The sequence below is a fragment of the Felis catus genome, chromosome F2, assembly GCF_018350175.1.
Source record: "Felis catus isolate Fca126 chromosome F2, F.catus_Fca126_mat1.0, whole genome shotgun sequence".
Taxonomy (NCBI): domain Eukaryota; kingdom Metazoa; phylum Chordata; class Mammalia; order Carnivora; family Felidae; genus Felis; species Felis catus.
The window spans coordinates 15705817-15994174 of NC_058385.1; the positions used below are offsets into that span (position 1 = coordinate 15705817).

At 38.6% G+C, this 288358-nt stretch overlaps 3 long non-coding RNA genes and 1 pseudogene across 10 annotated transcripts; 3 read left to right on the forward strand and 1 right to left on the reverse strand.

Annotated features, from left to right (window-relative positions):
* Window positions 1-61376: 61376 nt before the first annotated feature.
* LOC109496017 lies at window positions 61377-222081 on the reverse strand. Of its 8 annotated transcripts, XR_006592301.1 has the most exons (7): window positions 210034-210186; window positions 165124-165288; window positions 164359-164461; window positions 112086-112169; window positions 109576-109673; window positions 70450-70535; window positions 61377-64700 (listed from the first exon to the last, which is right to left on the reverse strand). It is a non-coding gene; the product is annotated as an uncharacterized LOC109496017 (long non-coding RNA). The 8 variants fall into 8 exon arrangements; XR_006592297.1 differs by having other exon boundaries at window positions 109576-112169; XR_006592298.1 differs by lacking the exon at window positions 61377-64700 and adding an exon at window positions 65621-67734 and having other exon boundaries at window positions 109576-112169.
* Window positions 104043-104826, forward strand: LOC101087128 (annotated as a pseudogene).
* On the forward strand, window positions 200888-203714 carry LOC111558554. Its single transcript, XR_002739558.2, has 3 exons — window positions 200888-202695; window positions 202812-202959; window positions 203433-203714. It is a non-coding gene; the product is annotated as an uncharacterized LOC111558554 (long non-coding RNA).
* LOC111558568 lies at window positions 213169-217368 on the forward strand. The gene is made up of 2 exons (XR_006592304.1): window positions 213169-214268; window positions 217167-217368. It is a non-coding gene; the product is annotated as an uncharacterized LOC111558568 (long non-coding RNA).
* Window positions 222082-288358: the final 66277 nt, after the last annotated feature.

The following is a 288358-nucleotide window of genomic DNA, read 5'->3' on the forward strand; positions in this document are numbered from 1 at the left end:
GTGGAAATAGCTAAAACCAAACCTGTCTGTACCTCTCATTCTTAGAATTATTTCATTGATTGGTTCATTTTATTCATCTCTTTATGTGTTTATTTAAGCACTGAAATCACATTGTATCAGAACACGTAGTCCTACCACCTCTAGTGAGACATCAACTGAAAGGGTGGCAATCATTTGACAAGTGCAGTGATCTCTAAGCCAGGGTGATCTAAGTCATGCGCAAATTTGGTGCTCCAATGTAGTCATGCCCCCAAATTCATTTATTGACTTACCATGGGGAAATCTCTAGCTTTACTGAGCTGGGGCATCATTTATTAGAAAGATAAATGAGAGTGATTAAGCTTCAAGGCCGTAAGTGTTGAAAGTTTTGGGAATTAGTGAGCTATTAAAATGACGAAGTACCTGGCTCTTCCTAGGTAAGCCATGGTTTCTCTCCTGCTCTACTTGGAGTGACCTCCGTAGGCTCTTCTAACAGCACATGTTGTTTCCATGAAGCCAGATATAATCTTGCAGGCAGCCGATTGGATAGGTGGCCAGTTTGTTTTTAAAGGTCATTTTGGCTACATTATTTAGTGCTAAACTAGACAGATGATAAGCATTACCCTTTAGTTAATGTTTGTTAATCCGTTCAATTAAATAGACCAACCTCTGATCAACCATCTATTCAATAAGAATAGATAGCAGTTACCTCTTTTCACAAAGTAGAGCCAGGTTTATGTGACTTTTTGGGGTTTTTTTTCTTGAAAATAAAACAAAATTTTAACTTTTCAAGCCTTTTAACTTTCTTAAGAGAGAAAAGATCTTGGCCAGAATCAATAAGTATGAACAGACGTGACAGAAATACACTTGACTTGTATTTTCCTTTCTAAATGTACTCCTAAATTCTTGTGTAGTTTAGAAGATTCTGGGTGTGAAGATACGATAGAGTTACTGGGAATTTGGGAATTATTCTCATTTGCTTTTTTAAATTTTTTGAAGTCCCACAATACATCAGAAGACTTTGCTAAGCATGGTGTTTTACACTATTTCCCTGGCCAGTGCCCTTCCAGTCTAAACTACATAGGTGTTTCACATTTCAGGTCTTTCTCATTATGAAACGTCTATTTTGGCGTGCACAAAACACTTTCCTTCCAATGAAGTAACAAACATTTTTATGATGCTATTTTTTTCAAAACGTGAGTGGTTTGCAAATGTGAAGAAAATGTCATTATAACATCCTTTAGGTGGGTTAAAAGAGGTAGAATTTCAACAAAGCAAACAACCATATTAAAGAAGCATCATTATTGCTTAAATAAGATGTTCTAATTATGACCTCAGTGCTTTTATTCTTTGATGAAAAGGTAATTTTAATATTATCTGTAGTCATAAATACTCCCTTAGAGTCTAATACTTCTTGGATTTAACCAAAGATCCAGCACAAATTTAAAAACATAAATCATAGGGGCACCTGGGTGGCTCAGTCGGTTAGGCATCTGACTTTAGCTCAGGTCATGATCTCAGCTCTTGAGAGTTCCAGCACCACATCAGTCTCTGCGCTGACAGCTGGAGCCTGCTTCTGATTCTGTGTCTCCCTCTCTCTTTGCCTCTCCCCCTCTATACTCTCTCTCTCTCTCTCTCTCACTCGTTTGCTCTCTCTCTCAAAAATAAATGAACATTTAAAAATGTAAATCATGAAAACATTGAATGGATGAACTTGAAAAAATATTAAAGATAGTGTTCAAGTAAACCATTTCCATGCTACTAAGTTTTCTGTTTCTCAAAGGCATGGCATGATTTCTCTATCTAACTCTTCATTATCTTTCCAAATAATTTCCTTTCCAACTGTCTTCTATCCATTGTCACACACAAGCATGTCAGCAAAAAATCTTCCCATCTGATTGACCACATATTTGAGAAAGGAAATGCATATTTTCTATTATTTATAATATTTAATATTTGATCACTTTTGGAAATATTGAAAAAGAAGTTATTTCAGAAAACCAGCATATTGTGCATTCTACATATCAAAACAAGTCCCCCCCCCACAATAATAGTATTCAAATGAGAATGTAAATTTCAGGGGCAGGGGCAGGAATTCTTGTCTGTTACCTATTGTAAATGCATCCAAAAAATTGTAAATTAATGAACAATAATTTACAGGTTAGTGGTTAATATCACTCATAGGTCCTGTCTCTGTGAATATTACCCCTAACCTGATGCTCACTCAACAGGTCATTTAGTTGGAACAGAAATTTTCTTTCAGTAAACATTACTCCTTACCTAGAGCACAGTCAATAAGATGCATTAGGGGGGCCAGTCAGAAGCCCAGTTTTGTAGAATTTGATGAATCTGCAAATGTAACTCTCAGAAATAGAAAATCATATGCTCAATACCAAATATAAGATGGCAATTCTCTTTTAGAAAAAGTACATTCTAAAAAATGATGAGATAAGGATTGCTTCTTATTCTATCAGTTATGTTCTTTCCCGTCTGTGTATTCAACATTTTTCTCCCTGCTAACATTTTTTTAATCAGCAAACAAATATGCTCAAACTTCACCACCCTATAAAGCCCATTGTGCAACCCCCAAACTAATAGTCTAAATTTCTTACTTTCACCACCAACCTTCTTGAAAAACTATCCTAAAAATTACTACCTTGACGTCTTTACTCCACCCACCTTTCTACTAATTACCATGTGACTTTTGGTCTCACCACTCAAAAAACAACTGAGGACTTCCTGGTTGTTGCATACAATAGACATTTCTCTGGGTTCTCTTCTTATTTAGCCACATTGTAGTATGTGACCTCAAAAAAAAACTTTTTGAAGAGTTTTTAAAGAAAACTCTTCCTTTAGTGAAAATTCTTTCTGATTCATCTTATGTGGCATTATTTCTTCCTGATTTTTCTTCTGTCTCTCTGGCCACCCTTTTCTCAGTTTCCTTTATGGGTTCCTCTTCGTCCATCTGCCTCTTAAATGTGTGCCATCAAGTTCTACACATTATCTTCTCCTCCTCCCATTATACACATAATTTCCTGGCAAATTCCAACCCCAGACATAAAAATGGGTATAGTAATGATTTCCAAATCTGCCTCTCTAGCCTAAATCTCTTCTAAGAAGATACTTTCTGGTTCCCTCCAGGTAGATCGCTCATACTTAGCCCTGACTTGACATGTCCAAAGCAAGAAATCTAAAAATCAGCCTCACCTCCCACATGTAATCCGTCTCTGTATACTATTGCCTACCTCTTAAATAACACTCAAATCTGCCCTTCGTTTTCTTCCCCAAGTGTAGACTCTTATTTCAAGCTATTTCTCATTGGTACTGCTGTATTTCCTTCTAACCCAACTGCTGTTAGGCAAAAGCTTCACGATTTCAGCATAGTCTAGGGCAGAAGTAGAGCACCCTTAGAATGAAAAAGAGTAATTTATCTAGAAAAAAATATACCCCAAGACAACCGACACATTTGTCCCTAACTCTAGGATTATGAAACAATGTTTAGATTTGTAATTTGATCTCCTAATTGTAGCTACCTACTTAGAAGATATGTTTGGGGTATTATTTATCACTTAAGTTGGTATCTGTTGCAAACTGTAAATTTTAGCGTGTAATTTCTTGTGATTTTGGTTAGCAAGAGTCTATTTCCTATAACCTGAGAAATTGATACCATTAAACTTTTGAATATGCAAAGCTTAGAACCAGATCTTAATGGGTGATGACTTATGTTAACTATAGCGACCTCTACTGGCAACTTTCAGTGTGCAAATGTCTACTAACTCTACCTTGTCAGCTGGTCTTGGGCATATTGTGACTGTGGCATTAATTACAATATGCCCTTTTAAGGAGCAATGAAAAACACCCTGTTCAAGAATATTAACTCCATAATTTTCCCAGTTCTGAAACTCATAAATATTTCATTTTGTTGAAATCAAGTGGATAAGTGTTGTAAGTGAGCTTGCTAGCATGATTCTTGGAATAATCTGGAAACAGACCCTGTTCTGATCCTATAGTACTAGGCTCAGGAATTTATTTGGCACAGCCTCCATTAGCTTGAAGCCTGAGCATGATGGACAACGTACTGTGCTTTCCTAAGGGCATGTACTTTACTCTGTAATCATATCATCACTGACAGCTATGTAAATCCAAAGGTTGACAAAGTGCATCAGAAACGGATAACATAGCCCCTTTTATATCCAGCCTACTCTATGTATGGAATCACTCCAGCCTGGAGTTGAGAAAGAACATGTTTTGCTACCAAAAGGTCTCTTGAACTTTGAGTTTCTCCTTTTCATTATTTGAGTAACCACAGAAGCCGTTACTCTTCCTGCAGATTCTATCCTCAAAATGTCACTTAAATTCATTAGCCTCTTCCCATTCCCAGACTGTTGCCTTGCATGGATTCCTTAAAAAGAGAGAGTAACAGGAAGACATCATTCACTTTGGAATCAAAGATAACTAGGCTCAAGTTCCAGCTCCATCTCTTCCTGACTCTTTCTGTGACTTGAGTGAACTGCATAACCGGTTTGAGATTCAGTTTCCTCATGTATAAAGTCAGAATAATAATTTTCACCTCAAGTCTTGCTACTTGGATAAAAGATAAAAACAAGTACCATATATCCAGTGCTTTAGATGTAATCTAATATTTAATCTTTACAATAGTCCCAATATATGTATATTATTATCACCACTTTAGAGACAAAGAAAACTGTGGCAAGTAACTTGCATATTCACCAGACTAGTAAAGAAGGAGTCAGGATTTGAATCTAGCCAGACTGGCTCTAGAGACACTCAACAACTGAACCCACAATCACTATGCTTTCCTGCATATGGCTAAACAGTTAGTAGAGTTTCTGGCATGCAGGAGATGCTAAATAAATGTTTCTTTAGGACAACTGCAATAGCTCCTAGTGGGTTTCTTTGACTTAGGTGTGGCTCGCTTCCAATTTATCCTGCAAGTTCTCCTAGAATCAACTCTTTAAAGTGCAAATCTGATTTTGTCTCTCATTAAAACAGAAACACAAAAATAATTATAATAGTTTCCCGCTGTCTAATGAAAAAAAGTCTGAACTTTTAAAGATACCATGAAAAAGCCCTCCACAATACGGTTGCTACCTCCCTTTTGAGAATCATCTTCTGACATTCTGCATGCCTGTCACACATCATCTTGTGTTCTTGCCATAGGAGATTACTGACTATTTCTCAATACCTTTCTATAATTTGTTACCTCTGCTTGCTGATTTTGCCCCTTCATTTGCTTATGGCAACCTCTTGCTTATGGCAACCTCTTATTCAGCCCTCCAGGTCAAACTCAGATTCTATTCTTTTGCAAGTTATCCTTAGTCCCCTGACACTGCTCCTCACCTGAAGGCAGTCCATTGCTCCTTCCTCTGGACTCCATAGAAATTTTAGTTATACATATTAACTCTTCAACCACAACCACATGAAGTCTGAACATAAACATGATCTGTCAGATTCTCAGGGACCTGACAATTAAATTATGGTTTGTTTTGCATTACTTCTGCTGAAAAGTAAGGAAATTCACATTTCTGATTTTGAGGGAAGCAGAGGTAGAAATGTGGATGTTTGGGAAGACATAAGATGTAAAGTAAACAGCCTTTTAATGTTTTTATATATTTTTAATGACTGGAGGCTTCCTGAAAGGAAATCAAGCTTTTCGTAGAAGGAAGTTACTGAATGAGCCTTTTGTGTTTTGTGGATTGATAAAGGAAGGCAGCCAACTCCCTGGGCGGCTGCCAGGATTTGGCAAAAGGGTTAGTGTTTGCTTGCTCCTCAAAGGACAGATGCCTAAATTCACTCGGGCCAAGCAGGTTTTAATTGGCAGAACTTTGGAGGAGAATGGGAGTACATATACCTGAAAGTTCCAGGCGTTGAGAGTGATGGGGTCCAAGTGACCAAGCTTAGTAGAGAGGAATGGACTCCCAAAGACTCCCTCAAGCAAGAACTAGCAGGGCTGGATTTGTCAGAGAGCACGTTGGGTGCAATGTGAAGCTAAGATGGCCATGGCAACATCAAATCCCCCATTCGAACGTGGCTGACTAATGTACCTCCTTTTGGGCCTGTGTGAGGCCTGGGGTTTTTCAGCGATCCAGGTAAATCCAAGAGTGCAATAATAAGCTTCTTGTCAACAGGCTTCTGGGGTTCTCATTTTTTACTGAATTTGATAAATAAAACATGTTACAGTTTATATCATAAAGTACGAAACCATTAAGATTTTTATTCTGAATGTATTTCGGTATTTAAGATGCCTTCATTCCTGTGGGCTTAATCTCCTGAATATCTCCGGAACACATCCATGTCGAAGATACTATCCTCTCTCACGTGGATTTTTGCAACAAACTTTGTCAGTGTTTTTCTCTTGTACTCCTCCAGTCCATTCTCAATACAGGAGCACTCATTTTAAAACAAAATTCCTATCAGACCACCTCTTCTTTTAAAATTCTTTGATGGCTTTCACTGGTCTTTGGATAAAGACAGACACCCATAGTTCTCAACCTGATCTAGTCTCTGCCCACCCCTAGAGCCTTACCTCCTACCACTGCACTTGCCCTCTAGGCTCCAGCCATGTCAGCCTTGCAGTTCCTCCCAGGGATCAGGCTCACCTCCCAGGGGTCCAGGTCACCCTAGGAACCATGCACACACTTTCTCTGTATGGGGTGTGCTTGCCTGGGAAAGAATTAAAACCCATTCATCCTTCAGATCACAGATCAAATGTCAGGGATGTTTTCCAAGAATCCTGACAACTTCACATACCCATACACACACATAATCAGACAGGGTTAGACTATGATATTACTTGCTCCCATAGCTGATTACATCATAGCATTTACTACAGCTTTCACACATAGATTAATTTTGTGATGGCTTGTTCAGAGACTATCTCTCCAATAAATGTTAAGCCTTATGAAAGCAGAGCTTTTTAAAATTTATTTTAAGCAGCAGTTTGTTCTCCACAACACTTAGTGCTTGATGGAAGGTATTTGTAAAATCAGGCTCCATTTTGGATAATTATAAACACTTAAAAGTGGTATTGGCATGGGAGAAGGACGTAAACTGGGGATAAAAGGAAGAAGATATTTTTGTGGTGATGTATTGGAAAAGATGAAACCACATGAGAAAAGATGAAGCTCATGGTGGAACAGTTCTTCAGTGGAGTCTGGGATGTATGAAGCTGCAACATGGGTGCTAGTGCTGAGATGGGATCCGGGAGATGGAACATAGGGGAAATGACCTGTGGTGTTAAGAAATGACGTTCCGGATACAGGAAGTAGCTCCCAAGGGCATAAAATGGATCCTTCCCCGAAGAAAGGGACAACTCCTAGGTCATAAACTCAGAAATGCTTTCAACATTTGGATGGGAGACCAGATGCAAGGGTAAATAACTGAGTATATAACTGATAATAAAGTAATACTAAGCTAAAAATAAACAGTTTACTGAGACCATAGATGAAGATTTGAATAGTTCCCACTCAATGGTACCTGTGAGTAGAAATTAATATTATTGAGTACAGAATTACCAATCATGCTAATAGTAGTTACATTGCCTTTATTTAATGCAACATTTTTATTTGGTTGCTAGAGATAATCACTTGTAGGAATTTTCATATATACTCTCTTATAAGAGAGTATACTCTCTTATACTCCTTATTCTTGTTTTAATCAGGTCTTAAGCTTTTCAAATGAGTATTCTCCTCCTATTTTCTGGAATACAATGCTAGCATTCATGGAGCACAGCAGCCTTGGTCCATCGCCTGTGTGTATCCCTTCCAGCCTTCTAGTTGTAGTTGAACTGGCCAACTGCCAGCTGTCAGCTTCCGTGCCTCTTTGCCTGAGGGCCTTCTCTGCATTCAAGCTGCCCCGCCTGGGAAGGCTGAAGTACTAGACAATTAACTCCTCCTTCAACCAACGACTGATAGAAGGTGGTGTGTACATATACCAGTTTCCTCCTTCTGTGGTTGGTGTCACTGTAAGGCTCATGTTCTGCCCTGGCTCCAAGAGTTGCCCAGTGGGAATAAGTCCCAATTATTCACAATGGAAATTTGTTAACTCACCCATTATTGGCTGCTTTTGCTTTCCCTGTCTCACTTCACTCCCCTTCTGCTGTTTCCTACTATGTCCTCCAAAATAAGCTACTTACATTCCCTTCTTTGTCTTCAAAATAAGCCACTTACAGTCACTTCTTTGTCTCCGGGTCTGCTCCGGAGAGAATTCAAATTAAGACAGTGCAGAAATAATATGGAAGCTTGTGCTTACCTGTGTCATTGTTCTAGATGCCTTTCTCCTTAATTTAAGTTACTTGTGGAGAGAGAGCATTTGCATCTCTAACACTCACACCCAGCACCTAGAGTAGCCTGTACAATATTGTTTATGAAATAATTAAATTACAATACTGATAATAGCTGACACTTGCATAGCACATTTGTGCTAGACACCATTCTTTTTTTTTAATATTTATTTATTTTGGAACGTGTGCAAGTGGGGGAGGGGCAGAGAGAGGGGGACAGAGGATCTGAAGCCAGCTGACAGCAGTGAACCTGATGTGGGGCCCGAACTCACAAACCACAAACAAGATCATGACCCGAGCCAAAGTTGGACACTCAACTGACCGAGGCACCCAAGTGCCCTGCTAGACACCATTCTAAGAGCTTTTCATATATTAATTCATTTACTCCTTGCAATAGTTCTATGAGGAAATGCACAGACCCAAACAAAATCACATCAAATACAAGCCTTCCCCAACACTGAGCTTTACTAACAACCACCAGTGAAAGAGATGAGAAAGGCCAACTATCTGATACAGCACCAGTATCTGGAGCCCCTGAACTATGGGATGGAACTTCCTATTTCTGGACTGAGACACACTTTGGTTATGAATTAACAGATAATTACTATGTGTGAAGTAGAAGTCAGCCCATGGAAGCTGCATGTTTTCAAAATATCCCCATTTTTATATCTCCTTACTCACTTAGCTTCATGTTAACTACATAGTCCATGTTAGTTTCCAATTTTTATTCTCCAGTAGAACTGTGATTCATAAATCTACAATCTACATACAGATCAATTCATGATAAGAAATCTACACAGATCAGGTATACCCTCCCCAAAGCCTTCTTAGATAAGAACTCAGAAGACAGTAGCTGCTAATGGCTCCTCCTGTTGTCTTTGAATTATAAAAAACCATTTGTATGTTTTATATGGTTAGGTATGGATTGCCTGAGGCATCTCTGAAGGAAGGAGAAATTGAGTTACATACCTACTGTTAATCCCTTTCTTCCCTGGCATTGTAGCTATTATCACCCTCATTTTAGAAATGGAGAAACTGAGGCTCAAAGAGGTTAATGGACTTGCCCAAAGTCACACAGGTGGTTGGGCCTGGAAATGAACCCAGATCTGTGGGTTCAGAATTCACACTCTCAACTACTCTGGAAGATAGGTAGCAGGTAATGGTGTCACCAAGCTATGGGTGATATAACCTGGGTTTTGTGTTTTCTTTTCACCATTTGAGCCAGGAAAGAAAAAATTCGATTCATTGTTAAAGTGTAGTAGCGATTACAGCTTTCAGATTAGAGGGGAGAAAGAAAGCTGCAGTGTGATGCAAACAAAGAGACCCTCAGGTGGGACAATCCAATGGAGAGGCCATTTTGCAGAGTACGTTAAAGGAAAGGAAATCACAATCATTGCACAAATCCGCTTGTTATTAGAGTTCATGAAGACTCAGAAATTTGAGCAAATGCAGGCTGAGTCTGAAAATTTTCTCAAGTTAATAATAAAGACCCTGTTATATGGAAGTGATTATCCCATCACAAATGGGACAGAGTACATATGGCATGGAGATCAGTGAACGTGGACAACAAAAGGGCTGGAAAGCCTCTTAGAGAAATTTCTCTAACAGAAAGGTATCTTAGCCACACCTGGGGAAGGGTTTTTATAATCACTTAGTGGGAAGACAGTTAATATCAGAATCATATTTAGAGAAGTTTGTTTGATATAACATGTGCATATACCATTTTAAAGCTGAGTTATTAAATTGTATATAGTCCTTATTTGAAAATGTTGATTCCATTCTCTTTATGAACTCATCTTTGTTTGAATTTGAATATAAACACATTCATTCAAGTACTGGTTCTGATAAATATCTGAACTCCAAACAGCAAGTATAATAAACATTCTGGTTCCCAAAATTATTCAGCCATGTAAACAGTGCCCTTACAGTATGCTTTTTAAGCAAATCTTATTCTTGGCTGGGCCCATTATGTTCCCTGAAATGCCATTTCTATAGGAGGCACTCAGTGGACTTTTCTCGGAGGAAAGTATTGTTTCACGGATATCTTTTAAAATTTACCCTACCAAAACATCCTGCTCCAGAAAAATATATGATTTGAGGAAGGATGGTCCTGTTGGGAAATTGAAATAGTCACAGATGTCTCAATTATATTTCTATATACAAACCCTGCTAAAAAACAGAATTTTTATCCCTTCGCTCTATAAGAAACCAAGGACTAAAAATTTACATTTGCCATCTCACCTCCGGGTCACCTTCCTGGGCTTTGATGTAATGCAACAGAATGACAGCTCCTATTTAATTAAACAGATATCTGGATTAGCTCCAGCTGTGAGCCATGCAATCAGTCCTTGTGTGAGCAAAAAGGGGTGTAATCCCTGGCCCATAGATCATTTCTGCATGGAAATCTGCTCTCACTCAAAGCCATCCACAGGCCGCTGAAAATGATTTTTTTTCCTGTATGAATTACTTAGAATGTGCAGCTGTCCACCCGCCCCCCACCTCCACCATCCTCACCTTATGAAAAGAACCAGAAAGACTGAGCTTGATTTGTCCTCTTTTTGTAAGCACTTTTTAATAAAAAAAGACCCTGCCTGTTGATACACCCAGCATTTCTTTGTTTGCTGCAAGAAGCGCTATAGATGTGGTTTGCTGTTTAATGCAGTTTTTTTTTTTCACATGCGTCTCTCCAGATGGGTGTAATTTGATTCTTTGATACATATTGAACAGATTTTTTAGAAATAGCTTCTTTAGAAGCAGATTTTTGTTGCAATATGACTTCATCTTTCTTCCAAAAGGAGGTATCTTGATCTTTTTGAATGGGTTTACTCACAAAACCCATCCTTTTAATACAGAAGGCTGTAAGAGCCTGTCTCTCACAGATTTAGACCAGCTAGAGTCAATGGAGAGTAAAGGCTTGTCTGTTTTGCTGGACTTCATGAGAGTGGACAAAGATTCATCAGTCCGGAGGCATAAAGAAAGACTTGAAGCTATTCAGGGGAAGGAGTGAGTGAATGTACACAAATGGGGAGGCTCAATTATTATGTATAACTTAGAAGAGGATAAACTGAACTCATAAGATGTCTTTATTGTTTCTACCCCAGGTAGGTATAAGAGCATCTTCTTGCCAGAGAGAAAGGGGGCGGGCGGAAAAGTTTCCAAAGACTTCTTGGATTTATACAGTTATTCTTGACAGCATCTTAAAAAAAAAAAAAATTAAAGTCTCAGTCTTTCTCCAGTGTGTTTCTGGTACATATAATTCTGCAAGCCAAGTCAAAATTTCTGTTACACACGGAAGGTTTTGCAACTCTGAGTGTTTTGCAGCTCTAAGCACTGAGAATACAGATGGGTTTGCTTTTCTAAAAATTAATTAATTAATTGAAAGTCCACTTGGCCTGGATTCTTTTCTGATTGCTGAAACTCACCTGCCAAAACAAATCGGAATCTCAAAGCCAGCACTATAGTAACACGGAGTCAGCTTTGAGGTGAAACTCCCTATGGTCACACTACTGCAGCTTCCAGTCCCTTGGAATGGCACTGAGAGGAAAGGCAGTGGAGTCCTTCTCCTAAAGCAGTAGTTCTGAGCCCTGACAGCACACATGGGGTGCTTTAACAAGACAACAGGTGCCTGCCTGGGCCTCAGCTCCAAAGATTGTGATTCAATAGGTCTTAGTAGGACCTGGTCCTCAGGAGTTTTTAATAGGTCCCCATCTGATTCTAATGTGCAACCAGGTTGAGTCTCACTGTTCCAGAGACACTTTTTAAATATTTGACCCTGTATTTCTCGATTAATATGTCATTGTCAAAACAGAACTTCACTGTTCCAGCTGCAGACTTTATGCCAACAGCAAACCTTAAAACAGATTAAAAAAATTTTAAGTCTTGTTCACAGTGAGAAGTGATTACCCTCTTCTCAGTTGCGGCAAATAGCAAAGTGAAGCTTAGTTCTTATGTTAGCAGATCCTGAGTCTTGTGCGATTCATTATGAGACAGTGGTACAGAGATAGTTCTATATCAGCTCATCACCATGAACTACAATGTCCATGGCACTGGCCCACAAGTAGCTGGGCCAAATGTACTTTCAGGGACATCATTTAGGGTAGTACTTTCTTTAGGAAAGGGACAACTAGTGACTCATTATTATGAGGTAAAGGTACAATTGGTTACTTGAGCCCCCAAATAGAACCCTGAAGTTTCACCCAGTAGTCCAAGGGTTTCTTAATGGATTAAATCAATCAGAGGACGCTTTAGGCCACAGTTGTGTCTCAGAAAAATGTGAATGTGTCAAGTCCTATGGTCTCATCAACTAAGACTGTATTTTCAAAGACATTTGTTTTGACCCAAAGTTGTACAATGAAAAGAACATTGGTTTGGAAATCATTAAGCTAGATTCTTGTCCTAGCCCAATCACTCACCAGTTGTGTGGTGCCAGAGAAATTAAATAACAGTAGTAAAAACAATAATGGTAGTGATCAATTAATGAGCACAGACTAAGGGTAGATAGGCGCTAAGGGCTTGTGTGCTGTATTTCATTAAACTTTTACCAAAAAAAACCCATGAAATAAGTATTATTATCCCATTTTTTTTTAATTTTTTTTTCAACGTTTTTTTATTTATTTTTGGGACAGAGAGAGACAGAGCATGAATGGGGGAGGGGCAGAGAGAGAGGGAGACACAGAATTGGAAGCAGGCTCCAGGCTCCGAGCCATCAGCCCAGAGCCTGACGCGGGGCTCGAACTCACGGACCGCGAGATCGTGACCTGGCTGAAGTCGGACGCTTAACCGACTGCGCCACCCAGGCGCCCCTATTATCCCATTTTTAAGATGAGATTTGGAGATTTGGGGTGTATTGTTCAAGATCATCCAGCTCTTACTTGGCAGAACCAGGGTTAAAACCTATGTCTGCCTGGGGCACCTGGGTGGCTCAGTAGGTTGAGCATCCGACTTCCGCTCGGGTCATGGTCTCGCGGTCCGTGAGTTTGAGCCCCGCATCGGGCTCTGTGCTGACAGCTCAGAGCCTGGAGCTTGTTTCGGATTCTGCGTCTCCCTCTCTCTGACCCTCCCCTGTTCATGCTCTATCTCTCCCTGTCTCAAAAATAAATAAAACGTTAAAAAATAAAAATAAAAAGTAAAAAAATAAAACCTATGTCTGCCTGGCTCCCAAGCCAATGCTCCTGACTATTATGTGATGCTTGACATGGCCTTATTGTACACTACCTCAAAAACTTAAGAGTTCTTTCTTTTTTTTTTTAATGTTTATTTATTTTTGAAAGAGAGAGACAGAGACAGTGCGCGAGCAGGCGAGGAGCAGAGAGAGGGAGACACAGAATCCAAAGCGGGCTCCAGGCTCTGAGCTATTAGCACAGAGCCTGACACGGGGCTCAAACCCACGAACTGTGAGATCATGACCTGAGCCGAAGTCAGACGCTCAACCGACTGAGCCACCCAGGCCCCCAGGAGTTATTTCTGAGTGATCTTCTGCTGACAGTACCATCTAATACTGTTTTAAATTTAACTGTGAGATCACTCCCTTAACCCTAAACAGAATTTGCTAAGTAATTAGTGCTGTATAAATAACAGAAGTGTTTAGGTATTTCACATGTTCGTTTCCACAAATGTTTGCCGAGTATCTGATCTAAGTGAGGGGTTAGATGATAGAAATAAAAAATAGACGAGATGATCCCCACACCTTACGTTGCAGGAGAAACAACTGCAGGAAATTGCATATTGAATATTTATGGTGTAAGGAGTGCCATTAAAGAGGCAATGTTTTGTAAAGCACAGAAATTTTTCGTAGTGAGTAGAAACATGCTTTAGCCAGGTTCATAAATTTGTGTTTTCCTGTATCAGGTGTGCTAGTCAATAACTTTAACAAGATTTTCTTGAATAAACATAACTCACACAATGATACTTGAACTATGCATTTCATTATGCTCTCCGGTTTCCCATTTGACTCACACATTTGGGGATTTGTTTCTTGCAGAAGGGTGTTGGCAGGGCAAGTTCCCCATGTCAGCAGCATTGATGTCAGCCTCTTTGACAGGAATTGGAGGGAGCCCAAATTCCTACCAGTGGACTCACTGCTTTGGGTTAAGGCTTTGATAAAATATCAGCATGATATATCAAGTGCCATAAATCAGATAGCCTATCAATACCATTTAAGCACATGCTTAAAGGACATTCTATCCAGAGAATTCAGGATCCCTAAGGGAATGACACAAAAACAAGATAGAGAAGTTTCTGTAAGGTGTGAAATTTTCGGCAAAGTCCAGAACGGGGGGGGGGGGAGGGGATGACTAAAGATAGCCCAAACTCACGGTGGTCAAGGGATGCTAATCACATTTGGTGATACATACTCCTAAAGAGAATATAAAAGGGAATGGGGCACCTAAGACACACTTCCTATCTTAGGCTAGGTTCTCCCAAAAGCAGAGCCTGAAATAAAGTCTTGGATACAAGTAGTTCATTTGAATTTGATCCCAGGAGGTGGTAATGAGGTAGTGGGGACAATAAGACAGGGAATGGCAAAAAGCCAATAAAGGGTATGCTAATGAACCAGTTACTGCTCAGAGTAACTGGAGCTCAATACTTCTGGGGCCTTGTGAGGAAGCATGGAGAATGCGCCTCAAGACTGTCACACTTAAGGACAGGAAGACTGGAGCATTTACCCACCCACTCCCATGTCCCCACTATTTGAGAGTTGCACCCAAGGCATTAACTGTGCTCCTAGGTTTCATTGGTGATTAGGCTTTGGAGAAAATTCAAAACATGCAAAGCAGAGAGACCAAGTGTTATGTTCGATATGAGACCCTGCGCGTGAAGCTATCTGCACTCTTGTGCTGAAATGAAGCAGCCCGAAGAGAGGGGGCGTGGGGATCCACAGGAGCATGCCAGACTGCCCACTTAACAGTTTTGTCAAGGACTTGGCCTGAGTTTTGTCATCCCCATTTTCATTTCATACTAATAACAGATATCACGATTTTAGTAGACCATGAAAAATAGATTAATGGCCTTGCAATTCTCTTTCCTATCTATGAAGACTGAATAGAATGTTCTACTCAAAATAGCCACTTAAAAAACAGACAAGACTATTCCAAAGGAAGGCAAATTCTTTTTAAACAGTGTAGTTGATACAATCTGTTACTTTTATACCCACTATGCTCTTAGGCTGCAAATGTCAATAATTAAAACCATCTTCTTTTTGCCCAAAGATACTAAGACTCAGTTCACCAAGAGTTCGCATTTGTGAAAAGTATAGATCACATCATGATAGGCCTCCTCTACCCTTAGAGAAAGGTGCTTGGTCGCGCTTTCTGTTTCTAGCTTCACCATAGTAATCCTGTTAAAGTGATTTGCTCTTGAAAATTCATCTCTGACTTGTAACAGAATATGGTGGTCAGCTTGCTGACACATGGGAGGAAAGCCAGTTTTACCACATAAAATATAGCTGCTGTTTTCCGCAGTTCATTTTCATTTTAAATTCCACTGAATTTTTTTTTAAAAAGTGCACACACACACACGCACACACACACCCACCTTATTTCTGCTTGGTGGTGGTTTCAAAGGGAGGATTGGGATGAGAGGCATTGGGAAAAGATAAAATGTCCTTGCACAAAAAGAGTACAGTTAAAATTGTATCAATATTCCTGTGATAAACGCTAAACCCCGAGCTCAGTGCGGTCAAGTTTTACATGCCTGAGCTGACATGCCAATCTGCCAGCAGTCATATGGTTCTCATATGGCGACACTCCACAGATGCCAGCAGAATGTGAGAAGTTTCTGGCTCATTTCCTTTGATTTTCTTAAGTGCCATGTTGCCTGTATACATGCACGCTCACATGCATGTGCACACGCATGCACACACACACTTAGACACAGACACACACCTACCTTTGTCATGTTATAAAAGCATTGCTATAATCCACTTAATCCCAGTAGATCCGTTAAAAAGACCTTATTCCTGCCTCTGCAGATTCATAGTAATTCATCAATTAACATTTAACATTTGAGGTTTTTCTTTTCAAAAGTTCAAACTGAATAAGAGTTTTCTTGTGAATCCACATAGATTCTTTTGAACAAAAAAAATTTTTTTTGGAATATTTTATATTATGACTCATTTTTCATTCTTGTCGTTATTTTAAAAAAAATACGGTGTCCCTGAAATGGATTTTGCAGCAAATCTTTTATACTGAAAAGTAACATCTCTACAAATGATTGAAAGCATACAAATGCTAAAAATTAAACAATTTTGTTTTTCCCATTTTGAAACCGATATGTGTCACTGTGTTTAAAGAATCTATTGCTTTAGCTATTGTGTAATAATTACATAATTTCACATAATAAAAAATTAATTCTTTAAATGTTTAAAAAATTGATTACATGTGTTTCCTCATTAGATCTATTGAGTCATTGAGTTTACACTATGCATATTTCAACAGTGCACTCTTTTAAATCAACTTGATTTATACAGTGATTCTTTTTTATTACTTTGCAAGTGGTACTGAGCAAAGTAAATGGAAAATGAAATCAAAGTGACACATTCAAATAGTTATGACACATGCAGTTGTATACACAAATGAACCACACTTCTAGCCAAACTATCCTCAACTCCCAGCTTTGATCAAGAAAGGCATGTCTGTTTCAACTCTGTATTTCCTTTATTCAAACCTTAATGGCACATAAATATTTGTAATTTAATGCATGCAGTATTTACAAATATAAATACAATATGGTCTACCTTTACCTTCTAGACCCTTATATGAAGTGAGTTCTTTAGGCATACTGTATATAAAATGGATGGCAGATGGCAATTGAATAAAACTAATATACTGTCTGGCTCACAAATGAAGAAAAGTATCTAATGAGTACTATCTTCCATCCCCTCCCTAAGGATGTTGCCATTACAGAAGATATGGTTTCAATAAATATAATGAATTATTTTCATTATAAACATACCATTGCCAATTTTTTTCACAAAGCAATGTTTACATAAATATATCCCAAAGCAGAGAGAAATACATTCAAATGTAAATTCAAGTCATTCTGAAGCCTAAATCACAACAATCTTTTAGGAAACTTTCCTTCAATATTCAAATAAATGAGCATACAAAATTAGGTCAAAATATATACAATCTTTTGAGAGACAAGAAAAGACTCTAACCCCCTTTTTTTGGTATTGATCATAATTTTGACAGAATCTCAAACTCTCTCCAGTTTCTGAGTAACCCAGATTAAAATACAACAATAATAAAACCATGGAGTATTAAATTATTATGAAAATTCTTATATCTTAGAAGAATTTAGATGTGTTGCCATTTCCTAACCAAGAGAAGGAAGGATATCATGGCTTATCTACACCTCATTCCTACACTCAGTTTTAAGTTTGTCCTCTACCACACAGTTTATAAACATCTTTTGGGGCGCCTGGGTGGCTCAGCCGGTTGAGGGCTCGACTTCAGCTCAGGTCATGATCTCTCAGTCTATGGGTTTGGGTCCCACTTTGGGGTCTGTGCTGATAGCTCAGAGCCTGGAGCCTGCTGCGATTCTGTGTGTCTCTTTCCTGCCCCTCCCTCGCACACGCGCGCTCTCTCTCTCTCAAAAATAAATAAACATTAAAAAATTATAAACAACATCTTTTGAGAAGTGTTCTCTTCAGGCTGATTAGTAAAGGGTAAGGTGGTGATGCGGACATTAAAGAAATTGCTATCAGCTAAATTTAATTTAGTGAAAAAATACTGAGTACTAGATACTAAGCAATTGTTAGATATTGAAATACAAAGATAAATAAGACACAAAGATCTTGTTCTCAAGGAACTCATACGTATCTACTTTTGAAATTGTTGATGAACGATGCTTGGATAAAGAATAGAGTGCAGGAGGGGCAGTAAACAAAGGAGAACTCTCTGGTGCATACATATTAAAACCAGTTCTTAATCTTTTTTAGAGAAGAACTATATTGCACACAGATGTTTAGAACATCCTTTGACTCACACATTCTCATTTGTCAATTATTATATCTCAGGTAACATTTCATAAAACCATTCTCAAGTAATTCAGACTATTTGGAATTTTATATAAAGTCTAGACTGAGATTAAATTTATCACACACTGTCTTTAAGATATAGTATTGTAAATTCTATAAACAAAATTACGATAAGTTTATTTTTTTAAGTGCATTTATTTATTTTGAGAGACAGAGACAGAGATAGAGAGGGAGGAGCAGAGAAAGGGAGAGACAGAATCCCAAGCAGGCTCTGCCCTGTCAGTGAGGAACCCAAAGTGGTGCTCAAACTCATGAACCAAACCGTGAGATCATGACTTGAGCCGAGATCAAAAGTCAGAACTTCACTGACTGAGCCACCCAGGTGCCCCTATAATGAGTTTAGTAACAAATTCTTAGAGGACAAGCTGATTTCAAGCACATAAGTAACATTTGACTTTCAGGCAATTGATAAATTCATTCCCAAGTGTTATTATTCAACAAAACAAATTTTCTTAAGGGTATACATTATATAAGAATTGTTAGTCTGGACCTTAATGAATAAATGAAAATGTCATTTTCTGAAAAATCCAGTAATTTCCCCCCTTATTTGTGGGGACATGGGGTGGAGGGGAGCTTTGGTTTATCTAAATGAATGAGGCTTTCTGTAATTGAAGATTAAGACTGTCCTCTAATCTACATTAAATGGCCAATTAAATAAGACTGTCTCAGTATTTCTAAAGGTAAATCCTTTGGGAGAAAGGGCCCTTGGTACCATGTAGGAAGAAGCTACTCATGGGATTTTGACCGCAATTCCATTATTTATGATTGGTGTCTTCTGGGCCAAATTATTTAATCTCTCTAATCCTTGACTTTCTTACCCATAAAATAGGGCAGTGACAATTCTTATCAAATACATTTGTTTTGAGGATTAAATGAGAGCATGCGTGTAAATTCCTAGAAGACTGTCTGATAATTAGTAGGCACATAACACTAGCAATTAAGATTAGTTTTTATTCTGTTTTAGGTTGGTTGGGTTTTATACTTAACATTTCTTCTGGGAACAAAAATAATGTGTTATCCTGGAAAAGTAAGAAGAGTACAATTAAAAAAGTAAACCACACTTTTAGCCAAATTTTATATATCATTACCTTAAAATACTTTTAAAATATATTGCTCCAATTTTCAGCACTATTAATAAAATAATATCAATTCCTTTGTATGAAATGGAAAATATCATCCTCTCTAATTCAAACAGCAATAGATAATCATATTTAACAATGCTGTCAATATATTTTTAGATTATTTCCTGGGAAAATAGTTTTATTATAAAATTATTTATTATATGGTGCTTATTCTTTTTAAACAAATATGTTTCATTAAGAGTTTCTTATATTAATCTTCCAATATGATTTTCAGTGGCTACATAGTATTTATAAAAATACCAACTGATTTTTTCAAATTGCTATTAAAAGAAATTTAAATTGTTTGCACATTTGTCCTGTAAATATCACTTATATTTAACCATAGAATTTATACATTTGCATTTTCTTGATTGTTAGAGTCAATATATTATACTTCTCACTTGAGTTTCATTTTTCTGTAAATATTTGTTAGTGTTCTCTGTTCATTTTTCTATTTAGACACTAATTTTTATTGTTAATAATTTGTAAAAGTTCTTGACATACTAACCTCTTAATTCTTCCATATATATACTGCGAACACTTTCCTCATTTTGGTCTATTGATTCTTGAACCATATCACACTATTAAAGCAGGTGCATTTTTACAAAACAAGTGTATTTTAAAATTATGGCACAAAAAAACCTTCCCTTTTTTTTTCTTTTTCAAAATTTCTCAATTATTCAAAAAATGGTGTTTATAATCATTTTGCACATATAATAATAGGAAAATGTGTGATGTATTGTAATTACATTAAATGTATCATTTATATGTGGATAATTAATATATTTACAATATTGAGTTTTTTCAGAGTATATTTTTGTTTTTTGGTATATAATTTTCTTTTATGTGTCTCAGTTACTATTTTAAAGTTTCCTTTAGAGAAGATTGGAATATTCATTGTTTAAATTTTTTGCAGGTATTTATTTTTTAAGTTTATTTATGTATTTTAAGAGAGAAAGAGCACAAGCAGGGGAGGGGCAGAGAGAGAGAGAATCCTAATCTGTGCTGCAGAGCCTGTCATGGGGCTCGATCTCACCAACTGTGAGATCATTACCTGAGCCAAAATCAAGATTCAGATGCTCAACCAAGTGAGCCACCCAGGTGCCTCATTTGCTAGATATGTGAATGGGGGTCTTACCCTCTATACTGCTGTCATCTGTATATGTTGAAATGTATGGAATTAGCTGATGTGTGTGTGTATGCATATACATATGCATATACATGTATTTTTTCTATCTGATCATTATATTGAATTTATTGAATGAATTATATTAAATTTCCTTTTAAATGCTATTAGTGTTTTCAATAACTTTTTGACTCTCCTAGTAGTTCAGATGTATCATCTATAATTAATGACAGTATATGCTTCTTGTTTATTCTGTTATCTTTTTGGATTTATCAGAGCATCTAGAATAATATTATATGATAGTGGTGATGGTGGATATTATTGATTTTTCCAGCTTTAATATTTCAAACTGATTATAATTTTGCTATTGAATTAAGATAGATTTTCAAAAAGTTAAATAAGTGCCTTTCTATTCCTTCTTCACTGAAGAATTTTCAACACAAATAACAACAGCTTTTATCCAATGAATTTTTATTATCTATCATAATGGTGATAAATTTTCACTATCTTTTTAAATTTGACCTGTAGGTCTAATTTTCTCCTTTGACCTATTGATGTTATTAAATATAACAGATATCATAATACCGAAATATTTTTACATGTTTAAAATAAATCTGACTTGATCGTGTGATCATGGTAAATTGTTTTCTTAATTTATTATTGAATTTGTTTGATGTTATCATTTTCCTGATTCATAATGTCTACTTGTATATTTATTAATTACTTCTTCTTGACCTCTATCTATCTCCATACCTACACTAATGTAGATAAATGGAATATATGTTTATCTATTTAGCTAATATTTCACTTAAATGATAAATTCATTTATTTTAATTCTTTTCTCTTTATCAATGTTATGGAATTACCTCTAAATGCATTTTTAATCATCTTCTATGAGATCTGTAAGTATGACTCTGATTTAAATTATTTCTAAGAAAACCATAACTGCAAAAGTTTTTACTTCTACTTTGATCTATGAATGAGAATGTTTTAAAATCACCATGCGTTTGTAAGTTTACTATTCAGTTCTGGTTTTACAGCTGAGTTATTAAAAATTGTACACTTTTTTACTTTTAGAAGTTTTTACATTTCATGTGGCTTAACATATAATCAACTTTTGCAAACTGTAAAGAAAATGTATATTCTCATTTTGTGTGGTTCAAAACTACATATATTCTATAAAACCAGCATTCTTAACTACTTTATTCCATTTCTCCACATTTCTATTTACTTATTTATTAATTACCTGGCAACTAGTGAAGGGTATCAAAATTCCTCATAATTTTTGTTTTTCAGGTACTTTGGATTACATTTACAACTATTTTTAGTATATGTTGATAATACTTTTCATCGTAAAAAGTTTCAAGACGTTTATTGATTACGCTTTCACCAATCTAAAAGAAAAATACTCTCATTACTTAATGTTTCCCTTGAATTATACTTGACATAATATTAGCATTTTGAGCACTGGGGAATTTTGAACACATTTTCCTGATGAATATTTGCCCATGATTTTAACAGTTGGAATCACTGAATCTTAGATGAATCTCTGGTATATTGCACATAGATGGTTTTGTTTTTCTCCCACAATATGAACTCAGCTGGCCTCTGCAAGAGTTTGCCCTGTTTACATTCACAGACAATTTTACTTCAACAATATTACTTTATGACTTCTAGATATTTTTAGCTCATCGATTTCACTTGTTTTCTATCATTTTCTACATGATACTTTAAGAATCTTTTTCTTTTCTAGTAATTAGGAAAAACACAGGCTGTTTTAAATTACATTAATACACACCATTACTTTAAAATATTGGAACATATATCACTGTAATTTTCAATATCAATAGTAAAATATTAGTCCTATATAACAAAAAATTAGCCTATTGTTCTTTTCCTTTCTTCCATGTCTCCTTTTCATGCTACTTGATATGTTTGGCATATTGAAATTTAAGGCTCAGGTATTATTGCCAAATTGTTCTCTACATTATGTATCTTCTCTTCAAGATCCATTTATGGTAACTATATTCTACTTTCTAAACATATTTATGACATTTTTGGAGTAATTAATATTTAAATGTTTTCAGTGCTATCAACCATGTCTTTCCTGCCATGATTTCTTCAAGTGTGATTTATATCTTGGTTGCAGGAATATATCTTAAAATAATATAAGTGGCATATTTTCTGAGCCCTTGAATATCTAAAGATGTCCATTAAGTACCACTGCACATAAATTACGACATGCTGAATATAGAATTCTTGGATAACAGATATTTACCTGAAATGTAAAGATATTACTCTTTACATTTACAAGCCTGTCATCTTCTGCTTTTTCATATTGCAGAAGAGAATTTCTGTTGGCCAGAGCCATTTCTTTTTGGTAAGCATCATGTATTTTTTGGTGTGTAATTATTTTTTAATAATTCAACTTCTTTGTCTTTAAGAGCCTGAACAGTATGCTTTAATATATTTAGGCACTAGCTTTTTGCACAGTATGGAATCAGCCCTGTCAGCCTTTAGGGTTAGGACATTTTTTTGTTCTCAAGGACACTTTTTCTATTATAGATGGCTGATAGTTTGCTGGCTTCTAATCATTTGTCCTCCATATTGAGTGTCTCCTTGTCTTCATTTTCATCTCTTTTCCTTCTTCTTCTCTATTCTGGAAGACTTAATCAAGCTGAACTTCATCATTGACAAAATATTAGGGAGGGTCAGTTCTGCTCCTCAGTACATCAACTATGGTATTATTTCTTCTATTTCCTCTTCAGTTTCAATGCAGTCCTTCCTTGCCATCGCCTTCTGATGTAGTCATCCCTTGCTATTTCCACTTACTCTAGTCAGTCTGCATTTTCATATCAGTTGTCTGTACTAACATCTCATCTTCCATTTCTTGTTTTAAAAGGATCGTATTGTCTTCACTATTAGTATGTGAACAAAGTAGATGTACTCTAAATGTTACATATTTCTCATTGTGCATCTATTTGAAAGTGTTCTCCTTTTGAATGCTGTTTTCTTTTGTGTGTGTTGCCGAATCTTTTTATAGACCCAGTTTCTCGGGGTATAATTGTATGTGTGTGCATACATTTAGCAGATTGTTGTTTGGTTTTGAATGATGAGCATATGATGAGCATTCTAATGTGGTCTGGAATTACCTAGGAAGAGGGTGGGTGAATTGCTTTTAGATCACCTTACTCCCTCTTGGAATGCTAGTGGAATCCTTGTCTCAAATCTCAAGCCAGAAGCCAACTCAAAGTAACTTTCCATTATCTGTTTAGTGATCTAACAATTTGAGATGAGTCATAAAAAGGGTCATGTATATAAACCTTGCAGGGAAGCTCTTACTTTCTATATATTCGTGCATTGTGTAACAGCTGATTAGATGCATGGATCATTTTTCCGTGTCTGAGATATATCTTACGTGGAGGAGCAGACCTTATCAAGGCATACAGTTTGAGCATATCTTTCCCTTTTTCAGAGTCCTGACTGCCATTCCTAAGAGAAGCCTCACAGAACTGTGCCCCACAGAACTGTGTTTTTTGACTACAGGCAAGTTACTTAACATCTTTGTGTTAAAATAATACTAATTATATCATCGGGTTATTGTAATAATTATGCAGTTCAATACAGACAAAGTTCTTAGAACCATGCCTGACACATAGCACACATTCAATAACGATTTAACTGAGTGGGGAGACCAGTCTTCCCATGCCAACGGTAACAAGGCATCCAAAGCCCTAGCTGAAGGCTGAATGGGAAGCCAGGACTGTCATCATCACAATGTGGTAACAAGTTCATCCCCACAATGTCAGAGAAGATCATGTGGGGAGCCTGAATTTTGGTTCCACCCAACATTAATGAGATCCTCTCCTTCTACCCACTGGGATGGTGTCAGAAGAGGCCTAAAGGAGAATCAGAACTTTCACCACCACCCTCTTCCCACGGTGTCTAATGGAACCTATGTAGGGAGCAATGATGAGGTACTCCAACCCCTCCTTGCCAGGAAGGTATCAGTGGAGACCTGATGAGACCTAGAACTCTCATCCCAACTCAGCAGTAAGAAGAAGACTACACCCTTGGGCATCAGTAAAGGCTAAGTGGAGAACCTGGACTTCTAGCCCTACATGGCAATCATGAGACAGCACCCCCCCACACTTTCCCTGCTGGAGAAGTGATGGAGGATGCAAGTTAAAACAGATTTAAATAAGACCCAGAACCTTAAAATATATTACCCCAAATGTCCACATTTCAATCAGAAAATCAGTGGTCATATCAAAAACCAGGAAGATCTCAAACTGAATGAAAAAAGACAATCAATAAATGTCATATAAGATGACAGAGATGTTAGAATTGAGATGTTAAAATTACCTGACAAAGATTTCAAAGCAGCCATGATAAATATGCTTCATCAAGTAATTAGGAGCATGATTGAAACAAATGAAAATACAGAGTCTCAGCTAAGAGCTAGAAAATTGCAGCAAAGAATAGTAGATATAAAAATGAACCAAATGGAAATTTTAGGACATCAAAATAAAAAACCTCAGAGGATGGATACAATTGCAGAATGGAGGGGACAGAGCAAAAAGAAAAAGAAAAATCAATGAACTGGAAGATAGAAAATAGAAATATTCCAGTCTGAACAGGAAGAGACTGAAAAAAAATGAACAGGAGGGGCACCTAGGTGGCTCAGTCAGTTAAGCCTTTGGCTCTTGATTTCAGGTCAGGTCATGATCTCATGGATCATGGGTTTGAGGCCTGCTTGGGGCTATGTGCTAGCAGTGTGGAGCCTGCTTGGAATTCCCTCTCTCTCTCTCTCTCTCTCTCTCCCTCTCTCTGCCCCTCCCCCACTCACACAAGCACACACACTCTCTCTCAAAATAAAGAAATAAAGAAATAAAAAGAAACAAATACTTTTTAAAAAATGAATCACTGAGACTATAACAAAAGATCTAACACTCTAGTCATTAAAGTCCTGGAAAGACAGGATAAAGCATATAGGATGAAAAAATATATAGCAAAGATACAATAGATGAAACCTTTCAAATTTAGAAAAAAATATATAAACCCAGAGATTCAGAAATCTGAGAAAATCCCCAAGCAGGATGAATCTAAGCAATCCACACCAACACACAGCATAGTCAAATATTTGAAAACTAAAGACAAAGAAAAAAATCTTGATGGCAGCAAGATAGAAATGAAAACTTATCTACAAGAGAAAAGTAATTAAATGAGAAAAAAAACTCTCATCAAAAACCATAGAGATCAGAAGGAAGTGGCACATTTTTCAAGTGCTGAAACAACAGAATTGTCAACACCCAATCCAAGAGAAGGTAAATTTCAGGAATGATAAAGGAAATCTGAGATAATTTGTTGTCAGGATACCTACCCTAAAAGAAGGGCTAGGAAAAGCTCTTTAAACAGAATGTTATTGAAAAGTAAGAAATATTGGAATGTGATCAGAAAAAAATAAAACATGGTAAACAAAAATATGAGTAAATAAAGTAGACTTGCCTTCTTCCCATAAGTATTCTGAATTATGTTTGGTGGTTGATGCAAAAATTATAATACTGTCTGATATGGTTATAATTGTGTTTACAGGAAATACTTTAAACATTTATATTCTGAACGGGAGAAAGTAAAGTTACACACATGGAAGTAAGATTTCTACACTCCACTCGAACTGGTAAAATTATGGCACTAATAGATTTCGATAAGTTATTCATAAATAATATAACATCTAGAGTAATCACTTAAAAGAGCTATATGAATAGATATACTCAAAAAACACTATTAATAAATAAATATAGAATTCCAAAAAATGTTTAAGTAACACAATGGAAAGGCAAGAAAAAGAAAAGAGAAATGAAAAACAGAGAGAAAAAAAAACAGAAACAAAGAAATTCACTGACTTAAGCCTAATATGTCATTATTTATATTCAATATAAGTGGTCTAAATACGCCAACTAAAAGACAGATATTAGTAGTGTGGATTAAAATCATGACTCAACTCTATACTACCTACAAGAAATTCACTTTGAACAAGTGAATAAATTTGAAATGTTTCCAGCAAGACTGACAAGGAAAGAAAGATGAGACACACATATACCAATGTATTGTTTTACCCACGTATTGTATGTACTAATATTGGGAACAAAATAGGAGCTATCACTAAGAATGTGCACATATCAAAAGGGCTACAAGGAAAAATTATGAACAACTTTACACACATAAATTTGACAACTTAGATGAAATGGACCATTCCTAAAAAACAGCAATAAAAACAACACTAACATAACTCACCCAATTTGAAATTGATAATTTGAAAAACTTTGTAACTATTCAGGAAATTGATTTATAATTTAAAATATCCCAGGAAAGAAATCTCCAGATACAGATGGTTTAGCCAGAGAATTCTAACAAACATTTAAAGAAGAATTAATGCCAATTTTACACAATTTCTTCTATAAAATAGAAATTTATAGATGAAATTATTGCCTTAGGGAAAAAAACAAGAAAAGACAGTACAAAAAAAGAAAACCACAAGCCAATATTATTCATGAATATAGACATAGATATCCTTTAAAACTATTAGCAAATAGAATTCAGTAATTTACAAAAAGAATTATATACCATGGGAAAGTAGGGTTTATTCCAAAGATGCCAGGCTGTTTTAGTATTTGAAAAGCAATCAATATAATCCAATATATTAACAGGCTAAAGAAAAACATCTTGGGCCCCTTGGTGGTTTGGTCACTTAAGCATCTGACTCTTGATTTCAACTCAAGTCACAATCTCACCAGTCATGAGTTCGAGTTTGTGTGGATCTACTTCTGGGTTTTCTGTTCTTTTCCATTAATGAGCATCTGGCTCATGCTCACAGTGCAGATCTTTCTTGGGATTCTCTCCCTCTCTCTCTGCCCCTCCACATACATGCATGTTCTATCTCTCTCTCTCTCAAAGTAAATAAATAAGCTTAAAAAAAAAAAAAAGAAAAAATCTCATGATCATATCAACTGATGCAAATAATTTGACAAAATCTAAATCTAATTATGATAAAAACTCTCAGAAAAATAGAAATAGTGGGGAACTTTCTCATCTTTATTAAGAGCATCTATAAGATGCATCCAGCTAACATTGTACTTAATGGTAAAAGATTGGCTGCTTTCTTCCTAAGATTAGGAACAAGCCTCTCTCTTTTTCAGCATAATGCTGGAATTTCTAGCCAGTGCATTAAAAGAAATAAAAGAAAAGGCACACAATCAAGAAAAAGAAAGAAAGAAAGAAAGAAAGAAAGAAAGAAAGAAAGAAAGAAAACTATTTGCAGATGACATTATTGTCCACATAGAGAATTCCAAGGTATCCACAAAAGACCTCTTAAAACTAGTAAGTGACTTCAAAGGTCATAGATAAAAGATCAACATATAACAATCAATTGTATCTGCATATACTAACAATGAACATGTGGACACTAAAATTAAAAGTATGATACCATTTTTAATTGCTAATAAAAATGAGACATTTAGATATAAATCTACCAAAACATATACAGGACTCAAATGCTGAAAATTATACAACACTGATGAAGGAAATCGAAGATCTAAAGAATAGACCATGTTCATGGAGTGGAAGACTCAACATAGTAAAGATGTCAATTATACTCAAATTGATATAAAGATTTAATGTAATTCCTACCAATATCTGAGCAAGATTTTTGTAGATATAGATAATATTACTCTTAAATTTATATGAAAAGGCAAAGGAACTAAAACACCTCAAAGAATTTGAAAAGAAGAAAAAAGTGGGAGGAGTCAATCGACTTAATTTTAAAACATTATTTAGGTACAGTAATTAAGACTATGTTGTGTTGGTGGAGGAATAGACACATAGATTAATGGAAAAGAACAGAAAACTCAGAAGTAGATCCTTACAAATATGCCAACTTATTTTTGACAAACATGTGAAAGTAATGCAATGGAAGAAGACCTTTCAATATCAGTAGTGGAGCAAATGAATACCAACAGGTTAAAAAAATAAAGAACTTCAACCTAAGTCTGACAGCTTAATAAAAATTAATTCACAATGAATCTTGAAATTTAATATGTAACATAAAGCCTTCAATCTTTAAGGAAATAATATTGGAGAACATCTTTGATCCATTTGGAACTAAAGAAAGAGTTTGTAGATTGACACCAAAGCACAATCCACAAAAGGAAAAAAATGATAAACTGGACTTCACTAAAACTAAAAATTTGTGTTCTATAAAACATCTTGTTAAGAGAATGAAAAGGTAAGCAAAATATGGCAGAAAATATTTGCAAACCATGTCCAAAAAATACTAGAATTTGGAATACATTAAAAACTGAAAACTCGGGGCGCCTGGGTGGCGCAGTCGGTTAAGCGTCTGACTTCAGCCAGGTCACGATCTCGCGGTCCGTGAGTTCGAGCCCCGCATCAGGCTCTGGGCTGATGGCTCGGAGCCTGGAGCCTGTTTCCGATTCTGTGTCTCCCTCTCTCTCTGCCCCTCGCCCGTTCATGCTCTGTCTCTCTCTGTCCCAAAAATAAATAAAAAACGTTGAAAAAAAAAAAACCTGAAAACTCAACAGTAAAATAAAAATAATCTAAGTACAAAACAAACAACTCACATGAAGAGACATTTCACCAAAGAGGATTACAAATAGAAAATTAGCACATGATAAGGTGTTCAAAATTAAAACCACATTGAAATATTACTACACACTCATCAAAATGGATGTCACAAATAATGACAATACTGAATGCTAGAAAGAATATGGAGAACTGAAGAAACATTGCTGGAGTGAATGTAAAATGGATTAGTCATTCCAGGAAACAGTTTGGCAGTTTTGTAAAAAAAAAAAAAAAACAAAAAAACAAAAAAAAACCAAAAAAAACAGAAAAAAAGAAAAGAAACGTGTAGCTACCATATGACCTAGCAACTACAATCCTGGATGTATTTCAAAAAAAAAAAAAAAAGAAGAAGACTTACACTCACGCAAAAACCTATACATGAATGTTTATAGCAATTTTATCCCTAATAGCCCCAAACTGCAAATAATCCAGATGTACTCAACAACTGAATGGCTGTAGTTTATCTACAGCCATGGAAGACTACTTAGCAAAAAGGAATGGACTATGGATACACACAACAACCTGAATGAATCTCCAGAGCATTATGCTCAATGAAAAAAGTCGATTTCAGTTAAAGACTGTGTGATTCCATTTATATAACATTCTTCAAATGACAGACCTACAGACATCAACAGATTAGGGGTGACCCAGTTAAAGAGAGAGTGAAAAGGAAATGGATGTGGCTAAAAAAAAAGGCAACATGTGGAATCCTGTGGCGATGAAATTGTTCTGTACCTTGACTGCATCAATGTCAATATCCTGGTTGTTTTGTATTATAGTTTTCCAAGTGTTACCATTGGGGGAAACTGCGTAAGGGATACACAGGATATCCCTACAGTATTTCTTACAACTGCAAGTGAATCTGCACTTAACCTCAAAAGTTTATTTAAGAAAACAAACTAGAGGCGTCTGGGTGGCTCAGTCTGTTAGGCATCTGAATCTTGATTTCAGCTCAAGTCCTGAACTAATGGTTAATGAGTTCAAGCCCCAAGTCAGGGACAGTGTGGAGCCTGCTTGGATTCTCTCTCTCTCTCTCTCTCTCTCTCTCTCTCTCTCTCATTCTCTCTCTGTATATACAATTTTATCCAAGCACTAATAAATATTCACCACCTCAATTCAAGGCCACTATCCTGAAATGTCTTTGAGTCCATGCAGTTATGAGGTGCTAGAAAATGTGTATTTGTTTTAATTGGGGGGCAATTATTTAGAGATCTCCATTCTAAATTTTTTTTGAGCCAGTATTCCATCCATTAGGTTAGATAATTGGCCAAGTCATGATATCAAATGAATATAAAGTAGTTCAGGTATAATCGTGTGTTAAATATACATATATGGATCTCCTTCAGCAAATGTCACTGTGTACACAAGTGTATGACCACATAATTTGCACTTTTATTTGATGTATAAAACTGTCATCATTACAATTCTCCATACCTTTTAAAATAAAAAGACATATTTTGCAGCTATAAAACCATATAAATTCTGGAACTAAATTTATCAATCAATTTTGGTACTGGTAGGAAAAGTAGAAAGAACTACAAGTGGTCCAGCAGTATCATTTCCCAAAAATTACCTTTTTAATTTTGTGAGGAGCAATGATAAGTGATACACTGAAGGGCACTTTGTTTCAAATTTTAATTTTACTCAGAAAGCAGAATGCATGGGGATTTAATTCTGGCAAATAACATGGAGAAACAAATGGATGTTTCAAATTGTGTGAAAAGCAATATAGAAGAGAAATCACAATTGGGAATTCTCAAAATAAAAAATCAGGATTTTAAGAGAAGTATGAAGCAAATAGTTAAAAACCTTGGTGCCATTGCCAGAAAAAGGAAAGAAAGACGAAAGATAAACTGTCTTTAAGAAACATGTCAGGGGGCACCTGGGTGGCTCAGTAGGTTGAGCAACTGACTCTTGATTTCGACTCAGGTCATGATCTCATGATTCATGAGTTCGAGCTCTGAGTTGGGCTTCACATGGACAGTGCAGCCTGCTTGGGATTCTCTCTCTTCCTCTCTCATGTCCTTTCTCTCTCTGTCCTTCCCCTGCTCACAAGCATGCTCACATGTATGCTCTCTCTCTCAAAAATAAACAAATAAACTTAAAAATTGTTTCAATTTCTCAAAAAAGAAACACTTCAGGAACTTTAACATTTATCAATTCTGAAAACAAGAAAAAAAATCACATTTAAAAGAAAAAAAAGAGGTAACAGTTAAATATATATCTTCCTTAAATCTTGTTTTATTTAACCTTTTGAAAATTAAAAAAATAAATAAGTAATAAATAAAATTAAAAGTTATAAGTAGTAATACATTGTAGATACAAATATTTCCATGAGAAGTTGTATATATAATCTTATGCAAGTATTTCCATTAAAAGTCTCTTGTTCAAGAAAACAGTTAACTGCATCATGTGTTCATAAAGCACACCACTTATTTTTAGAAAAAGTATTGTCCATTGACAAGCACTATCATAAGGCATTTCATAATCATCAGTTAATTAGAAGTATGTAATGACCACCTAAATTAGATACATAGTTTCGGTGGGAATTAATCAGTTTAGAGCCATCACACTTTTCCAATTGAAATATTAGATGAACTCTTAGCATGTGTCTCAAAGTTGCGTCTCATACAATCCTATCTGTATTCATATTTATGTTTTGCCTTTTCTCCTCTCTCATAAAAGGTAATGGAGAAAGCAACATATCCTATTTCTATCATATTCTCTCTTTCCTTTGCATTATCATTTTCCTCCTAAATACAAATGTATACAGCTTTTCCTTCTAAATTGTGCATTTCATTTATGACATTACTTTTCTATCCTCTGGCAGAATCCTGCAAATAAAGGGTAATGATGGTATTTATAGACATCCAGGTTAAAATGGAACCATGCCTGAAACATTTCTGCTCAACTTCCCATTAAAATACCCATGAAGATATCAAAAAAGACAAAAACTGGCAACTGCATCAGACACTAGCTATAAGAGAAAATGACGTGTCAAAGTCCAGGTGGAATGCACACTAATTGCATGTTGATTAAGATGACTTTATCAACACAGTCCTGGACTGTAGACCATCACGTACTCTAGCCTCTGAATCAAGCAGAACAATTCACTTTGAAGAGATTGGAGGAAACCATTTTGACATGTCTCCATAGCTGAATCAGAGTTCAGAGTTTGGATCCAAACTCAATCCAAGAGACTTGCATTAGAAGAATGCCAACTAGCCATTGTAAATTCCACCAACTTGGAACCTGAGGTTTAAATCTGGGAGGGAAAAATTCTAGCCCGAGTTTATAGAAAAGGAATTTAGATTATTCTACTCTGTTGGAAACTTCAGGAATAAATAAAGCTCTTCCCTTTCAATATGTATAAACACAAAAGAAAAATTATCCACTTTGTAGGGGCTTAAGTCAAAGGAATCATTTCTCTGAAGGTTAAGAGAATCATATTTCTGATTCTTATTTTCTTTTTAAAAAGAAGAAAATTTTAGAAGACATCTTATTAATGTCCTCCATAAACTATAGAAGAATATGAACCATGCAAAAAAAAAAAAAACCAACCAAGAAACCATAAATGAAAAAAAAAAAAACATGTCATGAAAAAGAGAGTTTAAGTGAGCTGAAGTATAAATGAAGATTTTAAGATATAATAGCAGTAAAAGACTTAGGATACATAAAAATATGATACATAGGTTTTAATTCATAAAGTTTTTTAAATAACTGGGAAAATTTGATGATGTATTAAGTATTGGATGATGTTAAGAAATAATGTAACGCGTGCATTATGAATGTGTAATACACTTGTCATATTTTTAAGAAATGTAACAAAGTACAAAGAGATAAAATGACAGAATGCCTGGGATTTGTTTTAAAATACTTGAGCAAAGAAATGAAAATCAGAGAGTGGGCACCTGACGTGAATGCAGTGAACTCTAAATTTTTGCTGACGAGTGGCGGGTCATGCAGAGGCAGATGCTGAGGTAGAGTTGGGAGATGTAATCCATGTGAAAGATAAAGGGAGCTGAAGCAAGATTAGTCAGGGAAGGCCTGTGGATGGGCCATGATACACATCTGACAGCGAGGAGAACATAGGCAGAAGGAGGCAGAATTGGGGAGGGGAGTCTCAGAATGTGATGCACATCTGACAGTGTTGGCCAACCCAGTGGGTGAGCTCATTCAGGAGGCCCACACTGGGTAGAAACGGCAGACCCTCATACCCCTGTTGTGGTCACTCACTGGCTGGACACTACCCTGGAGAAGAGGGATCTGGCCATGGATGCTGTTGCTGAAGCCCAAGGCCCCTCTTGATGAGAAATCCAGGCAGCTCACCTCCCCTGGCTACGTCACTGGTACACAAGCCGCTACACATTATTGTGCTATTCTTTTTTGTTAATATTTTGGAAATTTTATTTAAAATGTTCAAAAGCGGGAGTGGCTGGGTGGCTCAGAGGGTTGAGTGTCCAACTTCAGCTCAGGTCATGATCTCCCAGTTTGTGAGTTCAAGCCTCGCATAGGGCTTGGTGCTGACAGCTCAGAGACTGGAGCCTGCTTCAGATTCTGTGTCCCTCTCTCTCTGCCCCTCACCCGCTCACCCTCTGTGTGTGTGTGTGTGTGTGTCTCCAAAATAAACATTTTTTTAGTGTTCAAAAGAAATAGCAGGATTAAAATATACTTTGGAGGCAAGAAAGTGTACAATTGATGCTGCAGAAAAATGAAATCTATGATAGAAGACAAATAGGGGAGACTCACCCAGAATATAGAAGAAAACAAGGGAATAAAAAGGAACGTCTGAGAGAGAAGTCAATTGCATTAAAGGACAGAAAACCACCAGAGAAAGGATATCAACACTTGGCACAGAGATGATCATCAGAGATATTTATAGACTGCATATTTTATTGGGAGAACTCACAAGCCAAAGAGCAATCTGAGCCCCTCAAAAAATGAATGAAAAAAAGCACACTCAGAATGTAGGGAAACTTGCCTTTTGATGTTAGTTTTACAAAGATACAGCACATGCATTCCTTTAAAAGTATCTTCCATTTCTTACAATTTGCTGTGGAGTAAATTTAGTCCAATCTGGCAAAAAACCGAATCTGATTCACCAAGTTGAACAGTCTTTTAAGTTTAATTCAGTTACTTTGGAACAGATTCTTTTCAGATTCTTCCCCTGCCCACCCCTCCACCTGCTACCTCAACAGGGACTTCCTCTATTCCCAAGGCTGAGAAGGGCTTTTGGGATCCACTTGGTTTCCTTCCTGTCATTCCTTCAAGCTCTGGAGTGATAGACTTTGCTTGGTCGTTTTTTCCCTCTTGGTACCATGGCTGAAGTTTGGGGCCAAAGAATGCACAAGCCCCTTGGTTCTCTCTGGCTGCCTATGCCTCACCTAAGCAAGAGACTCTCCGAAATTCCCCAGCCTGCTGCTAGGGCCAGTCCTTTCTGCAGGTCCCCTCACCCATTGCCACAGCAGACCCCAAGGCCTCAGCTCAGTTACACTGCCCCCTTCAACCTGGCCCCAAGGACTTGTGGGAACCCTAGTTTCCATTCACACTGTGCAAAGCTCTAGCCTGCCTAAAATGTACTGCTGACTTCTCTGTGATGCTGAAGTGCCTACTTTGGACTGATGGCCTGTGAGGCAGCATCTTGCCAGGGTCCCCAGGAATGCCCCTGTCTTTTGCATGCTCCTCACTCAGTACATCACACCCCCTGGGATAGTCCCCTATGTGTCTTTCTCCTCGCTGCCTTACTTCCCTGTCCTTGAACAAGGAGAAATCCTGACAGCACCATGTTGGACAATTTACAAAAGAACCAAAATAAGGCTCTCTTCAGACATCTCCTTCTCAACACAAATAGAGGCAAACTTGATTAAAACAAAATTAGATATTAAGCCAAGCCATCACATGTGCAAATTACAACGTGGCCATGTTCAGTTAAGGAAGGACTGAGAAAATGAACCCCCCTCAGACAACCAGAAGAAGATACATATACCTGCACATCCAAAAGAGGTCTAGCAATCACAATGGCCAAGTCGATTATGTAAGAGGAGAATGAATAAAATGTACACCATAAATTATAAATAGCTATTGTAAATATATAACACAATGAAATACAAACTTTAGTCTTTCTTCAAAATAAGATCTGTATAATAAGGTGATGAAACTCTAATCCCAGAAAAGATTTTAAGTTTGTGAAGGGTTAATGGGGAGAGGAGCCAAATTGCCTCATAAACTATGAGGAAAGTTTTTATTTCTGTGAAAAGAAATTCAGGCAACTTTTACATTCCCAAGAAAGAAATCAAATTAAGAAGCAAGTGGTTAAGGGTAACTGGATCAGTGCACAGGAATATCTTAGATGTATTTATATATATTCACAGGGCAGCTTGCACAAGCCTATTCACTAGTGTAAATTGGTGTTGATTGGGTGGACAGCTTTCACACTGATTTTGGTGGCTGTGACCGCAAAACAGTCTTCTCCTAAGTTTGTGGGAACTGTTCTCTTTTGGTTCCCCTCTTGGTCTTCATTTGAGCAAAACTGCATGGCAGATTATCAGTGACTGGTCAGGTCTTCACTACAGGTGAAGAATTCTTAAAAATGAAGTTTTGTTGATAGATATCTGGTTTTTGGTTTGAGAGTTGGTCAGGGTGATTTTATTTTGCTTTTGCTTGAATCATTTGTAGAATCACCTGTCAGGACAACGCCTAGAAGCATTTAAGATTCTATGTAACAGGCGTTGAACCGAGTGAGACAAATAAATAGAAGTTTTATATTTAAAAAGGCGGGGAGATCAATCCCAATAACTACCTTTGCCTATATGAAATATCCAGATTGTCTTTTCTTCAGCCTAGCTACAGTTTTTTTTTTTCTTATGAGTAGTGTTAATTCAGGGAGCAACGGCATGATTCTTCCCTGGTTGACCAAAAGAAAATCTATGACTATTTTGTAACCCATGACTACTTTAGTTAAGGAATTTAAACTGCTCTGTTTTATCCTCAGGCTGTACTATTTACTGTCATCCAATATGAGGGAACCAGTTTTTGATGGTCACCTCAAATTGTTTGATTTCTAAGGATGGAGTCACTATTAACAAGAGTCTTTCAAAAAAAAAAGGAGGAGGTGGGGGAGGTTTTCCTTTCGCTTTTGGTTTCTGTAAAGAGATATAGTCCATCAATGGTGTTGTCTAGTCACACCTCTTGAATGACTTGCCCCAAAGGGTTGACAAAGTGTGGCCTGCATGTCAAATCCAGACCACAAGCCAAGAATGGTTTTTACATTTTTAAAAGACTATTAAAAAGAAGAATACATGACAGAAACTGTATGTAACTCAGAATGCTTAAAATACTTACTGTTCTATCCCTTTACAGAAAATAGTTGCCAACTCCTGCCCAACAAGAGCCATGTTAATGCAAAGACATTTTACCTAAAGCGTACACTTAGGCGAGTCATTGTTATCAGTAAGGGGAATATGGTGGACTAAGTCAGAAGTGCAGTAACTTTAAACTGGTAAAGTAGTATAACAGGTGCGCCTGTGTGGCTCAATGAGTTGGAGCCCATGTTGGACTCTGAGCTGACAGCTCAGAGCCTGGAGCCCGCTTCGGCTTCTGCATCTCCCTCTCTCTCTCTCTGCCCCTCCCCAACTCATGCACTGTCTCTCTCTCTCTCTCAAAAATACATAAACATTTAAAAAATTTTAAAAAAAGAAGTAGAATAAAAATAATAATAAACAAGAGTATACATGATTAAGTGTAACATGTAGAAGAGTCTTGTTCCAATGGTCTTGGGCAGAAGTTTCCTACTTCACGTGATCATCAGCTTGTTCTGAGGTTCTTGGGTCAGCCATCAACCACTGAAGATGATCTACCTCTGGAGAACTTCTGTTTAGGCTCTGTGATGGTTGTAACTTCCCATAGCTGCTAAATTCCTTGCATTTCCCGGAAGATTGAGAGTAGCAGAGACAGATTTCTGAGTAAGGAGCAAAGCCTTGCATCATTTAGATACATGAATAGCTATAACTATTTCATGTTTTATGTTAGATGTGTCCCATCGGAATGGATCAGTAAAACGGAACTTCTAAGTAGGAAATACAAAAGCCAATAGCATTTTAGCCATGGTTTTCAATAGAAAATTGCTGGGATTCATTCAGAAGAAACAAACAAACAAACAAACCAAAACCAAGTCTACTATTATTAGTACATATTCAGAACCCATAGAGGAGAGCAACTGTATGAAGTCTATTTGGAAGTATGTGAAGAGTGCTTTAGGCATGGAACCAGTCCATGCTCTACCTCCATAGCTTTTCCAGATTAATTTAGCAACTTATATAAAAAACTATGTCCCATGCTACCCTGAAAAGTGATCCCAGTGTTTAATATTGTAGCAAATTTGTCCTCACATGATGTTGTGTTTCATGAAAGACTTTTTGCAAGTGTATGTTTGAGATTTTATTTGAGGCTTCTGGTGGCTATTCAAGTTTTGCAAAATCTTATTCTTATAAATAATACAACCTGATCATTTCTAAAATGTCCTTTCAGAATTTAGCAGGCCATATTCTATGTGTGTCTGATGGAATAATCCTTGAATTTCTCCAGGAACTCATTATTTTTGTTGTTTGAAATGAAGCCCTTGTATAGAGACTTCATTCAAAACAGTTTGTTTGGCTTATGGTTATTAAAGTATTTATATACTATTTGTAAAGTATTTAAATAGTATTTACAAGTATTTTTATGAGATCTACTCTCTCTTTACTTTCTCTCTTTACTTTAAAAACAGCTTTATTTTTTATTCACAAAAATTCATTCATTTTAAGTATACAATTCAATGGCTTTAAGTACATGTATTGAGTTTGCAGCTATTACCATAATCTAGTTTGGGAACACTTCTGATAAGTCACTTTTGACAGCAAACATTTTAGGTAGCATCATGACATCTATTAATTATTCATTAATAGATATGTTGTTTTTGAAAAGTACCTAAAGAAATTTTTAAGAACTATTTTTTCTGTAGAATTTTAAAATAAGGGGATTATTTTAAAATACACCAGCTATTAGTTTTATATTTACTACTTTATTTTAGTAGTTTCATATGCCATAAAGAATGCCAGATAGGTCAGACATTTGAACAACTTGGCTTCTGGTAAGGACTTAGATTTTACAAGAGAAACTGGACTACTTCTTAAAACGAAGCCTAATATTTCTTTCTTTTATTGTAAATAAAAGAACCATCAAATCACCATTTGGTGTTGGAGTGCCCAAAAATTCTGTTCTAGACATGAATACTCCCCGAATTAAAGAAATACAATGGATTCTTCTCCATTGAGTAAGGGGTTTCGGGGTTTCTAGATTAAAAGTGCTAACACCAGCAGATGGTAACAATAATTCATAGTTACTCAACTACTATGAAGATGTTGGATAGTTTCTAATCGCAATAAGGATTTCCTATCTGTAGTTATAGTAGATTTAAAGGTCTAGTCTAAATTCTACAGGTGCTTTCATTAGTTTAGTTGATGCCTGTATTTGTCCTGAGGCAGGGGCTCTGAGCACTGGCTAAGGAATTAAGGATAGATTTCATAGTTGTGGATTCTTTGATGTGTACCATGTTATTAAGTCAATTACTCTGGAGCATGACTTAACCTTTTCGTGTTGTACAGAAAGAAAGGCTTATATAAGTCAGGAAGAATCCATTTGGATTCTTAAAAATTCCGATGCAATTAACCTGCCATTGTCCTATGGTGTCTTTTGCCCATAGGAATTCTGAGACCATAACTATTTTTTGGTAATTTCTTGAATCACATATAGTTAAAGTATATTAATGTTCATATTCTATAGTCATATCATGTATACAAACTTCAGAACATTTGGTCTGGAAGCAGATTCCACCATTTAAATGTGTAAGTGTTGTTTTGCAAAGAATAAGTAAAGTGTTCCTTTGATAATTTCAAATGTCTGTCTCAGGTTAGGTCATAGAATTGTTAGAGAGTTTAACTACTGGATTGATTCAAACCAACTAAGATAAATTAAAGTTTATTTTCCCATAAGTCTTCTGCAATTTACTACTCAAATTTGTCTTTTATTATCTTTTCCACCATCTGGCACAAGCAGTCATTTTCACTTCAAGAGAACATTTTTCTCTTAAAAAAAATATTTTTGCTTATTACACATCAATTTGCTTCTCTTTTTTCAGACAACTTTAAGACTTTACTTTGAAGGCTCTGATGTTCTATAGCAATGAAATTGATGGTAGATATTGTGAAACCTATCTAAAAAAGAAAGTGGTATTAATGCATAGGTAAATACAATACCTCTTAGGAGTTTAAGAGAAAGATGGAAATATTTGTAATGTACCACAAAGAGTGGCATCAATGATTAGATTCAGATAGTATCCTTTTATTTATTAGCCAATATCAAGCATTGGTTTCTGCAATGGCCCTTCTGCTTATAATATCTGCGTGTATTCTCTTCTATAGGTTCTAAAGTTTTAGGAAACAGGAAGCAACCATTTGGGTTGTTTTACCTAGAGAGCCGTTAGCTGTATTGATTTATAGCTTGCTTATTTTTAAGGCTATCTAGAAATGCCTACCCACCTTTTGGATATATTTTAAGTTGGCAATTTCAGACTTTAATTTACTTTTTTCTTATTAAATCCCCTGATTCAGATTTGAAAGCATTTACCAAAATAGAGGAAAAGGCTATTTTTATTCAGGGCTTGGGTCTACAGAATGAAAGTTTTCTTAAATCTATTATTAATCTTTATTTGATTCAATGTTTGAATCTTAGTTTGATCTTTTATTGAAAGAAAGAGTTAGGGAATTTCCTACTTTTATTTTTAAAATTTTACACACTGGTATTCTTTAAGTCTTCTCTTTTCTACTCTGTTTCTCTTAAATATTTTACCAACTGAGGAGTTAAAAATTAACTGATTAGTTAGTATAGATCTTCAGTTCAGAAAAACAAGTAGCTAGCAAAGTCCTGAATTCTATAGGAAACTTTGCCTATGCTTTTGAGGTTTAGGAAACACCTTAATTATAGCTATTAATTCTAGAAAAGGTTTTAATTCAGCTTCTATAGATCTACATTCATTTTGTCAATCAATTTCACAATGTGAGTATTCTTTCCTTAGGAAACCCTGAAGAAAATATATCTCAAATAGAACATTAGGTAGAGCTGATAGAAAAAGAGAGGGATGCAAGGATGCAAGAAGGTTTCAAAGTGTTTGAGAAAATACTGGAGTCAGGATTTTGTTTAGAAGGTTTACTGTATCTATTGAAAAGCTAACTATTGACTACTTAGTGTTCAGAAATCCTCTTAAACATTAATTTACTGATTTTTGACATTTGAATGTCAAATGTTATTTTGACATTGTTATTTGAAGTCACTTCTTTTACATTAAAAAATTAAGTGCAACAGTTGGGTTTATAATACCCCTGTATGTGGAAAGTAGAAGTTCTTCTAGGAGAAGTTTGAGACTTTAGCATAAATAGATCTAACTAGCATAAATAGGACAAACTAGAAAGAGGAGCCATGATAGCTGGTCAACAATATGTGCTTATTCATGATAATTCAGGTCCACAGACCAAGCAGAGGTGAGGAAGGGGCTATAGGATTAATAAAGGATTACAAATTAAAGAAAATTACCATCTTTCAAAAATTCACAAGACAAGGAGTACATGCATTACAGGTTTGTAGAAGAGCTGCATAGCTTGGACACTCTTTTCTGCAAATGTGTTGCCAGTTTAATGAACCTCTAAACACAGGATCTACTTGGATTGGATTGGAGATTTATCAGACAGATGTCTCAATCCACTCTCTTACACATATGAAAACAAGACATTGCACAAAAAAACAAACCCCTTGAGGGGCCCCTGGGTGGCTCAGTATGTTAAGCATCTGACTTCAGCTCAGGTCATGATCTCACGGCTGGTGAGTTCGAGCCCTGCTGTCCAGCTCTGTGCTGACAGCTCAGAGCCTGTAACCTGCTTTCGATTCTGTGTCTCCTTCTCTCTTTCTGCCCCTCCCCCAGCTCACACTCTGTCTTTCTCAAAAATAAATAAACATTAAAAAAATTAAAATAAAAAAAACAAACCCTTTGAAAGAAACTTTGCATATATATGCAAAAGCAAAGAAGCAACAGAAGAACAGCAGGGAAATGGAAAATAGATTTTTGAAACGGTATAACTCCACAATAAAAAGTCTAGTTACCTTGTTCTCAATGGTGCTCTTCAAATCAAAGAATTACTGAATAAAGAAAAAACTGAGACCCAATTACCTAACACAAAGAACTAAGTCTAATGGCCATATCCAAAGATCTACCTGGCTACAAGTCCCAGGATAACACAACTAATTCATCAGGAAGAGCTCAGTGAAACTAGTCAGAATTCAGATCATTGATGGATTCACATCCCTGGCAGCAGCTATGAAGGATGAGTGGAGTTTGGGCACAAGGGCCCCAGTAAGGTTTGCATAGAATGCTGCCATGCAGGGCTCTTCAAAATTATGTCAGTGGCACTTTCTGAATTGTTAAAGAATGAGACCATCATTTAACTCCTAAAATAAACAAAGCTGAATTTATTGCTTACTGTAGTAAGGAAGAACAATGTTGGTCTGCACATTCTCTCTGAGCAGAATGCTAATCTTACTTGGGTTTTGGAGAAGCACAGAATTTAGGGACTGGTGGACTTTCAGAGGCATAAGTGGGTTGGAATTATCAGTAGAAGTGTGGTTACTCATGCATGGCAGTGGTTGACTGATTAGCACTCAGTGGTTTGTTTTGTAGGCTAAGACTATCTCTAACTAAATCACAGAAGCAAGAGATTGATACTGAATTGACTTGCAAAAGCATGTTCACTGAATTGAGTTATCACTGATTAATTGAATAGACTTAAAATACATTCCTATGGCTACTTATTAGCATGGCCACAGAGCAATCAGCTTTTTTTTCTAAGTTTTGGGGAACTTTTAAATCCTTGTTTTGAGGGAAGATTATACTGAGCATGATTCCTGGCTCTGTCATGTAACTTGCTCTGTATTTTGGAAGGTGACTAGATCACTCTAAACCCCCAAGAAAAATGAAATAACAAATTCTACCTTGTGTGATTAGAAAGCAGCATATTAAAGCACCTTATATTTAGTTCATATTCAAGAAATAATGAATTTTATTTTGTAATCTAAAATAGACAAAAATAAAAACATGTAATACTAGACAGAGCTTATTATGTGCTAGTCACTTTTTCCAAGGTTTTTACATATTTTACTCATTTGAACTATAAGCCACTCTTTGGTATAGGTGCTATTATATCATTTTCCATATGAGAAAATAGAGGCACAGTGCCAGTAAGTAAAATGCTTTGTCACACAGTTAGTAGGTGGTGGCTGTGAGATTCAAACCTAGGCAATCTGGCTGCAGAAATTTTTGTGCACAACCACTAACCAAACTTTCAATGTAATGCACAATGAAGAAACATATGATAAATATATAAATTTTTATTAAAAAAATATACATACATATAGGGGTGCCTAGGTGGCTCAGTAGGTTAAGCGTCCGACTTCAGGTCATAATCTCACGGTTTGTGAGTTCAAGCCCCACATTAGGCTCTGTGCTGACAGCTCAGAGCCTGGAGCCTGCTTCAGATTCTGTGTCTCATTCTCTCTCTGCCCCTCCCCCACTTGTTCTCTGTCTCTCTGTCTCTCAAAAATAAATAAATGTAAATATATATAATATGATAATATAGGTAAATTTGGCTATTGTTGAAAGCGCTGCTATAAACATTGGGGTGCATGTGCCCCTATGAATCAGTACTCCTGTATCCTTTGGATAAATTCCTAGTAGAATTGCTGAGTCATGGGGTAGTTCTATTTTTAATTTTTTGAAGAATCTCCACACTGTGTTCCAGAGTGGCTACACCAGTTTGCATTCCCACCAGCAGTGCAAGAGGCTTTCCACTTCTCTACATCGTCACCAACATCTGTTGTTTCCTGAGTTGTTAATTGGAGCCATTCTGACTGGTGTGAGGTGAGATCTCAATGTGGTTCTGATTTCTATTTCCCTGATGATGAGTATCTTTTCATGTGTCTGTTGGCCATCTGGATGTCTTCTTTGGAAAAGTGTCCATTCATATCTTCTGCCCATTTTTTCACTGTATTATTTGTTTTTCAGGTGTTGAGTTTGGTAAGTTCTTTATAGATTTTGGATACTAACCCTTTATCTGATATGTCATTTGCAAATATCTTCTCCCATTCCATCAGCTGCCTTTTAGTTTTGTTGATTGTTTCCTTTGCAGTGCAGAAGCTTTTTATCTTGATGAGGTCCCAATAGTTCTCTTGCCTCTGGAGACATATCTAGCAAGAAGCTGCTGTGGCTGAGGATGAAGAGGTTGTTGACTGTTTTCTTCTCTAGGGTTTTGTTGGTTTCTTGTCTCACATTTAGGTCTTTCATCCACTTTGAGTTTATTTTTGTGTATAGTATAAGAAAGTGGCTTAGTTTCATTCTTCTGCATGTTGCTATCCAGGTCTCCCAGCACCATGTGTTAAAGAGACTGTCTTTTTTCCATTGGATACTATTTCCTGCTTTGTCAAAGATTATTTGGCCATGCATTTGTGGGTATAGTTCTGAGTTCTCTATTCTATTCCAATGGTCTAGGTGTCTGTTTTTGTGCCAATACCATATTGTCTTGATGGTAACAGCTTTGCAGTACATGCTAAAGTCCAGGATTGTGATGCCTCTGGATCACAATGCTATGAAACTTGAAATCAACCACAAGGAAAAATTTGGAAAGCCTCCAAATGCATGGAGGTTAAAGAATACCCTACTAAAGAATGAATGAGTCAACAAGGCAATTAAAAAAGAAATTAAAAAATATATGGAAGCAAATTAAAATGAAAACATGACTGTCCAAACCCTTTGGGATGCAGCAAAGGCAGTCCTAAGAGGAAAATACATTGCAATCCAGGCCTATTTCAAGAAACAAGAAAAACCCCAAATACAAAACCTAACCTTACACCTAGAAGAACTAGAAGCAGTGCAACAAAGAAACCCCAAAGCCAGTAGAAGAAGAGAAATAATTAAGGTTAGAGCAGAAATAAATAATATAAATTAAAAAAAAAAGTAGAACAGATCAATGAATCTAAGAGCTGATTTTTTTAAAGATAATACCCCTAGCCAGACTTCTCAAAAAGAAGAGAGAACCCAAATAGATAAAATCACGAATGAAAGAGGAGAGATCACAACCATGGAAAACTTTTAAAAGTAGTGAAAAGCCACTGGGTTAATATCTAGGGCAAGACCAATTTTAGGGAATAGTCTTAGCACTTAGGGTCATGTTTCGATGGGACCACTTGCTAGTAAGCAGAATAATATAATAAGTAATATATAATTATTTCAGCACTTATGAATTTCCATCTGCTAGTATTTCAGTATCATTTCAATAGCATAAAAAAGTGATGAAATGCCACTTATTGTATCATTTCGTTATTTAAATGGGAAAATACTATAATTTATCTCAGATGCAGTGTTGGTATAGCCTGAAAGCAAATACATTGGAAGCAGGTGGTCTTTATTTGTTAGCCACATAGGAAGATAAAACATTTTATTAAGTGTAATGCACATTCCAGTCTCATGAGCAAGAAAAGAGTTCTACAAATGTATATATTTAGAGCTTAGGATACAATTTCTGATTTTAAGAACAAATTTTGTGAGAAAGTTTAAAGAAATTACTTGAAATTAAATTGCAACTTTTTATTGTGTAGCTCTGAGTAAATATAGTTATGAATCCAAATAAATAAAATAAGCCCAATTTTACAGTGAAAAGCTATTAATGGGTAGCTTTTTGTCTGTATCAGTTTAAACTTTTTTCCCAGCATTCAATTTAAATCTAAAAAATCCCCTATATCCTTTGATGGACATGCCAAAAGGACATGATGAGCTCCTACCACTGAAGTATAAAACAAACCTAGCTACCTTTAAAAGTAAGAGATCAGATTATCTGAAGTCAGTGACAGTCATGAACCTAATCATAATTCTTAAATGAAGTAGTTCACTGTCCAGAAAATTGTTTCTATAGAAAAAAAATAAGTAGAAAACTAAAGCATGTGATTAAGGAAAAGGAAAAAATAAATAAAAATATCCTCCTTTTCCCCAACTACTTGGTTTTTTTTTTCTTCTTCTTCTCCTCAATTGTTAACAAGATGGAATGTTCAACTCTGTCACTTTAATAAAGTAGAAGGTCAAGTCATTCCACAATTTTATTTAACCTACCAGAGATCAAATAATCCCATTTCCAAAATTTTCCAGTGAAAATTACAATAACTTCTCTTGGCTCTTGTGCCTTTTGAAAAAAGTGAAGTAAATAATGATATAAGATTTTTAAAGAGCTAGCATGTGGAAGAGCTCTTAGAGCAGATTTATCCTGTAAGCCATGCACACCCACCATGGGAGCATCCAGATACATACTTTCATCATGACTGAGAAAGGGGGGGGAACCCAAGAATTCTTGAAGAGGTCCATGGTCACTCTCTTCTGTAGGACAGAAATTACAGTGGGGCCTTCTACTCTAAATGAGAACCCTAAATGCAGTGGAGATAATTGAGGTCCCAGGATGGCAGGGGCCATGTTGTGGCCCTTAATCATGACAGACAAGGTTGGCAGAATAGTCTGACTTGCAGAGACTTACAGTGTTGACTAGTTGATCAAGGTGTTCCCTAAAAAATATAGAGTTGACAGCCTACTAATTTCTAACTTGATCTATATAAACAGAAGAGTTCTGGGTTTAATGCACAAAAGTCTAACTTGAATCACCAAAACAGAGTCATGACCCCTCAGTCAATTCTCAGACTTAAAACAGTTTACAAACCCAGTTTCAGAGCCAACAAAGTAGAAAAATGTTGCAGTTCCAGAGCAAGGTTCTCCAGGAGGCTGCATATGCTCTAAATCTGTATCCAATACATAGTGCTCTATCTCCCATAGCCAGGATTCATCGGTCTAGGAATCAAGGGGTGGAAATGGGAGTTTCCTCCTATCCATCCCATTGATCCACTAGCAAAATTTGTGCTTCGTGTCACTACAACTTCAGACTCTGGTTATCTAGAGGCCTTATTTCCCCAGGGAAGAGTGCTTCCCCTGGGAGATGCAACAATGATTCTACTAAACTGGGAACTAAGACTGCCACCTGGCTACTTTGGGCTATTCATGCCTTTGAATGGGTCAAGAAGGAGGTTACTGTACTGGTTTGAATGACAGTCCTCCTTACCAAGGAGACATTGGGTGGCTACTACACAACAGAGGTAGGGAAGAGTATGTCTAAGAATATAGGAGATCCCTTAGGGTGTGGAAAACTACACCTTAGGATGGAAAATGACAACAATTCAGGCAGAACTAATAATGACTCAGAGGATTCAAGAATGAAGGTCTGAGTCACCTCACCAGGCAAAAAACCATGGCCAGCTGAGGTATTTCCTAAGGGCAAAGGGAATGGGTGATAGAAGGTAGTTGTAAATTCCAGCTACAACTGTATGTTGAGTTGCAGAAATAAGAACTATAATAGTTATAAATATCTCTTCCTTACTTATTATAAATATATTTGTGCATATATATGTATATATACTAAATATTTTTGTTTTCTTCCCTCTCTTATACCCTTATCATCTAACATAAGCTATATTAATAACAGTTAACTTTATATCACAGTGTTTAAGTTACGGAATATCAAAGAAGAGTAAAATACTTTACAGCCTCTTCGGAGTAAAGGGTAACCACATTTTTGGTTTGACAGGTGATAGTTATATTATGTTAGGCAGAAGTATGACTTTTTATTGTCTTTATTTGTAGATTAAGTATGGCTTAAAGAGATGTGAATGGACAGCATGTTGACAAGGGATAAAATGCTTTAAATATCAACTTGGCTCGGTTACACTCCTCAAGTTATCCAATCAAATACCAATCTGGGTGTTGCTATGAAAGTATTTTATAGATGCAACTAAAGTCCATAATCAGGGGCACCTGGGTGGCTCGGTCGTTTAAGGGTCTGACTTCGGCTCAGGTCATGATCTCACAGTTCATGAGTTTGAGCCCCGCATTGGGCTCTGTGCTGACAGCTCAGAGCCTGGAGCCTGCTTCAGATTCTGTGTCTCCCTCTCTCTCTGCCCCTCTCCTGCTCACACTCTGTGTGTCTGTCTGTCTCTCTCACACAAATAAACATTAAAAAAAATTTTTTTAAGTCCATAATCCGTTGACTTTAATAAGGAAAGCTACCCTAGAGAATCTGTATAGGCCTGACTCACTCAATTGAAAGGTCTTAAGAGCAGAGTTGAGGCTTCCCTGAAGAAGAAGAAATTCTGCCTATAACAGCAACTATAGCCCATGCCTAAGGATTCCATCCTGCCTTTCTGACAGCCTGCTCTCTGGATTTTAGACTTGTTTAGCCAGACCCCACATTATGTGAGCCAACATTTCACAATAAATCTCTTAATGTATATCTCCTACAGGTCTGTTTCTCTGGTTAAACTCTGACTGATACACCTATTGTATTCTCAGTATCAAAGCACTAAGCCTAAGGCCCAACATGTATTAAGGGCAACCTCAAAAGCTACTTTATTTAAATAGCTTTATTTTACATTTAAGTAAAATAGTTTAACAAAAGTCCCTTCAATTATTTTTTCTTTGTAACCCACTACCTAGGTACAGTGCTTGGTGAATTAATGACTAATAAATGTTTACCAAAAAACACAAATAAATGAGGGAATTAATTAATAAATTATGATTACAGCTGCAGGGATTTATAAACAGTACGTCATGGCAGAGAATTTTTACGAATCACCGCATTTTGTAGATTTGAAACAATTAAACAGATGCTAGCATTTAGTTAACTGCAATTTCACTTTGTTTCTCTGAAAACGATGCTCTTAAGAACTATAATGAAATGACTTGGGGATAAGGATAATTTACTCCTTAATAAACATCTCTGTGAAAGGGTAGGCTATTACTTTTTTGACTATTACACAACCTCCCTACGACTCTTGACTCACAGGGCAGGAAAGCTCCTGGGAGGTCTCCAGTCCAGCCATTTGCTTCCCAAATGCCTCCCGATTTCACTCTAATAAATGAGAGAAATCTTGGGGAGAACACACTGCTAAAAATTGGCACAGCCTTTCGGTGGCACATATTTTAATGGTGGTGAAGGATATATGATACAGAATCATTGTTTTACAATAAGAACGAGACAAGCAAAAATAGAAAGATGTAAGGAGAAGAGAAAGGAACATAAGAGGTGCTTTGAACTTTTAAAAGTAGGCTGGGGGATGTTGATGATGGTACTGTCGATGATTATGTGTCTAAGATAATGAAAAAAAGGAAATAAATAGGGAAAGGAGAAACCAAAGAAGGTAGAAGTTCTAGCAACTTCTTTCTCAGAAAAAAATGCTATCATTAGAATAGCCTTAATGCTATGACCAATATCAAGAGAGAAAATAGATTCATGCAGTACATTTGGGTGGGTAAACAATCAGGGTAGACGTTACTGAATTACATCTGCTCGAATCAGGTTTGAGAAATGATAGAAAAACACTTAAAAGATTATCTTGAACTCTGAGGATTGTGAAATCTCCTTCTAAGGGTTACAGACTTGGAGGTTTCTATTTTCAAAGCAACTATAAAATGGTCCCAGTGTTCCCATTTGGGTGGGAGAATGGTTGTTCTGGATATCTGCAGTCTAAGTTCTCATTTTTCCATCAAAAAGATCTGGCAGAATGGGGAATTTTTTTAATAGCTACAAATTCTTTTACATTCCTATCATTAAGAGATGGGTGTCTATCACTCTTTCCCTTGAACCTAGGCAGGGATGTGACTGCTTCGACCAATGGAATACCACAAACTGATGTTATGTGATGTTTGAGGTTAGATTGTAAATAACCACACAGTTCCCACCTGACTCCTTTGGGGTGCTTACTCCCCCTCAGGATGTTTCTGCCCAGAACTGGGCTGCTATGCCATGCTTTAAAGAAGCCCAAGCCACATGAAGGGGCCATGTGTAGGTACTCTGATCAACCATCGCAGCTGAACCCTGCCTGTGAGTGACCCCAGACCAGACTCAAACATGAGATTGAACATTCCTCCAGGTGATTCCTGCCTCCAGCCATTCCTGTCCTCAGAACTGAGGTCTCAGACCTTGTGATTCTATGGAACAGAAATAAGCCATCCCCTGACCAACAGAATCAGGGAGTGTAGTAAAATGGCTGTTTCATATCAGTAAGTTGAAGGGTAGTTTGCTACCCAACATAGGTAACTGAAATCCAGAAAAACCTCTACTCATTTTGCAGGTGCAAAATTTCTTCTGGGATGGTAACTCTCCCAGTTTGGGGATACTTTACCTTTTTTGAAAAGATAAAACTATTGCCTTAGTACATATTTCCAACCTTAAAAAGATTTAGAAGAAAATAGTTGATGAAATTAAACCAACATATATATGACAATTCTGTTTTAAATTCAGCATTAATACATTCAAAATTGTTAAACATTCTGCATACTGAAATTCTGACAGATTTACCTTTCACTTCTATTTTAAAGTAGGTAATTGAATAATTGGTTTAAAATATGTCATCTTGAAGTAAAAGGTACATAGTTTAAATGTTTCAGGAAATTTAAGTAACTAAGTTATAAATTAGACTCTGTTTATGGGAGTTTAATCTCAAACTTTAGTTCATTGTTCACTGAATTTTTTTTTTAGAGAGAGAAAGTGTGAGCCAGGGAGAGAGGCAGAGGGAAAGAGAGAGAGTCCCAAGCAGGCTCCATAGTCAGCGCAGACCCTGACATGGGGCTTGATTCCATGAACCTGGGATATGGCCTGAGCTGAAATCAAGAGTTGGACCCTCACCTGACTGAGCCACCCAGGTGCCCCTTTTCAATTTTTTGTCTTAATTTATGTAATACAAAAATAATGACTTTTAAGATGATAGGAAAACATACAACAGGAAGTTGCCTTACAATCCACTACCAGTAGGTCAATGTGATTGCCTCACTTTAAGAGTGGGACAGAAAGGCAATGCAGAAAGAAGCTCAAGTTAGAACCCAAAACGTCTCAGCTGGGCTCGGTTTGTGTGGTCAACATAAATAGAGTGACCATATAAATTTGTCATGTAAAGTAGGACAGAATGACAAGGGAATTACTAAAATTTGAACAAGAATAAAAATACAATCTGGGACTTCCTGGCAAACAAGGACTTATATCAGAATCATTCACCTGCAGCCGGCACCTCATCTGGGTGAACCACGAAGCTTATAAACTATAAACTTCAGGTCCCTCCATTGCTTGGGTCCTTGCTGTCCATTGAATTTTAATCAGATAAAAAGTATGGGTGACTGCTCTCTGTTTATTATGAAAATGCAAATGTTAAGTTAATAAACACTGAATAGTAATTCAGAGCCTGAGTTGAGCATCAGACTCTTGATTTCAGCTCAAGTCATGATCTCATGGTCTAGGAATCAAGCCTCCACGTCAGGCTCCGTGCTAAGCATGGAGCCTGCTTAAGATTCTCTCTTCCTCTGCCCTGCTGCCCTCACTTGCACACAATCTCTATCCAATAAAAAAATACTATAAGATATAATCATTCTAAATAAAATAAATAATTCTAAATAATCTTTATGTGCACAAAAATATATCCTTCCCATGGACATTAAAAATTGATATGAGGAAAGAGCATAAAAAAGTAGAAAAAGAAATAGACTAAAGGACAGAAGCCTAACAATTTTATCTGTAAGACAAACACTTGAGTCAGAGCAGCAGGGAAAGGCCAGTTTTCTGCCATATAGAAGAGGCCATTTGCAGCTTTGGAGAAACACCCTGAATGGCTCACACAGATTTCTTCCAGAAACATGATGACCCCATTCTAATACTGAACAAACATATCTATTAGTAATTCCACACTGTATAAAACCAAAATATTTTAGGCTGCAGTGTAGAGTAATTTCCTCTTATTTATTTATGAGTACAAACTAAAAACATCTGGTTATCAGCCTTTTCTCAATATAAAAACATTTGAGCCATTATTTATTCATTTGTTCATGTAAACTGCAAACTCCGTACCCAAGACAAATATAATATTGGACACATATGTTCTAGTGTTAACATAAATAAGGACAGAGTAATAACAGTTTCTAAAAGAGAGGTTCTGAGAATAGTTCTAACCAGGATTCTTAGGAAAAGTGTTCCAAATGCAGATACATTTCTTGAGAAATGGAGACCAAAATGTGAAGCACAATGGATTAAACAAATCTTTCGTGTGTATTTTACGAATATGATCTCACCCCCTAGACTCTTTCAGTAGAGTTCTTACTTCCTCACCCCATAATCATTTTTATATTTTTCTAGATGAAAAAAAAATTCATTTTAAGTTGGGGACCCCCAAACTGAATACTATGGAGCAATCACCAGAGTTTTGAACTTTCACATAAAAATTAAATTAGGAAAACCCTCTGGGAGTAAAGGACGAAACAGAACAAAGTGACATGCAGACAAACTGCGTTGTTCTTTTTTATTGCTTTTAATTTTATTTAAATCCACGTTAGTTAACATACAGCGTCATAATGGTTTCAGGAGTAGAATCTAGTGATTTCCCACGTCCACATAGCACCCAGTGCTCATCCCAACAATGCCCTCCTTACTGCCCATTGCCCATTTAGCCCATCCCCCCACCTCCCTCTCCTCCAGCAACCCTCAGTTTGTTCTCTGTATTTAAGAGTCTCTTATGGTTTGCCTCCCTCTCTGTTTTTATCTTAGTTTTCCTTCCCTTCCCCTATTCTGAAATTAGAACACGTTACAAAGCAAAATGTTCAATGAGGGGGTAAAAATAGAAACCATAGAAATCTTAAGGTGATACCAAAATTGTAACCGCAATTTTAAGATACTATTACTCTTTTTTAAAAAAATTAATGCTGGAAGGTAAAACAGGGAAAAACGTCCCCAAATGCCCAGAGATGAAGAGATAACATGTTAACAACTTTTTCTAAGCTCACTATAGGCACACGCAGCATGGAGGTGGATGTTACCTAGATGTGTACTTCCCTTCGCGGCTGCTTACTCACCCTCCCACTCTCAAGGCCGCTACAGTGCAGACCTTGGTCCTGTCTCTACAGTCCACAGAAATGTTATCTCAGGAAACATTTAATTTTTATTTCTCTGGGGGCACCTGGGTGGCACAGTCAGTTGAGCAAACGACTTTGGCTCAGGTCGTGATCTCACGGTTTAAGAGTTCGAGCCCCCAAGTCCGGCTCTTTGCTGACAGCTCAGAGCCTAGAGCCTGCTTCAGATTCTGTCTCCCTCCCTCTCTGGCCCTCCCCTCTCGCACTTTGTCACTCATCCTCAAAAATAAATAAACATTAAAAATTTTTTAATTGTTATTTCTCTGGACTAAAAGAAGATTTGGCAGTGTATAAGAAGAGATTACATCACACCCCATCCATCACATGACCTCAGTCAAAGCCCAAATTCCCATGACATTTTTCCATACAGATGTCTTCCAGTCCGGCTATTTTCCAGCCTTCCTTACACTGTGCCCAGTTTTACTGTCACTCGTTTTCTTGCATATCTATCCCTCACAACTCAGTTGTGAAGGCAATGCAGCCCTGTGTTTGGATCTACCTCCAATTACTATTAGAAAGTAAGCTCCATAATGGAGGACTTGAATATGTTTTGTTTTTGCTGCATCACCAGCACCTAGGGAAATATAAGGCATATAATAGACACTCAACAAGTGATTGTTGAATGAATGCATTATTGAGAAAGTGAATCAATGCCCATGTGGCCCCACACAACTAATTGTGCTTTTTAAATCAGCTACTTGGTCACCCCCCCTCAAACACACACACACACACACACACACACACACACACACACAGATCCAGAAAGCAGTAAGATTAAAAACACATTTCTCTCTGGTTCACCTGGCCTGAGAAAAGTATTCACAATCCCTTCTAATCTATTTTGCTGGTTCCTTCCCTCTTGAAGAGAAGACACACCAATTTTCTTCCAAGATTTATATTGACACTGGCAATACCCAAGTCCACTGTATTGCTGGGCTATAGGGATAGTTTCTTATTTTTTCTGTGGAAAACTTTTCTCAGACAGCCAAGGTAGCAGAATTCTCTAATAAAGTTGGTAGTAGGAGGGATGGGAGGTTCTCTCCAAGAAATTTGTAACTGGCAATGATTAGATGTGATAGCACATTATTAGGATTTAACGGTGACCCCCTCCCAAAAGGATGGACTTCCCAGACTGCCTTCTCCTATAGAGTTTCTTCTAGGCAGGAGCACCATCTATAGAGTGCTTGACAGCTTGCTCCAGCCCCTCTCCTCAAGAGGAGACAGAGGATTTGCATGCCTCTTTACTTTTCTCATAGTATGAAAATACCTCTCTGTTTTTTCAAACCTAATTTTTGGAGGGCCAGGATTAGACTCTCCTCATGGCTAATGTCTATCACAAATGTCCATTTCTTCACAACGGTAACAACAAAATCTACAGGCATTTCTGTTCCACAGAGTCCTAGGAAAGATAACGTTGCTTTGTTAGATTTTACCTGAATCTTGCCTAAATATAACAAGTTAGATTCCAGAAGATGCACTCTCGCAGTAACTTACTTCAAATCATATGTAAAGGTCTTTTCTCTTTTCTATGAGCAGAAGTGCTCCATCAAAGAACATAAGGTAAAAGCTTCAATATATATTGCAAATTAACTTCTAAATAATTGTATCTGTTTTAAATCCCACCTACATTATATGAGTAAACATTTTTCCACACCTTTACCTTTGAAAAAAAAATAAAAATGGAAAAGACAAAGGTAACAATAACCATCATGTTAGAATAACATGTCAATTTTTCTTTGTTTTCAAAAGTGTCTGTACTCTTATGTTATTTCAGTAAAATTTGAAATAAATATAGGTATGTGTTTCACTTCAAGGGAACATGCTCCTAAGACACTGAGGTTACCTTCAGAAGAACAGATGGATTAATTCAGAGGAGAGAATAATGATGGTGGTGATGGAGGAGTGAGTTATGAGAAATGATTAAAGATAAAGATTATGTCTGGTGTTGCTAAGTAATGGCTGAGGGGGGACCAATAATTGACTACAAAAATCTGACAGGAGAAATACTGAACCGGCAGTAAGAATTATTTAATCAGGTTTAGGACAGGATAGCTAGAAGTGTAAGGAAGGAAAGAAAATTTTACCCTGAATAGGAGAGAAAACTTTCTGACAGTAAAAATTATTATTTAAGAAAAATATTGCAAGAAAAGTGATGAAAACGCATCCCTAGGGATATTTAAAATAAGGTTGGATGGAAACCAAGAGAGTGTATATGACAGAGAACCACAGGGCTATGATTCGGGGCTAGTTTCCTTCTCTGATTTTATAGCAGCTTTGGGAAAAAAAATAGGTTAGTCAGTCATGGTGGAGGATTAAAACGTGGCTGAGGCACGTTTACACAGTTCTGTGTAACACTGTGATTACACAGTTCCGGGGTGTCCTGCTTCCATACTAGGCACTAAACTAAGCTGAGCCAATGTCTTTGTCTGGAACGTGACCTGCTGTGTGTGACTGGGAACTCTTACCAGTGCATGGCTACCACATATGTGGTGGAGGCAGGGTGTCAGCAGATTATCCGAGCCAAAATTTGGATGCCAGCAGCCAGCTCCTGGATCACAGAATACTACCACTCATAGGGAACTGATCTAACCACTTCCTTTGAAAATAATGAAGAGCTGTACTTACTGGGTATGTGCTATGTAACAAGCACTGTGTTAGATGTTTTACCAATATAATCTCATTGGATTCTCCCAACCACTTTGGAGCATAGCTATTGACATCCACATTTAAAAGGTGAGGATGTCTCAAGGTCATGTGGCTAGTAAGAGCTGAAATGAGGATTTCAACCTAGGTATATGTATTTCTCCAAGCCTGCGCTACTCAATAGACAAGGCTGCTATCTCAATAGACAAAGAAGACAATGGCTCACACAAGACTGGACAGTCCAATTTAGAATTTAGAGCCCAGTCTAGAACTTACAATTCTTGCTCTTGGTCACTGTCCTTTACCAAGATTAGTTCTCATCTCTATCTTCTTCAGTCCCCACTCCACCCTCGTATCCTCTTCTTGTGATAAGGAGCAGAGGAAGAAAGAAAACTATATTTCTGATGTTATAAAACTGGGGATTGTTGGAAAGAATGTTCATATGTAAATTTAGCCTTTTGATTCTTTAAGTTATTTTATATGATTCCAAAATTCATTGTGTTATTCAAGTGGTTAATTTGATATTCTATATTTTTAAATTGTCTGAATCAGAAAAGTAATATAGTCCTTTCATAATAAAGTAAGATTCATGGTATGTATAGGTCAGATATGAACTTTTTAGTCTAATCATCTAAAATAAGTTGAGGAGTGCCTGGGCGGCTCAGTCAGTTAAGCATCTGACTTTGGCTCAGGTCATGATCTCACAGTTCATGCGTTCAAGCCCCGTGTCGGTCTCTGTGCTGACAGTTCAAAGCCTGGAGCCTGCTTCAGATTCTGTGTCCCCTTCTTTCTCTGCCCCTTCCCTGCTCGCGCCCTGTCTCTCTCTCTTTCTCACAAAAATAAATAAAATGGTACTTGGCAACCAAAAAGAATGAAATCTTGCCATTTGCAACTACCAGTTCCAGTGGATGGAACTGGGGGGTATTATGCTAAATGAAATTAGTCAGAGAAAGACAAAAATCATATGACTTCATTCATATGAGGACTTTAAGAGACAAAACAGATGAACATTAGGGAAGGGAAACAAAAATAATATAAAAACAGGGAGGGGGACAAAACAGAAGAGACTTTTAAATATGGAGAAGAAACTGAGGGTTACTGGAGGGGTTGTCGGAGGGGGATGGGCTAAATAGGTAAGGGGCACTAAGGAATCTACTCCTGAAATCATTGTTGCACTATATGCTAACTAATTTGAATGTAAATTTAAAAAGTAAAAATGAAATGTTAAAAAAAATTTTAATAAAATAAGTTGAATAATTAAAATAGGAATAATATGTGTCAGTAAGATGCTTCATTCTTATATTTCCCTACTTATATTTATAATATTGCTTAATTATTGTTTGTAAGACAAAGGAACTCTATTAAGGACATAAAATGTGTGACATACTATATAAGCTATGAATTTATTAAGGCCATTATCTACTTTTGTTTTAATATTTATCTTAATGCATTGCATTCTTTCTGGTGCGTGTTCCTCATTCTAATAGTTAACCAGGAGCAACCAGGAGCTAACCACATAGCAGTAAGATGAAAGATTTGTACACCTAGAAACATTTGGGCTAGACTTAACTCACTAGAAATGACTCATCATGTATTATTCAAACTTTTCTTCTTTGTACCATCCTCCTGTATACGAAGTTAACTATGTCTGAAAAAGGAAAGCCAAATGCCTTACAGACTTCGGACATCCATTCCTCCAATCCTAAGAAACATTTTGAATAAAGTAAAATCTTATGAAACAAGTTAGTTGCTAATAGTGCTTAATGTGTTGAAAGAGGAAATGGAGTGACACTGGGGAGAATGGAGGTTGGAGAAAATAGTGTTTTTAATCCTCTTTATGCTGCTCTATTGCTTGGTTCACCCCTGGAGACAGACGGAAATGGCCATCTGGATGATGTGCTCACAAAAGGATGCTCTGCTGGAGAAAACGCCTTTTATTGCACAAAGGGGTATTTCTTCTCCGCCACACTGTGGCTGGGGTACAAATGACTCAACAGTCCCTACCTGCATTGGCCACTGGAAGAAACTGTAGAAACAGTGAAACCTTATTCAGAGGAGCTGAATATGCTATAGACCTAAATATTTTAAGTAGGGGCATGCTATTGTTGTTGTGGCTTTTCTGGCAGCCTTTACAAATTTTAGTTGTGCACCTTGAGTTGTCACATCTAGCCACAACCGACATAAGAAAAGTCTTTGGAGGCCAGGATACCTGCAGTCCCTTGCCTAAGGCTCTGCGTCTGTAGGCAGAGAAAGCCTGAGAAATCCTTTCTAAAAATTGAGTCTGACCTATTGAATCTAGACCCACTGGCTTCTTCTCCTGTGTTTGTGTGTCTTCACACTTTTCTCGTTATTTGCAAAACAGACAAGAAGGCTACCTTTCCTTTGACAAGATAAAAATAAAAAGTAAATAATTTCCTCAGGAAACCCACAAATTTCATTATTCTGCTACTCAACAGTCCGATGTAAAACCCAGTCATCAACTGAAAATATAAAACCAACTGTTCATATTCTTAAGCCCAACATTGGAGTTTTACTTTTATAAATTTTAATAATTGATTCTATATCTAAGGTTTCTATAAATACCTCCCTATATCTCCTGACCACATAGCATATCTTCAGATAATGAAGTCTCCAAAGAATTATAGAAATTATAGCCTTCTCGGGGCGCCTGGGTGGCGCAGTCGGTTAAGCGTCCGACTTCAGCCAGGTCACGATCTCGCGGCCCGTGAGTTCGAGCCCCGCGTCAGGCTCTGGGCTGATGGCTCAGAGCCTGGAGCCTGTTTCTGATTCTGTGTCTCCCTCTCTCTCTGCCCCTCCCCCGTTCATGCTCTGTCTCTCTCTGTCCCAAAAATAAATAAACGTTGAAAAAAAAAATAAAAAAAAATTAGTTTATTTAATACCTGTCACAGCCCTCTGAGATGGTTGCTATTAATTACCCTGTCTTACAGATGAGGAGGGTAAGGTGTGGAAAGGATGGGTAAGGGGCGCCTGGGTGGCGCAGTCGGTTGGGCGTCCGACTTCAGCCAGGTCACGATCTCGAGGTCTGTGAGTTCCAGCCCCGCATCGGGCTCTGGGCTGATGGCTTGGAGCCTGGAGCTTGTTTCCGATTCTGTGCCTCCCTCTCTCTCTGCCCCTCCCCCGTTCATGCTCGGTCTCTCTCTGTTCCAAACATAAATAAAAACGTTGAAAAAAAAATTAAAAAAAAATAAAAGAAAAGAAATTATAGCCTTCCAATAAAATACTTACTGACTATCATTTTGTTCCAACATAGCAATCAGAATAAATAAAATTTAAGTTGTATCTTGAAACTGTCTAGTCATCTGCAAAATAGAGTCTGGATCAGTAATTTTTTTTTTGCAATTATTGTCAAATTTAAGAAACATAAAACAAAAAACAAATGTGAGATAATGTAAAATAGCCAAAATACAGATCTCACTTTGTTCATCGAATTCAGCCCTTAATAACTGTTCCTGCATATTGTTCAGAGTTTCAAACCCTTTGTGTGCTTGACAGCTTCTTACTAGTAATGGATTATTTCAAAGTTGAATTGTCAGAATAATATGTAATGTAAAATCGTGCCCAACTACCACCCACACGCAAATCCATTATTCCAATAGTCTTGTGGGATAGTAATCCCTTACGTTAAATAATTTTCCAATCCTTTCATGGTAAAAATAATAGATAAGTAGGAAATGAATCCAAACCTGCATTCTGGATGTCTGATTCTTTATTAGCTTTGTTGCAGTATAGCTAACACTTCTTATATCATAGAACTGGCAATACTACTATTAACTGGGAAGGAAACCTAGAGCCCCAGAGAAGTTACTTGGCCAGAGAATTGGCTAGGAAAGGTTCTGAAGGTGTACTTTCTTCATTTTTTTGTGTGTGTGGTGATTTTTTTTTAAAAACAAATGCTGTTTAAACCAAATGCTGTTCTTAGGACTCAAAAAGATCATAGAACAACAACTTACTTCATTTTAAGTATGTTTTCTCCTTTTCCCCAAAACCTGTTAATTAATTTGAACTAGTTTGAGTTTTTCTATTGTTCCCTGTTGCTAGCCAGGAAACGGGAGAGAACAGAGCAGGAGCCCTAGAAAACGGATAGCAAAGGTCTCCAGATTCTAGATGTTCAGGGATGGATTGCATTCACCATGTATGTAGTAGAAAACAGAGTGATTATGCTTTAAATGTTTCAAAGTGTTGCTTCTAAGTTTTTGAAGGAAAGAAAGAAAGAAAAGGATAGAAAAAAAGAAAATATTGACATAACCACATCTTATTGATTCCAATTTTAATCTTGGTAAAAACAAGCTGATTTGGTCACATACAGAGGTGAGCCAGTTAGACCACTTCCACACTGGCCCAGATCTTGGCTGTGGGGGGAAGTGGAAGGAGGGGTCAAGGTGGATCCAGTGATGCAAATGAACCTTCCCTTGGGAATAGCTATTTGTGAATGCAAGTGATGTCTGCCTCATTTCGTGAAACAACGAATTCGCTCTAAATATTGTTTGTAGGAAAGTGCCAAACTGAAAATTTCTGATATTTCTGATATGGCTCAGTTTTCTTTAGCCAATGTTGATGCTCTGCAAAATGCATGAAAAACGACAACCAGATCAACAGAAATGACCACTGTGACATGCTGGCTCCACGGGAGTAATCTTTTCTACAGAAAGCTTTGTACCCATCTATGTGTTAGACGATGTTGTCCTAAAGCTTAGGTCAGTATGGTTACATTGACCACTCTTCAACAAATAACCCTGTTAACATATACTTGCCCCCTGTCTATTCACACATCACTAATTTGCCTGCTGTATCTTCTATTCAGGTCTTCTAAAGTAATTAATTATACATGTATAATGTGTTAAACATGTGATGTGAAAATATACACATAACAACTGCACAGTTTAATAGCTAAGCCTGCATTTAGACTTTACTAGGTGCAGGCAGGTACTGTGCTAAGCACTTTACACGTGTTATTTTATTTGAATGCTCACTAATCCCATGTGATTGACAGATTAAAATTATCCCAAATTTATATATAAAGAAGCTGAAGCTTAAGCAGGCTAAGTAAATTACAGAAGATCACATGGCCTGTAAGTAGCAAAGTCAGGAAAAGGTAGCGGGAGAAGCCAGGTACACAGGAATGCAAAGTTCATGGAAAGGGTACTCGGATGTTCATAAAGTGATGGAGGGGGGCAGGGGAGGGGCACCTGGGTGGCTTAGTTAAGCGTCTGACTTCGGCTCAGGTCATGATCTCGAGGTTCGTGAGTTCGAGCCCCACATCTGACTCTGGGCTGACAGCTCAGAGCCTGGAGCCTGCTTCAGACTCTGTGTCTCCCTTTCTGTTCCTCCCCTGCTCGCAGTCTGTCTCTCAAAAATAAATAAAGATTTAAAATTTTTTAAAAAATAGTTTATAAAGTGATGGGAAGACAGAGGAGGTTTCTAAGCAAAAGAATGGCATGATCTGATCCGTGTGTGTGTGTGTGTGTGTGTGTGTATGTATGGTAAAATATACATAATACAAAATACAGTTTTAATCTTTAAAAACAATTCAGTGGTATTAAGAACATTCATATTATTGTGCAACCATCACCCACCATCCATCTCCAGAATTTTTCTTCTTCCCAAACTGAAACCCTGTACCCATTAAACACTAACTTCCCATTTCTCCTCCACCCCCCCCCCCCATCCCCGTCTCTGGTTACTACATTTCTACTTTCTGTCTTGATTTTTGACAACTCTAGATACTTCATATGGGATCATACAATTTGTACTTTTGCATCTGGCCGATTTTATTCAGCATAATGTTTTCTAGGTCCATCCATGTTGTATCATGGATCAGAATTCCATTCCTTTTGTGACTAAAAAATATTCTACTGTATGGATACAATACATTTTGTTTATCTGATGGATTAAATAACATCTATTATCAAAATTAATTTAATTTGCTTTTTACTTTTTAAAAATATGGCTCTTAGAAAAGGAACGATTACTTACGTGACTCCCATTTGTAGATGACATCCTACGTCTCTTGGACATTGCTGCTTTAGAGTCTTCATACACTTATGGAGAAGCATGGAAAAAATGACCTTAATAATTTTTTAAGTGTCACGGGGAAGAATGGAAAGTGGGCTGTTTCTGATTATAAGAACCCCCAAGAACAGAACTATGCCCTACACCAGCACAAAATGCGCCAGAAATAGCATTTCTGTGTGGAGGATAAATGGTTTTATGGCCAAAGAAAGCATTTGTTATAGTGAATTGTTCACCAAAGAGAATTCATTGAAATCAAACCAACAGCTCATTCGTTATGGAGGGTGGAGGAATCTAATGGGAAACAGGAACCATTCGCTCACTGCTAGCCTGAGGAAGATTAAAATGAGTGTCAAGCAATCAGTAGAACGAAACATGAATGTGTTCTGTAAAACGTTTATTAACCTTTCTAAGCACAACATCATACTATAACAAATATTTTGATGAGAGTTTTTTTTAAGTCACAAACTGGTATAAAAAATCATGAAAGCTGAACCAAAACACACCAGCAGCTTGAGAAACATTTGAGGTACAGGGTGGCATCCTCATTCACCATCATTCTTGTTCAGAGAAGCATGGACAGAAAAATGCAGACATTGAGGGTTTGATTTGAAATCTGACCAAAAGATGTAGTAGCCTCCAAATACCCAATTTAGAGCTGGTGTGAGCTCATATGATGACATCCTACACACACAAAACCACATTCCATTTCTTTGTTCCCAAATCAGTAGAGCTATGTCTGAGCTGTTTTACTGGTAGCAAGCCATCTACTCCCTCTTTTGAAAGAAGACAGCATTGTCCTCTTGAGAAGTCCAAACGGCTTGGTGCACAGAGAACTTGGGAAATCACCATTCATTATTACTGTTACCCCAAGGCCATTTCAGGCCAATGGCATGCTTTCAAAATCTGAGTTTTTAATAGATTGCTTATCTTCTTGTGTGCACCTTTTAAAATTTCTGTGTAGCCTCTCCTTTCAGCATTGTGTCAATCTTTCAAAACATTAAAATAAAAAGCACTCTCCATGATTAAAAATTATTCAGTCCATGTTGCAGCTACTGTCCATATTCTGACCACAAGCCATCCTCCTTGTGAGTTTCAGAGCCTGTGGGATCTGAAGATCTGCATATCTTCTTACCTGCCGCACCCACGGGCCGAGAGAGCAAGGGTATATGTGCAGCATTATAAAGGAAAAGCTCTGCTTTCAGACTCACATTTGCAAATTACCACAAGAAACTTTCTCTAAGCAATTTATTATTTAGGAATGATAGGACATAAAAGAGAGTAATGATATATGGTTACACAATTTGCATACGATCAGGTGACACTGCATGCCAGAGAGAACTTGAACGTAATTATCTGAATTTAGGCCAAGCTCTGATTACTAAATTTCCTGCTGGTTGCCTTGCAACATTCGTGTTCCAGTGTAGGCTACTTCAACCTTCTGGCCCCTGCTGAATTTCCCCATATGATTATGGGGCCTTTCCTTAAGGAAAGGATTAGACCCATTTGCCTTTCTGAAGCATAACTCCATGTGAGCAGCTGGAGTCTGGGGGGAAGAAACTGCTACCGATAGACAGAAATGACCCATCCTGCCACCCCTCCTTGTGGCCGTGTTGATGAACATGTCTATTACAGAGCCTGTCATTCCAGAGAGCCAAAGGCCAGGATGGAGAATACACACAGCGTCTCCAGGGACAGGACAGCATGCTCCCACCAGCCCACACGTCTGGGTCCTGTGTTCCACAAGAGCTATTATTGATGAGAATGCAAACGGGCTCAGCAGAGAGCCAGCCCAAGGGGAGACTGCCCATAAAAGTGCTGTGTGATACCTACTTTTCTTTATGAAGTTTTATTTCTCAGCTCCTGACACAGCCTATACCTAATAGGTGTTCAGCACTCCATAGATATTTCCTCCTGAATAAATTTAGTCCCTGGCTCCCAGGAGACCACATGGAACTGTGACACATAACAAGTCAGCTACACTTACATGCTCTGTGAAAAGACAGTCCTTATATGAAGTTCTTGCTATTTCTGTTACTCAAAATATGAGCCCCTTTTCATAGTTTCTCTCGCTTTGTGTACACAGATTAGAGCTGAAGTCCTTCAGTTGTTTGTATATCTCTACAGCAGGACATTAGCATTCAGAAGCAACTATGAGGGAAAAGAAAGCCATTATGAGAATCCAGGACCTAATAGTAAGATATTTCTCAGCTGTCAAGCAAATAATTTACAACATGGAGTATGGGGACAGGGGCAGGAGCAGGATTTGGATTTTAAATAAAGCAAGTATGCAAACTAGAAGATTATGGTCTCGAGTAGGAAAATCAATGGGATGTTGGAATTGTGAGATCTCCTCACAGGCTTAATAATATAAAACACCAGGATCAAAGAACAGATACAGGGTTCTGGGGAAACCACAAGGTTGGGAAAGTCGACTTTTGCTTGAAATGTACATTTCCTGGAGCTTGGGAGGAAGAACAACAGTGGAACTCTGCCAAGGGAGGAGGAGGGAGAGGGAGGGGGAGAGTCCTTTCATTAAGATCCATCATCTTTGACCTGAAATCACTGCCCTTACCTCTCAAAAAGACAGTACAGTATTTTTCTCCCACTACAGGTAACTTTTACTCATCCCCCTCTAGTTTTATGAGCAGTTGGACCTTTCAAAAATGTTTCAGCTGTGGAAGGAAGGGGGTCAAAAACGGAAATTTGTCTGAACTCGTTGACCTCTACAAATTCTATACAATTTGTTTAGGACAAAATGTTACACCTGTATTTCACTGATCTTATGTCCCAGGCTTCAAGTTCACAGCAATCTATATTCGATAAACATGCACAGAAAAGGAAATGGATAGCGAATCTATCATCAAGGCAGCCTGCTGTCAAAATACATGGAAGCAACAACACGGAGACTTCGTCTCTTTCCTTCTTCCTCCCTTCCTCCTTTTCCTTTCAAGCATGTGTTTATTCTACACACATTTATTGGACATCTAATACCCTTCACGTATCCATTGCCAGCTGATCTTTTCAGGCCAGGCACATATTTGCATTTTATTTTCATATCCAAAAATCTGCCTAAAGTTGAGCAAACTTGGGCGGAAGACACGGGGATCTACTCTCAGCGCTTGGGTGTCCCAGCACCTGCCAGTCGCGCGTCCCCGGAATTGAGGACATCGTGTTTTCAATTTTCTTCAATAAAGCAATGAATCTGGCAATTTGCTGGCCTGCTTCAGCTAAACAGAAAGGACAATTTGAGAAAGATCATAGTTCAGGCCCAGTCAGACGGAAACGATTGAAAACAGAGAGCTGGCCGCTATGTTTCCCCAATGCAGCTTGCTGTCGCAGTTTGACTGACAAACTGACTTTTTTGAGGTGCTCATGCCCATTTCAGTCAGAGTTTATTGAAGGTGATTTTGATCTTCTCCATGAGGCCACAGCAGTGGCCATGCCATCTGTCACCTTGATTGCATCGTGGATTCTCTGGAGAGAGCGCCATGGCTCCTGATCATTTACAGATTGTGCTGCTTTCCCCTCCATAAGGACCACATGCACAGAGCCAGATGGTGAACATGCACGCTTATTATAAGTCTTTATCTCCGTGCAGGAAGGAGAGGAACCATTAGGTCTCCCTCAGGAGCTCTGCTCCTCTCTACCATCATGCTGCTCCTCAGCAAATACAGTCTTCTTCAGCTGTCATCAGCCTACCTCTGAAAATTAAAAAAATAAACAATAATTCCATCAGCCAAGGCCGGGAAACCAAGACTGTACAGCAAAGCAATCCCCTTGCCTGGCCTTCCCTTCTTTTCTCTAACCTCCCACTTGCCTGACTGTCAGCACAAGGTAAAAACAAGTTGTTTGCGAATGCATCATTAATGTGTTGCTTTTTTAAGAGGTCAGGAGGGCCAGCTGCTCAGAAATAAAGCGACATGATCCTATTTTCTGTTATTGGGATCATGGCTTCCATTGTATTGGCCTCATTCTTTTTCATTTAAGGATTTCTGGTTCGTTTTACATATTTTACAATTCGACATTGTTTTTCTACAATAATCGCAGGAAGGGGACCACCTGTGTGTCAAACATAAGGGACCGAGGCACTGTTTACCAAGAATGGAAAACCCCAAGTAAGATGGAACTCTAGACAAATTTCTTTTAGCAAACTCTCCATTGCGAAAGAGACATAATGTGGAAGGCTGGGGACACGTCTGAAGAGCTGAGCAAGCGCAGCTCAGAGATCCAACTGATGGCTGTTAAAAATGTGCATCTTCTCCCAAACCACCATTGTCACTTACTGTTAGGAATTCCGAGAGGGTCCAAAAGAAAACTAAGTGAAACTGCAACACGTGCAAAAATTAATACTGACAAAATAACACGTTATTTGTAAATGAAGTGAGTCTCAACTTTTTGATTACATAGGTGTAACTTACATATAGTAGAGCACTTACATCTTAAATGTATATTTTGGTTTTTACCTATAAATACTTACCCAGGGCCGGATATAGGACATTTCCAAAACTCCAGCAGCAGCAGGCTTATGATAAATAAATAGATAAATAAATAAATACTTATAAGCAGATTCACTAAGAAGCCCACGTCCCCTGTCTTCACTGCGCTTTCCACAAACAGTACACCTGAGATGAGAAGTCTCTTCTCACATGGACACACACATTCTCTCTCTCTCTCTCTCACACATACACACATGCACACACACACACACACACACACACACAGAAGAGAGAGGGAAAGAGAGAAGAGCTTAGCCTTTGCCACCAGGAGACCCCAGCAATGTAGGAAAGCCCGATCAGTGAGCAGCTGTATGCAGAATCTAGGAAAAGCTTTTCAGTGACCCATAACCTTGAAGGCTCACCTACATGAGTCATTCATTTCGAATAACTGCCATGTTAACCCAATGGTTGCAATTACTGAGATCCAATATCTTCGCTCACACACTAAATATAAGTGATCCCAGAGCCCACTAAGTCACATAATCTCTTTGGTTTATGTTGAAATGGCACAGGATTTCTCTCTCTATGAAATGCTAAGTCCACAATCTCATACACACCATTTCTCAAGGATCTGGCTCTTCCAGAAGTATTAGCCTTTATTGGGAGTGCAGAATAAGCTACAACAGAGTAGTTGTAAAAAAAAGTGACTATGAGAAATCACACACACACACACACACACACACACAAGCTGCTTACATCTCCTCAAAAAGTAATTGCATCCAAATAACTTCCTACACCAAGCCCAAAGTTATTCCACTGTTATTCCATTCCATGTTAGTTGACATATTAGGGACCTTTCCAGTGGATAGTTGAATAAAGACAATAATGTATCAAACAGACCAACTTCATTTTTGTAAGTTCATTTATAAAACCCATCAACTTCCATGATGGTACGGCTTTATTTACATTTTCTGTGAAATAAAACAACTGCTCTTAACAGAATAAAGTCACTACCAAATATTTTTAGAGGAAGAAATTTAGTGTGGTTTTAATCCAATGCAAATGTTTTTTCAGAGAAGAGGTTTATTCTTAAACCAGTTTTTTTTTTTTTTCACTTTGGGGCATGGAGGAAATGTGTGCCCATAACACTGTGTGAAGGTGTGGATATGTGCAGGAAATGTGTGTATTTGAGAGGCTCTTGTGCTCACTATACTTGAGATATTTTGCAAATGATAGTTAAACACAAGAAAAAATTAGTCATGCCTGTCTAAAATAATTCCTGGTCCCTGAACATAGCACATGGATTTTTAAAAATACCAGCATTCTCCCCAATGTTTATCCTTTTTCTACCCAGCACAGATAGGAATAAGTTTGGGATTAGCTCTACCCTAGTTAAACAGATGATCTTGATCTTTGTAACATCACATTGTTCTGTGCTTTTGGAGCAAAAACCATTTACAGGGATGCAAATTGAAAACCAAATGCGGTTCACCCTCTCCAAAAGGAAAGAAGAGAATCAGAAATAATATAGTGCATTTGATTAAAAATAAAAATGTAGTTTTATAAAGTGAAAAAGATTACTAGGGCCCAGGAAAAGGAAAGGGAAACTGGGCTTGATTACTTAGTGTTAATGAAACATGCTAAGAGAGAGGAGGCTTCCTGGCCCCCATGTGGGGAGAAGGTAATCCTGCAAATCTGGAATGTTTTTATTTTGTGTGCTGGTTCTGTCCCTTCTAGCAAGGCTAGGCTGAAAAGCTCAGTGCGCTGCCCCCACCCCCCCCCCCGCCCCCAACTGCGGCCTCATGTTCAGGTGCAGGGAGAGGCCAAGAGGGCATGGAATCAGGCTGGGGTTGAATTGCAGCCTTTTTACTTGGCCTTGTACTTCGGCAGGTTGCTTACTTTCTCCCAGTTTCACATTCTCTATCTGCCAATGAGCAAAACAATTCCAATCTCCCAAGTGAGGATTAACTGAGATGAATGAGAAAACATCTCACATGTATCTGGTGCGGACTAAGCCCTTAAAGCATGCTATGACTGAAATGAAACCAGAACAGGCGTCACCATTTCTGGTAAAAGGACTACAAATACATACACAGTGCAACAATGAAGATTACTAGGTGTCAGTGTAGAAATCATATTTTGTAAAGCAGCCAGAACTGTAAATGCATATTTGATGGCAGGGAAGTGGGCACGGTGATGAAGAACAGACATCCTGTGTCCAGCTGTAGGCTCCACCTGCCACTTGGTAACCCTGAGACCTTGTGCACGTTACTTAAATTCTGTGTTCCTGTTTCTCCACCTGAAAAAGGGATGACAACGAGGAACGTACCTCAGGATTAGATGAGATAATATAGGTTATGTGCATCGCAAATTGTAAACACTGTAAAAGTTAGCCAGCGTTCTGACTGCTCCGATGAGCAGTGAAATAGTGGCTTGTGATTTCATCCTTTGCTAACTTTTGGCTGTGGCGTAGCCATAAAATCTCATTGCAGCTCAAAAGCCCAGGAAACTGACCAAAATTCATTGTTCACTTTTATTGGCTGTTTTTGGTTTCCAGTGTTTGCTAAGTTGGAACTATTGTTTATTTTATTTCATTGCTGCAAACCATACCTATAAACTTACTAAGCTGTGTCCCATCACACACACACACACACACACACACACACACACACATATTCTTTGGGCAGGGTAGGTGTTGCTGGAGCCATCCAAACCCACAGCCATTACTGAGACAACACCTCCACAACAGGAGAAAGAGTGGCATTATTTTGGACTCAAAACTAAAAGACTTGGATATTGGCCCTAATTCTATTGCTTAACCTTGGATAAAGCACTTTTTCTCTCTGTAGCTATAAAATAGGTATTGCAATGCTTTGTTATTTCATGGGGTTGCTGTAATCTGTGAAAGGACTTCAAAACATCGGAGACACAATACAAGCTTAAATATCAGGTATTCATATTCTATATTGAGACAGCATCACCAGCAAACATTAATGAGCATTATACAGATTAATGAAGATTTCATAATAATTGCATAACCGTCAGAGATAAGATTCTAGTTGGGAAGCAAGAACATCAAAATCCACAGCCTTCTGAACCACTATGCCAATATGGAGCAATAACTAAATTCTGCTCCCAGGGTCTCAGGAGTTCCTAGATCAGGTGATTTTGATTAATAGAGTGGACGCATAGGGCTCACATTTTAATTTTGCTTCTTCCTATCTTTGAGAATACTTCCAATATTACATTTTCTATCCTCCAAATAGCATAAGACCCAAATGAAAGTAAATCCAACAAAATCTGCTTAACTCAGGCTGCTTTAAAATAAGAGTTCCTACAATGGGACAGTTGGTCCCATCCTGGTCTAATATGTCTGCAGTACAAAGGGTCTTTGCTGCCTCCTGTTCCTGCAGAAAAAGGAGCTTATTAAAATAAATGTAGAATAGAATTTAAGCTCCTAATAGGAATGGAAAAACAATAATTATTATTGTTTATTAATAACAAATAAATCTATTTTTCAGGTTATTTTTTATTCTCACACTGTAACTTAATTCAGTAATATTCAGATTTCAAGGGTTACTTCCTATGGATGTAAAAAATGGAAATAATTATTTTTCCTTAAAAAGTTCCAGAGATTCTTTTAAAGAATGATATGACAATAAATAGGCAGTTATAAAAATAAATTCAACCTATAATGAACAAAGTAATTCAAATCTAAATAGCATTAGAAAATATAGAGGCACATAACCTTTTTTTTTTCTTTCTCTCATTAGATAAAGTAAGCATTAGAAGCTAATTGATTATGATTAAAAAACAAGTATTTTGGGGGTACCTGGCTGGCTCAGTTGGTTAAGCCTCCAACTTTGGCTCAGGTCATGTTCTCACAGTTGGTGGGTTCGAGCCCTGCCTCCGGCTCTGTGCTGACAGCTCAGAGCCTGGAGCCTGCTTCAAATTCTGTGTCTCCCTCTCTCTGCCTCTCCCCCACTCATGCTCTGTCTCTCTCTCTCTCTCTCAAAAATAAACATTGAAAAAAAACTTTTTTAAAAACAAGTATTTTTAAATAATATTATCATAGTGTGTAAAATGTCAATGTATGTGTTTGTGTGTACATGAGTGTATGCGTGTGCGTGCGTGTGTGTGTGTGTGTGTGTGTGCCTGCTCAAGCCAAGTTCAACTAGCAGGCAGTGATCACGCGTCTCATCTTGTGAATGGCATTAGATATCTTGTTCAAAATCTCTGATTAATCTGATTAAGCTAGTGAGTGAATAATCCTTTAATCCTCTCAAGAATACAGTTTATGTCTGCTGAGTGTCAAATTTAAGACTGGTAAGCTGTAAATACTGAAATTTAAGTGAGAGAAAAGGAGAAAAAAAAAAGGCAGCCACCCAAAGTCAAACTGTGTCGCCTCTTTTCTGGATTCTGTCTTTTGTGGGTGACCTTCTCGGCTGAAACGAGAATGAGGAACATTAGGAAAAATAATAAATCATCCTCCAGCAGTGGCTCTGTGGCAGGGAGCGTATCAGTCACCGAGGACCAATCTGCTAGCATGTGCTTCCCTTTCCCAACCAGTTTAATTATAAATTAATGGATACTGCCTTTCGCTTCTCATTTCATTCTGAAGCAGAAATGCTTGACACCAGATATTTATTTTATAGTTGGAAAACTATCTCAGAAGCTGAAAATGGCTAAATATTTTCACAGAATCACACAAACAAACAAATAAAAAAAAAACAGGAAAAGGAACATCCTTTCATTAAAATCCCAGTCAGAGGACTACATGTTGGAAACTGCTACTGCATTTAGAATACCAGGGAGTTTTAAGTCAAATGAATTGAGGTGCCTTGATGATGCTTTATCATTATGTATCAAATTTAAATAATAACAAGACAGTGTGGCAAGGTGGTCAGGGGAGGACGGTGGTCATTCTTTTGCTGCCCAAGGAAAATGAAAAGTAAAAATAATAATAATATTTTGAACTAATGGGCTTATTTGCTTAGGGCATTTGATCACTTACCTTTTATTATTATTATTCTTAAATATGGTTTAATACTCTTCTCCATTTCTGTATGGAACAACACCAAGATTCTGCTTAGGATCTCTCTGTAGAGGGTATAGAGAAGGCAAAGGCTATGGTTTTCACTCCCTCTTATTTATGTATCTGTATGTGTAAGGGTAATACATATCGGCATATACTGATACATACATTAACATATAATGCAATATATTGACGACACACTTTTTTTTAAGAAAAGTTTATTTATTTTAAGAGAGACAGAGAGAGTGAGTGGGGGAGGGACAGAGAGAGAGGGGAAAGAGGATCTGAAGTGGGCTCTGTGCTAACAGCAGAGAGCCCTAGCAGGGCTCTTACTCAAGTACTGTGAGATCATAACCTGAGCCAAAGTCAGCCACTCAGGAGCCCCTTGACCACATACTTTTAACTGGAGAACAGACATTATCCCGATCATAAGTTTATAATGTCTGTAGCCCAAAATTTGCTGTGAATTTGTTTGCCAGAAACATTTTTTGGGTCAGTTGCTTATGAAAATCACCCCCAGCAGGCTAGAGCCTGCTTTGGATTCTGTGTCTCCCTCTCTCTCTGCCTCTCTCCCATTCATACTCTGTCTCTCTCTCAAAAATAAATAAATATTAAAAGAAAAAAAAAATTTTAAAGAAAATCATCTGTTGCCCCTAAAACCCTTAACTAATATCTGCTAGAAGGGCAAAACTGCTACAAGAGATTAATTTGCCCCTCAACTACTTTTTCATTTACTAATTTAACAAGAGTAAAAGGGATCTGATCTCATTAAAGTATTGGCCAACCCATAAAAGTGGAAAGTCCATATTATCCTTTAATTCCTCACGATGTGAGGAAATGAGGCAAAGGAAGAATATCCCTCCCGGCCTGAGTGCAGCTCCAGGATCAGTGCCACAGTCTGGGAAGGGATAAAAAGACCAGATCAGCTCATTCTGCTCTTTGCTGTTTGGGCTCTACTGTAGCCTCTACTTGTTGACTTTTCCAATGAAAATTGGGAAACCTGGAGAAACTGGGTGCTCAGCAATCAGATAATGGAAGGGAAGCATGCAAAACAACCTTCTGGCCTTCTCTATTTTTGCCTGAATGGAGGTGGGATGGTTCTAGGTTTGCCCAAAATATCTGGAGGTAAGACAAGTGGCCAAGAGCTTCTAGCCTCAGCACAACTAGCCACACCCTCAGCCATCTGGATCTCTCATCCCAGAATCTGCCAACCTTTGTGAGCAAAGCGTGTTGTGGTGCTAACTTCAGCATCTTTCTGATGTAATGTCAAACATCTGGCAGAATCTAGTATTGTTGGTCCTTTATTTTTACTAAGGTAGGCAAATGTCTCACATCTCTGGTCCATGTGCTTAGCTCTACCTCTTTCTTCCTGAATACTCAGTGGTAACGACTTCTGCAATTTTGACTTGCTACATTATCTATTGTCTTCATAGGTTTTTAGACTCTTATTAGCTTTAACCAATCTACCTTTGACTGTGGAATTTCTCTCAGCACCCTAAGCTGGAGATGAGCTAATGCCTGATTTTGAAGGGCAGGACCAAAGCTTAGGCCTTGAGAAGCACACACCCCATTACAGCTTCTGAACTGAGAGTGATCCAAAGTCGGAAGGGAAGGTTTAGAATTTTTTGCAAGGTCTCTTGTAAGGCGTTAAAGAATGGACTGGAAAACTGACAGTAGTTCTCAGTCAGTGAGTTGTGCAGTTGGGAAGTGAGTGCACGAAGATGAATCTCATACTGGTAACAAATTATGGAATGACCTTGTACTTTTGTTCAAATGGTAAGGACTTTCTTAAAACTCCAAAGAGTAGTGTTTACCAACTGTGTAAGATAATTTCTGAAATTATTTTACAATGAACCTAATTATGAATAAATATCTAAGAGAATATGTGTATAAATTGTGCTATTTGTAATTTTTTCATTTTGTACATATCCTCTAATTTACTGTCTTTAGATCCTGTTCTCACCTTCCCATAATCACTGTCACTCATATTACAGAGTAACAGACACACTCTTTTGCCTTTACATGGCATGCAAGTTAATAGCCCTCTATTTTGCCATTCATTTACTCATTTATTCACTCAACAAATGTTTACTGAAAGTTTGTTAAGTGCATGGACATAAGGAAGCTATTTAAAATGATGAATGAGAAGTGGGATTCAAGATGGCAACATGAGAAGATTCTGAACTCATTTCTTCCCATGGACATATCAAATCTACAGCTACATACTGATCATTTCCCTCTGAAAACTAATTCAACTGCTTCTCCACAAGAGGATAAAAGGACTACTACATTGAGATGAGTAGGAGAGGTAGAGACACAGTTCCACCAAAAACCCTACCCCTGTGCCTCGATGCAGAGTAAAGAGGGATCTCACATGTCTGGCACTTCTCCCAGCGGAGTGAGGGATTGGTCCCCCAAATCAGACACCAGAACCCTTGGGATCTACATCAGAGATAGAAGCCCCCAAAAATGTCTGGCTTAGAAAATCAATGGGGCTAATGTCCAAGGGATGCAAAATGCTATAAAAACAGATTCTCTTGTTAAATAGCTTGTGGGCAGTCTCTCTCACCCTAGGATCTGGTGAAAAAGCACTGATTTGAAAAGTGCCTCAACTGTATATAAAGAAGATTCATTTTCTGGCCTGGGGGAATCTGCTGGAGGGGCAGGGGGCAGTTGGGAGTGCTCTCCAGAGATGGAAGTACTGGTGGATTCCATTTGTGTGCTCTCCACCTATCCCACTAGTGCTGGTGGTATATTCGGGCACAGCATCCTCCCACTGCCTCGCTGAGTCAGGAAGGGGTAAGTGGTCATGACACTGTCTCGCTGCCTTGCCAAGGCCAGAGAGTGGAGGCAGCTGCAGTGATGCCCTGCTCCCTGGCTGGGGCAAGTGAGCACCAATGATTGTAATAGCATTCTTCCAGTCCCTTGCTAACATTGGTGAGCATGGGCAGTTGCAACACTCACCCTGCCTGGCTGGGGTTGGCAAATAGGAGCAGTCATGGCATTCTTCAACCTCTATCCTGGGGCAAGCATATACCCATAGTCAAGGCATTCTCCTCCAGCATTGCTGAAGCCAAACAGTCAAGACATTTTCCCACTGCCTTTTCTGAAGCCGGTGAATGTGCCCCAGCCCCTATATTTCCAGCTGCCCTACTGAAGATGGCTGGTCCACATAAACCACACAGGGGATGCCATGTTTGCCTGGCCCTTGTGGCCAAGGGGGCTGGAGTTCCTGAGCTCCAAGAGATTGTAACAATCAGAAGGATAGTCTTGGCAGCCCCTCCCCCCTGCCCAGGGCTCTGCACAGACAGCAAACTGAAACACAACCCCAGTCTTCCCTTGAAAAAGGCCTATTCTTTTATCCTGTACCTTCAGCCTAAGGAGCAAGGATTCTGTTTTCTCACACATCTAGAGGTTATGGAGGTACTCCTAGGAATGTGAGCAGAGTGACACCATCATGGCACACTCCCTTGGTGAATACCTCTCAGAAAGGAGCTTACACACACATCTGGAGTTCCAATTTTTGCAACCATCACCCAGGGGCAACCTCCAGATCTCCTGGTCTGGAGGCCAATAGGGTTTACAATTGTGGTCCCACAGGACTGTATATATTTGCATATTTTAAAAGCTGCTGCCTGAGGCTCTGGCTTCTCATCAGCCTGAAACTAGGTGCTAAATGAGATTCCTCCCCTAGGAACACAGACAGGTCTTGGCATACCCTCAACAACAGGGACACATCAAGAACAAACCAGGCTGTTGATTAAGAGGTAAAATGTGACATCAAAAATATAAAATATGAGGATGGGGTGAGTAAAAATGTAGAGTTTGGAATGTGTTCAAATTTAAGTTGCTATCAATTTAAATAGACTGTTATATACATAGGATGTTACATGTGAACCTCACAGTAGCCACAAATCAAAAACATATAGTAAATGCACAAAAGAAATTGAGAAAGGAATCTTAACAAAACACTGAACAAACTCATCATACCATAAGGGAAGAGAGAGAAGAAGAAAGGAACAGAGAGGAACTACAAAAACAGCCATAAAACAATTTTTAAAAATGTCAATAAGTACAGGGCACCTGGGTGGCTCAGTCAGTTAAGCATCCATCTTTGGCTCAGGTCATGATCTCATGGCTCATGAGTTTGAGCCCTGCATCAGAATCTGTGCTGACAGCTCAGAGCCTGGAGCCTGCTTCAGATTCTGTGTGTGTGTCTCTCTCTACCCCTCACCTGATCTCTCTCTCTCTCTCTCTCTCTCTCTCTCTCTCAAAAATAAATAAACATTAAAAAAAATTTTGTAATGTCAATAAGTTAATGTTAATAAGTTAAGTTAATAAGTTAAGTTAAATGACATACCTACCACTAACTACTAACTACTTTAAATGTAAATGGACTAAATTTTCCAGTCAAAGGCTGTGACTGAATGGATAAAAAAAGAGACTGCTGCCTACAAGAGACTCACTTCAGATTTAAAGACACACAGAGACTGAAAGTTAAGGGATGAAAAAAATATATTCCATGCAAAGAAAACTAAAAGAAAGCTGATGTAGCCATACTTATATCAGACAAAATAAACTTTAAAACAAAGACTGTAATAAAAGACAATGGATGGCATTAAATAATGATAAAGGGGCCAATCTAGCAAGAAGATTCACATTTATAAATATATATTCACCCAACATAGAACCATCAAAATTAGAAAGGAAATATTAACAGACCTAAATGGGGACAGAAGAAAACTGGAAAAAACACAAAAACCTGAATATTAAACAACATGCAACTGCACAGCCACTCGATCATCAAGTAAATAAAAGGAGAAATTTAAAAATATTTAGAAACAGAAATATGGCATACCAAAATCTGTGGGATACAGCAAAGGCCATTCTAAGAGGGACGTTCAGAGCAATAAATAAGAGAAATCTAACTAGCTCAATAAATAAGAGAAATCCAAAACAAATAATCTAAATTTACACCTAAAGGAACTAGAAAAGGAATAAATGAAGCCCAAAGTTAGTAGAAGGAAGGAAACAATACAGATCAGAATAGAAATAAGAGACTAAAAAGACAATAGAAAAGATCAATGAAACTAAAAGCTGGTTCTTTGAATAGATCAACTAAAATGACAAACTTTTAGGTAGACTCACCAAGGGGGAAAAAAAAAAGAGGGGGGAAAAAAAAGAGAGAGAGAAGGCTCAAATAAAATCAAAATGAAAGCGGAGAAGTTACAATTGATATCACAGACATGCAAAGGATCATAAGCAAACAATTTTATGCCAACAAACTGAACAGCCTAGAAAAAATGGATAAATTCCTAGAAATATACAATACTCCAGGACTGAGTCAGGAAGAAATAGAAAATTTAAATAGACTGATTACTAGTAAGAGATCGAATTAGTCATTAAAAACCTCCCAAGAAACAAAATCCAGGATCAGACTAGTGAATTCTACCAAACATTCAAAGATTTAACACCTACCCTTTTCAAAATCTGCCAAAAAATTAAAGAGGAGGGAACACTTCCAAATTCATTTTACAAGGCCAGCATTACCCTGATACCAAAACCAGACAAAACACCACAAAAATTACAGGCCAATATCCCTGATGAACACAGATGCAAAAATCCTCAACAAAATATTAGCAAACTGAATTCAATAATACATTAAATTAAAACGATCATACAGTATGATCAAGTGGAACTTAATTCAGAGATACAAGGATGGTTTAACATCTGCAAATCAATCCACACAATACACCAAATTAACAAAATGAAAGATAAAAAATCATGTGATCATCTCAGTAGATGCAGAAAAAGCATTAGACAATATTCAGTATCTATTTGTGATAAAAAATTCTCAACAAAGTAGGTATAAACAGAATGTATCACAGCATAATAAAGCCCATTTATGACATATCCACAGCTGATACCATAGTTAACGGTGAAAAGCTTCAAGCTTTTCCTCTAAGATCAGAAACAAAACAAGGATTCCCACTCTCGCTACTTTTATTAAGCATAGTGACTTGTCTCTAGGCCTGTATCAACCAGCACACGGTCAAATGTTTTTCAAAAAGAATAGAAAACTGGATTTTATCACCTCGGTTTGCTTCCCAATTTTATGTTTTATCATACACTTTGACATGATAGCATAAAAAAGTTTAAGAAACTCATTAGGTTGATTAAAATTGAAAAGCTGAATAATGCCATTATTGTTGAGCATATGGCTATATGAAAACCTTCATATGCCTCATGATTTAAGCAGAGACCAGTGCAGACATTCTGGAAGCAACTTGGTAGTACTTAGTTAAATTAAATATTCCCTATGACAAATAGTACTCTTCCTGGATACAATTCTCAAAAATATTCTCATACAGTGGTGGGGGGGTGGGGGGGGAAAAGGGCAGGGAAGGGGGGCATCCTCCATGATATTTATCACAGTGCTGTTTGTCATGGTGTGAGGCAATCATGGAGCCTATTGCTGGTGGACAGGTAAAACATGGTAGATGCCAACTATGAAGTATTCTGCAGTAATTAGAAACAAATAGCTGAATGTTTACATAGCTATATGGATAGGTCTTAGAATCAATAGGCTATAATGATAAAAAGAAAATAGAATGATCTGTCTAACATAATGACACTTGTATAAACTAGAATGCATGAACAAATGTCTTATAAAAACATGAAAACAAAAAGATATCATTAAACATATTAATATGACTGTTTGTGATAAGAGAAAGAACCAGAATGACAGAAGTTGAAAAATGGGAGTCAAATGAGATGGACTGATAAAAAGATGGATGGACAGTTGATAGAGAGATAGGTGACATATAAGTGAATCAGTCAGTTGGTTGACAGAAACCTGTGCAAACCAATGATATGGTGTCATGAATTATATGATATATAATTATCAACTTTCTGAACTTGAAATCCAGAAATGAATGAAAACAGTTCAAGAAAGCTGGTATGTTTCTAAGTCAATAATATATTATTGAGGGGCGCCTGGGTGGCTCAGTCGGTTAAGCGTCCGACTTCAGCCAGGTCACGATCTCGCGGTCCGTGAGTTCGAGCCCCGCGTCGGGCTCTGGGCTGATGGCTCAGAGCCTGGAGCCTGTTTCCGATTCTGTGTCTCCCTCTCTTTCTGCCCCTCCCCCGTTCATGCTCTGTCTCTCTCTGTCCCAAAAATAAATAAACGTTGAAAAAAAAATAAAAAAAAAATAATATATTATTGATGTGTAGCACTCCAGATTGAGATTAAGTCTAAACACTGAGTCACGGTATTGCTCAACCTTCACTCTGCCTATGAGACTCACATTTGCCATGAACACCACGTCTGGCTCCTTGAGATCTCTGTCCAGTTACTAGCCAATAGTGAAAGCCTAGAATGAGACCAGTCCACTGGCTCAGCATCTTTGGCAGAGGAGGCATAAGCAGTTGCTAGATAGCAAGCTGCAGTGAGACAGCCACTAGCAGAGAGTAAAGACATCTTAAAGTATCATCCAACAGTCCAACAGTCCAGCACAGCCATAGCACATTGCAATTTGCAGTGTCTGTCTGACAGCCCAACCTAGTAAATGCAGCAACTGAACAAGTAACAGTGCTGGAAAAGGTCAGCCTCTGCAGCCTGGGAAAACCCAAGGGTAACTTTCAAATACATCAACAGAAAGCACATTTCCCACTGTCACTCCTGGTCATTCACTGACACATACTCATCTTAAGATCACATGGAAATGACAACATTTTACAGCCTTTGAAATAATTCATCCTTCAAAAGAGTCCCTCTTAGAGAACTAATACATGGATGGAAGATTAACAGTCCAGGGCTAAATTGTCCAATATGGCAGCCACTACCCACATGTGGCCATTGAACACTTGAAACTTGGCTAATTCAAAGTGACATGTGAAGACCTAGTATGATGAAAGAATGTCAAATATCTCATTAACGATCTTTATAGTCATTAAATGTTAAAATGATATTCTGGAAATAACGGGTTAAATAAAATATTAAATTACTCTCACCTGTCTCTCTCTACTTTTTTTGAAGTAGGTAGCAGTACATTTTAAATTGTATCTGTGGCTCACCTTCTATTTCTATTACACATTGTTGATCTGGCGACTTACATGTTGATTTACAGCTTGTCTTTCAGTTTAGTAATGTGAAATTGAAACCTGACTGTTTTCCTACAAAGGTGTTAGAGTCTCTCTCCAAGATGTTATTGTTCAATAGAAGACTCAAAATCATGTTTGGTCCTCTAACATTTCTTATCGGTGGTGATTCCCAATAGAAGTTTCTGGCCTTTTCTGTGTTTTTGATTCTACCTTTTAGTCTAAATAGAGCATGATCAAATCACAATAGAACAAGAAGTCCACATAGTTTGGGGACCACCTGCAACACCCCGATGATAGTTGCTCAGGTCTTTTGTGCCAAGACATCTTAGAGCACCCAGAAAGTCTCTTCTGGGCTCTTACCTGCAACCCTGGCATGAAATCTCACTGAAAATCTAGGATGGAAAAGAAATGAAAATAATTCATACCCAAATATGTCTCTCTCCACCATAAGGGAAAATCAGGAAACGTAATTCATTCACCTCGTATTCCCAAGAGTCAATGCGATAGGAATTCAAGATTTTTAAAAACAAGATACTCCTTTGAAGTTAGGGGGTGGGGGAAGAAGCTTTACTTAGTGAAAATATAGCTTGTGTAACTGAAAAACCGAAATGTCGCTAAAGGCCTTTACTAACTTGGGAATAGGGCACATTTTCTACTTTGATTATTACCACATAAGTATATCACCGCTCTTTTATTATTATTATTATTATTATTTCCTTCATTTGAGCCTGATCCCTGGAGTCAACCCTTGGTTGTCAGGGGACTTGTTGTAAGTAATGGTCATTTGTGTTTCATAATTATCTTGAATCAACACAATTAGTTCCACATTCTGCTGTTTTCTTCCTAAGGCATCTGTAAACATTTTTATATAATTCCAGCAAACAGCTTTTGGCAATAATTAAATTTTTCTAATTAAAAAAATAGTAAAGTGATCCAGGATAGTTATTTTAAATGTGCTTTACAGACCCCTCTAAGAGTATTAGAAAATATTCTTCAAGATGCCAAGAGATTTTCTCTTTCAATTATCAACCACAGTTCCACAATTTAGAATGTCTTTGGTCACAGTTTTAACATGGTTAAATCAACATAAAGCCTGAAGGACATTTAATTCTTTTTTAAACAGTACTATATTTGAATAATTTTTTAAATTTCCTTGGAATATTTTTATTCCCTTCACACACACACACACACACACACACACACACAAATATATTGAACACCAGCTATGTACAGGGCAATGGATGTGATGCTCTCAAATTTTTCATATGCATCAGAATTACCCCAATACTACCTTAGTGGCTCTGATTCAGTGAGTTAGAAGTGAATCCCAGCAATGTGCACTTGTAACTTCTACCCAAGATGATTCTGAAGTCAGTAAAACTCCAACCCCCCACTTTTAAGAAATACTAAGAGATTCAGATTCTCTCTCTTACCCTTGAGAGAGGTGTGGAATATAAATGTTCACCTCTGAAAATCAAAGGCGAGTCTATGTCTCACATAATTTCAGTAAAACTAAAATGATCTAAATGCAGTGGTCCTTACTCACCTGCAGCTGGGAAAGCATGTTTAGAAGGTGGAGGGGCACCTGGTGGCTCAGTCGGTTAAGCATCCAACTTGGACTCAGGTCATGATCTCACAGTTAGTGAGTTTCAGCCCTGTGTTGGGCTCTCTACTCTCACGTGGAGCCTGCTTCAGATCCTCTGCTCCCCTTTCTCTCTGCCCCTCCCCTACTTACTCTCTCTCTCTCTCAAAAATAAATAAGCATTTAAAAAAAAGAAGAAGAAGGTGGAAAAGTATGTGTCATTTTGCTAAAAAGTCCACTTTGGATTTCTAAGAAGGCTTTCTTCAAGAATTGTTCCAGCAATGATATTTTCTAATAAATTCATCATAAACAGGCAAATACTCTGCTGAGTGATAAAATCTGAAGACAGGGAGTAAGCATGGAAAATGCATTCTCTTCAGGCAACTTCCTGAAGCACTTAGGGCCATCTGGAGGGTGTGGCCACCAAAACAGGGTTACTGAACACAAAGCTGTGGGTCCCTTCACCGATGCCACATTCAGATATGTGCTTTGTTTTGTCTTGTTTCGTTGTGCGGTTTCCCCCCAGGAAAAGGTTTGGTACATTGTAAATAGTGTAATTACAGGCTGACAAGGAGTTTTTCTGGTGTTCTGAGGCCTGAAGACATACGTGCTGCCTGACCATGTTCTATAGACATAGGGAGGAAGAGAACCTGGCCTCCTCTCACAGAGGTGAGGGCAAAGGGCTGTGGCATTGAAGGCTCATCCTTGTGACATTAAATTATGGATTGAAAGTCCTTCTATATTTGTCACTCCTAGTTCTAACAGGATCCTAACCAGCGAGAGATGAAAATCAGAGCATACCAATAAAATCCCAAAGTGTATCAGTCTCAGTAACGGTGTATCTTAGGGGTGCCTGAGTGTCTCAGTTGGTTGAGTGTCTGACTCTTGATTTTGGCTCAGGTTGTGATCCCAGGGTCGTGGGATCAAGCCCTTTATCAGGCTGTGCACTGAGCATGGAGCCTGTTTAAGATTTTCCCTCTCTCTCTCTCTCTCTCTCTCTCTCTCTCTGTGCCCCTCTCCTCCACTCGCCCTCTCTTTCTCCAAAACAAGGAGGGGAGTGGGTATTATTAAGTACTGTAGACCACTAAAGGATATCAACAAAACTTGAAAAATTAAAATTAGTGAGCCCCACCCTTGCCATAAAGAAGAACACCACCAATCCCACCTAAGGAATAGAAATCAGTGGCCCCAGCCATTCAGGATGCATTTCCCACAGTGTATTTAGCATCCTGTTTTAAATTATTGTATTATTTTCTTTAATTTCTCCCCAGATTAATATCCAGTAATAAAAGGTAATTTCCCTATCCACATTTGGCAATTGGGAGAACATTTAGCCACTTTAAAGTCAGGTGTCGGCGCTGTAAGGAAAAGACACGAGGTAGTTAAAAATTTGAAGAATATGTCAATTGGTAAAATTAGATAAAAAGTTACGCTGTGTTCTGCCCTACATTTGGACTATCGCAAGTGAGGCAAACTTTTCTAGGCAAACTGCTGAGGACTGCCAATTTAACAAGCTGTTCCATGCTGCAAGGGACATATTTATGGACATACTTTCAACAAGACGTACCTAGTGCTACCAAGCTGTGCTGTACTAAAGAGCAGAAAGAATCAGAACGATAGATGAAAAAAAAAATAAAGGATTTCACACATGGATCCTATTAAAATCAGATCAAGTATTCTGAAATTTACAGGCAAAAATATTTAAAATAATGACAGGGTTGTTGCAGAATCTCAGAAGAAAACACCCAGGAAATGTAAAAGAGAAGATTGACACAGCATGTTTAGCTCAGGCTGTTGGACAACAAGGCTCATGAAGCAAGAGAGGAAAAGCCAACTACATTGTGAATCTTCTCATTTTTAATTAGTTGGGTCAACATGACTCTAGTGCTTTTCTCGTGAATGTTTTTCAATATAAAGATTACCGTTCACAAAATCTTCCAAAAAAGTTTGATTTCATGTCTCTTTATCTTTTAGTAGTCCAAAAGGCACCTGACGTGACTACTACTACTCCGAGTACGAGCACTTATTTATTTTGAGAAGCCATTGGCTGTTCCCTATGATAGCATTTCCTATCCCTGGGCGTGTGTTTGGGATACTGATGAGTCAGGCTGTTCTCTATTTAAAACTTGGTACCTATTTCTATTTCTGGAAGTGGAGATCTCAAATCAACTTAGAGCTCATCTTCTTTGTTCTGGGGGAAAAAATCATTGCGGCTGGGGACAGAGTATAAAAGAATTGCCGATGGTGGTTTGACAAGAACCTGGAGTGTAGCTGCTTTGATGATTGGCGCTATCCCTCACACATGCACTCATTTACATCCTTCCATTTATTTGACTACAGAACCTTGTAGAAGAACATTTTACTGCCATAATCAATGTCACTATGACACTTTTGATGGTCACGGGTGTCTGAACACATTTTTTCCACAAAGGGCCAGGTAGTGGACATTTTAGGCTTTGTAGGCCACAGCGTGTCACCATAGGTCCTCCACTCCGCGGTATGAAAGCAGCCATAGAAGATATGTAAGCAAATGAGCATAGCTGTGTTCCAATAAAACTTTATTTACAAAAACAGCAGCAGGCTGATGTGGCCCACAGGCTGTAGTTTGAGGACCCTTGCACTAGGCTGCAGGAGAAACAAAAGGACCCTGAGGAGGAAAGTCATTAGAAGGAAAGGAGAGTCCCAAAGCGGTGACTAAACCCTGGTACCAGGATTGCTGGAGAGGAGGACTGGTCTTAGGCTCCCCGAAGTGGCCAAGGTTCAACTCCTTTCTGATGGTGGCTCTGGAACTATTGCAGCCCCAGGGCAGTGCTGTGGGCGTGAGGACTCAGACTGCTGCTCGCATGGGGCTCTCACCCTGGAGGCTCAGGAATCCTGGGGCAGGAAGGGGCTCTCCTCCCTTCCCGGATCCTCACGCTGACAAACCACCAGTGACCCCATTACAATCTTGACAGAGCAGCTTGTCAATAGGCAGGATATCGGCTCCTCAACTTGCAGGGTTTGCTGTGGATGGCAACAACAGCAGCAGAGAAAGGGGCTCTTCTGCCATTTGACCAGATGTTCTACTTTCTTCCTTTGTCAAGTGATGTATCTATGGAGACTAAGCTCTTTGGACTGAGTAAATTTCTAAGGGTCTTGGTTTTTTCATGGAACCCCATGGGGAAAGAGGAAACTGGATGAAACACAGCTACTATAATTTGAATAACAAAATGAATGTGACCTTATCCTATATCCTATACCCTGGTGAGGGGGCCACATTGACTAAAGTTATCAGTTAATGTTACAAACCAGGAAAGTGTCCCCTCTTGTTTTCTTTGGACAAAGGTGTTAAGTTGATGAGACCTGTGGGTTCAGATTCTCTCCTAAAATGAGGAATGTGATGCAATCATTAAAAGACGTGGAAGTGAAAATAATTCCATGGATTCAAAAATCAAGGTGCGTTAATAGAAGGGTGGTGTCCAGAGATCTAATCTGGGTTCAGTTACAGAAACAAATTATTTCCACTCGTCATTCTAGACAACTAGACAAATCAGGATTTTATTTGATATTAAAAATGGTTGGAGGCCTTTGGTGCTTCCTATTTATATACAATGTAGAGTCTTCACATTGCATATTCATACACTGCTTTATTTTATCCTGAGAACAATGTGTGAGGCAGGTGGGAAAATGCTCATATTACTCCCAGTTTTTTTCAAACATAGCAATTCAGACATAGCATAGACCCCCCTCAAAATGTCAATGATTTGCTTAGGGTTCCGGAAGAGCAAGTGCCCATGGCTGCACTGGTCTTCATCCCAGCTCTATTTACTTCAAATCCCATGATCTCCCCACCCCAGCTGCCCCAGCACCTTCACTTGTGCAGCCTCTCTGCTAAGCCATGTCTCTCCTGGTCACAGGGAGCCTGGAAAGTGTGCAACAGAGCAATTCAAATACTCGCGGCTGTTGTCTCCTTGTGAGGTGAGCTGCCCGGTGTCGCAGACACCTATTGACGACCTGTTCACCTCGGGCTGGTTCTTATTCGGTTTGGAACAAGGTGGAAGGAATCATAGAAGAGAAACTGGAGGTCACGGAGCATGCAACCAGGGGATGCATAATTTCATGGGAACAGTGCCAAACAGAGGTCCAGCACATGCTAAGAAACCTTGGGCAAGTCACTTGCCTTCCCTGTCCCCACCCGCTTACCTGTAGGTTAACAAAAGTACCAACTTCAAGGAAATGCAGTACAGGTTAGTTGACTTAAAATGTATAATGTACTTGAAGCAATGCCTAGTATACTGAAAATGTTAGGCAAAAGACACATAGGATAGTTTCAAGGAAAGAAGTCGTGAACAAGAATCAGAAAAAGGAAGGAATCTGGTCCGGCTACTAAAAGTGTGACCGGAAACAAGTTATTTTCTTCTTGGGCTTCTATTTTCTCCTCTATTAATAGGAGACAACAATATCTATTGAAACTGTTGTAGAGAAGAGGTAATAGTGCTTTGTAATGTACTGGTCAAATTGTAAACTATCTTGGTAATTACCTTCTTTGCAAGCGACTTGTACCACACAGTGCAATTTTAGGACTATGAAGCAGAAAATGTCAGAAAGTGATTTATATAAAATGTAAATACAACCTGCTTACCCCTTCTTAAAATTCTTTCCATCACACTTGGAAGAAAAAAAAAAGGAAAAGAAAAGAAAAGAAAGACAGAAATGTCATCATCTGCCCCATCTCTAGCTGTCAAAATCCCAAGCATGCAGAGTATTCCAACAATTGCCACCATTTTTTGAGTCCTCACTCTGTCTAGTCCCCATGAGTTACATGGATTATCTCATTTAATCCCCATGGAAATGCAGTAAGTATAACAAACTTAGTTTTACAGATGAGGAATCTAAAACTTAGGTTAAATAATTTGTCCAATAGCAACAGCCACCAAATAATGAAGCTGATTCAGCTCAAGTCCCTGTGATACCAAGGACCATGACTTTAACCAACCACTCTATATGTTCCTTCCATTAAAAGGAATCTCTCCCTACTCTGAAATGATACAGTACTTAGCTCATATTCTTTTCAGAGGACTACAATTCTACCTTGAATTATGATTCTGGGGGTACATACCACAGCTTAACTGCTGGCTTACAGGTTTCCCCCAAATAGATGATAAGCTTTGTACATCTGTGAACATGCCCTAGTTGCCAGGCAAGCAGCAGCATGACAACGGGGGGAAGAGAAAATTCATAACTTTCTTGAGCTTTAGCTGCCTCATCTGAGAAGGATGTTGAAAATCCCTACTTCACGGGATTGCTATGAAGGTTGTCAAATAACAAAAGTAATACAATTTAATAACAAGTCTGATACTCATTATCCAAGGGAAAATAATTAATGAATTGGAGTAGTACATTGCCTCACAAACAGTGGGCCACTCTTCTCGAGGGATTTTGGGCAAGAGCAAGTTTCAAAGAGCATCAGAAGCAGAACACGGATACAAAGCGGAATTGGCTAGGCGGCCGGGGATTTCCTTATAGAACCAGCAGGGCCTACTTTCTTTTTCTTTTTTATTTATTTTTTTAAAGGTTTATTTATTTTTTGAGAGAGAGACAGAATGTGAGTGGGGGAGGGGCAGAGAGAGAGGGAGATACAGAATCCAAAGCAGGCTCCAGGCTCTTAGCTATCAGCACAGAGCTCGACTCAGGGCTTGAACCCACTGAGTGATCATGACCTCAGTCATCAGTCATGGATACCCAACCAACTGAGACACCCAGGCACCCCATGAGGGCCTACTTTCTAGGGTAAGTTAAACTAGCTAGAGCTGAGTTGGAGAATTGTGATTGGTGGGTGCTAGGTTTCCCCAAGAGCAAAATATTCCCCATAAGTGCAGGCTGACTTAGGTTTAGATGTGTGACATGGGCCGGGCTACTGGGGTGGCCTCCGTTTTGTGGGTCCAGATAAACAAATTACTGCTGTCAGGGTCTATTAAGACAACAAAGTTAAAACCACTGTGTAAACATAAACAGAGTGCTACCAATGTGGTCACAATTCAAGTTCATTAAGTCCTACTGAAATCACAGGGGTTCGTGGGACCGACTGGCTCTTAACCAAGAAGAGATAGAATCAATAGGGATATGAACACACAGCAAGGAGAATGACCCAGAATACCTGCCTCATTTCCTGAAAAGTAGCATTTTAAGGAAAGTAATTAACAAATACGTAATGGTGAATAAAGAGAAAAATGTGTCAAAGGAAGATGGAAACATATAGAGAAGGGGTTACATGCTACCATTACTTGCAACCCTAAGGGGGCAGCAAGTTGGAGGTCTCCCTATCACTTCCTTGTGGCCCACCTGATCGGCATGTTCTACCTTCCCGCCGGGTTACAGGGGAGCAAAGTTGATAGTTCCTTTGAAAGGGCTCTTGAACCAGGAAACGCTACACAGGTGTGAGGGGCTAGTGCTCTTGTTCCTATTCCAGAGCAGCACAAGGGCATCCACCACGTGAAAGCCCCACCTGGTTCAGCCCCCTTCCACCAGGCCTTTCAGAAAACCAGGGTCATTCATCCAGCCGGGATTCACTTTCAGGGATTCATCAAGCTCTCCGTATAGTGGAGATCTAGAAACAGCTCCAGGTGACTTCTGTGAGAGACTGACTATATTCATCAATTCTTAATAAAGTTTCTAACCAGGTTTACCAAGGGAGCCTTAAATGGGGAGAACAGCTTGTTTCCTTGACAGCAAAAATCGACAGTTTTTTTTTTTAATCTTTTGTTGTCTGTCAAGAATTCCATAGAAATAATAGATGCCTAAAAACACAAGGAAACAGCATGCATTTTTTTTTTCCAACTTCAGGGTTTGCTTCCAAGGAGACTGACAAGAGAGGAGGAGGGCTTCTGAAATACAGCAGTGGGCAACAAAGACCCTCAGAGCCAATGGGGGACAAGTTACCACTCAAAATTTGCCTTTCCCCAAGTCAAGGAAGTCTTTGCAGTCTTAGGACCGGCAGGCTGCTGGGGAAGCAGGAAGGCAGCATTTCAAAACAAAAACAAACAACAAACACTGCGGAAAGGGACGACTCGGTTTGCATCGCTAAGCTCGGTCCAGGCAGGCAGCCCCGGACCTGGCCTGCTTTCGTGGATCTGCGGGTCTAGGCGCAGCCTCCAGATCAGCGGCCCCGCCGCGCCAGCCTCGGCCCGGGGGCTTCCTCCAGGCCGGGGTCTCCCACGTGGCGCGGCGTCTGCGGCTGCCTCGCCCCGGAGCTGTGAACCCCTAGCGTTCGCCAGGCCCATCGATTATTAATGAGCATCGTTAAAAGACTTGCTGAGGGAGGGTCCGATTTACTTGCCTACTCTATAGAGAAAACAAAGAGGATAGAGGTGGAGGGGGGAGAGGGGGGCACTGGGGAACTAAGCGAAAATGCAGCTTTCAAGTTCAAAAAGCTTATTTTGCATGAGAAAACACATGGGGACGTGAGGATTGGTGGTAGCCATCCCCCCTCCCCCATCTTTAATATCTGCTCAGCAAAAAGTCTGGATTAAAACCATCGGCCTCTGGGACACCTTAAAAAATCCCTTTCTTCTGTGTCCTTATGTACAAGGGTAAAGACCAGCTTTCTCTGTCCAAGTCGGGAGTGCTGAAGGGAGAGCTAGCAGTGGGAGGCCCAGCCGGAGCCTCTGTCCTCTGCCTGTTCCCGATTCCATGGCCCGAGGCGATGGTTTGCATTTTTAGGACAACAGCCGGCTATCGGCAAGCAGGAGACCTCTCGTCAGGCTTCATTACTGCGTACAAAATGACACGAGCGAGCCTGTGGCCACAACTGCGCTTATGAAGTGCTGCGAAGCCATTGCCTGTCCCTGCAAACCCAACCCTCTTCTTCTGCCCACTCACCCACCGATTGCCCCAAACCTGAGCTCAGTTTCTGTGTGCAGTGTCTTACCTCGGGACACATTGCTCCCACTGGAAATCCGGCTTTGCCACCTTGCTTGCTAGCTGGCTTACAAATTTCCAGAGAGACAGAGAAGAGCTGTGTTTGCCAACTGAACTTTGTAGTTCAAACCACCCTTTCCCTTCCTTCCCCTCTGATATGCTTTCCAAGGCTGGGGTGTTGCACCATCTCCAGATCTAGACAGGATGCTTAGCCGGCATTGGGAGCGCAGCTGGGAATAGAGACCCCTCTCCCTACAAGGTCATTTAAACCTTTTTAGTTACCTCCCTAATTGCAATAGTCTTATGTGTCTGGCCTAAATCATAACTGCGCTCTTAAAAAGAAATCCCACAGCCGACAGCTGCAGATACTACCATTAAATCCTATCTATTAAGAGCTAATGCCACTCAGTGTATTTTTTACAAGGGTGAATCTGTTTGCATCAGCCAGAAAACAGGTCATGACGGTTTGTTCAGCGCTGATACACCAACCATTCTAAACCAATATATCAGAATAAGGACATGTAAAGACAAGATTACTGATTATGAGATTACTGATTATTCCGAAGAAATTATCGTAATAGAAAACATTTGTATCATCAGCCAGGTAGACTGAATTTGACCTTGAACTTTTCTGAAGCCTCTGGGGCTCAAGTTATGTGGAAGATTGTTAGGTGAACCTAACATCTGAATCTTTAAACAGCCACTAGGAAAGACATAATGTGGGAGACTACAAACAAATTGCAGACCACTGGCTAACAGGTGTGGGAAGGGAGATCAGCGTATTACCTAGCAGCTTCTTACCTGTTAGGGTAAAAACAAATGGTGAAATAACCATTAGTTAGGGTACGGGCTCGGCTGCTGTAACAATGAGACCCCACATACATGTGGGTCACTTAGGACACAGCTAATTCTTCCTTTGCCTAGCAGTCCTGAGATAAACTGGCCATACTGACGAGCAAGTCTACTCCACAAAATTATTTGAATCTAAGTTCCTCCCATCTCATTGATTTAGCAGCTCCTCCGACAGTAGTTCTGACACTTCCATGTAGAGGTTGGTAACATTTTTCTGTAAAGGACCACAGAGTAAATATCGTAGTTTTTGCAGCCCACATGTAGTCTCAATTAAAGATTCCTTGTTTTTATTTGTCGCTCTTCTTGTGGCAACTCTTCAAAAATATGGAAACCATTCTTAGCTCACCAGCTGTACCAAATCAGGCTGCCCCAGTGATTTTGGCCCACAGGCCATAGTTTGTCAGTCCCTGCTTTAGGACATCAGAATCACCTGGAGGGCTTTCTGAGCCCACCTGAGTTTCTGATTCATTAGGTAAAGGGTTGACCCAAGAATCTGCACTTCTGGGGCTCCTGGGTGGCTCAGTCAGTTAAGTGTCCAACTTCGGCTCAGGTCATGATTTCTCGGTTCATGAGTTCGAGCCCCACATCGGACTCTGTGCTGAGCGCTCAGAGCCTGGAGCCTGCTTCAGATTCTGTGTTTTCCTGTCTTTCTGCCCCTCCCCCGCTCACACTCTGTCTCTCAAAAATAAACATTAAAAAAACCTGCATTTCTAACAAGTTCTCATGGGATGTTTATGCTGATGGTTTGGAGACAGCACAATGAGATCCAAAGCCCTACAGTGTTGCCTTTGCCTTTATGGGCAAAGCGAATCTCTTGCACATGCATGTTCCGGCACAAAAGAAAATGAAAAAAGCATCAAGAAAAAGTCTCTTTAAGTATGTAAGCAGGAAATTGTACACATAACTTTCACTCACATCCCTTGGCCTAATCTTAGTCATATGGCCATGAATGGCTGCAAGGGAAGTTGGGAAATGTAGACTATAAATGGTTGTTCATGAATTCTGCTACAACTCAAGAGGTTTTGTTGTTAAGAGGAAGGAGGGGAGAGGGGCGCCTGGGTGCTCAGTCGGTTAAACATTCAACTTTGGTTAAACATGGTTAAAAATCCCAAGGTCCTTTGGGATTTTTAGTCTTTTATAAGCTTCTAGAAATTTACCAACCATTTGTGATAAATAATAATAATAATGAATTTATTTCATATATCAGATAGATTAAATGTAAATGAAAAAATAATCATGAGATTACCTTACAATTTTGTTTTTAATATTTTAGAATATTTCTGTAATCCTGGGGCAGGAAAACACTCTATGTGGTGGTAATGAAATACCAAGAAGGTAAAGAATGTCTGATTTAACTACAATGCAATAAGTCATATTCCTAAATATTCCCTCCCCAAAAAACAAAGATCAACAGACATATGGGAGAAAAATACTTGCAACAAGTATAACAATAAACAATGTTAATATTCTACCCAGGGGACATGGAAGGAAACAGAAATGTACACATACCCAAAGAACATAGGACTATACATTTATTTTCAATTATAAACAAATATATTCAAATAAAAATGTATCACAATTTCTATCAAATTGGTGATTTCTTTTTTTTTAATGATGCTATAGAAATTAACCAATGTGACAGAAAAAAGGTCACACTAATTCTGTGCTAATACAGATATATTTCAGTTTGGTTATATTCAACAAAAGTTTTAAACATGTACTATAGTGGACAAATAGATAGGATGACCCCCATGACCCTGCTTCTGGGTGTTCATGCCCTTATGTCATGCCCTCCCCCGGAGAATCATGGGACCTGTAATTTATGTCCAGCCAATAGAATGAATACAGAAAAAAAAAAAGAGGGGGAGGATACATGTGATTACATGATTATGTTACATAAGATTTTAACATGTGTCTTGCTGGAGTATGTTTCTCTTGTTGGCTTGAAGGAGCGAACTGCCATGCTGGGGGCTGCCTCTGTTAGGAGGCCAAATGGCAGTGAACTTTCAGCTATCTCTAGGAGCTGAAGGCATCCTCTAGCCTATAGCCAACAGGGGCTTTTGGTCCTAAAACAGTAAGGAAATGGATTCTTTCAACAATCTGAGTGAGTTTGGAAGTGGATACTTCCAAGCACAGCCTCTGGTGAGACCACAACCTGCACTGATGACTGATACCTTCACTGGTGCCTTGAAGATACACTAGCTAAGTCACATCCAAACTGTTGACCCATAGCAACTGAGCTCATGAAAGTGTGTTGTTTTGAGCTAAGTCTGAGATAATTTGTTATGCAGCAATTGATACTAATATGTGTATATTAACCTAAAAATTCTACATTTAAAATTTTATCTAGGGGCACCTGGGTGGCTCAGTCGGTTGGGTGTCCGACTCCAGCTCAGGTCATGATCTCGCGGTTTGTGAGTTCGAGCCCTGCGTCAGGCTCTGTGCTGACAGCTCGGAGCCTGGAGCCTGCTTCGGATTCTGTGTCTCCCTCTCTCTCTGCCCTCCCCCGCTCATGCTCTGTCTCAAAAATAAATAAAGCATTAAAATTTTTTTTTAATTTTATCTAAAGAAACTTAGCCACAAGGATGTTACTCATTACAGTATCTTATAGTTATGAAAAATTAGAAACAAACAATATATGCAAAAATAGAACATCTGTTAAATTATGGAAAAGCCACACAAAGAAATATTCAGCTAACAAAAACTGCAATGGAAATAAAAACATATTTTTAAAGAAAAATGTTTTAAATACAGCTATAAATGAAAATATAGCTTTTAAACCAGCTTGCATAATCAATTCCCACTTTAATTTTTTAAATGTTTATGCATGTATAGAATATAGTGCTTAAAGTAACATACCCAGGTGTTAATAACAGTTATCCTCGAGAGGCAGGATTATAGATTTTTAATTATAAGACATAAATTTTTACAGTTTTCTACACTATACATTTCATGTCTTTGCAAAACAACCAGAACCTAAAACTGAATTTTAAATGCAAAATGAAGGGAAGAAAAGAGTCCCAGCTTCATGAAAAAGAAAAGGCTAACGTCCAATGCAAATGTTAGTTATTTTTATGGTTATTAAATGTAAGATGCAAATGTCCCCAGAGGCTAATAAACTGCTAACAATAATGGCTACCATTTCTTGAGCATTTACAATGAGCCAGGCACACGCTAAAAATTTGGAGTGCGTTCGTTTGTTTAATCATGGATAAAAAGTTAGATTTATGCCCTGTGTTCACAGAGAAGGGCAGCCCATATGCCTGGACATCCTGCTATTCGTACCTTCACTTTCCCCCTTGATGTAAGGCAGATAACTAGTGAGACACATCACTAGGGGGCAATGAGATCCTGGTCACCCAGGACCTGGATCAACTCCCTTAAATGTGGTCTGGGCACTGGTCCCAAACCAATCAACTAGTTTTGCCATTGCACAGCAGTTCTCAAAACCTTGCAGTTTTGGTTCCAAGGAGCCAGAGAGACGTTCTTTATTTGTTGTGGAGTCTACCACAAAAATAGAAGAGGCCCTTACCGCACACTTTCCCGTTGAATGACTGAAAACAACAGTTGCTCTTACAGATGCATGGAAAGAGCAAAGATATTTCAGTAGGCTTGAGGACAAGCTAAAAATTACCAGTTCCTCAGGAATTACTCATTCTGCTAGAGAACAATTGAAGGTTAGCTCTTCCCAAATATCTACCTCACTCTGCAAACTGAGGTTAATCTTGGTTTAATGGACTCAGGCAAGTCATGTAATGTCTAGGACCTCAGTTTTCCTCCCTGTAAAATGAATTTCTGTTACTTTCCCTAATCAGAGGCTAGTCAGGGTGATCCCTTGGTTCTTATCAAACTGATGGAATGTGATTCTGAGACAGATTCCCTCATCCAGGTGTTTTATTAGTCAAAACTTTTTAAAAAAGAAGTCTACAAGATATATCTATAACACTGACTCAATGAATGAGTAAAGCCTTCAGAAAGATCAATATATAGAAACTTTGGGCTTCCTGAAAACACCTTTAGGGGATTTTCTCTTAATGAACTCTACATGCTTCTAGTATAGTGCCTTCAAATGACATTCCAGTAGAGTTCCACAGTCCTGTGAAGGCAAGTTCCTCACTCTTCCACGGGGGGCAAGAAAACCAATAACACGTCCTCTTTGATAGACTGACCACAGAGAATCACTTCTTGGAAGGTCACTTTTATTGCTTTAAGTCGGTCTAAAGATTTTCTGTCTGAGAAAGTACAGCAATGACATCTGTTCATTCTTCAACACAGACCAGCCCTTTACCCATGATTTTTCAATATTTAAACAAACAGCCAAAACAAAGCTGTGCATCAGTGTTAACCTTGTAAACTTAAAAGTCTGCACCTGTACAATTACTAATTAACATGTTCAGTAACAAAGCTGGTAGGTAACGGGTGACATTCACACCTCTTAATTGGTGCGATTAGCGGTCCTTTTGTTGTCAACTGTTAGCAGCTCTCCTCAAGTGTAAAATGCCACAGGTAAAGGGACATTGGCCATGGGTGGAGTGAAGGGGGGAAGGTGGGAGTGAACAAAAGTTTGTAAAACAGATTAGGCTGAGTTACAGGGAAGCAAAAATATGGTCACTGCAAGAAACTGGCTAAAACTGCCAAATGATTAGGAGCATCAGAGACTGTATCTTTTTTTGTTCTTTACTGGTGGTGTAAATCTTGACTGTTTAAAAAATCTACTCCCCCATTACATTGCAAAATGGAAAGACCCCACTTTCAGTAAATTTAACCGTGAATGGGAAAATCCAAATCAATTTTGTTTTTAAATGAAGGAAGGTATGTCTGGGTAGCTTTTGCGCTCCTAGCAATACACTATAATATTTACTATGAGATTCTTGACAAGAAATATCCTAAGGTTTTTAAGATAGAGCCCAGGATATAGAGGATATACAGGATATACAGAGCCCTGTATTCCTTCAAAAATACAGGAATCAAGACACATTTCTGTATTTCTTATTTAATCCTCTCTTCTCTTTTTTTAAAAAAAGTAATACCAGGCTCCCCTTCAGCTCATTGAGTAACTTCCTTATGATAGTATCCAATGTTGAACTCTCATCATCAATTACCAATAAACTTTAACTTAGGTTTCCTAAAAGGCATGACCCTGTATTAGGATCATTCCAATTGTCAGGATTTAGCTTCCAGGCTTGGCTTTTCTACAGCTCCCTCATAGGTCAGTCTTCTTAAGGATATGGCTTCATATTAACCATGCAGAAATGTTACTATTCTCTACCAACTAGAGGTTCCAATATTTCTTCATAATGGGAGGGGTTACTGTGTTGTCATTTAGGACAAAAATTTGATGTAATATGTTTGTGAGCTCTATGAAGGCAAGAATTATGTCTCTTCCACCTATAAACCACCAACTTCTAGTGCATATGCACCTTCAATAGATAGACGTTACTTATCGAATGGGAACATTGGTGTCAATGAGATTTTTCTTTCTTTCTCCTAGCTTCCCTTTCATATTACACATTTTTGGTTTTTACACAATTCTTCTGGGGTGAGTATGACCAGATTTTTTGCAATGTGAGTCGAATTCTCCCTCTTCCTGAGACTCTTATTTTCCTTTTGGGAGTGTCTTTCTTTATGTTAACATACTTTTCTTAGACAGTTCTTCTACTTTGTCTTTATGGATCCGGCTCTCTATCACCTGGCCTTCTCGTTTATTGAAATTCAGCTTCATACCAAAGACTTCACAGCTTTCTACATTCTTTTGAATCCTTCAACCTTATTTTACCTCTTGCTTATCTTCCATCCCCCTTTCCCCGTATTATATTCTTTCTTTAACCTACTTTTTCAGTTATCTATTTATGCCACTTAGGGATTTAAGGGATTTAAGGATTAATTTAAGGGATTAAGACACTAATTTTATTTTACTCAACAATTTTGTGGGTCAGGAATGTGAGAAGGGTGTGGCTGGATGGTTTATCTTGATCCATGTGGTCTCAGCTGGGGTGGGTGGTCTGGAGGATCCATTTCTAAGAAGGCTTCCTCATGCACATAGTCAGTCCCTCATTCCCCACCCAGAATCTGCTCCTCCAGGACCTCTGCACAGAGCTTGGGCTTTTCACAGCATGGTGGTCACAGGACAGTCACACTTCTTACATCTGTTCTCCTCCTAATAAGCCTTTCAAAAGCAAGCATTCCCAAGGCCCAGGTAGAACCTGCCAGGTTTCATTCAGTGATCAAGCAGGTCCCTAAGTCCAACCCAGATCCAATGGGGAGGAAGGAACAGACTCCACCCCTCCATGAAGGGATGGTTTGATCCTACAGGGAGGGAAGGAATTGATGGCAGCAGCCATCTGGAAGACAAACTGCCACACCTACAATTCTCATTTTAATGTTTTACATTTCTTCCCCATTTGAAAATTCTAATAGCGCTTACCTAATCTGTAGGGTGTTACATATGTGCGAGCGCTATGTTCAAGCAGGAAAGTGACCCCCACCTTACCTCATGAAAAACTATTTAAGGGCACTATGAGGCCCTGACACTCCAAAGTCATGTCCCATAACCAGCCTCCCCAGTCTCTGATTTGAGTCACTAACACCTTTCTGGTGGGCACAAGCCTAGGCACAAGCTTACACATGACCTGAGAGAGAGAGATATGACCAATCAAACATGAGTACTTCTTTATCCAGAATTGCCAATTTATTTATAAGATGTTTGGTTTTTCCCCGGGGGGGAAACAGAGAGTATGAAGTGGAAGAAAATGGTGTTGGAACAGCAATTGTCCTTTGAAGTGAGCAGAGCTTGGTGACACCAGGCACCTGGGATAGCATCAGGGCATGATGTTCATCGGTCTAGAAGAAGGAGGGGTGCCACGGAGGGTGGTGGTTGGTGAGTGAGTGTTGGCAAGGGTGTTAGGTGATGTAATAATATAAAATATTTAACACCAAAAGAATATAAATCACCAATCATCTCTCTTTTCCCCAAAGAACACAAATAATTTAAGAGTTCTCCATCTGTATATATATATAGAAGGAAGGAATTTATGGCAGCCATCTTGGAGACAAACTGCCATACCAACCCACTGTCATTTTTTTAGAAAAATATATGCCATATATATAAGCAAGATGAGAAAGTTGGAACAGTTAAACCATTCAGTTCCCAATCTCCCAGCTGATGTATCTCCTAGGCAGTTTGTATCCAAACTACCAAGAATTTTTTTTTTTTTTGTAATTATGGAACTGGTCACCAAATGATCATTTGGATTACTAAAGCAATTAATTTTGGCCCTGCTTTGTTTTCACACTCGGTCCTATGTCCCTTTCCAGCAGAGACTGCTAGTTACCTTTTAATACATATTGTCTCATCTTCCTTATAGACTCTCCAATTTTTAGTCAAAACGATGCAATCTAGAATAATGATTATATTTTTCACCAACCTTGCTACACGCATGAGATCTGAGAAGTCCTTCAAGAGGTCCATTTGTCTACATTCTTTCCTCCTTCCTACTGGTAAAGGAGAAAATGATACTTGGAGCACTAGCAGCTATCTTGAATCATGTAGTGGTCGTCATGGACTAAGGATGACAGAGCAGTAAGATAGAAGGAGCCTCAGTTTCTGATGACCGCTCTATCTACTCCCAGCTTTGTGTTAACATATCATATTTATTTATCTAGGAGACGAAATTCTATCCACTTTAGCCATTGTTATTTGAATTTTCTGTCACTCGTAGTGAAACCTGATTCTAATACACCCCTTTGCCAGTAAGGTCGGTTGGACAATTTAGTCAGGTTAAAGCAACAGCTTAATTTAAAATATTTTTCCAACAGACACAGTATATAAACTTGCAAAGGCTGATTAAATTTCGCTAGGGCATATCTTTATAAAAAGAATAAGTAACATATGTAAATACCATATCCGAATTTAAATACAGTATTTAACTGCCCTAGATTTCACAATGTATTCATAGCCTTGAGAGGGAATAAGAAACCACTTTATAATCCATTGATCCTTGTAAATTCTGTTTACATGTGTTTTTAAAATACATGTGTTTTGTGTTACCGGTGTTGATGGTCAGGAGCTCTGTATTGTAAAATATTCTTCATGTACCGTTCTGGAGAATAAACTAAGACTTGGTCTGTGACCTGGAAGCCCTTGCTGGGGTAGGGGGCAGTGCTTTGGGAAAGAATACCCGTTTATAAAAGCCAATGGCTTCTTTTTCTGAAATGGCTGCTAGCATTGCTTTAATTCAATGTTCACTATCTCTTGAAGTTTCCTCTCCCCTTTCCTTCTACAAAGCCTCCCGCACTGAGTCTGCACCTGCCCAATACCTGCTAGAATTATCCCTTTATTTTTTTAAAATTGTTTAATGTTTACTATTTATTTTTGAGACAGATAGAGACAGAGTGTGAGCAGGGGAGGGGCAGAGAGAGAGGGAGACACAGAACCTGAAGCAGGCTCCAGGCTCTGAGCTGTCAGCACAGAGCCTGACGCAGGGCTCGAACTCATGAACGGTGAGATCATGATTTGAGCCAAAGTCAGACACTTAACCGACCGAGACACCAGGCGTCCCTAGAATTATCCCTTTATAAATAACACCTGATCATGTCATTTCACCAGGAAGACACTTGCTGATTTCTTGTCACCTCTAGCTTGGTAGAAAACAGCTTGCACTTTTTCTGTCTTATCTTCTATGCACTTTCCCAGTCCTTTATCACACTTGCTCTCTATTTAAACATGATGAAATTTTCACCTTTTTTTCCAATTATGCCATGCCTTTCACACCCCTGCATTTGGAACAGGCTATTTTCTATGACTGAAATACTCTCCCAACCCCCAAACTTGCTTTTTATTTTTTAGAACCTTCAGGATGCATCTTGTGGGTCAAAAAGCCTTTGTTCAAAAAGGTGCAAAAACCTTTTTTGTCACTACTACAGATGAGATTAACCACTTCTTCCCTTGCCCATATTCTGCATTTTGTACTACCTTCTGTGACAGCACTTACCAGGTAATACTAGAATGGATCTGTCTTGAAGTCTGATTCCTCCTATGTGACATGTTGGAGCTTTTCTAGTACTGAGCTCAATGTCCATAACCGAGTGGGAACTTGCTGTGTCTTGCAGCATGTATCCATGGCTAAGACAAGGTCATTCCAACAAAAAGGCATTTGTGTCTAAAAGTAGTTTTTAGGTTTGTATGATAAGGGGGGGAAATTAGGTAAATTACAGAATGTAAATACATGTTTTCAACTTCTTGGAAAAGATATTCATAGGAATATACAGGAACATGTATGCATATCCTACAAACCACAATATTTTTCTTCCCACCTTGATGACAAATTTAGCATTTCTTACAGCTGAATTTTTCTAGAATTAAATTATGGAGTCATAGAATTGTAAAGCTAAAAAAGACTTTAAAAATTATTGACTCCAACTTCATAATTTATAAATGAGAAAACTAAGGCCCAGAGAGATTAAAAGATTTGTCAAAGGACACCCAGCTAGTTAGTGTCAATCAGATCTGAAATCCTGGTCTCTTGACTCCACTGTTCTTCAAACATTTCAGTTGTAAGTCCCTGGTTAAGGGCAGCCAGCAGCTGTGAAGCACACGGACTTTAATTTCAAGTTAAATCAGAGCTAAAGCACAGATAAACCCAAGGGTTTCAGCTACAAATTAAACAGGTGAGAGAAGATAAGTGAGATTATTTGATGAAAGTTTTTAAATCATACACTGTTTGAGTGTAAAAGTCCAAGCCCCCAGTTTTCATAAATGAAAATAAGAAGAAAATTAAATGACTTCCTCCACCCCAATCAGAAAGCCAGAGACAAAGACAAAACTAGAACTTTGAAAGCAGTTGTGATATGGACTTCACAAAACTGTGGATAAAATGAGTTATCACATAGAATAATCGTCCTGTCACTCAAAAAAAAAAAAAAAAAAACTGGAGCCTGTGGTTGGTCAATTAACCAAAAAGTTGGGTAAATTGGAAATTGTTAAAAAGTGATACGTACACACTATAATGATTTAATTTTAATTTCAAACATGAATGTACACTTATTATACATATGTGGATAAACAATTATCAAAAAATTATGTGAATTAATTTCTTATTGCTGCTGTAACAAGTTACCACAAGCACAGTGGCTTAAAAGGATAAAAAATTGTTCTTCTAATTCCGGAGGTCAGAAGTCCAAAATGGATCTCACTGGGCTAAAAGCAAGGTGTCTGTAGGGCTGCAGGGCTACAGGGAAGCCTCCCATGGGGGCTGCAGGGAAGAATCTGTTCCTTGCCTTCTCCAGCTTCTAGAGGTCCCTCACATTCCTTGGCTCATGGTACCTTCCCAGCTTCAAAGCCAGCAATCACCCCTCCAGCCTCTGTTTCCCTCATTACATCTCCTTCTCGGACTGTGACTCTACTATCTCTCTTCCACTTACAAGGACCATTGGGATTACATTGGATTAAACTGGATAAACCAGGATAATCTCTCCATCCCAAGATCCTTAATTTAATCACATCTGGAAGACCCCCTTTGGCCATACGAGGTAACATACTCACAGGGTTGGAGGATTAGGATGTGGATAACTTTGATGATAGGGGTGGGAATATTATTCTGCCAACCGTAGCCTGGCTGTGTCATTGAAGATGAATCTTCTTTCCTTGGTGAAACATTCATAAAGTGTATTGTCTATGATTTCTATTGTGTGTCTTTAAAGTTAAAGTAACAATTTAAAGCATTCGAAAAGCGACCTGGGAAGAATTCTTCCAGATTTGTCTCTCAATTTTTTTTATGACGTCTGTTCCACAACCAATTTCAAGTTGATTTTTAAAAAAATTTTAATGTTTTTTATTTATTATTGAGAGAGAGAGTGTGTGTGTGAGCAGGGGAGGGGCAAAGAGAGCAGGAGTCACAGAATCTGAAAGCAAGCTCCAGGCTCTGAGCTGTCAGCACAGAGCCTGATGCAGGGCTCGAACTCATGACCTGTGAGACCATGACCTGAACTGAAGTCGGATGCTTAACCAACTGAGCCACCCAGGCACACCTCAGATTGATTTTTGATGTGATTTGTCTTTTGTGGTCCTTCTGAAGATTTAGATTTTATAGACACAATTCTCTTTTTTGCACTCCTATGTCACTGATTTATATAACATTTATCTAAATCATACAATTACAATAACAAGTACTCCTCACTTAAACAGTTTTGAGGGCACAGAGAACTTGGTACAAATTCCTCCACTGTGGGGCACAAAGGTGACCAGGTTGCTGACAAGGGGCCTACTAGTCCCTGGTCCTCAGTGTGCCCAGAAATAAATGAAAAGTTTTCTTCATCTAGTAGACTGTATATGTGAAAGTGGTTTAGGAAAGCTTCTGTTATATAAAGTGCCTTGTGTACCGGAAGGCATTCTATAGATATAAACAATCACCATTATTTTTGCTTTTAATTCAAGATCTGGTATTGATGCCTGCAAGGTGGAAAAAAGCAGTCTAGAAGTTAGCCTGATGACTAGGGAAAGTCAGAACAATTTGAGAAAACATTCTGCTCAAGCCACAATAAAATCTATAATTAAGTTAACAATATAAGTCAAGTTTCAATCAATAAAGTCTTTAATTATAATGAATGGTTTATTTGCTTTATTAATCTGCTTTTAAGCTTACTATTTCTCTGAAAATTTAGGTTAAACTGCCTAACTAAAGAGCTATTTTCAAAAATATTTAATTGGTTGGGGCGCCTGGGTGGCGCAGTCGGTTAAGCGTCCGACTTCAGCCAGGTCACGATCTCGCGGTCCGTGAGTTCGAGCCCCGCGTCGGGCTCTGGGCTGATGGCTCAGAGCCTGGAGCGGGTTTCTGATTCTGTGTCTCCCTCTCTCTCTGCCCCTCCCCCGTTCATGCTCTGTCTCTCTCTGTCCCAAAAATAAATAAACGTTGGGAAAAAAAATATTTAATTGGCTGGAAAGAGTGTATTGAACTCTTCTTTCAGTTGACCTACCTTTAGAAAACAAAGCTATTTGGCTCACTAAACTATAAATGTATCCAGGCATCTTTGTGAAAGCGTATTTTAGACTGAGTAGTGAAGGGGAAAGAGTCACTCACCAATGCCCTGAGTTTGTAAACACAGATATGTAAAATACGACAGTACATAGAACAGAAAATCAGTGCTAAATCTAGAGTTTAACAGAAAATCAGTGCTAAATCATAGAGTTGGGAACTCTATGCTGCCCTTGAACTCTATTGTTTTTGACCACTGAGTCAAGAACTGTCTCCATGTACCAGGTGGTTGAGGAGCACTAGAGAGATTCTAAATGACCCTGTGAGGACCAGCTCCTAAGCCTAAGGTATACTCATCAGCCAAAGGCATGGGTTTCTTTATCCCCACCCAGAGTGCAAGCAGTACACTTTCTTATCCTGAAGCTGCCACAATGAGGTCAAACTAGCTGCCACAAACTAGGTGACTTAAACAGTGGAAACTTGCTGTCTCATACTTTGTGAAGCCAGAGTTCTGAGATCAAGGTGTTGACAGAGTCATGCTCTCTGTGAAAGTTCGAGGGAAGACCTCTCTCCTAGCTTCTGGTACTTCCTTGATTGTTTTTTTTTTTTTTTTTTAATTTTTTTTCAACGTTTTTTTATTTATTTTTGGGACAGAGAGAGACAGAGCATGAACGGGGGAGGGGCAGAGAGAGAGGGAGACACAGAATCGGAAACAGGCTCCAGGCTCCGAGCCATCAGCCCAGAGCCCGACGCGGGGCCCGACGCGGGGCTCGAACTCACGGACCGCGAGATCGTGACCTGGCTGAAGTCGGACGCTTAACCGACTGCGCCACCCAGGCGCCCCAGGTACTTCCTTGATTGTGATAACATAACTCCACTCGTTTCATGACATTCCCCCTATGTGCATATCTATATCCAAATTTCTCTTTTAAGGGCATCAGTCACATTGTATTAGGGGTCCATCCTATTCCAGATGACCTCATCTTAACTAATGACATCTGCAATAACCCTATTTCCAAGTAAGTTAACATTCTGAAGTATGGAGGGTTAGAATTTCAGCATGTTAACTTTTGGTGGACATAGTTCTACCCATGACACTCTCAGTGGAGGAAACCATCATCACCATATGGTTCATACTAATTCTCCAAATAATTTTAACTTTAATAACCAGTATATGGTCAAATTTAACCACATACTTCAGTAATAATCATAATCATAAAAATTATGGTATGTGCCAGTAGAAATAATAAACACATAAACAGATGAACAAAACAAAAATTGATAAAAAATTGGTGAGGTTTGTTGTTAGCTATGAATAGGAACACTACCAGTAAGAAAGAAGAAACTGAGGACATGCGAATATGAGAAGCAGAGAAAAGATTTTAAAAACAAAAAGCAGGGGTGCCTGTATGGCTCAGTCAGTTAAGCGTCCAACTCTTGATTTGGGCTCAAGTCATGATCTTAGTTTCTTGAGTTTGAGCCCCACATCGCACTCTGCATGCTCATTATGCAGAGTCTGCTTGGGATTCTCTGTCTCCCTCTTTCTCTGCCCCTCTCCCCCCTCAAAATAAATAAATAATTAAAAAAAAAGAAAAATCAGGGGAAATAGATCAACTATAAGAGAGATCAGGAACCAGACAAGGATGTCTACTCTCACTACTGTTACTCAACATAGTACTAGAAGTTCTACCCACAGCAGACAAGAAAAAGAAATAAAAGACATCCTAACTGGCAAGAGAGAAGTAAAACTGTCACTCTCTGCAGATGACATGATGCTATATATAGAAAACCCTAAAGACCCCACCAAAAAACTGGTAGAACTGATAAATGAATTCAGTAAGGTTGCAGGATACAAAATCAATACACAAAAATTGTTGCATTTCTATATACTAATACTGAAGTAGCAAAAAGAGAAATTAAGAAAATAACCCTGGGGTGCCTGGGTGACTCAGGTGGTTAAGCGTCCAACTCTTGATTTTGGCTCAGGTCATGATCTCATTGTTTGTAAGATAAAGCCCTGTGTCGGGATATGCACTGACAGCATGGAGTCTGCTTGGGATTCCCTTTCCCTCCCCTTCTGCCTCTTCTCTCTCTCTCTCTCAAAATAAACAAATAAACTTAAAAAAAAAGAAAAGAATCCCATTTACAATTGCACTGAAAATACCCGGAAATAAACTTAACCAAGGAGATGAAAAACCCAAACTTTGAAAACCATAAACCATTAATGAAAGAAATTGAAGAGGACCCAAATAAATGGAAAGATACCCCATGCTCATGAATTGAGAGAACAAATATTGTTAAAATGTCCCTACTACCCAAAGAAATCTACAGATTTAATGCGATCCCTGTCAAAATACCAACAGCAGCTTTCATAGAGCTAGAACAAATAATCCTAAAATTTGTGTGGAACCACAAAGACCCCAAATAATCAAAGCAATCTTGAAAAAGAAGAACAAGGGGCACCTGGGTGGCTCAGCAGTTTAAGTGTCTGACTTCAGCTTGGGTCGTGATCTCACAGTTTGTTGAGTTCAAGCCCAGTGCCAGGCTCTGTGCTGACAGCTTGGAGCCTGAGCCTGCTTCGGATTCTGTGTCTCCCTCTCTCTCTACGCCTCCCCCACTTGTGAGCATGCACTCTTTCTCTCTCTCAAAAATAAATAAACAGTTTTTTAAAAAAAGAATGTGACAAGCTGAAGCACTTGATAAGTACACGTGTCTTAAAAAAAAAAAAAAAGGAAAAGAAAAAGAACAGAACTGGAGTTATCATAATCTCAGATCTCAAGATATACTTCAAAGTTGTAGTAATCAAAATAGAATGATACTGGCACAAAAATAGGTATCATAGATCAACGGGACAGAATTGGGAGCCCAGAAATAAACCCACGATTTTATGGTCAATCTTTGATAAAGGAGGCAAGAATATGTAATGGGAAAAAGGCAGTCTCTTCAACAAATGGTGTTGGGAAAACTGGACAGCTACATGCAAAAGAATTAAAGTGGACTACTTTCTTATACTATACACAAAAATAAACTCAAAATGGATCAAATACCTAAATGTGAGACCTAAAACCATAAAAATCCTAGAAGAGAGCACAGGCAGTAATTTCTCTGACATTGGCAGTGGCAACATTTTTCTAGACATGTCTCCTGAAGCAAGGGAAGCGAAAGCAAAAATAAACTATCAGGACTATACCAAAATAAAAAAGCTTCTGCACAGCAGAGGAAACCATCAACAAAACAAAAAGGAAACTTACTGAATGGGAGAAGGCATTTGCCTTCAAATGATATGTCCAATACAGGGTTAGTATTTAAAATATGTAAAATTTCTCCCGTGTCTCATCCCAACCATGCCTGGGTCCATGACCACCTACCCTTGTTGTCCTTCCGTCCCGCCCTGCCAGAGGTGTAGTGCTGACAGATCAGAGCTTTACCAGAGGGTTCCCAGAGGGTTGACAAAGATAGGAGCCAACTGATACTGGACAATGAACTTCAGCAAGCACTATCCAATGGCACATGGACTCCACTGAATTCAGTGACTGTCAGGTCAATGATATCTCTGTTTGACCAAGAGAACAAGGCTGGTGTGACCTTCAGCGAATTCACTGTTATCTGGAAATACATCACAGACTGGCAGAATGTCTTCCACACTTACGGACAGGGACCACTCTAGGATGGTTGACAAGAAAGAGCTCAAGCAAGCACTTTCAGTGTATGGGCCCTCTGACCAGTTTCACGACATCTTCATCCACAAGCGTGACATACAAGTATGGGGGCCCTTGATGACTTCATCAAGGGCTGCATCATCTTGCAGGGGTTGACAGATATATTCAGGTGTTATGCTATGGATCAGGATGGCTGGATTCAGGTGTCATATGAGCAGTATCCATCCATGGTCTTCAGCACTGTATAACATTGGCCTTTGCAAGTAGCAACATGACTCATGGAAGGAGGACTAAAAATGCCAAATCTCCCTTTAAAGAAATGGAACACAGATGCAGGTAGATACTATTCTTCCTTTAGATTTTATATAATTAACATTTGGGGACCGGACTGTACATATGTGGATAAGCTGATTAAGGTTTTGCAAATAACAACAATAGTTATAATCGTTATTCACATACAAACATTTGATTTGAGACTGTTCAATTGTGTCATGAGGTAAGATATAATAATATTTCAGGTATCCTGCATGCAAAGTTTATCATGTGCATTTCTAGATAGCTCCAGTTCTGTAGTGGGAATATCTTTATTAGCCAACAGAAATTTAAAGAATAAGATAGACCTTGGACAGAGACTTTTATGTGCCTTACGTTTTTAAAATGAGGTTTATTGGGGCGCCTGGGTGGCGCAGTCGGTTAAGCGTCCAACTTCAGCCAGGTCACGATCTCGCGGTCCGGGAGTTCGAGCCCCGCGTCGGGCTCTGGGCTGATGGCTCAGAGCCTGGAGCCTGTTTCCGATTCTGTGTCTCCCTCTCTCTCTGACCCTCCCCCATTCATGCTCTGTCTCTCTGTGTCCCAAAAATAAATAAACGTTGAAAAAAAAATTTTTTTTTAAATAAAATGAGGTTTATTGTATTTGTTTGAATATGCAACATAAGCAATGAATAAAATGCAAATGAAAAAAGAACTTATACAACTCAACCCCCCCCAAAAAAATTTAAAACAGGCAGAAGAGATAAACAGACATTTCTCCAAAAACATCCAAAGATGACCAACAGACACATGAAAAGATGCTCAACATCACTCATCATCAGGGAAATGCAAATCGAAACCACAGTGAAATATTACCTCACACCTGTCAGAAGGGCTAAAATAAAAAAAAAAAAAAACACAAGAAACAACAAGTGTTGGCAAAGATGTGGAGGAAAAGGAACGCCTGTGCTCTTTTGGTGGGAATGCAAACTGGTACAGTCACTGTGGGAAACAGTATGGAGGTTCTTCAAAAAATTAAAAATAGAACTACCCTATGGTCCAGTAATTCTACCACTGGGTATTTACTCAAAGAACACAGAAACACTAATTCGAAGGGATACATGTATGCCTATGCTTATTGCGGCATTATTTACAATAGCCAAATTATGGTAGCAACCCAAATATCCATCAACAGATGAGTGGATAAAGAAGATGTGGTATGTATATACAATAAAATGTTACTCAGCCATAAAAAAGAATGAAATCTTGCCATTTGCAATAACATGGATGGATCTAAAGGGTATAATGCTAAATAATATGTGGAACTTAAAAAACAAAACAAACAAACAAAGAAAAAAGGACAAACAAAAAAGTTCTTAGCTATGGAGAACAAAATGATGGTTACTATAAGGGAAGTGGGGAGCGAGGATGGTAAGAGAGGTGACGGGATTAAGAGGATACTTATCCTGATGAGCTCTGAGTAATATATAGAATCACTATATTGTACACCTGAGACTAATGTAACATTGTATGTTAAACTGGCATGTAAAAAGAAAAAGAAAAAAAATCAGAAAAAAGAAAATGCAGTCTCCTGTAGGAAAGCATGCTTATCAGGTAAGAAGAAATTGTCCAACGACTGAGTACTGGAATCTGTAAGTGGCTCCCTATCATATCTCAAATATCTGAGCACCTTTTATCTTATCTTTGGTGCCAGAGATTAACCTATGGTGGCGATGGTTTAGAAGTGAATGCTTAGAGGTAAAGTTTGGTATGGAAAACAAAGTCCATTTATCAGTAAGGTACAAAGTAGAAGTATGTCTCATTTATAGTAAGCATTTAAATAAAGTACAAGTACAAACTTTCATTCAATGACACAGGTGTCAGGAAACAATGGGCTAAAATGTTGACTGCGTTTGCCTCAGGTATGCGAGAGACAATAAACCAGAAGGAAACATGTCTTTAAACTCCAGGGATTCTACAATCTTTCCCACATATCAAATGTCTTTTTCTTGCTTAAAGATCATTAAAATTTGTCATCTTTCTGCAAGGCCTCAGTTATCTAGAATTATTCAATAATTTTATGGATAGTTTAGTGCTCCAATTTTTTTCAAAAAATGTTTATGTTTATTAATTTTTGAGAGTGAGAAAGAGTGTGAGCAGAGCAGGAGCAGAGAGAGAGAGAGGGAAACACAGAGTCCGAAGCAGGCTCCAGGCTCTGAGCTGTCACTACAGAGTCCAACACGGGGCTTGAACTCACGAACCGTGAGATCATGACCTGAGCCGCAGTTGGACCCTCAACTGACTGAGCCACCCAGGCGCCCCTAGTGCTCCAAATCTTTAAATTTCCTTTTTTTATAGCAACATTCCCCAGACGTATAATATACAGTTCTATGTGTTAGTTAACAGAACTTACTGAACTTATGGTCATCTGTGTTATAAAGGCAGAAGGTTTGGGACATCAGGTTGACTCTATTAAACACAATAAACCACCATAATACATTTTACAGGGAATTCTCCTCATTTGTCTTTTTCTTCTAAAGAGGGTTTGCAGAATGTGCTATGGCAGAGCCTCCTATACCATATGAGTACAAAAGTAGTTATTAAATTAAAGGCATAAAAACTTTATCTTAGTTTGTTATTTTGCCTTCAGTAAAACTGTTATCAGCCCTAACCCGCTTTCTAATTGAACCCACCTTCAATTCATAAGAAATATCATTTTATCAAAACTTATAATATTGCTACTAAAGATCATGACTAATAGACAACATTGTGTTACATTTTTATTCTCTCATAACCACAAATAGAACTTTGCACTGTTTTTTTTCAACACCTGATATATAATTTGGGACTTTTGGCTACAATTGCCAGAAATAAAACACAACGTAACATAAGTTTTAAAAAAAGAAATTTATTGGTGAATAAATATGGAAAGTCTAAAGTTGCATGTAGCATGGCTGGATCTAAGAATTCAAATGATGTTATCAGGTCTCCGTCTCTCCATTCTGTAATTATGTCTTCTTTTGCTCATTGCCTATCCTCTCTTGCCTGACAAACAGCACACCATCTGAATCCCCCAAAATACCCAGTATCATAAGTGGACAATCATTTTGTTTTCCTGTTTTTGTTTTTGACTTTTCCCCCAAGGATTTCCCTCAAGAATTCTATCTCGTTATGCTGATACTGTAGCCTCTAAGCCAGGTATAACGCAAACAAAAGATTATTATGTAGTGGCCAACAAGTATACTGATTACAGTCATCTTTATCTCCTCTATATAATAAGGAAGAGAAACGTGTCCATTTACTTAAGAATGGATTTTCTATGGCTATCTTTATGCTGTAAAACATCTGGAAGGAAACCAAAAAAATCAACCAAACAGCAACAGCAACAATAGCATCATCAACAAAAGTCCCAGCAGTCTGTATTTCCAAGTGCCTAGGCTATAAAATTAAAATACTGATTTGTTAATTGAATTTTTAATTTTCCTGAAGATATTTCAGCTTCATGTAGGCAAAATTCAAAACATACTTATGAAAAACAAGCAACTAATTGTGTGTACAGAAGAGTTGGTTTTATGGCCATTGGGCTCTTACTCCAAAGACACAAACTTAGTCTTAGTAACAAGTATTTTATAATGAATCTTGAGTTATATTTCCAAGATGCCAGGAAATCATGGCAATATTGACCAGTGCAATTCAGTCTCAAAGCAGCATTTTATAAATTTGATACTTTTAAAAAATCCTGTCTAAGCCAAACAATACATTATGTTTACACAATAAACTACTTTGGAGGAAAACAAGAAGCTGGTTTTCAATAAAAGTAACACAATCTTAAAATCCTGGGTATTAGTAAGACAAGAATTTTCCATATTGGACTATCAACCTGAAATTAATACACCGTAGATTTTCATCTGTGTGTTATAAAGAATCACCTGATATTTTTACTCCTTTGCCTTACATATAGCATTTTTACTAGACAACATTTAAATATCAACATAATAGAATTAATAGAATTGCAGTTTCTATACCAGATTCAGAGCTGAAAGTATATTCAGAAAGTCAAAACATTCATTACTACTCTGTGATTTGAATCAACAATCTTCAGAAATAAAAATGTGGTATTTAAACTGAAAACGTGGGGAACCCCTGGGTGGCTCAGCTGGTTAAGCTTCCACTCTGGATTTCAGCTCAGGTCATGATTTCATGGTTGTGATGTGGCACCCCAATCGGGCTCCACACTGGGAATGGCACCTGCTTAAGATTCTTCCCCTCCCTCTCCCTCTGCCCCTCTCCCCGCCCCCCCAAATGAAAATTTGTGATACATCCCAACAGTAATTCTCATTTACAAAAGAAGCATTGTAATACCACTGTTTCACATATTACTGAATGGCCACACTGAAACAGTAATAGAAAAGTGGATAGAAAGTCTTCTATTCTTGTGAATGCAAGTGACAGAACATCTTCTGATTCCATCTTTTCTGATAATTCAAATTGCATGTGAGAGAAACGACAAAGGCAAGTTTTATCTATTTGATTAAATTGACTAAATTGCAAAGCTCTTTACAAGCACACAGCACCAGCATCTAACTCTATATGCATGAGCTTGACTTCGCCATTGTTAAGTGCTGAAGGTAGTAAAATCAGCAATCCCTTGGTTCTAGGAATTCGGTTTTTGAGATCAGGAAACAGCTTCACCTCTCAGTTTAAGTAAACATTCGGGAGATGTATGAAGATAGAATAAACACCAGTGATGGGGGTGTTTCCTCAAGATCTCTTTCCATGATGTTCTTATACTTACATGATCTGGCCAGTTTGCTTCTCTGGTCATCAGTGGAGTGTGGTCTATCTTGGACTCGTTCTCAAGTTTGTCATCTCCTACTGGACATTCAGTTGTATCTCACATGCGTGAAAACACCAATGGGTAAGTAGTTAAGGCTCTCTTGATGACACTAGCTCTCCTAATCATTCCTCAAGCAGTCTATATTCCCCTTTGTAGTAATCATGTGTCTATGTAATTCTAATTTATTAATTGTGTTCCCTATAACACCATAAATTCCATGAATCCAGAGGCTTTATCTGACTATACTTCTCTGTATACTTACTGCCTAGAAGCATGGTATCTAGAACAGAATAAATGTAAAATAAATATTTGCTGAATGAATAAATGAGGCAATTGCAAGAGTATCCTCCCTGTTCTAATACAAATTTATGTGATTTTCACAGATGAGTGGGAGATGTAGAGTAAATTGATGTTTCCCAATTTCCTTGCTTTTGAAAATACAGATTATTAGGCCCTTCCCTGGAGCTACTGATTCAGAAAGTTTGGGGTGGAACTCGAACATCTGTGTTTTAAACAAGTTCCCCCAGATAATTCTTATAGTGGAGTAAGTTTAGGAGACAGCATATTCAGGATTTCACCTTAGCTTCATAATTCTAGGATGTTCTTCTTTGTTCCATGATCTGAAGGTCTCTGGAATCCTCATAATTCCCATGCTTTTTAAGAGAAATACTGATATTATTACATTTCTTTGTTCTGCCGACCTGGAGTTTCTTGATCTATTTGTAATTCTGACTAAATATGAGTAAACCTGCCCATCTCCTGGGTGCAACACTCTGTGTCAGGCATGAAATTTCACCTTATGAACTATGTGCCTCGTCTTCAGAAAAAAAACAAAACAAAACAAAAAACAAACAAACAAACAAACAAAAAACCTTTAAGCCAGTGTGTGAGTCTGGCTGACCACTCAACATGTACAGATAATATGATTTGACTGCTTTGCATTGCAAATTGCTCTTTTACTCTAGGAAATTGTGTTTTAACGGTATGTACAAACCCAGAGACTTATAGTAGACATTTGATATTTCATTCTTTCCAGCATCCTTCCCCTCCCTAATTTTGTTTTGGAGGAACCATTTTTACTCACATGGCATGGCATAGATATGATTGACCTCACCCCAAATTTTAAAGTGGGACCTAATTGGTTGATGACAAGACACAGAACCCAAGCAGAACCAATGAAGCAGAAGAAAGGTTTGCTAGGGTTTCTGGTACTGAAATTACTTCTTTCATGGATGCTACCGAAAGAAATCTTTCTTTTCCTTGCCAGTGAGGAGTAAAGATGAAAGGTCTAGAACTGCTAGGGCCATTTTGAGAGGCTGAAGGTAACTGAGGGCTATCCACGGCCCTGTGTGGAATCTGAGGATGAAGTCAACACAAAGGACAGGGAAACTTGAGACAAAACCAGTCCTGGACAACATTATATGAGTTTCCAAGTTAAGCCTCAATTACAGCCAGCCCTGACTTACCTTTTCAAGTATATGACCTAATAAATCTCCCGTATTTTTATGTCAGTTTAAGCTGGTGTCTCTATTACTTGAAACCCAAAATTTCTTAACAGATGTTAAGATCCATGGCTATATCAGAATACAGCCTTTAATGTTCCTTGCAGGGGAAACGGAAGAGCTGGGAAGTCTTCAGTGGAGCCAAAGGTTTACATAGGTGCTAGAACACCCTCCTGAAAGAGCATCGTTTTTGTTCAAGAAGTAAAAATAAGGATCACCATGACCTACCCAGTAACCACATTTTCCAAAGAAATCCATACATGTAATCTAGCAAAATATTTTTTCCTGATATGCCAATTCATTATATGAAGTCTCAGAATAATATAAAAAAATTGAAATCACATTTCATTATGTATTTCACTAATTGCCTTTATTGTAATGAAAATAAAATTACATGAAATCAAGATTAGCCCAGAAAATTCAGGGCATATGGTGTCCATATCTAGGGAACATCCACCTTGTTTTATTGGAATAAATTATTGTTAAAATGAACACACTGCTAGAAATGCTGTTACCAGTCTGCAGGTCATAAAGATAAAAAGGGCTAAACCAACCTCTCAGTGCTGAATTGGCAAGTGAAACGCTACGTTCTGCACACAATAGGTATGCAGTGAATATATCTGACTGACAAGAACCCTGCTAGGACTAGCAGTGAGCTATTTAAGCCCTGCTGTTTCTTGTGGACTTTGCCAGGCTTGGCTGCAGAGTGAGGATGCGGGAGTCATTAACAAGAGCCCCAAGCTACAGCTCCTCTTCCTCCACTTCAAACTTTCATAAGCCCTATCGTCAGGTGCTGGGCTCTCATCAGTGACTGATAGGCACACAGGGTCTGAAGAAAACACTTTTGTACTGGATTATTTGTTGAGGATAATAATTTCACTGTGCCAGTGTCAACAGGCTTGTTACTATGGAATTTGTAAATATATTCACTAAACTGTAAAATGATAGTCTTGAGTTGAAACTGACCTGCTTTTAACCTCTGTGTTTTAGACATCTGGCATCCAAAAATTCTGCTGCATAACACAAATCAAAGTAGATGAAACCAGTTAGCTGAAAATAAAAATGAGAGTGATCAAGTCTTTCTGTTTCTGGAAGAAACTAAGAGAAACAAAGCAGAGACTATCTTTGAAAATCCAAATTACAGGAGTCTTTTTAATATCAGGAACTATATATACCTATGTATTCAAATATGTAATACACACACACACACACACATTTCAAATTGACCTCAAGCATTAATCAAACAAAGGTAGCAAATCTCAGCCTTCATAAAATATTCCAGTTCAATAGAGAAGGAATTATATTTCCAGAAATGGAACCGTGTGCTGTGGTTTCATAGAATATTTGCCAAAGAATCGGTGGTGTGTGTAATCTTTATATTTAGGCTTCATCATCATATGATAACAAAAGATCACATTTTCTCAACTAAGCAAATTTAACATCTCATGCCCCTACCTGCCCATGAAAGAACTCAGTGCCCCATCCACCACAAACTGTCCATGGTCATTTTCCTGCGTTTTCCTTCCCACTCCCCATGAAGCTTTTATCATCTGTTCCCTCCAGACTTTTCAATAGCAATAGGTACAACTATCATTAATTGAGCATTTATTATGTACTAAACAATGTGCTGGTGATTTACATATATGTTCTCACTTTATCCTAACAACAGTGAGGTAGGTGCTCTTCTTGGCCATCTTACAAATAGAGAAACTGGGGCTCAAGTTCATAAGTTAAAAATGGCAGAGTCAAAAGTGGAGCTGAATTTTAACCCAGTCCATCTGATTCCAAAGCCCACGCTCTAAATCATTACTAATTGATCATTAACTATTCCCTTTGGAGGTCTCAAAAGGATTTTAAATTTCTCTCAACAATTGTCAGGCAATATACCCCAATTACATAATCTGGTTCTGACATATTCAACTGAAATTCTTCCGATAGACCATCTAAGTTTGAAGGAAAAGGTAAAACGCAACAAATAATATTTGCGTGTCTTGCGGCTTTTAGAATTAATCAATTATATTTAGACAGAATCTGGTGGTTCAGACGCTAAGAGAACACACTGAACTTGTATTTTGCCCATTTTAGTAATGATTCACCAGGCTTTATATCTGACTCCATCTGAAATTCATCAGTGCTATATCCAGGACATTTTTTTCTTTATCTGCCAATTTCATTTCATGTTCTCACTTTGTGCTTTTCCTGTAGTAATATTAATGATTTTGGAACACAGAGGATGTGATGGTGGTCTTCCGAATACTAGCGTGACAGCATTATTTCAGATTGCTTCTCTAGTCCTCTCTATACGTACCCAGTTTTTTCTTCCCTCCATTTTCATCCTCCTATTTCTTCTCTCCTTCTTCTTCTCCCATAAATTTCCCATACCATAATTTTTCTTACGGTCTCCAGGTCATTTTTCTTTTGTTCTTAGAGTCAGACATATGCTCACAGTATGGAAGACTGAGATACCATACTTTGATCAATTTGGGGAGAGATACAGATATGGATGTGGATTTAGAATTACATATACATATATAGATAGAGATATCGAACTTCTCATTGTTTTTAAGACATAATTTTTTTTTCAACTTTCAGCATTCATGAGATCGGGTCCAATACAATTGGTGGTTCCTTTGATCTGATGAAGTACAGTAAATACAATCACTTTCATGACCGTAGTGTGTTTTCTAATAACTCAAGCATTTCTCTTTTTTTAATCTCTCAAACACAAATACACATGTATAAAACTCTCAGACACCTTTTCCTATTTCTCCTTTCATGCTCCATGCAAAAAGACATGGGATCTGAGCTCTGTTGTTATGGAAGTTTTCTCCTATGCCCTCATTCAATAATTTTTAGGAAATATATATCAACCCTCCTCTTCAAGTCAAATTCTAAAATGCGCTGTTGATTTTTTTCAGGCATTTTCCAAATATGCTTGCTTCTTTCTTCCTTCCTCCCCTCCCCCCTCGTCCTCTGGTACGTGACAAGGTGCTACATACTGTAGGTCTAGGCTGGGGAGGAGTGCTAGTGGGCTCCAGCATCGAGATGTGCACTAGATGTATGTATTTTATTATTACCTTTCTTCCACAGCCAAGACTGTCAGAAGAAACATGGCATTCTTTACAGCTTTCTGCTAAGTGTCAGGCTTTGCATTGCAGAAATATTTGATAAGTGGAGCATAAGTTGCAGGAGCACATCCATGCAAAAGGCAGATACACAATGTAACTTTAACTCTCCTATTAACTTTTTCATTTCCCTGCAGAAGTTGTTTCTGTCCATATTTTTACTTCAGCTGGGCTGAGTGGGAGAAAGAACTCAAAGGGAGGTCGAAGCAGATGGTTGTCACAAACTGCATACGGCAATTGAGAATTAGTGTGCAAGCATATGCAACCTGGTACAGTATGAAACATTCCAGCATATGAGTGCCGAAATAAATCAAGCCTGGAGAAGATCGGGATGATAAAACGATGAGCTCTTCTTTCCCTGTTACATATATATATATAGGCCTTCTGAATTCATTAGGGTATGTTCTCTGTTTTCAGCAGGCAAGTTAACACCTAAATTGAGCAGATTCATGTAGATTCTGGTATCTTGCCTTTTTCTCCCATCCACAGTGTGCTTTCTGAAAAGAAATACTTCTGAAGAGGTGTGCATCCTCTGCACATGAGAAGGATTGGAGATGTGCCATCAATTTACCTGGACAAATCTAATCATCATAATAATCACCAGTCAGATACCAAAATTTACATTTGTTCCCCAATTTATTCACAACAGCTATGCACCACGCACTAGCAATTTATATAGAATCTCCGTGTACATTTTTGACTATTCATGACCCTACTGGTGACCAATTTGTTCACAGCAATTCATTCATCAAACATGCTGAAGTGTTCTTCCAGTAAGAACGGTAATAAAGAGACACACAGCAACGGTGGTTAACAGGAAGTGGAGCCAAACTCACAGCCCAGAAGTCCTTACGGTGGTAGTAGTGAGGAGACTAGCACTGCCACGTTGCCTTTTACAGTAATAACTAACTGGAAGTCTCCCTCGGTGCTCTCAGGAGTCTCAGGAAAGGGGATAGAGCCTTTCCCTCCATCACAGATGAAGGAACAGAAGAGGAGGGTTTAATTGTCAGTCACCTCTCCTCTCAGAAGAGCAAAGATCAGTTCTGCAGTCAGGGTTGGTTTGGGCCTCGTGGGCCTGTCTGCCGCTCCACCCACTAAGCCGCGGATTTTTGTGTCCCTACGTGAGGCCAGGGCTGGTGAAGACAGGTCCACGTGGGCCTCTGTTCCTGCAGTCAGGGCACCTCCACCCTTCCCTCAGCTTGCTCCCGATGAATTTTTAAGAAGCTACAGTTGTTTTCAACAAGGTCCTTCCTGCCTTCCCGCCATTGACTTTCTGCTTTGTTCCCTTCCCATCTGTCCTTCCTTGTGAGAGGTGAAAGAAATGTAAGACGCAAAAGAAATGGAAAAGGGGGAAAGTGATGGGTATTGGCTCAAGAATAGATATTGAATTACATATTGGTAGACCAAAACACAAATCAACTCTGAACTACAGGAGTCCACCAACATGCACATAAATCATTTATAACGATAATCCAAGACTAGGTCCAAATCTCATTAAAGTATATGAATCCTTAATCTATTTTGGCAAAAAAGCGCCAATACACATTTTTTCTTTTTATCATAAATTACAGTTCTGTGGCACTGTGCAAATATTACCAAGCTGTAAGACAGCTGTGCTCCATTAAAATGTGTAATGGTCGCTGATTTCTTACAGCACATGGTCATCAGGCTGAATCTACAGCCAGTAATTAGGAAGATGAAATGTTTAATTGTGCCTTAATTTTGATAAAATTTATCTGTCACACATCCCGCAGCCGAGCATTATGCTCACAAATCAATGTCATCGGGCCGAGCAGGAACTCAAGCACCAGACTCTTGTCCCTGACAGATTCATTTGAATATGTAACTGCTCATCATGAGCAACCAGGCTAAGGAAGAAAGTAAAAACTTTCCTTGTTGACATTGTCCCGGTGAGGTGCGTCCTGTTACTTCCTTTATGGAAAAGAAACGCTCAAAAATAGTTCCGCTGTTCCCTCCTAATGACCGTGTCCACCTCTAGCTCTGGTCATGTAAAGAAAGACAACCCCTCAGGGTCTGTTCTTTCATCTTGAAATCTATTAGTGCAGGGAGAAGAGAGAGATGGAAGAAGGAAGAGAAAAAAATAGAGAAGTGAATTCAGTAATGCACTTTTTAATCCCATATCCTAAGATCCTTATTTTGGGATAGGTTAGTGAGGTAGGCAAGCCATCACTTTTAAGCCGGGTAGCTAAACATTCATCCGCTCACAGAAATGTTAGACTGCTGGAGATGAAACTCATCTTGATTTATCCATAGGAAAATGGAAGACCAGAGAGGTTGCCCAACGACCTGAGCTCCGTCGGAGACAGTTTGAGTTACCACCACTATGCAGTCACACTTGAGATAGCCTACATTTCATAGAAAGTTTTATAATTCTTATAAGCAATATTTACAAATCAAAATATTGAATTCATTTTTCAAATGGCAAGAAATATTATTTTAAGCACAGGGAAGTGTAAGTACAAATACCTGCCAATACTGAAAATTAATTTGTATCATGTTTCCCCCACAAAATGAATCAGTGATCATCTTTCTCACCCACAATAACGATGGCTCATTATCCAAGAGAACTTAAAGAACATATGTAGGAAAGTACTTTACATTTTTATTTCATAGGCTTGGAAATAAAAACAACAGAGTGGGGTCACGGCAAAGATTGTGGGAAGTGAGCGGAAGGCCAGTGAGAAGAAGGGTAGCAACTTGAGATCAAGCTGGATTGGGTCACGGAGGACACAAAACAGTGCAACCACTGGAAAACGGGGAGTGAAGAGTGGGGGGTCAATTTTCCCAGGCCAGCAAGTTAGATTCTGAATGTGGTTTTCAGAATGTTTTTAATAGCCCCAAATTTTGCCAAACGACACCAGCCAAGTTTTCTCGGTCACTCATTCCAATTAATAAACCAGCACAAGACTCAGAGCATGTCCGCTTACTTTAAAGTAAAATAAGTCCCAAGATCAGGAATAATTTTAGAAGAGTCTTCAGGGAGAGCCAAATGGCATTAAGCTATAGCCTGCTAACAAGAAGACTCATTAAAACGCTTTTCTAAACTTAGCCATGGAAATAAGTCCAAGCTAAAGATATCATATTCCCCATTCCCTTTTGTACTATTTTCATGGGCAGATATATTCAGGGATTGAATAAGTGAGTGATATTCTAGTAAGATAGTTGTATTTCATCCCACTAGCATGCCACATAGGCTAAAAGAAGTAGGAATAACTAGGAGGGCACAACGGCCTGGGGAATGACACGAAATAACTGGCATTTTGCAAGTCTTTGTGACAAACTGCTTTCATATCCATCGTCTTATTTGGGGGTCACAGAGGTTAAATTCGTCCCATCATCATCCAAGAAAGATTAAAACCAGTGTGGGCCTCTCTTTCATACTAAAACACCATTTCCCAGACTCCTATGGAGCAAAGATTCTGCATATGATTTAGGTACTGCTGTTCGGATGCTCTGGTGTGAGCCAATCCCCAGCAGGATTTTGGAGCCAGCAGTCACGGTGGCAACTTCCTGATTTGTCAAGCAGTTTTCTAACTCAGCAGCTTCCTGTTCAGAGCAGAGGTGGCTTCCGAATTCTGCAGCTCCCAATCCACAGCAGAGGCGGCATCTGCCTTATAGGTGCCATTCTACAATGTTTTGGGGCTGCAACAAAAAACCTCCATCAACATATCCAAGTTAGGTGATCCTAATCTAGTTTTCTTTTCACTGCTTCTCATCATGAGAAAAATGCAAATGATAGATCTGGTTTAGAATTTTGGAAGACCTACTGACTTTTGAAAACTGTGTTTAAATTACTATATTATGGCATAGTAGAGATAGCAATAAACTCATTGGGCAGGAGGGCTGGATTCCAGTCCCAGGTTTGACTGTATGATTTGGGGCAAATCAATACCTCTACAGGCATACATACACCTGTCCTCATCTTAAAAGTAACACACACACTGGGGCCCCTGGGTGGTTCAGTCGGTTAACTTCCGACTTCGGCTCAGGTCATGATCTCACGGTTTGTTGAGTTCGAGCCCTGTGTGGGGCTCTGTGCTGACAGCTTGCTCAGAGCCTGGAGGCTGCTTCGGATTTTGTGTCTCTCTTTTTCTCTGCCTCTCCCCCACTCACACTCTCTCTGTCTCAAATAAATTTAAACATTCAAAAAATTTTTAAAAAGTAACACACAGTAAAATCAATGATTTCTGTAGTCCTCACAGTTTCAATATTCTGAGAGTCTACAGAGATCATATATATATTATATATTTATATATTATATAATACCTTATGTAAACATAAAATAAATTAAAATATATTTAATATATAAATATATATTTAAAATATGTGTGTATATAAACATAAATAAATACATATGTATAAATAAATACATCTATGCGTGTGTGTGTATGTGTGTATATACACACAGATGTATATATATACATATACATATATATATATATATATATATATATATATATATATATACACCTCCTTTGTCAGAGTTCCTAAGTAGAAACTATATGACCTACTGACACTGCTTTCAGAAGGATATTGATGCATATTTGTCCCATTTGGCCAGAACCACAAATTCAGGTGCCAATGTATGATCTGATCCACATGATTCTACCCCCAAAATACAGAAAATATTTTACATATTTCTGTTTTTATAATATCGACACTGATAAGTGAAAAACTCTCCCCATTTTCTCACTATGCCTCACACTTTATGGAATGTGCATGTGTCAAAATTTGTGATGTTAGAAAAGTTAGTGAAATTAGTAAACTCACTGGTAAAGGAAACTTCATCCATTTAGTCAGCACACAATTGTTGAGTGAGCCTTTACTGATTCGCACACATCTAGTGAACACCAACTCTGGGGTGGGTAGAATGTTACATGTTACAATCTAAAGGACACGCACGGTTCCTACCCTTATGGAGCACACAACCTAGGGGAGAAGAGGGACCAGAAAATAAGTAGTTGTAAATCAGATGATGAGTGATAGCTGAAGGGGCCGTGTATGTGGAGGTCACGTGGGAAGGGCTTACAGAAACTTCCCTGAGACAGGGATTCCCTGGGTAATTTGGAAGGCTAAGAAAGTGCTATCAGCGAGGGAAAGAGTTACTAGAGATTTCAGAGGATAGGAACCAGCACAGATGAGAGAGATGGACATTTAAACAATTTTTTTATTTATTCTTGAGAGAGAGAGAGAGAGAGAGAGTGGGGGAGAAGCAGAGAGAGAAAGGGAGACACAGAATCCGAAGTAGGCTCCGGGATCTAAGCTGTTCAGCATGGAGCCCTATGTGGGGCTCGAACTCATGAGCCACGAGATGATGACTTGAGCCGAAATTGGACACTTAACCGGCTAAGCAACCCAGGCGCCCTGACAGATGGACATTTTAGAGGGTGCAGCATATTAAGAACAATGTATCAGTCTAAGCAGGAATGTGAAATTGAGTAAACGTGTGTTTTCTGTTTTTAACATTTTCATCTTCCATAAACAAAAAAGCTTGCAGAAGGGGAGAAGTGTCAGAACAGAATGAAGTAAATTCTACCAGTTTCAGTTGCTTTATCCTGGGGTGTGAAGAGTATGCTGACCAAACCAACTGTCTCTCCACCCCTGACCTGCCACAGTCTTCCACAATACCACCACAAGGGATCAGAGTCAGGAGATTTTGGAGGTGACAACTTGATAAAACTTTGTAATTTCTGTGAAAATATAATTTGTTTTTATTAAAATTCTTTAATTCTTTAAAATAAAGCAAACAGCATCAATAAAAATAAATGTTTTGTACATATTTTAAGACATTTTTATGAAGAAAGCATCATAGATTTAGTACAGAAATTAAATAGAGAAGGCTGTGGTGGGCTGGACAACATCTCCCCAAAATATGTAGGTCCTAATTCCTAGAACCTATGAATGCATAGGGACCTTATATGGCAAAAACAGACTTTCGCAGGCATGATTAAATTAAGAATTCTGACATGAGATTATTATGGGTTATCTCAATGGGCCATAAATGCAATCACATGTTTTCTTGAAGTAGAAGGTAGAGGGAGATTTGCATAAAGAAGAAGAAGGCAATGCAATAACAGAAGCAAGATGCTGCATTGCTAGCTGGGTAGGTGAAGGAAGGACAGGAATCAGGAATGCAGGCAGCCTCTAGAAGCTGGAAGAGGCAAGGAATAGATTCTCTCCAGAAGGAACTAGCCCCAGGACACCTCGACCTTAGCCCAGTGAAAATGATTGTGAACTATAGACCTCCAGAACTACAAGAAAATAAATATGCATTGTTTTCAGCCACTAAGTTTGTGGTAATTTGTTACAGTGTCAGCAGCAGACTAATGCAAAGAGAAAATGGGTAATTTTATAAAATTTCCCAACATGAGAACTGGCATATATTATAGGAAAAGCATTATTCATAGGCTAGAATTATTAGGTAAAGCTGTAATTTGAATTTTAACCAAGCTTCACAATTTTTTCTTAGAGAAATTATTAAATGTTGAAGTTTGTGGAAAAGCATACCAAATCAGTGCACAAAGTTCCAAAAAGAAGACAGAAAACCATGGATGGGAAAATTAAAGTTGAATACTATAATTTATTAAACAGGCTGGTCTCATTCAGTAAATCTGTCAAGAAATTACTTTAAAAGCTAGCAATAAGGTATTGTTTAAATATTTATCATTATTGCCTTGTAAGAATATTCTTTTAAAGTGATTCTTTCAATAAACATTTATTGAGTTAGACTTTGGGGATAAAACAGTGATCTAAACAGTCTCGAACTTCTTTAAAAAGTTCACATTCTGGAAAACTGGACCAAAAAAGTCAATAAATTTCAAGGACATGAATGCTATGTAAAGGCATATACAGTGAGAATAAACAGAGAAACCTACGATACTGACCTGTTTATATTATACTAAGATTTCAAATATTTAACTCCACAATGGAGAATTCCTGGAAAGTGAAAATATATTGGAAAAATTGGTCCATCCATTCAGAATAGTTCTTTTTAAGTAAAGCAATTTAACCAATGATGCAATTACGCTGGTGTCACATCATCTTCCAAGCTAATATGCATGGTAGTTTGGAAAATGGCACATACAAAATGAGTAAAAAGGTGTCTTGGTGTTATTTATATACACATTATGGAGAACATCAGTAAAAATGTTTTAGAGAATATTATTTTTAAAATCCTGAGATTTACAACTATTACTTCAGACTCTATGGAAATTTGAGGCATGCCTAACTGGCACTGAGAAGTATCTGAAATGCATGACATGATTTACCAAGCATGGTGCTCAATGAATATTGTCCCATTCCTCCCTTAATAATAAATATTAATGATAGAATATGGTGGTAAATATCACACAAAATGATCTGAGTTCATAAATCAGCAGTAAACATATTAACCAACATATATTTGTTGATTTAAGGAAAAATTAAGGACTTTTCACTTTTCTTGGATGGTCTTGATATCCTCCATATGTCATTTTTCCTATTCACTTAATTGAGGAAGGGTAATAATGTCTTGGGGGGGGGGGATTGTAAACCAGGTATTATATAAATTGTCCATATTACAAAGATAAGGAATTTACCAATCTACTCTGGGGAGTAAACCAACTAGTACTCAAGTAAAGATGGATACTTAATGACCACCAGATTTCACCTACACTGGTGTACATGTGTAGAAATAATTTATGACATAATGAAGACATATATTTTGACCATCTACAGTTGATCATCTGGAGTTAAGGTCTTGACAAGCACGTAAAAGTATAAAAGATGAGTAAAAGAATAATATGAAGTGAAATAGAATAGAAACATCCTTTTTTTTAAATTTCAGAGCTTATGGGTGTCTTCAGACATATCAACCAGAGAAGAAAATACAAGTGTCTATTCCACAGTTCATCCTGATTGTTTCCATTTAATGAAGTTTTGTTATTCCAAACCTGTGTTCAGAATTTACACTCTCAATTAATGGGTTTTGTTCATACAACAAAGCCTATCTCTCCTCATGTTCATGGAAATGATCAGTGAGTGGAAAATGGCTCAAAAATTTTAAAAGACAATATTAGAAGCTCTCCAGCTCCGTTCCTTCCCTCTTCCTCACTCTTGGATCTTATTATGTAATGTAATGTTAATCAGAAGTTGGGCGTGTTCGAAAGGTCCTGACGCCATGGTTGGGATGTCTGAGGTGGGGAGGAAGAAAGAAGGTGAAAAATAATGATTCTTTACTGTAGCATGAAACTTTAAACTCAATTCCCCTTCTCTTCTTACAAAGCAAATAACACCAAGTCAAGTTGTTTAGTCAAAGTCACATTTAAATGGTGCCTAAGGATAGTTTCTGTGGCACTGAGTTATTTATTGCCCAGAATTGATATTTTCAACCAATCAGTAGGTGGCAGGAGCTAGCTGAGTCAGGTGGCTAAGACACTGACCCTGGACCAGCCCAACAAAGGGAGGAACGGACTATAGCAAGGCATCCAGCTAAGTCCTTACTCATGTCAAAGGCAGGACCAGAGGACCCCCTTAGCCTCCTGCATTTCTCTAGCTCGATCTTTAAGTTAATTTTTCTTTTTCAACATTATGTTTAAAGTTTGAAAGAAAACTTTAATAAAGTTGCTGCTCCAATAAAGAAATGATGTCAAAATTTAAAACTAATAATTCTCTGTGATATAACTCTAGAAACGAAATTAAATTGCCATACCAATTGAAGTCTCTTTAGAGTGGAGTACAAAATATCTAATAGGAGTCTTAAAGAGCCACAAGTTAAGAGAGAGCTGAGATCTGAGAAACAATGCTATAGATACACTGCAAAATAAGACACCATTTAGTTTTAACTAAATCTGGCTAGTAATGGAATTAAATTCATACTTTATCTTATATCCACAGAATGTACATTTATGTCTCTACATAACTTTATGATTCATGTGGGCCTAAATGAAAGCATTCAGTGACCCCAGTGGCAATGAACAGTGGAGAAAGGAAGTGAGTTATATCGATTTATATTTTCATTACTGAGAGAACTAACAGAGTAGTATATGAAAATGATATAGATAGGCACTTGGAAGACAGTCCATGAAGTAGCAATACATTGATATAGTAACCCCCATCCCAGTGTCTAATCCTCAGCTTTGCTGGTTCTCAAACGCAATTTGGTCAAAAAACCTACAGTCAATTGGTTTCCTAGGCCCAATGTACATTTATTAAACTCACAAGTGACATCAGAACACCAATTTATAAAATAAATATTCTTCTACTGTTGCAGTATTTGCCTTCTCTAGAGTACCGATTTTCTTTTTTCAAGACATTTTGGGGGCTAATTTCATAACCAGAAGGTTCTTCCTGTAACCAGAGAAGTTGCATGGTCAATAGGGGTTATTTTATTGTAAACTTTGAGGAATGATCTTTGGTCATCAATGGAATAACTAGATATTTTTCTTTCCCCTTTTGGTAATGCTGGATAAACAAGGATAAATTCTTGTTAGATTTTCCTATTCTAGATATATTGTAGGTTACTCTTGTCTCTCTCCCTCCCCCACCCAATGCATAATTTAATTTGTTTCCTTTTACAAAGAATCATATTTTCCTAGGACCCGTCACCCTCGCGAACCCACTAACAAGCAACATGTATGTGTATTTCTGCTCTGAATAGCTTTTAGGTTCCTTATTACTAGTGATGCTCTAAGACCATCTTACCTCCAAATTATTAGGAAAACTCATTTCACTCATGTACACTGACTACATGGAGAACAAAGGCAGGGAAACTAAACTTGGCTATAGAGATGATGCATCAAATGGTGTCTCAGCATGATATCCAAGCTAGTTCAATCTGGGAGTTATATTAAGGAAAGAAAAATTGTAGCCAACGGAGATACTAGAAGACAAGCAGGAAGCAATCAATGTATACCAGGTCCAGTGCTCCCAAGCAACAGGTGAAGGTGAAAAACAATGGAAAGAAGAAAGCAGGTCAGACACAACATCCAACAAAATGAGCTGAAATTCAGGGTGAAGTTCCAATCTCAACAGGAGGAATCGAGAGCCAATTGGCCACAGCAGAATCTCAATCACACTTTATAAGCTAACACAATGGAAAATAATGGAAGAATTTGATTAGATTGGTATACGTGTGTCCAGTGACACCAGACACTGAATTTATCTAGGCAGAGTTACATGATGGTTAAGACATGGGCTTTGGAGTTAGAGAAACAAACAGGCTATCCTGGCTCCACCACCTACCAGCTAAGTGCTAATAGGAAGCCTCAGCTTTTTCACCTGTAAAATAGAAATTATATATTTCAACAGTAAAGCACTTGGCACAATGCCTAGCACTTGAAGATGCTCAATGAATGATAGATATTATTATTCTAGCTTCCAGTTGAGAGGCTGTTGACAGATTGCCTGCTGTGGTAAGGATCTGTGAGTGTTTCTGAGTTAGCAGGATGAAGACCATGTCTGACACCCAGAGGGTCTGAGGAAGGCAAGAACCAACTGGCCGATTCCTCAACATGTGAAAAAAAAATCATGATGAAGTGTGATGCAAAGGAGAGAGTAGGGGCTTTGGAGGACAACAACCAGAGTTCAAATCATGTCCCTTGCTCTTCCACTTACTAGATATATAAGCAAAATATTTTATCTTTTGAATCATTAACAATTTTTCATTTGTAAAACAGAAGTAATAGTTACCTCACAGTGTCAAAATAAGAAAGAAATGAGATAATGGCTTTTGAAAGTGCTTAAAACATAGTAGATATTTAAATGTATTTCCCTTTCCTCTCTCTTTCCAACTTGTTCATATATGAAAGAAAAAAGGACATTGTCAGATTTGTCAATGATTGGAAAGTATATCACCTCATGTGCAAAAATTACTCTTCATATGGTTCACATCATTGAAGGATGACTGGAGGAAGTCATAATTGAGGGAGATTTAATAGAACAGGCTGTAAATACTAAAGTAGGAGAGAAGTATTACAAATAGTATCAGGAAAATGTTGACGTCAGAGCGGCAGATGTAGAATATAAAATTTCTAAAATAAGATGCTTAATCAAATGTATGGAGTTTTTTAGTTACAGACTGATGAACACTGGGAGAGGAAGGATATCCAGGGGAACAACTGACTTCGTAGTATACATATAAGTTTCCTCCATGTCTTTTCATGGTTTAATAGCTTATTTATTTTAAGTCCTAGATAATGTTTCATTATTTGGATGTACCACAGTTTATTTATCCATTCATCTGCTAGAGGACATCTTGGTTGCTTCCAAGTTTGGGCAATTATGAAGAAAACTGCTATAAATATCTGTGTGCAGGATTTTGTGTGGATATAAATTTTCAACTCCTTTAAGTAAATACAAAGGAGCGCAATTGCTGGATCATATGGTAAGAGTAGAATTTTGCTAGAAACTGCCAAACTGTCTTCCAAGGTGGCTGTACGATTTTGCATTCCCACCAGGAATGCATGAGAGTTCCTGTTGCTCCGCATCCTTGCCAGCATTTGGTGTTGTCAGTGTCCCGGATTTTGGACATTCCAATAGCTTGTGTAGCAGCATCTCGTCGTCATTTTAGTTATCTCACACTGTTAACAGGCAGTCACCATGGTTAGATTCAAAGCGTTATTTCTGCCTTTATCTTCTGTAGGCAATAGTGTGCATTTCAGTTCAGTTCTCTAACCCTTTGCTGCACTGGTTTGGCTTCAACTCAGATGAGCATTATTCAGGGACTAACTGGAGACTTGTGTGAATATTTCAAGTTTCATTTCTGCTCCTTAAGCCTTTGCTGTGTTGCTTGTCTCTGTCTCCTGCTTGTATCACTCAGGGGTTTGACTATGTCTTGTGTGGTTTCATAAACAATTGGAGACCCATTCTTCAGCTTTCTCCCCTCCTATGTACTCCTCCACTCTCCTGCCTGGTTCCTCTGGCCAGAAAGATGGGTTTCTCTTGGAGTTTTAGCTGCCTGTGGGGCTCCTGTGCTGATCCATGGCTAGGACACACCCTTGGGGAAAACTGCTACAGAAGAAACCCAGCCTGAAGATTGATTTCCTTTCACAATAATGCTTTTGTTTACTTTTCAGAGGTCACAGGTGGTTCGTTTTGTGTTTTGTTCTGTGTTTTAGTTGTAATCAGCTGAAGGAGTAGGCTGTAGTGGGTTTACTCCACCATATTGGAACCAGAACCAAAACCTTTCTGGGAACTTTTAAAATAACACTAATAGAACTAAGGCAAGAGTTGCTGCCTATTCCAATTGTTCCAGAGCAACAAAAAAGACGTAATTTTCACAGCAAAAGACAGAATTTTTTTTTAGGTTTATTTATTTATTTTGAAAGAGAGAGAGAGTGAGTGAGAGCAGGGGAGGAGCAGAAAGAGAGGGAGAGAGAGAGAATCCCAAGCAGGCTCTGCACTGTCATTGTGGAGTCTGATGAGGGGTTTGATCTCCCAAACTGTGAGATCAAGACCTGAGCTGAAATCGAGTCAGACACTTAACTGACTAAGCCACCCAGGCACCCTAAAATGATAGAAATTTTTTAAATGCATGACATAATATACAATGACAGAACTTCTATCAACTGGAAAAGTATGGGGTGCCTGTGTGCCTCAGTCGGTTAAGCGTACAACTTTAGCTCAAGTCATGATCTCACAAGTCATGAGTTTGAGCCCCATATCAGGCTCTCAGGCACATCAGGCTCACATCAGTGCAGAACCCCTCTCAGATCCTCTGTCTTCTTCTCTCTCCCTCCCACATGCATGTTCTCTCTCTCTCTCAAAAATAAACAAACATTTAAAAAATTGGAAAAGTATGAAAACGAATATGAATTTATACATATAAAACTAGGGGCACCTGGGTGGCTCAGTCAGTTAAGCGTCCGACTTTGGCTCAGGTCATGATCTCGCGGTTCGTGGGTTTGAGCCCCACGTTGGGCTCTGTGCTGACAGCTCAGAGCCTGGAGCCTACTTCAGATTCTGTGTTTCCCTATCTCTCTGCCCCTCCCCCACACATGCTCTGTCTCTCTCAAAAATAAACATTAAAAAAATATTTTTAAAATACGTATAAAAATAAATGGTTGGACAAAGATACTTAATGAACAACAACAAATCAGAAACAGCAATAATGTTAGCCATGTAGAATTAATTTATTTTTTCACAGCTTTATTGAGATATAATTCACATGCCATACAATTCACCTTTTTAATATGTACAATTCAATAGTTTTTAATATATTCCAAGGTATGTGCAACCATGACCACAGTCAATTTTAGAACTTTTTCATCATCTCAAAAAAAAAATCCCATACTCTTTAGCTATCATTTCACCCAACCCTCCAAATCTTCCACCTCCACCCCAGCTACCATTAATCTACTTTCTCTATAGACAGATTTCCATGTTTGGCACATTTAATATGAAATAAATCATATAATAGGTGGTCTTTTGTGACTGGCTTCTTTTACTTAGCATAATGTTTTCAAGGTTCATCCATGTTGTAACATGCATCAGTATTTGATTACTTTTGAAGGTCAAATCATATTCCCTTGTATGTATACACCACATAATTATTATTTTTTTTTTACCCAATTGATGGATACCCAGTTGGGCTATTGCCACCATTTGGCTGTTATGAATAATGCTGTCATAAACATTTATGTCCACGAATCTATAAATATCTCCATTTGTGTAGATATGTTTTCATTTCTCTTGAATATATAACTAGGAGTGGAACTGCTGTGTCATGTAGTAAACTGTGTCAGTTTGAGCAACTGCCAGAGTGTTTTCCACAGTGGTTGCACCATTTTACATTCCCACCAGCAGCACATGAGGGTTCTGGTTTCCCACATTCTTGTCAACACTTGTTTTCTGACTTTTTGATTATAACCATCCTAGTGCATATGAAGTAGTACTTACTGCAGTTTGACTTGCCTTTCCTTGATGACTAATGAGAATATTTTCATGTACTTACTAGCCATTTGTATATCTTCCTTGGAGATATATCTATTTAGATCTTTGTCCGTGTTTTAATTGGGTTGTCATTTTACCGTTGAGTTATATAAGTTCTTTATATATTCTGGAGAGAAGTCCCTTATCAGATATATGATTTGCAAATATTTTTTCACATTTTATGGATATGTTTTCACTTTCTTGGTGATGTCCTTTGAAACAAAGAAGTTTTTACATTTTTAAGTCCAATTTATCTTCTTTCTTTTGTTGCTCATATTTTTGGCATCATATCTAATACATGACAAGTACAAGGTCATGAAGATTTACCCCTATGTTTTCTTTTAAGAGCTTGAGAATTGTAGCTCTTACATTTACATTTTTGACCCATTTTGAGTTAATTACTGCAAAAGCCAAGTAGAATTAAACCAAAAATATTACATGAGATAAACAGTCCATTGAAAATATTTTAAGAGTTAATACAGATATAATAACATTGAATTTTTTTGGACAAATTCTGTAGCAATTAAATGCAGTTGTTAAAAGGTTAAAACTATACAGATAAGTTTACATAAATATAATCCTATTGATAAATTTTAGCATATAAATGTTACTCTGTGCCATCAAAGGAAAATAAGAATATAGAGGATAGAAACACTATATATAACGGGTCAAAATTAATATATAAATACCAAATTTTACAACTTAGGGAAAACATAACTTTCCTATATTTGACTGTACACAAAATATTTATAAATATTTATTTAAATTTTCAACCATTGGAGGATCCTGGGAAGATGGCGGCGTAGGAGGACGCTGGGCTCACCGCGCATCCTGCTGATCACTTAGATTCCACCTACACCTGCCTAAATAACCCATAAAACCGCCAGAAGACTAGCAGAACGGAGTCTCCGGAGCCAAGCGCAGATGAGAGGCCCACGGAAGAGGGTAGGAAGGGCAGAGAGGCAGTGCACACTCCACGGACTGGCGGGAGGGAGCTGGGGCGGTGGGGCAGCCCTCCGGCCAAGGAGAGCCCCAAGTCTGGCTTGCAAAAGTGGAGGGGCCAGACGGAGTGTGTTCCAACAGTAAGCGTGACTTAGTATCTGGGAGGTCATAAGTTAACAGCTCTGCTGGGAAAGCGGGAAGGCTGGAGGACAACGGGAGGGAGAGTTGTTGAGACCTCATCTTGGCGGGGAACAAAGGCGCTCGCCAGCGCCATCTCCCTTGCCCATCCCCCAGCCAAAATCCCAAAGGGAACCAGTTCCTGCCAGGGAACTTGCTTGCACGCGCAAACACCCAAAGCTGTGCTTCTTAGGATCCATCCCTCCGGTGGGTCTGACTCCCGCCCGGTGCCGCAAGGCCCCTCCTGAAGCGGACCTCCAAAGGAAAAGCAAGCTGAGCCTGCCCCTCCCGCCCCTGTGCACCTTGCTGATCCACCCCAGCTAATAACCAGATCCCCAGCACCACAAGCCTGGCAGTGTGCAAGTAGCCCAGATGGGCCATGCCATCCCACAGTGAATCCTGCCCCTAGGAGAGGGGAAGAGAAGGCACACACCAGTCTGACTGTGGCCCCAGCTGTGGGCTGGGGGCACACATCAGGTCTGACTGTGGCCCCGCCCAACTCCAGTTATACACCACAGCACAGGGGAAGTGCCCTGCAGGTCCGCACCACTCCAGGGACTATCCAAAATGACCAAACGGAAGAATTCCCCTCAAAAGAATCTCCAGGAAATAACAACAGCTAATGAACTGATCAAAAAGGATTTAAATAATATAACAGAAAATGAATTTAGAATAATAGTCATAAAATTAATCACTGGGCTTGAAAACAGTATAGAGGACAGCAGAGAATGTCTTGCTACAGAGATCAAGGGACTGAGGAACAGCCAGGAGGAGCTAAAAAATGCTATCAATGAACTGCAAAATAAAATGGAGACAACTACGGCTCAGGTTGAAGAGGCAGAGGAGAGAATAGGTGAACTAGAAGATAAAATTATGGAAAAAGAAGAAGCTGAGAAAAAGAGAGATAAAAAAATCCAGGAGTATGAGGGGAAAATTAGAGAACTAAGTGATGCACTAAAGAGAAATAATCTACGCATAATTGGTATTCCAGAGGAGGAAGAGAGAGGGAAAGGTGCTGAAGGTGTACTTGAAGAAATAATAGCTGAGAAATTCCCGAATCTGGGGAAGGAAAAAGGCATTGAAATCCAAGAGACACAGAGAACTCCCTTCAGACATAACTTGAATCGATCTTCTGCACGACATATCATAGTGAAACTGGCAAAATACAAGGATAAAGAGAAAATTCTGAAAGCAGCAAGGGGTAAATGTGCTCTAACATATAAAGGGAGACCTATAAGACTCATGACTGATCTCTCTACTGAAACTTGGCAGGCCAGAAAGGAATGGCAGGAGATCTTCAATGTGATGAACAGAAAAAACATGCAGCCGAGAATCCTTTATCCAGCAAGTCTGTCATTTAGAATAGAAGGAGAGATAAAGGTCTTCCCAAACAAAAACTGAAGGAATTCGTCACCACTAAACCAGCCCGACAAGAGATCCTAAGGGGGATCCTGTGAGACAAAGTACCAGAGACATCGCTACAAGCATGAAACCTACGGACATCACAATGACTCTAAACCCATATCTTTCTATAATAACACTGAATGTAAATGTACTAAATGTGCCAACCAAAAGACATAGGGTATCAGAATGGATAAAGAAACAAGACCCATCTATTTGCTGTCTACAAGAGACTCATTTTAGAACTGAGGACACCTTCAGATTGAGAGTGAGGGGATGGAGAACTATTTATCATGCCACTGGAATTCAAAAGAAAGCTGGAGTAGCCATACTTATATCAGACAAACTAGACTTTAAATTAAAGGCTGTAACAAGAGATGAAGAAAGGCATTATATAATAATCACAGGGTCTATCCATCAGGAAGAGCTAACAATTATAAATGTCTATGCGCCAAATAACGGAGCCCCCAAATATATAAAACAATTACTCACAAACATAAGCAACCTTATTGATAAGAATGTGGTAATTGCAGGGGACTTTAACACTCCACTTACAGAAATGGATAGATCATCTAGACACACGGTCAATAAAGAAACAAGGGCCCTGAATGATACATTGGATCAGATGGACTTGACAGATATATTTAGAACTCTGCATCCCAAAGCAACAGAATATACTTTCTTCTCGAGTGCACATGGAACATTCTCCAAGATAGATCACATACTGGGTCACAAAACAGCCCTTCATAAGTATACAAGAATTGAAATTATACCATGCATACTTTCAGACCACAATGCTATGAAGCTTGAAATCAACCACAGGAAAAAGTCTGGAAAACCTCCAAAGGCATGGAGGTTAAAGAACACCCTACTAACGAATGAGTGGGTCAACCAGGCAATTAGAGAAGAAATTTAAAAATATATGGAAACAAATGAAAATGAAAATACAACAATCCAAACACTTTGGGATGCAGCGAAGGCAGTCCTCAGAGGAAAATACATTGCAATCCAGGCCTATCTCAAGAAACAAGAAAAATCCCAAATGCAAAATCTAACAGCACACCTAAGGAAATAGAAGCAGAACAGCAAAGACAGCCTAAACCCAGCCAAAGAAGAGAAATAATAAAGATCAGAGCAGAAATAAACAATATAGAATCTAAAAAAACTGTAGAGCAGATCAACGAAACCAAGAGTTGGTTTTTTGAAAAAGGAAAATTGATAAACCTCTAGCCAGGCTTCTCAAAAAGAAAAGGGAGATGACCCAAATAGATAAAATCATGAATGAAAATGGAATTATTACAACCAATCCCTCAGAGACACAAGCAATTATCAGGGAATACTATGAAAACTTATATGCCAACAAACTGGACAACCTGGAAGAAATGGACAAATTCCTAAACACCCACATGCTTCCAAAACTCAATCAGGAGGAAATAGAAAGCTTGAACAGACCCATAACCAGCGAAGAAATTGAATCGGTTATCAAAAATCTCCCAACAAATAAGAGTCCAGGACCAGATGGCTTCCCAGGGGAGTTCTACCAGATGTTTAAAGCAGAGATAATACCTATCCTTCTCAAGCTATTCCAAAAAATAGAAAGGGAAGGAAAACTTCCAGACTCATTCTATGAAGCCAGTATTACTTTGATTCCTAAACCAGACAGAGACCCAGTCAAAAAAGAGAACTACAGGCCAATATCCCTGATGAATATGGATGCAAAAATTCTCAATAAGATACTAGCAAATCGAATTCAACAGCATATAAAAAGAATTACCCACCACGATCAAGTGGGATTCATTCCTGGGATGCAGGGCTGGTTCAACATTTGCAAATCAATCAACGTGATACATCACAGTAATAACAGAAAAGAGAAGAACCATATGATCCTGTCAATTGACGCAGAAAAGGCCTTTGACAAAATCCAGCACCCTTTCTTAATAAAAACCCTTGAGAAAGTCGGGATAGAAGGAACATACTTAAAGATCATAAAAGCCATTTATGAAAAGCCCACAGCTAACATCATCCTCAATGGGGAAAAACTGAGAGCTTTTTCCCTGAGACCAGGAATGCGACAGGGATGCCCACTCTCACCGCTGCTGTTTAACATAGTGTTGGAAGTTCTAGCATCAGCAATCAGACAACAAAAGGAAATCAAAGGCATCAAAATTGGCAAAGATGAAGTCAAGCTTTCACTTTTTGCAGATGACATGATACTATACATGGGAAATCCGATAGACTCCACCAAAAGTCTGCTAGAACTAATACATGAATTCAGCAAAGTTGCAGGATACAAAATCAATGTACAGAAATCAGTTGCATTCTTATACACTAACAATGAAGCAACAGAAAGACAAATAAAGAAACTGATCCCATGCACAATTGCACCAAGAAGCATAAAATACCTAGGAATAACTCTAACCAAAGATGTAAAAGATCTGTATGCTGAAAACTATAGAAAGCTTATGAAGGTAATTGAAGAAGATATGAAGAAATGGAAAGACATTCCGTGCTCATGGATTGGAAGAATAAATATTGTCAAAATGTCAATACTACCCAAAGCTATCTACACATTCAATGCAATCCCAATCAAAATTGCACCAGCATTCTTCTCGAAACTAGAACAAGCAATCCTAAAATTCATATGGAACCACAAAAGGCCCCGAATAGCCAAAGGAATTTTGAAGAAGACCAAAGCAGGAGGCATCACAATCCCAGACTTTAGCCTCTACTACAAAGCTGTAATCATCAAGACAGCATGGCATTGGCACAAAAACAGACACACAGACCAATGGAATAGAATAGAAACCCCAGAACTAGACCCACAAACGTATGGCCAACTAATCTTTGACAAAGCAGGAAAGAACATCCAATGGAAAAAAGACAGTCTCTTTAACAAATGGTGCTGGGAGAACTGGACAGCAACATGCAGAAGATTGAAACTAGACCACTTTCTCACACCATTCACAAAAATAAACTCAAAATGGAAAGGACCTGAATGTGAGACAGGAAACCATCTAAACCCTAGAGGAGAAAGCAGGAAAAGACCTCTCTGACCTCAGCCGTAGCAATTTCTTACTTGACACATCCCCAAAGGCAAGGGAATTAAAAGCAAAAATGAACTACTGGGATCTTATGAAGATGAAAAGCTTCTGCACAGCAAAGGAAACAACCAACAAAACTAAAAGGCAACCAACGTAATGGGAAAAGATATTCGCAAATGACATATCGGACAAAGGGCTAGTATCCAAAATCTATAAAGAGCTCACCAAACTCCACACCTGAAAAACAAATAACCCAGTGAAGAAATGGACAGAAAACATGAATAGACACTTCTCTAAAGAAGACATCCGGATGGCCAACAGGTACATGAAAAGATGCTCAATGTCGCTCCTCATCAGGGAAATACAAATCAAAACCACACTCAGATATCACCTCACGCCAGTCAGAGTGGCCGAAATGAACCATCAGGAGCCTATAGATGCTGGAGAGGATGTGGAGAAACAGGAACCCTCTTGCACTGTTGGTGGGAATGCAAACTGGTGCAGCCACTCTGGAAAACAGTGTGGAGGTTCCTCAAAAAATTAAAAATAGACCTACCCTATGACCCAGCAATAGCACTGCTAGGAATTTATCCAAGGGATACAGGAGTACTGATGCATAGGGGCACTTGTACCCCAATGTTTATAGCAGCATCTCAACAATAGCCAAATTATGGAAAGAGCTGAAATGTCCATCAACTGACGAATGGATAAAGAAATTGTGGTTTATATACACAATGGAGTACTACGTGGCAATGAGAAAGAATGAAATATGGCCCTTTGTAGCAACATGGATGGAACTGGAGAGTGTGATGCTGAGTGAAATAAGCCATACAGAGAAAGACAGATACCATATGGTTTCACTCTTATGTGGATCCTGAGAAACTTAACAGAAACCCATGGGGGAGGGGAAGGAAAAAAAAAAAAAAAGAGGTTAGAGTGGGAGAGAGCCAAAGCATAAGAGACTGTTAAAAACTGAGAACAAACTGAGGGTTGATGGGGGGTGGGAGGGAGGGGAGGGTGGGTGATGGGTATTGAGGAGGGCACCTTTTGGGATGAGCACTGGGTGTTGTATGGAAACCAATTTGACAATAAACTTCATATATTGAAAAAAAATAAAAAAGAAAAAATAAATTTTCAACCATTAAAAAAACTGTAAAAGCAGAACTTTTATATCTTACTTTTTGAAATAATTCAACAAAATAAACACTATAAATTTTCAATATCTTTGAAAGGTTTAACCCTCTCTTAAATAAAATCACTGAAAGAAAATGAAAAACACACTACATCACAAAATAAGAAAGTTCAAAGTTAACGCTGTTGGGATGGGTCAAAAATGCTCACAAAGGTAAATTCATACCTGTAAATCCTTTCATTGGTCACAAATGAGAAAGTTAATTCAAATTAAACTGAAGCTTTAAGCAAAGAGAAATAACCAAATCTCTAAGGAAAAATGGCAAAAGTAATTAGAAAATAAACAATGAAATTGATTATTACTGCCAATTAATTTAAAATTCATAACTAATACATTACATAAGCCTCTGTTAAATCTAAATAGAAAAAATACAAATTTTAAAAAGCTATACATAGGAAATTGCAAAATATCATACATAAAAATTTTTATTACAGGCGAATACACAACTGTATGCTAGTAACACTGAAAACTTCTAAAAAACATACAACTTTCCATAATAAGTAATTAAGTTAAAAAAGGACATACAAAACAGATATTATGAAGAATTAAGGAAGTCATCAATAAGTGACCTCCATAAAATGGCTGCTGCCTGTAATGCATATACTATTGAACTTTTTTGAAATTTAAAGAGATAATTTTCATTTAACAAAAAAGGTGACAAACTTTGTAACTTATTATGTAAAGTAGATAATACTGATTCTAGGAATTCCAATATTGACAAATCCAATATAAGAAGAGCCAAAAGTAGAGAACAGAGCAAACAGAGAAGAGGAAATTATTACTGAATATAAAAAGGCTTCCTAAAACTGAAGAGCATAAATTCTCAGGAAAATAAAAGTACTGCTAAGCTCTGGGTGATAAAAGTTCCATGCATCCTCATAAAAATTTTAAATACCAAAGTTTTAAAGAATAGTATGAATAGTTGCAGGTAACATTTATTGAGCATTAGCTATACCAGCTACTCTTCTAAACACTTCACAATATTAACTTATTTAATCCCCATAACAACCTTTTCAATTAAATAGGACTTTCTCCTATTTACAAATGGAGAATGGGAAACACAGAGGACTTAAGTAACTTGCCAACTTCATACTGATAGTTAGCGGTGAAGCTGGGATTCAAACCTAAGGCAGTGTGACACTGGAGGCCAAACTCTTGGCCATTAAGTCCAAAAGAAACAACAGGTCCTTCTTAAAGGGTTGGGAATCATATCTGCATCAGGTTTCTCATTATCACTGGCTTTTTAAAAGACACTTATGGTAGTAGTACAATTCTAATGCTCTAAGGGAAAACTATTTTTAATTGTGTAAAAATACAATTTAGCTGTCTACCCAGCTAAACCATCACCATTTCTGATAACAGAATGACATTTTTAAGCATAAAAAAGACACAGAAATTTTCTTGCCATGCACATTCTCGTTACTTAAGGGTGTTTGCCAGAAAAATGAAAAAAAAAATTCATGGAAAGGGAGAATTTATCCCAAGAGACCCAACCCAGGATTTAACACAATACCCCAACACCACAACAAGTCAGTAGAGCGAGTAGGTCACTACAGAACAAGATAACTGATGGTTGTAAGGAAGAAACATCTAGGAAAAAAAAGTGCATGATTCAGTAATAGCATGATTAAGAAGATGGAAAGACTTGAGTGCATTACAGATATTTTATTACAGAAAAAGAAAGTCCAGAAGAACAAATAAAAAAACAATACACAAAGTCATCATCTAAATGTGAAACAAATCAGAATGTGGCATAATTTAAAGCAAATAATAAAATGTAAGAATATTCTATCCATGTTACCAACAATAGGATCTTTCTCCTTAAAATGGACATTGCTTCAATTTACATGAGAGTTGATATACTGGTCAAAGCTGATAGAAAGTGAAATTAAATGGTTAAAATTTGCAAAGGCAATCAATTGAAAAACAAAAATAATAATACAGTTGTCTGAACTTGGAAGGATAAGGGCAAGAGAGAGGGTGAAACTAGAGGAATCTATCACAGAGCAAATATTTTCTACCAGCAATTAACCAATGAAAAGAGAGTACCTTGTAGAATTATAAAAATAAATGTTAAAGGTGTGGGAAGTAAAACCGACAATTGGGGTGGGGAACAACATCCTCTTGCTAATACTGCTTTAATTGAGAAGGACTTCATTAGTGAAACACTTCCCCCTCTCTCCACTCTGGTTCCTGTGTTTCTGAAGAAGTGGACACTAGCCTAGCTTTGCCCTCTTTTGTCTTTTCTCTCTAAGCAAAAGCTATACACTGAGAGCTTGCATTCCTCTGCATTCTCCTCCTGTTCTACGGAAAGGTAGAGACCTTTGGTGGTCGAGCACTGCTTATGACTGAGTGGGGAACTGTCTAGTTCTGGGGAGCAGTGTTAGGAAGACCATTTGCCCACAGATGTAAGCCACATTTCCTACATCAGTTTTAACACTTATTGAGGCGTTACTTTAGTCCTATTTTACTAGGTAGATCTGTTTCTCAGTTGCTTAATAACTCAGACAAGTGTAAGGGTGTTATTTATGGTCTCCTTTTAAACCCTAACCATTGGTATCTCCAAGGAGCTACACTATTATCTGTGGGTGGTGAGATTTAGATTTCTGTAAAAATGTTCTAAGGACACCACAATGGCAGAGAAATCTGAAACTTCGTTTAGTGTTCTCATTAGTGATAATATTAGCATCTTCGTATTGCAAAGAATCTTTATTTGTTTTGTCAGATAATGAAAATAAGAAACCATGCTAACGGTGTTAGGAACCAATAGCTTTTACTGAAAAAAGATCCAAGCATAAGACCCAAGAAGTTAAAATTCATATACTTTTTAATTGATATTAGAAATATTGAAAAGAACTCATTTTATCTTTTCAAAAATTCATATTTTGTTACTTTCCTTCTTGTCTCTGTCCATTGAAAAGACCCAGAAGCAAAGACTGGCAATGTCTTTTCTCAAGAAAGTAGGCTTTGGTTATGGAGAGCACTCTGAGCTTATTTCACTCTCATCGTTCTTGCCTTCCCCCTGCCAGGCTCCCAGGAGTTTCTTACTCTCAAGCTAGTTCACCTCAGCCGGCAGCAGTTAATCAAAATTATGATTTGAGTGTTCCTACCCATTAATGGCTCTGGCAGCTTCAGCTCCAGATATGTAGATCATGTGGATGTTACTCTGGATGCCCCTCTCTCTCCAGGTTTCAGCATGGCAATTTGCTCTGCAACCCAGTTCTCTGATGAGTCCAAGGAAACTCATTCATATTGTTTGTCCAGTTTTCTTCTTGTTGTGAGGATGGGACTGACAACTTCTAAGCCCTTCACACGTTGGAACTGAAGCCACATGTGACTGCACTATTTGCTTTTGTGTGTTTGAAATCTGTCATCTTTAAAACTTAGCAAGAATAAGATGGAGGCGCGCGTGGGTGGTTCGGTCGGTTAAGTGCGCAACTCCTGATTTCAGCCCAGATCATGATCTCATGGTTTGTGAGTTTGAGCCCTGCATCGGGCTCCTCGCTGACAGTAGAGAGCCTGCTTGGGATTCACTGTCTCCGCCCCACGCTCCTTCTCTCTCTCTCTCTCAAAATAAATAAACTTAGAGAAAAGAAAGATTGAGGAAGAAGATATAAGAAATTTCTCTGAAAATAACCCCAGTGCCTGAGAAGCAGTATAACAATATAGTACATTGATTAAGGTTGTTCTATCTTTTAAAACAAGCATGCAGATTCATGTAATATTGATTATTATGTGATATAAAGTCTTAATACGGTATCCAAGTATATACGAGCTATAGTCATGCCTGTGTAAACTATGTGCACATATAGGAAGACAACTGAAAGAAAAGACACAAAGTATATTGATAGGCTTCCTATATGGAGTGTGTGTCTCATTTAACATTCCTTATTCAGCAAGTGCTACTGATCAGAGTGCTTCCTGTCCTTCAGGTGCGTGTTATTGGGGGGAAACACTTTAGAAATACCCATCTAGAGCCACTGCTGCTTTCTTTGGCATATGATTGAGACTTCGGTGGTTTTACTACCTTTGGCTGTCCTGAGCACAGTTTCATTCATATCTTCTCGGCAGTACAAATAGGGATAGTCAACCTGTTTACCCCAATAAGTGTAACTGTAGCTGTAATTAGATTTATTAACGAAGGGCCCCCGCCCCTGTAAGTCTGTGTTCTTAAAATTTTAAAATTTCCCACCATTTCAAATATAATTCCTTTTTCTTCGATTCAACTGAACACATATTTGCATCACGACTGTGTGACAAGCTCAGTGACTGGATTCTGGGAGAAATGAAAAGATGAAGAAGCAATGTCTGCCCACAAAGGCTTCATAATGTAACAGGTTAAGAGAGAACTAGGCAAATCGCTAGCAAACAAGGTTGGATAATACTTAAAACGCAGGAAGCGATTACATCCGGAAAGTCTCTGGGAAAAGCAGTGACATTTGTCATGGGCCTTGACTAATGGACAGAATGTGAGCAGACAAAGATGTGGAAGGGTAGGATTTCTGAGAGAGAGCCCTGAGCACAGACACAGAACCAGCACAGTCTGAATAAGCTTGGAAAGCTAAAGTGATTATTCTTTTTATTGATCGAATTTAATGACTGAGATTATTTTATATCAAAATCCCAAAGCAGCCACTTGAAGAAGGTTTAACAATTTAGTCACTTTGAAATAAACTTTACCCTGAGCTCCAAAAACTAAATACGTTTCTCAATTCCATCCTGAATGGAATCACACAAATTCAATCTGAGGTATATTATAGAAACAAATGAAGAAGAATTCAGATTAAAGTTCCCAAATCCTGATCCTTATTCCTTCGTTCAAATGACACCTACCGTTTCAAACAATGTGTTCTCTAAATGCATTGTATTATGTTACCACAGACCTAATAATTCTTGCTTAGAGTATGAACACCTTGCAGAATCTGAAAAACACCAAGAGTATCTTGGAGCTGGGGTCAGTGAGGATATGGAATGGCTGGAGATAGGCAGACTTGGGCAAAAATCTGTTGTCACATTTTCCACACTTCAATTGCTAATAAAAACTTGGTAATGATGGCAGAAGTCTTTTCTGGAAACACTTACGACATCGGTAATGACCCATACTGGGGAGATAAATCCAGTATGTAGCCATGCTTAAGTAAAAGAAATTCTTATTACCTCATTTGTCTACTAATAAGTGTGTCTTTGGAGGGTTCTTTAAATATTATTGATATAGTGAGTGATAAAAGAAGACTGTTATTGCCTGAAAACATTGAATAACTTACCTTCATTATAGCACATCCACTGGAGGTTTTTCAGTTTGCATGAAAGATAGAGTTCAGAAAAGTCTGCTTTTATTATGAAGAAGAAAATCATGTCCTTGATAATTTTTTAAAATCATCATTATTAAAATATTTCAGCTGCCTTCTTTTGTGTAGTTGTGATGTCAGCTTCCAACATCTAATTTAATACAATCTGTGTCTCTTCCACCCTCTTCTTAGACTTTGAGGGATGACGTACCTTGACTTAGAATTTATTCATTTGTCACATATTTGCTAAATCCTAATGTATGTCCTGCAGTATGCTGGATGACAGGGACTCAGCTGGAAACAGTTCCGACAAGAGCCCTGCCTGCTGTCAAGTTCTCATCCCAGCACTACCAGTATGACTCCAATATCTCTCCTAAAGTATAAGCTCCAGCACCTTTTCATACTGTCTTCTCTCCGGTGTTAGCACAAGGCCTTAATGCAGGTGCTTGCTACATATTTACTAAGTAGAATTTCAACTTACATTTTCTATCTCACATTAGAGTTGACTGTGTCCTAGTATCCTTCCTAAGCTAGTGACTGAGGAGAGACAGGGTGGCAGAGAAGAGCTACTCTTCTGCTGAGACACACAGATAGACTACATTTTCCAGCTTCCTTTGCAGTTGTGACCACATGACTAAATTCTAGTCAGTAATGTGTGAGAAGGGACACTCTCGAAATGTACCACCTGTGAAGCTAGACATAAAATCCTCTCGTAAGATACCCTCCATGCTGTTGGATGCTGACTCCCTCAAAGTCGTCAGGAGCCAGACGAGGACACAGAATTAATGTGTGGAGCAGAACCCTCCTACTCACCTGAATCTGTCTTGGACTGTTGATAGAAACGAGAAATAAACCTCTATTATGTGTATGCCATTAGTTGTTTTTAGTCAATTTGTTAGAACAGCAAGGTTATCCAAATTAATAAATGTCTTTGCACATTGTACAAACTTTAGAATGCTAAGTGATGGGACTGAATTTAGAAAAAAAGTCTCCTCCTCTGGTGTCAGAAACCACTATTGTCTACAGTTGACATATGACTGCTTTGGCTAGAAAACATCAAGCCCCAGAAGTCACAGGTTTCACCTTTGTTTAGATGTTTAATAGTCAAGTAAGTGATAGCAAAGGTGAATGATGATTTATATGAAGTACTTTTTTTTCTCTGTATTATAAATTCACAGTTGGGAGAGAAAACTGAATGTATGTATAATCTTCCCAAGCTACCATAGGCTCCCTGTTGACACTGAAGTTTGTCTCGACCTAACCAAGATACTTGTCAAAGTTTATCAACATATCTATTTACTTCCCTTTTTACCTATAGTTCTCTTCACCTTCTACTAGTTTACCTCAAAAGACTAGGAAGATGCCTTTCAGAGTCCCTTTCACTCTATCCAAAATACAATTAAATGTATTTTGCTAGAAGTAAAGATAAAGCGGACATATCACACATGCACACACATGCACGTGCGCGCACACACACACACACACACACACACACACACACACACACACAGGATAGCCCTATGCTAGCTCACCAATAAATGACATATTACTCTCTAAACAGAGAAAAACATTTATTTCGGAAAAGACTGCATATTTTTTTCTATCACTTTGTGATTTCATAGTAAGTGGATATGATTTAGCTAGAACACTTGGACCAGAAAATAAATGACTCCTGCTCATCCTGTGGGTGCCAACTACGTTCAAGCATGAGGGGTTGCTGGCCCGCAGTGCCAACATACAGCACCTTCGCAGGGAGGCCAAGGCCCTCATGCTCCAGCAATACCAGACGGCGCTCCGATGAGGCGGGCTGCTTCTGGCAGGTGGTAGCACAGGAGGTAGTAAGTGAAAGCAGCTCAGCATAAATAGTTCCAGTGAAATACAAGAATAATATTCTGGCGTCCTCAACTCATTTTCTCTCATTCATGACTCACAATAAACGCATATTCTGATGGGCAAATGGCTAAACTACCCCAAAGAAATGAAGATTCATCTCTAACCTCTAAATGGAAACTCTCCACTGATCTGGAAACCTTTCCCCCTCAAGTTAAGCAAAGTTTGAACAGATACGATTCTCTCCTCATTGACCTTGGAAATTTGTCCCAGGCTGTCAGCCATTCTGGTCATCTCCTCTAGACCAGCTGCTGTCTTCCTATCAAGGGGGATTTGGAGCATTCCATGGGTCAGAAGAAGGTAATGTGTTCTGGGCCATTTCTAATCCCTGGAAAGCCCCCGGTGTATAAGATTGCACCAGCCAACAAGAGAAAGAGGGGAAGACACAGAGAGGCAGAGACAAAGACAGTATTTGACCCGGGGGCGGGGGTGGGGGGGTGGAATGAAAAAAAAATAGACAACAAACAAATTAAAAGTGTAACAACTCTAAGAATTAAGACATTTCTTTTCATGGGCGAAAAATGTAATTTCAGGGTTTTATTTCAGGGAGATAAAAACGAAAATTTACAGAGGCCCTTCACATTTAAAATACATTGTGTTGAAACTTGATGATGGGTGAGAAAGAATTATACTATCTGCTCTCTAATTTTTCACAGATTTGAAAATTCCCCCATGAAAATTACAAAAATAAAAAAAAAACTACTTAAATAGTCCACACCGATTAACAAGTATTTCTCACCCATTTACCATGTTTGTAATTCTATTTCTACTAAGTTTCATTTTTCAAAAATATTCCTATTTCCACAGACATAATTACAAAGAGGTTATATAACTCAGCAACAATAAAATCCCTTGGTAAGCGAGAAGGGGGAAAATTTAAAAACTTGGAAGACATTAAAAGTTTCTGGAGTGACTAATCATGAGCTGTAGGAATTGCTGGGAGTGGAGTTGTTTCATTTAGAGCTCCAAAATTTGTCAAGAATTCACAATTTGTATCCGTGTGACAGACTAAATGATACAGGGCTAGGCACTGAAAACAACTGCATGGAATGGAAAACTCTGCCTTTTAATCTACACTGCAAAATGTACCGGGTCTGTTCAGGTAAATAGGCTGCAAAATGATAAGCAGTGCAAACATCATCAGAGGTTTTAAACCTCGTTCTGTTTAATATAGGTCAGAATTTCAAGTTTGATTAAATTTTGCACTCCCCTGTGGCCTGATTTCTGTTCAGCCTAGACTAATTACTTTCAGGACCTTGCTAATTGGGATGACTATCAAAGACAATTTATCGTGTGGCTCATTTTTCGTAATATTTTCAATATTTAGTGTTCAATATTTATCAAGTTATAGTAAATTAGATTAGTATTCACAAAAAGTCAACATGCGGTTCCCACAACATAGCATTTCAAGGTCATCATTGACCCTCCAATCTTCAAAAAACCATTTGAGATTATGTTACTAAATTCTGTATGTAATTATAACTTGGCCATAGAGAAGTTTTTCTCCATAGGGATTCCTGGTAAATTGCTCTTTCTTGGCATTCTTTTTGCCCATGAAATGAGGAAAGCTGAAGTAATTCTTCCTTTAAATTGAGATGCCCCTTGAGGTGGCAAAAATCTTAACAATGTGGGCATAGCAATCAGTAGGAAAAAAAAATGACCGATAAGGGACTTTGGTCTCAAAAGTTGAGAAAACATATTTCTACACAAACCTACCACTGAAATCAGACTTCGAACTTCCTAGGTGATGCCCCTCAAGTACAGGGGGATGCTGCCACCATCCGTCACTCTTAACTAAACATCACGGTATCCCAGGGCTTCAGAACCTGAGACCCAAAGCCTGAAATTGTTGGAATATTTATGCTACTCTGTGATAGTCCTCCTGGAAAAGCAGGTAATTGATAAGTGAATGACCTCCTCAGGCAATTAATGAAATACACACATCAAACACTGGTTTAGTAAGATCATATGACTCCTGAGGCTTCACTATATGCCTAGAAATTTATATCCAGGATCCCATTTGATCCTACCAGCACTGTAAAGCAGATGTTCTTATCTCCAATTTTATAATAAGAAACTGAAACACCGAGATATTAACTAACTGGTCCAAAGTCATAAGCGGCAGAGCCAGGATTCAAACTTAGATGTAGTAAATGCTGTTGGTGCCTTGCTGATATCCTCTTAACCCGATCATTAACTTCCAATTCTCAGTACAGAACTGCATTTCTTTTCCTGGTGATTTCTCCTATGTCTGTTGTCTGCTTTGCCAGCTCTTGAAGAAAGCAGAAATGTCTAGGAAATAACTACCCTCAATGACTGACGGGAGCTAGTGTACAAATACCCCAGCTCTCCCTCCTCAGGGGGAAGAACACTGGCTCCTGTTTCCCTAACGTCATCAAGCTCATTTCCTATACTGATAACTTATTTGATAGCATGCCCTTTACTACCCAAACGTGTACCCCCACACTTCCACCAGGGTCTCCTGGGATCACCTTGCAAATAAACTAGTGATCCAAGAGTCTACTTCAGAAGTAACCTAAAATACGACACAGAGTCTGTCTGATTCTAAGTCCTTATGATTATTCTTTACTCTTTACTCTTCCACACTGGGAATATGGCAATTCAGGAGAGTGACAAATGCCCAGGATCTGGCATTGTTAGTAATGGAGAAAAATGGTTGTTTAATACACATAGTCTTTCTTATTGGATAGTAGGCTGCTTAATGCAACGGCCTGATCTGTTACACCATTTGCACCTCTGTAGTCTGGCATATCGCTAGTGGGTCCAAAGTATTTGTCACTCTTTTTATTTCCAAGGTTGATTATACACACCAGAGTTGGGGGAAAAACAGACATCCCCTTTCCTCCTCGATTATTTCTAGCCCTTTCACTGTTGACACTACATATTTTATCAGAGAGGTGATTATTCCCAGGGGTTAGAAGACCATTTTTTCATTCTGGTAGTGTGAGGAATTAGGCTTCCCTGTTACACCTCTAGATTAGGAACTCACTAAATATGTGTTAGGCTTGAATATAAAGTACAAACTGATAACAGACACATGAAAAGATGCTCAACATCATTCAATCATCAGGGAAATACAAATCAAAACCATGATGAGATACCACCTCACACCTGTCAGGATGGTTAAATTAACAACACAAGAAACAACAGGTGTTGGTAACAATATGGAGAAAGGGGAACCCTCTTGCACTGTTGGTGGGAATGCAAACTGGTGCAGCCACTCTGGAAAACAGTATGGCGGTTCCTCAAAAAGTTAAGAAATAGGGGGCACCTGGGTGGCTCAGTGGGTTAAGTGTCTAAGTCTTGGTTTTGGCTCAGGTCATGATCTCACGTTTTGTGAGTTTGAGCCCCATGTCCTGAGTTTGAGCCTGTCTGGGATTCTTCCTCTCCCTCTCTCTCTCCCTGCGCCTTCCCCCCCACCTGTCAAAATAAATAAATAAACATTTTTTAAGTTAAAAAATAGAACTGCCTATGATCTAGCAACTGCACCGCTAGGTATTTATCCAAAGGATACAAAAATACAGATTTGAAGGGGTACATGCACCCCAGTGTTTATAGTAGCATTATCAACAATAGCCAAGCTATGGAGTGATGAATGGATAAAGAAGATGTTTGTGTTTGTGTGTGTGTGTGTCTGTGTGTGCAGACACAATCACAATAGAATATTAGCCATCAAAAAGAATGAAATCTTACCATTTGCAATAATGTGAATGAAGCCAGAGAATATTATGCTAAGTGAAATAAGTCAGAGAAAGACATACCATATGATTTCACTCACGTAGAATTTAAGAAACAAAACAGATGAACATATGTGGGGGCGGGGGGAAGAGAGAGGGAAACAAACCATAGAACACTCTTAAAGACAGAGAACAAACTGAGGGTTGATGGGTTGATAGAGGGAGGTGGGTGGGGCATGGGCTAGATGGGTGATAGATCACTGAATTCTATTCCTAACACCAATTTTGCACTGTATGTTAATTAACTGGAATTTAAATTAAAATGTTGAAAAGAAAAAATATATACACAAGCTGAGATTAATCAAAGAAAGATGATTTGGGGTCAAGAGAAATTTATTAGAGCTGCAGTGGTCTCACAGAGAAAGAGAGAATCCCAGGTAGGCTCCGTGCTGCCAGCACAGGGCCTGACTCGGGGCTGGATCTTATGACCTGTGAGATCATGACCTGAGCCGGTTTGAAGAGTCAGATGCTTAACCGACTGAGTCACACAGGTGCCCCTAAATCTTTAGGAACTTAATTGTGCCCTTATTTTGTGTTACTTAGTCTGTTCTGCCTTGAGGACTCATAGGTGGGCACCACACAAGCTGTGGCTCTTAGAGTCCCCATTCCATTGGTGATGGCAGATTATAAACCAACAGTGATGAGAAGTACACCTGGAGAAATACAAGAAAAGTGAAGTGTTGAAAGTGTTCTGTGATTGGGAGAGGGTGGGAAGCATTCTTTCTGTGGTTTATGGGGAAGTGGAAGGGTCTGAGAGTCTTCACAGAAGGTGACAGTTGAGCTGGATTTTGAAAGACTACAAAAGTAATTTATGAACAGAAAAAGATGAAATAGTATGGGTGGTTTTGAGGAGAGAGGTTTAACCCAACATTTGGCCTCTAAGGAGGAAAAAAAAATGTTTCCCCTCAAAAGTCAAATGTTTGGAGATGCAAAGTTACTTGTTTTCCTTCTCTTAGCTTGATTCGTAACTTTTTTAAAGGTGGGCAAGAAGATGCTAGATGTCTAAGACATGCCTCGGTGACCATAAATGCTTTTATCTAATCATTCATTCACGAGACACATATATATCAGCACCTGCTATGTGTCCAGCACAAGGCCAAAGACAGTGAAAAGAATGCTACACTTAGCCTCAGAAGTTTCCTGGAGTTCCATTTGTTAGCTCTGTGACCTTCAGCAAATCATTTGGCCTTTCTATGAGGTAAGAAGATTGGACTAGATCACATTACTGGGATTATAAAAGTCCTGTCTAATTCTAAATGCTATTGATTCCTTGAGTCAGCCTGTATTTCCTGGGAGACTGAAGCTCGAGGCCCCTCTTCTTCACTGTGTGTTTGCCAACTCTCTCGTGAGTCTTCCCTCAGCTCCTTCTCAAACACCCCTCCTCGTTCCATAAATCTGCATACGAAAGGACCAGACAGCTGTAGCTCTCAACAGCTTTGGTTTTCATCACTGCCTGTGTCATCCTGCTTGCTGAAGCTGCTTTTTAAAGGGGCCAAGCCTCCTTTAAACAATTCTAAATATTTTTGAAGTTACGAACCAGAACACAACAAGCTTACAAATAGATAAAACAGTAGCATTTTCCCACAGGTGGTTATACTAACAAGAGGACCTCTCTGTGGGAGCTATTCTGTGATGTTGACTGGTCGTGGAGGGGGCCAGAACAACACTGGAGAAGCTACGGGAGAATCAGAGAAGCTTCAGGGAGAAAGTCAGCATCATGATAGGAAGCAAGAGAAAGGGAAGGAAACCCACCTTAAGAGAGGACATCCTGCCTGCCACGCACTCTGCCAGTTGTGCTATTTATATCAATTTAAATTTTCCCGCACGACCGCAAGAGTCACAATTGTGGTAAGCAATGATACTTAACTGAAAAGAGATCACTGCTAGAACAGCAAAACTACTCTGGTCTTGCTAAATATAAGGCAAAGGCAGAGGAATAGATATTCACACACTCACACTCTGTTACTCCCTGTTATAAATCTTCTTCTGCTAGCCTTACTCCCATGTCCCATCTTAGGTTATGTCACTGATTTAGAAATGATGAATTGTTCTCTGGCAGCTGAGGTAAGCATACAGGCGCCAGGCGTTGCAAAGAAATAGCAAGACAATAGAAACAAAACCGCAAAATACATCAACGTTTTGCTTAAGATTAATACGAGATTTACATTTCAAAGTCTAAAACGCACGGTTCAAGAATGATCATTGTCTTTGACAGGACCTTGAGACACCACTGCCAGAGACTCAGTCCTGCAACTTATACCTCCGCCTCTTCCAATTGCTCTGAATAAATGGTATTTTCCTTTTGTGATGGTGAAATCAGAACACCTCCAAACTCTAGGCACTTCATTCATTCATTCATTCATTCATTCATTCATTCATTTTTACCAGCAAAGAATTTTATTTGGGAACAGCAGAGAATTACAATCTAGGACACTCAAGCTACATCAAAACCATAGGTAAGTCCACAGAACAAAGGAGAGGAGACTCTTTTATTTACAAAGAAGGGAGGTAGTTGAAAGAAATTCTTGTGAACTAAGAGTCCATAGAGTAAACTGGGAGTTTGAAGTATAGTGACTTCTCATTGGCTGGCCTGTGTCTGTATCTCATTGGCTGGGCTGTTGCCAGGGCAAGAGAAAACCTTCCTTCCTACACCTGGGGTTGTAAAGGAGTATCCCCTTGCATCTCTTCCGGTTGGGTCTGCAGCTGACCAGGCGTGCTGGTCATGAGAGCTCCCCCTGCTGGCTTCCCAACTCCATTCTAAGGAGGTCTTTGATTATTTTTCATACAGGTCTGGTATCATTGCAATGTATTCTAAAGAAAAAATTCTGACACCTTTTCTTGATTGATTTCCTGCCACAGAAGACAATTTGGGTTTATTTGCCACCTATAAAAACAAACACCTAATGTCACAGGACGACAGGAGTAAAAAGGGAGGCTGAGATTTTACTAAGTGAAGGTGGCACCTATTGCAGTGTGCAGAAAGGAAGGGGACCAGCACCTTCCTTGTTCAGGGACACAGTATGGATGATGCCAAGGCTCAGCAAGCCAGCTGCCGAAGTAGCAGGTGGCAGGGCATGGCGTAGCCACAGGGAATAGGCATCAAATGCCTGGTGGGCATGGGTAGGTTCACATTTTCTTCCTTGGCATCTTGTTCTGGGGGGAAGGGACTGTCTCTTCTGCAAGGGCATGATGTTGATGAAAGAGTAGGGGTTGACTCTTCTTGGGACCCCAAGTGTAGTGGGCTCCACTAGTGTGTCTGTGTCTGTTCTCATCCTGATTTCACCTCCCACTGCCATCCCTCCAAGCCCCTAATCCTGCTCCACCTCTGCAGCCCCAGGATGTGCCCCAGACCCCAAACAAGGGGCACTTTATATTTCCGACACTGATATATTGTGATGTCTCACCTCTTGTTGATAACTAAATTTCACTTTTTAGTCCTTTTCATCTTGTTGTTATGCTCACTGACCTATCTCCTAAAAGAGCTGAGCCTTAGTGGAAGAAATAGTGCCATCATATTTTTTTTTAAGGAAAAGATACAGAACTTTATCAAGAGTTCAGCATTTAGAGCTATTTTTTTTAACGTTTATTCATTTTTGAGAGATGGAAAGAGACAGAGCATGAGTGGGGGAAGGGCAGAGAGAGAGGGAAACACAGAATCTGAAGCAGGTTCTAGGCTCTGAGCTGTCAGTACAGAGCCTAACACGGGGCTCGAACCCATGGACCATGAGATCATGACCTGAGCTAAAGTCATACACTTAACCGACTAAGCCACCCAGGTGCCCCAGCACTTAGAGCTTTTAAGAGTGATCAAGTTCAGACTCTGTTCACAGGTAAATAAAAAATATGGTCAGTCACCTATATACTTTGCTTGTATGATAACAGATATTCATGAAGGTTATAGGCTGAATGTTTCTGTCATCATTTTGTTAATGGACATCCCGTAGAATAGGACCCATGGGACAGTAGAAAAAGTATAATCTTTGGAATCTAGAGAGCTGGTTTTTAGCCCCAGCTTATCCACTTAAAAGTTGTGTAGCTTTAGTCAAATGAATTGATCTGTAGGGGCCTCAGATTTCCTTGTCTATTATCAAAAAGAAAGAGGAAGGGGTGCCTGGGTGGCTCAGTCAGTTAGGCTTCAGACTTCAGCTCAGGTCATGGTCTCACAGTTCATGGGTTCAATACCCATGTCAGGCTCTGCACTGACAGCTTGGAGCCTGGAGCCTGCTTCAGATTCTGTGCCCCTCCCCCTCAAAAATAAGCATTTTTTTTAAAAAAGGAGGAAAAGAGAAGGTAGAAAAGGAAGGAGGAAAAGAGAAGGTAGAAAAGGAAGAAGGAGAAGAAAAGAACAAGGCAAGGAAGGAAAGGAAGAAAAATAATGGGAACTAATAATATATACTCATATAATCTATAGGGTTACAACTCACAACTCATTGAAGGCAGTATATACAATGTAAAATGTTAATAAATACAGCATTATTGGTAAAAATTATACTTTAGATATTGTTAAAGTCTTCTGCATATTGAAAAAAGTCCAAGAAATAAGCGATGCTTCCTAGAATAGTTAAATCATCACCTTCAGATAACAGCAGAATCTCCATCCTAGCACAACTGCAGTTTGCATTTGTTGGTGGCAGTGTAGGTCTGGCTTTCTGGAGCACTAAGCTCAAACCCACCCCCTCTAAAGAATGTCTTTTTTCATCAGCATCTTTCACAGATTACAGACTTCTAAGTTTGACTCTTCAGACTTCCTGTATCTTGAAGTCCTGCATGGGTTAGAACACTAGCCATCAGACTGTACTGTAAGTACAGTCCCATTGACAACAGCCCCTGAACTGAAATAGTACCTGGTGAGTGTATGGTGACTGTCTCACTGCACACTAGAGCTGTTAGTTCTGGTTTGGTATTTGGTAAAGAGAATATGAATCAGGACATGGAGTCTTGCAATAAAGAGGAACTAATGGAGGTAATTAGGAAAGAACACCTGTCGGTGAGAAATTGCAACCTCTACATTGGCCATAGCCAGCCATTGCTCCCAATTGTTATTCACAACAATGGAGAGCCTCTGGACTGTGAATGTGAGCAATGATGGACGGCAATAAAATTTGCAAATGAGTTTTCACATTGTCTAATAAAATTCTATGACTTTGTCAATCTGTGTTGACACAGACCTACACAGGACTAGATGATAAAACGTTGTAATGGGAAGCTAATTGTTTCCTCGGGTTTATGCATTTGTCTTTTATTTCTATGGTTCTAGATGCAAATTCTGGCTTTCTTATAAATGACCATGAGGATAGAAGTCAATTCTGAGTCCCTAGTGGTCAAATACCCTATTGCCCAAACCATTTCAAGACAAACAGGGCTACAAATGGGCAGCAAAATGAAAGCCCCAACACATAAATCTGAATTTAGGGGTATGTGGAATCAGGGTAGCCTCAAACATGGCTCAAAATTGTGCATTTTATTTTCTTCCCTGTTTTTCAATTCAAGTATCATTAACATACAGTGTTTTATATTGATTTCAAGTGTACAAGAGAATGATTCAACAATTCTATACATTTCTCAGTGCTCATTGAGATAAATATACTCTTAACCCCCTTCATCTATTCCCCCCACCCACCCACCTTCCCTCTGGCAACCACCAGTTTGTTCTCTCTATATAAGAGTCTGTTGCATTTCTATACACTAATGATGAAGTAGCAGGAAATGAAATAAGAAAACAATGCCATTTATAATTGCACCAAAAATAGTATCTGGGGCACCTGGTGGCTCAGTTGGTTGAGCGTCTGACTCTTGATTTTGGCTCAGGTCATGATCTCACACTTTTGAGATGGAGCCCTGTGTAGGTCTCTGTGCTGACAGCCAGAGCCTGCTTGGGATTCTCTCTCCCTCTCTCTCTGCCCATCCCCATTCATGCTTGTTCTCTCTTTCTCTAAATAAATACATAAACATTTTAAAAAAATACCTAAGAGGGGTGCCAGGGTAGCCCAGTCAGTTAAGCGTCTGACTTCAATTCAAGTCATGATCTCACAGCTTGTGGGTTTGAGCCCTGTGTCGGGCTCTGTGCTGACAGCTCAGAGCCTGGATCCTGCTTCAGATTCTGAATTTCCCTGCCCTTCCACCACTCACACTCTGTCTCTCTCTCCTTAAAAAGTAAATAAACATTAAAAAAATTAAAAAAAATACCTAGGAATAAACTTAACCAATAAAGTGAATGTTCTGTTCTGAAAACTATTTAAAAAAAAAATGATGAAAGACATTGAAGATGACAAATTGGAAAAATATTCCATGCACATGGATTAGGAGAACAAATATTGTTAAAATATTCATATGACCCAAAGCAATTTACAGATTTAATGCCATCCCTATCAAAATACCAGCAACATTTTTCACAGAACTAAAACAAATTATCCTAACATTGGTATGGAACCACAAAAGATCCCTAATTGCCAAAGCAACCCTGAAAAGGAATAAAGCTGGAGGTAACACAATCCCAGATTTCAATATATACTACAAAGCTATAGTCGTCAAAACAGTATGATACTGACATAAAAAGAGACACAGATCAATAGAATAGAATTGAGAGTTCCAAAATAAACCTATGTTTTTATGGTCAATTAACAACTAAGGAAGCAAGAACATACAATGGGAAAAAGATAGTCTCTTCAACAAATGGTGTTAGGAAAACTGGACAGCTACATGCCAAAGAATGAAATTGGACCACTTTCCTACCCATAAACAAAAATAAACTCAAAATGGATTAACGACTCGAATGTGAGAACAGTGCATTGTAAGTAAGCTAATAAACAAAAATTGGATACTGTCACAGAAGTTTTAGATTAAGGATTGCTTTATACCTGTTCCAAAGATGCCATCTTAAAAAAAAAATAAATAAGAGCAAAGAACATTTTACGCTTAAATTAGCCTCAGAAAATAACATTTTAAAAGTTTATTTCAATTCACAAATAGCTTTGGAAGTTGTAACCTGGGAAATGGAAGTGGGGAATAAAAGCGAAAATTCACAAAAGAAGACTGTTTTTGCAGATATACCTCATATTTATTTGCCTTTACATGTTCAGCAAGAAACAGCTGAAACAAACAAATAATTGTGGAGGGAAAGGGGAGCAAGGGGAAAAGGAAATTATATCTATATACACATAAGCTCTATGTGGTGAAAAAAATTTGTTTAGTTTACTTGATGGTTACCAGAAGGGAAGTGGGTGGGAGGGATGAGTTAAATAGGTGACAGGGATTAAGGAGTGCACTTGCTGTGATGAGCACCAGGTGTTGTAGGGAAGTACTGAAAAATTATATTGCACATCTGAAACTAATATTATACTGTATGTTAACTAACTGGAATGTAAATAAACTTAAAAAAATTTTGTTTAGTTTGCTACTCTACTCCCATTGGCTAGAACAGGGCAAGCTTATAATAAATGTTTGGTAAATATTTCCTAAATAAAAACAGCATATCAAGTTTTGTCTTGTTGATTAGTAGACAAGATGTTCATCTAAGTTATCATTTTTAATGCAGCCTCAAAAACTATAAAATTGACAACTCTCTTAAGTGTTCATTCATTGAACATCCCACAAGCATGGACACACACATATAGTATAGCTACCTAGTCATTTTCTATATTAAAGGTGAGAGGAAACATTATCTATTGAAACAACTACCTACTAATGTCTGCTTACTAAGTATGTATCTATTGCACTTTACTTGGAAAAGTCCTTTATTGATCTTTGCTCCATTTCTCTGAGATAGTAATTGAGGGTTAATTATACTTTCTTCTAGACTGTCTCATAGAGGCTTGTGGAATTAAAGCTAGTAGCATATTTTGGATTTCTGGAAATAAATTAACATAATAATGATTTTAGAAATAAAAATTTAAAAATTGAGAGAAAAATCACGCTCAGATTTCACAGACACTTAAATCTCATTAGCATCAGTTTTGAAAGCATTTTAACCAATGGAACCATAGTTCACAAGTAAATATAAATCAAGTGTGGAAGCCAAAATTACTTCTAATTTCTTATTCTCCTTTTGTGCCAAAATATATTCAAAATCAAAGGATAAATTTATGGGATACTTAAGTCTTTCCTGACTACACAGATTCAAAGTTCTTGAGTAAATTAACTATGTTGTAGGACAGAAGAATATTTTGTGTAGGATTTTCACAGAGGATTTTTAAAAACATTTAACAATTAAGATAACAAAAAACATATGACAAATTATCTTAAGTAAAAATAAATATGCTAATACTATAACAAGACATGAATGCATATGATATATATAATATATAATTTTCACTGTGGTTGGAATTTATAAAAGTGAAAATTTGGAAAATTTATACACAGACTCTCATTAAGGGAGGTTAAGTGATGACAGGTTCTTGGAAAGAAAGAACTGGCAAAAGTTCTCAGCCCAGCCCCCTTCCAGATTATAAAAGACAATGAGGTGCCCCCTGAATCAAAGAGGAAAAGTAAGTCTCTTGAATCCAATCAGCACTTAGAGAAATCTCTCAGCACTTCTGAGGACCTCTCTTTGTGGGTTCCTTTCCAATTTCTCTGGACAGGCAGATGAACATTAAATTATGGAGAAAGGGAGAAATACATTCAGTATGTTGGCCTGGAAGACAGTCGCCACATGAGTGCTTACAGAAGGCAGGTCAGGAATATGAAAAGAGTGCCCCACCTGGGCATGGTGGGGGCTGGCCCAGACCAAAATTGCCCAGACTGTAAATCCAACAGGATTTGCCTGGCCTCTACTCTTTGGCAGCCCTGCCTTGAAATGCAGTATCCAGTCAAAGATAAGGCGACTCTTTATTCCTATGAAGAGAGATTCCAAAATGGTGGAGATATATATTCAGAGCAGCTAGAAGAACACCGCCTTGAGAACAAAGTCCCTCCTCATCCTACCCAACTAACAAGATGCCACTTGCATGTTTCTCCTCTATGCCTACAAGGTGACCAGTGCTTTCTATGAAGGCTCTAAAACTTCATCATCACACATAAGAATAAAGTTCACAAGCATTTGTCTTTTCTAGCATCTCAAAAAGCTCTTACTCAGGCACAAAACTTACTCTCTAAACATAGCTATGATCATGTAACCCTCTTATGTAAAAACCACAGGAATACTTGCCACTCGTTGAGGAATCATATGCCTTCATACATGCAGGCTTTCGCACAGGATGTATCTCCTGACTGAGACACCTTTCTCAATCTCAAGGCAGCCCAAATGGCCTCTCTTCCTGAGATCTTCATCAACACACATTTCCTCCCCTGCCCAGGTTCAGCAATGCCTCATCCTGAGTGTACATATAGCACTTTGCATCTATCCCTATCCTATCTGAATTCTATCTGAATTCAAAAATTTATTTATGTGTTTAAATAATAGCTCTATTGGGGCGCTTGGGTGGCTCAGTCGGTTGAGCGTCCGACTTCGGCTCAGGTCATGATCTCACGGTTCGTGAGTTCGAGCCCCACATCTGGCTCTGTGCTGATGGCTCAGAGCCTGGAGCCTGCTTCGGATTCTGTGTCTCCCTCTCTCTCTCTCTCTCTCTCTCTCTCTCTCTCTCTCTCTCTCTCTGCCCCTCTGCCGTGCACGCTCTGACTCTCTCAAAAATAAACAAACATTAAAAAAATTAAAATAATAGCTCTACTTACTAACTTGATATGACCTTGAGCAAGTTATTTTACCTCTCTTGGTCTCAGTTTTCTGATTGTAAAATTAGGAGGTGGAATAGTTAGTCACAGTTATATTTTGATGCATTGTTCTTGGTCCTACGTTAGACTTTTAGAATAAAGTGGTGAACAAGACTAGAGTTTTTCCCTCCTCATCTTAGATCCTACTAAAATGGAGAAGATGACTAAACACATAACAAACATGAAACTTCAGATACCATTGGGAAGTGCCACGATGAAAACAAAAGAAGGTGATGCTATAGATGGTGACAGGGAGGGAGCGTCTCTTGCCAAGGTGGAAGGGGAAGGCCTCTCAGAGGAAGGGAAACTTGAGTTGAGAATGGAACTGGGAATAGATGGAGCCTTTGTACCCACATTCCAAGTAGAAGACACATCAAAGAAAGACCCCATAGCAGGCATGATCTGCATGTGTGCAAAGAAGATGAAGCCGACAGCAGTGACTGTGGTCAGTTAAACATGGGGGTGGGGAAAGGTGAGGTCAGACACATGAGCAAGTGGCAGATCACATGGGACCTTGAAGGAGTTTGAGACTGATTCTGCTACAACAGTAAAACATCAGACAATTTTAAGCAGTTGACATAATTTGCTTTATACTTTAGAATGATCAATCTGGCTACTATAAGGTGGAAGGATTTTGTGGGAACAGGTAGAAGATGAAAAGCAATTTAGGAAGATATTTCGATAATATAGGTGAGTGATGCAGCAGCTTGGGCAGTGTTGCAGCAGTGAAATTATAGAAGAGTTAAAATGAATCTCCAAGCTACTAGAGTAAAGGGTGAAAAAAATAAATTAATCAAGAACGATTGCTAAGAGTCGAGCCTGAGCAGCTGGATGAACATGGAGGTGGGGAAGGCCTGGGCAAAAGAGTATATTTGACTGTAGAGGTTTCAGCCTTGTTAAGACTGAGGAATCACTGGACACCTGAATGAGGATGCAAAATGGGCTATGGACTAGATGAGTTTAGAGCTCACAGGAGAGGAACTGGGAGTTGGCTCTTGAATCCGTAGTCTCTTCTTGAGAACCATCAGAATGTTGACAGAAAAAGCCATGGAATTAAATGAATTTGCCTAGAAAAGAGTGAATGTAGAGAAAATGTAAGAGCTGAAGAGAAAATGCTAGGGCCTGCCAATATGTTGATCGAGAAGAAAGCATCAGTAAAAGATGCAGAGTAAGTGGAGAGGAAGTGAGGTAGGAAAAAAGGAACAGGCATATGTGGTGTCCTAGCTCTGGATTAAGAATGTGGTCCAAGAAGAGAGGCAAACATTTGCTGTTGAATGAATGAGAGACTACTGAACATTGGCTTTGACAAGAGGTAGGTCATTGTTTTATTAGTCTTCTTAGGAACTATAATGTCTGACAGTTCCGAGAGTCTAGTTGATATTCGTGGTCATAAAATGAGTTTCAACTATCCTGATGGTGTCATTTTCTCCATCAATGTTCAGCTACCCTGGTTAAGGTAAGGCAGGATGAACTGTTGAGTTTGATCAGGATATAGGCTTGCTTGGCAGAAAGTCAGAATAGGTTAAAGTTTCTGCTGATATCTAAAGATTCACAAAATAATACTTAAGTTTTATTTTATTTGAATCTAAAATATCAAATGAACTTTTTAAACTACCCTTTCATAAAATTATCCAAATTAAGGTAATTTATGACTGCATACAAAATTTTGACAAGGAAGCAATGAGAAGAGAGAGGGATTTTTAGCTATCTTGCATGTTACTAAAATTACAAATATTGGACTAAGAATATGGATTATTAATCCAAAACAAACAGCATGGTTATTCTTTCAATATTTTCCACTTATATTTGGCTTCCCTTCCTTTTCCAGTTTCAATCCTTGGGAAATTTAACAGAATGGATTCTGGGGGAGGTGGGTGACAGGATGAGCTAAACAGGTGATGGACATTAAGGAGGGCACTTATTGGGATGAGTGCTGGGTATTATATGTAAGTGATGGACTACTGGGTTCTACTCCTGAAACTAATACTACACAGTATGTTAACTAACTTGAATAAATAAAATTTTTAAAAAAGAATAGATAACAGGAAAAAAAATAAAAAGAATGGACAGGACTTGATGTCCTGCCAAGTGTGGCCAAGAAATATCCGATGTCACAGTTAGAGTTGCCATAAACATTCTTTTAAAATAAGACAAACGCAAGGAATTTATATATTAATAGAAATTATTTATCCCAGTGAATAATTCAAAGATTAGCTATTCCCCTAAACTCTGACATCTTATAGAAGGCAGCATTTGTCTTTTTTTTGTTTCATTTTAGGAAAATCTAAAATTAAAACCTACTTTAAATTCTAAAAATAAGTGGTTTAACTCCTGAAAATTTATTCACTCACATTTTAAACTCCAACATACATATTTCTAGACTTGTAAACATATTTGCATTCTTTTAAATTTAAATAGAAATAGATTTGTTAAAATCCGGTTCTCTGAAATGTTCAGGAGAATATCATCTGGCTTGATTTTTATAAATTACATGTAATGTTTTTAATAAAATACTATGGAATACATGCTACTTTGGAACAAGAATTAATGATTGAACTCTTTTCTCACAGACCATTAATTTTTTCACAGTGTCCACGCAGTGGACAAAAATAAATAGCTGTCAGTTTCAGTATGAAGCAGTGTTTAACTCTTGCTGAATTCATTTTGTCATAATAAAGAAAACCAACTTGAATCCCAAACATTACAAGTGACAAAACATTTTAAGGAGTGTTCATTTTGTATGTAGACTGCACCTGAAGTACTCTGCTTTAATCTAAATGAAAAAGCCAAAGTGGAGTCAAAAGTTATTTACTGTTGCTTCTTCCTTGACATTTCTAACAGGACGTAACAAGCTGGTAAAAAGGGAAGTCTGGACAGACAGGCCTCCCTATGCGTGCGTTCAGTGAGCTCCAGCAGTATTCCTCACACAGGGCCAACAGCAGCAGCATCTCAACAAGAATAGCAGCAATGCCTTGCATTTATACAATGCTTTCTAGTTTACAAAGTGCTTTTCATATTGGGTTTGTTTCTTTTAATGAGAGGGAAAGTTATGTGGAGGATTTTATTCCCTTAGAATACAGGAGACTTTTGGCAAGATTTTGAATCTTTCCTCTGTGGCCAATTAGTGACAATTCCACTTTTGCAAGACAGCCGTCTCCCTGTCCAATTTGACAAGGCAAAGCAAGAAGACTGGCACTGAATTCGATGCCAACAGTAGTTCAAAATCTCACCACCATCAAAATAGGAATTCGGATGCAAAATTCCAGGGCTTGCTTACTAGGCTCTGGCCGCCACAGAGGCTGAACCATAACCAGAGTCCGCTTCTGAAAGAAGCAGGTCGATGGCAGAGTAATTGGTATAATATCTCTGCAGAGGAAGTCTGGCAACACGGTTCTGATGAACGCAAAATTGCACAATTGTGTAATCACGTACATACCATTATGTTTGCTTCAACCTTGTTTATAGCAGGAAAAAAATAGAAATGATGATATTAATCAATAGGCAGTGAGTTGACAATAGTTAACTGGAGTACTAGGTAACCAATAATGAAAATACAACAGAATGCCATCTGGGGATGGATAGAGTAGACCAGAGAGTGTAGGACCTTGTAGGCTATGATAATGCAGAATTTGGACTTTTTCTCAATGTAAATTAGAAAGCCACTGGAGATTTTTGAACATAGGAGGGACAGGATTTGACTTACATCTTCAAAAGATCGCTCTGACTCAGGGTTGGAAAGAGACCAGCAGGACTGTGGGAGGAAGAGACGAGGATGTGCCAGGGGAGGGTTATCATGACTTAGAGCAGGTACTACCAGCAGGGAAAGTGGGGAAAAGAACCTAAAGTCTACAAACAGTGAAGGTCAGGAAAACAGGATTCTCTAATACACTGGACATTGGGTGTGTGAAAAATTAGAGTCAAGGAGGACCCTCAGGCTCTGATTAAAGAGATGTGTTTATGCACAAGTAAACCAAAGCACAGGAAAACGCACCCTCAAAATAACAGGGTTGTTGCTGAGTAATTGGTTTAGAGAAGATCTTTATTTTCATCTTTATACTTTTGTTTGGGATTATGCAAGGAACATGTGTTACTTCAATAATTTAAAAGCTATTTAAAAAAAAATAAACTAATGCCAAAGAGAATGAGAAAAAATTTGCCCTGGTATGTATTTCTTTGGTCAGCCACCCCTTGATGCATGACAACCAAACCCCACAGAGTAGCAAGCAACAATTCTGGAATATGAAACAATATCTGACCCCCAACCTGCCCAGTTTTAGGATTCATAGCAAGTTGCATCTCTTTATCTGTGTCTTTTCTAACTGAAGGAGAGAATTCACTAGGGCCTCCCACACAATGAACCTGAAGATTAACACCACGGAGTCAGCACACCTGCCAACCAAACCACATAAGTAAACCTCCATCTGTGTAGTGAAATGACTCATTCTTATTCTCATTAACCCTCAGAGTTAGCATATTTGAGCCTACCTCTCTTTCAAAATTTTTATTTTGTTTATATTTTCATAGGCCTATGACATACATACTTTTTTTTTTGGTAAACCACTTTGAATACTTTTTTAAACATGTGGGGTAAAAATAAATGCATACATAAACACTTGGATGTTTTTTTCTGCACCCCCCCCCTCCGTTCCAGGTATATGTGCATGATTTCTGTCTTATTCAAAATCATGCTCTTCATTCCCCTAACTGCCTCCCTCCTTACTGCATGGTTGTCAGAAGTCATGAGCAGACCCATGCAGTTAAGAAAAATACTCATGTAAAGATCTGTATACAGCGCTGAGCCATTTGGAGAAAAGGTACAGGCACATCTAACACACAAATAACGCACTGGCCCTGAGGAGCCATGTATGAACGTGGACAGATACTTCTTCAGCAGACACTCAGCACAATGAGCATGGGTGTACCTCTGCATGCGAATCTCTTCATTCAGCGGTGGAAATTAACAAAACGTGATCGTTCCCCCCATATTGTGACACAACGCACTACGAGATGAACAAAATTGCTTTCGTGGCAGTGGCAGGTCTTCAAGCACTATATAGGAAGACTCCTGATGTCTTGCATAACACCAGATCCCTCCTGTTTCCTCACACATTCCTTCTCCACTGCAGCTGCACTGTTCACTTTCTGTCCTTCAACATGTGCGTGCCTGGAACCCAATGAATCGATGGTGACTGCAAGCTGTGTTTCTCCCCAGCTACTTATGATGGGGACTTTTGCATTTCTAGCTCATCTCATGGCGAATATTCGAACACTTGGAATTTAAGCGTGCAGTCTGTGCATGTACTAAGCATGTGGCTTTCTGCATATGTCTGCACATCATTTTTCAGGAAACTCTATTTCACACTACACCAGCTTGATGAGTAGCTGTTGTTCACACCCACTGAGAAATAACTCCATGTGAGAATAATACCTTTACAACTTTGAAATGTCCTCAGACAGACTTCTCATCTCCAGGCCATCAACCTGCTGTGAACTCTCATCTTGACTTTTCACACTTACAGGCAACAGTCATGCAACATACTGTCAAACAATATGAAGGTTTGAGGAAACGTGAAGGAGTGCAAAATTAAATCAGAGCCTCAACATCTTTTTAGTTCAGTGTGATTTTTATAATTAAAAGAAGTCTGCTACATATACAACTATATTCGAACCCAGGGTCAACTTAAAATTTCCACTCTGTCTTCGAAGCGTGTTTACATTTCTGATCCTCATCTATATTCTGTTTGTTGAAAGTTGGTGTATGAACTCAGCATCTGAAGTCCCTGTCCTCAAGATGCTTTCTACCTACATCTTCCTTGAAGTAAGTATTCCTGGTCAAAAATCTCAATCTTTACTTTAAGCCACAATTACTATGATACCAAGGAAACTGAAAGCCAGTGTGTGTATGGTTCCAACGAACTGAATTTTCTCTTTGAGAACCATCCAGAAATAATTTTACCAATCCTGTTTGTTAAAAACCCAGCAAAATGTAGGCATTCAATAAATATGTTATAGGAAAATATAAATAAGCAACTCTTTCATTCCACAAATAATCACTGAGCCCCTGAGATGTACCAGACTGTGTTGTGTTGCATATTCAAAAGTGAATCTAATGTGAATCTGGACCTAAAAGAAATCTACTCATGCTCAGTAGAAGAGCTGACAGGTTGATTATACTTTCCCTAATTCAGCAGGAACATTTTTTAAGAAGGGCTAAAATATACACATCAAACCTCTCATTAATTTTTAGTTAACCAGAAAGTTCAGCCTAGTGAAAACCAGCTCACTCTTAGTGCTTAATTCTTTCAGGAATGCCCAACTTGCTCAACATCTGGAACTCAGTTCAATCCAACAGATGTATTGAGTGAATATCTAGACTGCACAGGCCAGGCCCTGGGGATGCAAGATGGGAAGAAAGAGGCTGGGAGGAAGAAGAATGAGTTAATGATAGTCCACCCCCAATCCTGGGATGGAAAAGTGAGCTAAGAAGTGCAAGAGGAACAATAGAAGAATATATGAGATATGGGAGCTGATCGTGGGGGTGACAGAAAGTGACAGGGCACAGGGGAGTGCATTGGGGAGGCTTCTTCCATATGGGGATGCAAACTTAGAAGGTCTGAATGGGCTGGGCCACTGGGAGACTGAGTTGGTTAAGCTTTTGGCTCTTGGTTTCGGCTCAGATCATGATCTCACGGTTTGTGAGTTTGAGCACCACATCAGGATCTGTGCTGTCAGTGTGGAGCCTGCTTGAGATTCTCTCTCTCCCTCTCTCTCTCTCTCTCTTTGTCCTTCTGCTGCTCACCCTCTTTGTCTCTCGCTCTCAAAAATAAATAAATAAAAATTTTTTAATTAAAAAAAGAAGAAGGTCTGAATGGGTACTAACCCAAGACATCTTCTAGAAGTTGTTCTTAAAATTCCCAGTGTCAGTTTGTTTCCTTTTCATTTGCCCCTATCCTAAAAGGTCAGTAAAAGGAAAATATAATAAGCCAAATCTTCTGAGTAGCTTTATTCTCTTTAGTAAAAGTTGTCATAATTATACATCTTTCATCTCTGTATTTACAAGATGTTTTTGATGTAAATTATAGTTTGGATGGGAAACTAAAAGAATTGTGTGTGTATGTGTATACATAAAATACACATCCTTGACTAGATAGGAACATCCTTGACTAGATATTTGCTTATATTTGCTGTTAAACATTTAAATAATTATCGATGCCAAATATTAATAAGAATAGTTTCACCTCTAATTTAGAATTTGTACATAAAGTTTAAGAAATGGCATATGGAAACATATAGCCTTGGGACATATGTGGTCAACAAATGAATGGAATAAGCCTCATGGCACAATCACTATAAGACTTGCTTCTAGATAATGTTTCTTTCAAATTTCTCAAGAGGAGTGACATTTTCTTCCCCAGCTTAGCTTGGGAAAATGTTTTAACGTACTTTATGATACATGAGTAGACACGTATCTCAGGAAAATGAAACTAGTTATCATCATTTATGAGTTTAAGAAAGCCATGTAAGGTAAAGAGAACCAAATTTCCCAATTAAAAATTAAACCAGTGAAATTTCATAATAGTAAAAACTGAGACACTGTATGAAATGGTCATAATGTAGTCTACAAGTCTTACGAAACTCAGCATGTGTGCTGTTTTACCTGTGAAAGATTTCCAAACGAACTCTGCACACCAGGATGGAAAGTGAGCCAGGAACCATGATGCCATTTGCCTGTTGCCTCTCCACTAGTATTGCCAGCCTCAGCACAGCCAGAGAGACAAGAAATGGTAGGTGTCTAAGACATCCCTATTAACTGACTAATAAACTCTTTGACTAAGTTCACCAATAGTTATGTCCCCTAAAAAAAAGCAACAAAATGTGGGGCTCCTGGGTGGCTCAGTCAGTTAAATGTCCGACTCTTGATTTCAGCTCAGGTCATGATCTCATGGTTCATAGTATCGAACCCCACATCGGGCTCTGTGCTGATGGTGTGGAGCCTGCTTGGGATTCTCTCTCTCACTGTCTCTCTGCCCCTCCCCCGCTCATGTGCACACACTTGCTCTCTCTCTCTCTCTCTTTCTCTCTCTCAAAAATAAATAAGTAAACTTAAAAAATAAAATAAAAATAAAACAACAAAATGAAAATACAAACTTTCCCATTAGAAATATAGAGATACCAGGTACTTCATGAAACAAGTGATTCTACTAAACAGATTCTCCTCTTGTACTTAGATCTATTGACCCCCAAAGGCATGAAGGAAATAATTATGAGACAATAATTCTCTTAAAATTCTCAATGCTCCTTATTAGTCCTTCTGTGGTAGGAGTGAATTATCAATTTTTCTCAAAGGAGACATAGAAAAATCTCCAGTAAAAAATTTTTTGAGAACTCAGAGTGGGTCAGGTAGAAGTAAAGGGCAGTATTGGCTGGTTTCAGTTTCTGAGTTACTTATCTACAATTGATGGTTGTGATAAAGCCTGTCCATTAGAGCAGGATGTCAACATGATCCTCTTTTCTAATATTTAGGTTTTAACAAAGATTGATCACAAATTTTTCTTTAGACAGTTTTGTAAAATAATCCAGAAATTTTTAGCTAATAGACACTCACTAAGAAACTTCTCTTGCTCAGCACTGTGTGGGGTGGTGGGATATACAGCAGTGAGTGGGTTGATTGGCACTCTGCTCTCAGCAAGCATCCGATGGGACTGCTAGGCACTCATGGCCACCACTAGATCTTTACTGTATTAGTATTTAGAAAAAATATCCTTGCTTGTAAACGAAGGGTTTGACTTACCTGTCACCTCTTTCCAGCTCTAAGTTCCTTTTATTCCTTTGACACTAGGAATGTGCACAGTGCTGGAGATATAGATGATTAGCTCATCAAATGATTAGCTTGCCTTCAGGGAGTTGAAGAACCAGGAAGACCAGAAAATATGTATCAATCCAAGAAAGTATCTGTTCTATTCCATAATTTGGAAAATGAGAAATTCCCTCTCTCTTTCCAATCTGTCATTCATCTCTGCTTACCCCTTCTTTTATTCTGATTGATTATAAAACCTGCACTTTGGTTATAGGGACATAAATTAATAGAATTACTGTGCTAAAGATTACTCCCAGTAAATGATTCTTGCATCTGCAGGGTTTTTCTCCCTATCTATTCCTATGAGTTATTTCAATGATTCTCAGATTTTTCCACAATTAATTTGCTCATAAAGGGACATAATTCCAGCTAACACTTAGCACCTCCTAAAGTATATCACTACTAGAGTTCAAAACAGTGCTAGATGGCCACCTAAGTTTTAGAGATGTCTAGTTTATCAGAACTGAGCTGAAGAAATAAGCTGACCCTGCCAAATGATGCTTTCAAATGATAGAGGCATAACTTTGCAACTTTTTCCTTTGGTATTGGTTGAGTCCCCTCCTCCGTCACTTGAAAATGACAATTATAAGAGACTATAGATCCAAATGATAAACACCCAGCACTGGGGAAGTAGCAAATCTCAAGTAGGGACCAACCCAGAAACCTTAGGACCATATATACAGATATTGTATTTTTTACCTCAAAGAGAAGCACTATTTGTCCCTCAGTCTATGATTTGCAGCCTTGAAGCCTGTTTCCAAGTACTGCATCAGAATGATGTATTCAGGAAGTGATACACAACCACCAATGGGGGTGGCATCTGTCTCATAGTAGTGTATGTCTCTTCCAGGCCATATCATTTATCTGAAACAGCAGATATGGAGATATGGATTAGAAAACATGTACTATTCTTTGAATGATTAGACTGCAGAGCCACTTGGAGATTAAAACAGCTATCTAAAGTATGGATCAAGTGCTTAATGACAACCAATAATCTGGGAAGTTTTGCAAATGGAACTCTCTAGTGATCCTCAAAAATATCTTTGCTGTAAAGCAAGATTCTTTTCTACAAATTCAATGAGTAACTTTTCCAACAATGATCTTCTGGAAAATACAAGGGGATTTGAATGTTCTAAAGAAATGTTATTGATCAAAAGGATAAAACTTCTCTGTTTTATAGAGTAAGAAGCATTTTATGCCTTCTGAGCTTATAAAGACCACAAATTTATGTGTCCACATTGACAGTTTATAAGTGTACCTGTTTTAATATCTGTGAGATCACACACCAACATTAAAGGATAGCAATATAAGAATATGCCAGCTCTGTGTCTGGCCTCGTTCCTTGTAATAACTCATGACTTTCATGTGCCATTACCCATTAGCAATTCCTTCTTCAGTTCATCCTACATATCTCATCTATATTGGAAACACAGTGATAATTTCATGTTCAAAAGAGGTAGGAGGCCTAACCATCATGCAAGGTTTCAAAACCATTTTTCAAAAAACAGGGATATGACACGTATGAGGCACCCCAAAGAACAGTTTCTTTTGGTGAACACAATGTGTTCAAGATTTTTTAAAGCCCAAGTAACCAGAAAACAAAAAAATAAATAATTCCAAAGAAAAGACAGATTAAAAAAGTAAACTTACCATCCCTCACCATATTTATTCTAGTAGGGAACCAAAGCTCGACATAAGTTGTCATCTTCCTCCATAAAACCCTGCCTTAGGAAAGTTAATTACAAGATCCCACTGAGTCTGACATGTAGTGGGATAATGAAAACACTTTGGTTCTGGAGAATAACAGTACAGTACACAGTGTTCACAAACAGAATGAATAATTGAAATCCAGAGCTTTTATGCTTCAATGAAAAAAAAACAATATTTCATGGCACATAAATTTATTCAGCTTATTTGCATTAAGGTTGAATGATCAAAGCACTGTCCACAGGAAAATAGTGATGGTACCTTGATTTAAGTGTGATAAGCATTCATAAATATTCTTAGGAAGCAAGATGTACCTACATTTAATCAGCACTTATTAAAATTTTATTCCCTATAGTTATTCAACAGGATCTGTGGTATAAAAACATAATTACAAAAATCAGATTTGAGCTCATTTGACAACAGAAGGGTTTTATGGTGACCTATCTCCAAATGTTCCTATTTGTAATTAAATGCAGCGATCAGCAGTAAGGATTTTGAAGCTGTTTTAGTAGTTCCGCTATTCTGCTTAACATGTGGCACCCGTAATAATTAAAATGATACTAACACATGCACAATTTTATGGCCCTTATGGTGCAACCCATTATGCCAAATAAGGGCCTCTGTTTTCACAGCATACTGCACATGGTCTCATTACACCCACTTTTCTTTTCCTGTCTTCACACTAACAACTGTTAAAGTGAATCAACACACGAAACGTACTATAACAGCTTAGTGTTTATGATATGTGTGCTGTTAGTCAGTGAACAGGAAAATCTAAACATTTACTGTTTATGTAAAGAATAGCGTTAGTGTTAGCGAATTGCTCGGGTCTGCTTACTTTATTATCTAGATCACAAACGTAATGATGGGTTTCAATGGCATCTATATTTTCGCTTTGTTTTGTTTTTCAATGCAGATGTCTATAAAAACCAGAACAATTTAGCATTTACATATCTTAGAATATTTCTTCTCAACCATAAGATAATTTAGGGATCACTTAAAAAAAGATAAATAAGTCAGTATGTCATTCCCTTAAAAAAAAAAAAAAGGAAAAAGAAGAAGAAGAAGAAGAGTGAAGTAGTCAAAGGTATTTGGAGATGATTTTCCCGACAACATTCTGAGGCTGGATCTGGTTTACCTAAGGTGTTAAAAAGCTATAAACCATTTTTATGTGGTTCCACACTAAAATTTACAAGAAACTGGGAATTTGAGATCAGTGCCATTTTATCATGAATAATTTTGTAATTAAGAAGCTCCTCAAAGACCTCCTACACTCATTTTACAGTCATCAGTTCCGAATGGCGTTCAGTCTTTTTGTTCTGGGACACAGTCCAAAGTAGGTCCCATCGGCAGAACACCAACGGATTGGGCAAAATCTCATGTCTGCATTTTACACTGCCATTTTTCTGAACATTAGTCGAAACTTCAGATAAAGAATAACAACCTTTCTCCACCTTTTTCTTTTTAAGTCAAACTCAATCCTGTCCATTTAGGAATTTTGCCGTATTGGCGATAAACGCACGTAAGCTGAGCTGAGTAGGCCTTGAATGCTAACGGCTTAATAGCTCAATTGATTGCAAAGATACAAAAGAAAAATGCTCACAGATTGCAGCCTTCACATGGTTTGGCTGCGAGATCTCATCAACAGTGTGACGTCGACCAGCAGAGAACCATGTGGATGCTGTATGAGGACCATGCGCTCGTTACAGAACTGTGAAAATTTGTGGGACCGCAAAATGAAAATTATCAGCCAGGAAAAAAAAAAAACAGCAAGATGAGAAGTGGTGGGGGAAAGCAGCTTGAGAAAGACCTAACACATTCTTCTATACAAGCTCCTTAGTAGAAAGACTAAGAACATTTAATGTTATGTAAATATCACTGTAGGTCCAACAAATCTGTCAGAGCCCTAGCAACCCCAAGCTCGGAGTGTGCCACTCAGACACCACATGGGGAAGATTTCATCCCTGTCAGGGTGCATTCTCCAACCCTACTACTTGCAAAAACAGAAACACACCCTGTTTCAACAATTAAAGAAGGCATAGAGCTTTCTATCTGAACTTGAAGGAAGTTGCATTTCACAAGCCCTATTCTTTGATTAAAATAAGCATTTGTGATCAGCATTAGTGTTTACTACCCTATGATCAAAAACAAATAACCCACTTTGTTTGTTTCTTACTGCAAATGAATTAAATTAGAAGCCATTAGGAGGACTTGCTGTTTATATCCTTGTTTCGGCAGTGGTAGTATTTGAAGTTTCCTGCGGTAAGTTCATTACTCGTATTTTGTCCAGAATTAGTGAAGCGTGCTGAAAATTGCTAATGACAGATGTTTCTCCACTCTGTCACACTTCTTGTATCATTTGATTTGGAAAGCAACATACGGTGTTCTGCTCTATCAGTATGTCACAGACTGTCTGTAAACAGCTGGTCATAACTCAGTTCAGTGAAAACCATTACTTTCCAATGAAGGGCTGGACACCCTCCAAATTGCATTTTGGCATGGCCTCGGCTGCATAATGCACAAAGTTCCTCTGTTCAGAGGTTACCTAAGGAAGAGTTCTTACTTTCCCCGTTTGTTTTTATGTTTCAGAAAATCAAAGTGTTTTCTCAGCAATAGACAGAAATCAAGAGAATATGAAAAAACATATAATGATTATATGAAGCTCTCAAAAAAATCTGTGAATGGTACATTGCAAAAGACAACAAAAGTGTATCTTATCAGTTCTAGTTATGTCTCCAATTAAAGGGAGCACAGATTATCAGGGTCAAGGTCCACAAGATGACATATTTAAAAGTCCTCTATAGAATAGTATTTGAACACAACCATGTGGCTCTTTCATGATATCTAGTCACAATGAGAAGTACTAAAATCATCCCTCTGTCATTTATACAGTGGTGAAATTCAGAGAAATTGTTCCTGCTTTTTTTTTCCTGAAACTCATCAAGACGAAACCAAATATAAAAATCATGTAAGTACAGGGCCACACATCCTACTTTTTAACATGATATTCTAAAACATCTAATGCCAACTTATCTGAATAGTCCGTATATATTGAACACCAAGATCATTAGCAACACTTTTCAGAAAGTATGGAATTTTGTCTCCCCATGGAAATAAAATCTCTCATTGAAAGCCTCTGGATAGAGCTGAAAGATAAATAGAGATATTGAATACCTTTAAAGCCACTTGGCACTTCCAGATTCATGGAGGCTTCCTGATATACATGAAGGATCTAAACAAAATGAATGGAGTCCATTTGAGGGACTGGATGATAAAGGAACATGCGCATCTCAGCTCAGCACTCATTCAATCATATATCCATCAACAAAAATCAAGGACTTACACATGCCAGATAATTGCTGGAGATACTCTTAGGGGACTCTTCTCTATGCATGAGGGCAAAGGCTAATCCACACTGAACTCTAAAAGTATGCTTTTTCCACCTGGGATACCACACTTCCTTGTAGATCAGGCTTCCATATCACCTCTCTGAAGCCTTCTCTGACTCCCCCAGGCAAAAGGGGCCACATGTGGATCTTCTCCACACATTTCTGGTAACTCTACTATAGTTTTACACATAAGGTAAAACTGGAGCCCATGAGAGAAAGCAATTCATCCTGTGAGAGAGTCAGGGGACACCTCAGATTAGGTGACATTTTGTCTGCGTCTTGCAGAATGACTCACATGTGCAAAATAAACATTTTAGAACATTCCTATTAAGAGATACACACACACACACACACACACACACACACACACACACACACACACAGAGGTGTCCTTAACTAGTAAAAAAAAAAAAGTAACACTTTTTGAAGATCAATTGCCACCAGGGTAGAAGACAAATTCATGAGAAAATTCCAAGAAATAAAAAGTATATGCACCGTGATGAATCTCTTTAAAACAAGATATTTTACCTGGATTTATTTTTCTGTCTTCTAGGCCAGAGGTTTATTAGGTATCCTTTTCTCTCATGGATAAAATCAGTATATCCTGTCCATGAAAGGATGAAGGATTCAACAACTGGCCAATCTTAAGTGAAAACACATGTACTTGAAGAGTCATATGACTTAAAAAATAAAAATGTAAAAAAAAAAGTCATATCATTAATTAGACCACTGAATACAATTGGTTTCCCAAAGCATTAGTATTGCAAAGTAATAAGTAAAGGGTATTTCCATATGGTTCTTAACATGAAACCATTCCTGAAAAGTACTTTACATTAGTCTTGCTTATATTAAAAAAAGAAAAAAGGGGGGGGGGGGGAAGCTGCCTTACTGTGGGATGTGGCATTCCTTTTGAATAACAGGCTCTTCACAGTTGTTATATTGTAAGTTTCCTGGCTTAGCTTTACCTGCCCAAGTGAACTAGGCTGCACCATTAAAAAGTTTTATCATCTGTAAACACAGTAGCAGGAGTTAAAAATGGCATTTCCCCCTGCCAGTAGCAAAGGGCTTATTACCTTATTAAGGAATGTAACCAGCTAAGAAAACCTGATTGATTCCTTTAGCTGCTCAAAGCTGATGAAAGAAAATAAAAGGGAGAAATGTTTTCGTTGTTATCCTTTTTCCTAACCCTCTCTGCTCTCTTTTTTCCTTCGAATATTTCCCTCTATTTATGGTGAATCCCCCCCCCCCACCCTATAGAGCAACTCACTCCTTTGCCTCTGCTAACGTACTTAATGAAGGGCTATTGCTTTCTTATCACAGAGAAATACTCTCACATACCATTAAAAGTAAGTGCCTGGTCGTTTTTTCAAAAGATGGCACAGGAATCTCTGTAGACTGATTATGCCAGGTGGCAATAATACAAAAATTAGGACTTTTGCATGAATATTACAAAGTGATTTGTCTTCTTTTTTATCATTGGATTTGTTTTGTTATTTCAATGATGGCCTTTTATTCTTCTTTTTTAACTTCCATTGATGGTCTTTTTTTTCTTCACTGTAAGTAGTGCTACTTCTAAATATGAGCTATGGCTCCTAGAGCAGATGGGTGAGAAGAGAAATAATTTCCACCCTATAACTTGTTAGAAGAGCTCAGTGCCTTGCCAGTTGGCCAGGAGTTTCAGTACTCAAATACAAAATACACAGATTCTCAAAGGTTGGTCCTCTATGTGGTTCTTATTTGAGTCTCTTGAAATCCGTATAGGGCCAAAAAATTATTCATTGAATTTTTGACTAATGAAAGTTTCAAGTTATGGCCAACATCCTATTGGTGGTCCCCTGTTGTCCTTCTCATCAAAACCTTGGCCAGAAAAAAAAAATGCTAACATTTCTGTCCAATATATCTGAAGAAATCAAGGCCACCAGTGGACATTTTGCCTTAATGAACATATCTTTTTAACCATTTCAGAAAAGAAATGCTTTGTAACAATACACAACTAGAGCTTTACAAGAAATAGTAGTAGCAAGGATGAGGAGGCATAAAAAATTATTTAGTGTGAAATATGTAAAATTTGTAGTGGCATACTGGCACCTCCCAGTTTGTGGATCAGAAGATAAACCAACACAGATTATCCCTGATGGGACAACTTAATTTGATTGCATTTTATCCAATTCCATTGAACCAATATTTATTGAGTGTCTAGTAAGTGCAAAACTGTTTGCAAGGCATTAAAAGAAATTAAAGATTAGTATATTCTCATGTGTGGAAGAGTATTCCTAAGGAGGCTAATGGAAATACTTGAATAAATTATTTAAATTGTTACTCAAATTATTCAAATAAATAATTAGAATACAAGGCAGTACTATAGAAGTGTTTTGTGTGTGTGTGTGTGTGTGTGTGTGTGTGTGTGTGTGTGTGCATGTATATAAAATCTTTAAAAAAGTGTTAGTATATTTTATAAGTTCCAATTTAGGTAGCTATATCCCCATTTTCCACCAAAACAATACAAATACCCTAAGTCCCTGCAATTAAATTGCAAATAGCTTTTGATTATTTAGGGCCTGATTAATAGAGTGCCTATATAATTTATCATCCAAACAAGGACACTTTGAGAGTGAAAAGTGATGCTATTAATAATTATGCCAAGTCAGTAGGAATAAACTAGGATTATCCCAGACAAATAGAGACATATCACCCTATTGATTACCTAATTTTAGTGTGACCAAGACTATACTGTTCTACTTTTTCTGCTTCTTCCTGCTACCTGCCTTTAGTATTCCACAAAAGTTTAGCCAGGAGTAAATTACAATATTGGAAAATCTTATATATTCATAAAATTTTTAAATATTTAAAAATAATTTTTAAATATTTTATATTATTTTGAAGTATTTAAAAATTGTTATATTTCTACAAATAAATGTTTTTAAAACATTGAAGTATATATGGTAAGATAAGGAGAAAAAGTAGTAGTGAAATAATTCTTTTGTAAATGCCTTTAATTCAATTTCCCCCACTTAGGAGTTATGATAAATTCATCCAGAATGTCCCTTCCTACTTCTCCTTTTCTCATTCCCACTTCTCTTTTTAGTTTTTTCCTCCAATTCTAACATAAAAGATTATTGGTTGAGATAGGACATAAGCCATGCATGCAAGATTACAAGGGCATGGCAAAGGTTTGTGGCAGAGAGGTGCCTGGGTGGCTCAGTTAAGCATCCAACTCTTAATCTTGGCTCAGGTCTTGATCTCAGGTTCTTGAGTTCAAGGCCCGCATTGGGCCTTCACTGGGCATGAAGCCTACTAAAAAAAGGGGGGGGAAAGAAAGAAAAATGGTGTGTGGCAGAGGGAGCAGTCCAATGTTTTTGTGTCCAATCTGAAATCCAGGTTTAAATGGCAAAAATATACGCAACAAGGTAAGTCAAACTGAAAAAAGACACAAGATCAGTTCCTTAGGAAACACTTAAGGAGAGCTTTTAAACTGTACCTATAATGAGAAGGAACTATTCTGTCAAAAACAGAAAAAGCAGAAGGGCAGAGCTCTAGGGAGGCAACAAGTCATGGGGGAAGTGGGGAGCATATATGGAACATGGATGGCAAACTCAAGTGCCTACAGAAATGGGCAAGTGATCCAGGCACAAGATGGTCAGGAACACATTATGGAACGGTATGGACTGTGGCAAATTGTGGAGTTATGGTCTAACAGTGGCAATAGCTACTCAGCAACAGCCAATTATTATGTGAAACTGCAGATCCAGTGTAGCCAATTCTGCCAACTTTCAAGAAAAACTAGAAAACCAAAATTAAAAAAAAAACAAAACTTTTTATTTAATGTGGCAATGAAATCAAATGGAAGCCCTGTGAAGCACACCTGGTCCTCAAGCCTGCCACTCTGGGACTTCTGCAAGAACATTTTTTACTGGCACATGGCTGCAGAAAAACAGGACTTTCCCTCCCATATACAGGCATATTTACTTTTGTCCTTTCACAAAGGAAATCTTTTAAGAAGAATGTTTGTGTGGATGTGATATACAGGCTTTGGAATATTGTAAGTATTTGAAATGCATGTTCACTATGTATTTTTTTAAATGTATTCTATCATCTAAATGTGAAAAACTGTCATATGGACAATTAAAATCAAGTTGAATAGTACTTAAATGTGAAGTTCCCTTCAAGGAGTCAACAGTTCTATGAATCTTAGTCCACTTTACTTTCTGTTAACAAAGTCCATTTCTATTCGTTCGTTCATTCATTCATTCATTCATTCAACAAACATTTATGGCACATACATCCTAGATACTTGGCTCTATTTGAGGTGTTATGCATACAACAAAGCACACAAAATTCCCTGCCTTCATAAAACTTACATTCTAGTGGGGAAGAGAAACAATAATTAAGCTTAAAAAGCAAATTATACCACATATATAGGGAAGGAATATAGTTTTCACTGGACTGTAGGTGGGATTCAGGTTCAGAAGTTTCTGTTCAAGTGTCTAAAACTAAAATATGATCTGGCTGGTGTTTTGACATATTTTTAAATGTTAAAACATTAAAATAATATTGTATCACAATCTCCAATATTCTTTAGGAAGTGACATAAAATGTTTAGAGCACTGGAAGATAAATAAGGAAGTGAATTATTAAATAAATGATTTAGGAATAAGAGTAGAAAGACTACAATCATGATATTACTATCGTTGTTATATTACAATACATCATTCAATCATTTTCTAAAGTTGATAAAAATATTGCTTAAGTTCAATCAGTACAGAAAAGTATCAAGAAAAAAAATCATCCAGAAATAGGTATCGTTAGTATTCTACGAATTTCATCTCTGTTTATATAGAAGGATGGATGGATAGATGGATGCTTGGATGGATGGATGGATGGATGGATGGATGGATGGATGGATGGATGGAAGGAAATACTGGATTTTAATAACTCTGATCCAACATACATAGTGATGTAGATATGTCTGGGGTTAAAATCTTGCCTCTGCCACTTTCTAGTGAGTTTATGTGACTTAACCACACTGAGTCTCAGTTTCCTCAACTGATAATGAAGAAACTACTTACTCATAGTATTTTTATGAGTATTAAAGAAAGTAATCAATACATAACACTTAGGACAGTGTCGAACTTACTAAATGCTCAATAAATGGTAGCTGCTTTTATTATCTGCTTCGTTAGCTCGTTAATGATACTGGGTTGATCCTAAAACTATTAAGTCTGCTATTTCCCTTTCCTTCTTATTCTGTGTTTCATCATCATCTTTAAGCTATTTATTTTCTAATTAGGTTGTTTTAAAGTAGGAAATGCTCATGAAGAATTATTTTTAGTTCCTTGCCAGATCGCATTCAGTGATCATTTCCTCCCTCCTCTCCCTCCTCCTCTTTGGAGCACTCTTGCCCTAGCTGCCTTGCTATCCCTTTTCATGCGGCCCATGCTTAGGTCCTCATTTCTGTTTTCTATTTTCTCTGCTATGGCATGAATGATTCCCCTTTGATGTGTCTTCTGTTCTTTTTCCTCACACTAGGATTGGAATGCTGAGTGTTCAGTGTTCTGTGTATCCTTTCATAGCCCAAGCAGGGTATGGAGGGAAGAGGAGGGAGGAACAGAGGCTCTGTGCAGACCTGGCTGGGGCACTTGCTCTCTGCTCTTCCTTCTTAGATTTCAGGAAATGATCTGCTGTACTTGGGCTCACTCTACCTATACGGACTGGAGAGAAGGAAGAATCTCATTGCTGCAGGGATGCTCTCTTACTTCAGATTATCTCCCCATTCAGTATGGAGTCTGGGGGTTTCACCACCATCTGATTCTGGTCCCATTTTTCATCCCTCATTTTTCCAGGCTTTACCCACAGCCATTTCTCTTAATGCTTCTTCCTCCCCAGAGTATGTCAGCTCAGTTAGCACTATCGCTGTAAAATTCTAAATTATGCCTTAACTGATCAAGGGTACCCTTGTTTGCTTTTCTAACAAACAGTGCCATCTTCTGCAAAGAACATTCATGCAAGAAAAAGGATTATTTGTCTTACTTGTCAGTGACAGAAAAACAAACTTAGAAACCAAATGCCCAATAATAGGGAATAGTTAACAATGAAAGGAACATCCTCTCAATAGAATACAAGGAACTATTAAGAATTATATTGACAACAAAACCTTTAACAATATGATGTCAATTTTGTAAAATTTATTTATACATTTACTTATTTATTGACAGTGTGGAAAAATATATTAAAATATTTAGATTGTGGGATGATGGGACATTTTTGTCTCTTCCATGTTTTATATAATTTTCAAAATTCCTAGATCATATGACTTAGAAAATCAGTAAGAAGGATCCATAAAACATTATTTAAAGAAAAAAAGTAATTTTGTCCAGTGTGGCATTTTCAAACACAAATTAAGACAGAAATATATAACTAGAAAAGAAGCACCCTCTCACACCAAGCCTGAATCTCATTTATTTTTCTTACAACACATACACTTAAACATTTACTTGTTACTGACCTAGGCATCATAACCCACCGAATATGAATAAGAAAAGCCCTTTGTATGACAAAAGTTTCAACTCTGTGAAACCGATGATGACTTTTAGTAAGAACTAACAGATCTCTGCCAATATAACCTCCTCTCCATTTGTCATGCAGCTAGCTATTTGTGCTTTCAGAGGACTGTTTTTACCCTGAGGGCCAATTCCATTTAAAAAAAGAAGGAGAAGAAAATATGCAGATGAATTTTATGATTTTCCTGCCTTTTTCTACCTCCTGAAAATCAAGTCATGCAATGCCAAGGCTCTACCTTTTAGGGGTAGACATAGATGGCCCCCACACATATGAAATATCTCAGACTCTGCCCAGTCATGAAGAAAGCTCCTGCTTGTCCAAAGAAAGGCATGAAATCAGGAGTTGACAGAGATTCTCATTCAGGAAAGAATTGTCACCATTTTTGCTGTGCTCCGGCCAGAACAACATATGGCAGCCCAGCTGACAAATATAATCTTTTCCTCTTTTTTTCCCATTCCACATGCACATTTCATTTGTGGAATATTAAAACTTCACACAAAGTGCCTGTTAACCCCTTGGCACCACAGCATCCCTCGTCTGGGATGTGCTATTTCCCAGAATCCTCCCATCCAGCTGTGAGAGGGTTAAGGCCAATAGAAAGAGAACGTGTGGTCAGAGGCCTTCTGACTTCCCTGCTTACAACAGGAAGGGATGGCTCTCAGCATTTGCAGGCGGGGTTGTCTTTATGTTAGGAAATTTAGAGCTTCCTGGCTTCAATATAAACTGCCTCATTGCCCTGCATCCCAGATTTCCATTTCCCAAACCAAGGTATTTTCAGACACAGCTGTGCTTGCATCTTGCTGTCCATGGGGGGCCCCAGGCAGGCCCACTGTCCATTCCATGAGCACACTGCTGGCCGAGGTCCTAAAGGAAGAAAGCCTGCACATGGGATTTAAATAGAAAAAGTGACTTTGTTCACTTCACTACCTCCCCAGATACAAGCACTGGGTTCAGGTTTAGATATCTTTGTTGACAGAGGCAGGGTAAGAGGGCTGTTCACACTCACTCATTACACTGCAGAACTCCCCAGGCAGCATAAACACACTTCCAACAAAACGTTTCTACGTATGTGTCAATGTATGATTTCTCTTTCCACTCACATCTTTATATTTTGTTTTCCTTCTTTTTATTATTTTATTTCATTATTTTTTAAATTTACATCCAAATTAGTTAGCATATAGTGCAACAATGATTTACTCACTTAGCCCATTCCTCCTCCCACAATCCCTCCAGTAACCCTCTGTTTGTTCTCCATATTTAAGAGTCTCTTATGTTTTGTCCCCCTCCCTGTCTTTATATTATTTTTGCTTCCCTTCCCTTGTGTTCATCTGTTCTGTGTCTTAAAGTCCTCATATGAATGAAGTCATATGACATTTGTCTTTCTCTGACTAATTTCGCTTAGCGTAATATCCTCTAGTTCCATCCACATAGCTGCAAATGGCAAGATTTCATTCTTTTGATTGCCGAGTAAGACTCCATTGTGTAGATATACCACATCTTCTTTATCCATTCATCCATCGATGGACATTTGGGCTCTTTCCATACTTTGGCTATTGTTGATAGTGCTGCTATAAACATGGGGGTGCATGTGTCCCTCCGAAACGGCACACCTGTATCCCTTGGATGAACACCTAATAATGCAATTGCTGGGGCCTGGGTAGTTCTAGTTTTAATTTTTTGACAAACCTCCATACTGTTTTCCAGATTGGCTGCACCAGCTTGCATTCCCACCAACAATGCAAAAGAGATCCTCTTTCTCCGCATCCTCCCCAACATCTGTTGTGGCCTGAGTTGTTAATGTTAGCCATTCTGACAGGTGTGAGGTGGTATCTCATTGTGGTTTTGATTTGTATTTCCCTGATGATGAGTGATGTTGAGCATTTTTTTCATGTGTCGGTTGGCCATCTGGATGTCTTCTTTGGAGAAGTGTCTATTCATGTCTTTTGCCCATTTCTTCACTGGATTATTTGTTTTTGGGGTGTTGAACTTGATATGTTCTTTATAGATTTTGGATACTAACCCTTTATCTGATATGTCATTTGCAAATACCTTCTCCCATTCTGTTGGTTGCCTTTTAGTTTTGTTGATGGTTTCCTTCGCTGTGCAGAAGCTTTTATTTTGATGAGGTCTCAATAGTTCACTTTTGCTTTTGTTTGCCTTGCCTCCAGAGACGTGTTGAGTAAGAAGTTGCTGCGGCCAAGATCAAAGAGGTTTTTGCCTGCTTTCTCCTTGAGGATTTTGATGGCTTCCTGTCCTACATTGAGGTCTTTCATCCATTTTGAGTTTATTTTTGTGTAGGGTGTAAGAAAGTGGTCCAGGTTCATTCTTCTGCATGTCTCTGTCCAGTTTTCCCAGCACCACTTGCTGAAGAGACTGTCTTTATTCCATTGGATACTCTTTCTTGCTTTGTCAAAGATTAGTTGGCCATACGTTTGTGGGTCCATTTCTGGGTTCTCTGTTCTGTTCCATTGATCTGAGTGTCTATTTTTGTGTCATATATTTTGTTTTTCACTTAGTAAAATTGCCTAGCATAAAATAAGGCACTCATCTATTTGTTAAAAAGTTTCAAATATACAAAAATGCAGAAAGTAACACATGACCTATATCCATGGATTCACCAATGAATCCATTATATTTGCATCAAATGACTCTCTCCTTTTTAAAAACTAAGTTAAAATGTTTCAGGAACATCTGACCCCACTCCACGTCCCTCCTTGACAAGGTTAACAACTACTCTGAAACTGGTATGTATCATCCCGTTGCAAATGTGCTAATATAGATGCATGTATCAATAATACATGCATATGAATAGTTTGTTTCTCCAGTATTTGCCATGAGTAGTATCATGCCATATATAATATTTACATATATTTTGCACTTAACATGTTTCTTTGTGCAATTTATTCATGCTAATACTGCAAATCTAGGTCACAATTTTAATTGCTCTATATTTTCCCATAATTTCAATAAACAATACTTTATACTTTCCCCTAATAAGAGACAGATTATTCCATGTGTTTGCTATTACCCACAATCCTGCTTTGGCCATCCTCAATCACATCTCTTACAGACGGATGCCATATATTCTCTAGGGTAGACACCAGGAGATAGAACTACTGAGTCGTAAACTCAGCTTCTTCAGTTTTACTAGATTGACAAATTATTTTCCAAAGCAGTTATATCAGTTCTTGTTTTCATCATAAACTATAAAGTTCCTGTTTCTCCACATTCTTGCCAAAGTTTGGTGCTATCAAGCTTCTTCGTTCTTCCCAAACTGGTATGTAGATAGTAGCCTGTTGTTGAATTAGTTTTTAGCTCCCTTTTTAGTGGGGCAAAGCAGCTCTTCTTATACTTATTGGACATTTGTTTTATCTTCTTTGTAAATTGTCTTTGTTTATTTTTCTTTCAGACTGTTTGCCTTTTTCTTAAGGATTTGTAGAAGTTGTTTATAAATAAAATCATTATCATCATTTTCTCCAAGCCAGTCAATAGCTTATCTTTTTACTTCATTTTTGTATCATTTCTGCTATATGTGAAGTTTATTATTATTATTATTGAATAATAATAGTCAAATTCACCCATGCCTTATACTTCAAACTTCTTTTGCCTTATTTAGGAAAATTTTTCCCTACCACAATGCTAAAAAAATATACTATCCTATTTCTTATACAGTCGGCTTGGCTATAGTATTTGTTTTGAATATGCAAATTTGTTCCAAGACAATTGGTATAATTAGAAAAAATATGAGCATAACACAAAACTCCAATTTGCTTATGGCAATTTTGTCAGCAAAAACACTAGGTGAATGCAGCGAAAGACATGCAGTTAAATCAAGCTGTGTTGGAATACACATAATATACACACACGCGTACCTCAAACATCTACCAGCTACCTCAGTTCACAGGTTTGCTACATGCCACACCTATCCATGCTTGGTGTTACAACTTTCCATGAAATTTCAGATAACCTACTTCACAATAACTCATCAGTGGAACTCTTCTGACGTCCATTTCACAAGCAACCTATCCATTTATTTCAAGGTAAAGTTCCACATTTATTGTAGTATTTATGTATTTTGTAACTATTTGACACAGGAAAAACTATGCTTCCAGTTTTTTCCTTTTTTTTTTTTTGTCAGTTTTTGAGTATTGCCTTTCCATCCCATTTCTCCCTAAGTCCTATACTTTTAATTGTGAGATTTTGCATTGTGGGGTGGTTTTTAGGAACACATATGTTGTGGTATAACAGAACTGATTTATGAGATCTGTAGTCTTGCACATTAAAGTCTTCAGTCCATCTGGAATTTCCTTTTATGAAAATTGTACTGTACTATTGAGATCCATTTTTTCCCATAAGGAAAACCACATAACTTCCATTTTAATTATTACATGTTTCTTTTACTTTTCTTGTCTCATTTCACTAGCTAGGACCTCCAGTAAAATTTTGAATTGAGACTAAGATTAATAATAACAGTGAATTTGAATGTTTCTCAAGCTTCATGATTTAAAATATTTGCTGTAGGTTTTGAGGATATGTTTTCTCAGGATAATGAAACCCTCTTTTATGCATGGTTTACTAAACAAGATTATCATGAACCATGGTTGAATTTTATCAGATACTCTTTCTGTATCTATTGAGATGATCATATGGTTTTCTCCTGTAACTTCTTAATATAGTGACTTAAAATAATGGATTTAATGTTAAACTATCCGTTTTCTTTTCATAAAATATTAACTATGAGATAGATATTTGTGATATATATATATACATATATGTTTGAGTATGTGTATTACACATGTATTTTTTCCATAGTTTTATTTCAATATAGTTTACAAAAATAAAATTCACTCATTTTAATTGTACATGTTGAGGAGTTTGGAGATATGTATATAAGTCATGTGACCACCAATTTAATCAAAACATTCCAAATCCCCAAGTTTTTATCTTCTACAATGTTGCTACAAGGTGTCTAGCTCTGATTTTTCTTAAATTTTATCCTACATGAAGTTCATTGAACTTCTTGGAACTATAAGTTAATGTTCTTGACAAAACTTGGGACATTTTCAGCCTTTATTTCATCATATGATTTTTCTACACAATTCTCTCTTCTCCTTCTGGATCTCTAATAACATGTGTTGGAATTATTAATATTGCTTCACAGTTCTTGGATATGCTTGTTTTTCTTTATATATATTTTTAAAGTTTTTAATGTTTATTTATTACTGAGAGACAGAGTGAGACTGAGCATGAGCATGGGAGGGGCAGAGACAGGAGGAGACACAGAATCTGAAGCAGGCTCCAGATTCTGAGCTGTCAGCACAGAGCCCAACGTGGGGCTTGAACCTACCAACTGCAAGATCATGACCTGAGCCGAAGTCAGACACCCAACCAACTGAGCCACCCAGGCACCCCTTTCAGCGAATACATTTTTTTTCTGTTTTTTGCATTGGATAATTTCTATTAAACTACCTTCAGTTTCATTGATTCTTTTCTGTGATATTTCAAATATGTTTTTAGTCCATTTGGTGTGTTTTTATTTCAGTTATTACAGTCTTCAGCTCTAAAATTTCCAATTGGTTCTTTTCAGTTTCTATTTTGCTTGTTGTAATTCCCTACTTATTCTCTTATTTTATCATGTTTTGTTTCAATTACTTGAATGTATTTCAATCTACATCTTTAAATGTAAGATTTGCTTTGAAGGTTTCATCTGCTAAATCCAATATCTGGACCCACTCAAAGCAAGTTTCTATTAACTATAATTTTTTTCCCTTGAATAAGGCTCCTAATTTCCTATTTCTTTGGATGTCTAGTAAGTTGGTCAAACTTGAAAGTGTACATAATATACTGGAAGGACTATGGATTCTGTTTTGTTTTTCTGACAACTGGAAATTAAATTCCTGGATTCTAACTGAAGAATTTGTCCCTCTGTTGTATATAGTCATTGATGCTTTTGCTTAGGTTTTTCCCCCAGTTTCTAATTTTTAGCCTTGCCCCCTAGCCTCCCTTCTTGAGTAGTTTAGTGATCATCCAAGGATTTAGGAAGAGATATACTGAGCCTCAGCTTTGTGCTGGTAGGGAACTCAATTTGTAGAAGTCTAAACTTACACCCTCACCAAGAGCATTTTGTTTTTCGAAGATAGACCTCTATCTTTGTGTGCTTCTTCTCTGGGCTCTTGGGAAGTTTCTCATTTACATCCATAATTTAACAGTCAACTAGATATTTGGGAAGAGTTTTTTTTTTTTTTCTTTTTTAGGTCTTTGATCTATATTTGAGATATGTGTTAAATTCTAAATTGACAGGAATTTTTACAGTATTTTGAAGGTGATATTCCATTGTTTTCTGCATTACACTGTTTCTAATTAGAAATCTACTCTCAGTTTAACTTTTTTTTTTTTTTTGCTTTTAGAAAAATCTATCTTTTCTCTCTGGCTACTTTTATAATCTTCTCATTGTCTTTGGGGTTCTGCAGATTCACTATGATACATTTATGTGGTGGTATTTTTATTTACCTTGCTTGGAATATGTTGTGTTTCTTGAACTGCTATTTCAAGTCTATAATCAGTTCTCAAAAATTCTCAGCCATTGTCTTTTTGATAATTGCCTCTTTTGTTTTAGTCTCATTTTTGGAACTATTACTAACTATATGCTGATCTTTCTAATTCTATTCTCCATATTTTTGAAACTTTCTTTTACATTTGTATCTGTTTATCTTTCCAAACCATATTCTGGATAACTAAATTAATTATTTGATTTCTATTTTAGATATGTCTTTTAGTTCACTAATTTTTTCTTCAATTTTCCTTAGTTATTCTAATAACTTATCCATTAATTAACTGATTAATTTTGTTTTTCTGGTGATTTGAATCATGCCAATCATGCTCCACCACACTACAGGCTCCAAGAAAGTGAAAGTCTCACAATTATATCTCCATTATGTAGCACAGAGCTACCCATTTGCAGATGCAAACTAACAAACCAGCAATTGAATCTTAAACAAACTCATTTTCATTTATAGAAATGCTATTTGATTTTCTGTTTATTTACCAGAGTATTTTATTCTTATCTTATGTTCTTGATTCTTCTTTTATATCTTTAATAAATATGCAGTCACTATTAGATTATTCTATGAAGGCTCTAATCTTCCTGGTTTGTGTGTGTGTGTGTATGCATGTTTGTTGGCCGACTTTTGTTCAAGATGGCTTCTTTTATTTTCTTTTTTTTTTTTTTAATGTTTATTTTTGAAAGAGAGAGAGAGACAGAATGTGAGCAGGGGAAGGGCACAGTGAGAGAGGAAGACACAGAATCTGAAGCAGGCTCTAGGCTCTGAGCTATCAGCACAGAGCCTGATGCGGGGCTAAGAACTCGCAAACCATGAGATAACAACCTGAGCTGAAATCAGACGCTTAACCGACTGAGCCACCCAGGCACCCCTGGCTTGTTTTCTTATATGTCTTTCAATTTGAATTATGAGCTCATCCACTTCGAAATGTTATCTATGGAAATTCTGTGTGATATGGGTTGAGGAAATGTTCCTCAAGAGTTTAATGCTTGCTTCATCCTGGTACCAAATTTCATGTTGATTTTTTGGCTTCCTAAATAATGCCAATAGTATAACTATAAACTCCAACCCTTCATGAAGTTCAGTTTTGGGGTTTTAGGTTCTTATCAATTTATTATTATTACTATTACTATGACTATTTCTAGACTGAAAACTAGTTCTTTTTGGTTTCCTGATTGCAAGCATAAAACTCTTCCATAAGGTAATGCTCCCTACTGGAAAAATTGGTTAAGCTGGAAAAATGTGTGCTTTATGACTTTGAGAAGTTGAAAGCACATGACACATTCTTCTGATTGTCATCTTTGTGGGCACTTACTGTTTCTATTGAAGTTCATTAGTGTGCTATATTAGCTTGTGCCTAGACATGAGGTACAGCAACGAAACAAACTTGTGAAAGAAACATTTCTAACATTCTAAACATTTCTTGGCTAAACCTCCCATTTATTTATAACTTGCATATATTTTCTAAGGTCTTGATATTATTCATTTTATAGATGTCTCAGCTGTTGAAATAGCTGAAGAAGTTACAAGATATTTGATGAAAAGGCTCATAAAATTTTGACATTGTGTGAAGCAAAGCCTTTGGTTTAAAAAAAAAGTCTTTGATTAAAAAAAAAGCTAGAATGGTAAAACAAGAAGATATGTCATGCCTTGTTCAAGGCCAGCCATATTCCATATTTTTCATAACTAACAATACAAATTTAGTTAAAAACTAGATCCAATTTCAGCAAACTGGGCAGTTTATTTATTTGAACATATTTGATCTCTACTGTTTATTAACTTCTTATATGAGAGAAAAAAAGGAAAAAGAAAATTTAGTTCAAAACCAATGATAATAGGGGCACCTGGGTGTCTCAGTCAGTTAAGCATCCAACTCTTGATTTTGACTCAGGTTATGATCTCGTGCTTTCATGGGTTTGAGCCCTGCATCGGGCTCTGCAATGGCAGTGTGGAGCCTGCTTGGGATTCTCTCTCTCTCTGCCCCTGCCCAATTCACGCTGTCTCTGTCTCTCTCAAAAAATAAATAAACTTAAAGTATTTAAAAAAAAAAAAAACAACAATTATAATGATCACAAATCTGTTCAAGTACCTTGACTGCTGAATCAGTACTTCCCATCAGTATACTTATCAAGACTCTTGAGTAACAAAATCACGTTTGCTGGTACTTTTTACCCATTAAACATTTTGCAAGTGTTTGAATTCTGGGGTAATTGGGGCCTGTTGCACACAGAGAAGTCTATGAAGGAGCCAGTCCTGCATTACCCTCAACACATACCTATCACCACTCAGGGAATGTGTAGATCCACACACAGGATCACGAAACATCTCTGCCTTCTGCCTCCAACAGTCTTGGTTTAAACCTGTTGTCCCAGTATAATTATTCGTGTCCCCTTTCACACTCAAAATTATCCCAATTTGGACAGTAGTTTGTGTAGAAACCCACACATCCCATCTTAGAAACTATGTTCTAACACAGTGCCTGGTGAGGAAAACTTAAAAGTTTTCTGGTAAGAAAGCTACCAATCAATGCTAGTCCTTCACAAAAGCAGAAAGTCACCTGGGAGCTGATCCTCTTTAACTTATCTGCACAGATGAATGGCCTCTCTTCTTTGAACACATATTGAATATGAAGTCACCCAAAACCTTGTAGGAAAAGCAAAATGGGACTCTGTAGCTTGTCAAAGACTGTCCCTCAGGCTACCCCTTTGTAGAGAGGGCTGGATACCAAGACAGCAGGTAAGTTCATATAAAGATCAAGGGGTATTTCAAGGGGAAAGAGATTAAAATTCTGGCCTTTTCCTTTTTTAGACTCAATCACATTGTATTTGTCTGATGGGTTAGAATGTTTCTAGCTGACTTTGCCTGGCAAGAAAGGAAACCAAGGGCCCCAAAGAGGGACACTCCATACAGGGACAAGTAGTCTAAATTGGGGACCTAGAATCCAAGCCAAGTCCTATACTATAAGTGCAAAGGTAGATGCCATACAGCAGCATGATATTTGTATTTTGGGGATGATGACAAATCATGTAATATGTAAATTCAGACCTTTAACCTCAAAAGCCTAAAAGAGAAGTGGATAAGGATGGACTAAGCTGCATCAGCTTTTGGCTTTCAGCAGCCTGAAATCAAAAGCCATCTTAGAACTGGAACACACCGAAGGACTGATATGAATTCTTAATTCTCTCCTTGCCCAGTATTTGGAAGTGCAAGTCACGTCTTAAGACTAAGTAAATGCCTAGAGGCCTTGGGTAATTTAGAGTCACAGAAAAGGACAAGAGGCAGAAAATGGACGCCCTGTTAGTATAAACAGATGAAAGGGATTTAATAATCAATTGGGAAAATAAAAGGGATATGACAGTACTCTTGCCAAGAAAAAAAGATATCACTCCAAATCAACATAGTTCATATATGACACAGTCAGAGCATTTTCTAATGTTTAAAGAATAATCAGTTCATTCTGAGGAATGGAGGAAGCCTCTCATCCATGGTACCTGGAGCAGAAGGGACACTGCTCTAACCAGCGTCTTTAACGCCTAGCTCTCCCTATCAAAGTCCATGAACAATGTGACTTAGAGGCAGCCATATGGACAGAGATAGGCATTTATAGAGACATTTTCAACTCTTGACAAGAAATCTGCTTGTGAAAGAAAATAAGCAAGCAAGGGCTAATTAGTAAGTGTAACACTGGCTCCTTAATTAAAATCTCCCTTTAGATTCAATCTATTCCATGGAATGACATTTAATAATACTGAGCTATAGTTATGAATGAGTTTCCCCAAATGTCTTCATCTTTGATTAAGATAAGCATTGCCCATAGAGAAACAACCTTCCCAAGTTAAGTCATCTATAAATGGAGCTTTAGCAAATCTTCTCTTTATTCTGGAGCTCTGGAGTCCCAGATATCCTGGGACTACTGCCTAACACAGGGTATTCTGAGTGTACATTTTGCAAAATGCCACCAAGCAAGACTAGGTATCCAACACCATTGCCATACACTTTAACAGTGAGAATATGCATACATGCACATATTGGCATGTACACATGCGTATAAAGCAACAAAAACCATCCCTTCCCTTAGAGAGCTACAACAGGATGACAAAAAATAAGTCCTTATTGTACCTTCAAGATAAGACTGACATTTTCCCATGACATCCTCTGAAACCATGATGATCGATATGGCCTTGCTTCCACTAAAACATTTTGTTGAGGGTGGGTAACAGAGTAAAGGAAGAAAAGAAACAGTAACAAAGCTTTGGGTCAAAATGATTTCCTTTATCTGGAATTGGTTGCTTTTGAAAAATAACATTAATGCCCAGATATTTTTTTCTATACCTCTATTGCACATCACTTCCATTGTTGTTCCTGGTGAGCCACTTCCCTGAGGAACCATGGAATTTCTGGGACAACAGAGACAACTGTATTTGCTATTTGCAATATGTGTCCAAGGGTATTCTGCCTTCTGATTTCTGACACATTCAAGACTGGTCAGGCTTTATGCTTTTGGGCTGAAATATGGCATCAAGGATGATTTTATTTTGCTGGGATTATAGTTAGTTGTGAATGTGTCTAGTTAATGAGATCTTTAGGATCAAAATCTATGTTTTATTAATTATTACATCTCAAAATAAACATCTGTGGAACTCAAACTGGACCATTTTCACCATGATCTTCTAACTAGTCTTCAGTTACAAGTGACAGAAAACCTAACCCAAATGGTTTATGCAAAGAGGCAATTTATTGGTTCATAAAATTGGTAAGTCTGGTAATAGGATTAGCTTCAAGCATGGCTGAACTCAGGAGCTCGAATGAGTCATCAGAACTTGATTTCTTAGTTTAGTTCTCTTTTCCTTTGTGTTTTGGGCGTTATTGTCTGGCAAATTCTAACCTTTTGAATGCAAGATGGCTCCTGAGTCTTTATATTCCTGCCTTCTCAAATTGAATTACAGCAAAATAGAGGAAGCCTGTTTTCTAGTGTCCCATGAAAAACCTTGAGACTTATTCTAATTGGATAAGTTTAGGACAAATGTTCACCCCTGAATTCTTCCAAATAGCCAGAGATGAGTACGTCCACTAGCTGGAGCCAGGACAACACTCTACACAGAGGTGTCAGGTTATGTGTCAGCAATATGGCACCATTTTCCCTCTTTTATGGTTTCCCCCACCACAGATTTGGAAGCTTCGGAGCTACATTGCCTGCAAGGCTCCAAGTTAGGTCCTGACAGTGAGAGAGAACTAGCCTGAGATTAAAAGCCAAAGGAAATACAAAAGCCATCATTTCTCCCAGGCAGCAACAGGTGGGTGTGTGGGCTTTGGCAGTGGGTGGTTGTGAGATTCTGATGGCTGCTTCCAGGCAGCTTCCTGCAAATCATCAAACTTTGACATGGCAACTAGCTGAGATCATTGCCAGAACTTGTGTGATTGTGGCATTTCTTTATTTCCTGCCCATGAGTGACAGTTTTCCCTGACACTCACTCCCCCCTTCTTTCACTGGTTTCATAAACCTCTAATTCCTGTATTAAGTCCTTCCTGCTTGAAGTGCCTAGACTGGTTTCCAATTTCTGATACCTCTGTTCAGATGAGCTGAGAGTAGAGCGTTGGTACATCTGCAAACCAAATCCTGACTTGTAAATAGGTGGGAGAATGAGTGGCAAGGAAATGGAAATAAAAGTTCACTCCATTTCCCTTCAGTAGCATAATCCTGAGATTCTAGAAATCATAGGGATTGCTTTTACAAAACACCTCAGTCATATGGATTAAAAAACTATGGTAGTTTCCATCGTTTACCTAATTTGAAAGAGAGATCTCAGCCTGTTTTTCCTGGCCCCTCATAATCATGTCACACTTCTCTTTCTTACCCTAGCATTCACCATCCTTCCACATGTCCTACAGAAGAAAGTAAAGAGACTAGATGCTACTCTTGGAACATACCCTAAGTTTCCCTGCTTCCATGCCTTCCTTCCTATCATTCTTTCCTTCTAGCCTCTTGGTTTAAGATTTCCACAAACCCCGTATCTTCTTTTTACATGTCCCTCAAACCTCAAATTATCCTTTCAAATCCTCCTCCTTGTCTTTTTCTTCCTCTTCCCATTCATCACCAGCAAGGTGAACATTTTAAAAGCACTTACCATGTGCCAGACAGCGTACTAGCTCTTCACATCCCATAAACTGAGTTAATCCCACGTGATAAGGGCTCTTGTTAGACCCAGCCTATAAGTGAGGAGCTTGAGGATTAGAGAGGTTGTATCCTTGCTGCAAAGTCTGATGACAAGTGGTAAGACTACTACTCAAATCTAGGTCCATAGCTCCTAGTCAGAGAAATTCCCATCTTCCCTGAAGGGCCGTGTAGAATTTATATTCTACCTTGAATATGAAAAAAATTAATGAGTCAGTTTATTTGCCAAGGTATTTTGCCCAAAGGGAGTGATGAGAGGCCCTCAAGCCGCAAGGCTCAATGCTCGGCCACCTGCCACTCTTACCTCGCTATCACTAAGCAGCTTTTGAGACTTTTCAGCCGGCTTTGTATCTCCAAAGCACCCATCTCCTCTACACCCAGGCCTCTTCTCCCTCTATGTCCATTGTCCCAGCACCCAATAACACTTTCTTCAGATAACCTCACCTGTGCCTGACACATGAATTTTTTATGCCAAATGAATGGAATAGCAGTTTATTATTAACTATTTAACAGACTGCATATCTGAGCTAAATATTGTCAGGTCAATTTGCTGTTTTGATATTTGACCAAGGACTTCCTTTCAACATAGTTATCATGTCAGATGTTTGGCTGTAACCTCCTTAGATCTAAAAATCCAAAGCAAGTTTTAAGAATAGATCAATAATACATTAAGTCTATCTATCAGCTTCACTCTTTTTTTTTTAATTTAATTTCTTAAATTTACATCCAAGTTAGTTAGCATATAGTGCAACAATGATTTCAGGAGTAGATTCCTTAATGCCCCTTACCCATTTAACCCACCCCGCCCTCACAAACCCTCCAGTAACCCTCTGTTTGTTCTCCATATTTAAGAGTCTCTTATGTTTTGTCCCCCTCCCTGTCTTTATATTATTTTTGTTTCCCTTCCCTTGTGTTCGTCTGTTCTGTGTCTTAAAGTCCTCATATGAGTGAAGTCATATGACATTTGTCTTTCTCTGACTAATTTCGCTTAGCGTAATATCCTCTAGTTCCATCCACATAGCTGCAAATGGCAAGATTTCATTCTTTTGATTGCCGAGTAAGACTCCATTGTGTAGATATACCACATCTTCTTTATCCATTCATCCATCGATGGACATTTGGGCTCTTTCCATACTTTGGCTATTGTTGATAGTGCTGCTATAAACATGGGGGTGCATGTGTCCCTTAGAAACGGCACATCTGTATCCCTTGGATGAACACTTAATAGTGCAATTGCTGGGTCCTGGGTAGTTCTAGTTTTAATTTTTTGACGAACCTCCATACTGTTTTCCAGATTGGCTGCACCAGCTTGCATTCCCACCAACAATGCAAAAGAGATCCTCTTTCTCCGCATCCTCCCCAACATCTGTTGTTGCCTGAGTTGTTAATGTTAGCCATTCTGACAGGTGTGAGGTGGTATCTCACTGTGGTTTTGATTTGTATTTCCCTGATGATGAATGATGTTGAGCATTTTTTTCATGTGTCGGTTGGCCATCTGGATGTCTTCTTTGGAGAAGTGTCTATTCATGTCTTTTGCCCATTTCTTCACTAGATTATTTGTTTTTGGGTGTTGAGCTTGATATGTTCTTTACAGATTTTAGATACTAGCCCTTTATCTGATATGTCATTTGCAAATACCTTCTCCCATTCTGTCGGTTGCCTTTTAGTTTTGCTGATGCTCAATAGTTCACTTTTGCTTTTGTTTGCCTTGCCTCCAGAGATGTGTTGAGTAAGAAGTTGCTGCAGCCAAGATCAAAGAGGTTTTTGCCTGCTTTCTCCTCGAGGATTTTGATGCTTTCCTGTCCTACATTGAAGTCTTTCATCCATTTTGAGTTTATTTTTGTGTATGGTGTAAGAAAGTGGTCCAGGTTCATTCTTCTGCATGTCTCTGTCCAGTTTTCCCAGCACCACTTGCTGAAGAGACTGTCTTTATTCCTTTGGATATTCTTTCCTGCTTTGTCAAAGATTAGTTGGCCATACGTTTGTGGGTCCATTTCTGGGTTCTCTATTCTGTTGCATTGATCTGAGTGTCTGTTTTTGTTTCACATCAGCTTCACTCTTGTACTGCAATTGATGCCTTATGGCTTTAAAATGAAGGATATCGGGGCACCTGGGTGGCTCAGTTGGTTAAGCGTCCGACTTCAGCTCAGGTCATGATCTCACAGTTCATGGGTTTGAGCCCCATGTCAGGCTCTGTGCTGACAGCTTGGAGCCTGGAGCTTGCTTCTAATTCTGTGTCTCCCTCTCTCGCTCTCTGCCCCTCCCCTGCTTGCACTCTCTCGCTCTCTCTCAAAAATAAACAATCATTAAAAAAATAAAAAATAAAATAAAATGAATGATATCATTGAGTGTAGTTAATGCAATACAGTGTTATTCTTATAGAGTAGGACCACTAAAATCTATTTGACACTTCTGCCTGGACCTGTGATTTCCCCATGAGAAGTGCATTTTCCAGCCTGCATTGGTAAATTAGAATCTGAGCAGAAGTGATGTGTGCAACACCTGTATCACTTTCTTAAGAAGGGATCTTTGCCCTGCATTTATTTTCTTTATCTTCCCTGAGCTGAAACACAGATGTGCCACCTGCAACCTGATGAGGGCAAGCCATTTACTCCACCCAGGAGAGCCCGCTTTGGGGCATTTGTATGGTCCCATAAGAGAGAAAAATAAGCCTCTAGTTTCTTTCAGCCACTTTAATTTCTATCTTCTTTGTTTAGAGATTTGTTTAGAGACTAGGCATCACCGTAACAAACAGTAATCTACATGGGCTTCAAACAAAGCAGAGAATCGTGTTCCCTCAAACTGAAACCCACTGTGATCTCATATAGCATAGGGTTGATCCTCATTTTTTTTGCAGGTTCTGTATTCGAAAATTTACCTGTTCACTGAAATTTGTGTGTAACCACAAAATCAATACTGTGGCTCTCGGACAACCATTCAAAGACATAAGCGGCATGGAGCAGAATCTGAGTTGTCCAACTTGCACACTTCCCACTGAGGTTGAACAAGGTGATGCTCTGCCTTCTTATTTCAGCTCTCAGCTACAAACAAGTAGCACTCATGGTGTGTGGAGTGCCACTTTTTTCACATTTTGCGCTTTTCAGTGGGAATTCCACTGTTTAAAATTGAAATTAAAATTCCATTGCCTACAAACGTAGTGCTGCAGCATGTGTCTAGTGCTTCTAAGAACAGAAAGGTTGGATGTACCTCACAGAGACAATGCTTCTGTTGGATCGGCTTCCAGTAGACATGGGTCTTGAGCTCAATGTCAATGAATCAACAACATGTATTAAATATATATGTCTTTGAACAGAAACACACATAAACAAAGTTGCAAATGACTGACTGATGAAAAGTTGTAACCAGAGGCTTGAGGGAACCTAACCCTCTATTTCCCCTAAGAGTAATCGTTCACTATTCAGTAATTCAGCATTCATGGCTGCTTAGAACCTAACTACCATGAAAAACAAGAACTATGTTTAATAGCCTTGCCCCCTGTATCTGTAGTGATCATGAGATTCCATTCTCAGTGACATTTGCAGGTAAAGGAAAACAAAACCAAAACAAAAAGCTGGTACAAAAAGTACCAGCTTTACTTCTACATGTGGGAGCAAAGGGGAGGGATGCTAATTAACAGCAAATAAAAAACTCGCTTGCCTGCATTATAGACTTTTTTGAGCAGTAAAATTGAGAATATAAATTAGGCACAGCCATCCTACCGTCTTCAACATACTCGTGATAGAGAAATATAATCGAGAAGAAACACCAAGAGGCATCTGGCTCAATCCTTTCTTAACTCAGAAGAGGAAACCAATGCCCAGGTGCCCAGGACCACACCACTGATTAGCTGGTACTAATGCAGAGCAAAAACCCAGGTCTCCCAGCTCCCAAAAAAAGGTCTGCACAAGGCTTGCTAGCTATGGTCACAGGAAGAGAATGGATTCTTTTGGTGCAATGAAAGGAAGCAGACAAACTGAGCACTGGAAGGAGGGAAAGTTGGATGGAGAGCCAGGACCATTTGACTCAAAGTTCTTATGTTCCTGACTTGGGGTTTATGTTCCTGGCAGTCAAGCTCTCACCTCCTATTTGAAAGCAAGACAAGAAATACTCCTGGCCATGGCAAGACCCTGAACTAGTGCTGAATCCCTGCGTTTGACTGTTTCTTGGCCGATGGGTTTATTTCTCTGCAGAACAAGAGCTGTATTGAGTCAGACGCCTGACCCTGAGCTCTTCTCACCACCCTTTTCTGATCATATAATGTTGGCCGTCATAAGTGGCCTAGTTTTAAGGACCCAAACCTCTTCCTCCAACATTATCACTTGCCCCATCATCATTAAGTACTTATTACATCTAAATAGTAATTTCTTGATTATAAAACATTCTATGGGTTTTTTTAACTTCTGAAGCATAGTTATTTGATATACAGATTTTTCCAAAATGACTCCCTGTCAGGATGTTTAAGGATACTCATCTCGTGGAAGGAAAAAGATGTGTGTTCCTGAAGATCAAACCAAAGCCTCCCAACAGCATTACCTGTCATGGTAATTACCTGTGGGTCAGGAGGCCTGAGAAGGTAAGTTCCCAGAGGCCAAGAACCTACACACTGAGCACTTGACTACACACAATTGATATCGTGTGGGGATTTTTTTTTTAATACTAGGCTGTATTGTGACTTCAGCATTCTGAAACAATGTCTGTGCAATGCCAAAAACATCCAGATGGAAGTGGAGAACTCAGCCGCCACCACATGCTTCATCTGCACCGATGTCTTATGGAAACAGCCAGCACAGATCTCTGGGGCCTGGAACAGTTGCTGGGCAAGAAGCCAGAGGGGAGAAATATTGCCAATATATGTTTAAATTAAATTAATTAACATTTATATAACTCTCTACATTGTATAAGGAACTTTTATCAAATATAGTGTCTCATTGAATCAGAACAACCACCTTATAAATTAGCTATTACTATTTGCTGTATTTTACAGATAAAAAAAATTTAAGCCTCAAAAAAATTTAGAACACACAGTTGCTAAAGAGTGGAGCCATGACTCGAACCCTACCCATGGAGTCTATGATAACGATTGAGGACCTACTAAATGCCAAGAGATTCTGACAACAATGAAATCATACACTTGTCCCATAATTAATACCTTCTACCTAGCTATGCTGTCAGACAGGGAAGGCAGGCATAAATGTTTCATGTTGCATTATAAACCTGGATTTTATATATCTGGATGTCTGTCTATATACATATTGATATCCATATCAATCTATATCCATCTATAATATACGTGTGTGTATATATACTTTATATTCCTACAAAGTGGCAGGAAACAAAAAAGGAATGCAACAGAAATGGAAGGATAACTTGGATCTATTTGAAATTCAGTGGATTTGTTCTGTGAGGCCCTAATACAGCAAACACAAGCCCAGACAGGTTTCCCACACCTTCTTAGACTATCCACACCTAACAAGGCATATGTTCGGTGAAGACAGACAATAATAATCCAACATGTTTGTACAATTCGCAAGTTGACAACGTGGGGCAAGTTGCCAATTTTGCATTCCTGAAGATTATTCTAAGTAATGGCCCTACTTTGATTGTATTGCTCCAGAAAGAGAGTTCTGGGTTTATTCTTGTTTCTAGAATCACCCAGATCAACACAATTCTGTTTGCACTTTTTTTCACCAATATATTTCTATTCACCTCTCGGTCCTCATCTTGGCCATATGTATCCATGAGAGTTGCTTGATTTCAGGGGCGAAAAATAAAAAAAGAAATGCACAGCAATGCAGCACTGAATTTGGAATCACCAGTTTCTACAGATTGAAAAGAGGAGGACCAAAGGTCCCTTTAGAAAATAAAGGGAAGTGATATCACATGAGAGACAGACACCACAGCCATGTGCAATGAGTCTCTGGAGTTTCCTTTTGAATAGGAGATAAAAACAGGTGAATTCGTGAAGGATGCAGCCATTTACATGGGTCCTAGGCAAATGCAACTTCCTGAAGCCTCATATCACACTCAGATCTCATATTCAGGGCAGACGGGTTTTTCTAGGTCGTTAGTCTCCACAAGTTACACTTCCACCCACTGTGAGATAAGTTTTGATGCCAATCAGATATTCACAGATGTCTACACTCAAACCCCTGCCTGGACTTCCAAATTCTACCTATTCAACAGATTCGGTGGCGGGGGGGGGGGGGGGGGGGGGGGGGGAGGAGCAAGATTGTAAGTTACATCTAAGCAGACAGATTTGGGGATTATTATGCCCTTCCTATGCTGCAAACTATATAACTCAATAAGAACATATGATTCATGCCCTATTTACACAAGCATTGTATTTTCAGTATCCAACATAACATGAATTATGCATGTTGGGATTTCATAACTTTATATAATCCTGCACATGAAATAGGTGCCCTAGGTCCTTCTTGGAGTTACATCTACAAAAGATTTCAATGGTAAACACTACAATCATCTTTATATACTGTAAAACACAGTGTTTTACATCAGAGGTCAGCAAACTATGGCCAATGAACCAAAGACAGCCTGCAGTTCATTTTTGTGTGGCTCAGGAGCTAAGAATAGTTTTTATAGTTTTAAATAATTGTTTTTAAAAATCCAGAAGAACAAAACAAAAAAGTAAACATAATCAAATAAAACCATACAACAAAAGACCATATCTGGCCTGTAAAGCCAAAAATATTTATTATCCAGTCCTTTACAGAAAAAGCCTGGTAACCTGTTTTAAATGATAAGTTGCAAATAAAGCTATTTCATTTAGAGGGGCGCCTGCCTGGGTGGCTCAGTCAGTTAAGTGTCTGACTTCGGCTCAGGTCATGATCTCGCAGTTCGTGGGTTCGAGGCCCCGTGTTGGGCTCTGGGCTGACGGCTCAGAGCCTGGAGCCTGCTTCAGATTCTGTGTCTCCTTCTCTCTCTGCCCCTCCCGTGCTCACGCTCTGTCTCTCTCTCTCTCTCAAAAATAAAGATTAAAAAAATTATTTCATTTATTTACCTTCTTTTATTTAGTTTTTACTGGATTTGATTTGTTTTATTTTACTTATTTGGTTTAATGAGGTATAATAATACTACATAGCTGAGCTTTGATCTCTTGCTTTTGACAGTGGCCGCATGAGGGGCTCTGGAGAGGACTCTGAAGTAGCCCTCCAACATGGTGGCAGACAGTATGCTATTATCAATTAGTGAAGCCTCCATAGATGTAGGAGGCCGAAATGGGGGTATTAATTCCACAAATTGCCCTCCCTGCCTTAGGCGAGATTTTTAAAGCGTAGTTATATTTATATATGCAATTAAATACGCAGGGGTAAGAAACAAATACATTTAACAATGCAAGACTACATAAGCAAAGCCAGCCCTAGCCTGGAATACATCGTGCCACATGTTCACTGCGTGACTGAAATTAGCTTTGCAGAGCTGCATAAATTAAATGCTTGCACCCAGAAAATTCAGGTCATTTTTTTCAATAGGGCATCTCCACAAGTGTGGGTTGTAGCTTAGGTACTCTAGAACCCCAGAGACTCTACATTTGAGCTTTACAATCAAGTGCTTAGATCATTTTAGCAAATATTCATAAATACTGGAGGAGTGTTACAATAGCCAAGGATGGCCTGGCTGGCTGTTTCCTTATAGCAGATTACACATTTCCATGTGCCAACTCTCTTCCTCCACCTATGGAGGAAGGGAAACCAAACTCCAAAGAGGAAGGCCACTTCTAGAGTGTGCAGTTATAGGTGGAGGCCAGTAAATAAATCCCCTTTCACTATGACAAACACATAAGCCAGAAACACAACCTCACTGTCATACTTCAGTTTCAAAAGCACAACATGGTATATTTCTGTGGCATTGCTTCAAAATGTATTACCTCATCAATTCATTTCTGAAAAAGTCAAAATAGTGGAGGCAGTCTATTTTGCCAACATTTTGAATCAAAGCTGTTTTGAGTTCTTCAGGCACCAGAAAGCAGCCTTACTTAATGAGCTGCATCCTCACCCAGCATTGGTGCAGTTTTTGGGTTCAGAACTGAACATAACCGATCTATTCATTTCTTCATTCATTTACCAAATACTAATTAAGAATGGGCTAGCTGTCAGATACTCTATTCAGCTTCTGGAGACACAAAAACAATCAGAACACAGCCCCTGGACTCAAAATCTAGGAGGAGAGGTAGATAAGCAAGCCATTAAGGGGCAGGCTACGTGTTGTGAGGGGAAAAGCTTAAGTTTCTGTAAGAACACATGGGAGGGAGGAGCCCTTAGCCCAGGCCCATGGGGACAGGGAGTCAGGAAAGGCTTTCTGGAGGAATGGAGATCTCTGCTGAACTCTGAAAGTCAAGAAATGGAACAATAGGACTTGACTTGTACCAGTACCACGTGTTCCCGGTGCGAAACACATAGGACACTCCAGGTCTCTGGAGAGTAGCAGGAACCACAAGAGGAGCATGACACACATGACATGACTCAGGGTAGGACAGCTATGGAGCAGGGACTGGGCCATGTCTTAATGGCCCAGTCGATTTTACTGCCAATTAACTTAAGGGCACACTGTGTTCTCTCCTCAAGAAACCTATTCTTAGGGCTGGGACATAAAGACTGTAGCATAAAGATGTAAAACTAGACTATCACAAGTTCTGGGGAGAGTATATGTTCCAAAGACCTCCCCCCTCCCACATTAGTTTGCTAGGGTGTCCATGATAAAGTATCACACATTTGGTGGCTTAAACAACGGAAATGTCTTATCTCACAGTTCTGAAGGCTAGAAACCCAAAATTGAGATGGTGGCAGGCATGGTCCCTTCTGAGGGCTGTGAGGGAGAATCTGTTCCATGCCTCTGCACTCACTTCTGGTGTTTGCCAACAATCCTTGGCATTCCTTATAGATGTTCTCCTTTGTCTCCACATGACTTTCTCTCTGTACGTGTCTCTTTCTCTTGGCTTGACATTCTTTTTATAAAGACACCAGTCATAGTGGATCAGGGGCCCACCCTACTCCACTATGACTTCATTTTAAGTAACCACATATGCAATAACCCTATTGCCAAATAAGGTCACAATCTGAGGTACTGGAGGTGAGAACACCCATATATGAATGGGGGGCGGGGTACAATTTGACTCCTAACACCCTCATTTAGGAGAATAAGGGAACTTCCTTTCTGCCTCTCTCCACAAAGTAGCATCAACAGTGACAATCCAGTGCCTACAAGTGTAAGGGATGGGGTCCAGACCTCAAAGCTGGGACCTCAGAGTTTCAGGGAACTATAGGGAAAAGGCCTGGATAAGGATAAAAATCTCTGTCTTTCAGCTTCAAGCCCCTAAGTAACCATTTTTTCCTCCTTGGCATTTTACCTGCCCTAGTCATGAGATCACAAAAAAACATCATGAGGCCCCTTGGAAGTGAGTAGCTTCTCAATGTATCCTGTACCCAGCAATGAGGTCAGGTAGCCCTCCTTCACCATGCAAAGCAGGCTCTTAGCTGTTGTCGGGTCAGGAGGCACAAGGCTGGCCTCTGGAAGCAGAACCTCCAGGCTATGTGAGGATGGGAAAGGAGGACAAAGGAGAAGGAAGAAGAGCGGAGGTCATCCCGTTGTGTCCTGTTTGCGATGCTGGAGCCCACGGCCGAATGTTATTTTAGAATTTGGTGAGTCACAGCGGCACAGCATTGCCTGCCTGCAGCCACCCTCCTACCAGTGGGGGAATTAGGCTAATTATGTCTCCAGGCAGGTATTCCCCTAGTTTTAGGGAAACATAGGCATAAGTATGAAAGTTGCTGTGGAAAGGAAACTGTGGGCCATGACAGGATGGCAGGTTAGTAATGAAGGACTACCCCAAAGGCCTGTGCTCCACAGAGCCCCTGCATGCCCACCTCTGAATGAGCTGTAGGAGCAGGACACAGGAGACCTCAGATGGGGTCACTTAGGAGGCTTGCATGTTACAGCATTGGCTCACCTAATCCCAACCTCCTTATTTAACAGATGGGGAAACTGAGGACTCAACACACAGAGACTTGACTGCAATCCCCCGGTAGGAGAATAACAATAAGGCCTATCACCAAACTTTCCATTCCAAGCTCTTTTCACAACATCATTCCACCTCAAACTGCTGGCCAGCCTGTGTTAGTTCACTATGGCTACCATAAAAAGCACCACAGACCACGTAGCTTAAATGCCCAGAACTTTATTTTCTCAAAATTCTGGACACCAAATGTCTGAAATTAAGGTGTCAGTGGAGTTGGTCCCTTCTGGGCCCACTCTCCAAGGCTTGTAGACAGCCTCTTCTCCCTCCGTCTTCACATGATCTTTCCTCTGTGCCTACCTATGACCAAATTTCCTCTTCTTATAAAGACACCTATCATACTGGATTAGGGCCCAATGCAATGACCTCACATTTTTATTATTAAAGTTAAAAAAAAATTAATGCTTCTTTATTTATTTTTGAGTGAGAGAGAGACAGAGCGTGAGCAGTGGGGAGGGGCAGAGAGAAGGAGACACAGAATCCGAAGCAGGCTCCAGGCTCTGAGCTATCAGCACAGAGCCAGAGGCGGGGCTCAAACCCACAAACCACAGGATCATGACTGAGCCAAAGTCAGACACTTAATTTAGACACTTAATTTGGCTCAAGACTGAGCCAAAGTCAGCCATCCAGGTGCCCCACGATGGCCGCATTTTAATTTAATTACCTTTTTAAGGTCCTGTCTCTGACAACAGTCATGTTCTGAGATACTGGGAGTTAGGGTCTCAACATATGAACTTGGAGGTGGACACAATTCAACTTGTAACCCTCCACCAGAGCCTTTCTCCCAGGAGTTCCCGCTCCATAACTAGCCCTGCTGGTGCCACATGACCCTGCCCCTGACAAAAGCTGACGGGACCAGGGCCACTGAGCTCCTGGTTCCATCTCCTAAATGTGTTTATTGTGACAGCTCTGCCAGTGGAGACAATGGGCTGGACTAATTCAGGCTCTTTGGGGCAGTCTGAGCTCAAGACATGGGGAGAAACAGAGCAAGATCCTAGTGAGGCAAAAGCAAAAGGAGCAGGCACAGAGAAGTAAGCCTACAAAATGGTGAGCTGTAGGGGAGAACCACATCTCCTGCCGCTGATAAAGAGAAAACAACAACAACAACAACAACTCTGGACACCAGAACCAGGCTGGACTCTAGATGAACTTCCAATAAATTGGTAAGGTCTCCAAGCTGTGCTTGAGTTTTGAAACTGCCGGCACATGATATTCCTTATTTCGAGGGGTAACGACATGAAAAGCAATCAACAAGTCAACATAACCAATACCTGAAACACCATGGTAAACCAAAAGAATCCTACCCTTTTTTTTCTTCTTTGCCTAGGAATGCATGTTACCTACAGATGAGAAAGGAAGAAAGCAAGCAAGCAAGCAAGCAAGCAAAAACAAAACCTTGAACATATGTTTTCTTTTTTCTCAGAGATTGTGGAAATCATCAAGGGTTGGAGCATAGCTGAAATGGTCCTTAAAACAAGAATAAATGCAAAGCAAGAGCCTGGGGCAACGGTTTACAATGGCCTCACAGTAGGGGACTACATTCTTTCTATTGGTGTCCTGAGTTGTGTATAAGATAAATCTGATTTCAAATGTAATGGAAAGAAGAAGGAACGGTGAATCCATTAAAACAAACCTACCAGGAATGTCCTCACAGTTACATTCCTCACTGCCCTTTTGAGAACATTTCAAGACCGAGAAATTTCAAGAGTCTTATGGCATTTATCTCATTTTTTCTCGGTCACCCCTTTACACAGCAGTTTGACCCTTTTCATGATAGGTTTTTAAGCACTTAAGATTCCACCCTTTGCTATTACATTGGAAAGAAGGATTTTTTTTTAACTTTTTAATATTTTTCCCTTTTGTTTATTTGTTTGTTTGTTTGTTTATTTATTTATTTATTTATTTATTTATTTATTTATTTATTTTTGAGAAAGAGAGCAGGGGGGAGCCAGAGAGAGACAGGGAGAAAGAATCTTAAGCAGGCTCCACGCTCAGTCTGATGTGGGGCTCAATCTCATGACCCTGAGATCATAACCTGAGCCGAAATCAAGAGTTGGATGCTTAACTGACTGAGTCACCCAGATGGCCCAATATATTTTTCCCTTTTAGATTAAGCTCCCTGTTTCTTTGGCTATATCTGTTATTCCACTCTAAACTTACTTCAATTTGTCTTTATCTTTCCAATAGCCACGATCCCCAAAACACTACAAGATTTCAGAGTCATTAGTTGCAAGCCCCCGTGGGGCAGAAATTAAGCTCCTGATTTTTGTTCTATTTTCCCACTGTGTCTGTGCAGCCCCCCTCACACAGGAGGCAGAAGACAAATGTTCCCTGACTCATCCTTTCATTCGGGCTGTTTCTCCCCCAGGACAGTGGGAGTGTTCACATACCTTGCAAGCAAAGACTAAGATTCGGGACCTCTCTTACCTTCTAAATAACAGTTAGTTACATCATATTTTTGTAATATTCCCCTGCTGACCTGAAGCCAATTTACTTCTCATGCCTGTGTTTCTCCATCAGCTCTGGAAAAAATCCAGATATGTAACATAAACTCTTCTCTGACCCTAAATTTGCTTGATTGCCAATGGAAGGATTGGAAGCTGGTCGGAAAAGGCATCTTAACCTTGGCACTATTTCCTCCAGCAACTTAGACATTCCTTTTTAAAATTAACAGTTTCTTGCCATAAGATGCCCAGAAGGTTTCAGTAGCAAAACCACGCTGACAATAGCTGCAGGGTTAGCTAAGCAAATACATACTGTATCTCCTATGGGAAACGGGTATGGGAAGGGGAAGAAGTCTGTGTGGATTTAAAAAAAAAAAAAAGGTGACTTTTTCTAATCATGCCTAACTATCCCTTTTTTGTAAAACAGTTGAGCTGTTAACTTCTATGCTAAGGCACGTATGCACTTTGGAAAGGTAATTTGAAAGCGAGTTGAGCCATGACAAATAGGGACAGCTGGCCTAATTGAATCATTTGATCTAAGACAGCTCAACTTGGTTATCCTCACTGCAGCCCACACTGATATTAGCGAGTGAATCATTAGCCATGAAATCATGTCGACTTTCCCGACTGCAGCGTTCTTGACATGACAGCGATCGCAGTCTGCCTTTCATTATAGCCCCAGTAAGTTCTTTCTTCTGTCAGGAAAACAACAAAGCAGCTTGGAAAACTTTTAGGCTCGGCTTCAGAAAGTCATTTGCTCCAACATGCCACATAGAGCATTTCAAAGAAAGACAGGGCGTGAGTTAGCTACAGGAGCAAGCTAGGTGCACCTAAGCAAGTTCAGCCAGGCTGGACGCCCTGAAGCCTCTCCAGCATCCATACCTGCAGGTAAAAGGCAAGAGCAGCTTTCTTTTGTAAGCACCAGTTTATGGTCACTTGGGAAAGTGGACTCTAAATGGAGTAATGATAAATACTATAACACTTGACCTACAGACATCCCTAATGGGAGTCTTCATGTAGAGAGGACATTCCTGTCATCTTTAATTTAGTTTTTGCAAAAGGAAGGAAAGGGGCGAGTCCCTCTTTTCACTCTATTTGTCAAAGGTGGTGAGGCATCTAAGAGAGCTCAAATGGAGGCACCAGTCCACTGAAATGTGGAACAAATCTTGGGTCTTCCCAGCACTCAAGCTGTATCTCTCTAACTTGCCCCCTCACAACTAGACTCCTTCTTAGGTCCTCCTCTCAAGACTGCACCTGAGGGTGCATTGGCCTCAATTCCCACTACAGACAGAGACTGAGACAAAGGCTTGTGAAAATCCAGAGGGGCGAGACAAAGGAGAGAAAGCCAACACAGGATGCATCAGCCTTTGCTTCGAGCAACTCTGCTTGATCCTCTGGAGCCTTCTGAGAGGTCAGTGAAAGGCACTTGAGAACTGCCTGCAAGGGGAGGAAAGGAGGAAGCACTTACTTGCTCCTGCTCCCTGTTGCAAAGATGACCCCACAGAAATTAACTCCTTGCATTCCCAGGTTACACACGTGTGAGCTATGAGCGCTTTCCTTGGCTGTCCCCCACGAAGCATCAGCAACATCCAGTACAGCCAACCAAAGCACCATCCAGCTGCAGCTCCACAAGCCTTGCAAAAGTCTGCCTAAAACTGGCCTATCAGCTTAAGAGGTGGGCCAATGAGACTTTGAAGAAACTGTATTGATAAGAATTATCAGAAACAGAAGTGTAGCTCAGACGCAGCTCATGGCAGGTAAAATGTGGACAAATTGATACATTCAAAGATCTACAAGCAGTGTCCGGATGGCTGAGTGGTCTAAGGCACCAGACTCAAAGATCTATCAAAAGTCTGAGTAAACAATGACATTTGCAGATAACTTTGATGCTGAAAATGACATTAGATTTAGAATGGAATACCAAGACCAAGAAACAACTGATATGGCTCACTTTTACAGCTGTCTAAACAGTAGGTGAATCCAAAAAGCAATGGCAGAAATTTTGTAAAATGAATATTGAGTTGGAAAGCACCCCACACTGTAGGTGTTCATGTACATGTAATGGGTACAATAATAAATCTGAATCACAAAATTTCAGAGACAGAAAGCAACTTGGAAATCATGTCCTCAAACCTTCTTTTATTACAGGAAAGAAAATCAAGCAACTTCAGCAGCAAATACACTGCTAGGTGGTGGCAGAGTAGATTCCTGAACTTAGACCTTGCTCCACTTGCCTGTGAACTTGGCCCTTGAGATCAGTTTCACCATCTCGTGGCACACCAAGAGTGACTGGACATCTAGAGTGGGCCATTTTGTAAACCCTACCCCCAAAATATTTTCATAGTAACTGTAACATGAAACAAAGATAACAGCCAGAAAAGAACTGAAGACAATTAAACAAATTTTAATGTACTACATAAACGTAATTTTGCCAGGAAAAAAAAAATTTTAATTTTAATTAAAATAGGGGCGCCTGGGTGGCGCAGTCGGTTAAGCGTCCAACTTCAGCCAGGTCACGATCTCACGGTCCGTGAGTTCGAGCCCCGCGTCAGGCTCTGGGCTGATGGCTCGGAGCCTGGAGCCTGTTTCCGATTCTGTGTCTCCCTCTCTCTCTGCCCCTCCCCCGTTCATGCTCTGTCTCTCTCTGTCCCAAAAATGAATAAACGTTAAAAAAAAAAATTAAAAAAAAATAAATAAAATAAATACAGTACAAAAAAAGGAAAAAAGCACAACTATTTATTCAATGGTTTTAAAAACATTTCTAATGTTTATTTATTTTTGAGAGACAGAGCGTGAGTGGCAGAGGGGCAGAGAGAGAGGGAGACACAGAATCTGAAGCAGGCACCAGGCTCTGAGCTGTCAGCACAGAGCCCGACATGGGGCTGCAACTCATGAACCATGAGATCATGACCTGAGCAGAAGTCAGATGCTTAACCGACTGAGCCACCCAGGTGCCCCTCAATGGTTTTTAAATATTCCTAACAGTTTTAACTTTGATCCATTGGCTACAGTTTCATATAATAATATTTTATGAAAATCACTGTTCAGTAGGTAATTTATAAATTTTAATGAAATTAAAATATCTGGGATGCCTGGCTGGCTCAGGCATAAGAGCATGTGTCTCTTGACCATAGGGTTGTGAGTTTGAGTTCCACGTTGGGTGTAGAGATTACAAAAAAAAATAATAATAAACTAAAAAAATAAATAAACAATATGTCTGTAAAAGGTACAATATAAGAATTATTAAACAGTGCCACTTATATAACTTTTTATTTTCTTGATTTTTTAAATAACCTTAAAGTAATTAATTTTAAAATATTTTAATTTAAAATGCATATTCGGATTCAGTTACATATTTCATGCAAGCTAAATTTGTCTTTATCAACAAAAACCTATGCTTGCCATTTGCACTCAGTTTTACTCTTTTAAATTATAAATACCAATAAAAACACCAAATTGTTTTTAGATGATAGAATTGAAGAAACGCAAGTTTTTTTCTATATCTTGACAATCACTTCACTATTATTTATTTCTAATCTACTGTTTAAACTCAGGAATATGTCAAATCCTGGGGACCCACATACCTTCTATACCCACAGCAAGCTGGGACAACTCTGAACCAAAGGAACATTTGCCTGAGATGAACACGTATATAGATGATTCCACATGTTTTGCAGTAAACTACATAACCAGAAATTCTTTAAAAAAAATTTTTTTAATGTTTCTTTATTATTGAAAGGCAGAGACAGAGCATGAGCATGGGAGGGGCAGAGAGAGGAGGAGACACAGAATCTGAAGCAGGCTTCAGGCTCCAAGCTGTCAGCACAGAGCCCGATGCGGGGCTTGAGCTCATAAACCCCGAGATCATGACCTGCCTGAGCCGAAGTCAGATGCTTAACGGACTGAGCCACCCAGGCGCCCCAGAATTCTTTAAATTAAGTTTCGTGTAGAATACTGCTTGTTAAAGGATAAGTAATAGCAATATACTAATTTAATTATTATTTAAATTCAACAGTAATCTCAACAATTGTTAGAACTCAGATCATAAGTTTTTTTTCAGAGAGTATTTTGTCACCGACATTTAGAATTGCTGGCAAATGATGACAATAAAAATACCAGCTTTTGGTCAGTTTTATAATTGTTCTTGAATCTGAACAGATGAGTCACCCCTTACTGTGTGCCCTGAATGACCACTCTGTATTGTGAGCGCAGTTTTTGCTCAATGTTCTTGACGAGAATGACAACAGGTTGGCTCTGGTTTAAGAGCACAGGATCCAGTCGAGTACACGCCAGGAGTCTGTTGTCAGGACAGCCCCTTTTTCCTCTCCTGCAGTCTCTCTTCTTTGTACCCATGTTCTGAGATCATGATAGAGCTTTATTTCCCTGTCATCCATTTCTGAGCTTTCACTTTAGCCACTTTTTCTATCAAAAAATTTCTTCCATAAAGGGTTTTGATCCTTCAGCATGTTCACAATGTAAAGACAAAGATAAAGAAGACAACCAGGACTTAAGACTTCAGTATTCAGGGCTTCTGGGTGGCTCAGTCGGCTAAGCGTTTGACTTCGGCTCAGGTCATCATCTTGCAGTTCGTGGGTTCGAGTCCCACACTGGGCTCTGTGTTGACAGATCGGAGCCTGGAGCCTGCTTCAGATTCTGTGTCTCCCTCTCTCTCTACCCCTCCCCCACTTGTGCTCTGTCTCTCTCTGTTTCTCAAAAATAAATAAATGTAGAAAAAAAAAAGACTTCAGCATATAAACCATGACTTTTTAAAAATCCCATGCATGCACACATGTGTAGAAACTACACTTCAATGTTCCAGAGCACTGCTCATGTTTAAAAATTAATTAGATTTAATCAGGTCAACTCAACCATGTCCATCAAGTAATGGACTAGGTGAGGCATAGCAAAATAATACTTTCTAATGATTAAAGTACCTGCGAATACATGAGGAATCCAAGAAACAGAGAGGATAAAAGATTCCCCTATAGTCACACAGCAACCAGTTGTAGACTCAGTTTCCTCATCCCCTGCTAGATCCTTTTCAACTTAAAAGCCATGTTCCCTACACACATTACCTACAATCCAGAGTGGGAAATACCATTGCAATACATGAAGCTATTCAGACGCGTAACAGTGTGTGGTCAAAGGCTACAGTGAGATCCCTGGAAATCTAGGGAGGTAAAACCTGGCTGGAGATATCTCAAGAAAGGGCCAGTAAAGAAGATGAGGCTTGAGTTGGCCTTAGAAGCTCTTCAAGTTGAAAGAACAGGGAAGAAGAATGGGTTGCTCCAATGGGTTGTCAGCAAAGACAGAGGAACTCCAGCATATGAGTGAACCATGGCCAGCAAGCAAGTCACCTCACCCCTTTGAGCCCATTTTATTCCATCTTAAATGAGGAAGGGGTGCAGTTATAATGGTATGGAAAAGTGTTATTCACCAGAATTCCTCATGAGATGAGCCTGTATTTATTAGAAAGAAATTCTTTGATAAGCAAGAACAGACTCACATATCAAAGACATTTCCATTAACTGCTATGTGTAAAATAAAAAGAATTTATGTATTTTTCCTTTTTCTTGAGAGAGAGAGAGAGAGAGAGAGAGAGAGACAGAGACAGAGACAGAGAGAGAGAAGGAACAGGGGAGGGGCAGAGAGGCAGGGAGACACAGAATCTGAAGCAGGCTCCAGGCTCTGAACTGTCAGCACAGAGCCCGATGCAGGTTCAAACCCACGAACTGTGAGATCATGAACTGAGCCAAAGTTGGATGCTTAACTGATTGTGCCACCCAGGCACCTCTGTATTTTTTTTTCCTGAAATGAAAAGGGTAGGAAAGTGAGAAGAAGAGAAAACAGGGAGAAGGTCAACACGATAGAATGTGGTTATGGCACATAATGTGACCGACCCCTTTCTAATGACCTCTCAAAAGCTCATCAAAGCATACCAAAAAATTATGAAGCGCTAAGTGTGATGGGGTTTCTTATAGAAAGTGGCAGGTGATAGAGTTCTGCCCAAGGGGTCATGGGTAGAAAAAGATGTAGCATCAAGGATGTGGGAGTCAATTGGCTTCTATGCTACACTCTGTGAGTCGTCCGTATTCACCATCTAGGGCTGCCATAACAAATTACCACAAACTGAGTAGCTAAAACCAACAGAAATTTATTCTTTCACAGTTTTGGGAGCTAGACGTACAAAATCAAGGTACTAGCAGGGCCATGCTGCTTCTGGTAAGAAGAATCTTTCTTGCCTCTTCCTGCTTCTGGTAATGACAATTAATTCTTGGCTTTCCCTGGCTTATAAATGCCTGATTCTAATCCCTGCCTCTGAAATCACATGGCCTGCTTTCCTGTGTGTCTCTAGAGGTCTCCAACTCTCTTTGCCCTTATAAGAACACCAGTCATTGAATTTAGGGCCCATTCTAATCCAGTATGACCTCATCTTAACTGCATCTTAACTGCAGCATTTCAGCTGAAAGACCCTATTTCCAAATAAGATCACATTTCCAGGTACCACGGTTAGAATTTCAAAGTATCATTTTGAAGGACACAGTCAACCCACAATAGACCCAGATATATCCCTGAATACTTTGTATGTGCTTTACTACGAGAAGCTCAAAATAGCTGTATAATTGGCTCATTAACTGAGCCTTCGGCTTCTCTTTGCTGGCCCAGAACAGTGGATCTGTGGAGAGCTGAAGGACAGATTTGATGGATCCTTACAATTTACCTATTCTGACAGTATTTAGAGAAGCATTAATTTCAGGTGATAGTTTTCAAGGAAGATTCATCTGTATGTGGGCACATAATGAATAGGCAAATAGTGCTTGGCCTTGCCTTAGAACTTTCCAGATATCTCTCTGGGCACATAGCATACAGGAAGGCTTTTCCACTCCGTTTCACTTCTTGCCTTTCTTTCTCCCATACCCACGTGGTTGAGGTCAGCTCATCCCAAGTATAGTTGGTACATTAGTATTAGTGCTATAAAATCATCCACCTCATTATTATACAATTATGAATGGATGGCAAAGTTGATCATAGTTTTATTTATCAGCTGTAATTATTACAGATCCTAATCAAAGCCTTTCATAAACTCCAAATTTAATATATTGTCTGGTGGCTTTAGGTCATATGCCTTTCTCCTTGGCCTTAAAATTCTTCCAATGTCCCTCTTCTGGCCTTGGGAGAGTCTGATGAATTTTAAATGGTCTTAGATGGCTTGTCTATTTTCCCACATTGCCTTCCACCACTATTACTAATACTCTTTACGTATCCACCACTCTTGTCCACTTCTATTTAAACCAGCCTAGATGCCCTTATTTGGCATTCCTTTGTACTCCTGTAATTTGGTGTTTCAGCCTGTGCCATTAACCTAATCACACACTCACATTAACTGGCCTGTCAACCTCTTGAGGGCCCTTGTTCTTCTCTGCATATTTTATAACATTTAGCACAGTGTCTAACATGTGGTAACTGCTCAAAAAGTCTGCGTATCATTAAACTGAAATTGGGAGGATTATTTTCCATCTTTTTAGGCCTGTGCTCTCCTGAATCTCAACATTCTAAAGGCAGTGAAGTTCACAAAAAAGACATACATTTTATGTCTGGCTTATTTAGATGCGTAAGTATAGCATCCTATTCATCTCAAAAGAAGAAAGTATGGGGGTGCGTCGGTGGCTCAATCGGTTAAGCATCCGACCCTTGATTTTGGCTCTGGTCATGATCTCATGGTTTGGTTCATGAGTTCGAGAACACTGCCAGAAGATGCTATGAACCTGAATTGACCAGAATCTTGATCTTGGACTCTCCAGCCTCCAGAACTGTAAGCATTAAATTTCTACTGAAACAGTAGAAAGCTAACCTGTGGTAATTTGTTAGAGCCAAATGGACTAAGATACAAGGAGAGCAATAAGGCTTCCAAACAAGCCCCTTTAAATGCCATGTCACTAATCAAAAGTTAGGAGTAATGGAATCCTTGGCAATGGGATCAGTTGCTTGCAAATTTGTGGTTTTGTTTCCATTTTCCAAAATGCAAATATCTCTCTGATTTTTCAGGGTTAATTGAACAATTTGGAAGAGAATATGCCCACCTTTTCAAAGACGTCCAATGTTTTCCCCCAAATATTTCCATTCTTTATTCTTCCCTGATTTACACATCATTTTCTCCTGAACAGAGAGCATGCTGTGTGCCAGCTGGACCTGGACTGCAGTAGGTTTGTTTCCAAAGAAGGTTCATGTCCAGAGCATTGATAAAAGACCAAAGAAATTTGACCAGAATTAGGTTTTTAAGGAATATTTGGAGTAAAACAGTCCAAATCTGGATTTTCATCATTATATTCTGGGAGGTGGAAAAATTGTTTTAAGGGTCAACTGCAACTATCCCATATCTACAAATTTGTTGCCACCTAGAATTTCTATACCTCACATCTTTACCTACTACAATTACAAGAGAGAGAGAGAGAGAGAGAGAGAGAGAGAGAAAGAAAGAGAGAAAGAAAGAGTTAATTTGCAATAATTTGTTTTAAATAAGACTGAGTAGTTCTAGTCAATCTTCACAGCATGTTATTATAAACATCACTAATGCTTTGTGATTAATAATGTAAGAATTTACCCTCAGTCAACAACACAAAATACTCCAGGCATTGTCAGTGAGTCACTTTTAAGTTATCTGCTACCCAGCTCCTATTAAAAATCCTGCTGTTAAAAGTTACATAAACAGGCAAACAAAAAATCATCTCAAGGTTACACAGCAGCTTACCTCCTCTTACTTTATCCTTCAACCTCTGTGAATTATATTTAAGTCGCTCATAGACTTGCTTTCCCTGAGCTGCAGTTTTACAAGAAGGGAAATCCATCCGTGCATCTGTTATGAAAATCATGCTGAGGTGAAGAACATTGTCTGTTGTCATGTGTCGCTTCTCTGCCTATACAGTAGTCCCTCCTTATCCATGGTTTTGCTTTCTGAGGTTTTAGTCTCTCGCGGTTAACCGCAGTCTGGAAGCAGATGGTCTTCCTGACATAACAGAAAGTCACAACAGCCTCACACGATGTCACAGTGCCTACCTAGATCATTTACCTCACTTCATCTCATCATGCAGGCATTTTATCATCTCACATCATCACAGGAAGAAGGTTGAGTACAGCACCATATAATATTTTAAGAGAGAGACCACATTCAAATAACTTTTATTATATCATATTGTTATAATTGTTCTGTTTTATTATTAGTTATTGCTGTTGATCTCTTACTCTGCCTAACTTAAAAATTAAACATTACTATAAGTATGAATGCATAGGAAAAAAAAACATAGAACAATATGTACTTTCTACAGTTTCAGGCATCCACTGGGAGGGTCTTAGACTGTATCCCCTGAGGCTCCTAAGTGGGGGCCACAGTATTCTCCCATTAGCGATTTGCTTCAGAATTCAAGGGAAAGAACAGCTTTGTTTCAGGTGAGGAAGTGGACTGGCCACTGTACTGCGAAGTCGAACTCCAGTGTTGATCTTTGTTGGCGGACAGCTTTTAAGCCTCTCCCATCTCCCTCTGTCCCTTGTGCCCATATTTGAACAAGCTGATAACAAAGCCCCTTCTTTGGTGCCTGTGGGAGATGCAGACCACCACAAGCACTCAGGAACCTTCACCCAGGCTCAACCCCTAACGATAAAAACTCAAGCCAGGCCCCTGCCCTCACTCACCAGCCATTTCAGTCTGCTTGAGAGGAGGCCCCTGCTCTCCACTACACCTCAGTGATGTAAGTAACAAATCATTTCAGACTCTCATGGATTGTATGTGGTGTCATCAGTCTCAACATCCCAAACAGATTTCAGGAGGGGGGGCGGGGGGGAGGGTCCCTCCTGCTTTGGCAGCATGACCATAACAACTACCCTCTTTCTGAAGTGAGAACTAGATAATATACATCTCCCTTTTGATCTTGACCAATATAAATACCAAGTAATTATGGCAGACTAGTGTGCTGTACATCTGTGGACCCCTCCAAGGCAGGCAGATGGGCATCTCATGGTTTGGACTTGACCTCCGAGACCCAGGTAGGAGCCCCATCTTTGTGCCTTCCTGGAACCCAATACAAGGGAGTATTTACCAGCCTGACTCTCCACTGGGCTGGAGACTCTGCAGGGCAGTTCTTTGCCCATGGTGTTCATCACAGTATTCCCAGCAGGTAGCACAGGGTAGGCACTGAGCAAATACCTGATCAATCAACGACTGAAAGAATGAAGTTTAGGTAGAGAAGCAATTTGCAAGAAAGCAGGGCAAACATTAGTAAGTGTCACAGGAAAAATAAAAATGCTTCTTCTGTGGCTTCAAAAATGAGAACTACCCAGCAGAAATCCTAACCTACAGCATTCTGCTACACTGAGCTGCAAGTGTGGCATCTAATTGCTCAGGCCCTACGCCATGACAGCCACCTGCATTGAAATACTAGCACAAATCACAATTTACTTCCCAAAAGTTAAACTTCATTAAATATTAGTTTAATTTAATGTTTTCCAGATTAATTTAAGATTAATTTATAGCCACACATTTGCACAGCCCAAGCAGTATCTCTCCTTTCTGTCATTTCTATCATCTTACAGACAGTAGGAAAAGGGAAAATGTATGGTTAAGAAGCGCCGTGATAGAGTAAGTAGGGGGAGATTTAATTAAACTATTACATATCTTTTCCTCGAATGTGGGGAAAAAAACATAAATTTGCCAGTGAGTACAGTAGTATGCATATCAGGAAGCCTGATAAACAAAAACTTTGCAGACAGGAAAAGTGGTTCTTACAAAATGACTTGGGCTCAAAATCTGACATTGTATTTAACCCTACGTTCTCTTCCTAAGTCTAAAATTGTATATTAATGCCAATTTATTCTTTGTAGAATTTGTTCGCAAAGAAAATTAAAAAAATTTGGTTCATTAATATTCAACATCTCTTTTTGTGCATGACTATCTTTTCCAGAATCATAGGATCTTAGTGCTCAAAAAAGCCCTGGGGAATATCTAGTCCTGTGGAGTTCATATCATTTTAACAGGTGTCCTTCACTTAAATGGCATCTTATATATGGAAATCATGGCTTAAAGAAGCTCAAAGCACAACTGCTTTGGTGAAATTGGGAGTGAGGAATCTGAACCTTCCCCAAGCCCCTTCATTCTTAGGAGCTGTCCCCGCCAAGTACTTCATCTTCAATTCCAGAGCTCTGCAAACAGTCTGAAATTCACTAATTTAATGCAACTTCCCCATTTTACAAATAAAAAAAAAAAAAACTGAAGCAGGCAGGGCCAAGACACTAGTCAAATTACACTGATAAGCTGTAGCAAAACCAAGTTAGACCCCCTCCTTCCCCTCCTCACTGCTCTTCCGGCTGCCTTCATGGCACTCAGAGCTCCTTGTCCTGGAAGATGTGGCAGCCAAACTCACCATGCAGGTCTGGGAGAGAGTCTAATGGTGGGTGGGGGAATGTCACAAAACAGGACTCTGTGAGCAGAATGGCTGAGCCCCTGTGTAATGAGACTGTGTGCCTGTGACTCTTAATCACTAAGATCTGCGGATGGTTTTAAGAAAAATCAAATCTTACAGAACTCTAAAAGTAAGTAAAAGTGCCCCTTCCTCCCACCCCACAGGTTCCACATCTCAGAGATAATCACTTTCCTCTTCACTGAACAGATGCAGAATTCTATTTCTAAACCGATCAATATTAGATCGAAAGATGAAGAATTTCATACTGATACTACATTCCATGTATGCTCCCTTCATAGACTTAGTTTTGCATTTTCAACATATTTTTTTAGTGATTTTCTCTTTTCTTTTTTTTTTAAATTTTATTTTAGAGAGGGTGAGAGAGCATGCACATGAACGGGGGAGGGGCAGGGAGAAAGACAGAGAGAGAGAGAGAGAGAGAGAGAGAGAGAGAGAAAGAGAGAGAATCCCAAGCAGGCTCCATGCTCTGCTTGGAGCCCAACACAGGGATCCCCCTCACTACCCTGGGATCACAACCAGAGCTGATATCTAGAGTCCAACGCTGAACCGACTGAGCCACCCAGGTGCCCCACATTGTCAAGGTTTTTAACATTTATTTCTGTAATGAATGTACATCCTCAGTGTTTCGTTGATTCTCACACATTTTCAGGGAAACGGGAGTTGTTCTGATTTTCGGTTGGTTGGTTTTCTTTTTTCCCTTCCTCTCTGGAAGCATTCAGAATGTTTTCTGTACCTTCTGTGTTCTCAAATTTTACAGCTTAGAGTCAATGGTAGAATATGTATGTATGTATGTATGTATGAATGTATTTTCATTTATCCTGCTCAGAATTCAACGTCACTTTTAACCAGCAAACTTATGTTTTTCTTGAGTTCAGTTGAAATGGTCTGCAATTATCTTAGGTATTAAGTCTCAATTTGGTGACATGGGCTTAGCACAAGTGACTCCATTTTGGATTTATTCTCTCTCTCTTTTTTTAAACTGTAATATAAAATATATTTAGTCTCCAGCCCCGTTCCCAGCACAAAGCTCCTAAAATCATTGGAATTTCCTAAGTGATTAAGAGTGATAAAAGTGTCATTTATCATTCATAACAAGCTGCTTTCAACCACACCTAAGATTATGTTAATGAGATGACTTTTGGAAAACCCCTCTGGATGGGGTCTGGTTGCCAGAAGAACAACAAAATTAGATGGTTGGAACTTGCAACCCCACATCCCCTCAAATCCCCTTACAACACCTCTGGGGAGGGGAGAAGAGATAGAGGTTGAATCAATCACCAATGGCCAATGAGTTCATCAATCATGCCTATGTAATGAAGCCTCCATAAAAACCCAAAAGGACAGAACTCAAAGAGGTAATAGTGAACAAGAATAAATGCACATTCTAGAAGGATGACTAAACTCCACAGGGACAAAAGCTTCTGTCTTCAGAACCTGACAGACCTTGCTCTATGTATCTCAACATCTGGTTGTTAGTGTCCTTGAACATCTTTTGTAATAAACCTGTAATCTAGTAAGTAAATTGTTTTTCTGAAGATCTGTGCAAATTGATCAAACCCAAGGAGGGGCTCAGGAGGAGGGTGGCAGTCTTATGGGAGTGACCCCTTATCCTGTGGGATCTAATGCCATCTCCAGGTAGACAGCGTCAAAATAAATTGTAAGACACTCATTTAGTGTCACAGAATTGCTTGCTGTGTGAAAACCCACATATCTGGTGTCACAGATGTTGTGAGAGTTCTGAGGGTGAGTGTAATAGTTGAGAATAGAAAATGGTTGTCTGGTAGCTCAGTTAGTAGAGTGTGTACTCTTAATTTCTGGGTCATGAGGTTAAGCCCTACATTTGGCATAGAGACTACAAACAAAACAAAATAAAATAAAATAAAATAAAATAAAATAAAATAAAATAAATAAAATTAAATTAATTAAAGAAATAAAATTAAATTAAAATTAAGTTAAATTAATAAAATTAATTAAATAAAATTAAAATAAAATAATAAAATAAAATAAAATAAAATAAAATAAAATAAAATAAAATAAAATAAAATAAAATAAAAAAGAGGACAAACACAGGAGCGTTTTCTTTTACACCTCAGTCATGATTTTTCTAATTATTCATCATGACCCTATTTGACAACAGTAATTTTAATTAAAAGTACAGTGATCCTCTGTTGTCTATTCATATTTACAGTGTCAAGATCTAGGTAGACTATTCAGAAAGACCACAACAACTGTGTAGGTTGGTTTTCCCAGCAGGCCCCTTCCCTGAATGGAAAGGCAAGTTGCAGAAGCATAAGTGGGTGACTATGGCCCAGAACGGCTTCCCTGAGATGTCTGCACAGGCACCCAAATGAGGACTTTAAGAGAACCTTAGAGTATTTCACTTGTAGGCAGAGCTGCCTTTTTTTTTTTTTTCCTAGCATCTGGTGTAGCTGCCGGAATTTGCCTCAAATCTGCTCTAATTCCATCTCAAGCCCCCTTCCTGACTTCCAGATTATTCTCAGATTATATAGTGTATTTATGGTATGTTACTTGTACTAACCATATACTCAGTAAATGTCACAAACTTAGGGTAATCCCATAGGCTCAGCGGTTTGAGAAATGAGTTCTTTCAGGAAGTACCCTGATGACGTCCCCATGCTTCACACTCCATTCCTGGTCTTACTTCTGAGTTTCACTCTTCCCTGGGATGTTCTTGTTGACTACAGCTCTTACCTCCAATAAACAGATTTTTCTTGATATTGTTTCTCAATCTGACCCCATCCATTTTTCATCTTACAGTATTTCCTCAAATGTTCTGGTCTGCTATCAGTTCCCTTTCCTTGGTTTTCAATACTGTCATGGTTTTGTTTGTTGGTTGGTTTATTTATTTATTTTAAGAGAGAGAGAGAGAGAGAGAGAGAGAGAGAGAGAGAGAGCGTGCGCATGAGTGAGGCAGGGGCAGAGAGAGAGAGGGAGGGAGAAAATCCCTAGCAGGCTCTGCATGGTCAGTGCAGAGCCGGACACAGGGCTCATGGGAGATCATGACCTGAGCCAAAATCAAGAGCCAGAGGCTGAACTGATTGAGCCACCCAGTTGCCCCATGACTTTATTTTTATTCATTATTTTTCAATGTCTTTTCAGTCAGGATATAGGAAAACAGGGGAAATGATGTCTATCAAACACCTGTGCATCTTGAACTATGTTCTAGTATTTTGAAAACTTCAACTGGAACACTGAAAGCTTCCACAGTTGAATGTAAAAATAACAAATGTGTCCACATACATGAAGCCATGTACCCAGTGACTTGCCAGCTCTAAGGACAGTGAGGCAGACCACCTACAAGCTATCATTAAGCAGGTCAACTCTGCTCACTCAGCCATTCCTCTACTTCCATACAAGTTTTCACATACATCCCCCTACATAAATAAGAAAACCTAGCAAAAAGAAGAAAAAGACCTAGAGTCTACAGTCCTGACCAAGGCTCACAAAGATCAATAAACAATCACAAGGGGAGTACAGATGCAGGGAAACTCAGTGATCATCTAGATCAATATCTTATGTTGGCCCACAGGCTACATGAAGCTCTAAGACTTGAAGCTATTCTCCCAAGGGTATCCAGTTACTAGTGATACACTTAGAACTTGAATCCTGATCTTTTTATATCTAGATTATGGCTTTCTACACCTCTGATTGTCTTCTCTTTGTTCCTCTTTTTTCCTTTATGTTTTATTTTTACTGAACAAAAAAGCATAACAGATACCCTCACCAATAAATGCCTCTCCTTCTATCCACCCCTCTTGCCACACACCCTTCTCCATTTAACATTCAACAATGGAATTCACTGTGTGTGTGATGTCTATGATGTCAGTCTTACTTTGCATATCAGAGGCACCAATATGACCCACTGACTACTGTTGGGGTGAATTCAATGAATATTCAGCATCTAAGGCACAGAAAGCGCTGTACTAAATGTTGCAGGAAATACTAGGATAAGTAGAAACTATTAAGAGAATAGAGAGATAAAGAAAAATGGCCCATTCTAGCGTATTCAATTCATTCAGAGGGCAGGTGGAAAAAGAGAAGTAGACATTGCAAGTGTCCAATGGTGTCTGGTGCTTCCCCCACTCCAGGCACTTCTCAGGGACCTTGCAGTTAGGTAGGTCCAGGTGACTCAATCTGGCCAATGGAGAGTATAAACAGCATGTGTCACTTCAAGAAGAAAAACACACAAATGATATTCCAGATTCCTTTTCCTGCTGTGGGAACTAAGGTAACCATGTTGTCCAATGGTGCATCTACAAGATGGGGGGAGTGTCTCTACGCCTGGGGCCCCAAGTGACTATGCAGAGACTCCTGACAACCCATATAGGACATGTAGCATGAACCAGAAATAAATGTTTGTCTTGCTAAGCCATTGTAATTTTTGTTACAGTAAAATTTGTTAGAGCAAAATCTAGTCCGTCTAGTGTCCTAATGAGAGGACCCAGTTAAAGAAACCAAGAAGGAGCAGTGAGCAAAATGAGAGGACAGCAAGGAAGAGAAAATCATGTGATCATGAAAATTAAAGAAGCCATGGGGAATTTGTCACTAATAAAACAACAAAAATTCAGTAAAACTTTTATCCTCATTGATAATCATTCTATCAACCCTTTGTTCTTTAATACAGCTTCACTCTGCTTCAATAATTTCCTTGGATCGAAAAAGCACATGCAAAAATACCTCACTGCAAAAGTATAAACCTGAAATGTGAAAAACAAATGTATATTACAATCAGACCAAAATATTTACATGATGTAAAACATTAAATAAATAAACCACTAGAATAATCCTATTGAACTAAGCAAATGGAATCCAATAGAACAGCTGTTAATATTATCTTCCTCCATAAAGAGAAACCTTGATGACTCATTTAGAGCTTCATAAATTGTATCTTTTCCCTGCTTGGTATAAATAGGGTTTTTCCATTTAGTATGTTGTTTGGTATATATTGCTAGACTTGATATGCATAACAACATAAGATCCTATCCATCCATTGTGTCTCCTACACCTGGAAACTCCCTGTCCATCCAAGTACCATGCACCTCAACTAGGCAAATTCACTCAAATAAGCTGGAAAAAATGCACACAGATTAATGGTAATCTACTTCCTCCTATTTATTTCTTCATAAACTCAATTCCAGCATAGCATACTTTTAAAATATGTATATATTATGCATTACAGAAGAATCCTAAGTGATTCTTAAAAAAATAAAGTGTCACCAAAACAATTTAAAACTTTTGTGTATTCCCCTGAAATTGCATCCTTCTCCTTTTGTGCGCCTAACCCCCTTGTCCTGATGACAATTCAGAACACCTCTGGCCTTGTTCTCCAGCACTGTAAACATTTCACTGGACCCCTCGAGTGAGCAGTCCTGGTTCAGACTTCCCAAGGAGCTTAACTGAGAGAACCCTTGTCCTAGTCGCAGATCTAGGCACCCTGTGAAGAAGAAAGGCAGGATTTGTCCACTGTCTTTCCCTTTACAACATAGGGGATATTGTAAAGGATAGAGAGCAGTAATATTTCTGAGCATCTTAGTCTGAAATTGGGCAAAAGAAAGGAGAAAAGAAAGACCCTTATGGCACGTCCACCGCACCGTCCTTACTAAAAGCACTAATAATTCTCAATTATCAAAGCATATATTATTTAGTTTAGAGCATGCAGACAGGCACCATGAGCACCTGACAAACTCAGCTCCCGACACAAAACCATGAGCAATGTTTACTACTTCTTAGTTTTCAGGAGAAATTAATCTTCACCAATGATCAGAGAAGCTGAAGGCAATACTAATAAGTGGAAGGTGAGATGTTACAGTTCTCAAGTTGAGGCTTCCACATACAGATCTTTAAAACCAAGTTCAAGCCCTTCATTTTAACCATGTACAGGCAAAGCAAGAACAGGATTCTCTGAGAAGGCTTGAACCAGATTAATGCAAACAGAATTGTACCACTCCCAACCTCCCATGTTTTCTTGGTAATGTGTGTAATAATCTAGTGAAAATCAATGAAATCAGAATTTCTTATATTTTGATGCCTGATACAACCATATTGGGGAAAAATTGGTATCACCTAGTAAATCTGAACTTGCATATACAACCCAGTAATTCTACACATAGGTATATACCCTAGTGTATAGCCTAAATACATATGCATAACTTTTTCACAACTATGAGCTATGTTACAGAAATGTTCGTGGAAGTATTGTTTGTGAGAGGAAAACCTGAAACTACTGAAGTCCACAAACAGGAAACTGGATAATTTTGGAATATTCATACCTGGATTACAATATACATAAATGAATAAGCCACAGGTATACATAGCAACATGGATGAATCTTATAAACTTACCCAAAAAGGGGCAGGTTACAAAGCAATACATAGAGCATAGTTCCGTTTTGCCTAACCTTGGCAAAATCAAACAATGCACTAAGTTTATATACAATCGTACAGAATAAAACTCGAAAGAGAATGATTCACACAGGATTCAGTATAATGGCTACTTTGGGAATGAGGAAAGAGAAGTATGTGATTTGGGAGGGGCAAATGATAGGCTTCAAAGAACCTAGTAATTTTCTATTAAGTTGGGTAGTGGGTAAACGGGTTATTAGTCCTTGAAGCACATATGTTACACATACTCCTTTGTATATAAAATAATTTCATATAAAAATTATTAAATTTAGTGTACATAAGAATTCATGTTTAAAACGTATTTTCACAGACCCAACACTCAGGGAATCTGTTTCAGTATGTTTAGGGAGCAAGGGGATACCTCAGGTTCAGCTTTTTAAAATAAACATCCAAGGTACAACTGGAAATGGTCCATGAGGTGTATGTACCACCCCGTGAAAAATACTAGATTAGTTTTCCAGAGTTACCAAGTTTTTTTTTTTTTAAGCTTATTTATTTTGAGAGAGGGAGAGCGTGCGTGAGCAGGGAGAGGAAGAAAAAGAGTCAGAGAGAGAATCCCAAGCAGGCTCCATCAGTGCAGAGCATGATGCAGGGCTTAATCTCACAAACTATGAGATCATGACCTGAGCCAAAATCTAGAGGTGGATGCTTAGCTGACTAAGCCACCCAGGCACCCCCTAAATTATTAAGTTTTTTTTTAACGTTTATTTATTTCTGAGAAACAGAGACAGAGCATGACCAGGGGAGGGGCAGAGAGAGAGGCAGACACAGAATCCAAAGCAGGCTCCAGTCTCCTAGCTATCAGCATGGAGAATGACATGGGGCTCGAACTCACGAACTGCGAGATCATGACCTGAGCCGAAGTCAGACACTTAGCCAACTGAGCCACCCAGGGACCTCCTAAGTTATCAAGTTTTATAACAAAGTTTACAGACTTTCTTTTTTAAGTGAAATCTTGTTTGAAAAAAACAAACACAAACAAACAAGCCAAAAAAAAACCCCAAAAAACAAAAACCAAAAACCCAGTTTGTAAAAAGGATCAAAATAGAGGGGTTCTGGTTAGAGTTGGGGAGGAGGCCCCAAGTCTTGTTCATTGGGCATTCCTTTCTCCCACTACAACTGCAGCCGTGAAGGCAGCTCTAGAAGTCCACAATTTCATGACCAATGGCAAAGAAACTCCCAATATCAATCCCATTCAATATATTTCAAAATAAAAAGAAGGAATTATGCAAGTTTGGCTGTGAGACAAAGGCAAGGTGAAAAACAAACCTTGGGAATATTTTAACCAGAATTTATAAAATGTGTATGCTCGTTTGGTTTGATTACACACACACAATTCACACAATCTGCATATGTGAAGGCACAATGTCTGGCACATAGTAGGTATGTGTACAGTTTAAATGGATCAATACCTTGATTCAATCCTGAACTTTGGATGAAATAGGAGTGAAAGCAAGAGACTTGTTATTCTGTGATTCTGACTTTTGGATGTAATTTACAACATAGTACTAGCCACAACTTCTTCCACTGGAATGCTTCCAGGCAACAAAAGTAATGGATTTGTTAAGTTACCCACAGCAAACCACAGCACCCCGAACACCTGCTGAAAGAAAGAGTTTCCTAGCTACAAATGTAGTTTGAACATGCTGTCTAGAACAGATCTACTCTGCACGAAACATGTAGCCAAAGTGAGAAAGGAATGGAATGGAATATTCAAATAGGAAAAAATAGGTGGGTGGCTACATATTGGTGTAAATGGAACATCATGTAGGGAAATGTGTTCTTTCTTTCTGAATTTACATTTTATACACAAATTGTATAATTAATACTTGGCCATAAGCAAAACTTCATGAAATGGCTTTGAGAACAATTTGTGAAATAGCGGCCACATACAGAGCCCCTCCCCACCAAGTATTGGTTAAGACTCATACACCATCTATAATGGCAAAAAGAACACAGAAGTTAGTATTCTAGGTGAAAACCTTTCTTATAAGCCCATTGGTTTCTGTTGATTCTCTTGGCCTTCATTCAAGAGAAGCTGGCATGGGCTGTTGCCTAGCAACAGCATGCAGTGCACTTTTCTACCAGCCCATGAAAACGCTGTCTCTGGACCTCATGCCATTTAGCACCGTGGTTTTGTAAATGATGACAATCTCTCAGGAACTTTTCTTTCCTCCCTTCAAATGAGTGCCTGAAGACTATTTTAATATTCATTCCTTCATTATAAACATTGCATTTGGCTTAACAAAGACCAGAAAATTAAGAAGGTACATCAATTGGCAACTCCCGTTTCTCTGACACTGACAGAGAAACCAGTAGGAACACATATCTTATTGAGAATTGCAATATATTTTCTTTGAATGAACTATAGACTGTTTAATACCATCCATACTAATATTTAATTAATGCCTCCTATGTGTTTTGGATATCATATCTCAACAACACAGACACTGTTCCTATTCTCATGGAACTTACTTGCCTATCCTTGAATCTCCCTAAAGGCTAAATGTTCACCCATAAGAACACATTCCAAATTCATGTGTATTCCAGCTAAAAAGGAGGTCCTACTTTTTTAAAACCAAGAAATATTTTCAAGCCTAATTCAGATAACTGAAACCCTAGTTGGTCAGGGCCAGCCGAATCCAAGTTAGGAACTCCAGAAAAATCAAGTCAGCAGACAGGAACCCTAGCTGTGTGAGGTACCGTGCCCCACAGAAATGGTAACAGGACTTTTGAGACTCATGTCACATGATCGAGATTCTTAAATCAAAAACAATGGATGAAAGTTTTCAAAGAAAGTATCTCTGAAAGGCCAAACACTAACTTACCAACAGCTAGGAGAGCATCAAAGGACCCATGTCCATCCTGTATCCCAGCATACAGGTTCAAGGTCACCTAGAAAATATAATGGAAGCTTCATTAAAAACATCCTGTAAGCCATTCAGTGAGAAATACTCTAAAATCCTTAACAGAGAGGACCAAGAAAGTATGACAATTCTTTGGGAACCCAAAAGAAATCTGGCTATGTAACTCTCCTTTGAAGACTCATATCACTTAGGAAGAAAATTCCTCCAATTTGAGGAAAAACAGAACAAAGCTACCAGCAAATATTTGGGAGTAGAAAATAAAAACAATATTAAGGAGTCACAATTATTCAGCAAAGCATGAGTTACTAAGACTTGTAGGAAAGGGATAGGGCCACTCAGGTGGGTAGAAAAGTATTAGGCTAAATACCTAGTGATTGTCACAGAAGTTTATATGACATTATTTTCATTGGAAATACACAAACAGATCTTGAGAAAGTAGTATGGCCTTCAAGTTGATTTAAATATGAACCATCACTATTCAAATTTGTCACAATGTAAACCTAAATCCAAAGAGCCTACCTGTTCACAAAAGACTGGAAGGCATCCTTAGGTTTAGAGCCCTTTGACTGCATCAGGCCAGAAACAGATTAAATACTTTTTTAAAGTTTCAGGAAAGGAAGAAAAGAGAAGAGAAGAGAAGAGAAGAGAAGAGAAGAGAAGAGAAGAGAAGAGAAGAGAAGAGAAGAGAAGAGAAGAGAAGAGAGAGACAAAGGGAGAAAATTTCAACAGAAGATTGTGTTATGAAGAAAGTTTTGGAACTGTTCTAGCCTGATTTTCACTTTATTTAATGCCAGCTAAATGCTTTCTCTCCAAAAATTTTTAACTAAAAAATAAAAGAGGCAATACAAAGTTCTCTGAAACCTTTTTCCCCTTCAGACACAAAACATAATAATGGGAAAGTAATCCTATCATTATGCTTACATGATAAGCAATTTCTTTTTTTTTTTTTGAAGTTATTTATTTATTTTGAGAGAGAGAGAGCGTGCACAGGAGAGGCAGAGAGAGAGGGAGAGAAAGTCTCCAAGCAGGCTCTATGCTGTCAACACAGACCCCAATGCGGGGCTCGAACTCAAGAACCACGAGATCATGACCTGAGCTGAAATCAAGAGTTGGACACTTAACCAATTGAGCCACTCAGGTGCCCCAAGTAATTTCTTAAAAAGAGAAAAATAGGGGCGCCTGGGTGGCTCAGTCGGTTAAGCGTCCAACTTCAGCTCAGGTCACAATCTCACAGTCCGTGAGTTCGAGCCCCGCATCGGGCTCTGTGCTGACAGCTCAGAGCCTGGAGCCTGCTTCAGATTCTGTGTCTCCCTCTCTCTCTGACCCTCCCCCGTTCATGCTCTGTCTCTCTCTGTCTCAAAAATAAATAAACATTAAAAAAGAGAGAGAGAGAGAGAGAGAGAGAGAGAGAGAGAGAGAGAAAGAGATTGAAAGACAGCCTATGTCAATTAAGTTCCATGTTCTTGGTTGACAGAAATTACTTTAGTGACATCTCTCCATGTACATACACATACTACTTTTAATAGCAAAAACAACATATAATAAAGGCTCTGTATGCTCATTTTTTTAATGGCACTGTCTGCCTATGTAAACCCACATTTACCTGGGTCCTCTAAGCTTAAATTATTGACTACCCCTACAAATATTTCAGAATCCCTCCCTAACACACCTCACAACTCTTGCCTTTTCCAAACTGTAAGATGTGCTAGTGATTTCCTCCTTTTTAGGACCCCTGTGCAAATTTATCTCTTTCCTCCACATACTGATAGAATAGTTATGCTGGAGTGCCTGAAACCACAGAGCCTCCTCGGGGTAAGTCAGCCAAATAGCTCTTGTGATGGAAGGTAAGAAGTCTTCCTAGGGGAGGGGACATTTGAGTGGGACTCCTAAAGCCACATTAGCTCTAACACTCTTTGTCAGCTGTGCTAAGTGATAGAGCTGAGCCCACAGGTGTTCTTCATTCACTCAGGAATTTGTGGATTCTCTCACATAATCATAATGGCTATTATATTTTTTAAAAAACACTTCCCTATTGATGTGACTTGACTAGTGAGGCATTTTCTCCCCAAGAGCCCATTCCCCAAGAGGTTGGGTGAAGAAGAGGCTGTGACTCAGGAGTCACCTCCCAAGAGAATTAGTGAAAGGGGATCCCACCCCTTCTGGCCAAGGTGGGTAGTAGAAAGAGGGAGATGGGGAGAGGAGCCTGGAGAAGGGCCGGGGGATTCCAGGGTACCCAGATTCACTCCCTATGCCACCTCTATTATAAAAGGAGAAAATCAAACACAGCCAGTATTTCCCTGTTTTCCATCTAAGACTCTGAGAAGAGATTGCCCCACAAGGTAAGCACAAAATCAGGAAGGAAGGACCCGGTTTGGCACCCATAGTTGCCCTCAGCTCCTGTGTGCCATTTGGAGGCAGCATTGTCAGCAGAAGTCACTGCCTGATGAGCTTTCTAGGACTGGAGAAAGGTGACCAGGCCAGGGACCAAAGACAAGTCTCAGGCAAACCTCAGGAGCAGAGAAAAAGGGACGGTAGGCCTGAGTCAGCAGGGAGAAGCCCCAAGCCTGACCAACAAGGAACAGACCTCAAGTTCAGCAGCTAGTGCCAGAGGGTTCCCTTTCCCCAGAGGCCTGAACAAAGGCACATACATGTAGGCACACACACACGTTCATCTTGTTCACATGATAAATTTATTCTATGAGACCTAACCCTAGCGTCTGAAAAGACTCACCAGTCCCTCAGGCCAAGACTATCACTCACTATCTTGTCTCCACTGCATCTTGTCTACTCTGTGGTAGGACTCATCAGGTATGCGTATTTGACTTTACCTTCCCCACAAGCCTGTAAACTATACCTTCTTCATCTCTGCATCCCCAGCTGTAATGATAGCACCTGACTAAGAGTAGGTCCTCAAAGTTTTGTTTGCCAAGTGAATTTATAGAAATGGACATAATAGAACCTATCAGGAAAAAAAAAAAAAAAGGTGCTTTTGTTAAGACCTACTTTATGCCAGGCTCTGTAACATGCACTTTTATGTAGACAATTTCATTTGACCCACTCTCCAACCTGCAGAATAAGTGTTATCATTGTCCTTGTATGAATGAGCACTCTGAGGCTCTGGAAGGATGAAGGGACTCCCCCAAGAATACATAACTAGGAAGTAAAGGGTCAGGGTTAAACTCCATGTCTTCCATCTCCAACAGGAAGACTTCACAAGGTCAAAGTTTCTAAATAGCTTTCCACACTGCACTCTAGTAGAGTAGAAACGTCGATATAACACTAAAAAATAACACACATGAACTATGGCTCACACGGAAACTTTGATATCTCTTCGTATGATTATAATTTAACAGCATCAATTCGCATTAGTCGCTTAAATTTTCTGTCCTGGTGGGTAGCCGATAGGGTGAGGAGGAGACTGGAAGGCATGGTGCCAATATCCCCCACCTTGTCACAGGCAGCCGATATCTTACAATAGTTGTTGGGTCTCCATGAGACTAGGATCAAACAAAGAATGAATGTTGTTGGAATCAACTGTGAGGCCACAGCTGCACAGAATAAGAACTGGAGGGTGACTTCAACAAAACCAAGTGAACTGTTTTAATGATGGATACATTTTTCAATGAGATGAGCTTTTCCCAGGCCCTACTGGGCGTTCCTCTGAGCTATCATGGTGAGTCACAGGTTTGACAAAGCTTTCCTCCACAACTTTGAGGCATTAGGAGGTTGTCAGAAAACTCACACTTGTGGTGGAGATCTGTTTTTGAAGTTGTACAGAATTACCAATTAATGAGTTCTCGTATTATTCTTTTATAGCTGGGTGCATCTGGATGAGACTCAACCACAAAGGGGCCCAGGTTTGTATATCATGAATTCTAACTTCCAGAGACATATCTGGTCTCACTGTTGCCTGCTCTATTTGCCTTTGTGTTCTGGAGACCTGATAACTCCAATTAATAGCATAATTAACAAAATCTTTAATTCTTTTCAAGTAGCTCTTCTTTTAATTACTGCAGATGCACCAGATCCTCTAAGCAGGGCTATAAAGCATTTGGGTTTGTCCGCCTGTGATAAGCTCCACAAGGCAAATGCCCATGTGCCAAGCCATAGGCAGACATGGAACTGTAGAATGGATTACAAATTCTAAAAAGTATTTTATTGGTAGTAAACTCACGCTCAGAAAAGAAAGACAGTTGGTCAATACATAATACTCAAAGGGTCAGCTTGGCAGCTGGCAGGTAATAGATGCTCTTAAAATACTTCTCAAATAAATAATGCTGTTAATAGACCCTCTACCATAACATCAGCTGTAGTATTCTTCAACTTGCTTTCAAGTTCCCATCCGATATAGATTATAGAGAATAGATTTAATTTTATTCAGAATAATTTTTAAATTCACCAAAAAATGCAAAGTATAACAAATATCCATATGCCCACCACTCATATTAATCGATGTTAATAGTGTGTCACATTTAAGACTTTTAATAAAAGAAATAACAACTAACATTTATTGGTATTTAACCATGTATTCCAAGTGCTTTACATACATCAATTTGATTAAATCTTAAAAAAAAAACCTAGGAGATAGGTTAGTTAATATCTCAATTAAAAAAAACTTAATGTTTATTTATTTTTGAGAGAGAGAGAGAGACAGAGACAGAGCATGAGCAGGACAGGGGCAGAAAGAGAGGGAGACAGAATCTGAAGCAGGCTCCCGGCTCCGTGCTGTCAGCACAGAGCTCAATGCGGGGCTGAAACCCACCAACCGGGAGATCATGACCTGAGGCAAAGTCAGGTGCTTCATCAACTGAGCCACCCAGGTGCTCTATCTCAATCTTACAGAGAAGAAACTAAGGTATGAATTTTAAGATTGTGCCAAGTCATACAGATTTAAGAGGCTGTATTAGTTTGCTAGGGCTGCCATAACAAAGTACCAAAGGTGGTATGCCTTAAACCACAGAAATTTATCTTCTCATAGTTCTGGAGGCTAGAAATCTGAGATCAAGGTGTCTACAGCATTTCTTCTCAGGCTTTTCTCCTTGGCCTGTAGACACCTGCCTTCTCCCTGTGTCTTCACATGGTCTTCCCTCTGTGCATATCTGCATCCTAATTTTCTCTTCTTAGAGGAACACCTGTCATATTGGATTAAGACTTAACCTACTAACCTTATTTTAACTTAATTACCTTTTTAAAGGCCCTGTCTCCAAATACAGTCACATTCTTAGTACTGAAGGTTAGGACTTCAACATATCAATTTCAGGGGGACACAATTCAGGCTATACCAGAGGCAGAGCTGGTATGCGTTCCCAGGAAGCTACGACCCAAAGCCATGTCCTTGCTGTCTACAGTAAAGCTGCTTAGTCCTCATCGCACACTTTCTCAAACCCAGTCTCCCCATCCCATCCATTTTCACAGAAGCAACATTCTCACAAAGTTTATGCTACTTTTATAAGTTAACCTACCTAACATGCATCCTTAATATTATGTGTTTCTAACAAGTATTAATTTAAAAATGCCACCCTTGGGGCGCCTGGGTGGCGCAGTCGGTTAAGCGTCCGACTTCAGCCAGGTCACGATCTCGCGGTCTGTGAGTTCGAGCCCCGCATCAGGCTCTGGGCTGATGGCTCAGAGCCTGGAGCCTGTTTCCGATTCTGTGTCTCCCTCTCTCTCTCTGCCCCTCCCCCATTCATGCTCTGTCTCTCTCTATCCCAAAAATAAATAAACATTGAAAAAAAAAATTTAAAAAAAAAAAAAATGCCACCCTTCTCCCAAACAAGACAAGAATCTTAACGTGTTTTAACTTCTCTCCAAACAGCATCACATGCTCACACCTTTCATGTTATTGGTGTCTAGTATCCTAACCATCATTTTAACCACCTTCCCCTACAAATTAGTTACTAGTGCCAACATGTATTTAGGCTTAACAGCAGGTTTGATTGATTTCCTTGGTCAGGATTTCTTCCTGCATTTGGGCTCATTTTCCTTGTTGCTAAAGCACTTGCGTGAGCATTTCTCTCAGTGAGGGTCTGAAGGTAGGAATGTGCTATATCTGTGTATACCTGGAAATGTCTTCATCACTCTTACTTGATATAATTCTAGGTTCAAGTTACTTTCCCTCAGTGCTTTAAGATAAGATTCCATTATTTTCTAACATCTATTGTCCCTGGTAATTAACTCCTATGATTCTAATTGTCATATGTTTCCAAGTTTGAAAGTAACCTGGTTTTTCTCTCTGATATCTTTAAGTCTTTTCCCTCTTTTTCCTTAAAGTTCTACAGTTTTATTATGATGTGTCTAGATGTGAATTTGATTCTATTTACCCTGCTTGAGACAAATATCTTTTTTCCATTCTAGAAAACTCTCAGTCATTACCACTTCAAATACTCTCTCTTCTATTCTTTTCATTTTATCCTTCTAAGTCTCTAACAGAAAAAGTTATAGCTGTTCATTGTACTTTCAATATCTTCCATGTCTCTTAACTTATCTTCATTTTCTCTAAGTCCTCAACTCAGTAGTGAGTTCCAGGTGATTAGCCCAATTCTGTTATCTACTCTACTTGACTAGTTCTGTCTATCCCTGTATCTAGATTATTGTTTAGCCTATAAAACAAACATTTCCTTCAAAGGCACAAGTTCTTTCAAAAATCCTCACTTGCCAGCATTCAGTGATAGCTAGCATTCATTTCAAAGAGCTTTGTTCATAAGGCCCATAACACTGTAGTGAAATGATTTCCCCAGATGCAACAACAGTAAAAAAATCTAAAACCTATAGTTCATAGATTATCTATTGTATGCATTACATTCACGGAGAATCTGTACTAAGAATGGCAGTACAGTCAAGCAATGCGTTTCCAGAAATGGTAATGAAGTGCAGCCAAAATAGAGATAATTATTTTAATTAATGGTAATGATTTTAACGGTTGAACATTTTAACTAATTAATTATGATTGATTGCTTGTTACTAATCAGGAATATGATTTGAAGTTGTAATTGAAAAACCAGGAGCAAGAGGTTCTGCAGAGACCATATTACAAGCCTACTGAGATCAGGGGCATAACTTTTGCCTTGAAAACTACTTCCTGGAGCATTCCAGTCCTTTTTACTTCATATGTTTCTTAAAATAAACTGCTGGAACACGAATTTTAATTCCATGTTTAGGATCCTTTATCAGAAATGGAAAATTGAAGAAATGTATTATGGTATTGTGGCTATAGCTTTTAATATCATATTATTCATCTAAATTTTATTCTTATTAACTTTTGAGTCTAAGTTGTCTTTCTTTAGATAAATACTTTGGATATAAGAAGCTACTCAATTAGTCTACTCAGACAACATGAAACTTTTTTTTATTTTAATAAGCAAATTGACAGAATTAGCTTGCTATATAATTTATATGTAGTACTTTGGACACTGGATTGTTAATCTTTTTAAAATCTGACAAACTAAAAATATCACATAGAGAACAGCCAAAAACAATGAGATAAGCTTCTTTTGACTCTTTCATCTATTATTCTAATGGTTCTGTATAATTTGGCAAGTCACTATCTCCACATGACCTGGGATCTATCTTGAAGTAATTCTATGTGTTACCTTACTATGGTAAGGTGGCTATTTTCATCTAATCCTTTACCATAAGAGAAAAACCATGTTACTCCACTTCTATTTGTTAGATAAGGAGAGGTGGGAAGAGAGAAGGGAGGAATAGTAGAGCGATAATAAGGCATGGTAGGTTTGGAAAAGGGCAGAAGGTCAGTGTAGCTGTGGGGGGTGTGAATACAGAAAGTGGAAAGAAATAAGACTGGAATAAGGTGGAAGCCAACTTGCAAAGTCTCTTGTTTGTCACATTGAAGAGTCCTGTGGGCAAGGAGGAAAGGCTGGAGATCACCAGGGAGAGGATGACATAATCAAATATATTTTAAGGAAGGCCATACTGAAGCACCTATTGGAAGACTGATAGGAATGAGGACAGAAATTAAAAAGGAGGCTGTCCCTATAGTCCAGATGACAGACAATGAAACCTTGGACTAAGGCAATGATAAGGGGCATTCCTAGAATAGGACTGCTTGGATTTGGTTAACAATTAACTGTACGTAACTATCTAAATAATAATTAAATATATGATGACTATGGAGGAGGTTTAAGTTTGAGGGAAAAATTGAGCTCCATTTGGGACATGTTAAAATCAAGGTGCTGAGGACACTCTGGTTACTGCATGTTTAACCACTTCTTTGCACCTATCTATCCCATTCAACAACTGCACCTCAACAACCTATTGTCCACAGCCAAGGTCTCCAGATCATGTATCTACTTTTCAGACTGGACTTTACTCAAAGCCACAGCCAGCTTCTGCAGCCAGAGGAAGCAAGTCTGAGAGCAGGGCCAATGCCATTGATTGGCATGGGAGCAAATGCACAAAACATTGTCAACATTGGACTATTTTTTTTTCCACATCTCATAGTCTAATCACTGACTTTTCAATCACTTAATTTGCACTGCCTCCTCTGGCATTATTTTAATCACAGTCTTTAAAAGCATTGGCTCTGAGTCACTTTCGCAGAATGTGTTCAGAAAGAGTGTCTGATCTCCCTTCTTTTCTCTTAGTAAATTTCAACACCTAATTACCTACAATTGAATCTCTCTCCCATTAGCCAGCACATTCTTATAAGGGTCTGATTCCAGATTACTAGACTCCTCCCCATTTTCTCTACACTTCAGTGGTCCAGTTATGATAAATACCAGAACATTGAGGCCCAGAGGACTAGACTCAAAGTCCCTGTTGTTATTGTTTGATCCATAGTCAGGATGGACTCAGGGCCTCTGTGATCATGGGGTCTGCAGCTGGGCGTCAAGTGACTTAAATGTGAAGAGATGAGAGCTGTGGAATGTGAAAGCCAAGCAATTCCCCAACATGTTTTGATATTAGTAGCATTTGCAAACATTTATCCTTTTCATAATCTTGTACTAAACTCTGGGGGCATAGGAAATATCTTTATTCCTCTCAGGTGTTATCAAGGTTAAAGTGCACTGTTTATATTTCAGCCAATAATTTTTTTTTCAGAATCAAACAGGAAGTGGACACAGAGTTGAAGGAATAATGATAGGTCATCAGCTTTTTTTTTTTTTTTATCTTGCTATAGATCGTCCACTCAGTAATTTACCCTTGGACATTTTTAGTCTCAGGTCAGACTTCCTTCTGCCATTTGGCATTCTCCCAGGCACCATCCTTTTCCATCAGTCAGTGTAAACATTAGCCAAGCATAATTAGGAAGGTAAATCTGCTGTAGAAATGATCATGATTTCATTTAGATTTAACCAATGCTAAACAATGGACAGTCAGTTAATTTTCTTTTCCTGGAAATTCAAAAACAAATAACAGACTCATCATCTAGACACATCTAAACTGTGTAAGTTATCCACTGCAGCTTGTTTTTCTGATGATAATACTTTCAATTATGTTCTCATTTCAGTACTAAGAAATGAGTATTTGGGCAGGAAAAAGGAAGGAGCACAGAGATTGAAGGGAAAAGTAGAAAAGGACAGCAATAGAGAGCACTGTGTATCATTAGACTATCATATAATTTAGGTATTTCAGCTGCAAACAAAACTCACTACTTACACTGGTTTGCAGAACTGACAGTCTGTTTTGCCAGAATGATCAACATTAGCAAGCAGCATCCTACTGTTCAGCTGTGGATTTAGTCTGGAGTCGTAGAAGAGGATAATATGCTTACGAATAGCACCTCTCAGAGTGTGAAGTGTACCTCCTGGGCTGGCAATCTAACCCTGGTTCTGGCAGGGCCCCAAGCAAGGTGAAGGAAAGGGAGGGAGAAATGAATGAATAATATTTCCTCTTTTGCTCAAGATTTGCCAAAACTAGAACCTGGCATTGAATATTCTGAGCTGAAATACTCCACAGATAGTTCCGTTCATGTGCTGGATCAAAATTGATATGGCTTAGTAAAGTAGAAAAATGAGCACTGGGTGCTCCATCCATATGGTAAAAGTAAGAGCCTGACATCTCCCTTTTCTTCCCCATCACCAACTTTTGCACGTTCCTAATGATGTGCCTTCAGAAGAGATCTGAATCTGAGATCCTAATCGTTGAGTTTTTAAAAGTTCTCATGGCAAGGTCTTCAGGATCATGATGTAGGCTGGATGTCTCCAGACAGAGCAAACAGTAATATTCTCTTATGTATGTATATAGCTAGCCATACCCACTAAACCACAATGAGTTAAGCATCTCACAGTAAATAATCTGCTGAAATAAAAGCCTTAATTTTCTCAGCCCCAAATGAATTATAAAGATAATCCATTTACCAATTATAAATATGCCCAGTGGAAGCTATTATGATGCAGCAAATGTGTATCTTATATCCAAAAATGATGTTATTGTTATATTCTGTGATAGGGTTTTCTCTTTGGATCGTCTCTCCAGCAGTGGTAATGAGTTCACACACAGCTACTGACATGCTTTCTTTCCTTGTTGCTGATGACCCAAATCCCCATTTGTTAGATGGTTGGCCAGAATTGGGGCCATCAGAGCAAAACAGTTTAAAGCTTGTAGATTATTGTTACTATCAATGTTAATTTTTTTACTACCAACAAAATTTGCATAGCCTATAGAGTAAGGTTTTTCTGATGATAATACTTTCAGTTAATGTTCTCATATCAGTACTAAGAAATATATCCTACTCTATAAAGCAAGTAAAGCACATCGTATACATTATATCACATACACATTAAATTGGTTAAGGTAAAGTATTGGTTTCAGTGAATAAATTATTATTAAAAGAAGAATGATTGTAAGGAAGAATTCTTTATATGTGAATGATGATTAAATTGAGTTTATAAAGAGAACCAATGCACTCTTTCTCAAGAGGTTTATGATATGACTCTTAATTTTATTGCTTTAGACTAAAACACTTGTATGAAACCTAGAAAACAAAGCATAGGTACAAAGTGATATTTAATTAAGTCACAAAAACTAAATAAAATAAAGTTAGGGTGAACTACTCAGCATTCATTTTGAAAAACAATTAACTATGCAGCTATATCAACGTCTCTTTCGAACTCCAGGTTTCAAATAAATAGCTTAGGTTTTTTAAGAACTCAGTGCAAAGAGTGCCTCCAAATTTAAAATACCATGTCACTGGCAGATAGTAACTTACCATTCCTAATCAAGAGTAAACACTAATTAAAAATATATTTGGTACATTATCCCATGGTTTTAGATAAACAGATAAATGAAAGATGACAAAGTAGGTTCCCTGTCTTGCAAGCCCCAGATACAGGGTCACCAGCTTAAGAGGTAATATTTGACTAGAACAATATAACATTATGAGGATAGAGGATGTGCATTCGGTAATCTGAGGAGGTTCCTTCCAGCTCTTGACTATATATTTGGATAATAATCATTAGAAGAAATGTATTATCTTTTCAATTTGACATTATTATTTCCCTCTTCTTGGATTGACAAGACATGTGCTTTGAAGCAGCATGATGTAATAGACTAAGGCAATGAATCTGTAGTTAGAAAATACAGAGCCTTTGCTCTCTCATTTAGAAATTCAGTTTCTTTATAATTATAATGAAAATGATAATGATACTTTACCACATACCTCACAGGGGGAATTTCAAACATACAGGATTATATGAGCAGTGTGTAAAACTTAAAGTCCTATATAAAGGTTAAAGTTGTACATTTATTTAGCTTTTTTTTTTAGAATTATCATAATGATAAACATTAAATCAGACCTTACAGAGATTGAGGAAATGCATTTTCTCAATACATAGCCATGATTTAGAAATGCAATCTGACATTGAAAGAGTTTAGAATTATTTAAAACTAAGAGATGAAAATACAATATCTGTAACTAAAAGCTCAGTAGGTAAGTTCATCATCAGACTGGACATGTCAGAAGGCAGGGTTAGTACACTCAAAGACAGAAAAATATAAAATATTCCAATTGAAGTTCAGGTTAAAAAAAGAGTAAAGGGGAAAATTATAGTAAATATACTAGAAGCATGCTCAAAAATTCTAACATGTATGCAGTTAGAGTCCTAAAACAATAGAAGAGAGAAAAAGGAGAAGAAATATTGCCAGAAATAATTGCTGAGAATATTCCAAGGACATCAAGAGTCTCAAGGAAGCTCAAGCAGGATTAACACAAAAGAAACTACAGATAGTCATATCCTAGTCAAACTCTGGAAAACAAGATAAACAGAAACATCTTAAAAACAGAAAATTATTCAAGGAGCCTGCAAAAGAGCAGCACTATGGCTTATAACTGACTTTTTTTTTCAGAAACTATGAAATCCAAAGAATAATGGAACATCCTTAAAGTTCAGAAAGAAAAATCCATCAACTTAAAATTTTACACCAACTAAAAAAAAATCTTTTTAAAAATAAAGGTAAAATAAATATTTTGCATAAAAAATGAAAATATACAATTAACAGCCAGCAGTCATGTTACCAAAAAATATACTAAAAAGGTAACAGAAAATAATTCCAGATAGAAATACACCAGTAAGGATTTTGTTGCATGAATACAGAATGTATAGAACTTGTTCAGCCATCCAGCAGCATGAAAGATATATTCCTGATAAAGAAGATGGTCAAGCTAAAATATAGAAGTCCTTAAGTTATTGTTGAACTACTGAACCATTCTGGAGCAGACTATTACAGACTTTTTAAGTTAGATAATAAATTTCTTGTTGTTTAATAAAAGAAATATTTTATTTAAAAACACATTTCTTGGGGCGCCTGGGTGGCTCAGTCGGTTAAGCATCTGACTTCAGCTCAGGTCACGATCTCATGGTCCGTGAGTTTGAGCCCCACGTCGGGCTCTGGGCTGACAGCTCAGAGCCTGGAGCCTGCTTCCGATTCTGTGTCTCCCTCTCTCTCTGCCCCTCCCCCGTTCATGCTCTATCTCTCTCTGTCTCAAATAAACGTTAAAAAAAATAAATAAATAAAAACTTAAAAAAAATAAAAAAAATAAAAACACATTTCTTTTAAAAAGCCTAAAATTTTTGCTTCTAGCATTATGGCATGTTAGATGCTCTGAGAGATACTCCTTTGGCAGAAAGAATATATTCTGGATAGGACACAATTTTTTTGCATTGCTTTTCTTGCAGGAAGTATGTGAAGACTCCAAGGAACACTTTTCTCTCCTTCCTCCCAAAATAATCACCTGTCAGCTAGTGGGTTAGGGTTTCCCCTGTGTGTACATATTAATATCACCACCGTTTTGTGGATACTAAGATGTGGTTCAATGTTAACATGGAAAAACTAAGCCTGGGATCCTGTGCTAGTGAAGACCAAGGAGAAAGGCTGAAAGAAAAAGTCTTCTATGGAGAACTATTCTAATTTAGATACATATGACTCATACAGGTTAAAATTAAGCAATGAGTGTATGAATTTTTAAAAATCACCAAGCATTTAAGAATGCAAACCACTGTACGTAAAAGTCACAAGAAGTTGTAAACAACAGAATTGGCTATCCAAGAAACTGCAGATACAGGGTATAGAATATGATAGCATATATGAAAATAATTTTTTAACTGCTTAAAGAAATAAAATGCACATGGGGCACCTGGGTGGCTTAGTCAGTTAAGCATCTGACTCTTGATTTTGGCTCAGGTCATGATCTCACAGTTCATGAGATCAACCCCATGTTGGGCTCTGTGCTGACAGCACGAAGCCAAGCTTGCTTGGGATTCTGTCTCTCCTTCTCTCTCTGCCCTCTCCTGCTCTCTCACCCTCTCTCTCTCTCTCTCTCTCTCTCTCTCTCTCTCTCTCAAAATAAATTAAATAAGTGTTTAAAAATATATTTAAAAAAAATAAAATGCACAATAATGAATATGAGCAAATAACAAGAAACTATCCAAATGAACTGGCAGATTTGAAAAATAATGCAATATATATATATAATATAAATATATATATATAACTTTTTAATTAAAAAAAGTTAATGAACAGGATAAACAGCAAATCAGACACTGCTATGCATAAAATAAGAGCAATCTGATAAAAATATCCATAAAGTAGCACAGTGAGATAATAAAATATAAAATATTAGGAGGATAAGAAATATGAAGGGTAAAATGAGGATATAACTGATCAGAGACACAAGAGGAAATAATGGGAGAATAGAAGGTAAGGCAATATTTGAAAAATAATGGCTAGAAAGTTTTCCAAAACTAGTACAAATATGGATTCATCGATCCAGGAAGTGTACAGTATCTCAAGCAAAATAAATAAAAATAAATTCATATCTATACAGTGAAACTACAGCGCACCAAAGATCTTTAAGGGAACATGAGATAAAATACACATTGTCTACAAAGAAAGGAAAATTCAAATGACAGAGATTTCTCAGCAGTAACAATAGAAGCCAGCGAAAAACAGAATATCTTAAAAGATGTTGAAAAAAGTAGCTTAGCCTGATTGAGCTGCTACAACAAAATACCATAGATTGAGTGGCTCTAATAACAGACATTTATTTTTTACAATTACAAAGGCTGGGAAATCTGAGATTAGATAGTTGAGGTATAGATTAGATAGTTGAGCCAACATAGTTGAGTTCTGGTGAGAATGCCTTTCCTTGCTTATAAATGCTGTCTTCTTGCTGTGTCCTCACATGGCAAAGAGAAAGCTCTGGTACTTCTTCTTATAAGAGCACTAATACCATCATGTGGGCTCCATCTTTATGGCCTCATCTAAATCTAATTATCTCCCAAAGTCCCCACCTCCTAATACTATCTCATATTGGGGGCTAAGACTACAATACATGAATTTTGGGGTGGGGGGAGACACAAACATTCAGTCCAGGCTGACAACAAATATCAACCTTGAACTGTTTACCCAGTTAAATTCTTTAATTAAGATAAAATAAATACACTCAGAAGGCAAAGAAAAACTGGGAGTTTACCACCACGAAATTTATACCACAAGAATTTAAGTATTTTGAAAGAGGCAAATGATTTCAGAAGACTATTTTAAGATTCAAGAAGAATGATAACACATAAAATTACACACATAGGAAAACCTAAACAAATATTTATATAAAAGAATATTCCTAAGTTAGAAGACTGAAAAAGAGCAAAACTAAAATTCTAGGTACCAATTACATTTGATTTGGAGAGGATGATCAAATCTAAATTGTTGTAAAGGCTTGATGTTAAAACTGTGGTCTGCTGATCACCAGCATCAGCATCGCCTATAACTTAGTGTGAAATTCAGACTCTCAGGCCACTTTAACAAGAGTCCCAGGTAATTACGTGCACACTCAAGTTTAAGAACTGTCTAAAGTTCTACAATTGTTTTTAGATAGGATTAAAATATTGTGCAAATGTAAATTTAGTTTAGTTTATACGTGATAAAATGTCAAGGGTAATCACCTAAAAATAAAATAAAATAAAATAAAATAAAATAAAATAAAATAAAATAAAATAAACAAAAAGAAATTTTTAAAGTACTGAACCCTAGGTCCCACTCCAGAGATTATGATTTAATTGTCAATGGTATGGGACTAAGATCATGATTTTCTAAAGCCTCCTGAGATACCTGTGATGTATAGTCAAAGTTGAGAACCACTGCACCAAGTAATTAAGCTAACAGAAATATTTTCTTATTATCTGAAACTTGATGGGGCTAAATATAAAATAAATACTCTTCAATATGTCCTAAAGAAAACAAAGTATACCCAACTAAATAGCAAACACATATGCTTAAGAAGGAGTAGCTTTTCTGTTTTGAGTAATATCTTTTCTTTTCATAATGGAAAAAGAACTTCTGTCCCAAAGAGAAGAAAGGGAATTATGGAAGGTTAGTATCACTGCAATAAAATAGAACAGCTTTTTGGATATTTAGAGATCTGGTGTTTTGGAGCTTAAAAGCACCTTATAGATGAATGATATAGTTTTCTGAATCTGACTATGTCCTTACTTTTACCAGTATATTGTACATTTTCATAATTTTTATGTTAATGTCTTTCCACTTTGGCCTGAAGAGCTTCTGTCAGCATTTCATTTAAGGTAGGCTTAGTGGTCACGACTTCCTTCAGCTTTCATTTTTGGGAAAATCTTTATCTTGCCTTTATTTCTGAAGGACAGCTGTACTGAGTAAAATATTCTGGATGGCACTTTTTTTTCTTTCAGCACTTTGACTATATCATCCACTCTCTCTTAATCTGCAAAATTTGTGCTGAGAAATCTGTTGATAGCCTTATGGAGGTTCCCTTGTATAAGAGAAATGTTTTTCTCTTGCTGCTTTTAAAATTCTCTTTGAATTTCAACAGTTTCATTATGAAGTCTCTTGAAGAACATTGAAATTACAGAATGACCTACTAGTTTCATGAACTTGGTTATTCTTTCCAGGTTTGGGGAGTTCTCAGCCTTTTTTTTTTTTAATTTTTTATTTATTTTGAGAGAGAGAGCAGGGGAGGGGCAGAAATAGAGGAGAGAATCCCAAGCAGGCTCCACTCTGGCAGTTGGATGCCCAATTGACTGAGCGCCCCCCCCCCACATCCAGGGACCCCTCAACCATTATTTCTTTAAGCAAGCTCTCTGGCCCCTTCTTCCTCTGTTCTCTTTCTGGGACTCCAACAATGTATAGATTGTTTCTCTTAATGGTGTCTCACAACTCCCATAGGCTTTCTTCATTTGTTTTTATTCTTTTTCTTTTTGCTCCTCTGACTGGATTTTATTTTATTTTTATAATGTTTATTTGTTTTTGAGAGAGAGAGATCATGAGAAGGGAAGGGGCAGAGAGAGAGGAAGACAGAACCCGAAGCGAGCTCCAGGCTCTGCACTGTCTGCACAAAGCCCAACGCGGGGCTTTAACTCACAAACTGTGAGATCACAACCAGAGGCGAAGTCGGACACTCAAGCGACTGAGCCACCCGGGCACCCCTCTGACTGGATAATTTTAAATGATCTGTTTTCAAGCTCACTGCTTCTTCTTCTGTTTGGTCTAGTCTTATGATAAAACTCTCTACTGAAATCTTTCATTCAGTCATTGTATTCTTGAGCTCCAAAATTTCAGTTTAGGTCTTTTTTTTTTTATGTTCTCTTTCTCTTGATTAAACTTCTCACTTTGTTCTTGTATTGTTTTCCTGATTTCATTAAATTGTTTACCTGTGCTACAAGACTATCTCTCTGAGCACCTTTAGAACAATTATTTTTAATTCTTTGTCAGACCATTCACGCCATTTCTTTGGATTAGTTACTTGAAGTTCACTATGTTCCTTTGGTAGTGTCATGTTTTCCTGATTCCTTATTATTCCTGTAGACTTGTGTAGGTGTCTACACATTTGAAGAAGCAGTCACCTCTTCGAGATTTTATGGACTAATTTTGGTAAGGAAATACGTTCACCTGTAGGTGGGGGCATGCTGGAGCATGCTGTTATCCTGGGTCTAGTGGTAGAGCACCAAATGCAGGGATTTGTGGCATCTCCAGGTGCAGAGTCATGTGATTCTTCATTGGCTCAGGACACTGGGGCCCACAACATTGACAACTATGTGGTCTTTGGCAAGTCCTACGGGAGGTGGCAGTGGCTTAAGGACTTTTGGGGTTTTCAGTGGCACCTCCAGATCCACTGGATAGCACAAGGGTAGGCAGCAGTGGTGGCCAGAGCCAGTGATGTGCACACACTTAACTATAAAGACCAGCTGCAGGTGCCTGTGTAGTGGCAGGAGCTGGATGCAGACATGCACACAGTGGTGGGAGTTAAGGTCAGCAGCAAGGGCCAGGGCCAACTTCAGGCACCCTGGCAGCTGCAAGGGCCCTGGCGGTAAGTGTGCACTCTTGTGGCTGCAAAGTCTCACCCTGGACATGTGCCCAGCACTGGAGGCCAGTGACAGGAGTTGGATCAGCAAGGTATGGGGGCATAGCTGAAGAGGCTAGCTCAGGTGAGCCCATTAATTCAGGCCAGTGACAGAACACGGAGTTGGATCTGGGCTCACAAGCAGCTATGGGACCCTGGCTGTTGACAGGCACTCCTGTGATCTCCCCACTAGCATGTACACAGCACTGAAGTCCAGTGACAGGGGTGGGCCAGGGGCATACAGGTGCACAGCTAGGAGGGCTAGCTGAAGGTGAGCCCAGTAGTACAGGCCAGTAACTGGAGATAGGGCCAAATTTTGGCCTACAAGCAACTATGGGGGCCTTGGCTGTTGCCACGAACTTCTGTGGCACGTGTCCCCAAAGGCACGTACATGGTAAGAACGGCCATGGCAAGTCAGGCTGGCAACGTGCAAGTGTACAGTCTAGCCTTAAGCATGCACATGGCAGAAGTCAGCATGTTGCACTCACATAGCCACAGAGGCCTGAGCTGGCTGCCAGTGTGCATCTCAGACTCCAGTTGGGGCAAGAGAGATGAGGCAGTGGTGAAGGAATCAGGCAGCTGGTATTGGTGAAGAATACATGTGGGGCAAAACCCCGTGAAATCTGGTGGTGGTCTGTGGCGCCTTATGAGCCACTGGTTTCTTCAGTGGTAGAACTGCTGGGATCCTCTTCAGAGCAAGTCACGGGGAACCATGGTCACTCCCACTGCATGGCTGACTGGTAGCCCCTGATCTTCCTTGTTCCTAGCCATCTCTGTATGTCTTGGCTTTGCCAGTTTCTGGGTGGGGTATGTGATGCCCCAAAAGGCTGGGGAAGCTGGTTGCTCACCATACTCTCCCTTTTCTGGCAAGGGGAACGCTTTCTAGCTGGTTAAGTTCCCTCTTGGTGTTAAGTTGGTCAATGGGATGATGCCAGCAAAATACACCTGTTCTTCCTTCTCTTTTTGTGCAGTTATTCTCAGGTGTTTTATTCCATTATCTTATGGAAGTTTCTCTCTTTTTTAAAGAATTTTATTTATTTATTTTGAGAGAGAGAGCACAAGCAGGGCAGGGGCAGAAACAGAGAATCCCAAGCAGGCCCTATGCTGTCAGAGCAGAGCTGACGTGGGGCTCAAACCTATGAACCATGAGATCTGACCTGAGCCGAAATGAAGAGTCGGACACTTAACTGACTGAGCCACCCAGGTACCCCCTGCTGAAGTTTCTTATGTAGACACCCGAGCTCACCCAGAGCTGTTTTTGATTGTGAATAGCTGTCCAATTGTTGATCTTTGTGGTAGGGATGGAAGCTACTTCACCATCTTGGTAATATCACTCTAAATATTTCTAAATATAGTCACTGTTGATAAGGAGTTCTCTGGGCAAACTTTCATTATTAAATGGTTGTTCATAATATTCTCTAGAGCAGCACTGTCCAATAGAATTTTCCACAAAGGGAAATCCACTAGCCACATGTGTCTTCTGAGCACTTGAGAAGTGTTTAGTGCGGTTGAGGCACTGAGTTTTTAATTTTATTTAATTTTAACACACTTAAACTTAAATAGCCACAAGTGGCTACCATATTGTTCAGCACACTGTGGGGAATAAGCTTAGAAATTTCCTGAGCTTACACCAATGGGTTAACAAGGCATGAAGAACTACAAAGCCATAGGATGCTCACACCCAAGTTTGGGTAAACAAGATTAGGTAAATAAGTATAGAGAAGGTGGGGCAAAGCCCCCAATATAGGACATACGTATATGAAATACACAAGATTAGGTATTCTATTCAGGGCAGAAGCGCCCCCCAAATTAGTACTGTAGCAGAAAACTGCTTTCACAGGAAGGGAGGACCAAGTTAGGTAAACAGGTAAATTGGACCGCAGACCGCTGAGCTAGCTGCAGGTGAAGCTGCTCGGAGTGGAACTGATTAACAAAAGAAAAGGCGCCTTGTTAACCCTGAGGTTACTTGCTCTGTCTCAGCCCCTAGGCTAGCTAAGATAAACAAAGGTGGTGCCTCTTGTCTGATGTAAACAACTTCCACCTGGCTGCCCTGTGTCAGGATTTTTGTTTTATATTAGCCCAAACCCCAACCCCGAATATCTTCAAGACCCCTTTCCCTTACGTTCATGAATTAATGTCCACAGATTTATTGTCTCTTTGTGTACGTCCACCACTATGTTTGTAAGCCTTCTGATCCTAATAAAAACAGGGCAAGGACCCTTATTCGGGGCTCTTGTCTTTTCCCGGACATTAGCCACCTCTCACATTTGAATCCTGCATCCTGCTTTCTTGCTAGACAAGAAAGAACTTTAGGCATAGAGTCTATGACAGTACACCTTGCTACTCAAGGTGCGGTCTCAAAGCCCAGCAGTTTCTATCACCTGGGAACTTATTAGAAGCTTGGACCCCACACCAACTGACTTTGGAAGGTACATTCTGATATGATCGCTGTGATAATTCATATATATACTGAGGTTGATAAGCCCTGTTTTGGAGATTTTGTTCCTTAAAAGAGGCTATATTAATTGGCTGGAGTTTTGGTTGTTTGTTTTGTTTTGTTTTAGTGTTTTCTCATTCTGAAAGAATAAATCAAATGACTGTCTTGGCCTGAATCCAAGGAGTATAAGACCTTAAACACACAATGTCTTTGTGTCCCAGTTTCCATACATCTCATATACAAATCTCAGTTCCATAGCAACCTATGTCACAAGATTGTGCATGCGATTTTTTTTAGCACCATGCAATTATAAAGTATAATTTGCAATAGGAAATAAGCAACATTTGAACTAGATAATGTTACCTCTGGAAGGGCCCATGCTAATAACATTTAATAATAAGAAAAGTCAGGCCTTCAAAATTCATTTTACTTGATTTCATCCTTCCTGGCATCTCATCTTCTCTCATGCCCCCAACCCCACCTCTGCTCCTTCAAATGCCCCTTTACATTTAGACCGACACATGGACAACATACAGACAGCCACAGATCAACAACTTGGTTGTAATTGGCTGTTCAGGGCCAGTGTCTGTGACATTGCATGTGTTCTCCTTGACCAGAATTCTCTTTCCTGCCCCCAACTGGCAAAATTCAACTCATCTTTCATGATGCTGGTCATGTTTTTTCTCTGCCCCTGAGCCAAGTGAATGAATCACTGCCTCCTCTACACCTTCATGGTAACCTGTATCTGCTGCCATATGGCACATATCACACAATGTCACAAGGGTTTATCTATCTGTCTCTCCCCCTCACTATGCTATTAGCTCCTTGAAGAAAGAGAAACTACATCTAATTCATCTTTATAACCCTTGTGACCGGCACAATATTGGCGCATAGCTGGAGTTCAATGAATATACAATAAAATAAAAAGAATGGATGTTTCTCCAAGGTCACATGGCTTTGGTCAGAACTGGAACTAGAACCTAGATTTTCCCAATTCCCATCTAGGCCAATGCTATTTCTACTACAGCCTGTTTTAGCACAAATAGCAATCTTGGAACATTTGGGGAAACAACTGTGAGAAAGAGAATGCCATCTTCCAAAGTGACACAGGTCAAAAGGGAAACAAAGCAATGCCACTTTAAAATTCATCCAATTTATCAGAGGCTTCCTGAGAGATTGTGTGTCACTTACATACTTGGTGAAATTAAGTAATGAAAATCCAAAAACGGGATCAGGAAAACAACAAACCCAGAAAATTTGTATTTAGAAATACCAATTTATGCCCATTGGGCTTTGTGAAAAGATGACAGGCAGTTCTAGGTAGTGAGGAAAGTACAAGTTTCATCTGCTGTTCTTTTTTTTTTTTTCTTAATGTTTTTATTTATTTTTGAGAGAGAGAGAGAGAGAGAGAGAGAGAGAGAGAGAGAGAGAGAGAGAGAATGCCAGCAGGGGAGGGGCAGGGAGAAAGGGAGACACAGAATCCAAAGCAGGCTCCAGGCTCTGAGCTGTCAACACAGAGCCTAATGTGGGGCTCGAACTCATGAACCATGAGATCACGACCTGAGCCGAAGTTAGATGCTTAACCAAGTGAGCCACCCAGGTGCCCCTTTCATCTGCTGTTCTGACTGTTAGTGTGTTAACTGGTTACACTTAAAGGTTATCTGGGTAAATGGCCCAATAGTAATGAAAAATGAGCATGTGAGTAAGACTGGACAAGGGAGAAGAGGAAACACTCAAAGATGGAGGGAGGGAATGTATGCAAGTGGTAAGAAAAGGCAGAGGGACAGAAGGAAGGAGTTTGGATGAATAGCTAAAGATTTTAAAACTAAAGTAATGGCAAAACTGATTTCATATACACATATTAACAAAGGGAAGCTATCCCCCCCACCTTTCTTTCATCAACTATGAAGGGTTCTCTTCCTTCTATCCTTATTTCCTTTTGCTTAAGAATAGGTGAAGAGGCACCTGAGGTGGCTCAGTCAGTTAAGTGTCCGACTTCAGCTCAGGTCATCATCTCACAGTTTGTGAGTTCAAACCCCGCAGCAAGCTCTGCTGTCAGCACAGAGCCTGCTTAGATCCTGTCTCCCTGTCTCTGCCCTTCCCTCACTTGCACGCTCTCTCTCTCTCTCTCTCTCTCTCTCTCAAAAAAATAAACATTTAAAAAAATAAAAAGAATAAGTGAAGACAATGAGGTAATCACACATTCTAAAATATTTCCAAACTCTATTCCAGTTTTCAATTGCTACTGTATCAAATTACTACAAACCTAATCGCTTAGAACAACACAAAGTTATTATCTTATAGTTCTGTAAGTCAGAATTCCAACACAGATCTCACCTGGATAAAATCAAGGTGTCAACAGCACTATGCCCCTTTCTGGAGGCTCTACCTGAAAGAATCCATTTCCTACTCATTTGGGTTGTTGGCAGAATCCAGTTCCTTGCATTTGCAGGTCTGAGGTCCCCATTTTCTTTCTGGCTGTCAGCTGAGGTCTGTTCCCAGTTCTAGAAGCTGCCTATATTCCTTGGATCATAGTTCACTTCCCCTATCTTCAATCCAGCAAGAGTGGGTCAACCATCTCCCACTTAAATCTCTCCTGCCTGTTTTTCCCATTGCATCTGTCTCCCTTCTGCCTCCCACATCCTTTAGTAAGGATACTTGTGCTTACACTAGATACAAACAGATCCAGATACTCTAGAATTATCTCTTTGTTTTAAGGTTCATAACCTTAATTCCATCTCAAAGATCCTTCTGACATGTGAGACAACAAGTATTCAAAGGTTCTAGAAATTGGGGCATGCAAATTCTCCCAACCACACCTTTCTTCACTAGACAAATGTGCGTCCCAGAGGGCACTTGGCTCTGTCTGCTGCAAAGACATCAGCTAGGAAACAACTTCAGGCAAGATTAGGGGTGAATTCAACAGTAACTGAATGTACATGCTATCAAAACGTCTCAGGCATTCACTCACATGGTTATTTAACAAAAATTTATTTAACAACCACTGTGGCCAAAAATCCTATGGTAAATATAAATAAAAGACGGTCAAGTACCAATCCCTGCCCTGCAGGAGTTGACAGTGAGGTAACAGGCAAGAAAGTCAAGCAACTGCAATGCCATGTGGTAAGCTGTGTGGTGAAGATATGTATGACGGCAGGGATGAGGAAGAAGCCACATGGAGAAGGGGATTCAGAGGAGGTTTCTAGAAGGAAGTTCATCCTGAATAATAGGGGTGGTACATATAAAAGCTGTGAGCTGTCTGGTGTGACAAAGCGTGGGACATATTTGGGGAAATGATGGGCGATGGGCATGGGAGGAAGGCAGGAGACAGTTCTCCAACATCATGTATGTGCATCATAGAAAGGAGTCTGGATGAGGCAGATGAAGCAATAAGAATCCATTAAAGGAGTTAAGTAGACATGTAATCAGATTTTCTTTTTTAAAAGATCATTCATGAAGCAGATAGGGATAGTAAATTTGAAAATAATTTCCAACCCATTCGCTCAGGGAGAAAAGTATTTATATAGCCATGTAGAACATACATAGGAGCAGGTATGAAAAGCTGTTAAATGCTACTTCCTCTGTCAGTCTCCATTTGTGAATTCTTTGTGGTAATCATACAGGAACACTGTGAAGGCACATTTTTTTCTCAGGTAAGCTGCTGTGGCCATGTTCCAGGGAGATCTGGAAACTGGCACAGCAGATCTCAAACTACTTCACCACCCACAAACAGAGGATTTCCTTCCCCACACACTCATCTCTGCTACCTCCAAAGCACTATCTGCCATAGGGCACCTGAGTGGCTCAGTCGGTTAGGTGTCCAACTTCGACTCGGGTCATGATCTCGTGGTTTGTGACTTTAAGCCCCGCATCAGGCTCTGTGATGACAGCTCAGATTCTGCTTTGGATTCTGCGTTTCCCTCTCTCTCTGCACTTCCCCCACTCACACTCTGTCTCTCTCTCAAAAATAAACACTCAAAAATAAAAAATAAAAAGCACTACCTTCCCTTCCCATAGACCTACTCAATTTCCTGAGAAATGACATCACATTTTAAATCCAGCAAAAGATATTTCTATTCAAAGAAATCCTATACTTCTATAACATATTTTCTGAATATAAAAGTAATATGTTTTATAGTCTAAAATTTGGAAAACTATAAAGAAGTTTGATGTAAATCCTTTCATCTTTTTCCTATAAGAAGGAATACGTCTAAAAATGTGATTAGGCTCTAATGCTTTTTTACCTCCTTTTTTTCTTAACATATTAGAATTATTTTATCCTTATATTTCACTCTACAACATTGTTTTAATGTCTGAATAGAAGTTTTCTGTATGAAATCACCATAATTTACCTAACTGCAATTTATTATCTCCTAGAATTTTCTTTCTTCTTTTCTTTTTTTTTTGATACTATAATTAATACTATAATAAAACTATTCTAAGCACCTGTGATTTTCTGAACACAAATAGACTCCTTTTGAATTCTTTCTTCTTTCATGTGCATCCAGAATTTAATTTTTTAAAAAACTCATTAAGGTATATCTGGAGCCAACTGTTTGATACTCCCCTCTTAAGAAAAACAAAGGGAAAATGACATGTAAATACTGCCACAATTCTTTTTGGTGAAAGGATAGCCAGGACACAGGCAATGACTGAAATCTGCAGGGAGAGAACATTTTAGAACAAGGGATTAGCAATACAGAGAGGGATACAAATGTTTATTAAGCACCTAGCATAGAACAGCCTCTGTTCTAAGCACTGGGGATATAGACATAGTAAGACAGACACAACCTCACCCTGGCAGAGTTCAGTCTAACCAGGTAGAAACACTTAGGAAAATGACACTAGAGAATGATGTTAAAACCAATGCAAAAATTGCACCTATAAATAATTTTTTCAGGGCTACTGATTTTTAAGCCTCATTGTCTACTATTAATCCTCATCCTTCACAAATATTAATCAAAGTTACCTGCACATCTATACTAGTTTCTTTCATTAGGTCTTAGACCCTTATGCATCAGAGAACATTTTGCCTTCGTTAGGACTGTAATATCTTGTCTTGAATTTTGAAAAATGGCTCCTTTCTCTGATAGAAGGTCATTCAGCATCTATTAGCCATACCCTAGTGGTATTTTTAGATCCCGATTTGCAGGATGGGTGTTTGAGGAACACAGAACTCTTAGTCCCCTGTTGGCATCCTCCAGGCAACCACAATCTTCTATTTGTCTTTTGAAAGATTCCCAAATTCATGTTTCTTAGTGTAAAACATACTGCAAATGAACTAGATGATCTGGTTATCATTTAAGAGTTAAATACAATCATCTCTCTCCCTCTTTGCACCACCCTCGGCACTTTTGAACTCAAAAGGCTCCATCTGCAAAGAATGTTTGCAAAACAAAGAAGGACAAATGGTGGGGTGGGGGGTGTAAACTTTTTCTGAAGAATGTGCTAAACTCTTTCACTATTTAATAGATAAGAATGAATACTGCTGTTTAACTAGATCCAGCCTCTGAAATATCTAATTAAAACTGATGTGCTTATTTAGTTTCCAATTCATCACAGGTGGGCCCACATTAATGTGAAAATGAGAGTAAATTACCAGCATTTGGCAATCTCACTGAATGTCATTCACATTATTAGCTCAAACCTCAAAATGCATTTTAAAATGTGGTTCACAGGTAGGGCACTGTCTCTCCACACAAACAAAATTCTTCACTGGAGAGTTGATAGAATTTCACTCTAGTGTAAGGAGTTCCCAATGGCAAAAATCCACCTACTCAAAACACTTACCTCCGACCCATAGAAGGTGCACCTCAGAGAAGGTGGTAGCTATGAAGCAAAGCTCCCTCTCTTCCCAGTCATAAATAATCTAGCAAATTTTATGTTATGTGTATTTTATCACAATTTTTAAATGTAATAACATAATAATGGGAACGACTGGGTAGTTTGGCCCAGCTCTCTTCTAGCTTGTCAACCAGAACTTCATATAAAATTCAGTTCATTTAACTTACAGAGGACTTCTTTCCTTGTCGTCCTCATGCAGGATGAGAAAAGGATCACAGCTTCCATACCATCCCAGCAGACGGCCACCTCCCTCCTGCAAGGAGGCCCTGAGACCATCATCCTTTCTCTTTTCCCATCTACAAAATGTAAAGTCATCTTCCATTGAATTGATTTTTGAAAGGCTCTTTACAACAGTATGCTGAAATGCGTTCTGGAAATGCACAGATTAGAATCTTACTTGACAAAAGGACAACACTCAATGGCACACACAGTGATTCATTTGTATCTCAAAATCGCTTTTATTTCCCACTTATTCGACAGCTTCAAAATCCACATAGAAGATAATTTATTTCATCATTAAAGCACCCCACTGTTAGAGGCTAATTTATAAGCAGAATAAATTATTTCAGGGGCATAGAACAGAGGCCAAGGAAGCTCCCACTTTAAACATATACACACACATCCATATCCCCTTGGGGGGAAAGCCCTAAATGGAAATTTGTTTTTTTTTTATCTCAAAGTTCTGAGCCCTTGGACTGAAAATTCATATTTCCTGGCAAAGAACAAATACATGATATGGTGCTCAATCTCACGAGAAGTCTGGGAAATACAAATTAAAGCAACAATGAAGTATCCATATTCAACTACCAGCTTGATCAAAGTTTACAGACCAGGAACATGCTGTGCAAGTGCGGAAGTGGAAAACCCCTTCTCATTCATTGGTGATGAGAGTTTGAACTGCTACAAACTTTTCATAAAAATGATCTAGAAAATTTTATGTTAAGTGTATTTTATCACAATTCTTAAATGTGACAATAATAACAACAAAGTAATTTAGCAGTAGTTATTATAATTAAATATATCCAAACACATTGGCTCATCTCCACCTCTCCATCTTTGGGGATCTAACAAATATAGAAATCAATACACTAGTACATAACAACACATGTTTTGAAAAAACCTTAACTGCAGCATTGTATGTGACAGGGTGGTAGGAGGCTAGCCAAATACACTGAGGTATATCTACACTATGGAAAAGTTATGTTGCTCGTTAACCTGGAAAAATATCCATGAAATACATAGTTAAGTGAGAAAAATGAGTGCAGAGTGTCTTATAAACCACTGTGCTCAGTGGCTCAGAGCACAGACTTTGGAGCTAGGCTGAGGGACTTTGCAGCCTACATTTTTAGCAGGTTCGACCATACATAAGGTTCTTAATCTCTCCAAGGCTCAGTATCCTCATGTATAAAATGGATAGAAAAAAATGGGGACGATACCATCCATATTACAGGGTTTGAGTAAATACTGACTAAAAAAGGATGTAAATCGAGTATACAGAAAGCCACAAAGAAGGCATTCAGTTAATGCTAGTTCCCTTCTCCCTGTGCCTGTAAAGTGAATCAGTTTTAGAGTTCTGCTTGACAGCCCTCACAAAGAGAAAGCCTGGGGACCATCAACAATAACTTGATTCAAAAGAAATGAGCAGTCTTGAGGTTAGAAGACATGGCTTCAAACCTCTGGCCACTTGGTGAGTGTGCTACCTTCAGTAAGCTTGTGATTGTTTTGAGCCTCATTCCCTACCTCCTAGTGGTTTGTGTGAGAATTAAATCAGATGCATGCATGTGCACATACGTGTGTGTGTGCATGTGCACATGCATGTGCTCCTTGCCCCAGAGGTGGTATTCAAAACGTTAACACCTGGTATTGCACAGATACCACCCCCCCCCCCAAACTGGAATGATTCCTGACTGCTGGCATGCCATAGGTGCTCAGTAAGTATGTTTTAGTTACTTTCTTTTTGTCATTTATTTTTAAAAAAATGTTTGAATATTTAACATAAGCCCAGTACTATGCTTTCCTTGATGGGAAAGGATAATTTGGATACTGAACTAAGTAAAAGGTAAATAATTTTTATGGAAAATTGCAATTATTCCAAGTCAGTGCCCCACACCCATCCACAGAAAAATCAAACTGGAACAAAACTCTCAAGTTCTTTTTTTTTTTAAATTTTTTTTTCCAACGTTTTTATTTATTTTTGGGACAGAGAGAGACAGAGCATGAACGGGGGAGGGGCAGAGAGAGAGGGAGACACAGAATCAGAAACAGGCTCCAGGCTCCGAGCCATCAGCCCAGAGCCTGACGCGGGGCTCGAACTCACGGACCGCGAGATCGTGACCTGGCTGAAGTCGGACGCTTAACCAACTGCGCCACCCAGGCGCCCCAAAACTCTCAAGTTCTTAATAGCAGCATTATTTTAGCTGTGAAGTTCCTGTCATAAGATGCCACTGCAACACAAACACAGAAATCCGGAAAGAGGGGCTGTATGCTAAGTTCACAGTCAAAGGATGAGGAGGGGAATGCTAGGATGAGCTCACTGTGATTGGCAATGGGAATGACACGCCGGCAGCTGCAGGCTCAGAGAGGCAGCCTCTACAACAAAGAGAGCAAATGGACTCAGGTTTCCACATCCCTTCTTTTCACTGGGCCTCTGTTTCCTCCTCACAGTAAATGAGGGCACCAGGGGGCCACATCACCTGCAAGGGCCCTTCTCTCCAGACACTGAGCTGGTCTGAGTTCCAGTCAAATCTGTCTCAGAGTTCTTTTGAGGGTACGTTTTAAAGGGGTGAGGGCTGAGAACAATGAAATTCAGTGTGAAGTCACAGGAAGAGAGAGTCTGGAGTCTGACAGACCTGGATTTGAACCATTTTCACAATGTTCAAACCATCTCTCTCCAAAGAATTAGAAGTTCTGCAGTCAGAAGGGAAAGTCTGCCACTCCATGTGGGCGTAACAGGGCTCCTGAACTAAGCTAACATTAATGGAATGTGCGGTGGCTGAAAAAGAACCACTCACTCCAAAAAATATTGTTTCACTAAATTGGGAGTGATTTTTTTCTTTATGTACTGAGAAGTCTAGGGCAGTTGCAATGGAATCAAACTCCTGTTATCCTTTTGGCCAGTCACCCTTAGGATGAGTTTGTCACCTCATGGTCATGACATAGCTGCTAGAACTTCAACCAGCATGCATATATTGTGCTGGAAGAAAGGGAGGCAGGGTGATCAACTAACCCAGTGTGCCTAGAACTATCTGGGCTTTAAGACTGAAATGCCCATGCCTCTGGAACCCTGACAATCCCAGGCAAACCAAGACAGGTGGTCACCCCAAAGAGAGAACAAAAGCTAAAAAAGAAGCTGCCAGCTGGGTCTGTCCTGCCATTTTAAAGATCTTTCACAAAAGTGCTACTCAAACAACTTCTGCTCATTGGCCAGAACAAGTGCACATGGCCACCCACCTAAAGTGTTTCCTGGTAGGAAAAGAAAAGACGAATATTGAACAGGCAGTCTCACACCTAGTTAGCCTGGAATGGCACAGACCATGGAACCCCATATTGTTCCTTAATCCTAAAACTGTGAGCCCAAGAGCATTCTTAGAGTTCTGTTGTAAGTACCTGCCATAAGAGGCAATGATGACTCAAGAATTTAGCAAATCAGACCACAATTTAGTTGAGAATAGTTGGGGTGGGCCATTCCAACTGTAACTGCCTGGAGGCTCCCTGTGGGCTCTAGATCTCATGGCCTCATGTAAAATGGCCCCAGCAAGGCAGTAGGAGCTGCTTTCCAATGACTCCCCTCCAATGATTGTGCATCTCTGTCTTGCATCTAAGCTCCAGCAAGCAGAAGAAGGAAGAAAGATGCACACTACTACCAGCACTGACAGGGCCCTGATTAGGGATTAAGCTTTCTCCAATCCCATCTCCACCCAACCACAGAGTGTCGTTTTGAAGAATCATTTGTGGTAAATGAAGAGAGAGGAGCTATAAGGGCAAGAAATTGGTAGAAAATAATAGGAAAGAAGTGCTATCGTTTGATGAGGGTAATAACCTTTCTAAACTAGTGTCCTACTGCATTAGATTTTCCATGAAATTATTTAAAACAGCAGGGAATCAAACATCCCCACATTATTAACCTCTAGTGTGTGCTTACTGAAGAAAATCCAAAGGATATTTATGCGTCTCGTGCAGAGGTTGAACCTTAATGTCACAGACTGAAGCAATGAAGCTATGGAATCCTGCCTGCATTGCCTTTTGTCGATAACAGGAACCACAGCTGTATTTCTTGCATTGTGAACATGCAAAATTGTTCTTCAGCCTATTGCGATAAGCAGAATGTCAGTCATCACTTTCTAGCTTTTGGCAGCTTATTACATAAAAGAATAGGTCTTATTTGCAGCTGCTCCTCCCTTTTCAGGGAGCCTTGGTTGGGAGAAACACTAAAAAGTTGATACACAAAGTACTGTATTTTTTTTTTTTTTGAGACTCTTTCCTATGAGGAAACACAATGGCAGGAAAGCTTCACCACCAGAGCCGTGATATTGTTATAATAAACCATTACACCACATACACGAATGAGAACATTCAGCCCCAGCTCATCACATTACCTGGGAGTAAATCTGTCACAATGTGAGTCACTGGAGAAGGGCTATGGCCAAACATGTTGAATTATAGCTAGGTTTTAGCATTAATTATAATAATTATACTGTAACCACCATTTCATCATAAAAACTAGTTTCATTATGACATTTTATTCTTTGTTCCAGGACTTGCAAAATTCCCAAACTGCAACAGGAGTTTAAAAATAATGTTTGATCAAGGTTACAAAATGTAGGTTTTTACAGATTTATGGTTTTTTAAAACAGCATTCAAATAAATGGTAATTAATATACAGGAAAGCTTGCTAAAACTGATTGGATTCCATACTCCCTATAAGTTAGAAGGATTTAATTTTTGCATTTTTTGAAGAACTATGCATGTATAAATTATAGGTAGTTGTGAATTCCAAAGCTATAAATATACTGGAGGACCCTGGTGGTATCATACTGAACAGCTGTTTGCAGAGAAAAAGTCTCTCCAGTACCCTGAGGAAGGCACAGAATACTGAAATGTTGGCTAAATGTTCAAATTGTTCGAAGAATGAATACCTCTGAAAACAAAAGGAAAATATGAATGATGTCCCTGGGTTCGTGGCTTGGTCTGAGTAAGTTCTGTCAAAAGCCACTTCCAGGCTTTCTTTCCCCACTCTTCCTTTCTCTACCCTTCTCCTTCTTTCCTTCCCCTCCCCTCTCCTTTCCCTCCTCCTTCCCCCTTCCTTTTCTTCCAGGCAATTTAGTTCAAAAGCTAATAGCTAGAGCTGAGCAAGGCATGTATCAGCAGAGGGAAAGCAAGGCACAGACCATAGTGGCACTAGGTAAGGTATTAGAGCCAAGCCCAGTGAGAATGGCACCCATGAGGAGGAAGGTGACCCAGCACAGGGTGCTGGAGTCCGACGAAGGTGAGGAGGGTATCCATGTAGATAGCAGTGGCCTAATGCAGAGCATCAGACCCCATGCAGGTAAAAGGAGGTGTGACAATTCAGAACAGACTGTCCAAGCTGGCACAGAGTGTGCCAGGCATCCTGTGGGTCTGGGAGCTGGAGTGGGTTGGGAGGGAATCCTTGCAGGGAAGGGACAGTGAGGGTGCTATGGTGTCCAGGCCTCAGAAGGTGAGGAGGGCACCCACATTAAGTGTTCAGTGCTATAGCGTGTAGTTCTGAGTCCCAGAAGGGTATGGAGAATGTCCTCATGGAGGGGTGGTGGGGCACAAGTGAGGGCAGGAGGGTGCCTGTGAGTGAAGGCTGCACACATAATAGGGTGGAGCCTGAAGGGCCTGATGAAGCCTTCATTCATGGAGGAGAAGGCAGCAGTGGCCTGGCATAGGGTGTCAGAGCCCAAGAGGGAAGGGGTAGCTAGCATGGAAAGGGCATCTGAGGCCAGGTGACTGAGTCCAAGCTAGGTGAGGAGGATGTTTAGGTAGGAGGGTCCCAAAATGGGGTGTCAATATCTGAGTGGGATGAGAAGAGTGCCCAAATTGGGAAGTAAGCAGCCCAGCAGCAGAGTTAGCACTAAGCAAAAGTTAAGGTTCACAAGAAAGGGTGGCCTAGTACAGCGTATCAGAGCCCTCAAGGGAGGGGGGGGGGGGCATTTATAGATAAGATATAGGGGGCTGGGAAATGGTGGTGGTGAACATCATAGAATATCAGAGCCCAAGTAAAGAGGGTGTCCAATACTGGAGTTTCCCGGAGCCAATTATCTGAGCCCAAACAGGGGGAGGAGACTAGACCCACAAAAGAAAGTCTTAGTGCAGTCTGTCAGAACCTGAGCAGGGTGAAGGGGTGAGGAGGAGAGTCTGTCGAGTGGGGAGGCAACAGTGACAGTGGTAAAGCATAGAATTTTGGAGCCCAAGTGGGATGAGGTGGGTGTACTAGAGAAAGGTAGCCTCATACTGGAATTTGAAACTGAGCTGAATAAGTATGATGCTCATGGAGGGGTTGGGGGACGCCCATAATAGGGAGGCAGGTGGAGCAGGGATGGGAAGGGAGGAGGTGTTGTGGCAGCAGTAATATGAGTTTGGCTACAGAAACAGATTGATCAGTAAGTGAATATGTTAAGGACAATGGGAATCATATTTCTCACTGTCCAAGAAGAAAATTTCAAATATGAAAAGGGAGAAAACAAGAATGAAATGTGACATTAGATTGGAAATTGAAATATTGGTATGAATTCATGGTTTTAAATATATTTAGATAGATCTAGAAATACACATGGATGCAAACGTGTGTGTGAGTGTGTATATACCTACACGTATTACCTAGCTGATTCCACTGGGAAGGCCTAGAAATGACACCCCAATAACAATGAGCACACCTAGTACCCGATTTTGATTTGTAAACACAATGTTCTAATTGAAAAAAATCAGAACTCCTTGAAGAAATGGCTGATTCCATATCTGGGACAGGGATATTAAAGAATGAGCTGAAACATGTTTGTGTGTCAGAAAGAACATGCCCAAAAAGTGCTAGAGACATGTCAAAGGGAAACAGTGCCAGCTGGGGTTCCTGCTGGTCAAATCTGAGACAATTTGAGTATCAAAACAAACAATGATAGTCATTTTTAAGTCATTAAATAATAACAGGAATCCATGAATCCATACCTGTATAAATAAATAAACAACAAATAAATGTATAAGTAAGAAGTTTAACCAGGTGGGGGAGATATGCCTGACAGATACCACCTTAATCAAGTGATCAAAATGAACACCTATGATGAAATAAATCAAAATTATGTGCCACCAGATAAAATGCAATAAGAATGGCACAGCATTACTTCTATATTTCCACCAAAGATGTATAGTTTGAGTCTAATCATCAAGGAATAGACAATCCTAAGTTGAAGGATATTTAACAAAATACTTGGACTGTAATTCTCAAAAGTCACATGGATTTGTAAGTCAAGGAAAGGCTGAGGAACTAGTCCAAACTGAAAGAGAATCAAGACACAAAATAACCAAATGTAATGCATGATTTTAGACTGAATTATTTTGCCTACAAAGCTGTTATAGAGCCAAAATGCATGTGCCAAAAGAAAGGCACCTGAAACACATTCTTGGAATTCTTTGAACTGAAATGAGCTTGATTTTACTACATCAGAGGAGTCATCATGACAAAAATAAATGGACAAATTCTGTCCATTTATTTGTTCTAAAATTACTTTTATACCCAGCTATTTGTAACACTTGCTATTAATGACTCTTTAAGATACAACATAGTAGAAAATAACTAACTAGGGGCGCCTGGGTGACTCAGTCGGTTAAGCGGCCGACTTCGGCTCAGGTCATGATCTCACAGTCCGTGAGTTTGAGCCCCGTGTTGGGCTTTGTGCTGACAGCTCAGAGCCTGGAGCCTGTTTCAGATTCTGTGTCTCCCTCTCTCTCTGACCCTCCCCCGTTCATGCTCTGTCTCTCTCTGTCTCAAAAATAAACGTTAAAAAAATTTTTTAATAAAAAAAAAAGAAAATAACTAACTAGACACAAACACACATAATCACCATGCCTGTTATGCATAACTTGTTGTCCTCTGAATAATTCATCTGAATATTAAAAAACTCTCTTACATAATTCACGTGCTATATCACAAAATGTTTTCTAACTTTTTATCTTTAACTCTCCATTTTGAAATAGAGATTTATAGAAAGTTGCAAAAATAATACAGAATTATCTTATGTAACCTTTACCCCATTTCCCACACTAGTCACATTTTCTATAACTGTAGTACAATATCAAAACCTGAAAATTGACATTGGTAAAATGTGTGTGTAATTCTATGCCATTTTGTCACATGCAAGTTTGTGCAACCACCAACACAGTCAAGATATGAGACAATTCTATCACCACAAAGATCTCACACCCCCACACCACAAAGATCTCACACACCCACACCCCAAAAATCCTCCCTAACCCCTGTTATCCTTATTTTTAACTTTATCATTTCGAGAATGTTATATAAATCACATTATAGTGTATGTGATTGGCTTTTTTTTAAACTCAGCATAATACCCTTGAGATCTATCTTATTTATTGTCACATGTATCACTAATTCATTAAAATAAATCATTATAATTCACATAATAATAACTGAGCAGTAATTCATGGTATAAATGTACCACAGTTTAACCATTTACAACAATTTTACTATTTTGGTTGCCTCCAGTTTTGACTATTACAAATAAAGCTCCTATGAACATTCATCTATAGAAGGGAGGTAGGGGAAAGAACTCTCCAGTGAAGAAAAAAGTCATTATAAAGAACATTGTTGGGAAAGTTGGAAAATTTGAATATGGACTGTGGATTAGATGTCAGTATCAATGTGAACTTTCCTAATGTTGATAAGTATACTGTGATTATGTAAGACAATGTTCTTACTCTCAGAAAATACACACTAAAAGACTTAGGGATGATGAGACACTTTACCTCTTAGTTTCAAATGATTCCAGAAAAATGAGGTAAAATTTAAACAATTCATAAACCTGGATAAAGGTATACAACAGTTCTTAGTACTATCCTTTAAATTTTTAAGTTTGAAACTATATTAAAATTAAAAGTTAACAAAGAAAAGTACTGCCAGAATTGCAATCTGGTTTGCGTATTTTATTCAAAGATTCTTGAAAAGTTGAAAAATGATATTAGATGTGTGTCCAGTACAGAGAATCTTCATCTGTCCTGAATCTAAACAAGTGAAATGTAGTACTAGATGTCTCTTTCTTGCCCTCCACTCTTTTGAAATATTACTACAAAGAAAACAATCTGATCAAAGAGATTTTAAAATTGACGTTTAGGATAAAAGAGTAGCATAGGCTCAGCCAACTCTCTCTTTGGTAACAACACTATCAAAAAGACTATGTGGTACAAGGCTTGGGGGTCTGGCCTCTAGAGCCATGAGACTTCTGTTTGAATCCCGGCTTTGCTACTTACTCATTGTGTAAACTTAGGTAAGTTGGTTAACCTCTCTGTGCTTCAGTTTTTGCCTAAAAGAAAGTAGAAATAAAAATAAGACCTACTTCTAAGGGGTTTCTTGAGTTTTAAAAGTGTTTACATCTAAAGCGGCTAAGAGAGTACCTGGCATATAGTGAGTTTTTGTTGTTTTTGCTGTTGCTGTTGTTGTTGTTTTGAGAGAGAGACAGAGAGAGAGACAGAGAGAAAGCATGGGCACATGCAAAAGCAGGGGAGGTGCCGAGGGGGAGGGAGAAAGACAATCTTAAGCAGGCTCCATGCTCAGCACAGAGCCTGACACGGGGCTTGATCTTGCAATCCTGGGATCACAAACTGAGCCAAAACCAAGAGTTGAATGCTCAACGGACTAAGCCACCCAGATGCCACTATAGTGATTTTTATAGAGGAGTTTACTGCTACTAGATGAAGGGATTAAAATTAAGTTCCTGGACAGATACAAACACTGCATGTTACTTTTTTTCTAGAAATTTTTTTCTTTGCCTCATACACCCCCTTAAATTTGTATCAAACTCCATCTTCTTTTAGGGTATTTTTATTTTCCTGCTCTTTGACAAAATGTTTCTTAATCTTCAGCAGTAATATATCAATATGGAGTGACAGTTTGACAATATGGTTCTCACTTTTCATAGTATAAATTCAAAGACAAATTGTGAACGAGTCAAGTGAAACTTGTAATTCACAGCTGTGAGGTCACACTAGTGAATTATAAGCTTTTCATTATGTCAGAACTGTGAATTACAGAGATTTTTTTTCTGTATTTCCTGTCAAATAATTTATTAGCTACCCCTTTATCACAGGATTTTGCAGCATGCCAGTACCAGAGAACACAAGGACTGTATTGCAGAATTTCCAGATAGAACAATAAGAATTCAGACATATAAGAGGAATATTAAAAAGGAAACAGCAATGATTTTAACCTGTATTCTTCTCAAGTTTAGGGTCACTCCTGATGAGCAGTTAGTTTTCTCTAAATTGGAGCCATCACCATCCGGACTTGAGGGAAGTTATCTTTTTACTGTCTCCTCCTTATTAACACCATCAACTATCATTTCTGGAAAGCCACTAAGAATACTATTCTATACTGTTTAAAAATTAAAAGGTATTCTTGTTAACATGAACATCACTATTATTACTACTATCATGTAACTCTGGGTAACTCTTTATAATTTGCATAGCACTTTCATGTCTTATTTATTACTCACATTGACACAATGAAGTACTATATCATATGAGTGTAATACAATGAAGTGTATACATATATATGTATATATATATATATATATATATCCCCATTCACCAAGAAAATTGAGGTGTAGAAAGGCTCCAAGAAGTAATAGAGGCTTATCCAAAATCATGCCACAACTAAATGTCCAAAGCAGGAATTCTATATTCTAGTTCCAAATCCAGAGATTATTTCCCATGTTGCACTAAACCTCCTTCTCTGTATAAGCATGCATGTATAGTGCAACCCAATTATTTTTTTTTTAAACGTTTATTTATTTTTGAGACAGAGAGAGACAGAGCATGAACAGGGGAGGGACAGAGAGAGAGGGAGATACAGAATCTGAAACAGGCTCCAGGCTCTGAGCTGTCAGCACAGAGCCCGATGCGGGGCTTGAACTCACGGACCGCGAGATCGTGACCTAAGCCGAAGTCGGCCGCTTAACTGGCTGAGCCACCCAGGCGCCCCTAGTGCAACCCAATTAAATCCTGGTGCTTCCACAGCCAGTTCTCTCTTCTGTTTCACATTTGAAGGAGTCTAGTATTTTAAGGTCATTTTTAAAAGAATTCCAAAACCTGCACTTGCAAATCTTAAAGAAAATTTACTAAGTTTCGATTTATACTGTACAGCCACATCAACTTCTGTTTTCTCTTGTGTCCTCAAAACTCTCCCTGCCATGGGTCAATATGGCTTTTGCCATTTGTTCCCTTTCCCCTTCCCTTTGGTCTCTTCATTCCTGATCCTCTCTCAGTAGTCTCCTGATTCTGCACCATAAGAGCCCATGAACCAAACACATACAACCACATTCTCCTTGAAGTTCAGGGAGGTGGACAAAGGAAACAAAATCAAAATTATCCTTCATAAATGGTGTTGGGATAGTAAAAGCTTATAACACTCTTTCAGTAATAAATCTTATCCCGGGGTACCTGGGTGGCTCAGTTGGTTGAGTGCCCATCTCTTGATTTCGGCTTAGGTTATGATCCCAGGGTTGTGGGATCAAGCCCATGTCGGGCTCCCCACTGAGCATGGAGCCTGCTTGGGATTCTGTCTCTCTCTCCCTCTGCCCCCCTCCCCCACTTGCACATGCTCTCTCTTTCTCTGTCTCAAATCAATCAACCAATCAATAATCCATCATATCCCTATTCCTGTCGTTCTTGATCTTGCTAGCTTGAAGATTATATTGATGACAATGTTGTTATGTATGCAGTTAAGTGTGATGGGTAAAACCAATACTTGGCCAGCATCTCTTTCCTTCGACCTCATATAGGCCAACATTTGTGCAATTCCCTAAGTGTACCATACACTTTCTAGCTTCCAAACCACAGCTTCCCACCTTTTTAACATTATGACGTGTTGTGATAAACAGTGGAAGTCGCTGCAAGCACAGGGAGGCATCAGTATCTTTGCAGAGGAATAACCTATTCAAAGCACTCCAATGTATTGAGACTCATTGATTGAAGCACTTAGTTCGATGTCTTCAAGCAGGCTGCTTTTCTATTTGAATAATCTTCTTCTTCTCTCCCTCTCACTGCTCTTTCTAGTTAGCTCCTCCTCAACCTTCAAGAAACCACTTATGTTACATCTCCCAGAAGGTCTCCCCACTGCTCTCCAAAGGCAAGGAAGGTCATAGGCCCACAGCTTTTCTGTGCTCATCCTCATCTTAGTGCCCCACATTGACTTTGCATTTAGTTCTACCTCCCACTAGACTGTAAGCATCTTCACAGTAGGAATTTAATTTTATACATTTTATATTTTTAGCACTTATATGGTACCTAGCAAATGTTTGCCACTAAAAAAACTATTATTTAATGAATTAATGAACTCTTCATAGATATGTGATTCTACTTGTCATTGCTGGCCTTGCAATCTTACTCCTAAAAAGAACTCACATCTATCTGATAGTTCTTGCAGGGAATATTCTGATAAAGTCTCTAGGTGCTTGCCCCTTGGAATGAGCCAAATCTAGTCAGGACATCATGTGCCATGTCATTCTTTCTCATAGCACCCTGTTCTTTGCCTGAATTAAAATTCGTTTTACTATTTTATTTTATTTTATTTTATTTTATTTTATTTTATTTTAGAGACAGAGAGAATGGGGGAGGCAGCAGGGGGAGGGGGGTAGAATCCTAAGCAGGCTCCATGTTCAGCACGGAGCCAGATGAGGGGCTTGATCCCAGTACAACGGGATCATAACCTGAGCCAAAATCAAGAGTTGAACTCCGAATCAAATGAGACACCCAGGCACCCCTATAATTTGTAGTAATTTGTGTATTTATTTGTTTAATGTCTACCTCTCCCACTAGACTGTAATCTCAGGACAGTAACTATTTAGATTTGCTCATACATCATGCCCAGCTCTTGTAAGAATAACTAACTTATGGAAATGAATGAATGAATGAATGAATGGACAAATTAAGTCACTCTTTCCTTAAGTACTGAGATTGCTTGTTGTCACCTTTTTTGATGGGTGGTTCCTAAACTCTATGCTCCTCCAGAACAGGTGCTATGTATATTCTAGTAAATAAAATGGATAGTTTTCATTTGGTTCAGAATCTCCCTTAAAGCACCAAAGCTGAGAACAATGTAAGATAAGCAATGCCAGGCACTTTAAAAGATGCCAAATACATCCACACAGGATTTGGTAAAAGACAGTAAAATTGGTCCACAGACCAATACCTCATTAATCTATATAAGCAAAAAACTAGGGTTCTTTGGAAGAATCTTGTAGTATTACTGTGTTGTGAGTTTAGTGGGAAGTGCTATGACTTTTCTTTTCTCTTTTCTATGAAAGAGGTAATGAGGGTGTTTCTCCTTTCTTTTGCTGAAGCCAATTCAAGAATGTTTCAAGAGAACAAGACATACAGATAAAAGGGTACCTGCAAGGAGAGGACAGCAGCATCTCACTCTCCAAATGGATAATTACTAAGATGTGTATTCAAAGCTCCCAATGTTATGAAGACACTCAAGTGAAGCAGGCTGAGAGAAGCCTTGGATAAAACTGATATATTACTCCTGGAACTGGGGAATGTATATATACATAGAGGCTGACATCTGTGTCTTCCTGGAGAGCTCTCTGAAAGGGGAATTCTGAAGACAAGCAATTTCAGGGACTGGCCTAAGAAAATAGAGAAAAGAAAAAAGCAACAGTAAGGCAAGACTAGACTGCTCACAATTGTTTGTCATGACAAATATGCATGAGTTTCCCAAGAATCAGTCTTGCTGGGACCCCATCAGCCAGTAGGAAGCCAGTTAGGATTGAGGGGGGAGGGGGGGACCACATTATTAAGTGGCTATAGGGTAGATCACTGGGGGCAGGAGTTACAGAAATTCCCCAGCAGAGCGCATTACTCACATCAAAGAACGATGCCATGAGGGAGTTCCCTTGGCATCCTCTAATGAAAGAGAGTTCCCTCTCTAATGAAACCACAAATATACCCCAAAGAGTCAGCATTTTGAACTACAAATATCATAAACTAAGCAAAAATATCTTTGACCCTTTTTATTCTGTGTACCCTTCCTCTCTAAACTGCATCCCAGAAGAGGGAAGAAAGAGGATTAGAAGTGTCCAAAGTGTGAAAAGGCAGCACATACCCCCTTTCCCTGTGTTATAGGTCATGTTGCAGGCAGGAGAGTATCCCTGAACTAGACGAAAGACTGAAGTTTTAAACTGGACTGGACTAAGTCTAATATCAGAAATTGACCAGAAAGCTATTAGATCTTCCTGAAGTGTGGAGATGTTGACAAAGGCAGGAAAAGGAAGAGTCAATGGAGATATTAGAGACAATGATTAGAGAAAAAGTAAGCCATTTCCTGATTGTACATCACTGAGTGCAGCTCAACCAATAAACCAATCATAAGTGTTAGAGCCCATCTTGCTATCCAGAAGCTTAAGTTTGGTTTATAAATGACTAGCATACTTTTGAAAAAACAGTAAAATAAATCTTAAATTTGTGGTCAGAATGGACACATATTTATGCCCAATTTGCCATTCAAGCCCCTACTCCATTCCTGTCCACCTCCTTCCCACATCCAAGTTACCACCACAACCCATTCTCCTTCCTACTACATGGAATCCAAGGGGTGGAGTCAGGCAGAGTACAAGGAAAATTACCTGCAGATCATTTTATAAGCAAAGGGCTACAGAAATGGTGATGTGACCTCAGGCACATCAGCCTGTGACTGTGACTATAGGATTCCTGTAGATGTATATTAATCCTTCAGGTAATTTTAAGAGATTTATTTTCATAAAACAAAGCTGATCTCATCACTTGCCTGCTCAGAACTTTTAATTAATAATCTATTGCCTACCATACTACTATAAGTATTAAGCCTTTCATACTCAAATACCTTAGGGATCTAATGCCAAATTATCTTCCCAACATAATCACCCATTACTCCCCCTATATAATATACATTTTAATTAAATAAATAAATAAAAACTTAATGTGTTTTCATTCATTCAACAATCTCAGTTATGAATGGCAAACCATTCACTCCACAATTATTTACTGAGCACCCGCTACATGGCAGGAACCGTGCTCAGTATAGAATGGTAAACAATCAAATGGGTCCTTATCCTTCACAAAACTCAATAGATTTGCAATGAAGACAGACATTAAAACAGTAATTAGATGAATAATTCATTATTGCCATTGTGGTATGTGCTTCAAGTTTCTCAAAAGTGTTGTGAGGATAATGACAAATCTAACTGGGTTATGACAGCCAATTGACATCCTGTCTCCCCATCTCTTGTCAGTCACGGTTGCTTCCAAAGGGCATTCTTGACAGGACCGTGAGGCTCTGGGCAAGAGCTGAAGGGAAAATACTGTCTTTCTTCAAATAATTCATCTGCCAGAGTCTCCATGTATGGAAAATGGTCCCCATGTAAGACCTACCCAAGAACTCAAGTCACTCAAGAAAACCTGTGGTTTTCTCACTTTAATTGAATATATACTTATTTTATTTCTTAAAATATTTTTTGGGGCCCCTGGGTGGTTCAGTCAGTTGAGAGTCTGACTCTTGATTTCAGCTCAGGTCATGATCCCAGGGTCATGAGATTGAGCCCTGTGTTGGGCTACATGATGAGCATGAAGCTTGCTTAAGATTCTCTCTCTGAAATAAATAAATAAATAAATAAATAAATAAATAAATAAATAAATAAATAATCTCTCCCTCTGCCCCCTTCCATTCTCTCTCTCCCTCTCTCTCTAAAAAAAAGTATAAAGTATTTTTTACTCACTTATCAAATACTTAAACAACATACCACATACACATGCTAGAAACCCTCCTCTGATCTCTGTGTGTCTAAATCATCCAATTTGATGCCACCTCATTCAGCAGGTCCCCTTGATTTCCCCTAAACCAGGTGTGTCTTCTGACCTCCCATAGTACCGAGTTGTAACTCTTGTACAGTCTACCATTTTCTACTGTATATTATCTTCATTTATATCCCAATTTTTAATAAAGAGAGAGGGAGGAGAGAAACTGGAAGGGGAAGAGAGTTACCAAGGCCTGACGGCCTAAAAGACAGCCTGTCAAACCACTAATGCTGAGTAGTATCTTCTAGGTAGTCAATATGATTATAAACAGAATGGGGAGCACAAGGGACACTTAAGATGCAGTCACGGCCTCCAGTAGGTCTCTTGAGAAAGGGGGGTGGGAAATAGTATTGCAATTCTTTCAGACATTATTTATTAAAAACATAAGAATACCAAGATAATTGAGCCATCTCTAAAATGGAAAGTCAGTGCATATACCTGATTCATAGGAAATTTGAAATGGTTAAATATATGTTATGGTATATGGTCCAACTTAGTATTTTTAAATTGGACAGTATTGACTTTAAAGCATTTTTCTCCTAGTTTTCAAAATAGTCAATGCTGAAATAGCACCCGTAAAACGTGTCCCATGACTGTTATAACAAGCTTGTCCTAGATACAAGAGAACTAATTGCAGAGTCTGTTTTTCTCCCTTTTCTATAAATACATTCTAAACAAAGGGTTATGACTTTAATTTAAAAAATATTAATATATGCTGTCAAAAAATAAATGCCTTTCATAAGATTTCATTGTCTTGGTGCTATTTCTACAATAGTCGGAGTAATAAAGGATTTAATCTTGTCCAAAGTAGGAATTTTTAGTGATACTGGGATTTCTGGAAAGCAGTCATTACACACCAGCATGTTGAAGGAATGTCTTTTACCCAAGAATTTGACTGAGTCTTCTCATGAAAAAGTTATACATGCTTATATTTGTGCATTTAGTGGTAAACTGATCTTTTGAGCTGCTAAATTACAATCGTTTCATTTTTAAATCTTAAGATCAACCAACTGTTAAGAAAACTGAAAAAGTTTAATTAGACTCACAGTACTAACCCCATTACAAAGGCAAATAATTTTGAGCCAGCTAGAAAGATACTTCCAGTTCTAAATTTGAATATTTTTTTATCACTAGATTTGCTTGTCACGGTAGAGCTGAAATTAGATCAAAGAAATCACTTTGCAATCTCTTTCCTGAGTATTCTCACCATATTTTGACAACCAGTTGAAATTATATAAGGCAATCTATGGTTCAGCAGGTAAGAACATGGATTCTGGGGTCACAATGACACGGGTTCAAGTCTTAGCCTTGCCACCCACTGGCTCTGTGACCTTGAGAGAGTAACTTAATCTCTCCAAGCTAAGTTCCTGATCTATAAAATGGTGATAATAACTGAACTATATTATAATAATGTCATGAAGATTAAATGAAGATGTGTGGAGTGCTTACTGCAGTGCCTGACATACATTAAGTGTTTAGCAAATATTAACTATTTACTTTATTGTTATTTATTATAGCGTATACAATATACTACTCTTTATTATTTTCAGTGTTATCCATTGTCCATGATCCAGACTACCTTTCATTACCAACTTCCTCCCCAACCCTACTTGCCCGCACACTTTGTGAGAGACTCAAGCCAATAGATCCACATGGATGAAGGTCAGGTGAGGTTGTTGTAGTAATAAAAGAAAAGAGTAGATCAAGAGATGACCTCAGTGGAATCTTCTGGAAAAGTAAAAATATGTATTATGTTGTCAAACCTTCTATCCATCCACAAAACTATAGTAATATATGCATGCCCTCAAAAGGCTTTTTTAAAACTTAGAGAATTAAGTCATTAAATAAACATGTGTTAGGTGCCTACTACACGCTCACCATGAATAAGACTGACACAGTCTCAACCCTCAGGGAGCTTATATTCAAGTTGGAGACACAAACTTTACACAATGGATTATTTCCTCACAATTATGATTATATATTACAGAGAAGAAAGGTACGCAAAAAAAAAAAAAAAAAAAAAAAAAGAGCCTTAATGGAGAAAATGACATCCCCAAACCAGGGGAGTCAGAGAAGGCTTCTGTGAGGATATGGTGCTTAGACTAACAGTTCTGGGATGAACTGTCAATAACTTGGGTTTGAAGAAGGAAGTTTTAGCAGGGAAAACAACATGTGTACAGTCCCTGAAGCTACCAGGTATATAATGCATTTGAAAACTGAAAGAAGGCCTGTCCAGAGCAAAGGCCAGGCATGTTTACTGCCCATTAGAAAAGTTTGGGGCCCCAATCTCAGTATTTCTCCCCTTTAATACAAAATACTGCTTATGCAGGTATTAGCTGGCCCTTTATGTACACCTGAGGGTACTGGGGCTTGGGATATGCATATTGAGAGAAAAAGAGAGAAATTAAGAGGAAAGTCAACAAAGAATTATAATCAAAAGCACAGATTTTGGAGCCAGCCTGCATCATCTGAATACCAGTTTTTCTGCTTATTAAAGATCTGCCTTTTTTTTTTCAGAAAATAGAAAGAAGGGGAAAGCTTGCCAACGTGTTTTATAGGAATAGAATAACCTTGACACAAAACTTGACAAGGACGTTATAAGAAAGAAAAATTACAGATCACTATCTCTCACGATGACATAGAAAAAATCCTGATGAAATACTAGAAAACTGAATCCAGATATGTAAAACAAGATAATTCATAATGATTAAGTTGGATTTATTCTAGGAATACAAAGTTGGTTTATTTTTTTTCAAAACAAATCATCATAATTCAACATGTTAACAAAGTAAAGTAAAAGAATCATAATAATTCAAATAGATGCAGAAAGAACTTTGATAAAATGCAATTTCTATTCATGTTAAAAGCTATCAGCAAACTAGGAATAGAAGATGACTTTAAAACTTCCTTAAAATGATATGGGGTACCTTGAAAAAACATCACATACCTACAACAAATATCATAGTCAATGGTGAAATGTTGAAAGCTTTCCCCTTTGAAACTGGAAATGAAACAAAGATGTCTGCTATCACTATAATTGAGATAACTATCAAGATTCTAGCCCAGACTCCCAACCTCCAGAAACTATGAGTTAATAAATGTTATTGTTACAAGCCACTAAGTTTTAGGGTAGTTGTGGTAAATTTGATTTTAAAATTAACTTACAGATCCAACAAGTTCAATGAACCTTAAGTATGGTAGGTACAAAGAAAACCACACCTCATCACATCAAAATCAAAGATAAGAGAAAATTGACATGTCATATATGGGACAGCAACAATAGTGATGACTGACTTCTGAACAAAATCAGTGGAGGCCAGGTGCAATCAATGTAAGGACATCTTTTAAATTGTCAGCTATAATTCTACATCTAGTGAAAGTCCTTCAAAATTAGGATACAGACACTTTCAGATAAAAGCTGAGAAAATTTTTCAAAGTAGACCTGCACTATTGGAAACACTAAAACAGCAAGCAAACAAACAAAGAAATACATAAATAAATAAATCTCCAGGTTCAAGGGAATGATAGCAGATGGAAACTTGGATCTATATGAAGACATAAGATGTACCCCATATGGTAAATATATGGGTAAATATAAAGATCTACATTTTTTTTCCTTTTTTTAATTCCCTTAAAGGACAACATACTGTTCAAAACAAAATAATAACATAATAATGTGGGGGCTTATAACATATGTAAAGCAAAATATATAGCAAAAACAGCAAAGAAGAAAAAGAGGTGTAAGTGGTTTTACAATATTGAAGGTTCTCACATTTATGTGAAATGATTCACTCTTCATTCTAAATAGACTACAGTAAGTTAAGGGTGTATATTGTAATTCTTGGAGCATCCACCAATAAATAAACTTAAAAACCAATGGAAAATATAAAACATAATATTGAATAAAAATACTTGATTAAACAAAAAGGGAGGAAAAGAAGAACCAAAAATAGATAGGACAAATAGAAAACAAATAGTAAGATGGTAGATATAAACTAAGCCATACCAGTAAGTACATTCAATGTAAACGGACTAAACTCTCCAGTTAAGAGGAAGAGACTCAAAATGACTAAAAATCAAGACCTAATTATGTGCTATAGACAAAACACACACTTTAAAGATAAAGATACGAATCAGTTGAGAGTTAAAAAAAAGAACAGAAAGTAACAATACAAACAGTGATTTAAAATGGCTAAATTAATATCAAAGTGGACTTCAAAACAGTATGTCCAGAGACAAGTAGTAGTATCTCATAATAAAAAAGAGTCAGTTCATCAGGAAGACATTATAATCCTGTGTATATGCACCTACAAATACGTAGAGCAAATATTTACAAAACTAAAAAGAGAAAGACACAAATCCACAATCATGATTAAATATTTTATCATTTATCTCTCAGTAATTGATAGGACAAAGAGATCTTTAAAAAGTAATAAGGATATGGAAGATCTGAATACTATCAATAACTTGACCTAATATCTAGCAATACCCAACAAGTTCAGAATTCACATTCTTTTCAAATGCACATATAATATTCACCAAATAGACTACATGTTAAGCCATAAAATAAGTCTCAATAAATTTCAAAAGGTTAATATATTAGTGTTCTCAGAATAAGAAAAATTAATTAAAAAATAATAACAATAGGACATCAGGGAAAAAAATCCCAAGAAATTGAAAATCAAACAATACACTTCTAAACAATGCATGGTCCAAAGAAAAATGACAAGGAAAACCAGAAAATACTTCTAATTGAACAATAATGAAACACAACATATCAAACAAACTTTGTAGGATGCAACAAAAGCAGTGTTTAAAGGGAAGTTTATCATTTTAAATGGCTTCATTAGGAACAACTGTCACTGAGAAAAAATCTAATAAAAGCTAACTAAATTGAAAGATATAATAGTTCATGATTTGGAAGAATTAAAAGTATTAAAATATCATCTTCCCCTACCTGATCTACAGATACAATGCAATTCAAATAAAATCTGAGTGGGTTGGGTTTTTTTTTTAATTGGGAAGGTAATTTTAAAATTTAGGTGGAAATGTAAATTACCAACAGTAGCCAAAACAATTTTGAAAAATAAGAACAGTGTTGAATAACTTAAACTACCTGATTTCAATACCTACCACATACCTATAGTAATCAAGACAATGGGGTATTGGTACAAACATAGAACAAGACATAACAGAACAAGACAGGAAATTCACCAATAGACTCACACTTATATAGCCAGTTGATTTTGATAAAAGCACCAGATATCAATGCAGAAATTATCAGGGTTTTTTCTTTTTCAACTATGTATTCATGTGAGAAAAAAATTCATCTCAACTCCTGTCTCTCATTTACACATAAATTAATTCAAAATGAATTATCAACCTAAACGTAAAAATTAAAACTCTAATACTGGTAGAAGAAAACAGAAAAAAGTATCTTTTTTATCTGAAATTAAGCAATTATTTCTTAGGACACAAAAAACATTAACCATTTTTTTAAAAAAATAATTGGACTTGATGAAAATTAAAATTTATGCTCAACAAGAGATACAAGAAAAGAAAAGAAAAAAAGAAAAGAAAAGAAAAGAAAAGGAAAAGAAAAAAGAAAAGAAAAGATCTCCTAAGGCTGTTCGAATGTCCCAAAGAATTGAGCACCATGATCCAAGCAGACACTACTCACTAGCACCACCTTGCATTGGTTTTCCCTTTTTCCAAGTTCCTCACTCCTGCTCTCTGAAATCATGTTCCAAAATATCCCACACACAGTCTTTCACTTCAAGCTCTGCTTCCAATGGATCCCAGGCCAAAACAATGTTGTAGTTCAAAAACTACAGATGAAGTCCCTTGTCCAGGAAGAAAGAGAAACTAACACTTCCTGAACTATCAATATATGCCAGGCTCTGTGCCAGGTACTCCACATTAGCTACTGCACTTGATACTCACCAGAACTACCAACTGGCTCCATTTGGAAACTGGGGTCCAAGCTATTTGAAATTACACAGCTTTGCCAGGGCAAAAATATAGGTTCCTCTTACCTCAGTTTATATTTTCTCTTATTCTCCATGCTGCCTCCAGTGATACCTACCTTTGTGTTCTTCGATGTATTTTTGGAAGTGAACTGTCATGATAAATAATAAGAATAGTAGCTATTATGCCTTGAGTGCCTATTTGTGTCAGACAATTGGCTAAGCACTTACAATTAATCCTCACTGTACCTCTACAAGCTATTACTATCTCCAATTTATTCAATTGAAAACGGAGGCTTGCTGAGGTTAACTTTCTGAAGGTCCTCTACTAACAAAATAAGAGCTGATATTTGTGTTCAGTATGTGCCCCTAACATCTATAATTTTATTTAATCTTCACGTTCACTCATGAGAGGATTCTTTATCACATTATAGAGCCAGTGACTCAAAAACCCATGGGTACATTTTCCCCTCCCATGTTGCCTCTCATTACAAGAAAGAGGAAAGGAAAGTAATACACGACCAGAAAAAAAGATAGTACTGCCATAATTTTTCTATATAACATGTGTTGATAAGAGACTTCGATAAAACGCTTTGAACAGAGCGCCAGTCTTACCAATAAGCACCTACTAAAAATACAACCTATCGTTATTTTAAGGAAGTGTTTCTTAACTTCAGCACTATTGAAATGTTGAGCTGGGTAATTTCGTTATAGTGGGAGACTGTCCTGCATATTACTGGATGTTTGGCAGTATGCCTGGCCTCTGACTATTGAACGCCAATAGCACCCCACCTCAAGACAACCAAAAGTGTCTTCATACTTTGCCAAAATTGTACCTAGTTGAGAACGACTGGTTTGTGGTATTTTAACCAAATCATTTTAATTCTGAAGTGGAACAAAGCATATCGGGACAATGGTTCTTAGGAGAATTCCACTTTTTCCTGGAATTGAATTGTGAATATATGACAGAGCTTTAATCCAGATTCACATCTTCTCCTCCCCTATTCTTATTCCCTCCCTTCCTCTGTCTTGTCTCCAACTCCCAGGGATGCCACCCACCCAGTAACAACAGATGGGAGCACTGGAAGAGATCTTGTTCCTGGCCCATGAGGGCCTTCTTAGTTTTCACCAGATATTTCTCCTTCGATTCAAGATTTGTCTAGCCCTGATTAGCATACTGTCATCTCCAGGCTTAGAACAAAACCTATGTAATTGGCTCTGCTTCTAAATGAAAGCACACCAGGTTAAGAACATTGTTTCTATATTCACGAATCCAAGACATGATTAAAAGCGTCATGCTCTCAGTGTAGGAACAATATCCCCGTAATCAAACATCCAAAGCAAATTGTATGATTATTTGTATTATCCAGGATTTCAAGGCTCTGTTTAGGGCAGAGAAGCCAAGTAGAAATATGCTGACTTTTTCAGCAACCCCTTTTCTCCTTCAGACATAAATAAAACTATTGTGTGCATTATTTTGCCCAAAATTTTCACACAAATTCCCCTAAACATTCTGAATTTATGATCATAAATAAATATTGAGTCAAAACTATAAGAGACATGAGTAGCCTAAAAAATGATCCTAGAACATTTTTAAATATTTTCCCAAACTATCAGTTCTTTTTCAAACATACCGTGAAACAGTAAGTGCAGGTGTATGTGTGTGTGTGTGAGTAATACGTAAGGCTGAGTGTGTTCTCTCTTGGAAATGTGGCCAAATAAAACACCCTTCCACAAAGCTATTCTATGAATAACTTCTATAAAGTTCTATGATATTCCTTTCATGTCTTTTAAATAAGTCTTTCAGATATAGTTAAAATGATAAACTTAGAGACAAATTCAAAATTAGTCCCATAATGAAATTTATCCACATAAGGAGTATTTTACATTTATATTTACCTCTTCTAGAGCTAGTCTTTCCTAAGCCATTCTTCCTAAAATATGTGTTTGAAATATTGAGAGCCACATAACAGGCATCAAGGCCATTCCTAATAAATAGGTTTTATTAGATCTGCAACTCTGTAAAAGCAGAGAGAAAAATATTCTTGTCGATTTACAAAATCCTTCATCTAATGATCTAGTCTAATCATTCAAAAGAAGAGATAACTGCGTAAGTTAAAGAACTGACTTAATAGAAGTTAAAAAGCAATTGGTACTAAAGTTAATTAAACTCTGGATCTTCATTCTTTTGTTCCAATCTCTTTCTAAAATTTGGTGCTTGGTGATAAAGTAAAAATAACTTCCATTAGGTAAATAATTGCAATGAAGATTCCATTTGTGAAAGTAGCAATGTGCATAAAAACCAATATACATCAAATATATAAATACCTATACACATTTTCATACTAAATGAAAATTTAAATTAAATTTTGTTCTAAGTGAAAATCTGTTTCTTACAGAGTTGTGAGAAACAAGATTATACATGTAAAAGTACTTTGTAAATCTTTACGTGCTATATGAAATGTGGCATTTGTTCAATTTTGACACAAACTTCTTCAAGTATTAGCTTAGTGAAATATTTCCAGTGATATGTGCCATCTCCCTGGTGGTCCCCTCCCGGCATTATCTCGTCTTCCCCACTATTGATGAGAATAAGTACCTTACCATAAAGTTGCATTATATTAAGAAGTTAAAAAACAGAAATTATACAGCTACAAATCAGTGAGCAGATCACAAGTAAACATGAATTTCTCAATTGCATACCTCAATTATAAAACCCATTTGACTCACCTACCTTGGCATTTTGGTCCATTCCCTGAGTTAGAAGTTGCAGCTTAGGGGTGCCTGGGTGGCTCACTCAGTTAAGCGACTGACTTCAGCTCAGGTCATGATCTCACAGTTTGTGGGTTCGAGTCCTGCATCGGGCTCTGTGCTGACAGCTCAGAGCCTGGAGCCTGCTTCAGATTCTGTGTCTCCCATTCTCCCTGCCCCTCCCCAACTTGTTTTTGTTCTCGTGTACCTAGCTTTCCTTGGATTCCTGTGAAGCTGCTAAGCCTTGAAAACAGCAGAGAAGCCTCTTCATCTAGGCCCACAGACCCCATCTCTGCTCTACTGGTTACTTGGTCTATGATCCCTAAACTTTCCACTTCCTGGGAAACTGCACACTGGTGATGTCAGAGTCAGTCTAGCCCATCCTACACCAGAAACTCTCCTGGTGCTGTCAATGCCAGGGAAGAAGGAGCTGTAACTCCTTTTTCTTATTGTTTTCTTTTTTTCTTAAAAGTTTGTTTCCCTCCTCCATTGGATCCTCCAAAGTTCTATTTGCCATTGCCTCCACATACCCTTTTACCCCTTTCCATGTTATAATTCAGTATTACAATGTTTCTATAAGGGTTGCTAATATTTGACTCTTATTTGTAAGGGTTTGAAACATCGTGGGATATGAAACAAATAGTCCTTAGGCTAAGCCTGTTCACTTTCAGGTCAATGTTGCATTTAAAGATTAGAAAGAAACCAGTCTTACCTAAAAGGGAAAGTACCTTCACTATGAAGAACATCCCAGAGAACAAGATTAAACAGTTAGCAGCTAACATGAATAACAATAATAATAACTGAATTTTTAAATTCTGTACCAAGCGTATGCTAAGTGTTTTGTGTCCATTATGCATTTGATTCTCACAATAACTCAATGAAGCAGAGTATATCATATCAGCCCAAGGTACAAAAGCGAGCGAGTAAAAGAGCCAAGGATGGAGAAAGCCTGCCAGCTGTGTGGATGGGAAGTCCTTGCTTTGCAAACAGTGCCTGACAGTGAGTGAGCAGTGGAAGGCAGAAACCAGGTGAGAAGGAAGGGGAGTTCCAAAAAGTTCTGTCTTCTTAAGAAATAGTGATTCTTGTGGATGGAACCTGAAGCCATTATGCTAAGCGAGGTCAGATAAAGACAAATACTAGATGATCTCATTTATATGTGGAATCTTTAAATGGTGGGGGGGGGGGGGGGGGAAGGGGAAGAAGGAGAAGAAGCCGCAGTTGCTTTGGCCTAACTCACAGATACAGAGCATAGATTGGTTGTTTTCAGAGGCTGAATATTGGGGGAGGGGAAGTGGACAAAATGAGTGAAAGAGGTCAAAGATAAAATAAGTCCTGCGATGTAATGTACAGCATGGTGATTATAGTAAATAATACTGCATTGTGTATTTGACAGTTACTAAGAGAGTAGATTTTTTAAATTGTCATCATTAAAAAAAATTGCAATTATTTACCATGACATATCTCAACTAGACTGTGTCATTTCACAACATATACAAATATCAAGTAATTATGTTGTGCACCTGAAACTAATATAATGTTATATGTCAATTATGTCTCTATTTTGAAAAGAAAGAAAAAATAAAGGAAGGGAAGGGAAAGGAAGGGGAAGAGAGAGAAGAGAAGAGAAGAGAAGAGAAGAGAAGAGAAGAGAAGAGAAGAGAAGAGAGAAAAGAAAAGAAGAAAAGAAAAGAAAAGAAAAGAAAAGAAAAGAAAAGAAAAGAAAAGAAAAGAAAAGAAAGAAAAGAAAAGAAAAGAAAAAAATGATTCTTGAAGCACCAGCTTAAGAAGGGGGAAGTAGTTGGGAAAAGAGTCAAGGAAAAAGGAAGTGGGGGAAGCTTCTTCTTTAGTTAAGCTTACATTTCTGCCTGCCCTGGCAAAAACAATCCTTTTCACTGAAAGCCTTCCCAATACCCTCAAGGAATCTCTCATTACAAGCAAGGTGACCTATAGAAGGGGTGGGGGGTTGAGGGTGGGAGAAAGGTAAGGAAAAGCATTAATTATTTCTTCCCCAAATGGGAGCAAAGTAGAACAGATTAAGAGTGGTATATGAGGCATATTTATATTGACTGAAATCCATGAGACAAGAACTTAGATTTAAGCAATTACCTTGGCAGGCACTATTTTTGAGGAGAAAAATACAGAAAGGTGTCAGCCAGAGCAGGAGTTTTTTATTTTCCCCCAAATTACAGAATTGTTAAACCTCACTACAGAAGTCTCCAGTGTATTGCTTTCTTTTGCATTATGCTGAGTTGTAAACGTTACCAAAAATTCCAGTAATATAAAATTTTCTAAATTTTATAGTCTCTTTTCTTGGTCTCTTGAAAATTTTCACTTAGCTCCATTCACATCAAAATATCCTCAACCAAAAGCTACAGTAAACCATAGAGAAGGAAATAAACTCTCTGTTAAAACATAGAAGGCTAGGGGCGCCTGGGTGGCGCAGTCAGTTAAGCGTCCGACTTCAGCCAGGTCACGATCTCGCGGTCCGTGAGTTCGAACCCCGCGTCAGGCTCTGGGCTGATGGCTCAGAGCCTGGAACCTGTTTCCGATTCTGTGTCTCCCTCTCTCTCTGCCCCTCCCCCGTTCATGCTCTGTCTCTCTCTGTCCCAAAAATAAATAAACGTTGAAAAAAAAAAAATTAAAAAAAACATAGAAGGCTTGGGGTGCCTGGGTGCCTCAGTTGGCTGAACATCTGACTCTTGATTTTGGCTCAGGTCACGATCACAGGGTCATGGGATAGAGCCCATAGGATTCTCTCTCCCTCTGCCCTTCTCCCTCGCTCACATGCTTACTCTCTCTCTCTCTCTCAAAAACAACAACAACAAAAACAAAAACAGACATAGAAAGCTCAACCACAAAGGCCCCTATGACATAGCAAATGCAAGCAAAGCTGAGTTCCCAAAGGCTAAGAAGGCTCCAGATAGATGGTCTCCAAATGATAAACATACACTTAGATTTCCATGAGTACCATTCTGCTGATCCAAAGATATATGGGCATGCTAAACAAAGTACTTATAAATGATAAGTCCACATTTGTGACCTGTGATAACTAGGATAATTAATAACGAGGCCCACAAAACTTAGGGCAGATGGTGATCCTCTCACAATTATTCTGAAAACTACAGGCATTTGGCATTGCATCCTGTCCTCCCCATTAACACACATCCTTTATTTATTTTTTTTTTTGAGTGGGGGACGCAAGTGAGTGAGGGGCAGAAAGAGAGAGAGAGAGAGAGAGAGAGAGAGAGGGAGAGAGAAAGAGAGACGCAGGGCTCACCTGAATCAGGGCTTGTGCTCACCCAAAGTGGGGCATGAGCTCACCCAGTGCAGGAATAAAACTCACAAACCATGATATATGACCTGAGCCAAAGTCAGATGCTTAACCAACTGAGCCACCCAGGTCCCCTAATATTTTCAAAGTCTAACAAAAAATTCACTTTCTTAAAAACAAAATCTTCCCTAAATAACCATAATTGTCTTTGTTCATTACTTTCCAAAACCCTTTCAAAACTTTGTATGTTTAATCTGTGCTCTCTCCATGTATAATGCCAATTTGGGGCACCTGGCTGGCTCAGTCAGTAAAGCATGTGATGCTTGATTTCAGGGCTGTGAGTTCAAGCTCCACATTGGGTATGCGGCCTACTAGAAAAAAAAAAAAAAGCAAAGCAAAGCAAATCCATATGTAGTGCCAATTTAGGGCTAAGTATGTATGTGTGTCTCAGCCTGCAAATGTTCTCACTGTAGCCTAACAAAAGAAGATACTTCATCCCCTAGGTTGCTTACAACAAACATTTATTGAACATTTACTTTGCACTTTGTCCCATGTAACATGCTATCGCTTTGTGTATTAATTCATTTGTTCCTCACATCAATAAAAAAGGCACACAGTGACACATAAGCTGTGGTTCAAAACCCTAGTAAGTAGAAGAGACATCCCAATATGTCTCTCAGACCTGTCCCTTATTTTATGTTCTTTCTGCTACCATTATCATCCCTAATAGTGGGCTGTGCCTAGTGGGAAGACAAAAGGTGTTATTTCAACTTAATTCAACCAACATTAATTGACAAAAAGCTCTGATAGACATTGTAAAGCAGGGGTCTCAACCCAGGGTGACTTTTCTCCCAGAAAACACTTGTCAATGTCTAGAGACATTTTTTGTTTTCACAACTGGGGAGAAGTTACTATTGGTACCTAGTGGGTACAGATCACTGATACTACTAGGAATCCTACAATGTACGGGATGGCCCCCACATAACAAGAAATTATCTGGCCCAAAATGTTAATAGTGGCTAAGGTTGACCCACTCTAGAGGGTAACTTCAGAGGTTAATTTTACATCTAGAATGTTCAATTCTGTGAGGAGAGGGATTCTATCTGTCTTATTCAGAGTGGAGTAACCAGGCCCAATCCAGTACCTGACACATAATGGGAACTCAGCAAATATCTCTTACATTAATTCATGCGATAGTGAAATAAAAACAGGTAAATATACACATGACTCTAAGAGAAAATGGAAAATAGAAGGTCCCATGAATAGAGTACAAAGTGCTTTGGGGCTTTCAAGTAGAAGAAGTCACATCCAATTAAACAGAAAAAGAAAGACCATCCAGAGGGCAGCGTCTAAGGTGGAAGGGCATTTGAGGTTCCAGCAGTGGGAGATGGGTAAGGAAATCATGGGAATCCAGGGAAACCACTTGAGGAAAACACTGAGGCTAGCTGACAAGCAGTTCAGTTGGGGTGGTAGACAGGGTATAAACAGGAAAGCAAAGAGAAATAAGCTTGGGAAGATAGATGAGGGCTTATAGTTGCAGCATGCCATGAAAACTCAAATACAGAATTCATACTGAATTTGATATATAATGAGGAGCTGGCACCAGCTAAACTTAACTATGATTAATAAGAAAGCAGAGTCAGAAGGAATTAGAGTGGAAAGAAATTAGACGCAGGAAGATTAGTTGAAAGTATTTTACAATCGTGCAATTGAGATAGAAGGAGGTGGCACTAGGAGTTGTGTTTACAAAATATTTGGAATATAAAACCCACATTTCTTGCCAACTAACTATGTGGAATCAATATATGGAGTGAATAAGCCAAAAATGATTACCTAGTTTTGATTCTCCATAGAAAAAGGAAACTCAGTTTGCAAGGTTTGGGGCTGGAAGGATTATAAATTATTTTTGGACATAATGAGGTGCAAGTGAGCGATGGTAAATAGTTGCACATTTTGGAGCACAGGATTCTGCAACACAGAATAAAAAATAAGGCTTAGGAGGGAGATTCGCTAAAAACTAGATGTTAATGGTATGCCTATGAACATAAACTCAGAAAGAAACAAGAGAGACACCCAAGGTCAGAATATGGGGAGAATTCCTCCATTTAGCCAATGAGTAGAAGAGAAGCAAACAAAGACGATGGAAGGGAACTGGGAAGAGAATCAAAACAGTGCTGTGTTAGGACAAGAGGTAAGGGTTGAAGAAAAGAAGTGATAAGACCTATGGAATACTACAGAGAAGCTGAGAAAGAAGACGTGTGAAAAGAAGTCATTGACCTTGACAATTAACACGTAGCTGATGGCTCTGAGTGGGCAGTTCATGTAATGTGATCAGGACATAAGACAAATTACAGGGGTGCAAAGGAGTTGAGAAGAAAATGGTATGGCTTGCTATGATGGAGTATTAAGTTAACTCTTTAATGTATAGATTCTTGATCTTCCTTCTCTTTGTGGGAGCTACTCCAGTGCAGCTTCACAGCAACTTTTGAATGTGAACCATAATCACATTTCTCCGTATCCACTGGAGAAAACACACTACCTAAAGAACAAATTACCTAAATTATAAACAGGTTACCTTCCAATTACCAGTTTAACTTGTATAAACTTAAAAATGTTTTCTTAAAAAAAAAAATGTTTTCTTATAGGTGAAAAAAAAAGTGAGTAACTTTCTAGACCTGAAGAGTCCCCCAAACTTATTAAGCCATAATGTACTAAAAACAGAAGTCTATTTCAAATATATCTAGAGCATTATTTGTTAAATAAAGATATAATGAGTTTGTATTATCTTCTCTGTGGTAATTATCTTCTCTGTGGTAATTTCTCTCCAGCTGCTTTTGGGGAAGGGTGCTTTTCCCATATGCTCCCCCCCTCCCCAGTCTCCATCCTCTCTCCACCCACAAAAGGGGTTCCCTACCTTTCAGGGTTTCTTGGTCCCCAAGTTCAGCTCTTTGTGTCGCATACCTGGTGAATTCTGTGGTTCAGGTTGTGCAGATTGTTGTGTTAATCTTCCAATGAGTTTTCTAGGTGTGTAGGATGGTTTAGTGTTGATCTGGCTGTATTCCATGGACCCGAGACACACAAAAAGCTTCCATGCTGTTCCGCCATCTTGGCTCCTCCTATAACTGCAATATCAAGTTTGAAGGTTGAGTATAGGTAGTGTCAGGACATCAATAGCTTTTACATTAGAGAAACCAGCCCACTACATTGGTTTAAAGAAAAATATTTTACTATATTTGCTTAAGAGGGTAACTCTGTAGCCCAGTCCTTTCCCAGTATACTAAATGGGGCCCAAAGACTCTTGTTATGAATCCCAAAGAACTGCCCTTCCCCAACACTGTTCCTCCCCGTTTTATGTACTCAGTCATGAATCATGGTCATAAGTTGAGGAATGTTTATATTACACACTCAGCCTCATGAGGATTTTAATTGATTCAATAAATATTTATTACATGCTGACAGGTAAAGGTGACCTTGTCCTAAAGGCTAACTGACCAGAACAAGTTAGTCTTCTACAAAGTTTAACAGCTATTGACCATGGCCCAGCACTTAAGACAATCATGTCTAGTCAAACACAATGCTTGGACCACGTCCCCCACTGGCACCCCAGGAAGGAGTCTTGCATTTCCAATCTTGAAGGCTTACATGGCAAATCGTGCTAGGCCTTGTCACAGCATAGAGCTACAACTATGGCACCTGACTGGCAGCCTCCTTCTCTGAGCTAAGAAAGAGCTAGCTATTACCCCAAACACAAAAAGAGTTGTCAGGACAGGACTGGAGCCATAGTTCTACCACTTTGAAAATGGAAGTGGATGATGCTTATCTAATCATGAAGCTTAAAAAGCCTATAGCCTAAGTGTCAGGAACCCTTTTCCCCAAGTCTAACACTTGTACTTGCTAGATCTCTTTGAAATGCCCCATAATGCAATGAGCAACAAAGTGATCTGTTATTGCTCCTGTCTCCATGAGTTTTCCCCATCAACACTGCTTCAACATTGCCCTTGACACACAAATATCAACAATAAATCAGGCAATAAACAAAAGTTCCTGCCCTCAAACTTATATTCTCCTGGGAAAAGAGAAAGCCAACAAACAAAAGATAAGTAGGTAATGTACCAAGTGATGACAAGTTATATGAGGCATAAGGAATAATAAAGTAGTAGAAGGAGATGGAACGATCATGAGAGCACACAGGTGGTCAGCAAAAGTGACATCTGAGGAGTGACCTAAAAGGAAACAAGGGATTGAGCCACATGTGTGTGCAAAGAGAACTCAGTTCAAAGACCTTGAGGCAGGAGAAAATTTTGTGTGTTTGAGGAAGAGCAAGAGTCTCTTCCTGTTCCAGGAGATGCAGACAAGAGTGGAAGGAAATGAAGTCCTACAGGCCATGGCAGGGGCTTTAGATTTTACTTTTGATGAGGGAGAATAAGGCAAGATGAAGGCAAAGTACAAACTAGCATAACCCCCACCCATGTGGGATGTGTGTGATATTCCTCAGGTACTGCTGGCTGCCCAAAACAAAGGAAAGGAAAGAAAACAAAAGGTTAACTGATAGAGATTACACTCATACAGGACAGGAGTCTCCATTCGTTTACAAATATCTTGAGTTTGAACTGTCTCTTAGACCAAGAGTAGACGCTAAATAGTAAATTACAAGAAAAAGGCAATCTTATCAACAGCCTAATCTCCAGAAACTTATAGACTCAGTTTCCTGTAGCCCCTAATATCACCCTCCCCTCCACAGTGATGTGGGGAACAAAGGCAAGAAAGAAATGGCATGTAAAATTAAATTTCTTTATAACCTGCAGCCCATTGACAAATACTTGGGGCAAATAGAGATTATAACATTTCTCCAGGAATCCCCTACCATCCTAATGTTAATGTCTTGCTAGAGGAAATACAACCTTAGACCAACAATAGCAAGTCCTCAGGCATCCTAGGAGTCCTCTTTAGCATATCAATGTCCTTCTAGAGGCCTCCCTTTTCACTTTACCTCCCTAACTCCATAGTATATAACCAGTCATTCTTCACAACCCCAGTGCAACTCTTTCTGCCCACAGATCCTATCTCTGTGCTTTAATAAAATCACCTTTTTGCACCAAAGACATCGTCAAGAATTCTTTCTTGGCCATCAGCTCTGAACCCCACCATCACCCCAAAACCTCATCACTTTGATTCAGAAAGTCATTAAAAGAAGCTGACTCCCATGGAGAAGTGGCCAGATAGGAAGAACTATGTGAAATGTAAAGGCAGGAGGGTGGTTAGGGGTTGATTACAATAACCTTGGCAAGAGATCTGGTAGCTTAGAGTAGGATGAGCAGTGACAGAGATCATGAGAAGAGGTTGTATTTGAAACATATTTCCAAGATAGAGCTAGTAGGATTTGCTAATGAATCTGATGTGGAATATGAAAGAAAAAAGTTAAGAATGACATGATCTTTTTTTGGCCCCCACAATTGGAATTCATTTATGGGCATGGGGAACAGTGGGATGATCAAGTTTGTGTGGGGAAACTGAGTTCAGGTTGAGACATGTTAGGTTTGAACTGTCTCTTAGACCAAGAGCCGATGTTAAATAGAAATTTGATTATACATCGCCTGGCATTCACAGAAGTCATCTGGAATGAGATGCAAAACTTTCAAAAGCACCAGCAGAGAGATAGCATTTGAGGACACAGGTGAGGTCACCTAGGAAAACTATGCACAAAACATGGTCGGGGACCTCTACAGATCTCCAAGATTCTTTTACAAGGTTCACCTGGTCAGCACTATTTTCACAACAACACTAAGATAACATGTACCTTTTTCATTCCTTTTCTCTCACAAAAATATAGTAGAGTTTTCTAGGGGTTACATCAGATGTGTTGTGGCAGTAGATTAAATGCAGAGGCAGATGTGAAAATCCACCTGTCTTCTATTAACCCAGACATTAAAGAGATTAGCAAAATGTAAAACTATGCCACTCTTCTCATGAAATGTTTGTGTTTGGGAAAAAATAGTTATTCTTTATAAAAACATGTTATTTATATTAATATGTAATGGGTTGGTTATTGTTGTTTTTAAACAAAGTTAATAATTTTTTTTAATTTCTAAGTTTCAATTTCTTTTTTTTAAATTTTTTTTAACATTTATTTATTATTGAGAGACAGAGAGACAGAGAGACAGAGCATGAGCATGGGAGGGGCAGAGAGAGGGGAGACACAGAATCTGAAGCAGGCTCCAGGCTCTGAGCTGTCTGCACAGAGCCCAACGCAGGGCTCGGACTCACAAACCGCGAGATCATGACCTGAGCTGAAGTCAGACGCTTAACTGACTGAGCCACCCAGGCGCCCCTCTAAGTTTCAATTTCTAATACGATAATTAACAATAGAAATAATCCACATAGGTAAAAACTCTTTGGGATCCTCAATAGTTCTTAAGAGTGTAAAGAAGTCTAAGACCAAAGAGTTTAAGAACTGCTAACTTGGGAACTAAGTATAGAGGGAAGAGAAATGAAGTCTAAGGAAGAAGGCAAGGTGGATAAGGAGAAACCAGGAGAGAGAGTGAAAAGAGCAAATGAGAAAAACTTTTTCAAGAAGGGAGCAATCACCTGCATCACATGATACAGAAATACCAAATAAAATGAGGATTCTTAGATTTGACAAGACAGAAGTCAACAGTCACTGTGATAAGAGAATCTGTCAGAGTGGCAAAGACAAAAGACTGACTAGAGGGAATTTAAGAAATAATAGAAAGACAGGAGAGAAAAAGTAGGTGCACCCAGGTGGCTCAATAGGTTGAGCATCTGACTCTTAATTTCGGCTCAGGTCGTGGTCCTAGGATTGTGAGATCGAGCCCCGTGTCAGGCTCAGCACTAAGCATGAAGCCTGTTTGAGATTCTTTCTCAAGATGGTTTGTTATATACTCACAGATCCAGAGGGGTACACATAATGCCGTGAGGGAACCACACTGAGAAGCATGGTGGTCAGTTGTGAGACAGAGGAGAGAGAGACCTTCATTGTGATTTCTGCAAGAAAGAAAGTATCAGGCAAGGCAAGAAGGCTTAGGATTGGTTAGTTTAAGTACTTTCAGTGGGCTCCAGGGCATAGGGGCTACCCATTATTGTCTGATACCTGACCCTGGAGTCATGAGGGCAGGTATACAGTGGCCCAGAGTATGAGAGTCTCATATAGGAGGTGGTTGTGGGTGTGGATTCCAGATTGACTGGTTTGTATTTGATTGATTGATTGGTTCCTGGAAGGCAGCGGGGTGTAAACATGGAAGGCAGGAGGCCAAAGCAAGATGACTCAGGCATATTATCAGTTGTCCAGAATGAGGTACGTCCAGAATGAGATATTAAAGGATCAAGTTTACAGAAGCTAGAAACATGATAAATACAAAGGACTACAATAGTATATTTGTGTGATAATGGGAATTATCCAGAAATCAAGGGTGATTAGTAATTTAAGAGAGAGGACTGCTTGGGATTCTCTCTCTCCCTCTCTCTCTGCCCTTCCCCTGCTCATGCATGCATGTGCTGTCTCTCTCAAAATAAATAAACTTAAAAAAATTTTAAGAGACAGGAGGCACACTAGAGGTGCCATGTCTTGAGTTGGCAAGAAGGGGTGGGATACAATGCATTTTTCTAAAAGTGTGGATAGTTCTTTTATTATTATAGGCCAAAAGGAAGAGGATGTGGGTACAAGTGCAAGTAGGTTGGTAGATTTGAGAGTGGGAGTGTATGAAAGCTCTCTTCAGATTTCTTCTATGTTTCCCAATGATGGGAAATTATCAGTAGACAGTAATGCAAGGAGAGGTTATGTTGGAGATCTGTTGGAGAGGAGAAGGTGTGAAATAATCGTGTAGGAGATCAAGAACATGAATTGAGGGGCGCCTGGGTGGCTCAGTCGGTTAAGCAGCCGACTTCGGCTAAGGTCATGATCTCACGGTCCGTGAGTTCGAGCCCCGCGTCGTGCTCTGTGCTGACAGCTCAGAGCCTGGATCCTGTTTCAGATTCTGTGTCTCCCTCTCTCTGACCCTCCCCCGTTCATGCTCTGTCTTTCTCTGTCTCAAAAATAAATAAACGTTAAAAAAAAATTAAAAAAAAAAAAGAACATGAATTGATTAGGGAAATGTAGTAAGATCACAGGGTAGCACTAAGGGCCCACTTGGTTCAGGGGTCATAAATTTAAAGCGAGACCAAACAGCAGACTTGTGTGTTTTCCTCCAGCCATACTCAACCAGCAACATTCAATTATGAGCACACATCCTAAAATACTTCTCAACCCTGAAGTGAGCTCTGAGATTTAGGATAATGATATTTGGCCTATTTTTTTGGCACAAATTTCATGATTTATCTTTCTTTCTATTTATCCTTTAAAGCAACTAACATTTAGCCCTAGATAAATGATGACCACATTTAGGTTTAATCATTCAAGCTACACTCTCTCTTTCAGAACAATGGACTTAATAAGGAACAGAACCTAAGTACTATTAACAGGTGCTCAACAAATTCTGATTGGATGAAATCTAGTATCTTTATTTCCCTAGGAAACCCCCACCATCACCACCACCAAATCAAATCAGCATAATACAAACAATACATCATCAATATTATTACCATGAACAATTATGCCTAGTTAAGTCACTTGTTCTGCTTTCTGGGTATTATGCACAGCACTGATGATAATTATAATAACAAAGGTCATATCTATATTCTAGCAGCTTCTCCTCACCCATTTTATTACCATAATTGACAGTCTTTGCCAGAATCACATTTGTTAAGAGCCATCTTTTTTTTTAATTTTTTTTTAACGTTTATTCATTTTTGAGACAGAGAGAGACAGAGTATGAACGGGGGAGGGGCAGAGAGAGGGAGACACAGAATCGGAAGTAGGCTCCAGGCTCTGAGCCATCAGCCCAGAGCCTGACGCGGGGCTCGAACTCACGGACCTCAAGATCGTGACCTGAGTCGAAGTCGGACGCTTAACCAACCGAGCCACCCAGGCGCCCCTGTTAAGAGCCATCTACATGCTGTCAGGCCATGTCTAAGAGAAAGAACATGTGTCTAATCTTTCCTTCTTTGTCCATTTCCTACTATCATGATCTATTTGAGAGTTTTCTGTAATCATCTGGAGTCCAGACCTAATAAAGATCTTCACACCACAGTGCTAGCGGTAATCAAGAATTTTGTCAATTTGAAAAACAAACATAATCTGAAGCTCCCTGAAAAAAGAAGATGGTATGATTACCATACACTGGCTTGGTCTGAAATGTGAAATAGTCTCTGTCAAGCCCTGGCCGATGAGACAGTGGCACGGTTTCTGAAAAAATTCTCTCTGTTCAAAACCAGAAACAGCAACTACTGTATATTGCTTAGGATCTACTAGTCACTGTGACCTTTTGCTGTGGCTCAAGACTCAGTCCCTGGTGCTCTGCACTTCTTCTCTTCCATACCCTCAATTTTATAACAATCGTGAAGAATAAGAAACACTCAATGTGAATCATTTTCTGCAATCAATTTAGTGTAAACCACCACTTACCTGGGATATAATGAGCATTTGTCATATTTCTACCTGCCTAACACCTCCACAACAAACTCTCTATATTTGGGGGTTTCCCCACCACATAAGCTTTGCCTTCCCAAGAGAGAAGCCAGAAAATGTGTTTTTCTTGCACCAACACATCAGGCTCCAATAGATACACTCATGGGAGACTTCAATTTGGAATTAAGCAACCTGAGGAAGCCAGATTGTGGTAGAATCCATTTTCTGAGTAGGGTGACAAAGGATGTGTCTGGCTTTAGTGGAAAATAATAGTGGAGGGGTGCTTGGGTGGCTCAGTCGGTTGAGCATCTGACTTTGGCTCAAGTCATGATCTCACGGTTCGTGGGTTCAGGCCCCACATCAGGCCCCACGTGGAGCTGACGGCTCAGAGCCTGGGGACTGCTTCGGATTCTGTGTCTCCCTCTCTCTCTGTCCCTTTCCCACTCATGCTCTATCCCTCTCTGTCTCTCAAAAAATAGATAAGTGTTAAAAAAAATTTTTTTTAAGAAAATAATAGTGGAGTTTCTAGGATTTGGTGTTCCATATCAAGGATATGAGCCCAGGTGGTAGAAGCAACAGTGACTCACTCAAGCTGAACCATGGCATGCCTTTAGCACTGTGACTGGCTGTATCACATACAACCTCACTCTCCAATCCCAGAAATTCCAGAGCCACCTGACAATCCTTAATAGGGTGTTTTTTAAACCATTGTTCACAACCAATTAGTAAGATGTAAAATCAATTTAGGCAATCACATCCGGAAATTTCTTAAGATAAAGTAGAACGGAACAGGAAGAATGTTCAAATCTCATAAAGCAAGAAGTATTGCTGCACTCATACTTTGTTTTATGTAGATATAAAAACATGCACGGATATGTGAACACCACACGGCAAAGTGTACTTCTTATTGAGAGTACCGGTCAAAATTCTTTTGACAAATTCTTTTTCTGCTTTAACCAGCAGAAGTAAGGATTTTGTCGTTTGCAACTAAGAATCCCCAGTAGTGTCTAACAGGAACAGACTAAGGATAGAGCCTCATTCACTTCTCCCCATTGTGCTCTGATACCTGCTGATTCATCACCTAGTGGCTTTAATTTAATCCTTATCCTATACCACACAGAAAGTTAGCTCATTCCTAACACACGTGTCACAGTCTGTTTGAAGGGCATCCAGGAAGAAGTTTTGCATAAAACTAGAATAACTAAAACTATGGTTTATGTAAACATGTTTGCGATATTAGTTACATTTGCCTTAAAATTTTCTCAAATGGACATGTTACATGAAGTTGAAATTGGCGGCCATGATCACCACTTATTTAATGCTTTTTTTTCTTTTTTTAATGTTTATTTATTTTTGAGAGAGAGAGAGAGAGAGAGAGAGAGAGAGAGAGAGAGAGAGCACGAGCATAGGAGGGTCAGAGAGAGAGGGAGACACAGAATCCAAAGCAGGCTCCAGGCTCTGAACTGTCAGCCCAGAGCCCGACATGGGGCTCAAACACACGGATGGCGAGATCATGACCTGAGCCAAAGTTGGATGCTTAACCAACTGAGCCACCCAGGCACCCCAGTGCATTTTTTTTTTCTAATGAGAATCTTTATCCTTCCCAAGCATACTCTTGACTCCCCTGTGAGTGGTGGTCTACCCAGGCATATCTCCTTTCTCCAAAGGAGATGTCAAAAACAATCCTACCCAGCTTGACTTTAATTAAGGAATATGTTTCTGATTTTCATCTACAGAAAGAACAGTCCTGTTACTTGAACATACTGCCATGCAATATTTATCAAAATTTGTGCAAGTTTTGGATTGCCCGAAGAGTATGAAGCCCCCAAAATTCCTCTACACACTTTAAAATTCACCCCTGCATTAAGCCAGTGGGACAGAGTTGTATTCCTGGAATACATAGATTTGTTCCCTTACTGAATGAATTACTTTGTAGATGAGAAGAATGTTTTCCACATCAGAAATGCACTGGCCTTGGTTCTATCTCATAACCTTTGTTTTTATGTTTTTCCCCACGCCACTCTTCTGCATTCTTCTGCTGTACTTCATAGATTCTTGCAAACTATCTTAAAGTCTTCTTTGGAATGAGACAAGGTATAAACAAACAAACTCCCTTTCTTTTCTTTTCCACAGCCCCCACACACAGAAGGTTTAATTCAACTTATGCCTCAATTACTGTAAAACCTTCTGGCTGGTTTCCCTGCCTCTATTTTCTCCTCTCATAAATGTTGGATTCCTCTTCTTCAATATTGTTTTCATCACTTTAACCAGCTGCTCAAAATCTGCAGTTGCTTGGTAATATCGCTGTTGTAGATAGAGTCTTCAGGCTTACATGCAGAACCCTCCACCAATTGCCCACACACTTCCAATTTTATCTCTCATGCTCACTAACAAGGTGCTTCTGTTCCAGATAATGCAAAATGATTGCCATTGTCTACTTACCACTTGCAATCGTGCAAAGCCCACCGCCAACAACTACTATCTGTATTGCCTTCTGAAAACCGTATCAGTTGGGAAAATGGGAATAATACTTTGTATGGTTTTGTGAGAAGAGATAGCATGTAAAAGTGTCTAGCTTAACTAATTACATAATAAGTAAAAATGTCTATCTTTTAAAGCATGTG